Source organism: Sorex araneus, chromosome 8 (assembly GCF_027595985.1).
Source record: "Sorex araneus isolate mSorAra2 chromosome 8, mSorAra2.pri, whole genome shotgun sequence".
NCBI classification, from domain to species: domain Eukaryota; kingdom Metazoa; phylum Chordata; class Mammalia; order Eulipotyphla; family Soricidae; genus Sorex; species Sorex araneus.
Window position 1 is genome coordinate 70,811,867 of NC_073309.1, and position 288,358 is coordinate 71,100,224.

Genomic DNA, 288,358 nt, shown 5'->3' on the forward strand with positions numbered 1-288,358 from the left:
GGAATACATTCACTCATATGCGAGGCATGGCCCAAGCATGTGGGGAGTGGCCTTGAGCATGGCGGCGGTTGGGTTCTGGAGGTTTTCGGCTGCCGAGACTGGGTCCCTTGGGTCGAGGAGGGCTCTCACCAACCCCCCTCTGGGGCACCCCACGTAAAACAGCCTGGTGGAGGGTCTAGTGGCATGGCTAATAAATTTCCTGAATGAGATAGGTCAGTTAAAATGGAACATACAGAATATAATACCATTTATAGAAAATTCCAGGTAATACAAACTGATAAGCTGGCTTCTTGATAGTTGCCTGGCGGTAGTCATTAAAAAGAGGAAAAGTTTATAAAAGGTTTCTTTTCAAGTATACAGTACTAGCCTACTTTGGTATAAGTACTTACTTTGTTGTAAGACTACGACCTTATTCCAGAACATATTTTTATATCATACTAAAACTCCACGTCCATTGAACAATTCTCCCATTAATCAAAATTCATTTTAGTTTTCAGCTTTGCGGACATGCCCAGTAGTGCTGGGGTGGAGTGAGGTTGTTCATGTGTGCAGGTGAAAACCATGAAGCGGAAGCCCACATTTTTCATTCAGAAATGAATGAAACCCACAGAATACATGCCCCAGCCTGGTTGAACTATGTCTCTGGGCCCAAACTCACATTTCTGTCTCCAAGATATGTGCGTGTGTATGTGTATATTTTGTATACGCATATCGCAGCGGGTAGGGCGTTCGCCTTGCACGTGGCCTACCTGGGTTTGATTCGTCCTCCCCTCTCGGAGAGCCCAGCAAGCTACCGAGAGTATACCACCTGCACGGCAGAGCCTGGCAAGCTACCCATGGCATATTGGATATGCCAAAAACAGTAACAAAAAGTCTCATGATGGAGACGTTACTGGTGCCTGCTCGAGCAAATAAATGAGCAACAGGATGATAGTGACAGTGACAGTGACTCCATTTTACTGAGATTTACTGAGGTTGAGCATCTGGCTTCACTCCTAGTTGGAAGAGCTCATGGGCTGGTAAATGATAGAAATGGGATTTTATACTTCAGGTGGGGTGGCCATTTGCCACACTTCACTGGGACAAAGAAAGAAGGGCGAGGTATTATGGGTGACAGAGAGTCACTCTCACACTACTGGAAAAACAGCTCAAACTGCTTGTCTCACTAATCCTGGACCCATTGTGTCATCTCTGTGTGGGAAGAATGCCCTAATTATCATTAGTACCTCCAAGCTCAAATTAGCAAATCACATACAAATCATTCACTTTCCTCCCAATTAGCCCCATTCTCTGTCCTTCAGGTACCGCCTGGCCCTCCGCTCCAAGTCCTGGTTCTGTCTAGTTCGTTTGCGAGTTGCCACACTGGTTTCTGACCCGTGGAGGTTCACTCTTCTCTTGAAGCTGGCCGCCACACCTCGTCCCACCATCTCTCCTGGCACAGTCTCTGGCTTTTGGTAACCAAAACTACAGAGGAGCACCTGCGGTGTGTGCCTGGAAAGGGGTGGCAGGAGGAGGCTGCACGCGGCGTCAGGGACGGACAGCTCTGGCCCGTCTGGGCTTCCTCCTTCCTGCAGGAGATGCTGTGTCCGGCCACTGTTGGCCTGGAAGGCGTTTAGCATCTTTTCAGGCGCTGCCCAGGGCAAGTGGCGAGAGTCCAGTTCCCATCCCCTACTTCACCAAAGGACGAGACGGGGAAAGAAAGCGGCGGGCGGCAAGCACAGAGGGTGCGGAGGGAGGGAGAGAGGTGAACTTTGGGGTGGCTGAATTCCGGGTAAAGATGGTGAGCTGGTTGGGGACAGGGCCGGTGCAGGTCCGGGAGCAAACAAAGCCCGAGATGGCCCTGGCTTTGCCGTAGCGCGTGCCCCAGTGTCCCGGCAGTTCCCACCAAGCGAAGTTGATTCTGGAGCCCGGCCGCGCGCGCGCCCTCGACGGCCCCGGGGCAGAGGTCGGCCCACAGGTGTGCGAGGCTCGAGCAGGTGTGCGGGTCCGGAGCCCCCGAAGCGGGGGTCCCCTGGCCCGAGGCCGGGCGCAGGCGGGGCCAGGCCGCGTCCTGCGGCGGCCGCACCGCCCCCTCGCGGGGAGGCGGGCGCGGCGGGCGCGGCGGGCGGCCCCCATTGGTCGGGCTCGCGGGCCAATCCCTGCAGGGCCGGGGAAAGGGGTGGGGGGCCCGCTCTGGGGCCTCGGGAGCCGAGCGGGAGGCTCTGCGGGACCGAGTCGTCAGGCACCGCCCCGAGCGCGTCCGGCCGTCTCCGTCGCCGTCCCGGAGCGAGCAGCCCTCCGGGAAGCCCAGCCCCGCCGCCGCCGCCCGTCGCCGCGATGACCCACTTCAACAAGGGCCCCTCGTACGGGCTCTCGGCCGAGGTCAAGAACAAGGTAGGGGCGCGGGGCGCACGTCCCGCCGTGGGGGCGCGCCGGCTGCGCACGTCGGGGCGGCACGGGCGCCTGTGCCGGCTGCATCGGGGTCCCGCGCCCGGCGCGCTCACGGCTTTGTTCCCGCCCGCCGGCCGCGCGGGGCTCGGGCGCGGCGTCAGGGATCCGGGGAGCCCCCGGGGCCGGCCCACGATCCGCGGACCGCCGCGCGGCTGCAGAACGCGCCCCTCCGGGAAGGGGGCGCTCCTGCCCGGCGCCCGCTTTTAGGTGGGGCCGGTGCCCCCCGCCGGGACCCCGCGAGCCGCTCCCGCCGCCCACCCCGGGCCGCTGGCCGGGCTGCGCGGCGCCCACCCCAGCGTCCGGCGGGGTCCGCCGCGCGCCCGCCCCCCCCGCCCCCTCTATTGTTTCCCGCTCCTTCCCGGGAGGGAGGCCCCCGCCGGCCCGGGGACCGCCGGAGGAAGCGGAGGCGCGTCGGGACCCCGCATCACCCCGGCCCGGCCACGAGGCGCCTTTGCGGGGACCGGGACAAAGCCCGGGGGCGCCGCTTTGGAGCGCTTCGGGCGCTGGACGAAGTTTCCGCTCGGGCTTCCACCGTGAAACCCCGAGGAGTTGGCGGCGCGGGGGCGGGGGGGAGTGCCAGCGCCCGCGGGGATCCCTTCGGGGTGCGGGGGCACTTTTGTTTGAGGTCTGTTGGCCCGGGCTGCCTGTACTCGCGAGCGTTCGCGCTTGGGGTGATTCACGGCGTGGCCCGCCCGCCGGCCCGGGAACGCTTCGGGTTCTGGTCTGGGAAAGACAGGAGAGGCGTCCCCCTCCCCAAATCCCCTCCTTCCTTCCTCCCTCCCCGCATTCCAAGCCCATGACATCAAGGGGTTTCTTGGGGGGAGGTTTTCGTGGTGGTGCGGGGGGAGGAGAGCAGCCAATGGGCGCCGAACTGCGCACAGACGCTCATTGTCTCCCGCTGCCGCGCCGGGAGCGCCACAAAGGAGCGCCGCTGAGCCTCCTTCCCGCTGGCCGCCGGCCGGCCGCTGCCCCGCGCCGCTGAGCCTCCTTCCCGCTGGCCGCCGGCCACTGCCCCGCGCCGCTGAGCCTCCTTCCCGCTGGCCGCCGGCCGGCCGCTGCCCCGCGCCGCTGAGCCTCCTTCCCGCTGGCCGCCGGCCGGCCGCTGCCCCGCGCCGCTGAGCCTCCTTCCCGCTGGCCGCCGGCCACTGCCCCGCGCCGCTGAGCCTCCTTCCCGCTGGCCGCCGGCCGGCCGCTGCCCCGCGCCGCTGAGCCTCCTTCCCGCTGGCCGCCGGCCACTGCCCCGCGCCGCCGACCCCGCCAAGCCCTGTCGGCGATGGGACGTCGCAGTGCCCGGGCCGGGGCGGTGTACAGCGTGGACCGGGTTAGGTGGAGGCAACGAAGCGTCCCATTGTCAATCCCTGGGGAGACTTTTCCCCACTCTCTTTCGGTCTACCGTCATGTCATTCCGTTGCTGGTAAATTGGGAACAAAGCAAGCAGTTGGTTTCCGCTTCGGCGGCGTAAAGTGGAATATCGCCAACCTTAACCCGGTCAGGCGTGTTGCCCACAATAGAAAAGTTGCTTGGAAAACAATTTTATTTCCTTAAGAACAGAAAGCCGAGAGGTTTGTTCATCTTAGGTTGATTAACTTCGCCAGCTGAAGGCTATTGCAAAATATTTGTCCCCCTTATTTCCGAGGTTTCCAGATGGAGCTTCAGGAATTCTTCACCGTGTACAAACTGTTGGATAGGATACTCTGGCCTGGTTTGTGCAATTTATATTTTGTCCCCCTGATTCTCCGCCGGGAAGTTGAGCCTCCTGTCTCGGTTGTAAACGGTACTGATAACTTTGGCAGGTCCTCAAGTGTCTGACTTTCACTGGTTTATTTTAACCACGTCCACATCTCTTTGCTGACTAAGCAGCTTCCGCTCATTTCCTACTTTTGAAGCTGACTGAAGGAAAGGCATGCTGACGTCACCAAAATGATAAGAATTCGAAAATCAAAAACTCTCAGGCTTCAGAACCTTTGGAAAGTTGATTATAACTTTGAGCTTATATAAGTGAGAATTTACCTAAGAACCTAACCCATCTTTTAATAGCTCCTGTAAGAGGAAGTCTTGCTCTTAACAGCAGAGCAACCCTGTCCACTGGGAAAGTTGTTTGGGATTCTCCAGCATCCCGTATGGATCGGGATGCTGAATCCTAGCAGGGGTGTGAATAGCATAAAATACCAAAGAAAGGTGGGGGTATTGTAAGACTTGTAACTATGAGCAAAGTAGTCTTTGAAGGGACACTTAGGAAATAGTGCTAATCACTGTTGTCTTTCCCTCTTTCCTCCTTTTTATCCTCCACCTGTCACTTCTTCACATCGTGATTATTCATGTAATATGACTTTAATCTCTTCTGAGCTTGGAAATCAAATATCTACATCTGCTTGGCCTTTGTATAAGATAATGTCTTTCATCAAGAGCTCAGATCTGCCTGATGAATGGGTGTGTGGAAGATGAACTTTCACATTGCCAACTTGGCCACCTTTTGATTTCTTCCTGATTTTTCTTTACAAAGAGTCTTGCATAACTGCTCTGTGGCTTAAATGTAAGTTTTGTTTGTTTTCTTTTTTTTCTGAAGACGTTGCTTAACAAACTGGAAGCTAAGAATATCTTTGAGGCTTCCAGTATAGATGGGCATTAGTGACAGACAAATGTGGATCTAGTTCCCCTGTCTGCCCTGCGTGATGTTAGGTGAGGTGTTTGATGTCTCTGTTAGAGTTTGCTAACAGAGGGTAGGGAAGTAATAGTTCCCGCACTGGAATACTACATTGTTGAGTTGTATATGGTTTGTAGTCAGTCAGTACTAAAGGGTATGTTGGAGCTCTTGGTTCTAAGTAATAGAAAAAAATTAGTACAGGTATTGTATGTCATGAGCTTGTTAAGCATTCCATTTCTATTCAGTAAGCCTTTGGTCTTTTTATATTCTAGCTGTGAAAGAAGTTCATCAATAAATCAAGGGAGTCTTTGATTCTTAAATATACAGCAGAATTTCAGGAGTGTGGCTGTAAACTTAAGGTGCTTGTTTGACAAGATGATAATAAATGGCAGAATACACAGATTTGTACTTTTTTTTTTAATGGTCAAGGGATGTTTGAAACTAGTTTTTTAAAATAGTCTTTTAGCCTGGACTGTGACTCTCTTTGATGACAACTAAGGGATCACTAATTTGCAATCTACAGAGATCCTCGCAGCGGATGGGTCAGGGAAACTATAGTAGATGGGTCTGGGTGATTCAGTTGGAACAAGAAATACTCATTAAGTGATAAGGTCCTCAGGTTGGGGAAGTCATTCAGTGGGCCGGAGCGCATGCCTGCAGAAGACCCAGTTGGACACCAACACTGTGTGAGCTCCAAACCTTTTAGAATAAATAGGGACCTATACATATCCGGCAGATGGAGCAAGGTCCCTCACTACATCTCGGGGACTAAAATAAAACGGAAAATACCTCTTTGCTGTAAAGGCCACGTGACAAGTCCTCCAGGGAAGCCCAAGCATTTCCTGACACTTCGCTCTCAACGAGATGCTGCAGTCAGGACACGGTCTGAGCACAGGTGCTGGTGGTGCAGGCCTTGGCTTTCCTTAGAGCAGATACTTCGAGGAGTTTCTTTAAGGTTTCTGGAAGAGTGGAGGAAGTCAATCAGTTGGGGTGGGTGGGAGGACTTAAAACCAAATTCTTTTGGTGTCGGAGAAGTTATTCGAAATAAAAATGGAATTGGGATGCCCATTTTTTCTTTCCTTTGGAATGTCTGATGACTTAAATCATTTCTCAAAGAGTCTTGGTTACACAGTGGAATCCTCAACAGCTGAAACCATTTGGGGAGGACTTTTTACTGAAATTGTAAGTCATTTATAAGTAATTATTCGACATATAGTAATGATTAAACAGAGTCAAATTTCCACTCTTTAGATGTTACAAATAAAGCTTGACAATGGAAATATTGCTACTATAATCATTGAGCAGAGGTTTGTCTTTTAAATTTTTTTTAATTTTAGCTTTTTGGGTCACACCCAGCTATGTACAGGGGTTACTTCTGGCTCACTCAGGAATTACTCCTGGTGGTGCTCAGGGGACCATACAGGATGCTGGGAATCGAACCCGAGTTGGTCGCGTGCAAGGCCCTACCCGCTGTGCTATCGCTCCAGCCCCTAAAATTATTATACACTTAGTATAATTATATTCTTTATTACATATACAGTTACATTGTTCATTATATACAATAGTCTATAGTACAAAAAATATATATCCTTTTGATATTTATAATCTTAAATATACCCTTTGGATCTTTATTCAGCATAGTCAATGCCATCTACCACAAGCCCACAGAAAGTATTATTCTCAATGGGGAGAAACTAAAAGCCTTCCTTCTAAGATCTGGGACAAGACAAGTTTTCCCACTCTCACCACTTCTAATCTATATAGTACGGAAGTCCTTGCCGTAGCAGTTAGGCAAGAAAAAGATATCAGAAGGGGAGAATAGGGAAAAGGATACTAGGAACATTGGTGGTGGAAAAGGTACACTGGTGGAGGGACAGGTGTTTGATTATTGTATGACTGAAACTCAAGCATGAAAGTTTTGTAACTATAGCTCATGGTGATCCAGTTAAAAAAAATTAAAAAAAAAAGATATCAAGGGCATCCAGATAAGAAAGGAAGAGGTCAAGCTATCATTATTTGTGGATTGCATGATACTATACTTAGAAAATCCTAAAAGACTTCAAAAAAAGCTCCTGGTAGCAATGGATTTGTATAGTAAAGTGGCAGGCTACAAAATCAACACCCAAAAGTCCATGGTTTTCCTATTTGCCAATAATGAAAGCAAAGAAAAAGATATTAAAAAACAATCCTGTTCATAATAGTGCCTCAGAAAACCAAGTACCACGGAGTCAACTTTACTAAAGAAGTGAAGGACATATACAAAGAAAATAACAAAACACTACTTCAAGGAATAAAAAAGGACAGAAGTAAATGGAAACACAACTCCTGGTCATGGATTGGTGGATTAATACTATCAAAATGGCAGTACCCTCCCCCCCAAAAGCATTGTATCACTGTATTACTGTTGTCTTGTTGCTCATCGATTTGTTCGAGTGGGCACAAGTAACATCTCCATCCATCCCTGTTATATTCAAGGTCAGGGGAATGAGGCCCATTATTGTTACTGTTTTTGGCATATCAAATACACCACAGGTAGCTTAGAGCAGGCTTGGAGATCTCAGTCAGGAGTCCCACACACCTGGGCTCCTCTGTCGGTTTCTTCATGGGTAAGGCTCGTCTGAACATGTGGAGAGTGGCCTTGGGCATGGCTGTGGCTGGGTTCCGGAGGTTTTGGGCTGCCAGGGCTCTACTTGGGGCAGGAAGGGAGACTCAACCCACCCCCCCTCCAAGGGGCCCCAGTGAAGACAGCCTTGTGCGGGGACAGGAGATTCTACATTATACAGATTTAATATGGTCCCTACAAGGATACCCAGGACATTCTTTGAAGAAATAGACAAAACATTCCTGAAATTCTTATGGAACAATAAACCCCCAAGAATAGCTAAAGCAATAGTTAGGTAAACTATGGGTGGCATCACCTTCCCCAACTTCAAACTCTACTACAAAGCAGTAGTAATTAAAACAGCATGATATTGAAATAAAAACAAACCCACAGACTAATGGAATAGAGTTGAATATTCTGTCACAGAATCTCAAATATATGATCTCTTAATCTTTGATAAAGGAGCAAGAAATGTGAAGTGGAACAAGGAAAACCTCTTCAATAAGTGGTGCTGGGGAAATTGGACAGCTACTTACAAAAAATTAAATCCAGACCTCTGTCTAACACTAGGCAAAAAAGTCAGATCAAAGTGGATTAAAGACCTCAGTATCAGATCTGAATCCATATGGTACATGGAGGAAAATGTAGGTAGACCCCTCTGTGACATTGAAGCTAAGGGCATTTTTTAAAAAAATTTTTTTATTGAGTCACCATGTGGAAAGTTACACAGTTTTCAGATTTAAGTCTCAGTTATACAATGCTCGAGCACCCATCCCTTCACCAGTGCACATATTCCACCACCAAGAATCACAGTATAGCTCCACCCCGCCCCCCCACATCCCTAGCTCCCCCCTCCACCTGTGTAACTGATAAATTTCACTTTACCTTCACCTTACTTTGATTACATTCAATATCTCAATAAAACTCACTATTATTGTTTAGAGTTTCTCCCCCCTAAAGTCGGACCTGCTGAAAAGGAAGCATTTGGTAATTTGTTTTCCTTTGCTGAGAATGAAGAGATATGAGGTCGAGTGGCTGCACTAGCGGCCGCATGGTTTTGGATTTCTGTATTTTAGTATTTTAGTAACTAAGTCCAGAGAAATATCTGCCAGAAATTGCATCGTTGCAAACTTGTACTTCTCAGCTATTTTATATTCTACATATGAGTGCAATTTTTCTATGTCTGTCTCTTTCTTTCTGACTCATTTCACTCAACATGATACTTACCATGTTGATCCACTTATATGCAAATTTCATGACTTCATGTTTTCTGACAGCTACATAGTATTCCATTGTGTAGATGTACCAGAGTTTCTTTAACCAGTCATCTGTTTTGGAGCACTCTGGTTTTTTCCAGATTGTGGCTATTAAAATTATTTTTTTAATTGAATCACTGTGAGATACAGAGTTATAAAACTATTCCTGGTCGTGTTTCAGTCTAATACAGTGTTTCAACACCAACCCAACCATCCACCAGTGTACATTTCCTACCACCAGTGTCTCCAGTTTCTCTCCTGCCATCCTCCCCCAGCTTGTCTCTATGGCAGGCACTTTCCCCCCCCCCCCCTCTCTCTCTCTCTCTGTGTTTGGGCAAATTAACCGTCTTTCTCTCTGTCTCTGTCTCTCTCTCCCTCCCTCCGTCTTCCTCCCTTTCCCCCTCTCTCCCTCTCCCTCCCTCTCACTCCCCCCTCTCCCTCCTCCTCTCTCCCTCACCCCCCCCTCCTTTGGGCATTATGGTTTGCAGATACTGAGAGGTTATCGTATTTCTTTACCAATTAAAATTTTTTTTTATACCTTTTCCTTTTCAGGTTGGGATCATGGGGTTGATGTTTTCACATGTGGTGTTTCCGTCTATGTGGACAATGATTATTATTTGTGACATTTTTTAAAAGAAGAACTACTGGATGGTTTTTGTATTTTAGCAGTTATTGCCATTTTATCCAGGAAAATGAGGAATTGTTTTATTTTCCCTCTTGGTACAAGCGGGTGGATGGACAGAGCTTGTCTACAGAATTTTGGGACAAGTGTCTTATTGTTGAAGTCATTAGGCTCCTATTGCTATAATACACATTTTACTTCATAAGTTTGAACTCAGCCATAATAGGCTCTTACTGTATTTTACCCCATAATTATAGTGCCCTGTTTTTTTTTTTAATCCAAAAATTAGTTTTTAACCTCTAAAAACCTTTGTACAATTTTATGTCTTCTAAAAGGGCATACCATTTGTTATGTCTTTGGTAAGGATTTCTTTTTCTTTTTTGCTTTTTGGGTCACACCTGACAGTGCTAGGAGGAGCGGCAGCCCCATACCTTGCTTGGCGCTCAGGGTGGCACTTGGGTGACCAAATGGAGACTGGGGATCAAACCCAGCACTCCCATCTGTAATGTGAATCATCACAGACAGCTCTGAGCCAGCTCTCCAGCCCCTGTTAAGAATTTTTTCAGCCCTGGGAAGATTCAGGGTTGTTTGTGGGTCTTGAAACTTACAGGGTAATTTTTTTTTGTGGGGGAGGGATGGGGCAGGGTCTTCATCATTACATAAGATATATAAAAATACTTTGCAAAATCAATAGTCATAGGAATATGATCAGAAGAATTCTCATGAACTTGAAGACGTTGCTTCAGTTCTAGCCAGAGAAAGTAAAACCTACTAGAGGCGTAAACCATATACTGTGGAGGCTGTTGGGGTCAGATCTGTGGATCAGCCCTTTACTCTGTGTGTTTGGGCAAATTAACCGTCTTTCTCATTGGTAACATGAGGATATGGTATCACTCACTGTCCAGTGTTGTTGTGAGTAGACAGTCCCTGTAAAACATTTTGAATAATTCCTGAAACCACTGCGTTGGTGCCTGCCGATGTTTTGCTGCCTTTGTCTTGCGCATTCATTGATAAATCCATCGATATCTGAAAAAGATTTCATTCTGATAGTACCTCAAAAGCACGATCGGTTTTCCTCAATTTTCCTTGAGGGTTAGGAGTATTATCTACTCACACAACCTTCCTTCTCCAGAACTTCAAAGCCCTTCCTGTCCATCCCTGTCTGTTCCTGCAGGGAAGCCCTGTGTCACTGCTGGCTTCATGTTGCCCTGAGGGCTTTGGGCTTCTTCCTCCAGGCTTGGTCTCGGGTAGGCTCGGATGCCTGAGTGGACTCATACACTTTCTTGCCTTCTAGTGTTTAGATACTGTGTGTCCCTGAGGTGTTTAGATGTCAGTATGTGGGATTTGGGGGTTTGTTTTATTTTTGAACACCTGGCAATGTCCTGGGCTTATTCCTGGTAGTGCGTGGGCCACCATATGCAAGGCAGTGCCCAGTCTGCTGTCTGATCTCTCCCACCACCAGATGGTCTTAGGAAGGCTTCCTGATTCCTGGGATTTCCCATGAACAGGGAGGGGATTTCTTTCTTTCTTTTTTTGGCTTTTTGGGTCACACCTGGCGATGCACAGGGATTACTCCTGGCTCTTGCACTCAGGAATTACTCCTGGTGGTGCTCGCGGGACCATATGGGATGCTGGGAATTGAACCCATGTTGGCTGTGTGTAAGGCAGACGCCCTAGCCACTGTGCTATCGTTCCAGCCCCAGGGAGGGGATTTCTTTGTTATCTTCTGCCATCCTGTGTGTGACTTTGCATGGTCCATCTGTAGAGGAAGTTCCAAGGAGCCCTTTGTGACTGAGAGAATTCTTCTGGAACAGTCAAAACCTAAGCTTTTATGACTATGTCCCTCCCCCAATCCCCCCTAAAAAAAACCCTCCCTAGCCCCATTTTCCAAGGGTTTCTGCCTGCAGAAGGGCCAGGCAACACTAGCTGTGGTCTTCCTGCTGGTTCTTTTCTCTCCTTCTAAACATTCGGCCGCCCAGCTTCAGTTTCCCGAGCCCTTCAGCCCTGCCCTGAGTGAGCTACCAAGGCCTCCAGCCGTGTCCAGAGAAAAAGTGCTTTATGATTGCAGGTTTTCCTCTCTCTTTTTTGTTTCACATGGGAAGAAGTAGAGAAAATAATCAATACCATGTGTAATAAGTCTCTCCTGATTTAAACATGTGATTCTACTTTGAATGCAGAAATTGCAACAGCCGCCATCCTCCTCTCACCGAGTATAGACACTGTACTTGGATGGTCAGGGCCCTTCGGCCCCCACAGCTGTGCTCCAGCTCTGCTCGGCTCAGACTGGAAGCATTTGTCTTGGCTTTATCCGTCCTTTTCTTCAGAGACCTGCATGTAGTCATGATGCCACCCCCCCATCCCGCACCCCCGCCTCATAGTGACCACACACATTCAGGCACTTTGCCTGCCAGCCTTTCATTTCTCAGCTGTTTCCTCTCCAGGTTTGGCTTTTGTGTATTCTCCCTTTTTTTCTTTTCAGTTTCAGTTCTGCTGACCCTTTTGCTGCAGCTCATCAGACAGTACCCTTTGCATGTGGCAGAGGCCACTTTTTAGAAGAGCCTGTGGGAGACGAAAACGATTCTAGCCTGAGACACCTCCGCCAAATATCTTATTATGAACTTTGGAGCCACGCTGGCCATGCCCTGTGAGGTAGCAGAGTCCCGTGGTGGGTCAGAATCAGCCCCTCAACCCCTCTGCTTGCTGTGCGCCAGCCCTGCCAGGGGTGCTGCTGGATGGCCGCTGAGCACCCACTCACCCTCCACTAGGTGAAAGGATTCTGTGTCAACAGTCTCCACCACCAACTTTCTTTGTTCTATTTTTGTTCTGTTTTGTTTTTGTTTGGGGTGCACACCCGGCTGTGCTCAAGGCTTACTTCTGACTCTGGGCACAGGGGGATCACTCCTGGTGGGCTCTGGGGACCATACGGGCAACTGGGCATCGAACCAGGGTTGGCCACTTGCAAAGCCAATGCCTTCCTTGCTGTATTATCTCTCTGGCCCCACTTTTTCTGTTCTTGACCTGGTCACATGTTGCCCTATTACCAAGACTCTGCAAAGTATAGAGTTCGGATCCTCTAGTTAGATGATCAAGTTCTGATGACTTGAGTTCTGATGATACAGTTCCTGTTTCTCCCATTGGTTATGAGGGCCAGGGTGGGAGTACGGGCAGGAGTTTATTGAAGATTTTGACTTTCAGACCAGATCCTTGCCAAGCCTCTGGACAAGTTATGCCTGCATCCACCTTGGGAAACCATCTTCTTCACCTGTGGGAACTGAGCCTCTTTCTCTCTGTCTCTTTTTTAATTCTTACTTTGTGAACATACATGTACAGACATATTTGTTGTGTAGAATGCAGGCAGCACAAAGTGTACGGAAAGTGAAGTATCCTATATTCTCTCCCTCATCACTGGTACAGCTTCCAATATTGTTCTATCAATTCATTTTTATTTTATTTATTTATTTAATTTTATTGAATCACCATGAGATAGTTCCCCCCCCCAACTTGGCAGTGCCCAGGGGTCACTCCTGGCAGTGTTTGGAGATCACTCCTAGCAGTGCTCAGGGACCATGTACTGTGTTGGGTCTGGATCTTCTGCAGGCAAAGCAAAGTGCAGCCCACTTATTCTATCATTTTGGAAGCTGATTTGGTATGGATTCTAATTATCTGCTATTCCCAACTGGTGTGCATTTTCTTAGAAAGTACTTGTGAATAAAAGTAGAGAAATCTTTTCATCAAGCACTTAAATGGTCTTGTAAATAGTACCAAACTGCTTTCTCATAAAATCCAGTTCACGCTTTGCACTGATGGCATGGAAGAGAAGTTTTGATCTCTTCTTTATGTTAAAAAACAAGATAAAGGGCTGGAGTGATAGTGCAGCGGGTAGGGCATTTGCTTTGCATGTGGCCGACCCAGGTTAGATTCCCAGCATCCCATATGGTCCCCTGAGCAGAGCCAGGGGTAATTCCTGAGTGCAGAGCCAGGAGTAACCCCTGTGCATTGCCAGGTGTGATGCAAAAAGTGAAACAAACAAACAAAAAAACAAGATAAAACTGTATTTTTTAAGCAAGAATGTCAACATTCAAGACACTTGCTGTAGTTCTTTGTTATCAGATCAAAAGTCACTGATATTTCTGACTCCTTCTCCATTTGTCACCCCCACCGAACTCAGATGGAAGCTGGCAATGGGGCTAGGCTTAGAAATGGGGTGAGGGTGTTTCTCTTATGAATTATTTGATGCTATTTTTAAAAATAGGAAGACTGAGACCACATTAGAATGATTACTTGTCAGCATTGCTGTCAAATTGTAGTTAGTTCTGCGACATAGATTGACATTGAAGTAGGGATTCTTTCTTATGTCTGGCTGGAAGGGGCTTCCTTGCAGAGAAGGGCAGGCTTGTGCTGAGGTCTGATGATTTACATGAATTAAATCATTGATCCTTCCTAGCAACCCTATGATGTCATTACCTTTGAGACTGATTTTCAGCGAGGTGACTGAGATGTGGGGAGATGGAATTCTGGAGGGGGCTTCCTTGCAGAGAAGAGCAGGCCTGTGCTGAGGTCTGATGATTTACATGAATTAAATCATTGATCCTTCCTAGCAACCCTATGATGTCATTACCTTTGAGACTGATTTTCAGCGAGGTGACTGAGATGTGGGGAGATGGAATTCTGGAGGGGGCTTCCTTGCAGAGAAGAGCAGGCCTGTGCTGAGGACTGATGATTTACATGAATTAAATCATTGATCCTTCCTAGCAACCCTATGATGTCATTACCTTTAAGACTGATTTTCAGCGAGGTGACTGAGATGTGGGGAGATGGAATTCTGGAGGGGGCTTCCTTGCAGAGAAGAGCAGGCCTGTGCTGAGGTCTGATGATTTACATGAATTAAATCATTGATCCTTCCTAGCAACCCTATGATGTCATTACCTTTAAGACTGATTTTCAGCGAGGTGACTGAGATGTGGGGAGATGGAATTCTAACTCGAACATCCCATTTCCAGAGCCTCTGCTCTGAACCTTTTTAATCTAGAGCCAGTATTCTAGAGATTCGTCGTCTTTCAAGGAGGCAAGGAGCAGACTGACCAGAGGGAAACTTCAGGATTACGTCATTTAATAAGATGCCAGAGGAAGAGAGGTTGTCAGGCTTTGCAGAGGCCGGGAGGAAGACTGGAAACAGGCCACTAGATTTGGCTGCTGGAGAAGGTCAGATGATCTTTGTGAAAGCTCATCTTTAGTAGAACAAATTTCCAGGGGGCTTAGGGAGGAAGCACAGGGTGAGGAGTGGAGACGTGAGTCATGCAGTACAGAAACAGCTGTGCTGGGCCATGCCAAAGGGCTAAGCTCATTCTTTGCATCCAGGAGGCCCAGATTCAATATTTGGTACCACATGGTCCCTTGAGCACCGCACAGGGAGTACTCCCCAGTGGTGGCCAGGTTCCCTAAAAAAACAGAGTCAAAGAAACAGAACAGTATTTGAGGCTGACATCGGTTTCAGTCAAAGGTAAGCTATAGATGGCTTCTGCCGGGGGAAAGACCAAATAAAGGGGCGGGCTCGTGTTTTCGGCGGTGCTGAGCGAGAGCAGAGTGGCAGCAGGAGGCTGCTGTGTTTGAGAAGCTGTGAATGAGAACAGAAGAGAGGGCCCGGGAGATTGCTCAGGGGCAGTAGAGTGTGTTTGTGGAGCATGTGGGTTCCATTGCTGGCTCCACGCATGACCAGGAGTGACCCCTAGACACTGAGCTGGTGGGCGAGCCCCCAGAACCAAAAGGAAGGAAAAGAAGAGGGCCAGAGAGCAGAGACGAGCCCCTTCCCTGCCCATCCTTGTCACCTCTTCTCCTGGGAACCAGGGCTCTCGTTGTGTCCTCAGCCACAGCTGTCGCGTGGAGGAGCTGGGCTTGTCGCCGTTTGAACACATGGCATCCAGGCACTGCTCACTGTTGTGTCCTGAACCGGGCATTGCCCCCTCTCCTCCACTGATCCCGAAGAAGGCCACGGAGGGTTCATCCCTGCCCCGGTGTTGGGAGTGAGTCTTCAGAGCATCGTCTCCCAGAGCCTGTTCTGGGGCCAGATTTTTGGTACCGTCTTCCTGACTCCATCTTTCAGCATTTTCATTAAAGCCAAATGAGCCAAAACTTTATTTATTTTTAAACTAAGGTCAGAATGTGAGCATCTTTGTGTGCTAGTTCATGAGCTTTAATAGCCAGCCTCCTACCCCGCAGGGCCCCTTTCTCCCGGCTGACTGGCCTCGGCGTGGACTGTGTCTAATTCTTGTCATCTTTGCCCCTTCTTGAGGTCAAACATTTTTGAAAGAGAAAATGGCGTTTTTCTCCTGCTGTACCCGGGGAGAGCTCGTCCCCTCTAATTTTCCTAGGGGAGGGAAAGGTAGTGGAGTGCTCCCCAGCTGGTAGAGACACCTCGAGGAGACGGAGTCCCACTGTCTGGAGTGTGCCAGCTGGGCAGAGTGCCGTGTCCGGGTGGGGGAGGCATCCCCCATGTTCCCCCCTGAGTTGGGACCACACTCTTGGCTGCCTCCTCTTCTCTGTCCTCTTCCAAGGGAGTGGCTGGGGCGCTTGGGATGGGGCTTGGGGGGTTCCCAGGTCAGGAGAGACGAGTTCTTCATCCGAATGGTTTTCACTTGTGGCTGTAGGTTTCTTCCTCCATTCTGAAGACTGTAACTCATTTTAGGAAGCAGACTTGGCTAGGACCGAGGTGATGAGGAGTGGGTGAACGTTCTGGAACTGCCCAAGCACGGCTGGTTCAGGTTTGTCCTTTACCAGGAAAAATAGAAAACAGGAAAACCAGCCCATGGCGTCTTCCTCTCCACATGCCAACATCTAATGGTGTTTATTTAGTTAGTCAAGTTTTAAACGCCTTTTGTGATGGATGTAACATCTTAAAGTTTGATTTATTTTAATAGGGGGTCACTCTCGGGGTGGGGTGGGGGGACAGCAGTCAGAGCCAGGGGTGTTTGCTCGTGCTGGGCACATGCGTCACTCGAACTGTCTCCCCTCGCCCTTTCTTTTTTTAGTTAGGCGCTACGCCCAGTGAGTGGTACTCGGGGTTGCAGGGCACAGCAGGAGTCTGGGAGCAAGTAATCAATCCAGCCCCATGCTTTCTCTTGTCTACCAGGGAGCCACATCCCTGCCCAGGAATCAGAGGTTACTTAGGAGGAAACTGAGGAAAAAAGAGGCCTACTGAGGAAAAAAAAATTGCTTTAAATTCTGGCCAACTGCAAAATAACCTGTGGACCTGCAAGTGCTGTGGTGCTTGGACTGAGTTCCAAACGGCTGTCGGTGTGTTCTCTGTGACTCAGTACTGTTCCCTTGGTTGCCTCCCTCCCAGCTGAGGACATGTTTCCCAGCAAGCTTCCCCGTGGCCCCCTATTGCCTGACTCCACGCACAGTGCTCCTTCCGGCCCCGTGTGTGCTTCTCAGCCATCCCTCTGGAGCATCGGACATCTGTCCTGGACTTCGCTCTGTGTGGCATTCAGAGCAATGCTTTTGAGTATCTAGATGGTAACTTACTTGTGTTGCCAGCGTGTCCCCTAGCCCCTCACCGCCCCCCTCCCCTTCTCCAGGCCCCTTCCTTCTGGCTAACCAGTCTCTCACGACGGGCTGTGTCTAATTGTTGTAATCTTTGCCCCTTCTAGAAGCTGATGTCAGTGTGTCAGTATTCCGGAGTGTGGCACTCAGAATTGGTCACAGTCATGCCATGGACAGGGTTTAACCTCCCAGGGCTGAGTGGGGCTGTAGCCGACGCCTTTGTTTGCTTTCAAAGCGCGTACTCATTCTATGGGACAGCATGGTCACCTGCACCGCCAGGCGCAGATGCGGCCACCTCCATGGCAGGGAGGGGTCTCATTCTTGCTGGAGCACGGGGATTTTCTTTCTTTAGGCAGTAGGGGTGGTGACAGTTGCCAAAGGTAGAGAGGTCTCACACGGGCTCCTTTTCATATCCGTTTCATTTAACTGACTCCTAGTGACCTCATGGGCCTGTGTTAGTGAGCAGAGCACTGAAAGAAGCACTGTGCAGAGCAGAAGAACATGCCCCCTTTTCAGGCAGAGTTGCTGGCTTGCTGGGCATAGCTAATGCTGAAACTTTGGGGACACTATGATTTGTTTATTCAGCTAGCATCTCCCTGAGTCTGAGTTTTATGTCTGTCTATTCCCAGTCAGATATTTTGTTTTTGTTCTTTTTGGGGCCATACCTGGTGATGCTCAAGCAGTACTCTTCATGTTAGGACTCTGTGCCAGGGGTTCCTTCATGGTGGTGCCAGGGGTAAAATGAGCCACCTGCATGCAAGGCTCACTGAGCTGTATCCCAGCAAGGAGATTCTTTTCATATCCTAGGTGAGGGATCCAACCCTCGGTTTGGGGCACACATCCCAGGAGCCCCTGTTGGCTTCACATGGGTCACACTGCTGGCACGGTGGCTCTTTTTGACCTACCTGACATCTAGGGTTACCAGAATGGACTTCAGGAGTGCCATAAGCACTAAAAGGACTTCTATCAAAGTAAAACAAGTATATCCCGAGTGATGCATCTAAGATTACTAGATGGGCAGATGAAGGCGATGTGACGTTCATAAAAAGTGGAGGCATTCAAATGCAGATGCTGCCCCGTAACCAGATAGATCTTCATGCCGGTGCCCTTTCCAAAGTCTGGTAATGCTGTCAGTCGATGCAGGCTTGTTCTAGAGTTCCCACTCTGCGTCACATGTGAGCGAGGCCAGTCTTGCCCAAGAAGAGCACATGGGCTGGTGTTTTTGAACATGTCCCTTGCATTCCTCGGCTGGTTCCAGGTGAGGCCAGCTCCCTGTACCCGCACCCCACTGTCCCCACACCCTGTCTCCAAGAGTTGTTCCAGTGCAACAGCTGGGCTCAGCTCTGGGGGACCTGGGAGAGGAATGGTCCCTTTACTATTTCCCGTTGGAGCCATGTGCCAAGGTTCCTCACACCCATGTGAGAAGTATAAGCATCTTTCTTCATTGCTATTCCTAAGTCTGGGTTCTTCTGGGGACTCAGCCTCTACATGGACTCTCCTTTTCGGATTAGAGTTGGACTTTGAAAATCTATGTTTATGTTCATTTTGTCTGTTCTAAAGTTGGGTTACCTGAATGTTATTTTGTAGATACAGCAGAGAACATGGACATTTACTTATCTGTTTCACAGCTCCCCCTTTGTTGGTTGGACCATTTGTTTTCGAAAAGTTTAATTTTTTAATTTGGTTTTGGTTTTGAGGGACACGCCCAGTAATACTCAGGGGTTACTCCTGGCTCTGCATTTGGAATTACTCTGGGTAGTTCTCAGGGACCATAAGGGATGCTGGGGATCAAACTTGAGTTGGCTGTGGCAAGGCAAATGCCCCATGAGCTTTCATTTCTTATTGGCACATGCGTACGTTGAGCCAGAGTGCCTCTGTGTTTCTCCAACCGTCCTGTGGAAAGGGAGGAGCACTCGGGCACTGGCTGCTGAAACCTTGACCTGAGTGTGACCCACGCAGGCCTCAAAGAAGAGCTGCCATTACCGGGGCCTTGGAGGGGTCCTGTTCATGGAGCCACAGGTGCTTGTCTCTGGTCCAAAGACCTTTGGCTTTTTCATTTTTAAATAGGTGTTTCCTTTCATGAGCAATCATCAGAGAAAGAATGAAAACTGGACTCGAGGCTGCCAGGCAGAAAGATGAGCACTGGCAGGCAGGGCGGCGTGGGGGTGGGCTGGGATGAAGGGCCGTGTCCCAGAGGCGTCTGTCTGCAGCGAGCATCCTGGGGATTCGCTTCCAAGAAAGCTCTGACCTGTGTGCTCAAGCTGGTTTCAGGCGAGAGCGTCTGTTTTCTGCAGAACCCCTTGACCTCCGGCCCTGCCAGCCTTCTCCTAATGGCCCCGGGGAGAAAGGATACGGCCTTCGAGAAAGGGTGTCCCCCATGTGAGAGAAGGCACGTCACGCACGCTGGAACTGAGCCCACTTTTCAAAGCTTGAGTTCAAAGCAGGTTGTGGTGTGACAGCCTGACTATCAGCTCTCACAGAGGGGGTCTGGAGGGGCAGTGGGTGAGGGAAAAGAAGTGAAGCAGTACCTTGATGTTTCAGATGAAATCTACTCGTCCCTGTTTGACACCATGCTAGTCCCTGTCTAGTTCTGTTCTTCCTCTATTTGAACTGTTCTCCTTTCCTCTGTACCCCATCTTCAACACTCTTTATGTCTTTCTACTGGAATGTGAACTTTCAGGGATCTTGCCTGTGAAGAGCTTGCCTGGTAGAGGGGAGCCATCTGAGTGAGGGTCAGAAAGAAGAGGCAATGGAGAAAGTTGACAGGAGAATCCTGGACACAAGGAACACTTGAAGTCACGGACACTTTGATTTTATTTGGAGAGTCTGGAGTCATGTTGAGTTAGCCTAGTGGTTAGAAACAGGGCCCTAGGATGGACTCAGGGACACTGTTATGTCCCCAGAGGTAACATTGTGGAATCATTTGCTTTCCACTGTCATAGTCTGAGCAGGGACTTACAGGAAAGGCGTGTCTCCTTCAAGAGCTGACTTGGGATCCAAGCAAGGCACATCAGCAGTACTTGCACTAAGTATCAATTCTCTGCCTATGTCAGGCTCATCTGTCATTTTACCAGATGGTGCTTTTGCTGAGAGGCAGCCCCGTAAAACAGTGTTTAGGAACCTTACTTTCAGACCTGTTGTTGGGTTGTTTGTTTTTTTAAGCTCCATTCCCATCACCATCTTTTATCCGCTTTGAAGGATTCTGGGAAAAAAAATAAACAAACAAACAAAAAAACTCCTCAAACCTCAGCAAGGGCTTGGCTGCCCTATAGCAACCTGAGGCTGTTTTATCTGATCAGCCTTTCCTATCAGGATGTTTAGGCCCGTGGGGCCTCTTTTGTGAAAGGGCTCTTATTCCGGAGCTGTTTGGGATGTAATTCATTGTAATACCCGTGTTTGCGGTTTGGAAGATTTGTTATCCAGACAAACTTCTGGAAAGGGAGTATGATGGGGGGGGGGTGGATTAAAGAGACGCTGCCTGTAATTTTCACTTTCTCTTAGCATTTTCCATGACTGTTTCCGTGACGGCTTTCCCAGAGTCATTTCCGTTATTGTTCAGCCTGTTTCAGGCACTCAGGTTCATACCCAGACAGGTGGAAGCACCGGCACACCATCAGAGACACACTCTCCATTCCCTCCTGAGAACCCCCCCCACCTGTTCCTCTGTCGTTAGCATCTAGGGCTTGTGTTTTGCTTGTGCTTTCACCTCGTTTATCTGCTGTCTGTGGCTTCTTCCATTGAGCCTCCTAGCACACCCTCAATTTTGATTTTTTAGTCTCAGATGGCAAAATTTCATCTTTGTGTATGGGGGGTGGGAGTGCTAGAGAGGGGGGGCACACCCAGCAGTCCTTAAGGCTTACCCCTGCTCAGGGATCACACCTGGCAGTGCTGGGGATTGCCGAGGGTTTAGCCGAGTGCAAGGCAAGCGCCTTTGCTGCTGTACCCACTCACTGTGCTTTCTTTCCAGCCTGATTTTGTCTGTTTGAAAAGCTGAGAAGTATCCATTGTCCATATAGAGTCAGTGAGCTCATACACTGTCTCCAGAACAGCATTTTAGATGTTTTTCCCTATAATCTCAACAAATTTAAGAGAAAACCATATGATTTGTTGGAGCAGTCACAAATAATTTTAATGTGTGTGTGTGTGTGTGTGTGTGTGTGTGTGTGTGTGTGTGTGGTTTTTGAGTGGTTTTTCAGTCATACATGGTAGTGCTCAGGCCTGTTTCCATTTCTGTGTTCAGTGGACCATGTGGTGCCAGGGATGAAGCCAGGACCTCTTGTAGATGAAGCATCCTAGCAGCCCCCTGAATAGTCTCTCTGGCCCTGCAAATTATTGTAATATCTAAAATTGTTTTTACCACCCATCACAAGAGCCAGTTTTCACCCCCTCGTGGGTCTCACCCTCTTTGAGAATGTGTGTTCATGCACACTTCTTTACTGTTTTGTGTATTGATTGGTCGTCTGTTATGACAAGCAAACATTACTGTAGAGATCGTAAAGACGGTGAGAGCTTAGGTCATGCTGCTGGAAAGGGTCGCACCGCCTTTGAACTGGAGGTGACTAGTGCTCTGGGTTGTTATGAAGGGAGAGGGATGCTCACAGAAGTGAAGTTTTGGGGGTACTGGCTCCTCAGGAGAGAAGGTGGGAAGGAGGACTGGAAGCATTGGGGGGCAGGAAGGGCAAAAAGGGAAAAACTATGAGGGGGATGATCCACCAGATCAGGTCCCCGGAAGGTGCTTGTTCTAGTCATTTTCTTTCCCCTTTGATTGCATTTTGCAGAGGTTGATGCTGCAGTGCCGAGTGAAGAGCCTCCAGTGATTGTTCCTCAGGGTTGCACAAAGGTGGTTTTTTGCACAGAAACCATTGCCCAGCACCCGTGCATGGGATCTTTGATGTTTAGCGGGGGAGACATGTTTAGCCGGCCTGGCTGCAGAAAGTTCATTTATATGAAAAACATTAGCATTTTATTTTTTTTTATTATATATATTTTTTGGTTTTTGGGTCACACCCGGCGATGCACAGGGGTTACTCCTGGCTCTTCACTCAGGAATTACCCCTTGCAGTGCTCAGGGGACCATATGGGATGCTGGGATTAGAACCGGGGTCGGCCGCGTGCAAGGCAAACGCCCTACCCGCTGTGCTATCGCTCCAGCCCCAGAAAAACATTAGCATTTTAGATGGAAAAGTCCTTGTTGCTTTTCCACTTAATGGAATCTCTGAGTTAACCAACAGTGCCATGATGTAAATGTGAACCTAGTTTTCAGGGTGTTTTGTTTTTCCTTTTTGGTGGGTGGATGATATTCAGTTTTGTAGCAGTCAGCTGGCTGTTGGCACCCAGGCATTGTGAGGAGTCAGGGCTCGAAGTTGGTACTTGATTGATCTGACTCCAGTGTTTGATTTGTTGTTGTTCTTTCATCACTGCATCAATGAGAAGAGTGAGCAGATTGTCTTTGCCTCTTTGCCTCTGCTCTCTGAGAAGAGTATTCCTAGTTACATCTGTAGTCTCATGTGGTCTGGGACATGGCACTGAATCTGTTAGACATATTTTGAACAAGAGGATCAAATATGCATTTAGGAACCCTCCAACATAATTTTCATCTTGACTTTTGGAATAGCGAAGGCAAAGAATTTCTTGACAGTTGACTAAATTATTTGAGTGACCTATGGGCTACCTGGTACAATCATGGACATCAGTCTTCCTGTTGTCGAGACAGGAAACGCTCAGACTGAGATGAATAAATTGACCAGTGGGTGGATGGGTGGAGCTAGATTCTGTGAGGAGGTCAGACCCCTTCAGTGTTTATTCTATCTTTACACACAGGTTTTTGTTTGTTTGTTTGGGTCACACCCAGTGTTGCACTGGGGTTACTCCTGGCTCATGCGCTCAGGAATTACACCTGGTGGTTTCTCGGGGGACCATATGGGATGCTGGGAATTGAATCCTGGTCGGCCGCATGCAAGGCAAATGCCCTACCTGCTGTATTATTGCTCCAGCCCCTACACAGTTTTTTATAAAGTAATACTAGCACAGTATTTTTTAAGCTTCACATAGTGGTTGCACCTCTGCATTTTTGCAAAAAAAAAAATAAAAGCATAAAATCTGCAACAATTATGCATTGAAACATGGTGTCTTTAGATTCATTAAAATGCATCCCCTAGTTGAAATAAATTCTGCTCACCATTAGCGGTTGCTTTCCATAGCCATGGCATAAGGATGCCATTTTCTCCTCATTTCCTTTCTTTTCTGTCCATAAATGAGCTCCCGAAATTTTTATGTTGAGAACATTTTCTGCCCACGTAGACCAAGACTGTGGTGTGAAAATATAGTCAAGACTTCATGAGTTTCTACCAGTTTATTCTTTGTTCTGTTTTCTAAAGTCATTATTTGCTATGTGGACGTGTCCCATCTATGCTGTGGGAGGTAGGAGGTACGTTACCTAGGAATATTTATCCAAGAAATTATAGGAGAAGCAGCTGCTTCCGACTCCCACAGACAGAACCTTCCAGCACTGCGCTTTCCTTCCGTCTTCCCACAGTCAGATGCCCGTGTGAGCCAGACTGGCAGAAAATCAGAAGAGATAAATGGTTTTTTAGGGAGTGGAGGTGCCAAGGTGCTTCCACATCAGGCACTAGCTGGGGATGGAGCCTGACTCTCGTTCATAAGCAGACGTTCAGGTTTTGAGCACATGTGCTCCCAGCGTGAGTGCATCCCACCGATTTTGCTTCAGGAATATTATATGGCGTTCATCATCTTAATACAAAAAGATTGACTCATTAAGTTTCCATTTGTAATTGTGGTTGAGTAAATCTGCAGCTTTGATAAATGACTCATCCTGCCAGTGGGATAGAATCCTTTTTTCTTGTTGGGATGTAAAAATTCACAGACTGCTGCTGTCTTTTGAAAAGGCATTCATAAGACTTTTGCACTGTGGTCTAGCTTCCACTCCATTTAGAAGGGAAACAGAATTCCTGGGAGGGCTCTGGGACAACCCAGGGGGCAGTTAGCTCCTCTGATGTAGTCGTGGTGGGTGAGGCCAGGGTATGGTGTCTCTGTGTGCTTGCTTTTTCAAAGGGGAGATTTCCAGGGCTGGTGCTGAGTGGTATTTTTTTTTCCTCTAAAAAGAGGGTTCAATGCCCATAATTCTGGGACCTCTGGCCCACCTCTTTATATTACAAGGTAAAGATACCATCAGAGCTCTCACTTGGTATATAGTTTTTCACCATCTTCCCATGGCAATTAAATCTTTTTTTTCACCTTGACAAGTAGAAAAGGTTGTCATGGTTGTTAATGGGCATAGAGGGAAAAAAACAGATCCCTGTGTGACAAGTCTGTTTTAGTATTCATTGCTGGTTGTCACAGTTGGGTGGTTTTATTTTCATGTTTTTGGGCCACACCTGACTGTGCTGGTTCTTAACTCGGGGCTCATTCCTGGCAGTGCTTGATGGACCCGACACGGTGTCGAGATCTAAGTAGTCGGCCTTCCCTCTGTGTGCTCTCTTCACCAGGGACGGCTGTCTAGGTGACCTCTCCATCCTGACGCTACTGGCCTGGAGAACATTTCTCTCTCGGGAAGGAGAAGTGCGGGCCCCGCCCAGGAACCTGCAGCGGGGCTTTTGACCGGTGTGCACTTGTGGCGGGTGCTGCCAGCGTCCCGGGAGCTGAGAGTCCTTGGCCTCGAGCAGGGCTTCTGCACTTCTCTACTCAGGACCCCCTCTCGGCCCGAGAGATTTTTATGTGCCGCCAGGTTCTAGGTATATAAAGTGTGAGTAGCCTATGTGGAGATGCGACCCAGTCTGAGAAAGCTCAGACCCAGACAGAGCATTTGGCACTGGGTTTCCCTGTGCTGGGCACTGGGTGTAGATTAGACATGGAAACCTCCCCTTGGTGGTGCAGTGACATGCTGCCCATTTAAATCTTTTTGATAGCGAAGCCTGATTGTTTTATGAAAATACTCCTTCCTTCCCTCCCTCCCTCCCTCCCTCCCTCCCTCTGTCCTTCCTTGACCTGTCTCTGCTCAGGGCTTACTCTGTCTATGCTCAGAGATCACTCCTGGTGGGGCTTGGAGGACCATATGTGGTGCTGGGGATGGGACCCACATCAGTTGCATGCAAGGCAAATGCCCAGCCTGCTATGTCTCCGTCTGCCAAAGGAAACATTCCTGCCCTTCGTTTCCATTTCCAACAGTGACCCTTGGTCCTCATGTGCTCATCCACTTCTTGCCCCCCTCTTGTTGAAAAGATGCTACTTTTTCTCTCTGTGCTGATAAGGAAAATAAAGACAGTCTGTCTTCTCCTCATTAATTCTAATTTATCTGCTTTATTTCTTTATTTCTTTATTTATTTTTAATTATTTTTTTAGTTGAGTCACTGTGAGAACAGTTACAGGGCTTTTAGGATTGAGTCTCAGTCATACTATGCTCAAACACCCATCCCTTCAGTGCACATGTTCCACCACCAATAACCCCAGCATACCCCCCCTCCCACTCCCCCTCTGCCTGTGTGGAGATGATTTTCACTTTACTCTTTCTTTACTTTGATTACATTCAATTTTCTTTCTTTCTTTTTTTTTTTTTGCTTTTTGGGTCACACCCAGCAATGCTCAGGGGTTACTCCTGGCTTTGCACTCAGGAATTGCTCCTGGCAGTGCTTGGGGGACCATATGGGATGCCGGGGATCGAACCCGGGTCGGCCGCGTGCAAGGCAAACGCCCTCCCCGCTGTGCTATCACTCCAGCCCCGATTACATTCAATTTTCAACAGGAAACTCACTACCATTATTTGGAGTTTTTCCCCCAACAGTCAGACCTGTTGGAATGGCATCATTAGATTGTATGTTCTCTATTGTTGGTAACAAAGAGAATATGATGTTGCACAGTCTCGAAAGCGGCCGCCCAGATTTGGAATTCTGGTATTAAGTCCAGAGGTATTTCTGCGAGCAGCCGCTGCATTCCGAGATTGGTTTCTGTGGCGCTGGGATCATGGCTGTTCAGGAGCGGAGGAGCTGTACATGGGTGACTGCTCGGGGTCTCACTTGGGCAGGAGGCAGGGCCGGTTCTGCCTCCCCCATTGCAAGATTCCCCGTGCATCCCGTCCCATCACTGCAAACTCTACCTCTCTGTCCAATTGGTTCTGAATGGTGGTGGTCACCATGCTGTCCAGGGGGGAAAAGGCCAAGGGATAGAAACCCTTCCCCTCCCAGGGCTGCACAGGGCTGTCGCTTAGTTCCGAGTCGAGGAGTATATCTGCCAGCAGCCGCTGTGTTCTGAGATTGGTTTCTGTTCCTCTGGGGTAACAGACGCTCAGGGGTGGCGGAGCCATTCCTGAGCATATATTTTGTATATCAGGAAAGGTTGGAGATGTCCCAGTCCCGCATACTGGAGCCATGTTAGTAGAAGCTCAGTGTCACCGGGGCTCTATCTGGGAAAGGCGTGCCAGCTGTACCTTCCCCGTCTGGTACCCCGGTGTTGTTGGCCCGGTTTGGGGTCTGGAGCAATCTTTGGCTTGCTGTGCCTTCCGGAACGGCCCGATTCTTCACTCTTATCTGCTTTTTTAGGAACCCAAAGAACAAAGAATAGTTTAAGAACTTGAACGTGTCTTTTGTTTGGGGCTGGAATCAAACCCAGGGCCTCACATGTGTAGGGCAGGTCTTCTGCCATCGGGCCACTTTCCTGGTTCCTGAACACGTGCAGTTTTGTTTTGTTCTGTCCTTTAGGCCATGTACAGCAGTGCTCAAGGCTTACTTTTGACTCTGTGCTCAGAGATTGATGACTCCTGGTGGGGCTCAGGGGACCACATGTGGTGCTGGGGATCGAACCCAGATTTTGTATGCAAGGCACGTGCAAGCCTTACCCATGTACTATTGCTCCAGCCCCTAAACATGTGCTTTTAAACAATATTTTAGATTTTTTTAAATTGAGGTTTATTATTGTTTTGAAGAGGACTTTCAAATTCTGTGTTTATGAGCAAGCAGTTTTATTTTTTTAATTTTTTAATTTTATTTTTATAAGGTTGTGCACATTAATTGATTACATTCAATATTTCAACACCAATCCCACCACATTACACCTTCCCACTACCCAAAATTTCAGATTTTCCACCACCATTCAAGCCTGCCTGCCACAGCCAGATCCTAGATACTTTATTTTCTATTGCTTATTACGAATATCATGAGAGGTCCTGGAATTCTAAGGTTGTAAATGATTTCCAGAAACATCTCTGCAGGCAGCGAGTCCGTATTGAGATTCATATGTGAATCTCTGGATCAGGGCCGTTAATCTGCTTCAGTGGCACCCAGAGGCAGATTGTGAATGTGACAGCCAGGAACCCCAGGGCCCCAAGAAGTGGGGGGACAAGAAAGGATGGCCTGTCCCCACCACCACCAGATGGCCTGGCGTCTTCAGTCTCTGCTCCCACACACCTGGGCTTTTCTTCTGGAAGTTGTGCCTACCAGGGTTTCATTTGCAGTGGCTGGAGAGGGAAACCCGCTCTGTCTGAGGAGCCCTGGTGGGATTGGCTCAGCACGGGGTCCAGAGACATCTCTGTTGAGATGCTGTCTCCGGGATTCGCTGCTGGGCCTTTGGATCAAGGCTGCTCATGCCGAGCAAGCAGTTTTAGCACGTACAGTAGCACCTTACTTTTATTGTAGATTTCAGTAAGTAAAGAGTCAACAGTTACTCTTTTGCTTTTATGAAATGTCCGGGTGTCAGGGACAGTGCTGGGCAATAGGAAGAGAATTAAATGTTTTCCTTTCTATGAGGAATATACAGAGATGTTGGTTGTGTAGAGTTTTAATATCTTACAGTAAATACAATAATACTGAGGAGATTGTGTGTACATGTGTGTGTGCTCAGACACGTGTATTTGCGAAATAGAAAGCTCAGGAGTACCAGACCCATCATTTCCTTTGTGTTGTGAGGGGAAACTTATCTTGGTAGTATTTTTTCTTCTCCATTCCAGCTTTTCCCCATGTGCTGTTCAAATTAATTTTCTTTTTTAAATTGAAGCATACCTGGTTGTGCTTAGGGTGCTTAGGCCCTGGATACTCAAGGGACCATGCAGTGCTGGCTGTCAAGCCCAAGTCTTGCTCATGTAAAGCATGCACTCAGCTCTTCTGAACTAGCTCTCCGGACAGGCTGATCAAACGTTTTAGGCATTGACTTGCTGCCACCCCTTCTCCCCCCACTCCAAGTTTTCATCAGTTGCTAAAACTCTGATGGTTGGTTTGGATTGCCTGCAGATTCTGATGCGTGTGATTTACTACCTGCTGCAGCTGTGGTCTCAAATGGGCGGTTAAAGCAGAACACAGCATTAGCAGTTTCTGAGGCTTTCGTGAAAATTCTTCTAAAATTAGTTAATTTGTGTTTCAGATTGCTTTGAAATATGATCATCAGGCAGAAGAAGATCTTCGCAATTGGATCGAAGAGGTGACAGGCATGAGCATTGGCACCAACTTTCAGCTGGGCTTGAAAGATGGTATAATCCTGTGCGAGTAAGTTGACTTGCCAGGCGGCCAGTCCCGTTGTGCCAGCCCTTCTCTCGGGCCTCTGCCCTGCCTGCCCTTCCTGGACAGGCTGACAAACCTTGATTTCTGTCAATGTTTTACCTTTATTGATGTTAAAGAACCAACTTTACATCCCAGTGCTTGTTTTTGTATGAGCCTTGTTTTTTGTACGAGCCGTGATTAAGGTGTCACTTACCGCGTTTCTTTTCAGGCTCATAAACAAGCTCCAGCCAGGCTCAGTGAAGAAAGTCAACGAGTCTCCCTTAAACTGGCCTCAGGTAACAGCCACGCCAGCAGCCTCACCTGTTCTCTTTGCTCTTTCTTGATGCTACAGGGCTGTGTTTACAGTTTTAAAACCATAAACTTATTTGAAACTGTTAGCACTGGTGTATTAGCAAACATTTGTGCTTTTTTAGGATTTGTTTTAAGTTGGAGTCACATCCAGCAATGCTCAGGGCTCACTCTTGGCTCTGTGCTCAGGGATCACTTCTGGCAGGACTCAGGGAACAGATATGGTGCCAGGGATCAAACCCTGGTTGGCCGAGTGCAAGGCAAGTGCCCCCTTACCCACTATATTCTTTCTCTAGCCTGAAGCAAAGTAGTTTATCTTGAAAGAAATTTACTTAGAGAAATGGTAAAGAAGGGAAAGAGTTACAGATTCAACAGAGAACATGGGCTTCACCAGAGTAGGAAAAGGCTGTGAACATCTTATCCATGTAACTTTTAACACTTCCATAGTTAGAATTAGTTCTGTGATTATTAGGTGTTTAGCTTTAACTTGTATAGAGAAATATCATCTAGGGCCTGGAGCAATAGCACAGCGGGTAGGGTGTTTACCTTGCACAAGGCTGACCCAGGTTCAATTCCCAGCATCTCACATGGTCCGCCAGGAGTGATTCCTGAGTGCAAAGCCAGGAGTAGCCCCTGAGCATCGCCAGGTATCACCCAAAAAGCAAAAAAAAGGTAATCTAGAATCTGAGAAAAATATAGAGAAAAGCCAGGAATCAGAGCACTGGTTAAAGAAGTGGTTAACTCCAAAACTGTACTAAATTGTCTTAGTTCAGGAGTGTGTGTGATCCAGTAAGATTGATTATTTGTTATTGAGTATGTGCTTAGTAACCATGGATTTTTTTTGTTGATTCATTTGGTATTTTTGTTTTTGAAATATACCCAGCTGTGCTCAGGGTTTACTCCTGGCTCTGTGCTCGGAGATCACTCCTGCCAGACTCAGGGGAGGGATCATATGTGGTGCCTGGGAATAGAACCCAAGTCAGCCACGTGTAAGGCAAGCACCTTACCCGCCCTACTGTCTCTCTGTTCCCACCCCAAGATTTACATGCAAACATTTCTAATCTTCGACTATGATCCTTTTGATAAAGGAAATACCAGGCCTGGATCATTCTGACAAAGAATTCTTTTTTCCCCTCTCCCCTGAATTCTTTTTTTTTTTCCTTTTGGGTCACACCTGGCAATGCACAGGGGTTACTCCTGGCTCTGCACCCAGGAAACACTCCTGGCAGTGCTCAGAGGACCATATGGGATTCTGGGAATTGAACCCAGGTCGGCCACATGCAAGGCAAACAAACGCCCTACCCGCTGTACTATTGCTCCAACCCCCAGGGCTGTACTATTGCTGGATAATTAAGAATTCTCCAGGCACAGAATTCTTATAAGCATAAAAGAAAGGTTTGGCTTGTCAAGAACTGAAAAAGAAATTGGATTGCTTAAAAATGTGAAAAAATCCTAATGTTGAGTTACTAGAAATAGTTCACCTTTTCCACAGAGAACTTTACTGAAGAACCTGACTTAGAATTCTTTTGTAATATATTAACGTCAATATTTAGCTCCCGCAGTTACACAACTTTTTCTTTATAGTTGGAAAATATTGGCAACTTTATTAAGGCCATCCAGGCTTATGGCATGAAGCCTCATGACATATTTGAAGCAAACGATCTCTTTGAGAATGGAAATATGACCCAGGTTCAGACCACGCTGGTGGCTCTTGCAGGACTGGTGCGTATGTCTCCAATGGCCAAACAAACCCCTCTGTATTAGAGCAGAATTGTGTCTTAGCTGCCCCTGTGTGGCAGGGGGGAATCTCTCATACAGTTTGGAGCTTTGTGGAAAGGGGGTGGGATCAGCTTCTTGGTGTAGGACAGTTTAGTTAGAATACTGTCCCCTTTGTTCAGAATGGTTTCAGACCTCTTTGGCGTCCCTGGTTTGGGTTTTCCCTGGTGACGCCACACCTCTTGATAATGCCATTGCTGTGTTATTGTCTGGGTGAAACTCCACTGTCAGACTCTGCATCTGAGTGTTCCTTTCAGTGAGTGCCCATGTTTCTGTCTAGGCGAAAACAAAAGGATTCCATACAACCATTGATATTGGGGTGAAGTATGCAGAGAAACAAACAAGACGTTTTGATGAAGGAAAATTAAAAGCTGGCCAGAGTGTAATCGGTTTGCAGGTAATGCATAATCAGTTACTCATTCCATACTATTCATTTTCACCTGCCAAGTGTCTCCCATAAGTTTATTTCTGTTTAAAACCCAGGAGTTGATGATGTTTATTTATTAGTTTATTTATTTATTTATTTATTTATTTATTTATTTATTTATTTATTTATTTATTTTTGCTTTTTGGGTCACACCTGGCGATGCACAGGGGTTACTCCTGGCTCTGCACTCCGGAATTACCCCTGGCAGTGCTCAGGGGACCATATGGGATGCTGGGATTCGAACCCAGGGTTGGCCGCGTGCAAGGCAAACGCCCTACCCGCTGTGCTATCACTCCAGCCCCTAGTTTATTTATTTTGAATCGAATCACTGTGAGATGCACAGCTACAGAGCTATTCTTGGTTGGGTTTCAATCATAGAATGCTCCGACACCTGTCCTCCACCAGTGTACATCGAGATGACGATGTTTAGAACAAGGCATGGCAGATAGCGGTACAGTTCTTTCTCCAGGAAATGAAATTTTTTTGTATTTACATTCTTCTTCTCTTTTGTTTTGTTTTGTTTTGTTTCGTTTTTTGTTTTCAGGACACACCTAAGCAGTGTGCTAGGGGTGTTCTGGGTTCCATATGATGCCAGATATTGCTCTGAGTTGAGAATTCTATTACTGAACGCCCTTAATACTTTAGGTTTTCTTCTCTGATGCCTGTTCTTACTTGTTTACTCTGTGTGTGGAGGGGGGGGAGCTGCTGCTCCCAAGTAATGCTCTGGGGACCTTGGAGCCACTTGGAGCAGATCTTGGCCTGCCCGGGTAATGGTTCAATGTGAAGGTGCAAGTGTGTGGTGACGCTTGGCTTCCTGGGATTTCCGGGATTAAACCAGGGCTGGCAGCATACAGGGATTGTGCCTGGACCCCTACATTATCTCGCCAGCCCCCTGAAACTTGTCTGATTTGGTGCCCCACTCTTGCTGAGTCTTGTGAGAAAAATTATTATTATTTACTTTTTGTGGTATAGTTGTTGATTTAAAAAATAATAAATGGTTAATTTATTACTTATTATTTATTTACACACCTGGCAGTGCTCAAGGGTTACTCCTGGCTCTGCACTCGGGAATCAATCTTTGTGCATTCGGAGCCACATAGATACCAGGGATCGAACCTGGTTTGGTGTTGTATAAGGCAAGCGCCCTGCCTGCTGTACTATCTCTTTGCCTCCCCCCCACCCCACTCCTGTGAGATAAATTATTTTTATATGGTACAGAATTATATCAGTGACAAGAAGGACCCTCAATTACAAACAGCAATTATTTGGTTAAATTATAAAGCCATGAAAGGAACTAATAGTTTAAAACTATGCAGCCCTGGGTTTGATCCCTGACACTGCAGGACTCATAGTACCGCTAGGTATGGCCCCACAACAAAAACAGATTCACATGCCTATTTTTGTATATATATGTATATATTTTTATGCATGTGTATAAATATGTATGCAAACACATCAGTTAAGAAGTTAGTGAATATACTCAATGTTTACAGTAAATGTCTGGATGGGAAAATTATAGTAATCTCTCCCTGCTTCTTTGCATAAACACGCCTTATATATATTCTCATATCAACAAATTTTCCTTGAATGAATCTTGTTTTTAAGACCAAAGAACTGTGTCTCCAGCCAGTAGAACAGAGTGTACTGGTGGTTGTTAAACCATTCTTCTCAGCAGGGGGGGGAGTTAATTATTGTTCTTCTAAACTTGGTTGCTTTCCCATTCTACATTCTGCCTCTCTAACTCTGTCCGGTGATGCGAGACTCTGAATAAAATGTAGTTCTTTTTCCATGGAAATGCTAGTGATTTTGATGGAACATAAAGAAGGTCCCCTTGAGCTGCCAGAGAAGAGACACCTTTTGCTCTTCTTCAAAATTTGCTCTCACATTTTATGCAAAACGTACCTGAGGAGACAGGCACATTGCCGACACAAAGATTGTTCTGTCCCTTTAAATGACTGTCACAGCGACTCTTTTATCTAGTTGCTTGGACTCTGGAGAGGAAGAAAGACAAGTAGAGGAAACTAATTTCTCATAATTCTCTTACGTCATTGTTGGTGTTTTTGGTTTTTTTTGGGGGGGGGATATCTACTTATCCCTTTCTTGTTGTTGTTCTGGTACCAGGGGTCGAACCCAAGTCCCCACATATATCATGCAAGTGCTCTATAGCTGAGCCACTTCATTGGCACCTCTGCATGTACGTTTTCGTACAGTGAATTGTGTTGTGGAAGCAAATTGGGATGGTGGAGGACTTTTTAAAGTGAGCACGTTCGAATCTATAAAAAGCACAGGAAAAAATTTTTTTTTTAAGTTTTGGGGCCATGCCCAGTGATGCCCAATTGTTACTCCTGGCTCAGTGCTCAGGAACCACTCCTGGTGGTGCTCAGGGAACCATATGGGATTCTGGGTACCAAACCCAGGTCAGCAAGCACCTTACCTACTGTGCTATTGCTCCAGCTCCAGAAAACCATTTTCCTCTTGTTAACCAAGGCATTCGTATGGGAAGGGAAGTGTCGGTTGTGCCACATTTATCTTTTGAGTGAAATCAAGTTTTGGGTGTGTTACATGTGTTGTCTGCTAATTAGTGCTTATTTGTTTTTGACCTAAAAGATGGGAACCAACAAATGCGCCAGCCAGGCAGGAATGACCGCCTATGGGACTCGAAGGCACCTTTATGACCCCAAAATGCAAACTGACAAGCCTTTTGACCAGACTACGATAAGTCTGCAGATGGGCACCAACAAAGGTGCCAGCCAGGTAAGCAGAACTTTCTTGGATGTGCCAAGAGCACCAGGCTTGTTAGTGCTGACCTTACATCCGTAGCTAAGTTAGAAAGTTGGTATTATTGGTATGAAATTCAAATAGTATGTTCCTTCCGGGCTGAAGTAGGCTTTGAGGAGAAAGGAAAAGAATCAAAGGACTTTTTCTGTAGTGACACAAGTATGCTAAGACTCAGGGCTGTGTCAGGGCAGCTGGCCCTCCTACCCAATCAGAAGAAATAATGCTGTTTATGACAGTGTTTCTGCTCCAAGTCCAAATAACTAGCTCATTCTAATAATGTATCTTTTATTTTTGAAGGAGCCGGGGATTCATTTGGTAGATTAGATGTCTGGTGCAAGAAATGTTCCCCACACATTGCTATTAAATGTGAGACTGAGTGCACAGTGAACATGCTTGCGCTCTGTCGTCATGCTCAGCTGGGATTAGTACCTTACTGCGAGAGACCACTGGCAGCTGGTCTGTTAGCCAGCAGGAGTGGAGAGAGGTTTGAAAAAGCCTCCTCCTGCCCTCGATGATTTTATCTTAACCACCACCCTTGACTCAGTCCCACCAATGGTTTATAAAAAGCATAATCACTCCCATGGGGAAAAAAAATCAGACACCAAATGAAAAGGATTTACTCTTCACCCAAAGGAAAAAAACAAACAAAAAAACAAGGCAATATTATCTATAAAATTTAAGGTACTTTTCTTTTCTTTTTTTTTTTTAATTAGTGAGTCACAGTGAGGGTACAGTTACAGATTTAAACATTTCGTGCTTGTTTTTCCCTCATGCAGTGTTCGGGAGCCTATCCCTCCACCAGTGTCCATTCTCCACCACCAATGAACCCAGTATCCCTCCGACCCCCCAGTCTCATCCCGCCCCATCCCACCCCGCCTCTGTAGCAGGGCATTCCAATTTGTTCTCTTTCTCTCTCCTTTTGGGTGTTGTGGTCTGCAATAGGGGTATTGAGTGGCCATCATGTTCGGACACTAGTCCACTTTCAGTGCGCATTTCCCTTACCATGTGGGATCTCCACTCACAATTTACTTGGTGTTCCCTTCTCCATTTGGTATGACTGTCCCCCAGTGTGTGAGGCCAAGTTAAGGAACTTTTCTTCCTGAGAGTTTTGTGGTGGCTTGCCCTGAGTGGGAACATGCCCTGCCACATGAATCATTTGTGTCCTGATTGCCTCTTGAGTTTGCTCTTTTGCTGACTTCTGAGGATGTGCCTGACAGGGAATGTGCACAGACAGGGAATGGTGCTGTGGAGAGTAGAGAGTAGCTGTTTCAGGACAACAGGTGCTGGGGTGGCTCAGGGACTTTTGCAAGAATTAAGTCCTTAAGAACTTCTTGGCATCATTTTTGTGGCGTGGATTAGAAACTTTTGAAATTGGTGACCCGGGTGCGTATGTGGTCAGGTAACTGCCAGGGATGCCAGCATTTCATTTTGTTTTTTCATTCTGTACATCAAAACCTCTCCTAGCTCTGAAGTAGGCATCGTCTCCATTTGGCATACGTGAAACCTCCAAGTAAAGTGAAGTCAACTTGTTTGTATCCACGGAGTCATTTTATAGCTGAGCAAGGGCTTGAGGAGGGCCCGTCTCCTTTGAAAGTCTTCACAAGAAATAATTTTTTATGCCTGAGAGCTAGCTCAGTAGCCTGGAGCACATGCTTTGCAGGCAGGCAGCCTAGGTTCACCCCTGGCAGGGCCTGGCCTCTGAGCACAGCCAGGAGTGGCCCCTGAGCACTGAGCTGGGAGTAGCTCCTGGGCACTGCCATGTGTGACACAAAAACCAGAAAGAAAAATATCTGCCAAGAGAATATTTTGGTAAACTTGGTCTCTTCCTGAAAGGAAAGTGATTAGCCTGAGGGAAGGTAATCCACACCATCCTATCAATGCTAGCTTCATGATTTGTAAAATAGCCCCAAGAATCTCGTCCTGCCATTGGTTTGACTTCTGTGTTCTGTGTTGCTCCTAGGCGGGAATGTTAGCACCAGGCACCCGAAGAGACATCTATGATCAGAAGCTGACATTGCAGCCAGTGGACAACTCGACGATTTCCCTACAGATGGGCACCAACAAAGTTGCTTCCCAGAAAGGAATGAGTGTGTATGGGCTCGGGCGGCAGGTCTATGACCCCAAGTATTGTGCTGCCCCCACCGAGCCCGTCATTCACAATGGAAGCCAAGGAACAGGAACAAATGGGTCAGAAATCAGTGATAGCGATTACCAGGCAGAGTACCCTGATGACTATCAGGGCGAGTACCAAGACGACTACCCTCGAGAATACCCGTATGGCGACCAAGGCATTGATTATTAGTCAGGCAGGAAGCTCAGTATTTAGCCCGTTGTTTTTATTCCGTGAGAACCAAGCTAGCCTTGAGTCATTTTTATCTTGTCTTCCTAAAACACTATTATGCTTATTGTACTTAAAAGAAATAATGCCTTACATACATTCCTTTGTCCTTTTTTCAGCCTCTTCCCTAAATAGTTGCCTTTTAGTGCTGTAACCGTTAAATCCTACAGCATCACTGATAACTTACGTATGCAGTCAAAAGGAATACTGTGAAAGGGGAGCACTCTTGTACAGCTGATTCTTTTATTCAAGATCTGTGCATTATTACACTCTTCTACTTAAACTGCTATTTTCAAACAATAGAAACCTATTTTTTTTTTTTACAGTTTAGTATCTGGTTTCTACATGGAAGACTAAACCCCGTGCTTATAGCTAAATGTGGTCTTAGCCAACTAAATTTAAGATGCAGCATTTTAGAAATTCACATATGAATGTTTCTACAGTATTGTTTGCTAATTTTTAAATAAAGTCATGATCTGTGTGCATTTGTGATTATATGTGTACTCATTCTCTCAGCTAAACTGACAAGACCTTTGTGGGGTGGTTTCTCAAGGAGCATGTCCAGAGTCCAGAGTCGGCCTGCAGACATTTGGGTCTGGGTGGTGCATTTGCTCTTCTGTTTGTGCCAATGTATCGATGTAGAGTTGCTCTGTTTTCTTCAACTGTATTTATTGCTGCATTTCTCAGCATAAACTTATCCCATTGTATTTTTTATAAATAAATATTTTTTTGAACATTCAAATGAGCCACAGGCTGATTATTTTCTGATGAACGTACTGATAGATTTTTTTTTTAAATTACTCTTTCCCAGGCACTGTTCTTAAGTGCTTGAACATTTATTTATTTAATACACACTTATTTATTTAATATTTAAACATTTATTTATTTAATACACCCTGTGCTTGAGACAGGTATAGAAAATAAAAACCCCAACAAAGTTGCATATTGTACATTACAGCCAGAACTCAATGTATTATTTGACCCTTATTCCAGTGTGATTCAGTTGACCTAAACTTATCTCAAATCCAGCTTGGACTAATTAAAAAACATCCTTGGGGCATTGGTGGGGATGGGATAGAATTCAGATTCCATGATGAATAAATCTTGGAAAGAAACGTACTAGGGGTTTCTGGTAAGAAGTGTCAGCAGAATTGAACCAGCAGTCATGGCATAGAAAAGGCCAAACAGTGAAGTGTTATAATGACCAAAATAATTCACTCACTTAAAGAAAGTTAGCAACCTAACATTTCCTCAGGTTTGGTTTCTGGCAAGGGGTCTGTTGGTTGTAGGAGTAAAGTTTGTTCTAGCTGAGGCAGGCACTGACAACATCACTGAGATCTGTAGCCACAGACTCCTCTTCATGCCACAGTGCCCGTGGCTCAGAGCCCACCATGTGGAACTGCACAGCAACCCCACATATGGAGTTGTATAACACAATGTGGGGCTTGCAAACCATCTTAAAAAGTTTGTTGTAAAATAGCTTATTTACTATCAGTAAATGCGATTTGGATACCTATTTTATACACCTGTATACCCAGATTGTTCTAAAAATTTCACACCCCCAGCATCACCTCGGCCAGACCTAAAGTGCCCCAAGCACTGCCTGGATAACCTTGGGCAGTGTAGGGCCTGAACTGCATGCAATCTGTGGGCCATAGCACTGAACTGTCAGTTCAGTTGGCTGAGTGTCACTGGGACTGGCCCCAACCCCCTGAGCCCCAACTGCCCTGCCTGATATCAGTGATTCCCAGAGTGGGTGGTACTGTGGCTTGAGGGCTGGAATGAGCTGTATGGGGCAGCAGTAGCCTCTAGTCCACCTAGGGGGAACTTGGTCTTTATTTGCTAAAAGAAAGTAGATTCTTGGTGGGGGAGCTGATGAGTGTTTTTTTTTTGTTTTTTTTTTTTTTTTTCTGAAAGGGGGAAGTTGGCTAAGTAAATCTGGGAGCCTCTGCCTTAGAAACTGCTCTGTAACTAACTCCCCTTCCTAAAAGAGACCAGAGGAGCTAATTTCAGTGGTCCTGTTGTCATTTGTAATGTAAACTGGAGCTGGTGTGTTACTTTTTGGCATCTGTGCAGAAAGTTTTAGGGAGATTCACATTGCGCTGCTAGAGGTTGGCTACATGGCAGTGCTTAGGAGACCAAGTGGTGCTGGGGACTGAACCCAGTGCATGCCAGGCATTCACTCCAGACCTTTGGGCTATCTCCCTGGCCCATTGCCTGCCCAGTTAAGTTCTTCTGTTAGCAGAGCTTCGAGATGCCAGCCAACTCCCCTGAATGACGGAGATATCTGCCAATCATCATGTTAAATATTTAACTTTGTTTAAAGCTTTGAAAAGGAAGTCTTCTAGCCTATCATAAGATCCAAACCTCTGGGGACAGGGTCCAGGGCACATACTTTAAATCTTCCTCCAGGCAAATCTGGTGTGGCTGTGGTTGAAATCCAAATCTCCAGAATATTCATCTTGTAACAGATTGAAGTCTTGACTGGTTACACTGCTGTCCCTGGTTTATACCAGACCCATCAGGTAGCAGTTCCTGTTAAACTTCTGGTTTTTATTGTCACTTAAAACTGCTTTGAAAAGTTAGACCAGTTACCATCATTTCTTCGATAAGGGAGAGAAAAGTGACATTCTAGAGGTTTCTGCAAAGGTTCTAGGAGTGTTCTTTTCATTGATGCCCTGAAATAAGACTTGACATGAGTGCTCTCTTGGTTATATATGTATGTGTATGCACGTATAAAAGATTTTATATAGAGTGTGCGTTTAAAGATTTTCTGTGCCCATGGGTACAAAACTTTTATGTTATACTTTATGGTTCTATTATTGCAACATGGACAAAACAAAGGGACAGAAACAGGACCCTTTGGGCCTTTTCATTTATTCTGTGGATCGCTCTTACAAGGAAATTGTTCTGGGTACAAATATATACCAGGCACCTATCTCACTATGGGCTGCAGTTCCAGTCCTTCATCCTTCCTTCCCAAGTCCTTCTCATTCTGTGCCTTTACATCATTTAATTTATGGATCCTTTTTATGAAACTCTGAAAAAAAAAATAACAAAACAAGGAATTAGGTCTGCTCTGCACTCTTAACAGCCATTTGCATGGCCTATCATTTCAGCAGATTTAATCCTTTGATAAAAGGGCTGGAGCAGTCATACAGCAAGCAGGGCACTTGCCTTACACATGGCCAACCCAGGGTCAATCCCTGGCACCCTATGTAATCCCCTGAGCCCCACCAGGAGTAATCCCTGAGCACCCTTGGGTCTAGCCCAAAAACCAAAACACAAAACCCTTCCCTGTTAAAATGAACTAAAATATCTTGAAGGGCACATTTCAAAGTGGGTTTTTAATTGGAAAAGAGTACATGGGGAATGAAGACCTAGTGAGTGTCTTATCACCATTAGAAATTCTTTAGAGTAACATAAAGCACCACTGTATTTTCATGCCACGCAGAGAAGGATGACGCTTCCGATAATTATACAGCAAGTGAAGTGCTTGTTAAATTTAAGGGCCTGGCTGAACGGAAGAGTTCTTTGAATCCTCTGCTTAAAAGCAGAAGGGCTTTAAAGCCCCAGTTTATGGCAACAGAATGAAAGAAAATTATTAAAATGACACTTGACCCAACAACAGGAAGAGGCTTCATTCAGCTGTCAGATGCCCCTGTCTATATAGGATAAGGCTGATAACAGTTGTATTACAGAAGTTGTTAGAAGCAGCTGCCTGCTATTTCCAGATAAAAGCAGTTGGGGGGGGGCTCTCAGGATATGGCTGGGCGCACCCTGTGGTGCCCTGGCTAATTAAGGGCCTGGAAATCTCGGATGTGGCACAGAAGGTCTACACTGGGGCGCGCATTTCCTAAAATACAATGGGTATGATAGGATGCTTGGGGACACAAAAGTGTTTGGGAGAAAAAAAAATCAACTGTTAATTTCTCAAACCATCCCAAAGGTTCTTTAGCACTAACAGCTGCCCCATCCCAAACACTTTTGACTTGGGGTCATTTTCTCAATGCCTCTTGTCCAACGAGAGGCTTCACAAAGGGAGGCAGGTTTGGCTTTGGGAAACAGCTCAAATTCCACTCTCAAAAGCTCTAGGCTTTGTGGCAGAGCCCCAGAGAGCCCTCAAGGAGAAGATGAGGAAGGGCGCCCATCTGCTTGAGCAATGAATCTCCAACACTTGCAGGGCCCAAGAGTGTAACAAGGAATGAAATACCTGCTTACCAAAAACTCTTGGTCCATAAAGTAGGGCTTTTCTGAGGATCCATCATTTGTTTCCAGGTCAACAGCAAAACACAGGAAAAGGACATCTATTACAGTTTCAAACACAGACAAGAAACTGTGGGCTACTAAATAGGCAAAACACGCAACCAGTAGCAGAGGGATGGCCCACAGCTGCAGTGCGCGGTGGTAGTTAAAAGCCATCAGGCCTCCAAACACAGTGAAGCACACCACCAACACCTGTACAAATGACAGCCACTGAAAGTGGTTAGAACATCAGAGAAGAGTTATTCAGTTACAAGCCAGTTTTCACAAATGTGTGTCCTAATAGAGACAAGGACCAGAAGGATTGCCTCGTAGCTGGAACACTGCTTCATGAGTGGAGGGGAGAAGGCAGATGGAATAGAGAAGGGATCACAAAGAAAATGATGGCTGGAGGCATCAGTCAGGATGGGAGATGTGTGCTGAAAGTAGATAATGGACCAAACATGATGACCTCTCAATGTCTGTGTTGCAAGCCATAATTCCCAAAAGTAGAGAGAGAGTATGGGGAATATTGTCTGCCATGGAGGCAGGGGGAGGGTGGGAAAGGGGGGGATATACCGGGGATATTGGTGGTGGGGAATGTGCACTGGTGGAGGGATGGGTGTTTGATCATTGTGAGATTGTAACCCAGACATGAAAGCTTGTAACTATCTTACAGTGATTCAATAAAATTAAAATATAAATTTTTTTTTAAAATGCGTGTCTGCCCGATTCCGAAGAATGACGGTCAGAATAATGAGGTTGAATGAGATAGGAAGAGGAAGAAAGGGAAGAACTGTGGTGGCTAAAGAAAACCCAGCATATTTGGAGGATGGGCAGAGAAAAAGCACTGTTTCATCAGATAGCTACTGTGTCTGTGTAGAATCACAAACCACTCTTTTCACCTGAAGCCACAGATAAGTGTCTTCATTGAAAAGCTTCCATAGACATCATCTTTTGGATAACCATTCAATAATTGGTTAAGTGGCTGTATTGCTATTTAATATGTGATCATTTGTACCCTCAGATTTAAAGCAATGGTGGGAAAACAGGATTACTTTTGCTTTTGCTCTATGTATCTATATTCCCAGGAACATGATTACTGATCATGATGTGGTTTTTTTTTTTTTTTTTGTAGAACTGCTTCCCAAATGTGCTCAGGGGCCCTGGGAACACTGTTGACAATATACGGATAACTGGGCTAGAAGATGTGGGGCTGGCTGCCCTACAGGCTGAGGAGCCCCCAGGACACATCTAACAGTAACAGTGGCTGGAGGCTTCCAGGACTACACCATGTAGTGCTGGGGATTGAGTCGGGCCAGGCACATAAAAAGTATTTGTCTTTAACCTCTGTGCTAATTGTCTCCCAGTCCTGGTTGTGTTGTATTTTATTTCTTCCTTTGTTTTTCTTTTGCACATCCACAGGGCTCAGGGACTACACCTGGTTCAGTGATCTGGGGTCACTCATGACAGTGCTCGGAAGACTGGGTGTTGCCAGGGAGGAAATCAAATCTGGGCTTCTCACAAGCAAAGCAAGTTCTCTCTGCTTTGAGTCATCTCTCTGGCCCAACGGACCTAATTCTTTGCCAGGCAAATGGACTGGTCTGAAGTCCCTTTTGTCTTTGGCAATCCACATAGAAGTAAATAACTGAATGCTATTTCATTCAAAACACCCAAAGAATCTGGGACTGTGGGCTGGCTCAAGTGACAAAGAAAATGCCTGACCTGGGTGTGACCTGAAGCACTGCATGGCCTTGAGCACTGCTCACTCAACAACTGGGGTGGGTATGGGGAAGGGGGGGTGGAGAATCACTTGTAAGAAAACTCATTAGCATGATCTTTTTCCTATGGGAAATAATGTATTTTTTCAAATTCATGATTATCTTAAAACCTTTTTTCTCTTTTTCCTTCTTTTTTTTTCTTTTTCCTTCTGATCTCTAATTTTTTTTAATTTATTCTTTACCCTAAATTGTATTTATTTTGAACTACCGTAAGATACACAGTTACAAAGTTGTTCATGATTGGGTTTCAGTTATACTGAATATTCCAACTCCCATCCCTTCACCAGTGTATATTTCTCACCACCAATATCCCCAGGTACTACATCTACACCACCCTCCCCCCAAAATAAAATAAAATATAATATAATAACTTTTTTCAAGGAAGGTGTCATTTCAAAATTAAACCTCTTTTAAAGATACTTTTGGGAGGGGGCTGGAGCGATAGCACAGCGGGTAGGGCATTTGTCTTGTCTTGCATGCGGCCGACCCGGGTTCGATCCCCAGCATCCCATATGGTCCCCTGAGCACCGCCAGGAGTAACTCCTGAGTGCAAAGCCAGGAGTAACCCCTGTGCATCGCCGGGTGAGACCCAAAAAGCAAAAAAAAAAAAAAAAAGATACTTTTGGGAAATGGTCATGAGAAAATGTATTGCTGAGAAGCTTATCAAATTAATATACATAATCTTATCCATTTAAATACAAGGAGAGTTTATGGAATCTGATTTAAATGGCATAATGGATTTGTGCCTCTAGAATGAATGACACATGGAGAGCACTGGGGCCCAGATGAGTCCTGAAATAAACATGAAATTAACACACACCTGTGAAATCCAAGCATGTTATAACTTGTTACTGACAGCTAACTATGAGAGCAATGCACCAGACACAAAACCAAAAGTCACAAAAGCACAAATGCTTGTTTTGTGAGGAGAGCAGGGTACCCTTGTTTGGCGATGGTCAGGTCACAACTGGAGTGCAAGATCTTGTTCATTTGAGGGAAGCCTATGGCCCACCCCGCAGCCCCTTGCATTCGTGTCCTATAGGGAGGAGAGGCTGGAGGAACCGAGGATGTCAGTTCAGAATAGTAATGAGGATGGGGTGGTCAGGATGTCTGTGGTCAAGAATGTGATTAGCTTTCAAGTGAATCAGGAACCCGAGGAGCACAGAAGCAGGTCAAGTGGGAAACAAGCTTCAGAAAAAACTCCTGTTACTCCTCCTTATGACCTAGAAAAGGCCAGTGCTGTCTCTAGAGATGGGAGCTGAGTCTCAGAGGTGTTAGAGCTTCGGACTTGTCTTTCATTTGTTTTTGTTTGGGGCCACACCCAGCTGTGCTCAGGGCTGGTTCTGTGCTCACGGATCACTCCTAGCTGGCTCAGGGGACTGTATGGGGTGTTGGGGACCAAGCTCGGGTTGGCTTTGTGCAAGGCAAGTGCCCTGCCCACTGTCCTATCTCTCTGGCCCGAGGCTTGTCTTTTATATCATGAGCTATTGGAGCTAAGATGCTGTGAAATGCCTCGACACTCCCTGAGTTTACTTATAACTCCTTGAGTGCCAGAGAGATACTCAGTAGGTTGAGTGCATGCAGGAGGCCCAAGTTTCTGGAGGGACTGCAAAGCCACCCCAAACTCCCTGGCACCTTTGGGAATGATTTTCACACTTGATTTTAGCCAGAAGGCCGAGAATCGATGGGAATGACCTTCAAACACAGAGCTGGGAGTAGCCCCTGAGAACTCCCAAACAAAATAGTCTACCAAAATTTCTCTTTTAAAAAGGTGCAGATGACAGCAAAAATGTAACTGGTTTTATTTAGAAAGTTAACAATGATGTCTTAATGTTCACAGACACCTTTCTTAAATATGCAGGCATTTCATCAGGCTTCATCAGTCTTCAGTACTATTTTTACATATTTTTATGATAGAAACCCCTCAGAGAATGAAAGTATCCATTTCCTAAGGGCTCGTGGTTTTTGCTTTGTTTTACTTTAGAAATGAGGAAGAAGAAATCAGAGCAGCAGGAAAAATTGAGCCATATGTACCTAGTGGGTTTCTAAATGAGATCTGAACCTCAGCTTCCTGTTCTGCAAAATAGATATGTCATCAAGTGAGGACTTAATAAGATCATGGGCATGACAGCTAGTATGAAGCAGTCAAGAAACATTAGTTCTTACCAAAGCGTTGTTGTATGACTTAATTTTGGGATCCCAAGCTCTTGAATTTTTAAATTTTAGTGAATACGTCTCACCTTTCCTAGGAAAATAACAAAGTCTCCAAAGCAGCTAACTGATGTGAAATGACTTGAATTCTTGGATAAGAGTTTGAGTGCATCTTTTGCGGATGTACAAAAATCTGTCCCATTAATAGCAGTTGCAGTGTAGGAATTCTGAAACAAAAGACAACGGTTTAAAAATGATCATTCTCATCGTAGAGTTCGTAGACTGACAATAGAGAACATTTGCAAAACTGAGGAAAAAGTTATGATAATCCCACATCCCTGCCATCTCAGTCATTTTCAAGGCATCTTCCCAGTCTCTGGAATATACACACACATATTTTTATTTAGTTTCATCAAGAAAGATAAATAAATACTTCCAGTCAATATGGTGGGCTGAATACAGAGCATCTTCAATTATAGAGGTGATGGATAGAACATAAACAAATTTCCAATGCAGAGCAGATTTTTGAGGGAAAGAATGAAATTTTAGGTGCTGAAGTGAAGACCCTAGAGCTACACACAGAAAAGTTCAATCGATGGGTTTGAAATCGGGAAAGGGTTTAGGGGTTTGGAGATCCCGGGGACTTAGAGGCAAGAAATAATTAACCCAGGTATGAGACAAAGGTCAGGCCATTGCTGGGAACTGAGCTCCCACCACACATTCAGGATTTAGACTTAATGAAATTCAACCAACTATCCAGTAAAGTGCCTGCTTGGGACCAGAGAAATAACTGGACTCTGAGAAGAGACTAAGAAAGATCAGAGCAGGGAATACCGGAGTCTCACAGACACAACCCTTGAAGATGACGTGTCCATGAAACAAATGAAAAGATAACCAGAGGAAATAACTAGCTCAAGAAACAGGAATCTATTTCTCTGTCTCTGTCTCTGTCTCTGTCTGTCTGTCTCTCTCTCTCTCTCTCTCTCTCTGAATCATCATGAGATACACAGTTACAAAGTTGTTCATGTCTGGGTTTCATCATACAAAATTCAACACTTGTCCCTTCACTAGTGTACACTTCCCACCACCAAGGTCCCCAGTTTTCCTCCTGCCCGCCCTGTCCCCCAAGCCTGCCTCTACAGCAGGCACTTATCTTCTTTCTCATTCTCTATCCTGCTCTCTCTCTTTCTCTCCCTTTCCTTTGGGAATTATGATTTGCAGTACAGGTACTGAAAGATTATCATGTATCTCCCTTTACCTACTTTCAGCACTCAGTTCTTGTCCAGAGTGATCATTTTCAACTAACACACGAGATTCTATTAACCTATCAACTCTACCCATATAATATGTCACCTAATTTTCAAAGTTCCTGCCAATCTCTGAAATATAGGCACATGCATTTCTCTACAGAGAGAGAACAACTTGAGATTAAAAAAAAAACACACAGAAGCATGTTTACGTTGCTGAGGAGATAGGAGTTGGAGAGATAATACAGGGATTAACGTGCTTGCCTTACATGCAAACAACCCCCAGTTTAATTCCCAATACAGCGTATAGTCCCCCAAGTATTGCTAGGAGTGATCCCTGAGCACAAAGTCAGTAGTAGCCACTGAAAACCACTGGGTATGTGGTCTAATTCCCCTTCTGGAAAAAAAAAATGCTAGAGTGATAATGGAAGGAATAGTGTTCATATTGGAATGAGAGCTTAGTATCAAAAATGATGAGAAGAAGTAGAAAAACTGAATAGAAATTATAGTAATGAAAACATACATAGTCTAAATTGTATAGTGTCATTGTATATTTCCTCGTTCATTTACATAATCAACATTTTCATGCAGTCTTATGGCCTTTATAATTTTAAATTTTAATACATATAAAAGCTATCAGTTTTGTGTAGCTGGAGCATATTTTTCAAAAATTTTGTTATCATTAATAACTATTTAATGTATATCTTAAAGCCCTAATTTGTAATAAGTTATTTGTAATAAGTTATAATAACTTCTCTGTTGCTATTAGAGTTTTTGATTTTGGATGTTCAGGATCAAACCTTCCCAACTTGGGAAGCAAATTGGAGCATGCTCAACTCAATTCAATTCAACTCAATTCAATTCAATGCTGAGAATTGAACCAAAGAAATCAGGTCACAGTTACATGATAAGCAAGTGTTGTAACTTTATTTTTTTCTTTTGGTTTTTGGGTCACACATCCTTCGATGTACTGGACGATAGCACAGCAGGTAGGGCGTTTGCCTTGCATGCGGTCGACCCGGGTTCAATTCCTCCATCCCTCTTGGAAAGCCCGACAAGCTACTGAGAGTATCTCACCTGCACAGCAGAGCCTGGCAAGCTCCCTGTGCCGTATTCAATATGCCAAAAACAGTAACAACAAGTCTGACAACGGAGATGTTACTGGTGCCCGCTCGATCAAACCAATGAGCAATGGGATGACAGTGACAGTGATAGTGACACCCTGCGATGCACAGAGGTTACTCCTGGCTCTGCACTCAGGAATTACTCCTGGCGGTGCTCAGGGGACATATGGGATGCTGGGAATCGAACCTGGATTGGCCTCGGGCAAGGCAGCTTCCTAACTTGCATAAGGCTTCCCGCATGCATAGTTTGTGCTCCAACCCTCTAAGTGGTCTCTCTGGCCCTTGGCATAGCATCCAAAAGGACATAGTTCCAGGAATGGAAATCAAGAAGTAGTGTGTGTGTGTGTGTGTGTGTGTGTGTGTGTGTGTGTGTGTGTGCAAGAAGATTTCTAGGGTGATTTCCTCCCACAAAAATCCCTTAACAACAATTTAAAAATCATTAAAGACATTTCCTTTGAAATCTTTTAAAATATTCCATGCACTGCAGTTTACAACAAAGAATTTACAACGTTCCATGATTACAAACTAATCATTTCATATAGCTATTCAAAGAACAGATGATAAAGAAACAAAATCAGAGCGCTGTGTGCTAGCTAATCCAAGCCCCCAGTGATGCAAGAATGAATCAGAGTAAGTTTAAGCGATAGGAAAGGAGTAACAGGATGGGAATAAGTGAATAGAATGAACTGTGCCACCTTTTGCAAGCTGCTTAAGAGGAAGGCTTGATTCTCAAAGACAAAAGCTTGGGTCCACACATCCTCCCCTCAGGCTTCAGGCACACCATGGAGGGCAGCTTCTCCTCTCTCCTTCTATGTAATGTAAGAATGAGTTCCTGCAAAAAATGCCTTGGTGGTATTCCACAAAAACTGTTTGCTTGTTTTTTTAGAGTGCAATTGAAACTTGTTTTTTAAATCCCAACCCAGGGCAGGAGAGATAGCTCAAAGGACGAGAGTGCATGTAAAGCACAGGAAAGGCCCTAGACTCAACCCCTGGCACCCCTCTGAATACTGATGGGGGCATATTTTCTTTCGATCTTTATTGAGGTGCTATGATTTTCAATACTGTTGATGATGGTTTCCTGCATACATCATCCCTACACCACACCCGCCACCAGAGTACCCACTTTCCTCTGCCAAGATCCCAAAGGGCCCTCTTATTCAATGCCATCTCCATTCTCCAGGCATGTCGCCTTCGGCCCTTTGCGGTTGTGTAAATCCCACACAGGGGAGAGATAATTTATGTATCCTTTCCTTCTAACTCATTTCACTCAGCATAATAATGGATGCTCTCTAATTCCATATATATCACAACTTCTTGATCCATTCTTCCACAGTTGGGCATTTGGATTGTTTCCACCTCTTGGCTATTGTACTAAACACTGCAATAAACATGGGTGTGAATATATCCTTTGGAATGGATTTTGTGTCTTGGGGGTAGATGCCAAGTATTGCTGGGTCATATGGGGAGTTCTAGTTTTAGTACTCTGAGAAATCTTCATGCTGTTTTCTGGAGACACTGGACCAGATGACATTCCCACCAACAGTGGATGAGGGCTCTTTCTCATCACTTTCCTGCCAACACTGGCTGTGTCCAGACTTTTCGATCTGTACCACTCTCACTGGTTTGAGGTAATGTCTCATTGTTTGATTTGTGTTTCCCTAATCATTAAGCACAGAGCTGAGAGTTAGGTGTAATCCAAAAAGAAACACAAGATAAAAAAATAAAGTAAAATTCCAACCCAGTTGTTGGTGGAAAACTGCTCCCATGTGTAGAGACTTAAGGAAGGATATGGAAATGTCCTTGAGCTTTATATTAACTGACAAGTGCTGGAGTTACAGTACAGCAGGCAGGGCACTTTCTTTACACATGGCCAATTCCCAGCACCATATATGCACCCCTGCCACCCCCACCTCTGCTCCCCCAGCACTGCCAGGAGTGATCCCTCAGCATAGAGCCAGGAGTAAGCCCTGAGTACTGCCAGATGTGGCTAAAAAAAAAGAAAAAAAAAAGATAATATTAACTAAGAAGCTACATCTTCTAAGGCTCTCAGTGCCTGACTAGTGAATCGATCCAGAGAGTGTCTTGGCAGGGCAGGTAGGTGGTAGGGCATCAGCACTTTTTTATAGCCCAGCAAACAAGAGCGAGGACATTTCCCCAGGTCGCCAGGTGAATCAGAAAGATTTTAAACCCTTCTTTCCCTCTCACCTACTGAACTACCAATTTTCATTAGAACAAAATGCTCTTTAAAAGCATGGTGGTGACAAGCTCTGCAGCCAGACTGTCTCTGGGTTCAGATTACAGTTTTACTGCTGCCTAACTGTTGTGTGCTGGACGGATGGTTCCACCTTTCCCAGACTGCAACTTCTCACCTGTAAATGGAATAGCCACACCTCCTGCAAAGGGCTGTGGGGAGCATGAAAGAGTTTGTTCCCCATAAAGCATTCAGAGGAAGCACACACCAGGGCGATCATTAGCATTCAGAGCTCACCCAGGATGATCTCATTTACAACTGGGAAACAGGCAGGGCTGAAGCTCCAAGGAAGTGTGGGGAGGATGCCTGCTCTCCTTATTCTTTTATCCAAGGGCTTTCATCTCCCATGAGGGCAGGACTCACTTTACCCACCATCATCCAGCTTCCCAGAGATGGACCAGGCAGCACTTCCCCATCCACCTCTCTGCATCCAGGTCAGGCCCATCATCCCACCACTTTGCCCCCACTAGCCCCAGCTACTTAATGGATTTTCTCATTCATACCAGAAATATAATTCTTGTGGAGCTCTCTATCCCCTAGATCATAGCCTTGTAGTCAATTTAGCACCCCTTCTCAGAAGCAAAAACATTGAGTTTGCACCTTAACTAAAAGGTGCAAACTCTCTCTCTGGGGAACTCTTCATCAGCGGGACTCAGAGGCCACATCTGGCTCTGTACTTAGGGGCTATGAACAAAGCTGAGAATTGAACCAAAGAAATCAGGGCACAGTCACATGCTAAGCAAGTGCTGTAACTTTTCTTTTTTTCTTTTTTTTTTTGGGGGGGTCACACACCCTGCGATACACAGGGGTTACTCCTGGCTCTGTACTCAGGAATCAGTCCTGGCGGTGCTCGGGGGACCATATGGGATGCTGGGAATTGAACCTGGGTCAGCCGCGTGCAAGGCAAATGCCCTACCCACTGTGCTATCGCTCCAGCCCCAAGTGTTGTAACTTTGGCATCATCTCTCCAGTCTTTAATTATTTCTCTCTCTCTTTTTCTTTTTTGTTTTTTGAGCCACTCCCAACAGTCCTCAGGAAATTCTCCTGATTCCATGCTCAGGGATCACTCCAGGCAATCCTCTGAGGACCATATGTAGTGCTTCGGATTGACCAGGATCTGCTACATGCACAGCAGACACCTTAACCCCTGTACTACCTCTCTGGTCCTTAAATTGCATTTTCTTTTTTTTCTTTTCTTCTTTTTTTTTGGTTTTTGGGTCACACCTGGCGGTGCACAGGGGTTACTCCTGGCTCTTCACTCAGGAATTACCCCTGGCTGTGCTCAGGGGATTATATGGATGCTGGGATTCAAACCCGGGTTGGCCGCGTGCAAGGCAAACGCCCTACCCGCTGTGCCATCGCTCCAGCCCAAATTGCATTTTCTTATGCACGAATTGATGCCACTGATTTGGGGGAAACCCCAAACTATATATATCTCATGCCCCCTGGAACAGAACATTTAAAACCACACTGACAGGGAAATTATATATGTCTTTTTGCTGTTCTTATTCCACAGTGCTTTACCACAAAGCTCAACCCCGAGTGCTGCAGAGACCTAGAATTAATGTCTGCATGAGTAGAAGGAGGAGGGAAGTCTCACTCTAAACACAGGAAATGAGTGGAAAGTGTCTGCTGTTTTAGCATTAGCTAATTGATACTTATTCTCAGTAGGAACTGCTCCTTGTTGGGCATCTGCAGGATGAACTGCACGAAACACTGGAGGATGTGTGTAAATCCTCCTGGAGTATTTGCATTTTCCCAGGATGAAAAAATTGCCGGTGAAGATGCCACCATAATCTGCAGTCCCTGTCAATTCGTAGAAAGAACTGAACAGTATAGGACTAATCACTGTGCTGTTAATTGTGCAAGTGAATCAGGAGATCCTGAGGCTTATTTTAAAGCAAGAACTGAGGTAGTGGGCCACAGAAGCAGTGCAGAGGATTAGACGCCTGATTTGCTTTGTGTGTGGCCAGGCTGGCACCATCAGGAGGGATCCCTAAGCAGAGCCAGGAGGAAGCCTGAGCAAAGTGCAGCCCACCTTCACCCCAACAAACAAGGGAAAGGAGGTAGGGATACAAAGAATCTTCATTTCATCACCATCATCATCATCATCATCATCATCCCGTTGATCATTGATTTACTAGACAAAATTCAGGTTTTTTTCTTTTTTTAATTTTATTTTTATAAAGTTGTTCACAACATTTGATTACAATTAATATTCGATTTTTAATTTTTTATTTTTTGTAGTGAGTTACAGTGAGGGTACAGTTACAGATTCACACCTTTTCGTGCTTGTTTTTCCCTCATGCAATATTCAAGAGCCCATCCCTCCACCAGTGTCCATTCTCCACCACCAATGAACCCAGTATCCCTCCCACCCCCCGATCCCATCCCCCCGCCCCACCCTGCCTCTGTGGCGGGGCATTCCAATTTGTTCTCTCCTTTTGGGTGTTGTGGTTTGCAGTAGGGGCACTGAGTAGCCATCGTGTTCAGTCTCTAGACTACTTTCAGCATGCATCTCCCTCCTCGTGCATGATCTCCAATCACATTTTACTTGGGGTTCCCTTCTCTATCTGGGATGACTTTCCCCCAGCATGTGAGGCCAGCCAGCTTCCAAGCTATGGAGCCAACCTCCTGGTATTATATACTACTATTCTTGGGTATTAGTCTCCTACTCTGTTGTTTTATATTCCACAGATGAATGCAATCTTTCTATGCCTGTCCCTCTCTTTCTGGCTCATTTCACTTAGCATGATACTTTTCATGTTTATCCACTTATATGCAAAGTTCATGACTTCATCTTTTCTAACAGCTGCATAGTATTCCATTGTATAGATGTACCAAAGTTTCTTTAACCAGTCATCTGTTCTCGGGCACTCGGGTTTTTTCCAGATTCTGGCTATTGTAAACAGTGCTGCAATGAACATATAACTGCAGATGTCATTTCGACTATACTTTTTTGTTTCTTCAGGATATATTCCCAGAAGTGGTATCGCTGGATCAAATGGAAGCTCAATTTCTAATTTTTTGAGAATCATCTGTATTGTTTTCCAAAGCGGCTAGACCAGTCAGCATTCCCACCAGCAGTGTAGAAGGGTCCCTTTCTCTCCACATCCTCTCCAACAGTGGTTGCTTTTGTTCTTTTGGATGTGTGCTAGTCTCTGTGGTGTGAGGTGGTTTCTCATGGTAGTTTTGATCTGCATCTCCCTGATGATTAGTGATGCAGAGCATTTTTTCATGTACCTTTTAGCCATTTGTATCTCTTTCTTGGAAAAGTTTCTGTTCATTTCTTCGGCCCATTTTCTGATGGGATTGGATGTTTTCTTCTTGTAGAGTTCAACCAGTGCTTTGTATACCCTTGATATCAATCCTTTATCAGATGTGTAATGGGTGAATATCCTTTCCCATTCTGTAGATTGCCTGACAAAATTCAGTTTTGTGTGCACATTTCTTTAGCTTTCCCCTAGTGATGTGTTCTGAGTCTTGAAACCAAACCTAAAATTATGAAAATATTTTTTATGTTTCATAGGAAATAAGGACCTAGATTTATGTGATCTGAAGAGAAACCAGAGTATTTCCCTTCCCCTGCTGGCAGAGACACTGAGAGGGGTTTTGCCAAACAAAGCAGCCCCTGGGCATCACCCCACCAGTTGAGCATCACTGATCTAGATAAGAAACAAAAATGGGTCCTTGGGGTCCCCCAGGCTCCCACTGACGCCCCTTTCTGTTCCAGGTCCCATCCAGGATACCACATTGCATTCAGCCATCATGTCTGGTTACGGTAATTTTTGACATTCTGGTGTTTTTATCTTCCTGCTTTTCCCTCTTGGTTTTCACTGACAGTCTTGGGAAGGCCTCCTCTGGTCTCCCTGCCCACTCGCTCTCTGTATTTTACGTGTGAATCTGCCCCCCCCCCCTTTGGATCTAGTCCCATAGAAGGGGAAAGGCTGGGATCATTTTCCCTAAACAGATCGACAGTTTCCCGTGGACCTGATGATGGAGCCCATTGTTTCCCTATTTTCCCTATACCCGTTGGACCTCCAACTTGAGGAGGTCCAATTTCAGCAAGAATTTCCCTGAGTTCTGAGGCTGTTTCTTTCTAGAAAATCTTATGCACATTGGACACCATGTCACTTACCAAAACTGCTCTGCCATGCTGTGAATTTGCTGGATGGGGGAGTCTTGGAGCCCCTGAATGTGAATTGCTGGTGGATGACTGAATTCACCAGAATGCACCACAATGGTAGAGGTTGAAGTGGGGGGAAAGGACCCACCCCCAGGCTCCTTCATATTTTGGGTGTATTTTTGAACATGTTTTTGATCAGATTCCACATGCCGTTTATGTTTGTTTTGTTTGGAGGGGGGATAGGAGCGATAGCCCAGCAGGTAGGGCGTTTGCCTTGCATGCGGCCGACCCGGGTTCCATTCCTCTGTCCCTCCTGGGGAGCCCAACAAGCTACTGAGAGTGTCCCTCTCGCACAGCAGGAGCCTGACAAGCTCCCCGTGGTGTACTCAATATGCCAAGAACAGTAACAACAAGTCTCAAAATGGAGACATTACTGGTGCTCGCTTGAGCAAATTGATGAACAATGGGATGACAGTGCTACAGTGCTATGAGGACCTAGATAGCTCCAAAGTTGGAGGGCATGCTTTGCATGTGAGAGGCAAGGGGCTGGCCCCAGGAAACACATAGTCTGTGATTTCAGATTCCATTGCTGGTACTGCAATAAACACACACACCCACACACACTCACTCACTCACACACACACACACACAGGGTAGACACAGCAAGAGCGCTCAACTACGTGCCTCCAATATTAGGTCCCCATAGCCATTCTCCTGTCTGTAATTCAAGGCCCCTCTAGGAACAGCGTGATTCATTTTCATACCTTCCTGGGTTATGTACTGTCTATGGATTGTAAGGAAGAGGGGTTAAAGCAATAGTACATAGGTAGAGCTTTTGCCTTGCACACGGCCAACCCAGATTTGATCCCCAGCACTGCAGCTGAGAGTGTGGGCTAGACCATTTCCCACCATGTCTCTGCTCAGACCTAGATGTCTCTTCACCATCTTCCAATGCTGCCTCAGCCACTCCCTCCATTACATCCAACAAGACCCCCAAGTTCAGGTACCCGCCCCAGTACTTCTTCTGCACGTCCCCCAAGCAGCAGCCCTGCCTTTGTCCCTTCTCCCATTTTCCTGTGCACCTGCTGTGCTGCTCTCCCCACGGGAATGAGCTGCAGAGTGGTAGATCAGTCCTGCCAAGTGCTCACAGCCATGCGGCTCCTGACTTGAATTCCAGTCTTTCCCTCACCACTTCTGCCAGTTTATGGTGCCCCACTTGGCTGTGCCCACGGCATCCTTCTGACTTTGAGCCCAGGGATCACTCTTGGTGGGCTCAGGGGACCACATGGGATGCCAGGGATCGAACCTGGTCCAGCCAGGTGCAAAGTAAGTGCCTCCCAGCAATAAGTATCTTTATAATTAATTTTCAGTGCATGTTTGATTCCTATGCCTACACACAACAAGTCTCACAATGGAAACAATACTGGTGTCTGCTCGAGCAAATCGATGAACAACGGGATGATGGTGCTACAGTGCTACAGTGCTACCTTATAAGCCTATATACTCGGATCGTGTAACAACTTCTCTTGAGGTGGCTGATGGAAGAAGTTTAGGGAGCCCTGCTCTAGGGGAATGAGAAGCGAGGTCTAGGTGGGGCTGAGGGCAAGTTGGGGGACAGGAAGTTTCAGGATTCCTGTGGGTTTCAGTCTGTGTTTCGGGGAGTTCTCTCTCTGCTTTGCTTAGTTGCAAGGGCTTGTGCTTCTTTGTTCTCACCTCAGTCTTTGGGGACCCTCCATGAACCAAAACAGTGTCTTGCAGTCTTGGCTTGAGTTGAAGCTAAATTGGCAACAGTAGCTGTCACAAGGCTCAAAGACATTGAGCACTTCTCTGGAGAGAAAAGCCACACATCAGTTGTTAGGAATGGTGGCTATTCCCAGTACCTTCTCCCCTTCAGCTGGCCTCAGAAGGAGCCTTAGCATTATATAAATAGCTCAGCATTCACTCAGCCATAATTGTTTCTAATTTGTGTGTGTGTGTGTGTGTGTGTGTGTGTGTGTGTGTGTGTGTACAGCCTCCCTGACCTCCTCCCATGTCCATTGGTAGGCAGGTGAGCAATTTGCCCATAAATAAATAATAATAAGGGTTCAGAGAAACGGTACAGGGATTGAAGCATTTGACTTGCACATGTCCTGGTTCAATCCCTGACACCTGCTTCAATTCCTGAGCACCACTAGGAGTGATCCCTGAGTACAAAGCCAGGGGTAAGCCCTAAGGACTCCCAGTGTGGCCCAATATCTCTCCATAAAAATTAAAATAATAGGCCTTCCACCCAGATAAGATTTGGAGCTGCGGCACGAGAAATGGACCCTCTGCTCCTAAAGACTATGATCGAGAGGTCTTCTAACCCATTTTGGCACCCAGAGCGGCTTCTTGCAGAAATGCATCTAGACTGTGAACTGAGCTAAAACCCAAAACCATGCGGCCGCTGTTGCAGCCACGTGAACTCAGAGTCTTGACTCTCAGCAATGAAAATAAATTATTAAATGATGCCTTTTCAGCAGGCCTGATTGTTGGGGGAAAATTCCAAACAATAATAGTGAGTTCTCTATTGAAATATTGAATGTATTCAAAGTATAGAGAGAATAAAGTGAAGATCATTAGCTACTTAGGTGGTGGGTGGGTGGGAGGGGGTATATTGGGGTTCTTGGTGGTGGAACATGTGCACTGGTGAAGGGATGGGGTTTCAATAATTATATGACTGAGACTTATACCTGAAAGCTTTGTATTTTTTTTCACGGTGATTCAATAAAATAAAAACTTAAAAAAACAAAAAAAAATTAAAATAATAAAGGGTAATTTGTTGATAGTTTTGCCTCTTGCTTTCAAGGATTGTCAATTTTTATTCTTTGCAAACATTTTTTAGTGGTGTCTATATTATTAATGAATGAATGAATGATTTTTGGCCTGTGCTTGGGATGACCATATGCAGGGACTGAATTGGGGTTGCCACATGTAAGGCACACACTGTAGGCTTGTACCAATTTCCTTGACCCTGTTTATTGTTCTGGGGCCACAGCTGGAGATGCGCAGGGCTTACTACTGGCTCTGTGCCTAGCAGTCACTCCTAGTGGGCTTGGGAGAATCATATGGGATGCTAGGGAGTGACCCTGTATCAACCACATGTCAGGCAAGTGCCCTACCCATCACTGTGTTATCATTCTGACTTCTGTGTTTGGCCTTTTGGGCCACACTCAACCATGCTCAGGACTTACTCCTGGCTCTGTGGTCAGGAATCATTCCTGAAGGGGGCAGGGAAACAATATAGGTGCTGGGAATCAAACTCAGGTCACCCACATGCAAGGCAAGTGCCTTGCCTGCTGAACTATCTTTCCAGGCCCTCTGGCCCTGTAATAGGAATTTATAGGAAATCTAATGTAATATAGTTATTACCTTTGCTGTAAAAAGGTGAAGAATGGCATGCATTTCTAAATGTCAGACACTAGTCCACATTCCTCTGTACAAACCCGCCGAATTCTGAGTTATTACAATCAGCCCCAACTGGACACTCCAGCCTGAAGTTGGGTAATGTGCCCCAGGCGCCCACACCACCGAGGTTGCGCCACTTACCAGTGAACCTCTGACTCACTGCAGGAAAACATTTACTTTGAAGTGTACTTTGTGATTTCCTTTCCAAAAGGTTCAAACTAGTATAGCAGTGTGCTCTTGAGATGTCTCATTAAGACAGGGCAAGGATGAGACCGGATGCTTTCACTGGGACGCTGGGCTCTGCTCAAGGGGCTCAGGGCCACTGTGCAGCTTCTACTAAATACTGTTGCTTCTCTGGTGCCCCCAGAAGCCCAGTTTTGTTGCTTGTGAAAGGTGTTCGCCAGTTGTGTTGTGGGGAGTCCCCCCTAGGCCTGGCCTGCCCATCACCCTCTTACTCCATCTGTTTGGAATAACATGTTTCTCACCCCACATGTGGGGTGAGAGTTAGAATTTGACAGAAAATTCTAACTCTGAAGAAGGAAGAAAAGGACAGTCAGAGAGCACTGTTAGGTAACAGGGAAGCTAATCACCTCTTGAATTTACTTTGAGAGTTATCCAAGAATGTTAATCACAGCTTTTCCATGGAAGGAACTTTTTTTTTTTTTGAGCAAAAGTCAAACGCTTAAGCCCGCCTGATTTGATCCCAAATCTTCCATCAGCCCCGGTTCCTCCTGCTGAACTGAAATGGTTCCTTCTTCAGAGCGAAGTGTGAACTTGAGGTTCTGTTGATTCTTCAAAAAGATCAACAGAGTTTCATAGCATATCAAGAGGCAAGGCATTTGCCAAAAACTCATGCTATGAATAACCAGCTTTATTCCTGGGATGCCTTCCTAGACAAAGTTTTGATATTTATATACTCCACTCAACGTGAAAAGACCCACTAAAGCAAACTTGAAAAACTGGATGATGAATAATGCTGGACTCTTACTTTCCTTAGGACTGAAAGAAATACCAAGAAGGAGCCAGACACAGTGGCACCCACCCAGGGGCACTTCCCAGCACCTAAGTCAGAGGTGCGGGCGACCTGGCCAGTTCAGCAGAGCCTTTTCTCATGGACACACAGGTAGAGAGGGGCAGAGGCTGTCCTGGGCTTCTGGGGCTAGTTCCCTCCTCCACACCCAATGGAGTTCCTGGTCACTGAGTGGGTGAGTGGGAACCTGCAGTGCCCCTAACTGAGGGCCAGGCAAGAGGTGCGGGGAAAGGGACGTGTCTCGGCAATGCCATCTGCTTTGCTTTGCTCCTTGTCAATGAATTGACTTTTCACTTACTCTGTGTGTGTGTTTGTGTGTGTGTGTGTGTGTGTGTGTGTGTGTTTGGGAGGAGGTATGGATCAAACCCAGAGTCTCATACATTCAAAGCTGGCATTCTACTGCTGAGTCACATCCCTGGCCCCTTTATTTTATTGTTAAAGATTAATGCTCTTATTTCCTTTACTCTTTTCTCTCTTTGCTGTAGTTGTTTTGGGGGAGGGTTCCACACTCTGTTTATGGGGAGATCAGTCGTGGTGATACCTGATCTGGCAGTGTGGGCCTAAGTGGGGTTAGGGTTCAGGATACTGGGGTCACCAGGTCCATACCTGGTGGTACAGAGGGGTGGGGCATGACATTCCAGGGATCAAACTTGGGGCCTCCTGTTTCCAATGTATGGAGTCCAGCCCATGGAGCTATCTCTCAGCCCCAGGGGGCCCTGGCATGGAACTCTCTGATCCCAAATTACTTGGGATCACCCCCCCACCCTCACAATAAAAGGTAAATAAAACTAAACAGTTTGTATCTTGATTAGGCTTCAAGAAAATAAAACTGGAGTGAAACAGAAGAAATATTTGAGATCCAGAAAAACGTATCTTCGCATCTAGACTTGGGCTATGAGTTCCCAAATCCAGATTTTACAAAGATCTCACATCATAGAAAAATGTTAAAAAGTTAAAGGAGCTGGAGCGATAGTATACAGCGGGTAGAGAGTTTGCCTTGTATGCGACCGACCCAGGTTCAATTCCCAGCATCCCATATGGTTCCTCGAGCACCACCAGGAGTAATTCCTGAATGCAGAGCCAGGAATAGCCCCTAGTGCATCACCGGGTGTGACCCAAAAAGAAAAAAAAATGTTAAGATGCTTCATTGTTTCATGCTTTTTCATTTAGTGGCATAAAAAGGATTAACCTCGTGAAAATAAACAGCCAGGGGCTGGAGAGATAGCACAGCCGGGTAGGACGTTTGCCTTGCACGCGGCCGACCCGGGTTCAAATCCCAGCATCCCATATGGTCCCCTGAGCACGGCCAGGGGTAATTCCTGAGTGCAGAGCCAGGAGTAACCCCTGTGCATAGCCAGGTGTGACCCAAAAAAGAAAAAAAAAAGAAAAGAAAATAAACAGCCATGTGAGCAAAGAGTTGGGATTAGAAATACCAGGCAGAACAGAATCGAGCAGTAAGATCTAACGGAGAGGCATTCTGATTGTTTCTGAAAGTTAGGCTGGTGAGTGAGTTGCAAAGGAGGATGGAGCGTAGTGAGCTGGGTCAGATTCTGTCAGTCCTTACCGAGCATTCAAGGAGGGTAGCATTTGCACCCAGTGGTGGTCAAGAGGCCTGAGGGCCTCACTGGTGATTTTTCAGCTAATTGAACTTCAATGCAAGAGCCTGAGGAACCCTATACTGCTGGGAGTAGTCTGAGCTTTGATGGGGCCTCCAGTGGGTGATGGGGATTGAACCAGGCTGGGTGGGGGCTGCATGGCGTTTGACCTAACCAGCCGCTTGTGTTTCATGGAGAGTGCCACTGCATGGTGGAAGAGATTCCTGGGGCAAAAGCAGAGTGCTGACTTATTTATTTATTCATTCATTCATTTATCTTAACCACTGCGCTTAAGGTCAACGTCACAACATCTTAAGGTCAAAGATGAATCAATTCTCTCGCACTTTCTCTTACTGTATTTTTTTTCTTTTTGGGTCACACCCGGAGATGCTCAGGGGTTACTCCTGGCTCTGCACTCAGGAATTACCCCTGGCAGTTCTCAGGGGGCCATATGGGATGCTGGGAATCGAACTGGGTTGGCCATTTGCAAGGCAAACGCCCTACCCGATGTGCTATCACTCTAGCCCCTCACACTTTCTCTTGATTTTTTATGGAGTTTCATGACAATTGTGATTTTGTCAGCACTTTGGACATGTAGAAAGAGGTCCCCAAACTTATCTGGCCTGCTATCTTCCTTAAAAAACAAACAAAACAGTGGACCTCCAGAAATCTCCTCCTTTACTCGAATAAATAGAAAGGCACCCCCAATTGTATGTGAGGTGCCTTCTGCCTCTGCATGCCCCCAACCCCCTCCCCCTGATAGTAAGACACCCCCCAGCAGAAAACAGTGACTCAGACCCTCTTTGAGGATGTCAGGCGAGTTTCCTCATGCTCCCTGACCCTGCACCCTGCGTCCCATACTGTTCTTTCAATGAGATGCCCTCACCTCTTGGTGAGGCTCATGTTTGTTGAACCCACAGAGGAAGACCCTTCAGGTGGCCCGAGCATATCTCAAAGTAAGGCTTCCTCCTATAAAACCCAAATCAACGGGCAGGTAGGTGTGTCCTTCCGCATACTGCTAGGCCTAGAAAGCACTTAGGGTCTGCTTTGTTCCAGTACCATGCTGTTTAATTGTTACTGCTTTGTAATAAAGTTTGAGGTTGGGGAGGGTGATGACTCCCATCGTCTTTTTCCCAAGAATTGTTTTAGCTATCCGTGGGCGTTTGTTGTTCCATATGAATTTTAGGATTACTTGATCCGTTTCTTTAAAGAATGTCATGGGTATCCTTATAGGGATCGCGTTGAATCTGTATAATGCTTTGGGGAGTATTGCCATTTTGACAACATTGATTCTCCCTATCCATGAGCAGGGTATATGTTTCCATTTCCTCATGTCCTCTTTTATTTCATGGAGTAGTGTTTTATAGTTTTCTTTGTAAAGGTCTTTTACATCCTTGATTAAGCTGATTCCGAGGTACTTGATTTTCTGGGGCACGATTGTGAATGGGATTGCTTTTTACATGTCCCTTTCCTCTGCCTCATTGTTTGTGTATAGGAAGGCCATGGGTTTTTGGGTATTGATTTTGTAGCCTGCAACTTTACTGTATAAGTCTATTGTTTCTAAGAGTTACTTAGTAGAGGCTTTAGGCTTCTCTAGATATAGTATCATATCATCTGCAAATAGTGAGAGTTTGATTTCTTCCTTTCCTATCTGGATGCCCTTAATCTCTTTTTCTTGTCTAATAGCTATCGCAAGTACTTCCAGTACTATATTGAAGAGAAGTGGTGAGAGTGGGCATCCTTGTCTTGTGCCTGATTTCAGAGGAAAGGCCCTTAGTTTTTCCCCGTTGAGGATAATGCTTGCCGTAGGCTTGTGGTAGATGGCTTCGACTATCTTGAGGAAAGTTCCTCCAAACCCCATTTTGGTGAGGGTTTTCATCATGAAAGGATGTTGGATCTTGTCAAATGCTTTCTCTGCATCTATTGATATGATCATATGGTTTTTATCTTTACTTTTGTTCATATGATGGATTATGTTGATTGATTTCCGAATGTTAAACCATCCTTGCATCCCTGGGATGAATGCCACTTGGTCATGATGTATGATCTTTAAATGTATGATCATCTAATCTTTGATAAGGGAGCAAGAGATGTGAAGTGGAGCAAGGAAAGCCTCTTTAACAAATGGTGCTGGCACAACTGGACAACCACATGCAAAAGAATGGGCTTAGACCTCGACCTGACACCATGCACAAAAGTCAGATCAAAATGGATTAAAGACCTCAACATCAGACCACAAACCATAAGGTTCATTGAAGACAAGGTCGGCAAAACCCTCCACAATATTGAAGATAAAGGTATCTTCAAAAATGACACGGAACTAAGCAATCTAGTAGAAACAGAGATCAACAGATGGGACTACATTAAACTAAAAAGCTTCTGCACCGCAAAAGATACAGTGACCAGAATACAAAGACTATCTACAGAATGGGAAAGAATATTTACACAATACCCATCAGATAAGGGGTTGATATCAATGGTATATAAAGCACTGGTTGAAATCTACAAGAAGAAAACATTCAACCGCATTAGAAAATGGGGTGAAGGGGGCTGGAGCAATAGCACAGCGGGTAGGGTGTTTGCCTTGCACGCGGCCGACCTGGGTTCGATTCCCAGCATCCCATATGGTCCCCTGAGCACCACCAGGAGTGACTCCTGAGTGCAAAGCCAGGAGGTAACTCCTGTGCATTGCCGGGTGTGACCCAAAAAGAAAAAAAAAAGAAAATGGGGTGAAGTAATGAACAGAAACTTTACCAAGGAAGAGATATGAATGGCCAAAAGGCACATGAAAAAGTGCTCTACATCACTAATCATCAGGGAGATGCAGATCAAAACAACCATGAGATACCACCTCACACCACAGAGACTAGCACACATCCAAAAGAACAAAAGCAACCGCTGTTGGAGAGGATGTGGAGAGAAAGGGACCCTTCTACACTGCTGGTGGGAATGCCGACTGGTTCAGCCCTTCTGGAAAACAATATGGACGATTCTCAAAAAATTAGATATTGAGCTCCCATTTGACCCAGCAATACCACTGCTGGGAATATATCCCAGAGGAGCTAAAAAGTATAGTCGAAACGACATCTGCACTTATATGTTCATTGCAGCACTGTTTACAATAGCCAGAATCTGGAAAAAACCCGAGTGCCCTAGAACAGATGACTGGTTGAAGAAACTTTGGTACATCTATACAATGGAATATTATGCAGCTGTTAGAAAAAAGGAGGTCATGAATTTTGCGTATAAGTGGATCGGTATGGAAAGTATCATGCTAAGTGAAATGAGTCAGAAAGAGAAAGACAGACATAGAAAGATTGCACTCATCTGTGGAATATAGAATAACAGAGTAGGAGATTAACACCCAAGAATAGAAGAATAGTAGAAATAAGTACCAGGAGGTTGACTCCATGGCTTGGAGGCTGGCCTCACATTCTGGGGAGAGGGCAACTCAGAGAAGGGATCACCAAGTATAATGCGGTTGGAGGCCATGCGGGGGAAGGGTGATGCGGGTTGAATGTAGACTAGAGACTGAACACAGTGGCTACTCAACACCTCTATTGTGAACCACAACATCTAATTAGAGAGAGAGAACAAAAGGAAATGCCCTGCCACAGTGGCAGTGTGGGGTGGGGGGAGATGGGATTGGGGAGGGTAGGAGGGATGTTGGGTTTACCGGTGGTGGAGAATGGGCACTGGTGAAGGGATGGGTTCTCAAACTTTGTATGGGGGAAACATGAGCACAAAAATGTATAAATCTGTAACTGTACCCTCATGGTGATTCACTAATTAAAAATAAATAAATTAATAAAAAAATAAATACAAAGTTTTCTTTGCTGTGAAAAAAAAAAAGAAAGAAAGCACTTAGGGGTCAGCTAGGAAGACCTTCTCAGCTTACTTACGAGGAGGAGAAACTCTCCACTGATTCACAGGTCAGATAAGTCAGCATGAGTGTCCCGGGGCATGGATTCAGAGGCAACACCTGCTCTTCCCACAGATACAGAGCAAGTAAAACCAAACCCCGAGCAGACATCTGCTTGAAATTGGTATTGATGCCTAATGGAGAGAAGCCCAGCAGGTTGGAGTGAGGGGTCTTCTCCCCTCTCTCCCATGTTTAGGAAAGCGACCCATATGTCACCAGCAGAGGAAAGGGACAAAGCAAGAGGCAAGTAAAACGGGACATGTGGTGGCTGAGAAACGCTTGTCCAGTTTTGACTTTGGACTTCCTTAGAAAGAAGCCCTAATCAATGTTTACTTTTTCCCCCTGTTTAGGAAGATCATAGTTTTCTCTTCTCATTATCTTTCTCCTTGACCAGGAACCTCAGCAATGAACAGCAACAAGGCTGTCAGGCCCAGGGAGGGCACATTTGTCTGAACCAAACCTTCATGAACAGAGACACAGAGCAGGCATGTTCAATGCTCAATGCTTACCATAGCGCCCAGCCCGCCAAAAACTCAGCCAATGACTAGGTTATTGATAGGCATTCCAAGGTTGGTTCTTGAGTTGAGAGGGTGTTAAACATCTTTTCTGATTTGAAGCTCAGAAATGGGGAAGTGTCAGGAGGGAGACCGAGAGCAGAAATGGGAGTGCAAACATCTTTCTAGACACTGCCTATCTGAGGGGAGCAATGTGAGAACAGACCCCTATCCTTCTGCGGGTGCAGTGCTGTGTGCTAGAGCAATGCATGCCAATTTGTCAAGGCTGCAAGAGGAAGGCCTGCTGAGAGGGAGTCTGGGAGCCAGCTCACAGGTCTTTGGTTGTGGGAAATGATTATTACTCAACACTTAGCCCAATTCTGTGTGCAGTGGAAAACTCTCTTATAATAAAGAACAGTGTGGGGAATGGGGTGCGGAGACAGGGGAGGGTGTGGGGTGTGCAGGTACAGGAGGAAACTTATATCCTCAAAGAGGGTCTACATCACTATTTCCAATGATGGGGGGCCATACTGTCTGGGAAAGAGAGGGATGGAAGAATGCGGGGGTTGGGGAAGGAGAAGAAAGGAGAAGGAAAAAAGAAAAGGAAAAAAATAAGAGAGAAAAAAAGGACCTTTGCTGAAAAGTATCTATTGCAATAGCAGATCTTTTCTTTCAATGCATCTAAAAGCTGTCTGCTTCCCATTTAGCCTCCTCTGTCCCCTGGGACTTCTGCTCAGAAGACAGTTTCCCTGCATGAGTCCTAGGTGTGCTAAGGTTAGGTCATCTGAGCTTGTATTTCCTTTACCTCCCCACTGTCTTTAGCAGATGCTAAAACCTGTGTAAAGACAGCAGGAACCCGGGGCTGGTACTGAGCAAGCCTGAGCCCCCACATTCACTCCTCCTGAGACGTGCATGGAGAGGCGTTCTGACCAAGTTTCAGACTGGGAACTGGGGACGGTGCCCTTGGCCAGGTCAGCAGCCTTGTTTCTGGGGCCTTCCCAAGCATCTTGGTTGCCGCCTGGATGGAGCCAAGTCCTGGGCCAGGCAAGCTGGGGAGTCTCCCTCCACACTCTGAGAAACCTCCTGATGAAATCACCAGGCTTCAGCTGTCACACCCCTGGGGAACATGAGAGTCTGGCAGATGCCTCTTCCCACCAACCCCAATGCCACTGAGCCACATTGTAAAAGGGAAAAGGAGGGGAAAGTCAAAACCAGTTGAGATATGTCATCATTTGCATCCACCACCTGGATCATCTCCAAAACTTTGAAGAATTTTCTTGTTCTGCCTGAATAAGAACATTAATTGCACCCATATCCTCTGAACTGCACTCTGCCTGCCTTTCCACAGAACTCACGTCTCCAATACCCAGATAGAGACCCAGTGCAATGGAACTGTCCAGAGCTCTTGAAGACACATGGGCTTTCTCCGCTCTCTTTAACTTTGCTTCTTTTCTCTCATGATTTTAGCTTATGATGATCCTTCTTCTCTGCACTCTCCATTCAGAAGACTAAGGAATCAAATTCTGTGTTCAGTTCACCAGATGAGGTTAAGGGACTGGTGTGTGTACACAACTGTGCATTTGCACGCATGTATAAGTTGCAGATTGCGTGCATCCGATCCGCAACTCATACTGGCTTTTACTCTCAACTTTTTTTTTTTTGGCTCTTTTGGGTCACACCTGGCAATGCACAGAGGCCACTCCTGGCTCTGCACTCAGGAATTACCCCTGGTGGTGCTCAGGGGACCATATGGGATGCTGGGAATCGAACCCAGGTCGGCCGCGTGCAAGGCAAACGCCCTACCCACTGTGCTATCTCTCCAGCCCCCTTACTCTCAACTTTTTAAGGTTTTGTTTGGGCCACACTCAGTGATGCTCTGGGCTTACTCCTGTGTCTGTGCTCAGGAATTACTCCTGGAGGTGCTCATGTGCAAGTCTTTCTTGTTCATCTGAGCTTGAGATTTACTTGGAAAGCAAAGATGAGATTCAGAGGCTGGGAATACAAAGCAAAGTCAGATTCCAGCCTGTTGCTTAGGCTGCATCCAAGTGGTTTTTATTCCTCGGTCCCAAGAACTCACACCTCCCTTCATTTCACTTTTTAGGAATGTTTTCTCTAGTTCTTCCTATGGGAGAATGATCACTTCTTTCTCCCAACCAGTCTCAATGTCTGGGACAAAGACACTGGAAAGTGACTCTTGAGGAATGGACTCCCAGGAAGGACCTGTGTTGGGAAGTGGGTGGACTTCAGAGGTGGACGGACAAAGCCTTCTACAGTTATTGATTCCAGAACCAAAGCCAAAGAGAAATACCACGGAGAAAGCTGCTCTCTATCATGGAAGTTCAAGCTTGGAGGCAGAGCTACTTTGTACATTAACCGCATTGAATTTGGGAAACATTGAAACTAGTTTGTTGTATTTTTGTATTTGGTGGGGATGGTGGCTCTCGAGCAAGGAGCCCTGGGGATCTCTCCAAGTGAGAGTCAACCAGGCCAGATGGTTCAATGCTCAGGGCTGATAATGCAGCACTGCCTGGGCCCAGAGGCACTGGAGACCATCAGGGCCACAGCCAGTGGTGATTTGGGGGCCAGTGGTGCTAGGGGTTGAATCTGGGTCCTTGTGCAGACAAGGTATTCATCCCAACCCATCATCTCTCCCTGCCCCCAAATCTTTACATTTCCCAAGCATTTAAGTTCATATTGAGAACTTTGTGAAATTGCATCTGATCGCTTACATTGCTTATGAAATTGCTTCCTATGAATCGCTTCTTCCATGCAACTTCCAGTCTGGCTGTCACCACAGAGGATGGTGGCTCAACCTCAGTGGCCGGGCAGGCATGGCACACACGAGCTAGTGGTTGTGAAGAACAAAGGGAGCCCATCTTTGACACAGCCCGTAGGTCAAACACTCCTCATCAAAGCTCTGTGTCTTTAAGGGCTACCTGCTGCCTTTTTAATGGAGGGAACAGATTTTACTGACTCCAGAGACAGTATTTATAGATCACTCTTAAAAACACAGGTGATCTCTATTACCATAGTGCAACTTACCTAATGCCTGTCCTGCCAGGTACATACAAAGAACATGAAAGGGTTGTTTCAAGCACCATGTGGAGCTCAGCCTGAGAAAGTTATGTGAGTGGTGCTTTCAAAGGACCCTTGAAGCCAGTCTGCTGCAAAGGGTCCCTGATGCCATCGAGAGGCAGTGATGCCACAGGTCTTGGCCGCAAGAGAAAAATAGTGGTTAGGTGTGGAAAAGAGGTCAATGGCCGTTGTAGTGTGAGGTATTCCCTTAACCCCGGGTCCCAGTCATGCTCTGTCTCCTGGTTACAAGTGTGGATTTGAATATGGACTTTCCTCTCCACTGCCCTTATTCTGAACTCTTATGAATAGAAAGAAAGGATAGAAAGGGCTGTTCTTCAGAATTTGACCCCTTTCAGTCAGTCAGGAGGCAACGGTTTAGCTGAGGGTGGGTTGGGAGAAGAAAAATGTGTCTGGACAACCCATCTCCAGTAATTGCTAATATTACCCTAACTGAGTGGGCACCACGATTAGTCCCAGGAATGCAGCACTGTGCTAAGCGCCATAGGAGAGAATCAGAAGTTTGAACACCTAACAGGATGCTGATAACAATAACACACAACTTACACTTACTGAGTACATGTTTCTACATGCCAGGCACAAAACTAAAAGTGTAAAAACATGATCTCTTGAAATACCACAACACTGGGAGTTGTTTTTTTTTTTTTTTCTTGCTATCCGAAACATGGCACAAAATAGACTTGGTGAGAGTAGAGTGGAGGAATGCTTAGATCAACAATAACTGAAATTTCTTCTCTACCCACCACCAAAAAGAAAGAAAGAAAGAAAGAAAGAAAGAAAGAAAGAAAGAAAGAAAGAAAGAAAGAAAGAAAGAAAGAAAGAAAGAAAGAAAGAGAAACTAATATTTTTTGTGTATGAACTAGGAGTCAGGTGTCATGCTGTTAATTGGGGATAGCTTAGTTTCTATACATGAGGCTCCTCCTGGCTCGGTGCTCATGAACTGGACATGTGCTCCAGCCGGCTGAGCTAATTACAGCCCTTTTGAGGCTTCTCTAAGTCAGGAAGGATTTCAGAGAACAATGTAAGATGACAACTGCTCTCTGGGTCTTACTCGCAAAGCAGGGGCTACTGAAGAAGAGGGCTTGGGGCCTCACCCTCTTGAGCAATCCCCCAGCAGGTGGGACCTGAGCTCCAGAGTGGCTGTTCAGAGTAAAGCACTTAATGCCTCATCCCTAAGTGCACCCCGTTGTGAGCCAGGCCCAGGAAGCAGAGAATGCAGGAAGCTTTTTCCCAGACTGGCTGGGGCCTCTGAGAAATAGGTGTCTCAATTCCATTCTATCTAAAGCCTGGGAGTGGCATTTGCCAGCAAACAGCTGGGCCACAGGATTACCAGCATCTATAAACAGGCCTTAATGCCAACGATTGTGCTGACACGCATGTGAGTTCTTTTTCAAACATGCAGACGTGGCAGCCTGTCTTGGGGCTCACAGCATCATCTGGTTGTCCCGGAATAGCTCTGTACGGGGGCCCGGGCTGGCAGGGGCTGCTTTCATGGAAAACCCGCTTAACTATTGAGACCTCAGCACCCTCTTTAGATTCTTTCCATCACTTTCATAATCTGGTTAGAGAAATCTCCCAATAGCCATCTCCACCCCACCCTTCAAAGATGCACAGGCAACTCCAGTCCCTGGAGCTGTGCCAGTTGGCTTGGGATGAACCAAGACCTGACATGGAAAAGTCACCGAGAGTCTTGGCTATTGATAATGCGAGAAAGAAAATCAATGAAACGGAGCTAGCTGTGAGGGATGGGGGTGGGGTGCTGGTAAAGGCTCTGCAATATTCCAAAGTCAACCCTGCCACAAAGGCTTAGAGACAAGACCAACATTATGTACAGTGAAAAGAAAGCCTTGGCAAGCAGTATGGGTTGGGGGTGGAGGGGCCATGAAGGATAGAGGGAGAGATGTGTGTATTTTCTAAGTAGGAACGAGTGTTTTTCTACACTAGGTCTGACAAGTTTATCCAGGACCTTTGTAACCTGCAGTCTTCCTTAGCAGGAAGGCAGGGAGTGGCGGACCTTTTTGGTCAAATGCCAAGAGGCAGTGATCCGGGCACGGGTCCTGTAGTGCCGATAAGTTGATGCCGAAGGAAAGCAGGCAGTCAACCTAATGCACCAAGCATGTGCTTGACTTCCAGGTGTCCTTTCCCTGGAGTTACTGAGCGTGCTACTGCAGAGACTGTCGCTCCTGGGTCCCTTGTGACAGTCCATGGCTGAAGCCAGGTTTGCAAGGTATTAATTTTGACTATCTCAGTCCACTGTTAAGAGTGTCTGTGGTCACTGACCCTTTACCAGGATCTCAGACCCAGATCCTTGGTCTTGGGAAATGATCCTTACCCAGGAGCAGTGTGGAGTGCCAGAGAGATAGTATAGCAGGTAGGGCACCTGCCTTGCATGTGGCCGACCTGGAGCAGAGCCCTGGAGCCTCCTCGTATTCCCCTGAGCATCACCAGCAGTGAGCCCTGCACACTGCTGGATGTGCCCCCCCCAAACAAACAAATAGTAACAAAGCAGTGACATGGGGGACATGATGGCTCTTCTTTCTTTGCCCACCCTCACTTCTAGGTTATTCAGCAAAATTCCAGGGACTCAAGCCCCGGGCAACAAAAGCATTGTGATCTCTGTGATTCCAGAGTTAGTCCTTAACTGGGGGTAAGTGTGACACCAGGCTCGGGGAGTAGCTCCAAGGATAGTGTGCATACTTGGCATACCAGAGGACTCGCTTCCATCCCCAGCACCACCCCACCCGCTTGGACTAGCCCCTGAACACCACTGGGCATGACCCTCTGCAGAAACAACTCTGTTCTTTGCACCATTTGGCCCATCATTAGGATGCCTGTGCCCAACATTTCTCCCATTGTGTGTCATAATTCTGTACCACAGATTTATGTCCTTGCTCTCCATGTCCTTGCTCTCTATCAGGGATCACACAAAGGCCAGTAAATGATACGAAGACCCTGGGAGCCTTGGTCCCAGCTCCATTCTGCAGAAGCTCTTTCAGGTGAAGGGATTCATCCAAATTCCTTCCCTCAAAAGGCAGTCCCTCCTGCTGGCTGTGCCTCAGGGGACTCTCCTTTACTTGAACTCCTGGCTGGAGAGGGAATGCAAAGGGTCCTCCAACTAGCTGGCTGCACAGCCCTTCACTTCAGCCAGAGGAACAAAGCACTGAAGGGAAGAGCAATGGGAAATGCAAAGGGAAAAGGCCTGATATATGGATAATGAATAGGCGCCAGAGGACATTACAGGTGGTACAGGGTTAGGATGCATCAGTCCTTGTTCCACCCTGGTGGAATGAATATCCTTGAGCATCACTATGTGGTTGAGGTAATCCCTAGCATGGCAGAACCCAAGCAATACTGTATTCTTGGGCCCTTGCATTCAACCATCTGGCCTGGTTAGCCAAGATCTGCTGAAGTGGATTGGGAGCATTGACTGGGAGTCGTCCCCTACCCCCTTGCCACCCCCTGCCCAACACACGCACTGCAGTAGAAGGGCCACAGTAAATAAAGAAGGGCCAAATAATTAGCAGAGTAAAATGTTAATCATGACAAAATAACTTCAACTGAACAGCCAACCCAGAACCCAGCAACACTGCATCCTCGTGTTACCAAGTCAAATGACCTCCCTTCCCTATAACTCCTTTTTTCCTGCATATAAGGCAGTCTTCCTCCCAGCACTTAAGCACATAGCTCTCTGTCCGTGTATATACATGTTTCATACAAATGCATGTTTCATAAGGTCTCTCCCATCTCCAAACTAGCCTGTCAGCTCTACCAAGGCCTAGCTTTGCTTTCTACAGAATCTGTAATGCCATCACACCCAGGTTCAAAATGTTTCACAGGGAGCCTAAAGAGATCCTTGTCAGGATAAATAAATGCGTAAGTCATATAGATTATAAACACACACAAATACACACACACACACTTGGTATTTATGTTGTAGAGATAAAAAATGAGAAATGATAACAGGTGAGGTTTAATCCTGCCCCATGCAGCTGTAGGCTGGGTATTTCAAACACATAACTGCCACCCACTCCCTCCCTGGACCAGTGAAGATGGATTAGACTCTTACAAGGGAAGAGCAAAGACCCACAACTCCTTGCTCTTAAGAAAAGAGCATCTAGGTTCTATTTGTTACAAATGGATTTTTCTCTTTCGGCACCTCCCACCTCTGACGACACAAATCAAGGAAGATAAAATAGGCCTCAGCTCCCCTTAATGCGATTTCCAGAGAAATTTCCCCTGGTTTCTCCTTCCAGTGCCAGGGAATTCTTCAAAAGGGGAAAGAATCTAACTTCCATTTCTCACTTTGAATCACTTTCCTTGGCCTGCTGGCAGCTGAGTGCGCCGCAGTGCTGCTGCTGACCTGACAATACCGTGTTCATCTGCATTCTGACACTCACACTTCCCTCTGCTCTCCTGCAGCAGACTTCGGCCAGAGGCAAACATTCCCTTACACTCAATATTTAATGGACTTTTGCATTCTCCTACCTCTTTATTTTTATTGATTTATTTGTATCATTATTTAAATTAAATCACTGTGAGATAGACCCGTAAAAAGCTGTTCATGATTAGGTTTCAGTCATACAGTGTTTTAACACCCATCCCTCCGCCAGTGTACATTTCCCAGCATCAGTGCTCCCAGTTTCCCTCCTATTGCCCTATTGCCCCCAACCTCCTACCCCTTGGTCTGCCTCTATGAAAGGTGCTTTTATTCTCTCTCTCTCTCTCTCTCTCTCTCTCTCTGCCCCTCTCTCTCTTTCTCTCTTCTCTCTCACTTTGGTCATTGTGGTTTGCAATACATACTGAAAGGTTATCAGAAATAATCCCTTGACCTATTTTTAACACTCAGTTCTTGTCCTACGTGACCATTTCCAGGTCTTATTGGTATATTGTTCCCTTCTCTATCTTACCTGCCCTCCACCCCCAACCTGTGGTTGATTTTAACAACCGACCAGTCCTCCTAATTCCCACTTCTTTCTCAGCCTTCCAAAGCTCCGACCTTGGGGCAGTATCTACTCCAGATTGGCCTGTTCCTGCATGAGTCTCCACCTGTAAAGAAGCTCTGACAGGTGGGTCAGGGCAAGACCCCATGCGCCAAGACCAAAATCCAAAGGGCAATCCCCACTCCCACCACTTTTTCCTTACAGAGCATTTTCCAGAGTATTTGTCCAGTCTTAGTCTTTTCTTGAGTAAGGATGGTCACTGCTATTGCCCTCTGCCACGAGGTTCCCCAATATTAGAGAGCTGATTGAAACACAGTTGACAGAAGTGCAGCTTTTGTTCTTGACAATATTCTTCGTCTCCAGTGACTCTAAGGGGCTGACAGTTTGGGAAGCAGAAACTGGGTGCCTTCAGCTTTCAGGGCAGAGCAAACTGAGGTGAACACAGTGGGAGCTGCTGGGTTTCCGGTGTCTGAGTAGCTGAGTCCAACGATGACGGCATTGTGGAGCCCCAGCTCCTACAGCAGCCAGTAGTGGAGCTGCTGTGCAGGAAGGGAGAGGAGAGGAGGTGTGTGTGTGTGTGTGTGTGTGTGTGTGTGTGTGTGTGTGTGTGTGTGTGTGTGTGTGTGTGTGTGTTGGGGGGGATCTGCATCCTGAGCTCACCTTTCCTCTCCTCTCCCATGCCTTTCCACTCCAAAAGTGAAGGTCCCCACAAGAACCACAAGGAACCAAAGAAAAGAACTCCACTTCTGTGGAAACTGAAAATGAGGAGCAAAGAGAGGCATAGAAAGATCCCAAGTCAATGTAATTCCAAGTGAAGCAAGTGAAGGAGCACATGCTTTCTGGCATTCAGTCATGACTTTTATGGATCTAGGTTTTTTTTTGTTTTGTTTTGTTTTTGCTCTTTGGGTCACACCTAGCTTTGCACTCAGGAATTACTCCTGTCGGTGCTCAGGGGACCATATGGGATGCTGGGAATTGAACCCGGGTCGTCTGTGTGCAAGGCAGACACCCTACCTGCTGTACTATCACTCCAGCCCCATGGATCCATAGTTTTGATAACATGTGTTGTAAAGCAGCCCAATACTTTGGGGGAGTAGGCCGCACATAGTGCACATGAATCTTGGAAGAACAAGGCCAGCAACCAGTTGCCAAACAGTCTAAAGTTTCGGCTAGACATACTAGATCACCCACCACTGAATGGTGCTGTTGGATATTGCTGTATTTTATACACTCTGGCTAAAAGTGATCCTAACAAACACTAACTAAACCCTAAAATGTATGCCAAGATCCTTCCTGTAATCCTTAAAAGCAGAGTTTCACTATGAGAAAACCACACAATCCCCTGAACAATGAAAGCTGTTCTTAATTTCAGTTACCAGACATTAAACATGGATGGTCTAATTAATCCCTTTACTTATAACAGTACATTGATTTCTAGTGATAATGGTAATAAGAAGTACTTTTCTAAGTACTATGAGATTTCTGTGGAGATTTAAATTGTGAAACAGTCTACTGAGTTATCAAAATACCCCTTTGTGTAAATTTGACTAGGGGTTATTAAAATTTCCTAAATTACTGCCAGAAAAATAAAACATATATTTAGATTTCCATCTGAACATGTATTTAGATTTCCATCGAAAGACCTAAGGGTCCAGAAACCCCTGGAATTCAAGCAGTCATAGTATATAATTTTTTTGTCCTTATTTGTAAAGGGAATATTTATAGCTAGAAAGGGAAAACTGGTGAAATATATCAAAATTAAGGAGGTAATTCTTTTCCCCTTTCAGGAAAATTATAGTTCTTGGAGAAGACATTGAAAATTAACTCTCAGTTGATATGTGTTCTGATCCTGGGCTTTCTAAAGCCTCTCTCTCTCTTTTATTTCCCAAAGAGAAATGCATCATTCCCCACCCAGAATTTAAAATGAGCCATGAAATTCTTTTTTTTGACCCATAAGTCTTCCTCTTATCCCAGGGAAAGTACATTCCAAAATTCAGTCCTATAGAGACTATGCTTATTGTTAGACCGTAACCTAGAATAGTTTACTTTGTAAATTAGTCCTCCCCAGAATTTGAAGAATGGCTTTAATTAGTTAAGGTTCTGTAAACTACAGGTTTGTAACTCTTACTTTTTTTCCCTTTTGGGTCATATCCGGTGATGCTCAGAGGTTACTCCTGGCTTTGCACTCAGGAATCACTCCTGGCGGTGCTCAGGGGACCATACGGGATGCCGGGGATCGAACTCAGGTTGGCTGCATGCAAGACAAGCACCCTACCTGCTGTTCTATTGCTCCAGCCCCTGTACCTCTTGCTTTTTTATTTTTTAATTCTTTGTCCTGAGGTTGAACCCAGGGGCCTCACACACGCTCAGGTAGGAGTTGTGAGCTGCAGCCCTGCAGTGAAATCAGTCTGTTTTCTCTGGCTGTGGCTCCAAACAATGTTCACATTTTCAAAATCCGGTGGATGCATTTCCCCTCCTCCCTTTCCTGTGGTTTCTCGTTCCTTGGTTTCAGTTACTTACAGCCAGTTTCTATTGGAAAATAGTCTGGACAGTAAGATGTTTTGAAAGCGATTACATGGACATATATTTTATGAAATAAATTGTTATAATTGTTTTGCTCTCTTATTAGTATCATTTTTATTCTCTGACTGGGCCTAACATATAGTCAACCATCAAAGGTCTGTCAATAAACACAGCCTCCATAGGACTCAATACCTCCCCTGGGGGTTTTGGAATGTATTTTCTGGGATTAGAGGGAGACTACTACAGTTGGAAAAAAAAATTAAAAATAAGTCTTCTTGGCTCATGAAAAACCTACAAAATTCAAACTTCAATGTTTGTAGATAAAGTTGTACAAGAACACAGCCACGTCAATCATTTGTCATTTGTCCGCAGTTATTTTCTGATTGACCATGGCTATATGAGGAGTTGCAACCCAGACAGTAAAGGCCCCAGAGTCCAAAACATTAGCACTTTCTGGCCTTTTCCAGAAAAACTGTCCATCTCTGAGCTAAGAGACAAAGCCCCACTGGGTCTCTCCGTGGGTTCCTGTGGCATATGGTAGAGACATACCTGGTTGAGATGGCCCAGACATTTGTCAAGACACCAGGAACAGCAGAAGCAGCATCTGAACATGTATTTTGACAGTGCACTGTGCTGCTGGGATTAAGTTCAAAACCGAAGGAACAGAATTAGAAACAGCAAAGGAAAGATGCGATCAGGGAATGTCTGCAGACACAGTTTTGACTCGGAGAGCTGACCCCTGGGGAAGCATTGCTCTGGTTTTGGGGCAAGTTATACTTTCCAGGCTACTCTCCTATCACCATTTTTATTTCTATGAGCAAAGTTTCTCTCATGGTCTTACTCCTAAGGCTGCTGCCAGTCTTAATAAAAGGGAAACGGTCTCATCTGTGTTTATTAGGAAAGGTGAACTAGACCTTCTGGTTTTACTAGAGTCTCACTTCATCTGTTCCTTTGTCTTTTATTATAAACTTTATTCTTTCAAACTAAAGTTTATATTTGAAAAATCACTTCCCAGAGGCAATAAAACAAGGAATAAATTGTAGATGCTGGTTGTGCCACATTAAAAAAGAAGGATCACATTGAATGTTTTTTGGCAGTAAATCCTACAGTGAGAATTTCAGGGTAAATTAGTCCTTGGAAATATACTTGAACTTGGATATTGCTTGAGTGATAATTTAATAAAGTTTTAGGGAGGGTGACCGAACAAACTCATCTTGCCTACTGTCCAGAGTTTTAAAAAAAAATTCCTGAGAAGAAATAGTCCTCTATCAGGACCCCAAGAATAACACAGCCTTATATGGACATTTTCTTGTCCCAGTGTTAATTCAATTGGATGCAACTTGATCTGGAAGCTTTTCAGCCTCGCTGCAGTTGTGAATGAGCCATTTAATGTAGGAAAGATCACAGGGTGACTGTGAAATGTTTAAATTGTAGACACTGGGTAGAGTTGTAAGGCTGCTGAGGAAGACCATTTAAAAGAAAAAGGATCTTTTTAAACCCAAGAAAGACACATTTCTCTAACACTGTCTTTCTTCACTAAAAGGGAGTTTGGCCCCTTGGTACTTAGGGGATTTGAAAAGTGATAAATCTTCCACGGAGCTAAGCCAGGACATGGATCCTGTGAGTTTTCTTTTAGGTTTATGAAAGGTGATTCTCCCAGAGTCTAAGAGCCCAGCCCTAGGAGAGATAGCCAGCTCCCCTAGTGCTTATTAATTTATAATTATCATTACTAATTACACTCACATATTTCCCCCCTAAGAACTATTTCTCTAAGTTTCCTAGGATGGCAGTGCCAATTCAAACTATAGAAACCAGAGTAACTAGACTTGACCAAGAGGTAAAATCCCTCTCTGAGTCTTTAAGTCACCAAAATGCAGGAAAGTAATGTTTCGATTGAAATATAAGAAAATATGCTATGATCAGGGCAGTTGCTTCGTCTGCATTTCCAGATAAGCAAGCTAGATCATTTTATGCCAAATTCATCCATTGTTCCTAATTGATATTTGACTCTTACATCTGGACCATGAACTTGAAAACAATTCAGATTTCATCTTCAAAGAAAACAAAACAAACCCTGGGCTCCAAATAACATTATGAATTCATGTGTCAAATTTACTAGGAACAAATAGATTCAAAAGGTTGGCATCAGGTAAGTTTGTAAAACTCTTACTAAGGCACCAACACAGAGGTGGGGGGAGGCAATGAAGATTGTGTGAGAACAGAAAAATTGGGTCAAGTCCAGCCTCCCCTTGTCTGGCAGGCCAGAAATACCATGAGAACAGCTGTTTTCCTGGTCTTCTGGTTTCCACTGGCATTCATAACCAAATGTGCATGAAAATAAGAACCAGCGAGAAGAAAAAGCTCTGGACACAAAAGCCCTACAGTTCTCTGTCTTTTGAACTGAGATTTAGGTCAGCTTGCCCAGTTTTTACTCACAATTGTGCATGTGTACAAATGCCAGTGCGCATTTGCACACACACGCACACTCTCTCTCGGACACACATGCATAAATACCCCACCCCCCTAATTTCACACTTAATTCAGTCCTCTAGGAGATACCTAAGATGGAGCATGCATTAAAGCAGAAACAAGGACTAATATTTCTCTCTTCCTGTATATTTCCTTTTAATAAAAGCAAGATAAATGTCTTTGAAATCTTGTTTGAATTTCTTCTTGAACAATACCTTCCATTTATTCAGGATTACAACAAGGAGGAAAACTAACATACTACTGCTTCTCCAGCTCACCTCACCAGGGTCTTGAAGAAAACCCAAGAAACAGCATGGAGTGGGGGTGGAGGTGAGGAGCAGGGGCTGGAGGAGCTTTTGAATGGACATTGTCATGGGTCACATTCCTGCCCAGAACCTGCTATAGTTCCAATAATTAACTCTTTCTGCAAGTCACACATTGACTGCGTGGTGCATGGGGCTGTTGCCTTACCTTCCTCTTCAGAAAGTTGTAAAGGTGCAGGAGAACGATCCTTGGAATCCTCACCACAGTGATTAAAAATGACCCTTTTGCCACCGTTCCTTGATGGTAGCAGCAGAGAATGGAGAGAGAGGAAAGAATTGGGTGATCAGGAGGGTCATTTTTATTCCTGGAAACAAACAAACAAAAAAAGAGATAATATTTTAAGGTACTAATTTTAATAAACTATTTACAGTCATATGATAAGCAAAAATTGGCCAAAAATGTCTCTTCTTTGATAGTTCAGTTTAAACTATGTTTTGGACCAAGATAGTTCCTTTTGATGGCACTAAATATGTCCACCAAAGACTACAGAAAAAAAGGTTTTCTTTAAATACTGAGGATTCAAAGAAATTAAATTTAAAGTTATTACTTTATTTAGGGTGGAGCGATAGCACAGGGGTAGGGCATTTGCCTTGCACACGGCAGACCCGGGTTCGATTCCTCCATCCCTCTAGAGAGCCTAGCAAGCTACTGAGAGTATCCCGCCCACACGGCAGAGCCTGGCAAGCTCCCTGTGGCATATTTGATATGCCAAAAACTGTAACAACAAGTCTCGTAATGGAGTTGTTACTGGTGTCCGCTTGAGCAAATCAATGAATAACGGGATGACAGTGCTACTGAGGATGTAAAACTCCCTCTTTGCAATATCTCCTCCCTCCTTGAATTCTTTATGCTGTCTCTCAATATCATTAACATTTTTGGAGGTTTAATTAGGTAATACCCTCTGAATGGACACAAGCACACACATAAATGTTGCCAGCCTTGGCTGGTGATGAAAATCGCCATCTAGTCACATGATCTGGGTCTGTGGCCACAATGAGCTCAGCTGCCAGTGAAGGCCATTCTGACCCCAGACTCCTGAAACCAGCTGATTTCCACCTCTTCAAAAGGAACTGCAGGGTGAATCATTTACGGGGCTTGTCATGACGTGGCTCCCAAGAATGCACAAGCCCATTTCATGCGCCGGGGTTGGAGGGGTGGGGAAGAATTGAAAAATAACAGGATGGACACAGCCTTCCTTCACCCCCAGACCTAAGAGATAAAACAAAGGCGGTAAGCTGTGGCTGCCTCCCTCCCCCACCAGCTGACCCTCTGACTCTCCGCCGGTGCCAGTTCTAGGAAACAAGGCCCTTTCCGAGAAGCAGCTCCCCCAGGATCCAAGTGGAGCATAGTTTTTTCACAGTGGATGGTTCTAAAACTTGTGCTGGTTGCTAGTAAGTCACTGTGAATCCAGGATTTGACAAAAGCCTAGGTTTTTGAGGGAGAAAAAGAACGCAGCCAGAAAGGTTTGGAGAGTTGGCAACAGCTCTATTTTCTGTTACTTAAATCATCCGGGAAGAAAAAGAGAAAACGAAAAAAAGGGAATGCAAAAGCAATATTGGGAGCAGAATCACTGCAACCCAATGACCCCCCCCCACACACACACACACAAAAAGGACAACCCATATTTCAACTCAGTATAACTGAAAATAGGAAATACCAGGGAAACTATTGCTGATATGAATTCATTTTGATCTGATAAATAGAAGCATAGAGCAGGCCAGGAAAATCTGACACATTTTTTTCTTTATTATTTTTTTAAAGGAAAAATGTTTATTTTTCCATTTAGGAGATTTATGTGCCTTAGAACTCCTTGTGGTGCTCATGAGGAGGCGGGAGGTGCAGGCAGGGCTTCCGATCTGCTGGACGACAGATGATTCATAGTCAACTGAGAACAGAGGCTTTGGGGAGGGCTGGTCTTGCAGGTATCGAAGTTTGGGGTGAGGCAGAAGCTTTTTTCCTCCACCAGAATAGAATTAACTATTTCAGGCAAACTTCCATCTTCTCTAGCCTGGCTCTCCAGAACTTTCTGGAAGGAAGGTGTAGTTTCCAGACACCTGCTCATCCCATCACCAGAGAGACAACTTAGGAAGAAGAGCTTGAGACTCAGGGTCACTCAGGACTTGCCCTAGAAACTAGGAAACACCCTTAATGAAACATTAAATTAGCAATGTGTCTATGAACACCCCAGGCACCGCCTCCTCCCCAATTCCTTGATATTTTTTTTCCCATTTCAGAGGTAATCAGCCTGTCTTTCTTGGTCCTTCCTGTATGCTATCATCCTCACAAACAGCAAAACCTGCCTTCGGAAGAGGCTCTGATGACACCTGCTAAGCTTCACCTTTATCTCAGAACCTCTTTTTAGACAGCTGGCCTCAGGCACAGTCCTGCAATCCTGGGCGATTGAGCAACTCAGCGATGAGCTTCTTGGGGGTGGGGGGTACTGGGCTTCCAGGCTTTCTCGCCTGTTCCTAGGTAGGCTAAGCACCTTCCACCCTGATTCTGTAGGTGAAGGCAAGGGACGAAGATCAGGACTCTGGGTGCACAACTGCAGCACGCACCGCCCAAGCCTGACTTCCCCACCTTTTAGACTGGTGAGGGCTAAAGGCTCCAGACTCCAACGCTGGGGCAGGGCAGGCGGGGCGTGGTTGAATCCCCAGCACCAGGGGGTCGCCCAAGCATTGCCAGGGGCAGCTCTGATGGATCCTTGGCATGACTGAGCTCAAGGGGTACTCATCCTCAGGTTGGGCACTGAACCAACAGCACCCCTGATTGAGTATCACAGAGTGGTCCCCAGGGCATCTGAAGGAGGACCCTGACTCCAGATAGTAAAAATAATAATAATAATAATAATAATAATAACAATCCCATTGCTCATCGATTTGCTCAAGCAGGCACCAGTAATGTCTCTCATTGTGAGACTTATTGTTACTCTATTTGGCATCTCAAATATGCCACGGGGAGCTTGCCAGGCTCTGCTGTGCGGGCGCGATACTCTCGGTAGCTTGCCGGGCTCTCCGAGAGGGGCGGAGGAATCAAACATGGGTTGGCCACGTGCAAGGTGAATGCCCTACCACTGTGCTATCGCTCCATCCCTATAATAATAATAATAATAATAATGATAATGATAATAATGAGGCCTGGCTTCGGGCTCTGGAATAAGTTCCAGAATACCATCTCAAATTCAGCTTCTAGAAACAGCACCTAGATCCCACCCACTTAAGTCCTGGAGCCCCCTTAGGTCATGGTGCCTGCTGGTCCATGGACTCAGAACATGAGTCTAGGCAAGGAACTCCGGGACCAGGAGAAATGTTTTCTAACTGCATCCATCTCATAACTCACGAAGAATTGACTTTATTGTCCATTTTTAAAACGATCCATCCCCCTTACTGTGGTTCTGGGGATGAAACCCAGATCCCCCACATACTCTCCACTACTGAACTTTGGCCTCCCTTTTTTTCAATTTAAATTTCATTTATTTTTATTTTATTTTGGATTGGGGGAGCAGCACCTGCCAGTGTTCAGGGGCGGGGGGACTACTCACAGTTTTGTGTTCCTGTGCTCACTCCCAGTGCAAGGGACCTGCTATGCCAGTGACCTGAACCTGGCATCCCTCTCCAGCCCTTGCCTGGGCAAAGCCTGAACTCAGCTCACTGAACTCTGTCTCCAAGCCCTAAGCTTTATTTAAAAAAATTCCTCCTTCTGGGAGCGGGTAGGGCATTTGCCTTGCATGCGGCCGACCCAGGTTCGATTCCCAGCATCTCATATGGTCCCCTGAACACATCCTGGAGTAATTCCTGAGTGCAAAGCCAGGAGTAACCCCTGTGCATTGTCAGGTGTGACCCAAAAAGCAAAAATAAAATAAAATAAAATAAAATTCCTCCTTCTGGTTGTAGTTGTGATGACGAAGAGATCCCCTGGCCTGGCTTTGAGGTTCACACACATGCTCCCTCTAGGGTTGCACACATCCTAGCTGCACCGTTGGCAGGCTGTGGACCCCCTTTCGTTGCCGTGTTACCTCACTCTCTTGTCTGCAGTGTAGCACAGAGCTGCCAGGAGCTGGCTGGGCTGCAGACAGCGGCACAGGAACGAAACTAGCGGGTTTCCACTTGCAGTGCAGGTGCTCCGAGCCACTTAGCTCTCCACAAGAGCCCATCATTAAGGATTTTTTGAACAGCTAGGAAAATTAATTTTGTACTGAGACTGCTGGGGAAGGACTGGGTTCCACAGGCTGGAAGGGCTCCAGCATACACCTGGTCCCCAGCCGAGAAGCTCCCTGTGCTCCTGCCAGAGCTGTGCATCCCTGACTGCTCTCCCTGAAAAATGACCACAAGATGGGGTGAGCACACTTGGAAGACGCTGTAAGGTTCTCCTTCCCCATACAGAAAAGGAGATTGCCTCTTCGGCTGTCCTCAGCAACTCCCTCCAGGGTTAGGAAATTCATCTGCCTCCCACCTCAGTTTCTCAGACTCAGCTTTGAATCTGCTTCCTTGTCAGTGAATCCTCAGTGAATCCAGCAGCTGGAAACCATCTCTGTGAGCATGAGAAAGCCGATGACATCATGCCTCCAGTGCCTCATCTCCAAGGTTACGGCTCTAGCTCCTTCCCATCACGCCCCCAGTTGCCTTTTTTTTTTTTTTTACTTTTTTGCTTTTTGGGTCACACCTGGTGATGCACAGGGTTTATTTCTGGCTCTACACTCAGGAATTACTCCTGGCAGTGCTTAGGGAACCATATGGAATGCTGGAATTCGAACCCGGGTTGGCCACGTGCAAGGCAAACACCCTACCCGCTGTGCTATTGCTCCAGCCCCCCCCCCCCACCCCCAGTTGCCTTTTTAAGGCTCTCGGTGGATTGTTCTCTTGAAGCAAATTGTTGTGAAAGGGAAATTTTTGAAGTTGCCCAGACTCTGGTATTTGAAAAACTTCAAATGAACTCCTCAGCTTCCTCCGTGCTTAAACAAAGCACCAAGATGAACATACTTTGGTATATTCTACCTTCTGTGCAGGCCGGAACATGAGATTAAACTGTGAATTTGCAGATAATGAAAAGCCTTGAGATTTCAAAATTAGGCAGGAAGTCAAAGGGAAAGGAGAATTTCTAATAAGTGAAACAGCAGTGCTAAAAATAAATCACCATGTATTCTATTTTTCAGTTAGTTTATTTTTTTAAATCAAAGAAATATGTAAAATGTCTTTAAAAGCCTAACAGTACTGCTACAGGAAAGTTTTCTTCCCTAGCCTTACTTTTCTCTCTCTAGAGATACATAATACTTTAGCTGTTCTTCTGGACTAAATCTCTGAACTTCTAAACCATATGATCTTGCTGCTATTGCTTGACTTTATGGCCCTAACTATTGTCCACTGGTTTTCCAGTGTAGACAATGCAGGTTTAGTCTCTTACGAGCTAAATTTCTAACATACTCATTTTCCTTCTTCCCTTCTCAATATAACAAGACTAAAGTGTTTTTTCCCCCTTATTTTGACTCTGGGGCTACACCAGCAGTGTTTAGGGTTTCCTCCAGGTTTTGTGCTCAGGGTTCACTCCTGGTGGGGCTCAGGTATGCGGTGTTGAGGATCAAACCTCGTTGGCCATGTGCAAAGCAAGCCCCTGACACACTATACTAGCTCTCCAGCCCTTGAAGTTTGAACTCATTTAAAAAAAATATCATTCAGAATCCATTGATATAAAACACTGTGTGTTTGCAAGTTATCTTGTTAAAGTTATACACTTGCTAAATGCTCACCACATGACATCAGCTAACACTTCTGTCACATCACATAATCACCACCTTGTGTGTGTGTGTGTGTGTGTGTGTGTGTGTGCATGCACGTGTGTGTGCGGTGAGAACATTTAAGATCTACTCTCTTAGCAACTTTCCAGTATATATTATTATACACTTGATTGTTATTATAGTATATATTATTATTATATTAAATATGTGTTTAAAATAATACCATCCCAATATATAATATATTGATAATACTATTAGTAATAATAATATTAATAGCACACAACTATTAACATCAATGATATTAATAATACTATAATAATATAGTTGATGATCTTATTAATCATAAAGACTATACTGTATCTTAGATCCTCAGAACTTACAGGAACAAGCTAACTGGAAGTTCATACCCTTTAAAAATATTTTCTCATTTCCCCAATCTCTTGTCTGCTCTACTGTTTCAATGATCCAATATTTTAAAGATTCTATGCATAAATGATGTCAGACAGTATTTGTCTTTCTCTGACATTTTACTTCCCATTACACCCTCAAGTTTCATTCATGTTATTCTAGATGGCAAAATTCCCATCTCCGGGCTGAAAATATTCCACTATGGTATATATGTATATATGTTTTATATATATCACAGCTTTACCCATTGAGAGATACTTGGGTTATTTTCATATCTTGACTATTAAGAACAATGTTGCAATAAATATGAGAATGTAGATATCTCTTTGAAATTTTGGATTCTTCCTTTAATTTTATTTGCCTTTTTTTGTTATAGACCCAGAAATAGGATTACAGGATCATGTTATTTATGACTTAAATTTTTTTGAGAAGCCTCCATAATGTTAGACTGTCTTCCACGGTGTCAATTTATATTCTCATAACAGTGTATAAGAGTTTCTTCCCAATTTCTGTTCCCACTAACATCCAACATCCTTCCTAATACAATCTCTTGTCATTTTGATACAAGTCCTCCTTACAGGAGTGAGACTATCTCTTCTGTGTTTTTAATTTGCATTGCCTTGATGATTCATGATATCAAACACCTTTTTACAAACCTGTTGACCATGTGTATGTCTTCTTTGGAAAAACTTTTTGAGTTACATACATTCTTTAGATGTTTTTGTATTAACCCCTTATTAAATATCATATTTGAAAATATTTTCTTCCATTTCATAGACTGATTTTTTTATTTTGTTTTTGTTCCTTTGAATAAACAAGAGCTTCTTTTAGTTTGATGTAGTCTCACAATATTTCATTTGTCATTTGAACAAAATCATAATAAAAAACTATGTCAAAGAGTTTTACAGTTTTAGTTTTTATGTCTAAGTCTCTAATCCATTTTGAATTAACTTTTGAGTTGTGCAAAATAGGGTTATAATTTTATTCTTCTACATATTATCTATATTTCTCAGCATCATTTATTAGTCACTGGAGCAATCATTTGTTGAAGAAACTACCCTTTGTCCATTGAGTATTCTTGGTATCCTGTGTAAAATATTTCTTTAGTCTTATTCATCAGGGTTTATATCTGGGCTCTGTGTTGTGCTTTTTCCATGTATCTATTTTTAACGCAGTGCCATACTATTTGGATCACTATAGTATAAGTGAAAAGTAGTATAAGTACTTATACTACTTACAAGTAGCAGAAGTGTGAAATTGCAAAGTTTGGTGTCTCCAATCCTATTATTCTTTCTCAGCATTTGTGGCTATTTTGTAATTCTACGTAAATTTTAGGATTTTTAAATATTTCTGTCAAACATTTAATTGGAACTTTTATGTGAATTGTAATAACTCTACAGATGGCTTTGGTTAGGGGCATCTTAATAATATTCATTCTTTTGATCCATGAACATGAAAAATGTTCCCATTTATTTGTGTCTTCTTAAATGTATTTAATCAAAGTTTTATAATTTTCAGCATAGAGGTCTTTTTACATGCTGCATTCAAGCTATTCCTAAGGGTTGGGGAGACAGTTCTTAGGGCTAAGGTACATGTAGAAGTCTTAGATTAGATTCTGAACATTGCAATAGCAACACCCACGTACTGAGCAGGAAGCAGCCATGAGCATGTGAAGTGTGGTCCCCAACAAGCAGATTTTACTCCTAAGTTTTTTATTGTTTTCCATGATTCTGTGACTAGAATTTTTTTCTTATCCCCACACTCTGCACTATTGTTATTGACTTAAAGATACACAACCACTTTCTCATATTGATTTTGTATTCTTCAACTTTACTGAGTACAGTGATTACTTCTAACAGTTTTTTTATTTCCCAGAATCTTTATGATTTTCTCTATATACCACAGACTTTGCATCTGGCAAGCTCTCCGTGGTGTATTCGATATGCCAAATACAGTAACAATGATGGGTCTTGTTCCCCTGATCCTGAAAGAGTCTTCAAGTGGCACCACTGGGAAGAACAAGTAAAGAGAGGCTGCTAAAATCTCAGGGCTAGGATGAATGGAGACATTACTGGCACCCACTTGAGCAAATCAATAATCAACAGGATGACAGTGATACAGTGATATCACCAGACTTAGTACCTGCAAACAAAGACCATTTCCCCCTTTTGATTTGGTTAACTTTTTTTCTTGCTTGATTTCATTGGCTAGAACTTCTAGTCCTGCATTAGATACAAGCGGTTAGAGTAAGCACTCTTGTCCTGCTCCTAAAACTAGGGGGAAAGTTTTCAACTTTTCACCTCTGAGTAATTTTGAGCTAATGCTGAGTGTTTATACTATCAGTACATAAATAACAGTCATGGAAGAGCCAACAGTATGTTCTTCTTATATTTTTTTCTCCTGTACGGCTTTTGGATTTTAGCTAAGTGTATATTTGTGTCATATTTGCATTTGATTTCCCAGGGGCTTCACCAAATATCCACCAAAGTGTCAATCTTTTCTGCACAAGTTGACATCTGCCTTTTGGATTCACCACAGACGAAACGTTCTCTCCACTGCTGCTCAGCTACCATCCTGGAAATTCCCTTCCCTTCTTTTCTGTGTAGAAATCCACTTTCTAAAGCTCACAGTTTTCTCCCGAGCTTACTCATTCATTTCATGTAAGAAAGGATGTGGGGAGGGAAATCTTTCGGAATACTGCGTGCTTGAGCATGACTTTGTTGTCTTCTACCTTTGAATGATAGTGCGTATTACTAGGTAGAGAATTTGAGGTTTGAAATGATGGCTTCTTAGAATTCGGACAGCTTTGCTATCTTGGTTCAGGGCTGCTACTGGGATTTGGATCAGAAACTAGTGTTTGATTCTCTGCTCCTCGTCTATTTTTCCCGTGAAAAGCTTCTGAGATTTTTCTTCTAAGTCCATGTCCTCCAGCTCTGGTAAATCTCTCTCTTCCCACATTCTCTATTTTTGAAACTTGTAAGATGTTGGGTTTCTTAAATTGATCCCCTGAATTTAGTCTTCTCTTTTCTGCCTCTCAGTGTCTTTGCTCAACTTTCTGAGGGAGTTTTTCAAGTTTCTAATTTTAACTCTCAACATGGAGTTTTTAAATTTGCGATATATTTTTAATTATGAAGACTTTCTTCTTTTCTCACTATTCCCCTTTTCACATTCATATTTTATGAATACCTTTTGTTATCTCTGAAGATATTTCAGGGCTTTTTTAAAAAGTTTTCTTTTGCTACCTGCATTGATTTTATTCTCCCTAAATCCCTTTTGCTTATTTTTGTTCATTTTACTTTATTTATGTCACTAGAGATATTTAATAATAACTAGGTTCCCAGTCATATTCAAATAGGAAGCACTAAGAAGTGCACTGGAAGCTCTGAATAAGGACATTGCTTTTTGTTTGGGTCAGAATCTAGGAATCATTCCATTTCTTTGAGAACCCCTGTATGACACTCTGTGTAGGTCTCTTGTTTGTTTGGGGGCCCCACCCAGAGGTGCTAAGGGCTTACTTCTGGCTCTGTACTTAAAGGTCATTCCTGGCGGACTCAGGGAACCATATGAATGGTGGGGAATAAACCTGTGTCCCTGTGTGTGAGGCAAACACACTACCCAGTGTACATCACTCCAGCCCATGCAGGTCTTTACTTAGATGGTTTATCCCAGAAGAATGTCTGGTCTCTAGGGAAAGCGACATCACCCTGGGTGTCAACATCTAGGGAACTGAGCAGTGTGTGTGGCTTGGTGGTATCACGAGGTGGGTCCTCAGTGCTCAGTATTTAGGCTCCTGCTTACTTCCAACTACACCTTCTTTGTGCACAGAATCTGATCTCCAGTTTTAGCTGCCACAGACACTCTGAGTTCAGACCCTCCCTAGTCGACCCCTCCAGAGTGCAAGCTCCTGTCTGCCCCTCAGGAAAACTTTTAATAATCTTCAGAAGTGCTTACTATCCTGGGCCACCCCAGGTGGTTGTGACTCCAGTTTGGGTCATATTTTTTACCTCCTCTCCCAGCTGACTCACACAGACAGGTTTTTTTCTCTCTCTCTCCAGCCTGCTCAGAGTCACTCTCTAAACATCCTCTCTTCAATTCCCAATATTTGGTTGATGTTTCACTGCTTCTGTTTCATCCTGTCGCCAGGTCATTCTTTTTCATTCCTTTATGATTTGAGATGGGGATCAACAAAGGGGGGCAGAAAATGGGAGACACATCTGCTTCACTGGGGTAGCCTAAACCTAAGAGCTCACAAACCAAGTGCTTTTGTATGTGAGCCTAAGATAACACAAGTTGCCTGGCTGCACCCCGCCACCCTCCACCCCCACCAAGATAAAGCAGCACACTCGGCCTGCCTCTGTAGCTGCTCAGCGGGGGGTCCCAGTGCCAGAGATTACAGCCCATGTGCAGCCTTTAGTCCCTAATGATGGGGGTGCCCAACAGCACTACCCTATTAAAGCCCACGGTGCTCTTTATCATCAGGAGGGAACTGCTCCATGGTATGAATCATGCCTGGTTGACTTTCTTACCCCACAGACACTCCTTTTTATCTACTCATTTGGTCTGAGAGATTAGAGGAAGACCAGCCTTATTCAGAACAAACTTCCAGGTTGGGGTCTAACCCTGTCATTGTCCTGAGACAGCTCTTCTTGCCTGTGGTTTAATCATTGCCCTGAGGAGAAGCACACACACAAAAGAGGTAAATGTGTGTGTGTGTGTGTGTGTGTGTGTGTGTGTGTCCACCCTCAATTATTCTGATAAGGTAACACCTAAGTATCATGATGAACGCAGAAGCAAGTAATTAACTCACTAGTATGTAACTGTAGGAATACTCTTATTTTATAGTTACATACAATTCCCGTAAGGTTTATAATTCTTTTCTTTTAACCTCATTCAGTGGTCTTTAGGGGTTCATATGTGGTTCTGAGGGTCAAACCAAGGTTGGCTGCATGCAAGGCAAGTGCTTCAATACCTATACTATCTCTCTGGCCCTTATAATTATTTTCTAGGCAAACATTTTTGTCATTTCACATAAGATTATTGAACTTCACAGAACTTATTGAAGTGTGTTTCAAGCAGAACAACAACTCTTTAGAGTGTGAACTTGGTAAGAATGAATATTTATAGAAGCAGCCCTTCCTTTCAGATACCTTTCGGCTCTAAGCAATATGATTAATTTCTCTGTTTGGTTTCTTTCTGAATTTTCTTACTCAAAGAAAAAGAGTTGGAACTGTGACAGACTGCAGCTAGAAGATGTTTCTTTTCACCTCCGAATGAGCATCCTGCTCAATGTTTAAGTTAGTCTTTTACTCTTGCCAACTCCTTTTAAAAGGTCACATCAAAATTCCAACATATACCTTTCCACAAGGTTGTTTTGGGGGCTTATTCCTGGCTCTATGCTCAGGGATCACTTCTGGCAAAGCTCAAGGGCCATATCTGCTGCTGGGGATCAGACAGCAACAAAGCAAGGGCCTTGCCCTTTGGACTTCCTATCTTTCAGGCCTTGGGAACTCCAAAATATCTTCTGAGACTCAGAACATGAAGCCCGTAGGCACCCGAAGGAGTAACAAGCTTGACCCACCTGTTGAAATAACAAGTGGCCACTGCCCCAGCGACAGTCAGTTGCTGGCATGCCAGGATGAACTCGCTGGTCCAGATGAGACCGAGTAGGTGGTACCACCACATATAGCGAATTCCCGAGAGAGGCTGATAATCCACTTGGCCGCCTTTGATAACCTGGGCAGTTCCTAAAGTGGAAACCACAAATATGCTTTACTCCAGAGTCTTGCCAGCAAGGGGATGGCACCATGGCTGTGTGCAGGGCACGGAGCAGGCGGCTCCTGGAAGTGCCTGGAAGTGCCTCCATGGCTTCAGATCTTCATAGTGGCAACACAAACCTGCCTGCATACGGTTAGTATACAAATAAGGTCAGAGAATTTCTCATTTCAGGAACTGACTAGTAAGCATATTTTCAAATACTCATCACCCTGGGCTGGAGTGATAGCAGAGCGGGTAGGGCATTTGCCTTGCATGCGGCAGACCCGGGTTCGATTCCTCCACCCCTCTCAGAGAGCCTGACAAGTTACCAAGAGTATCCTGCCTGCACGGAAGAGCCTGGCAAGCTACCCGTGGTGCATTCAATATGCCAAAAACAGTAACAACAAATCTCACAATGGAGACATTACTGGTGCCTGATCAAGCAAATTGATGAGCTATCAGTGACAGTGACAGTGACTTATCATCCTCTGTAGAATTGAAGACTGAAGTTTGGAAGAGTTGAGGAACTTTTGCGACATCTCAGTGCTCCTGGTAACTTTAGGGAGAATATTTGCCTTGACAAGTGAACTGCTAATGCACAAAGCCTTTAGAACTATTTTTATATCCCTTACCTCACCAGAAATCCAGACTTCATTTATTGTTGTTTTCTTATTTGTTTTAGGCGCACACCTGATGGTGCTCCTGGCTGTGCACTCGGTAATTACTCCTGGTGGTGCTTGGGGACCATCTGAGATGCCAGGGATCAAACCTGGGCTGCTTGCGTGCAAAGCAATGCCCTGCCCGCTGTACTACCGCCCCAGCACCTCTTCTCGCATCTTTACAATGTCTCCAGGGAGGTGGCTCAGCGGCCGAGCACCTGCCTTGCATGTGTGAGGCTCTGGGTCCCATCCCCATGTTGCCCCCTCTCAAGATGTCTATGGCCTCAGGAAACATCTTTCCCAGTTCCTGGAGAGCCTGCAGCCAACCATTCAGTCTCCTGGGTTTTTTTTTGGGGGGGGGTCTCACCCGGCGATGCACGGGGTTACTCCTGGCTTTGCACTCAGAAATTACTCCTGGCGGTGCTCAGGGGACCATATGGGATGCTGGGGATCGAACCCGGGTCGGCCGCATGCAAGGCAAATGCCCTACCCATTGTGCTATCGCTCCAGCCCCTCTCTTGGGTTTTTCTTTATTGTTAATCCCCAGCATTAGATCAAGTGCTGGGGACCTTACCCAGGTCTCATACATACTTGAGAGGAAAGTGCTCTGCTGAGTTCCATCCCGGCCAGCCCCAGTCTCTCGGAGCTTTAATTGCCTTACTTGTTTTACTCATTTCCTTTTGGAAAAGAATGTGGAGCAAGATTAGCTGGTAATGATTTACATAGAGATATTAAGCCCTTTACATTAATACATTAATGCACACACATGTACATATACAACTTTATGGCCTGTTCCATAGACATACCACTGCATAATAATTATTATTACCTCTCAGAAGCACCAGAGTATGCTCAGTTGAGTCCACTAAGGCAGCCACAACAATATTTTTGTGAGGTCATACCCTGCTTTGCTACAATCCAAGTCCATATAATGGGGAGTGGGTAAGTTCAAGCCCCAGTTGCATTTGAATTTGAGATGCCTCCCCCCATCTCCATATTTAAAATGAACTACTAGACATAAAATGATGGGTACTTTGGTCTTCAGTGAGACTTACAACTTGAACAACATTTAAAAGATAGCTTCCTATTTCCTTTCTCCACTATAAATCTATTTATGTTCATAATTGATGTCTCTTTGGACATTCACAATAGGGTCTGTGCAAAGGAAGTGGGGAGACTGACGGCTGCCCAGCAATCTGATCCCACATACTGGGCCGGCCTCAGCTCCTTACACTCTCTGTTCTCTGGAACAAGAGACACATTGTGAGTACCAGGGAACCTGGTTGGTTTACAGATGGGAGTGAATATTTTGTCAAACACTGGGCTCATTCTGGCGTGGATACAACCATTGTTTCAGGTGAAGCACTGAAAAATGCTTGTTTTCTGCCAAAGCAGGTGTTTCAGCAAAGGATTCCCAGTTCTAGGGGAGAAGCATTCTGACACGCAGCACAGATGCTCCGGGGTGGCCAGTGGGTTCTTGAGCACCATTGCCCGGGGCTGTAGCAGGAGCAGGTCTGAAGAGGCACCTGCTCCTCCTGCCAGACCCCCATATCCCAGGGACAAATGGCAGTTTCCCAAGATCTGGTGCGGGGGTGGAGAAGTCTTCTGTGGGACAGGCTGGGTGACTGCCTGGCCAGGGGAAAGGTGAGTAGACATGACCCAGAGGTGAGGCAGGGGAAGTTCGTCTTCCTGGCTGCCCCGTGCATCCTTCAAGGTCACCAGCACCCCTGTCCAGCTCAGCACAGTGACAAGAGGGGCTTTTCGAACTCAACATTCCCCCGAGAAAGCAGAACCCATAAATTACTCTGGGCTGCTTACTGTTTTGATCGGGGGTGTGTACACCTTATGGTGCTCAAGGCCACTCTCTGCCCAGTGCTTAGAAGTTGATCCAGCAGTGCCCAGGGGCCAGCAGTGCCAGGGATAAAACTGGGGTTTCCCATAGTTACTTTAGGGACGGGAGGGGGCGGTTTGGCCACAGCTGGCAGTGCACAGGGCTTAGTCTGACTGCACACTCAGGGATTACACCTGCAGAGTCCGGGAATCATCCGGGGTGTCGAGGAGGGAACCTGGGTGAGCCACATGCAAAATGAGTGCCCGGCTCTCTGTACTATCTCTCTGGCCCAGGTCACTTATTTTTAAATATCTGTTTTGAAGCCATTTTTTGTTCACCCCTTTGTTTTTATTAGACATGCTGTGGAAATGTCTTTCCTACAAGGAAATACTTCTCAACTCTCAACACAAAATTGGGGTTTCTGACCCAACCATTCTTGGCTGGAGTCGGGCAGAGGACTGAAGATGTTTGCAAGAGCCCCCACCAGATCCCAGGAGCATCCTCCCTCCCCTCCTTCATGTATGACATTGCCAAGAGCCCCCGCCCCCAAGGGGAACAACATTTAATGTTTAAAGAATCATTGCTTTAAAGGTTCTGGGAAGAATCAGAATCAGACTCTGACTCCAGGGCAAAAATTCTGAAATTTAGTTACATATAGCGAGCGGGTGGGTGGGGCAAACTTCCTTGTGCACACACGACTGCCCTCTGCTGGTTGGACGTACCAGTTCAGGCATTAGTCCTGCACCACCCCAAAGAACCAAATGTTATTTATGAGAAGGGTAACAATTAGCTCCTACTTTGTGTAACTCATGTTCATGATAACAGGACTGCAGGCAGAGCCCAACCAAAGGCCATCTTGGGGATGATTATGGAAAAGGCACTGAACAGATTCTTGGGTCTAGTCTCAGCTTGGATATGTTTTAAGCAATCTGGGTCTTGGTTCTCTCTTAAAGAGTAAGAGGGCAGATAAGATAAACCCTCGGGCAGTAGTTACAATCTTGGGCTTGAGAAACACACAGGCTGAGATCACATGTCTGTAATATTCCGTAAAGCTGGACAAACTCTGGGGGCGAAGGAGATCTTTAAAAAGTTGTTGCGACACTGGTAGCTGAATATACTACCTTCCCAGTCCCTACCTCTCATTCCCTTAGTGACCTCTCACCCAGTCTCCAGGTGTGGATGGTATGGCGTTAGGTAAGGTGTTAGGAATAGTAACATAAAGCACTTATCCCTGAGATGTAGTAGGTAGTATTCCAGTTCTGAAATTAACCAATACTTACCACTGCACACTGGAATTATGTGAACTTTTGCTGTTGGGTACAAAAAATTGAAAGAGAAACAAATATACATACAAAAAAGTTATCATTTGAGTGTCTAGCAGGAACTCACACATTGCTGTAAGTCTCTTCATTTCCCCTTCTGTGGGACTGCTTATATTTCTACCTCCAATCCCCACAAGATGACTTCCCCATCCTCACTCTCAGCCAATGACTATTCTTTTAATTTCTCTGAGAAAATGAAAAAACTCTAGTTTTTTCATCCCTAGTGGATCCTCTCCCACCCCAGCCTCACACCTATCAAATCTCAGCACATATTCATAACCTACCACAGTGGGTATGGCAAGCACGACCCTAAACTTAAGCCTTCACTAGTCCTTGTTCTCACTTATACAAGACTCTCTAGCAATCCATCCTCTCCTGCTTGTATCATCAAAGTGCTTCTCTCACTGGATCATTCTTTACCATCTCACTCTTTAGTTTTATTTTTTTGGTTCTGGAAGAGAAACCTAGAAGGATACACACACCATCGCATCCTCAGGCCTCATCTCACATCTTTAACAAGTATGAAAATAAAATTTATTGCATTATGGTTTGCAATATAAAGGAACAGAAAGTTATCATGTATATCCCTTTACCTACTTTCAGCACTCCATTCTTGTCCAGAATAATCATTCCCACTTATCAGTACTGAAAAATATTTTAATTAGCACTGTCACTGTATCACTGTATCACTGTCATCCCATTGTTCGCCAATTTACTCAAACGGGCACCAGTAATGTCTATATTAGCAGCCTCTCCTTACTCATCTTTCCCAATGATTGGAGGCTTTTTCAGGGTCAGGGGAATGAGACCTATCGTTACTGTTTTTGGCATATCAAATATGTCACAAGTAGCTTGCCAGGCTCTGCCCATGTTTTAGCACAATAAAAGCAAATTTTTCATCTCCCCTAGAAAATGCGTCTCTTTTCTCTCTTTTTACCTTCAACTTCATTTCTATTTTTCTATTGCTTACCTATGGTCAAATTCTTCAAAACTGGGTCAGGGATTTGGCTCAGATGGTAATGCGCATGTCTCTCAAGTACAAGAAATAAAGACAATTCCTCAAGATTGTCTTCAGCTACTCTTTTCCATTTATTTCTCCTACATTATTAAAAAAAACTATTTGTTTTCTATTTTTCCCTTCCCTTGTTATAATTTCTGAGTGGGGGTGTTTCACACACTTTGTCTCTGACTTTCTCTTAACTCTCTCCAATTACAATTCACTCCTACGCATTCCAGAAACTGGTTTGTTTCCCTTCAGTGCTGCTGACTGACATGATCAAGTCATAGTTAGTGCTTATCAGCAGCCTTTGCTGTCCCAGATACTGCTTTCTCCGTAACAGCGCTGCCTTTTCCTTTGGCCTCCTGCTTGTTCCACTCCTTAGTCTTTCTCATCTCCAGGATCTCTGAACATCCAAGGACCCCCACCCTCACCCCATACACCAAATCCCCAAGCACCATGTGGATTTCTCTCTCTCTCCTCATTCTTACCTATTTCTATGCTCCCTCATTTCCAAATGTACATCTCTAGTTGGGACCTGTCCAGGAACTTCTAACAGCCAACTGCCCACTGACATGTCCATCTGCCTGAAATACTTTTTTTTTTTAAATTAAAATCACTGTGAGACACACAGTGACAAGTTGTTCATGATTTGGTTTCTGTTATACAATGTTCCAACATCCATCCCTTCACCAGCGAACATTTCCCACCACCTACCTCAATTATCAAGCATTTCCTCTCTCTCTCTCTCTCTCTCTCTCTCTCTCTCTCTCTCTCTCTCTCTCATTCTCTCTCTCTATCTCTCTCTCTCTCCATTTGAGTAGTTTGCAATACAGGTGCTGAAAAGTTTTTATATATATCCCTTCACCTACTTTCAGCACTCAGTTCTTGCCCAGGGTGACCATTTCCAACTACTATTGCTGAAAACCATTTTAATTAGCACAACAAAAGCGAATTTCTTATCTTCCCCAGAAAATGCGCCCAACTTACTCTATCCTAGATGATAACTAACCTATCTTCCAAGTGACCAACCCCCAAACCTGTCAACTCCAATGCCTCTCCAATCGGACATCTCAACTGATCAATCAGGGAATCCTTCAAAACCAACTTGGCGAGTTGGTTCAAAGGGCTGAGCACAGCTTTACATGCAGGAAGCCCAGGACTGATTCCCTGCACTTGTATGGTTCCATGAGCACTGCTGGGATTAGCCTCCAAACTCTCTAGGTGTGGTCCCAAATAAACAAAAGCCCAAAATAAATAAATTCTCCTGTGCCACACCACTGCCACCATTTGCTCTGGGCCACCAACATCACCACAATTAAATGGTAAGTCAGATCATGTTGCCATTTTGCTAACAACTCAGTAATGCGTTTTCATCTCTGATCAGAATCAAAGAAAGTGTCCTAAGACGCCTCTGAGACCCAGGATCCCACCCTCTGAGCTTTCTGAGCCCTCCTGAGCCCCTGCCTGTAATGACACCATGCGGGCTGAAAAGCCTTTTTGCTGTCCTTTAAGGTTCTCTTTGCCAAGTCACTTTCTCTTCTACATTCCTCACTTTCTTCAAATCTTTGCTTACATTATCACCTTTTCATTGAGGCCCTCCCTGATGCCCTAATTTAAAATTACACTTCCCCTTAAGCATTTCGTATTCCTCTTCCCTTCTTTATTTTTCTCCATAGCATGTACCAACTCTTAATGTACTACAAAATTCATGACTTTTTTTTGATGTTTATTTCCCTTTAGCTTCTAAACTGGAATGGAAGCCACAACTGGGTCAGATATAGTCAATGCTTTATCTAATTCTGCTGAATGATTGAGGGAATGAACCCAGCTCAGGTAACATACCCTGTCATAAGCATCTGAGACCATTTTCTAGGAGCTCCCTAGGAATGACCAACAGAACCTGAAGGAAATTCATGATAATGCTGGCTATGTATCCAGATACTAAAGGTGAGCTTTAGAGTACACAAACAACCACAAGGATGCTAATGGTTGTCCAAATGGGCAGTTTCTCAGAGCCCGTTGGAGAGAGTCCCTTATTTCCTGGCCTGTCACCTTGGCAACTCACTCACACAGAGCTTCCATGTTCATGCCTAAAATGCTCACCTCCCACCATCCAAAGGGGACTGTGATGCACTGAGGAGGGAATGAATGCCAGGGTTTAGAACTTAGGGCATTTTTGGCACATGCTGGCTTTATTTTATGCTGCAAGGCCACTTTGTGAGTGGAACTGAGACTGTTTCAAGCAAGTGACTTAAAAGGGAAAGAAAGACTTTGTATTGCTCTCAGTGGGACGCTGAGCTCTTCCACAATGGGCAATAGAACACCCAGTGTTTAAACTGTTCATGGCTGCCCCAAGTGAAAGGCACCTCCTGTCCCTCCCCAAGGCATTTCCATGGGACTTGGAGGTGAGGTGGGCAGTAAGCACAAGGGCTTTCCTGGCTCCTGGGAGGTAGCATGATCCTCTCCCTGCACTCCTGACTGTGGAATGACGCAGAGAGTGGAGCCTGAGGTCCATGTGAGCGACAAGATGCTGAGATTAAAAGCTGGGTCACCCGATTCCTGGAAACCAGGGGGATTGTGCTGGCTGGCAGGGCAGGCTCCTTCTTGAAAACCTCATGGGAGAAGGAAATGCTCTTTGATCTTGTATAAACTATGATGTTTCAGGCTTCCTGATACTCTCAGGTAAACCTCTTCCTGAGTGGTTACTTGATGGATCAAGGTTTTCTCCTGTATCATGATTGAGGTTCACCACAGGCTTTCTACAAGCTCACAGCCTGTCTGTCCAACGCCACCCCCTGCCCCCACTGATCCAATCCCCAAAAGGGATCCACAGCCTCTCGGAAATGGAAAATATGGGCTCCAGGGCTGAGACTTTCTGGGAGCATGCTGACCATACCCAAGTAATCTTTAAGGGATTGTTCTACTCCAGAGGAGGAGGAGAAGCCATTTAGGAAGATACCACATGGTGTGGTGGCTCTTCCACATGGGACCAGCCCAAGAGGAAGCCCGAGGAATGCATTCACAGGAAGGAACTGTACTCTCTGGTTGACCAGATGTCTGCTGTGGTTCCCTTCTGCCAGATGAGAGCAACAGACTATCCTGGGCCTTGTTCAGAGAGCAACACAGTATCCTGGCCTTGACCACTGCAGGTGAAAAGTCAGAGATCTAGAACAAGTGTGCACTGGCTCGCCAGCTGCTTGTTTGCCCACCGTGCGGGAGGGAGGATCGTACACCGAGATCAGGAGCTCCCACAGGAATGAGGCAGCCCTGCTTTCATCCTGCCGACCTTTCCTTCCTGCAGGGCTTTCTCGGGCAAGGAAGCGATGTCTGTTCTGATCTAAGCACCTTATCTACTTTTGGGAATGCTTTGAGCAGCCCTGCTCTGGAATGCTGCCGTTCTGTTTGAGGGCTTCCAAAAATATACATTTCTACTCCAAGCTAAATGCAATCTCTGAGGATGGGGTCCCCCCATTTGTATTACAACAGAACTGACCCAGGGCTGACTCAGGTGACTCAGAGGAGTTTTGGAGGAGAGGCTGCTCAAACAGGAGACATAGGACATGGTGCTGTTTTCTAAGGACAAGGTGTGGTGAACTTCTAGAGCACTTGCTGTCAACTAAGCCGACCCTGAGGGGCACTTCTGGGGGCCTTCCTAATGAACTGATAGGGATTAGAACCTTGCTTAAAATTTCAACCAGAGCAACTGATAATATTCTCTCTATTGACTTTCATTTGGATTTTACTTTGCCGTCCAACTCTTTCAGTTGTTACTGATTTTTTTCTTCATGAAATACACACCCAGGCTGAGCAATAGCACAGTGGGTAGGGCACATGGTTTTGCACATGGCTGACCCAGGTTTGATCCCTGAATCTCACAGCTAGGAGTGATTCCTGAATGCAGAGCCAGGAATAATCCCTGAGCATCGCTGGGCATGGCCCCCAAACAAAACAAAATAAAAAAGAAAGAAATATAGACTCAATTCTTTTAAAGAGGGGAGAAAAAGCTTCTCCTGCTCACCCCACCTTCAGGACAGAGCAGTTGCCAACTCCACTGTCACTATTGATATCAGAAACCCCCCTTGTGAGGGCGGTTTGGTCCTGATGAAAAGACAAATTACTCCAACACATCCTCTGTGCATGATCCAGGAGAAGCATCCCATGATCCCCCTGACCCTTACCTGCAGTGCCCAGGCAAAGCAGAACAGTCACCTAGAGGACCCAGAAGAAAATGAGGGCAAATGTCCACAGAGGCTGGAAGAGGAGGAGCGGCAAGCTGCTGATGGCTTTGTTTGTGACTTGGAAAAGTTCAACTGTCAGTTTGATTCTCTTCCTGAGGACAAAGATCAAGACGAGGAGCACTGCCTGGTGAGAAAAACATTCGAGTCAATCATTCTAAAGAATGGAGAACTCAGAGAGCGCCAAAGAAACCTTAACCATTTACAGGCACCTCAGCAAACAGTTCCCTCAAGGTCTCTCCTCACTGCTTTGATCATAATTGAGCACATACTATCTGCTGGTCCCTCGGTTCAATCCTCTGAGGAAAACAGGAGAGTACCTGCTTTAAGGGAGCTTGTGGTCTGATCAAAGATCAAGAGAATAGGGGCTGGAGCGATAGCACAGCGGGTAGGGCGTTTGCCTTGCACGAGGCCGACCCGGGTTCAATCCCCAGCATCCCATATGGTCCCCTGAGCACCGCCAGGAGTAATTCCTGAGTGCAGAGCCAGGAGTAACCCTTGTGCAGAGCCAGGTGTGACCCCAAAAGCAAACAAAAACAAAAACAAAAACAAAAGATCAAGAAAATAAGCAAGAGCATAAACAAGAATAAGGTGGCCTTGGGTCATGGGACTGTGACCTCCACTGTACCTCAAGCCCCCTTCTCCCCTACCCCATACACATCCAGGCTGAGCAATAGCACAGTGGGTAGGGCACATGGTTTTGTGCCAGAGCAGTCAAGACACTCAGAGGAGCAAAAGGACCACAAAAGTGATGATAGTTCAGAGCAAGCTTCTGTGCTTTCCCAACCTTACCGCATAGAACTGAGATTAAAGAAACAAACCATTGTTCATAGTCACCTCCTGGCCCAGCCACTACCCCCTCTCTCATCCCTTCCACTGCCAAACTTATTCAAGAACCATTCTCTGCTTCTACCCACCATTTATTTTTCACCGTCTTGTGAATCTCCAGACTCCATTGATGACTCTTCCCTGGACACCTAGTTCCCAAACATCAAAGCTCATGGAAAGAGTCCAGGTCTTGTTGTTGTTGTTTGCTTTTTGGGGTTACACCTGGCAATGCACAGGGGTTACTCCTGGCTCTGCACTCAGGAATTTCTCCTGGCGGTGCTCGAGGGACCATATGGGATGCTGGGAATCGAACCTGGGTTGGCCGCATGCAAGGCAAATGCCCTACCTGCTGTGCTATCTCGCCAGCTCTAAGAGTCCAAGTCTTGCCAGACCTCAGCATGGTCTGTGAATCTTTTAGCAACTAGTTTCTTAGCACTTCTCTCTTCTCTTGTTGTTTTCATTTTATCCCATACTTAGCCTATTGTTGGGTATGTATGGGGTAAAAATTCTCAACTCAGCTTAGTGTATATGGTTCCTTGTCTAGATTTCCAATGAAATTAATTTCCTTTAGGGCAGGGTCATGCTTGCAGGCAAGGCCAGCACAGGGCAGCTCCTAAGTACTAAGATTTAGTTCCTGATAGATCCTTCCTTTCCCACAGCTCAAGTTTCATCCTTTTCCATACAGCTCTCAAGAATCTCCTTCCTAGTCTTTTATTTTCATCCCTTTCACCCTTACACTGACCCCCTAAGTCCTGCTCTGACCCAGGGCTAAGGGAGTCTTTGTAAGGGTCATGTGAGGGATGTGCTTGCCCAAGCCATGAAAGGTTTCCCAATGCCTCTGAATACATATCCAGTCACGACAGCAGAGGGGCCTTTCCCATCTCCCAGTGCACCCCTGGCCTGGCCTCCAGGTTCCTCTCTGGTCTGTGTGACCTCAGACACTATGTTCCCGGGGCCTCAGGTGTCATTTCACCTCCAACTGGACTTTCCTGCATCCAGGACTTAATGTGCAGTTGGGAAAAGGGTTTGACAGTAGGGAAATTAATGAGAGGACCATCCCATTTAGAGGAATCACAGGATCCCTAGCCCAGCACTGGGGCATCTTGGGAGTATCTGGAGCAGAGAAGATGCCAAGGGGAGACCTCGGAGTTTTTAGGTCTCAGCAGGCAAGTCTATCTTTGTGTCCCCAATGTCTAATGCAATCATCAATGAAGGACTTCTGATCCTGTTTCATTCGAACATTTTTGGCAGAGGGCCCCAGGAGATAGTATAATGGTTAGGGTGCATGCATGGACCCAATTTGGGTTCAAGAACCCTGGGTCTCACCAGGTACATCCCTGGAGGCTCCTGACCACCACTGAGGTAGCCTGAGGATTCTGGTACCACAGGCCCACACAGCACCACATCCTCAAGTCCATGCACTGAAGAATCAGTCCAGTTGGCAAAAAATCACTGGTGGAGCCCTGGATTTAGAGGACCCCCACCTTTGCTGCCTCATCCCCCACCCCAGCCTCAATTTTTTGGCAGGTTTGAAGGAGGACAGGATTAGGTCTTCATGCCAGTGAAGCTGTCTGTCCTGCGTTTTCATTGTTTAGGTAGGAGACCGGTTTACTGTTTCAATTTCCTGACTGTTTACTTAAATTTTTAACGAAGCAAAAGGACATTATATTTAAGCCAATAAACTTGATTCCTCAATCCTGAGTGGAGGGTTAACATGTGTGTGTTGTATGTTTTATAACTTCTGCGTATTCCCGAGATGCTGCTCTCACTTACTGGAGGATATTCATTAGCGGTGGTGAAGGTGTGGGGAATGGTTCTATGGCTCAGAGCCCCAGCCTCAAAAGGGTAAGACCGGGAGTTTATTCTCAATCGACCACATGCACGAGGCTCTGCCCCAGTAGCCCGGCTGCTAGAAACCCTGGCACCAGCAACTTCCTGCCATACTAGTTAGTGTGTGAGCACCACTGCCAAAGAAAATGTGTATATCTGTGTGTGTGCGCCCCTAATCATCACAACAACCTCAACGATAAAGGGAAGGGAAGGTAGGAAAGTAAAGAAGGGATGAGTTGCCTCATCTGCTAGCTACCCTCCCTTCCCCCCAGTCTCAGTGGGGATCAGCATTACCCAGTGGGGGTGGTGCTGAGTGGGTGCGCAGCAGATCTCACTCACTAGTGCTGGCCTTGAGTTCATGTTTCCAGCTTCCAAGCTCCAGGGAACTGGGCCCCCACACCAATGCCCTGACGTCAGAACTTAGGGCATTTTCTTTACTGCTGTTAGAAACTTCAGTAAACTTCAGAAACTTAGCTGTGGAAACTTCATCCTGGATAGTGGTTCTTTTGAGGGTCTTGGTAAATAATATTTCCAGGTAGCCCCTATAACTCCAGACAATGTTATTAAACTAATCTCTGAGGCAGATGCTGGAAACTTGGGACAAAAATTGTAGCCCCATGCCAGTGGTGCTCCTGGCACTCAGAACAGGTGCTGAGACTCACATTACCATATAGGACTCGATCATGGGTGGAAAGCGGGGAGCTGGAGTGACATGGGCCTCCTGTAAACCACACAATAAGGTTTGGTGGAGGTCACTCTCCAATGCATCTTTCCTGTCAACATGGGTTCCTTCCTCTTCCTCTTGGGAAAGTGGGGTTAGGGGTGGGGAGGGCATAGGAGGGGTGAGTGAGGAGCCAACGAGTGAGCACAAAGGTGCACCGGCTTGCATGCAGGAGGCCTGGCTCACCCCAGCACCACAGGGTCTAGGAGTACCACCAGGTGTGGCTCCAAAACCAAAAGAGAAAAAGGAGAGCAGGAGAAGAGAGACTGATAAGATTTACTGGGGGGCTGGTGCTGGGCGGAAGTGTGGTGCCATGTAGGGGATTGTAGGATAACATAGCCTCTGATAGTTTAGGCTTATTGGGTTACTCCCATCATAGTGCTCCCATTCCTCTGTGTTTATTTGTAGCTTCTTTCTTAGTGTTCTGTTGACTTGTAAATACTGTTTTTCTCTTCTCCTTGAGTCCTTTGCATAATTTATTCAGAGCAATGTCCTGTTTGTATGGACACAGGAAGACTTAGCAAATGCTATGCTTTTGTAACCTGGGAGTCATTTGACTCTACATGATATTTTCCTCCTGTGCATCTGTTCTCTCGACCTAAGCCTCAGTTGCCCTTACTTCCTAGCACTCCCAAATGCAGGGTCCCGACGAGGGACAGGATGGACCCAGGGCAAGCGGTGAGTTGTGTGCTACCCTGGCATCAAGATGGGCCTGGCCAAAGTGCCTAATGCTTAACTATAAGTTAAGAGCTTGATCATGGACAAATGCTGTCATGATCCAAACAGTGATAACTAGATTCGGACCCTGCTAGGGTTAGGAATGATTAATCTGGCCTGAGTGCTGTAGTCTGAGTCTGTGGCAAGATGTTGCCAGGAGAGCTGCCTTGCAAGCCTCAATGTATCTCTTGCTATGTCCATACAAAAATAACTAATATTAAGATGTTAATGAGTGTTTAGACTAAGGAAAGAAGAAAAACACCTTAAAAGTCAGGAAAGGCTTTGGAATGCCCTTAGGTAGTGTTGCCTTTGAACCTGACGGCCCTCAGGAAGGGCTTTCTTTTTTTTGCGGGGGTGGGGGGTCACACTTGGCGATGCACAGGGGTTACTCCTGGCTCTGCACTCAGGAATTACTTCTGGCGGTGCTCAGGGGACCATATGGGATGCTGGATATCAAACCTGGGTCAGCCACATGCAAGGCAAACTCCCTAGCGCTGTGCTATCACTCTAGCCCCAGGAAGTGCTTTCTTATGGTGATTTTGCTACCTGGCTGTGTGTAGCCTAGAGGGCAAGGTGAAGAGAGACAAGTGGGGGGTGGGGGGGAGATGAGTGAAGGGAGAGAATCCAGAGAATCCAGAGCGGAGGTAGATCCAGAGAGAGGACGGTGCTAGGAGTGCAGGAGATGAGAAAGATGGAAGATTGAATAAACGATATCTAATCAGCAACCAGCTTGGTCCTCGTTATTTCTTCGCCTGTCCTTGGCCAACAGCTGTCCTGATCCAGTCCATACACAGCGGTTCCAGAGCAACGAAAGCAGGCGGTGAGACAGAGCCGCCCGGAGAGCCCGAGAGTGCACACGCCCTTTGGCATGCATAGCTCTTTACAGGGGATGACCTGACTTTCTCTCCCTGTCCCTATCCCTTGCCCTGTGCCAAGCCTGGGCTCTGTAGGGGGCATCGTGGGGGCAGGCAAATCCTGGTTTCCCAGCCAGCCTCTTCCTGAGCCACCGCACTGCTGCTTCCAGTGTCAAGGCTTCAGATAGGAAGCATTTGGGTCAGCTCCGGGGAAACTGGAAGGTTCCTTGGTAGGTATCCCTAGGCGCAATCTTGCAGACACAGCCTAAGAGGTCAATCCATTTCTCTCCAGTCACACAGGTGTCAGGGTATGTGGATAATGATGATAATGATTTTGGGTTGTGGCCAAATCCCAGCTCAGCATCTTCTCTTGGCTTGACGCTTCAGGTTCACTCTAAGCAGTGCTCGTGGGATCAGTGGTGCCAGGGATTGAGTCCAGGCCTCCTGCATGTAAAATGCCCTCAGTCTCCGAGACTCTCCCCACTCCGGAGGTGTGGGTTTCTCATGCAGGCTCGAGACTGCCCAGGCCAGAATCCTGCCCTGTGTCCAGGGTGCAGCTTCGAGGCAGCCCATCTCCTCATGAGCACCGCCCCAGCCCTGCTCTCCTCTATGCTCCATCTGCTCCCTGACACCCAAACCTGGAATCTTCAGGGAGAAAACCATGAAGGCCAAGTCTCAGGGCTGAAGGGTTTTCTTGGCAGAAGGAAGGGAGGTGGAGAAAACTGGGGCTTTTACTATGAGATCTAAGGGTTGGGTGGAGGCCCCTGACTGGGCTCCTGCATAGAATGGTCTGGAAGCCCCACACATGGTCAGAAAGCCCTGGACCACCATAAATAAACCCAGGGATACTCTCTCGGGCCCCTGGCTCCAGCACTCAGAAGAGCACCGGGGACCCCCTGCAGCTGCCGAGACACCCCCCCCCCCCCCCCCCGTCTCCCAGGAGCCACAGCCTCACCTTGGATGTTTGCCTTTTTGTCACCAGGGTTCACCCTGGAGCCGCAGGTTCTCTGAAACCCAAACAGGCCTGTGGCCAGCAGCTGGGGGACAAAGGGCTCTCTGTGCTCAGGGCACACCCTGGCCTGCGCTGCACCCACGGGCTGCACAAACAGGAAGCAGGAGCTCTCCTAAGCCTGCAGCCCTCTCTACTCACGGAGCCCACCTGACCGCCGTGGGCGAGTGAAGAAAGGTCGGCTTGGACTCTGTCAAAGCTCCAATGTATTCCTATGCAGAATTCTCAAAACAACAACGACAACAAAAATGGAGAGAGTAAGCACTCGTGTGTGTGTGTGTGTGCCTGAGTTTGTGTGTGTTTCTGAGTGTGTGTGTCTGTATGTCTGTATGTGTGTCTGTGTGCATATGTATGTGTGTCTGTGTATTCTGTGTATAACTGTGTTTCTGTGTGTCTTTGTATATCTGTATGTCTGTATGTGTGTCTGCATGTATGTCTGTATGTCTGTGTGTGTGTTTTTGTGTGTGTCTGTACGTGTCTGTGTGTATGTGAATTCCCACCCTGAAAGGAGTGGTCCATTGTGAAATGTAAAACAAAGTAGGGTGAAACTTTGGCTCTAGATTATAGAGACCAAAATGCCATGGGGAAAGACATATGGAGGGGAAGCAAGAAGAAGCATTCTGGAAGGAACAAAGGGGTTGGGCTCGGGGGCTTTGGGATGGTCTTGGGAACAGAGGGGAGGAATCTGGACATACTGGAACTGTTAGAGTGAGCACGTCTGTAAGCATGGGACCCAAATGACAATGATCAAACATAGAAGCGTGCCTGTCAAAAAGTTAGCCCAGGTGGGTGGGAGGGCCCCTGGGATCAGTGGTTGAGGTAGGGATCATGATGGGGCAGTGGGAGAGAAGATGAGAATACTGAAGACCCAAAACCCTGTCATCAACAATTATGTACATATATGATGTCCAAATAAGTGACAACAGGAAACGAAAAGTGTAATCAAACCCATCCCCAGTTGTTTGCAGTTAAAATCCAACTATTCAGGCTTCAGAGTTCTGGCTGTCTACTCAGATGATGGTTGGATGGGTGTTTGCTTACCGTGATGGCTGTAGATACGAGAGCAAAGCCCAGCAAACACTTCATATTTTCCCTTTCTGTGTCCAACTCAATGCTGAGGTCATTGGTGTGGTCGTAATAGAGCCACCAGAGGATGCTGCAGATAACTGGAAAACAGAATGTCCTGAGGACCCTCCAGACCACCTTGGGGTGGAGGTGGGGGCCCTGCGTAGGTGGTGAGTCCACATCCTGGGGCTCAAGAGGCAAAGACTGCCCCTCTGCAGAAGCCAGCAAGCCTGGGGTCCCTGAGCATGTGCCAGCCCTGCTTCGGCAGCTGCTGGCCTTGGGGAGCCACAGAAGGGAGCTCCGGAACCCAGCCTGTCTGCCTTGTCACAGCCCAGCCTCACTTTCCTGAATGAGCTCTGCAGGCAGAAGCTGTGTGGGAACTTGGGCGTTCACTGGGCACCACACATCCAGGCAAACACCCTACATTTAGGGACTAAGGCCACTTCTACCGTAGTGACAAGAGGAAGGCCACTGTGGACTTCACCAGCCATCGGGGGAGAAAGTCTCCCTCAGCAGCAGACCTGGGGGAAGCTCTCTGGGACAATGTGGGTGATGTCAATGGAAAACATGAAAGTTCAGGAGAAACCTTATACCATGCTCCCAACCTGGTCGAGAGATAGTACAGTGAGGAAGGTGCTGGCTTGCAGGCAGCCAACCCTGATTTGATCCCTGGCACCCTGTATGGTTCTTGAACCCCACCAGCAATGATTCCTAAGTAAGTCCTGAGCACAGCCAAGTGTGGCCCTCGAAAACAACAACAACAAGTAGCCAACCTTTAAGTTCTGTATTTAATGGCAACTCTTTTCATTTATTTATGTTCTGTGTCTTATGGACTTCTGACTCAGTGCTTGGAGGACCACATTGGTGCCAGGTATAGAACTTGGGCCTCCTGCATGCAAAGCCTGTGCTCAGCTTTTTGAAATTTCCCTCTAGCCCAAATCTTTTCAGAGACCAATCAATCAAGTAGAAATTACTTACATAATAACCCCAAAACAATCAATGCGATGAAAATGTGAACCAGAAGGGTGGTGAGGAATCGGAAGGTAAACATCACGGCCAATGACAAGGCTGAAAAATCAAGAAACACATGTGACCCCCACAGCAATCAGAATAGAGAGGGTGATGATGGCTCAGCCTGGCTAGGCCCACATTAAGAGTGGGGGCTGAGAATTTTCTTTAATCTCAAAGTACCCCAGGACATCTGCCAAATGCCAGATAAAAATAGGCCCTTCCTGAGGGTACTCTCTGAAGCACAGACAAATTTGCTGCCCTGGAAGACAGTCTCTCAAAGGACCAGCATCCCTCTGGAACCAAAAACAAATTTTGTAAAACAGGTATGAGTCCCAAAGACAAAAATTATTTACTTTCTCTTCCATTCCAAATAAATTATTGTACATTTTTATTATCTCTCCTTTCAAAACTTTAATTCAGGCATCATGGTTTTCCGTTATTGCTTATCAGATCTAATTCTCTTGACCCCATTCTGGGCATTTTTTTATTCTAAAATACTAAATGTTGTTAGATGTTCTTTTTAAATTTAAAAGACAAATGTTTTTACCAATAAAAAACTGAAAATTCTTACTAGATAATAGTCTTACGAAAAGCCCACATATTGTTTCCTAATATTTGGTGCTTCATGCTAGTATAGGAATTCTAGTGACTTCAAAGGCATATAACTTTTCTTCCTAGCCAAAAAAATCAGGGGATGGCTTGTGAATCAGCCAGGTCAGTGGTGAGTCATATTCTGCTCCTATGCTCCTCTGAGCCGTGTGGTCTGAGCCGGGACACTGCTCAGCCTCAGTGTCCTCTTCTGCAACAGCATTGGAGTCTGGGGCGGGGGCGGGTGGGTTTACTGGTGAGTTACGGGAGCACTGTGCTGGGCAGATGTTGGCCCTAAGACAGCAGGACTAACAAAACACTCCCAAGCATTTGGGAATGAGTAACACTTTGCTGACAGAAGTCTGGAAAACTCAGCATGAAAACAGATAAAACTGTGTTAAGTTAATCAAAGAGTTTCAGCCAAGAGACTAGAAGGTAGCCACAGGGGAAGACAGAAGCTAACAGGCCCCTCTGACTGCCTACAGAAACATCTGAACTGGTTTGAAGAGAAAGTCTCTTCAAGAGGCTCATCAAGCTGAAACACAGCAATGGGATAGTGAAAGGTCCAGACATGATTAACTGGGAAGCTGCATCCAGAACTGCCAGAAGATGCATGTCCCACTCAGGTTCTTGACCTGAAAATAGCCCACAGCAGTCTGCTCCCAGGAGGCCATGAGTTTCTCAGGCCGTTGCCGGCCAATGATATTTCCAGGCTGCACAGAACCCTTTCTGGAATGACCAAGCAGTATTCTGAGCTGGCCTGCTCACAGGAAGTGGCCACCCTTTGTGATATGCCTTTGAGACCTGATAGTTAAACTTGTTATGACCAATTCATAGACTGGCCATCTGCTTCACACATCCATCCCATGGGCACTCAGTTCAGGCCCTGGAATGTGGTTCCTATATTACAACAAACCCACCCAGAGGGGCCTCATGTCATAGCTAGTCTCCCCCCAACCAAATGCCCCCCTTGCCTCTGGCCCATGCCCTCAATCTTATTTTCCCTCCCACAACTGAAACCTAAAATTTGGCAAATATCTATACAATACATACATAGCCTGAAACTTGATCTCTAAGTCGAGTCTTAATTTCATTGTATGACATACAAGTGCTAGAAATTTTGGAATACCCACGGAAAGAAAATTACCTAATGCGAGGAGACAGAGGCCAAGGATTGTGTCTCTTCTGGACATGATTCCACTAAGAATTCGGTGGAGAGTGTCAAGGTTATTTATCAGGACAGATGCAAATGAAGAATAGCACTCAGGCATTTGAGGGATGCAGCGGTTAAACAAGGGAAAAGACTTGCTAATAAGAAAATAGAGAATAAGTGGTTAAAATCTTTACTTTATGGGAAAAATGACTCTACAATCAAGTTCACCTAAAACCTGTGGCAATAGAAGGGGATCTAGCTTCTCACTTGTGACCTAGGCCCTAGAAAGTCACGGGACCACAGCCATTGGTTGATGCTCAACAAGAAAGCAACTCTGAGAATCTGCAGAAATCAGAAATATACACCTGGAAAAGACCACTCACTGCTGATTCTCATGTCCTGGATCTCCTTATACACAAACTACCAACTCCAATACAAAATCAAACCTCTATAAAGGAGAGTTACAGAAATAGATGGAATCATTTAGAAATTATTACTACCAGCCTTTTTCCATGCTATGTAAACCTTAAGGGTGTTGCTATGAGCAGAGTTAGTACTTAACATAGTGTGATATATATGAATGAAACAGAAGCTGGTAACTGTGGCCGATAACTGAGGAAGCTGACTTTTTGTTGTGTTTCTTCTTGAATGGTACAAATGCCCAGAACATTCGTCTTACTGATGCCCAATGAGACCATAAATACCACCACAGAGTCCTACTCCTAGGTGGTAACCAAATGTTTTGTTAAAGGTGGGACCATAAAATAAGGGAGCACTCAAATGCTAACGGGATTGTGTCAACATAAAGAAAAGATGACTTCTGAAATGCCCAATGACGATCAGCAGAGAGTGAATGAGGAAGGACCTTCCCCCAGAAGTCACGACATCATGGAAACAGTTCCAGGTTACGGACTTCAAGAGAAGGTCCATATAACTGAGCAAATGTTTTCAAATGAAAAAATTTGAAGGTATGATACATTTATATGGCTAGAATATAAAAGGTCTGACAGATACACAGTGAGAAACTGCCTTTTTCTCTCATTAGAGCCTTTGAAAAACATTTTCTCCTAGGCAATCATTCTTCTGGTTTCTTGCTTATTATTCCACAGGCTCTCTCTCTCTCTCTCTCTCTCTCTCTCTCTCTCTCTCTCTCTCTCTGCCCCCTTCTCCTATAAAACAAGACAGTTTTTATTGCTCAAAGTTACTTAGAAAGTTTATATTGCTCAAACTTTCTTAGAAAGTGAGTGTGGGTGTGGGGAGAAGAAAAGGAAATATGTGCTCAAGAGAGAACAGGGGTTTCTCGTGAGAGGATAAAAAGTAAGAGACACAGAGATATGTGGAGACCATGAACTTGAAGATCAAGTCTCTCTTAAAATTTATATGTACATGTAATCAGAAATTTAAATAGAAAATTGCAGCTGGGGTTAAATGATAATAAAAACTGATATTCCAAAATGATATATTAGACATTCCCAGACAGTGTTTGCTCAAAAGAGTAGGCGAAAACTGAGTATGAGAAAAAGTTTAAATATTCTTAAAACTCCTGACCCACACAGGGGCTATAAAAGGGCTGGGAATTGGAGATGGGAATGTTCAGAAAATAAACATCAAACTTGAATAATTATGAAGTTACAGAAAAATTACAGAAGTGTCAGAGAAGCCAAGTGTCATTTCACTTTTCTTGTGAGCATCTTACATCAAAACTACAGCACATTTGTGCAGGCAGAGATTACCAATGGCATTGCAGTTCCAGCTATACTATACCCTTTATTTGGGTTTTATCATTTCCCATTAATGGCCTTTTTCTGTGTCAGTGCCATCCAGGACACTACGTCACATTAAATCCTGTCTCCTTTGACCTGTGGCAGATTCTTAGTTTTTCAGTGATCCTTGTCTTTGGCTCATTCAGCCAAACAGATGTTTTCCAGAGTTATGTAGGTCAGCTCCTTTCTCAGACTCTTCAGGGAGGTGATTTTAGACATGTGCAGACATGTGTAGACATGTCTACACATCCATTTGTCATACTTTATGTTCTGTTCTAAGATCGCCTGACAGTTTGATTTTATTTATTTGGATACAGTAAAATTCACTCTGTACAGATGTTGACTATGCATAGTCATGCAAGAAACAATTCTAAAGAGGTGTGTGTGCATGTGTGTGCATGTGCTTGCATGTGTGCATGCTTTTGTGTGCATGTGTGTGTGCATGTGTATACATGTGTGTGCTTGCATGTGTGCATGCTTGTGTGTATGTGTGTATGCATGTGTATGTATACATGTGTGTGCATGTGTGCATGCATGTGTGTGCATGTGTTTGTGTGTGCTTGTGTGTGTGTAGAAAGAGAGAGAGAGAATTTTCACCATGAGAATTCATCTCTGTCCCTGATAACGAGGAACGTTGCTCCTAAATCAGATAAGAAGGGTGCCATGAAAAAAATTACTGCTGCTGAATAACCTCAGAGAGACAGACAGAAATTAAAGTTACTTTCTGACTACATCCCATAGATCATGTTTGTTTGACCAAATGGTTATACAAGAAAATAACTATATTTATATAATCAAAGATGTATGTATAACTTTTCTTCTTTAATATATAACACATATACACATATTCTTCTATAACAAATATACACACAAACACACAAATCATTGAAATGTCTTTCTTTTGATGCAAAAGAATACACTGCATACAGCTCTAGTTTGCTTTTTAAAATAACATTAAAATAGTCTTGTTAATTTGAGATAAAGGATTCCTTTTATTTTTACAGAGACAAGTTCACATATAGTAAATATAAAGATTTTAAACACAATTACTCACTTGACACATGTGGCTGTCCTGTACTCATCTAGATCTTTTCCTGGATATTTAACAATTTCCACTTTTCCTGGATATTTAACATTTTCCACTGGTATTTTCATGCATAAACTAGCATAATAATGCTATTTTAAAACTTATTTTACTATAGTCATGATATCATGGCTACAATAATGTTCACAGTTATGGTACTTATGTACAAAGTTACTTTTCCCCACCATCAAGTACCTACTACCATTCCCCAAGGTCCTTATGTTACTTCCAGGTGCCTCTTCATTACAATATTATAATTATTAAATTTAATCATATGTTTTTAAAAAGTGAAAGGGCTGGTCCCCTTTGTTTTTCTTTTTCATATTTTTCTTTATTAAGTCTTTTTGGTTTTGGTTTTGGTTTTGGAGTCATAACTGGAGATTCTCAGGAGCTAGTTCTGTTCTGCGCTCGGAGTTATTTCCTGGTAGTGCTCAGGGAACCACGTGGTGACAGGAATTGAACCTGGGCATCCTGCATGCAAAGCATGAACTTAGCCCTTTGAGCTCTTTCTCTCTCTCTCTCTCTCTCTCTCTCTCTCTCTGGTTCTTATATATATATATATATATATATATATATATATATATATATATATTTAATTTCTTATAAACTTTCAAATCTTCCAATTTCTTTACCAAAAAATCCTGCTGCTTTTTTCATTACATCCATGCCACATTTGTAGCTTAGGTAGAATAGACATCTTTAAAATGTTGAATTTTAATTCTGTGCATGAGAAACTATCATAAATAGCATATAAATCATAAAATCTCAAAAATTAAGTAAAATATTGCATTGTATTATCAGGAACACAGTTCTTGTGTTGGGTGTGCCTTCCATATACCTAATATTCTACCATTTAATTTCTTGGTAAACGTGGACCCATGTTGTTGGGTTCTGGCCAAAGGCACCGCAGCAATTTGGGGGTATCTGGAAGCCTGAAGGCACCATCAAGCTGCTGATGCACTTGCCCCATAGGTACAGGTTGACCTGCTAGTGGCACCATACCCCCATATTAATGTTTTCTTCCTATGTTTTTTGCACATTTCTTGTGAAATTTATTGCTAGGCACATTTGTGATTTTGTATTTTTTTTGTGACAGAAGGAATCTTATAAAAAATATATGAGTGATACAACTTTCATTATACTCATTGTTCCCTGCCACCTAAATAAGTTCTTAACATTTGCAAGTTTTATGATCAGAGTAGCAATTTTACCTCTGGCTTTCAAAGACTTAGCTTAGCTATGTTTATATTTTGTTACTAAGCATATTAATAATACCAATCATTCAGAATTGTTTTGAAAGCAAACATCTTTAACTTCTATTATGTTTCTAAAAAAATTATCAGATATAGATTTAATTACATTTTATTTATTTTTCTTTGACATATTTATAAGATCTTAATTTTGTCAACATGGTTTGTTCACGATGATGTTTTTAAAAATATATATTATTTGGGCACCGTGGTTACAACACTGTTAATGATGTTGACTGGTCCAGTCATTTGGAAAACAACAGAGACAGTCCTCCAAAACACTAGGTACTGAGCTCCCATATGAACCAGCAAATCCACTTCTTGGTTTCTAGCCAAGAATTTAAAAATAGACTATTCAGAAAAGAATATTTTTCTTCCTGTGTTCATTGTAGCACTGTTTATGATATCCTGGTCTGGAAACAACCCATGGTGATACTATCTAGGCATTTAAGACCCTGGGCTGGTAATATCAGACCTGTCTGTCCTGAGGGTTATAGAAGTGGGTAAAACAGGTAAATTGATTGATACGTTTTACACACACACACACACACACACACACACACACCCCTCACATCCCTCACCAGTCTGTGGTATGGCTGACCAGCTTCTTCCCTCTCTCTTTCCATGTGGGAAAAAAGAGATGTGTCTTTTGGCCCCAAAATGTGATTTATTCCTACTCTTTTCCTCTCCCCAATAGCAAATGATAGGCACCTATGTGGAAACTAAATCTAGAATGAATAAAAAGGAAAGAGCCTTTTTAGATTTTAAATACATAAGACTCACAATATACTGAACACCAAAGGGAAAAATACACTTCCTTGCTACCTTCTGTAGCTTTTACTGCCCTTAAAAGCTCACTTTTAGATACACCACAGGCCTTCATGACATTGAGCCATTGTTCTAAAAGGATATGCTATCCTTAAGATTTACAGCAGACTTACCAGATGAAATCTTCAGGGCCCGAAGATAGTGGTGGGATGTAGTGGGAAAAACTCAATGAAATAATACTTTATTTTTAAAAATACTTTACTCAGCTAGACTATCATTCATATCAGAAGAAACAACACACATCTTCACAGACAAAAAACAACTCAGGAACTCTATAGACTCAATGGTTATGAGAAAAAAACGGGCTACTTTAAGACAAGACAAGTCCCTCAAATGCACCAAACTTTGGCAGGAAGATAAGACAAAACCCCATAACCATAATCGCTCTCAACGTCAATGGGCTAAACACACCAATTAAAAGACACAGAGTGAAAAAAAAAAAAAGACACAGAATGGCAGGGTAGATCAGAAAATTGAACCCAACATTCTGCTGCATGCAAGAAACACATGTGAACAGTCAGAGCAAACACAGACTCAAAGTCAAAGGCTGGAAAACAATTATATAGGCAAACAACTCCCTCAGAAAAGCTAGGGTGGCCATTCTGGTGTCAGACCACATTGATTTCAGACTGAAGAAAGTCACAAGAGACAGTGAAGGTCATTTCTTATTGATCAAGGAATCTATACACCAGGTAGAACTCACACTCCTAAATGTATATGCACCTATCAAGGGACCAGAAAAATACTTAAAACAACAACTCATAGACTTAAAGGAAGACACCGATAGTAACACAGTACTAGTTGGAGATTTCAGCACTGCTTTACCACCTCTTGATAGATCAACAAACTCAAGCTTAGTAAGGACATACTTTATCTGAGGGAAGAAATAGAAAAAAGGGGCTTAGTGCAGATATATATATATATATATATGTATATATGTACACATATATTTATATATCAGACACTTCATCCCTCAAAAGCTGAATACACATTCTTCTCCAGTGTGTATGGGACATTCTCCAAGATAGACCACATGCTGGGCCACAAAACATACCTCCATAAAATTAAGAAGATAGAGATTATATCAACGATCTCCTCAGACTACGATGCACTGAAAATAGAAGTAAATCACACACACAAACAGAAAATCAAATCAAACACCTGGATTAAACAGCTCACCACTGAACAACAAATGGCTGAGAAAGGGAATCAAAAGATTCTTAGAATGAAGGAATCCTTAAGTGAGAATGAAGACACGAATTACCAGAACTTATGGGACATGGAAAAAGCTGTGTTAATGGGGTTGGAGCAATAGCACAGTGGGTGGGGTGTTTGCCTTGCACGCGGCCAACCCGGGTTCAATTCCCAGCTTCCCATATTGTCCCCTGAGCACCGCCAGGAGTAATTCCTGAGTGCATGAGCCAGAAGTTACCCCTGTGCATTGCCAGGTGTGATCCAAAAAGCAAAAACAAAAAAGAAAAAGCTGTGTTAAGAGGAAAGTTTATAGCTCTAAAAGCATTCCTCAGGAAGGAAGAGTGAGCCCACATAAGTAACCTAACCATACAGCTTAAGATCTTGGAAAATGACCAACAAAAGGAGCCCAACCCAGACAGGAGGAAAGAAATAATAATAAAATTTAGAGCATAAATAAACAAGATGGAAGCCCCCAAACAACCCAAAATATCAATAAGACCAAGAGCTGGTTCTTTGAGATAATAAACAAGATCGGCAAACCTCTACAAGACTCAAAAAGAAAAGGAGAGAGAAAACCCTAATAAACAGAATCAGAAATGAAAAGGGGGACATCACAACAGAAACTACAGAAATTCAAAGGATCAACAGAGATTATTTTGAGAATCTTTATGCCATGAAACAAGAAAACCTTGAGGAAATGGATAAATTCCTGGATTGCTATAGCTTCCCAAGCCTTAATCAAGAGGATTTGGAGAAACTGAACAGACCTATCACCATCGAGGGAATTGAAACAGTAATAAAAAGTCTCCCCCCAAACAAAAGTCCCTCACATCCATAAGCCACCTCCTGTCAGTGCCACTATTTAGTCATCAGCCACTGTCCAGATCACACGGCTGCTTCTCCCAAAAGGGAGCAGAACATGAGGCCCCCATAACCATGGTACTGGACTCCGTGCCAGGACGTTTCACATGGAGCACCCCACAGGGGGATGGATGAGAGCCATCCCCACCCCAAGGGACCCAGCTCTGGCAGTCAAAAACCTCTACAACCCAACCGCCAGCACGCTCAAGGCCACTCCCCATGCGCTTGGGCTGAGCCTCACATATGAGTAAATATATTCCTGGACTGTGTGGCCGCGAAAGTGGCCGTGCGACACATCATAAAACACTCCCTACCCATTCCCCATACTTGTCACACCACCTTTGATGGGGTTCAGATAATAGGCAAATAATAGAGGGAAATATACATGCATATATACATATTTTCAGGCATATATACCAAAGCTCACATCACCCAAACTTTAACAACATGTTAATGATATCCTATAGAATGTCTTAATGGCTCCTGCCAAAATAGAATAATATTCATACTGTTTCCTATATGAACACTTTTTTGTAAGCATGTTCATCAGTTCTTCATAACACACAATACGAAATATATTTTTTCGGTTGTATTTTGGGACAGGGATTGGGGTTTGGGATGGAAACATCCTGAATTTGGTGGTAGGAAGGTATAATGGTGGTGGGATTGGTGTTTGAATATAGAATGTAATCAAACATTGTGAACTAATTTATATAATCAAAAAATTTTAAAAATGTAATGTGAAGTTCATGCCCAATTCAATCAGTTTAATCAATGGCTGAATAAACAGCAGTGCTCCTATATCGTAAAACAAACAAACAAAACAAAATTCCTGCCCAGATGGATTCAATAGTGAATTATTCCAAATCCTTAAAGAGGATTTACTCCCAATTCTTTCCAAGCTTTTTCCAGGAAATTCAAGAATCAGAAACACTTCCAAACAGATTCTGTGAGGCAAATATCACCCTGATACTAAAAGCAGACAGAGACAACACAAAGAAAGAGAATTACAGGCTGATATCCTGATGAACATAGATGCAAGGATCCTCAACAAAATCTTAGCAAACAGAATCCAACAACTCATCAAGAATATCATAAACCATGACCAAGTAGGATTCATCCTGTGGATGCAGGGATGGTTTAACACGTGCAAGTCAATCAGCGTAATACAACATATCAATAAAAGAAAAGATAAAACCATATAACATATCAATAGATGCTGAGAAAGCATTTGACAAGACCTAGCACCCGTTCATGATAAAAGCTTACAACAAAATAAATGGGAATTGAGGGAGTATTTCTCAGTATATTCTCAAAGCCATCTACCACAAACGCACAGCAAGTATTATTCTCAGTGGGGAGGAACTAAAAGCCTACCCTCTAAGACAAGACAAGACAAGGTTGCCCACTCTCACCACTTCTATTCTTTTTTTTTAATTTTATTTTTTAATAAGTGAGTCACCATGAGGGTACAGTTACAAATTTACCCATCTTTGTCCTTGTGTTTCCCTCATACAATGTTCGAGAACCCATCCCTCCACCAGTGTCCATTCTCCACCACCAATGAACCCGGTATCCCTCCACCCTCCACTCCCATCCCCCACCCCTACCCTACCCTTCCTCTGTTGCAGGGCATTCTATTTTGTTCTCTCTCCTTTTGGGTCTCACCACTTCTATTCAAGATAGTACTGGAAGTTCTTGCCATAACAGTTAGGCAAGAAAAAGATATCAAGGGCATCCAGATAGGAAAGGAAGAGTTCAGGCTATCACTATTTGTGGATGACATGGTACTATACTTAGAAAATCCCATAAAACGCCCCTAGAAACAATAGGTTTGTATAGTAAAGTGGCAGGCTACAAAATCAACACCCCAAAATCCATGGCTTTCCTATATACAAATGATGAAAGAGATATTAAAAACAACAATCCCATTCACAATAGTATCTCAGAGAATAAATTATCTCAGAATTAGCTTAACTAAAGAGGTGAAGGACCTATACAAAGAAAGTTACAAAACACTACTTTAAGAATAGAGGACACTAGGAAATGGAGACACATCCCTGCTCACGGACTGGGAGGATTAACATCATCAAAAAGGCAATACTTCCCAAAGAATTATACAGATACAGTGTGGTCCCTATCAGGATACCCATGACATTTTTCAAAGAAATAGGCAAAATATTCCTGAAATTCATATGGAACAATAAACCCCCAGGAATAGCTAAAGCAATCCTTGGGAAAAAGAAGATGGGTGGCATCACCTCCCTCAACTTCAAACTGTACTACAAAGCAGCAGTAATTAAAACAGCATGGTATTAGAATAGAAACCGACCCACAGACCAAGGGAACAGAGATGAATATTCTGTCACAGGCTCTCAAATATATGATTGCTTAATCTTTGACAAAGGAGCAAGAAATGTAAAGTGGAACAGGAAATCCTCTTCAACAAGTGGTGCTGGGAAAACTGAACAGCTCCCTGCAAAAAAATGAACTCTGACCTCTGCCTAATGCCAGGCACAAAAGTCAGATGAAAGTGCCTTAAAGACCTCAATATCAGACATGAATCCATAAGGTACATGGAGGAAAATGTGCGCAGAACCCTCCATGACATTGAAGCTAAAGACACCTCTAAGGATAAAATATCACTGACCAAGCAAGTGGAAACAAACATAAACAAATGGGACTACATTAAACTAAGAAGCTTCTGCACCTCAAAAGATACAGTGACCAAAATACAGAGAGTTCACGGAATAAGAAAAATTATTTACCCCAATACCCATCAGATGAGGGGTTAATATCCAGGATATATAAGACATTAGTAGAACTGTACAAGAAAAAAACCTCCATCCCCATCAAAAAATGGGGAGAAGAAATGAACAAAAACATCCTCAAAAACAAACAACAAACAAATGACCAAAAAGGCACATGAAAAAATGTTCTATGTCACTAATCATCAGAGAGATGCGAATCAAAGCAGCAATGAGATATCAACTTTTTTGTATTATATCCCAGTGAACTTACCTGTACATATATTTGTGCAATGGTGCAAAGACTATTAATTCATAAATAAAGAATTGATAGATCTGAGGCTAAGAACACTGAAAATTTTAATAGGCATTACCAAAATTATAGTAATTTATATGTCTAACTGGAAAATATAAGTATACTTTTTCTCATTGCCTCATAAATGCTGTGTGTTTCAAATGATATATTTTTGGAGATAAAAATTATGCCTTATCATTTTAAAGTGCTATTCTTTTATAAGAAAGGGGTACTTCTTTTTACATAGATTACATTATATTCTTTAATATATTAGCTTTTTGTGACCTTTGTGTTCAACTGTATTCATTCTTTCCTCCTATTGTTTGTTCCCTCCAATTGTTTTCATAATTTGTAATTATTTATCATACACTAAGTTTTCACATATGTTTGGGTTTGTTTCTGGATTCCCTATTCTGTTTCAATCATATGCCTGCTTATTCAAGCATTAATATTATACTGTTGTAAAAACTAGCTTTGTAGTATATTTTGCTGTCTGTACGACTATCATAAATTACCCTTATCTAAACTATTCTCACATGCTTGTTTGTTTCTGTATTTGTTTTTGGAAATTCTGGCTGTGCTTAGGAATCACTACTGAAGGTGCTCATGGTATCAAATGCACTGCCAAGAATCAAACAGGTTGGCTACATGAAGGCAATTATCTCCTGTGAAATCTCTCCAGCCTACTGTACTATCTTTCCTTCCCATATGTTAATTGTTTAAGTTGAATTTTAATAATTTTATCAAATTAAAAAATTATGTTCAAATATATAAAAAAAGAGATATCAACTTTTTAATTTTCTTTTTGGGTCACACCTGGCAATGAACAGGGGTTATTCCTGGCTTTGCATTCAGGAATTACTCCTGGCGGTGCTCAGGGGACCATATGGAATGCTGGGATTCAAACCTGGGTCGGTCACGTGCAAGGCAAACACCCTACCCCCTGTGCTATCGCTCCAGCCACCGAGATAACAACTTTTACCACAGAGACTGACACACATCAAAAAGAACAAGAACAATCAGTGCTGGCATGGCTGTGCGAAGAAAGGGATGCTCTTTCACTGTTGGTGGGAATGCTGACTGGTCCAGCCTTTTTGGAAAACAGTACGGCCATTCTTCAAAAAACTAGAAACTGAGCTTCCATATGACCCAGCAATACCATTTCTGGAGCATACCCAGGAAATGCAAAAAAGAATAGGAGAAATGACATCTGCATCTGTATGTTCATTGTAGCACTATTCAAATAGCCAAATCTGGAAAGAACCGGGTACCTGAGAACAGACAACTGGTTTAAGAAATTTTGGTACATCTACACAATGGAATACTATGCAACTGTTAGGAAAGATGAAGTCATGAAAATTGCTTGTAAGTGGATGGACATGGAGAGTATCATGTTAAGTTTAATGAGTCAGAAAGAGAGGGGCAGATGTAGAATGACTAGACTCATTTGTGGAATATAAAATAACATAACGCGAGTTTAACAGCCTAGGTCAGTAGAGACAAAGACCAGGAAGATTGCTTGATGGTTGGAAGCCTGCCTCATGAGCTGGGGGAGAAGGCAGCTGGGATACAGAAGGGACCAGTAAGTCAACAATGGTTGGAGGGATCACTCAGGTTAGGAGATGTGTGCTGAAAGTAGATAAAGGAGCAAACATGATGGCTTCTCAGTGTCTGTATTGCAAACCATGCCCAAAAGTAGAGAGAGTAAGAAGGAAATTGTCTGCCATAGAGGCAGGGGGAGGGATGGAGTAAGGTGGCAGAAGGGATACTGAGGAAATTAGTGGTGGAGGGATGGGTGTTTTTGATCAAGACTGAAACTCAATCATGAAAGCTTTGTAACTGTATCCCATGGTGATTCAATAAAAAAATAAATAAATAAAAGAGAATGCTACACCTCATGTGATCCACAAAGGAAGAGAAACAATTGGTTTAGTCAAAAAGAGGCATTTAGAAAATGTTCTTTAGCCCTTCAGTCACACTTCTCATGTTTTCATACTTTTCACTCTTGGCACTACTCTTTCATGATGAATACGATCATTTCCATCTTAAAACAAACACCAGCTTGGGGCTGGAGTGATAGCACAACAGGTAGGGCATTTGCCTTGCATGCGGCCGACCCGGGTTCGATTCCCAGCATCCCATATGGTCCCCTGAGCACCGCCAAGAGTAACTCCTGAGTGCAAAGCCAGGAGGTAACCCCTGTGCATTGCCGGGTGTGACCCAAAAAGCAAAAAAAAAACACACCAGCTTGTGCAGGAAGAGGAAGTGGAGCCCTCGAGGCTATTTCTGTCTCCCTGACTCCATCCAAGAAGGGCCTTTGAAAAGTTAGTATTGGAAAGGTCTGCAGTGGTGGGGAAGGGGACAAGGGTACGCAGGACACGTGGGGGGAGCAAGTCCTGCCAGCTCGGAGTTGAGTCTAAGAAGGTCATGTGCCAGGCAAAAGGAAGGCAATGAAGTCTGGGCAGTTCGTTTTGGGTTACAAAGCAAATATGGACTCTGTCTGGTTTTGAACACCAGCTTTTCTCCTGATGGTTCAACATGACCCGTTTGCATCAGTTTTCTCAACTGTAAAATAGGAATGGAAAGAAGGCCCATAGCCTAAAGATGTGAGTTTCAAGAAATGAACCTATGAGCTTAGGAAAGCAACTGCCCACTATCAAAAGCTCTATGACTGGTTGCTTTTCTCAACAGTGGCATCAAGATACAGGTTTCCTGTGGAATCAGAATTCTTGCTTCTTCAACTGTAGCAAGGGGAGTTTCCCTTCTCTGGTCAGATTACAGCCTTCAAGTAGGGATCTTATAAAAAAACAAACCCTTTCTCATACAACATGATCTCACTTATATGTAGAATTTCCACCAGTCATGTTCATAGAAGCAGAGGTGACCAGGGACAGTGTTGGAGTAGGGACAAGAAAGGGGGAAATGAATGACTTTGGATGAGCTCAGGAGAACAGGCTTCTGGCCTTTGTCACTCAGGAAGATAATTGCTGCTCTAGGTGTCCTGACTGCTTTTCTCATCATGGTCTCCATGGGTGACCCCTCAGTAGTTTCCAGCCTCAGGGGAATTGAGTCCCACCCCTGGTCCCTGGACACCTACCAGTGCTGTTTGCAAAGAGCTGGATCTCTTCCAGTGTGTTGAGCTGCTCCTCAGGACAGCTGGCAACGCAGAGGACGATGGAGCCGAGACGAGCATCATTGACATCCAGATTGCAGGCATTCAGAAAGAAGACATGCCTAGGGGGCAGAAAAGAAGGGTATCCAAGAACAGTAGAGATGAGAACCAGGAGGATCACTCCACAGCTTAGAAGCCAGCTTCACAGGCTGGGGGAAAAGGCAGCTCAGATAGAGAAGGGACTACCAAGTAAAGGGTGCTAGGGGGACCCACTGGGATGGGAGATGCGGGCTGAAAGTAGACCATAGACCAAACATGATGGCCAGTCAATACCTGTACTGCAAACCACAACACCCAAAAAGAGAGAGCAAAAGGGAATGCCCTGCCTTGTGGCAGGGGTAGGGTAGGGTGGGGTGAGGTGGAGGGGATGGGGTGGGGGTGGTGGGAGGGATACTGGGATCATTGGTGGAGGAAAATGGGCACTAGTGGAGGGATGGGTACTCCATCATTGTATGACTGAAACAGAAGCACGAAAGTTTGTAAGTATGTAACTGTACACCAACGGTGATTCACTAATAAAAAAAAGATGCATCATTAAAAGTCAAAATAATCAGAGATTAGCACATACATCATAGTGAATAAATGAATATAGTTCAAAGCAAAAATAAAAAAAAAAGAAAAGAGAAAGATGTCTCTGAGCGCATCCTTTACTCTGCTTTTATAGCATCCGGGGGGAAGCTGGGGCTCAGGATATGGCTCCTCAGTAGGGCACTTGCTTGCGGGTGTGATGCACTGGTTTCAAATCTGGCTCTGCAAACAAAACATCCACGGGAATAAGGAAGGCAACTAGTCATAATCAAATGCTTCTTTATAGTGGAATGTGAACCATGTCCCCTGGGGGCCGTTGGTGGAACTGCACAGCTTGAAAGCCAAACTCCCATCAGCCTAACCTCCCACTTCCCGGGTCAGCATCCTCTGAGAGACCAGGCAGAGTCCCTGGGAAGGGGGAGGGACTGAGCAAAGGCTTCATGAATAGCTATATGGGGCCAGTGTCGAGCAGTTAATAAGATTCACAGCATATTGCCCCCGGAGTAGAGTTCAGACACACTTCAGAAAGCCCCGAAGTGAGTAGAAGGAGAGAGGCTAAGTGAATGTCAGGTTAAGCTGGTTCCACCCAGTCATCTGAGCACTGAGGGGCACAGAAACCTCTTCCTGCTACAGCTACCCAGCCACTGTGTGTGTGTACACATGTGTGTGCATGTACATGCATATGGATAGATGTATGTGTGGTGTGTGTGCATGTATTTGCATCTGTGTTTGTTCTCATGCGCATATGCATGTGTATGCATGGGTGTCATTCTGTGTTTGAGCATGCATGTGTATGTGGCTGCTGTATGTGGGTCATGCAAGGCACACAGGTGGAAGCGCAGAGTAGGCAATGTGAAAGATCTAGAAAGGTCCTGCCTGCTTTCTCCTTTTTTCCTTTCCTTTATTTTGGTTTTGGGGCCACACCTGGCAATGCCTAGGGCTTACTCCTGGCTCCGTGCTCAGGACTCACTCCTGGCAGTGCTCAGGGGAGCAAATTGGTGTTGGGGATTGAACCTGGGTCAGCTGTATGCAAGGCAAGTGCCCTATCCGCTGTACTATCTCTCTGGTTCCATCTTTTTTTTCTCCAGTGAGGATGGGAGGAAGGACACTGGTGAAGAGGGAGATGGGAGAACAGGTTTCCTGGGCTTCAGATATACAGTATTACTTCTTCTATTTTAGACATTTAAAAATTGTGATAAAATTATCAAATGCTTCCTTTTCAGCAGGTCCGACTTTAGGGGGAGAAACTCCAAACAATAATAGTGAGTTTTTTTGTTGAAATATTGAATGTAATCAAAGTAAACTGAAAGTAAAGTGAAATTTATCAGTTACACAGGTGGGGTGGGGGGCTGGGGAGGTGGGGGAGGTATACTGTGATTCTTGGTGGTGGCATATGTGCACTGGTGAAGGGATGGGTGTTCGAGCATGGTATGATTGAGACTTAAACCTGAAAGCTTTGTAACTTTCCACATGGTGATTCAATAAAAGAATAAACTTTTTAAAAAATGAAAAAAATTGTAATAAAATACACAAACTGTCGCCATTATGATCATGAAGACTGTTCTGTGTGCACGGAGCAGTGGTTAGGAAGGTGGCTGAGGCGGTGCCACCGCCCCCTCAACTCTCTTCCTCGAAGAGCTGAAACCCAGCCCTACCCACGCCAGCTGCCCTCCCTGGCACCCTGTCCCTGCTACTCTTGTCTCTGAATTTGATGACTGATTCCACCTGCCTCTAGCAAGAGGCATCGTGAAATATTTTGGTTTTGGCTTTTGTGCCTGGCTTACGTCTCAGTATAATATCTTCAAGGGGCATCTAGGCAGAGGCATGTGACAGAATTTCCTTCCATGTTAATGGCCACACTGAATGCCATCCTACTGTGCTGTACACCCCACATTTGGCTTCATCTGCTGAGAGGTTCTTGGGTTGTTCCTACCTCTGAGCTACTGCAAAAGTGAGATATCGACTTTGCACATATATAAGAGGGGTTGGCATTGCTCTCCGGATCAAAATGAAGCAGAAGTGTAGGGGCCCCTGGCTGACCTCTCCCTCCTTCCGTTTTTATCAGTGATGCTCACACATGCAGGGTGAAATGCTCTCTTTCACCCTGCACTTGGCATCTGAAACTGCAAAGCCTCTTTCCTGGAGGAATAGAATTCAGAGCTAGATGAGACACAGGCTGAGATTCATATTTGAGACTCTAAACTGATAAGCAAGTCTACGTAGACCTTTAAAATTTTGCTCCTAGAAACCGCTTTTGATCAGGTCTCAAAATTAGGACCAGGCGAAAATCATGACTGGGGATTTCTTTTCTGCCGAGAATTCCTTTCTCTTCTTTCTCTTTTCTGTTTCTGTGTTAGAACTGGGGCAAGAAAATGCAGCCCTGCAGTATCACAGTCACAAACACAGACAGTAGAGGTGGTGGGGTAAGGCCCCCAGAATTCCTGAGATTCCCACATGGAAGCGAAGCCTAACATCAGGTAATTCCCGCGCATACCTCGAATCACGACAATGGTGGAACCCTTCCAATTCACCGAAAAAATGAAGATCAATGTGAGCTGTCACTGAGACACTCGAGCTCCAATGCTTCCAACATAAACTCACATGAAATATAGGGGTACCACGAGGCCATCTTAAACTTCCTCATCGCATCACAGGGGTTTCAAAAAATCCGGTTCGGACGAAATAGAACCATGGCTGAAACTACAGTCGAGGGGTTTTTTAAAAAGAAACTCTGACATCTCCACTGAAACTCCACTGCCAACGACAGAAACACATTTCCAGGATCTCTTCCCCCTACAGGCCGATCACAATCAAAGTACAAACTTTCAAATATACTGGTAAAGGAAGTTCAATGAGAGCTGTTACCGTGACACTCTAGTGCCGATGAAGGAATGTGACACAAACTAATATCCACTGAATGGATGAGTGTTCAAGGCCCTCTGAACAGTACTCCTCAATGCAAAGGGCTTCAGGACACCCGAAGCAGACGAACTAGGAACTCACCTGAAATTAGAGTTGTAGCGGTTTCTAGAACACAAGTATCAGAAATGCAGTGAAACTCCAAGTCCAATGACAGAGACACATTCACCTAGACAGTAGTCAGATTTCAAGTGTCCCCTAACCATACACGAAGATTCATGAATAAAATGGATGTCTCCGACTATACAGATACTGACAATTCAATAGGAGCTCTCACTGCTACACTGTAGTTCCCATCAATAAACTCACATCAACTCACATCTGCTTTTGCCGTTGTACGTTAAGAAACCAAGCTCATGCACGCAAAGAGACTCAGGAGAAACAGCTCAGACGAAAGTTGAACACACCAGAAAGTAGAGCTGGAAAGCTCGTGAAACCTGAATTTTCACAAACACACTGTATCTCCACTTCCTGAATCAGAATCAAATTTAAAAATGGGTAGCCAACCTGGAAGTATCTCTCCTCATCCTGGCAGATTCAGCATACAGAAGGAATCCTTCAAATATATGGGGGTCTCAGTGCTACACTAGTTACAATGAAAGAGACTCTCGAAACTCATGTCCAATATAGGGGTATTTCAAGTCCCTCTTTTCTTTTTAAATTTATTTATGAGTGAGTCACAGTGAGGGTACAGTTACAGATTTATACATTTTCGTGCTCATGTTTCCCTCATACAAAGTTTGAGAATACATCCCTTCACCAGTGCCCATTCTCCACCACCAATAAACCAATAAACCCAGCATCCCTCCCCCTATCCTCCCCCCCCCTGCCGCTGTGGCAGGGTCTTCGCTTTTGTTCTCTCTCTCTAATTTGGTGTTCTGATTTGCAATAAATGTGTTGAGTGGCCATTGTATTCAGTCTCTAGTCTACATTCAGCACACTTCACCCTTCTCCTGCATTGCCTCCAACCACATTTTACTTGGTGTTCCCTTCTCTATCTGAGCTGCCTTTTTCCCAGAATGTGAGGCCAGCTTCCAAGCCATGGAGTCAACCTCCTGGTACTTATTTCTACTATTCTTGGGTGTTAGTCTCCTACACTGTTATTCTATATTCCATAGATGAGTTCAATCTTTCTATGTCTGTCTCTCTCTTTCTGACTCATTTCACTTAGCATGATTCTTTCCATGCTGATCCACTTATATGCAAACTTCATGACTTCATTTTTTCTAACAGCTGCATAGTATTCCATTGTATAGATGTACCAAAGTTTCTTCAACCAGTCATCTGTTCTAGGGCACTCGGGTTTTTTCCAGATTCTGGCTATTGTAAACAGTGCTGCAATGAACATATAAGTGCATATGTCATTTCTACTATACTTTTTAGCTCCTCTGGGAGATATTCCCAGCAGTGGTATTGTTGGGTCAAATGGGAGCTCAACCTCTAGTTTTTTGAGGATCATCCATATTGTTTTCCAAAAGGGCTGAGCTAGTCGGCATTCCCACCAGCAGTGTAGAAGGGTCCCTTTCTCCCCACATCCTCTCCAACAGCGGTTGCTTTTGTTCTTTTGGATGTGTGCTAGTCTCTGTGGTGTGAGGTGGTATCTCATGGTTGTTTTGATCTGCATCTCCCTGATGATTAGTGATGCAGAGCACTTTTTCATGTGCCTTTTGGCCATTCGTATCTCTGCCTTGGGAAAGTTTCTGTTCATTTCTTCGCCCCAGTTTTTGATGGGGTTGGATGTTTTCTTCTTGTAGAGTTCAACCAGTGCTTTATATACCATTGATATCAACCCCTTATCTGATGGGTATTGTGTAAATATCCTTTCCCATTCTGTAGATAGTCTTTGTATTTTGGTCACTGTATCTTCTGCGGTGCAGAAGCTTTTTAGTTTAATGTAGTCTCATTTGTTGATCTCTGTTTCTACTAGATTGCTTAGTTCCGTGTCATCTTTGAAGATACCTTTATCTTCAATATCGTGAAGGGTTTTGCCGACTTTGTCTTCAATGTCCCTTATGGTTTGTGGTCTGATGTTGAGGTCTTTAATCCATTTTGATCTGACTTTTGTGCATGGTGTCAGGTCGAGGTTTAAGCCCATTCTTTTGCATGTGGTTGTCCAGTTGTGCCAGCACCATTTGTTAAAGAGGCTTTCCTTGCTCCATTTCACATCTCTTGCTCCCTTATCAAAGATTAGATGATCATACATTTGGGGTTGTGTATAGGGATATTCCACCCTGTTCCATTGGTCTTCAGCTCTGCCTTTGTTCCAGTACCATGCTGTTTAATTGTTACTGCTTTGTAGTAAAGATTGAGGTTGGGGAGGGTGATGACTCCCATCATCTTTTTCCCAAGAATTGTTTTAGCTATCCGTGGGTTTGTTGTTCCATATGAATTTTAGGATTGCTTGATCCGTTTCTTTGAAGAATGTCATGGGTATCCTTATAGGGATCGCGTTGAATCTGTATAATGCTTTGGGGAGTATTGCCATTTTGACAATATTGATTCTCCCTATCCATGAACAGGGTATATGTTTCCATTTCCTCATGTCCTCTTTTATTTCATGGAGTAGCGTTTTATAGTTTTCTTTGTAGAGGTCTTTTACTTCCTTGGTTAAGCTGATTCCGAGGTACTTTATTTTCTGGGGCACGATTGTGAATGGGATTGCTTTTTTCATGTCCCTTTCCTCTGCCTCATTGTTTGTATATAGGAAGGCCATGGATTTTTGGGTGTTGATTTTGTAGCCTGCAACTGTACTATATAAGTCTATTGTTTCTAAGAGTTTCTTTGTAGAGGTTTTAGGCTTCTCTAGGTATAGTATCATATCATCTGCAAATACTGAGAGTTTGATTTCTTCCTTTCCTATCTGGATGCCCTTAATCTCTTTTTCTTGTCTAATGGCTATCGCAAGTACTTCCAGTACTATATTGAAGAGAAGTGGTGAGAGTGGCCATCCTTGTCTTGTGCCTGATCTCAGCGGAAAGGTACTTAGTTTTTCCCCATTGAGGATAATACTTGCCGTAGGCTTGTGGTAGATGGCTTCGACTATCTTGAGGAAAGTTCCTCCAAAACCCATTTTGGTGAGGGTTTTCATCATGAATGGGTGCTGGATCTTGTCAAATGCTTTCTCTGCATCTATTGATGGTTTTTATCTTTACTTTTGTTGATATTATGGATTATGTTGATTGATTTCCGAATGTTAAACCATCCTTGCATCCCCGGGATGAATCCCACTTGGTCATAGTGTATGATCTTCTTGATGAGTTGTTGAATCCTATTTGCTAATGTTTTGTTGAGGATCTTTGCATCAGTGTTCATCAGGGATATTGGTCTGTAATTTTCTTTCTTAGTGGTGTCTTTGTTTCCTTTTGGTATTAGGGAGATGTGTGCTTCATAGAAACTGTTTGGGAGAGTTCCTGTTTCTTCAATTTCCTGGAAAAGCTTGAGGAGAACTGGCAACAGGTCTTCTTTAAACATTTGGAAGAATTCGCCAGTGAATCCGTCTGGATCTGGGCTTTTATTTTTGGGGAGATTTTTGATTACAGTTTCAATTTTCTTAATATTAATGGGTCTATTCAGGTATTCCAAGTCTTCTTTGTTCAGTCTTGGGAGATTGTAGGAATCAAGGAATTCATCCATTTGAACCTAAAAGGTTCTCTTTTTTTTAGTGGCATACAGGCTTTCGAAGTAGTCTCTGACAATCTTTTGAATTTCGTTGGTTTCTGTTGTGATGTCCCCCTTTTCATTCCTGATTAGATTTATTAGGGTTCTCTCTCTCTCTTTCTTTGTGAATCTTGCTAGTGGTTTGTCAATCTTGTTTATTTTCTCAAAGAACCAGCTGTTGGTTTCATTGACCTTTGGGATTGTTTTCTGGGTTTCCATGTCATTAATTTCTGCTCTAATTTTTATTATTTCTTTCCTTCGGTCTGGTTTGGGTTCCTTTTTCTGGTTCTTTTCTAAGGCCTTGAGCTGTGAATTCAAGCTATCTATGTAGGCCCTTTCCTCCTTCCTAAGGAACGCTTGCAGAGCTATAAATTTTCCCCTTAACACAGCTTTCGCTGCATCCCATAGGATTTGGTAGCTTGTGTCTTCATTCTCATTTGTTTCGAGGTATCTCTTGATTTTTCCTTGATTTCCTTCCTGACCCATTTATTGTTCAACATTGAGCTGTTTAATTTCCAGGTGTTTGCTTTGATTCTCTGGGTCTGTGTGTGATTAGCTTCTATCTTCACGCATCGTGGTCTGAGAGGTTAGTTGATACAATTTCTATTTTTCTGATTTTATTGAGGTATGTTTTGTGTTCCAGTACATGGTTTATTTTTGAGAATGTTCCATGTGCACTGGAAAAGAATGTGTATTCTTTCTTTTTGGGGTGTAAAGCCCTGTATAGGTCTATTAAGCCTCTCTCTTCTATTTCTTCCTTCAGAGTCCGTGTTTCCTTGCTGAGTTTTGTTCTTGTCAATCTATCCAGAGTGATAGGGCAGTGTTGAAGTCTCCGACTACTATTGTGCTATTAGTGATGTCCTCCTTAAAGTCTGTTAGGAGTTGTTTTAAGTATTTAGCCGGTCTCTCATTAGGTGCATATACGTTTAAGAGTGTGATTTCTTCCTGTAGCACATATCCCTTGATAAATAGGAAGTGACCTTCGTTGTCCCTCCTAATCTTTTTCAACCTGAAATCTATGTTGTAGGATACTAGTATTGCCACCCCAGCTTTTTTAAGGGAGTTGTTTGCTTGCAGGATTGTTTTCCATCCTTTGACTTTGAGTCTGTGTTTGCCCTGACTGTTCAGGTGTGTTTCTTGCAGGCAGCAGAATGTTGGGTTTAGTTTCCGAATCCACTTTGCTACTCTGTGTCTCTTAATTGGTGCATTTAGGCCATTGACATTGAGAGAGATTATTGTCATGGGGTTTTGTGTCATCTTTCTGTGGTGTTTGTTGTTCTTGTGAGGTTCTTCCTTGACTTACAGTAGCCCCTTTAGTCCTTCTTTTAAGTTTGGTTTTGAGTCTATGAGGTTCCTGAGCTGTTGTTTATCCGAGAAATAGTGTATGATTCCTTCGAGTTTGAGTGAGAGTTTAGCCGGATAAAGTATTCTTGGTGAGGCGTTCATTTCGTTGAGCTTTTTCACTATGTCCCACCATTGTCTTCGGGCTCGGAGGGTTTCCTCTGATAGGTCTGCTGTAAATCTGAGGGGTGCTCCTTTGTATGTGGTTTCCTTCTTTGACCTTGCTGCTTGCAGAATTGTGTCTCTATCCACTGCATCCGTCATTTTGACTATAATATGCCTTGGAGTCTTTTTATTCGGGTCTCTTTTTGCTGGCACTCTTCGGACTCCTTTGATCTGGATGCCTGCCTTCTCCAGCTCTGGGAATTTCTTAGCAATGATGTCTTTGACTGTGTTTTTTTCATTGGGATTACTTCCCTGTGCTTCTGGTACTCCAATGATTCTTATGTTGTTCCTCTTGAAGTCATCCCCAAGGACTCTTATTCTCTCTATAGCCATTTTGAGGTCTTTTGCCATTATTTGTTGTTGTCTGTAAGCTTTCTGCAGCTCATCTTCTATGTCACTGATTCTGTCTTCGGCTGTAGTCATTCTACTCTTGAGAGCACCTACTGAGATTTTAATTCATCTACTGACTCCTTTATTTGTGTGACTTCTGTTTGTATCTTTGTGACATCTGTTTGTAGCTTTGAAATTTCTGATCTCATTTCTTCTTGTATTTTCTTGGTTGACTGTTCCAAAGCATCGTTCATCTCCTCCCTTAATTTATTGGATGTCTGTTCCATGGTTGCTTGGAGTACATCGACTCTCTTCAAGATTTCTTCTCTGAATTCTTTTTTCTCAGAAGTCCAGTATGTGGGTGGACCCTTTGGAGATTTCTGGAATCTTATCTTCATCTTCTCTTCGTGGGGGGATTTTCGCTGTTTCTTCATATTGTTGTGGAAGTCTAGAGTTGTAGCCTTCTAGTTGTCTATCCCTATTTGCGCTTTCTCCGGGAGGTGGGGATTCTGTTGGTGCTAAGTTGATGCTGGAGGCTTTGTTCCAATTCCAGAATACTTCCTTATTCTCAGGCTCTCCTCTTGGTTTATGTGGGGCCTTTAGCGATAATTTAAGGCTATGCTGTTAGCGATGATTTAAGGCTATGCTGTTAGTGATGATTTAAGGCTATGCTGTCTTTACGAGGAGTTTGTGGAGATTCTATTGTCCACTGATAGCTTTTGTGATGTTCAACTCGGCTAAAGGACTATTTTTGCGAAAAATGATTTAGCTGGCCAGGGTGATTTTCAAAGAAACTGGTTATAGGGTGTGTAATGTAAGAAAAATAAAAACTGCGGCAGCGTAAGCGGCTGCCGCTCCGACAAGTGCCCACACCCCCTTTTGAGGCCACGTCCCCGCACTACAGACCACGCCCCCAGTTGTCTCTTGGGGGACAGGACGAGGTAGGCGGGTGGGAGAGTGCCCCTCGGGTCCGTAGGCGGAGTCCCGATCCTGTTTGTCAGTACCTGATTGGGGATTCGGCGTTACAGAGGAGCAGAGGCGCGTCCACACAGCGCACGCAGTTCAGGGGTTCCAGGGGACCCCCCCACAGCCGGAACTGATGGGAGAGTCTCAAGTCCCTCTTAATTGTACTCATGTTGTAAATGACTGGAGGAAACCCGCGTCAGGACGAAGTAGGAACTCACCTGAAACTAGAGCTGTAAGGTTCCTTGGTTTCCAACTGTCACAGCTACACTGTAAGCCCACGTCCAATGACAGACACTCATTGACCTAAAAGGAAGCCTAATCTCAGTTACCTCCCGCGCATACCTCGAATCACGACCATGGTGGAATCCTTCTAGTTCACACTCATTGACCTAAACCGAGGATGCCAGCCAATTGGGAGCACTTTATGGATGACAATGGCAATAAGCACTCACTCATGCAGAATCTCAGTGGATCCTTAAAACAACTTGTAAGCCTACTGAAAACTAGGCCAAGAGAGGTTCTTTATGCTGCCCAAGGTCACACAGCTGAAAAGCAGCAGCAGCTGAATTTGAATTTAGGACTGGCTGATTCTAAAATCTGTGTCTTGGGGTCAAGAGAGATACAGCAGGGCTTAAAGCATTTGCCTTACACGTGTCTGACCCTGGTTTACTCCCAGGCACCCCATGGCTCCCTAATCATTGCTGGATCCCTAGAACACTGGTAGGGTAGCCCAGGTAATTGAGGAATTACCAAGAAGCACTGATGCTTGGATCTTCACATTCACATTCTGTTGGCTGAGATTCTCTTGGAGCAGTCAGTAGGGGGTGCTTTAAGCCCCCTGAACACCACCTGGGAGTCACCCAGCCCCCAGCAAAACCCATCCCCTGATGAATACTTCTAGACTTTTTTGAGGGGGGCCACACCAGCTGTGCTCAGAGCTGACTCCTGGCTCTGCATCACTCCTGGCAGACCCGGAGGTGTAGGGCATATCCAGGCCAAACTGCATGGAAGGCAAGCCCCTTACCTGCTGTGCTGTCTCCCATCCCACTCTGAATTTTAAAAAAGTATATATATGCATATATATAATATATTTTTTAATTCGCTCACCATGAAGTACAAGGTTGGTCATGCTTGAGTTTCAGGCAGACAGTGTTCCAACACCTGTGCACATTTCCTACCACCAGTGTCGCCAGTTTGAATGGGTAAAGAGTTTCCAGGCTCTAAATGACTGCGAGAACGTTTGAAAATGAACATGAGTACGCTGGAGACTTGTGGGGACACTTACTTTTTCAGGGTCATGTCCTGTCCCGAGAGCGGGGCGCCCTGTACTGGCGAGTTCTTCCTGCCACATACGTTGCCAAAGCTGTCATAGCCGAAGAGGAGCCGTCCTGCAGAGCCAGCCACCGCCGAGTAGCCCATGAGGAACATCTAGGAGATCACGTGGACAGTGAGAGCTTGGTCTAAGGGGTGGGAACCTGCCTGAGAGTAGGGCTAGGGCGCAGAATCTAGCCCAATACAGGGTCTGCTCGAACCAGCTGGCATGTGGCTACCTACGTGCAGCACTGCTTAGCGGGAGGAAGTGCCCACACAAGGTCTTCTTCGTTCCCTTCCCCAGGGGTTTGTCATTTCCCTCTCTTGGTCTTACTTCACTCAACCAATTCAAGTGCTTTCCCCTTGAGGTTCTTGTTTTATCTAAATGTACCAGGTAAATAATATGGTCTGCCATGGAGGCAGGGGGAAGGTGGGAAAAGTGGGGGTAGACTGGGGATATTGGTGGTGGGGAATGTGCACTGGTGGAGGGTTGGGTGTTTGATCATTGTGTGACTGTAACTCAGACATGAAAGTTTGTAACTATCTCATGGTGAATCAATAAAATTTTTTTAAAAATAATGGCTTTATTTCCTGAATTTCTCTTCCTCTCCTCTCCCCCATATCCAGTTGTCTCCCCTTCCTTCCCCTCCCCTTCCCTCCCCCTCCCTTTCTCTTCCCTTCCCTTCCCTCCCCTCTCCTCCCCTCCCCCCTTCCCTTCCAGTCACCTACTTTCCCCTCCTCTCCTTCCCTCCCCTCCCCTTCCCCTCCCCCTCCCCTCCCCTTCCCTCCCCTCCCTTCCCTTCCCTTCCCTTCCCTTCCCTTCCCTTCCCTTCCCTTCCCTTCCCTTCCCTTCCCTTCCCTTCCCAAAAGTATTCAAAATCACCTTTGGAATACTCTGTATTCCAAATGAATACAGAGTGCTCCAAAGACAATTAGCCTGAAGTCAAATATGTTTCAGATATTCGGCATTCTTACTCATTTAGAAATCAGAGTAACAGTATTCCAGTTATTGGTAAGAGAGTCTGTTAGCTGAGAATTTCTTGGATTAGTCAAGAAATTGACCACTAAGAGCAAAAGTGCTCTAAGCCCCTTGAGCACTGCTTGGGGGTCACCTTCCTGGAAAAACTCGAACTCTGATGAACACATCTACTTCTAGATTTTTTTTTTGAGGGGCCACACCCAGCTGTGCTCAGAGCTGACTCCTGGCTCTGCACTCAACCAATTCATTTGAAGTAATTTTTCACTTGAAGTGAAATTTTTAAAATTTTCACTTGAAGTCTTTCAGTCTTCCCCCTAGAGACTGTTATTGGGTGGTATGAAGATAAGCAAGTCTGAGCAGCTGCCCTCAAAGGATTCAGCCTGGAGAGGGGTGGGCTTATAAACTGGGGAGCTCTATGAGCCTATGGAAGGAGGCTCTCTGCCCCCACCTTTCCCCAGCTCCTCCTCAGTCTCAGGGTCAGCAGGGGCTGCTGTGAACAGTCACAGCACTCCCTACACAGACACGCACGCGCGCGCGCACACACACACACACACACACACACACACACGTGGCCTGCGGGAGTCTGGTGGGAGTCTGGTCGATCTGTCCTGATCTGTCCTGATCCTTCTCCTACCCTTCCACTTGGGGGCGTGCTGAGACTCTGCTTGGAGTGCACTTAGAGGGAGAAAAGCACCTGCCAGAGATCTAATACCGAGGCGGTAGCACTGTAGCACTGTCATAGCACTGTCCTTCTGTTGTTCATCTATTTGCTTGAGCAAGTACCAGTAATATCTCCATTGTGAGACTTGTTACTGTTTTTGGCATATCGGACAGGCCACTGGTAGCTTTCCAGGCTCTACCTTGCATGCAGGCAGGATATTCTCAGTAGCTTACCAGGCTCTCCGCGAGGGACGGAGGAATCGAACCCGGTTGGCCACGTGCAAGGCAAATGCCCTATATTTCCCATTTATCATCATTCTCTATGGGCATGTCTCTTTGGGGAGGTTCATGGAGAATTAAAGATTTTTTTTTTTGAGGGTGGGATGCAGGCTGAATAATTCTGACTCCCAAATTCCTATTAGCCAGTAGAATCATTGCCCCACTATTAAACCACAAAACTTTGCCCTAATTTCAAATACACACATGCCATTGCATGGACCAGGTGAGATAGTAGCTGCCCCTGTCAGGGCTTGCTCCCCCTCCATGGCGCAGAATGGGGGCCCCCAACATGTAGTCTTGAAAGACGCATAGATGGAGAACACTGAAGTGGTAAGTAGAGGCAGAGACTGACCAAATATTGAGCTAGTTTGTCCTATGTGTACTCTGTGAGTATAAATAAAGGCTAACACCATGTTTGCAAACAACAATCCCTGCTGGTAATTCAGGTCCCCTGGTTTCCAACCAGCTCTAGCCTGGGGCAGCACCATCAAGAATAGTCTTTCAGGCGTGATCCTCCTGATAAGACACAACATTATCAGTCAAGGAAGCTGGATAGCAGAGGCAGAACCTAAACCTTCTTGGACTGTGCCTTAAAAAGAGTTAAGAATATTGTACATGGGGCTAGAGCTATAGGACAGTGGGTTGGGTGCTTGTACATGATCGATGGGACTTTGATCCTCAGGATCCCCTATGGCCCTCCAATCTCTCCAGGAGTAATTCCCAAGTGCAGAGCCAGGAGTAACCCCTGAGTACTTCAGAGTGTGGCACAGAAACAAAAACAAATGAAAAAAAAAAAAGACAGTCCATGCCAGTCAGCTAGGAAAAGGCTGGCATTACTGAGTGTGATAAGGAGACAGGCTCATCTTGAAGCCTTCAGGTTTAGTCTGCCAATGAAATACAATTTCAGAGCAGTTTTCAGCTACCCTTCAGATGGTATATAAGTCCTTGGTCTGTGATGGATCCTCACTGACAAATCCTTTGCCCAGAGAGTTGGGGCTGAGAGTTTGGTAGTGATGTGCCAGGTTTAAACCGTGAATGGAAGATCATTCACAGCCAGGGTGGAAGCTGCCAGGCCACACTGGGCAGCTGTCTACCTTGGAAAACAAGGGAGGTGGCACTGGAGGGTCCCTCAGCCCCCAGAAGAGCTTCCCTGGGACTCTGGGCCAGGCACTGTGATACATTAGGTGACCCCCTTTAGCTCAGCCTTCCATGATGCCTCCTCTCATACTCTTCCAGGAAGTTCTGTAGTGAGCTTGGCTAGACCCTTTCTACTTGGCAGAGGAGCCCATGTGGCATCTTAGGGTCTAGTTCAAACTTAACTCTTATCAACAAAGGCAATTTCCATCTGGGAACTATCATGGAACTTTATTTGCCAGGCAGCCAATGGTTTGCCTCAGTTTGGAGTGACTCCATGAACACCGTCTTTGAAGGAGTTGAGCGAGTTTTTTCCTGCTGTTACTAGCGGTTTTTTTTGTTTTGGTTTGGGGGCCACACCTGGCAATGTTCAGGACTTATTCCTGGTTCTGTGCTTGGGGGTCCCCCCTGGAGGGGCTTCAGAACCGATATAGGGTGCCTGGAATTGAACCTGGGTCAGTCACATGCGATGCAGGCGACTACTCACTGTCCCTCTCTCTGACCCTGTTACCCAAATTTTCAAAGTGCAAGAGACTCTCCCAGGACTGAAGTGGCCTAGCTAGGTCAGAACTCCCTGCACCCACACACACCTGCAAGCAAGAATGAGAGAAAAAGTCATGACCCAGAGTTAACTGGAGGCTTTTTATCCAGAAGGCTCTTGATCCATTGCTACACCATATAATCTTGGGTGTTTTATGCTCAGCGGAAGTAAGAATAATTTACTTCTAGGTTCCTTCTGGGTTTTCCCTCATCAGAGGAACAGCGAACCCTGGAGGGATTTTTTTTTTTATGGGTGTCCCTCACCCTCACCCCTGCCAAAATGATAAATGAACTTCCAGGCCACTAGTAAACTGGCATGATAAAAGAAGACAAACCAGCTGGGTGAAGGACAAGCTCATTGCAAAGCGTGGATCTCAGTTCACTGGAGCTGGCCTGCAGCAGCGAGAGGGCTACTCCTCCAGGCTCACCCGCTGTGCTAACAGGGATTTCCAGTGGCCCCTGCCAGGCTGGAAGTGCTGGGGCCCCACCAAACACAAATTTGATTTTTTTTTTTTTTTTTTTTTTGCTTTTTGGGTCACACCCGGCGATGCACAGGGGTTACTCCTGGCTCTGCACTCAGGAATCACCCCTGGCGGTGCTCAGGGGACCATATGGGATGCTGGGAATCGAACCCGGGTCGGCCGTGTGCATGGCAAACGCCTTACCCGTTGTGCTATTGCTCCAGCCCCCAAACACAAATTTGAACCTGGCGGTTCTGAGTCTCTCCCGGCAAGGCCCTGGAAATGTAATTCACCGTAGGTGCACAGTTATTTCGGGGCGCACAGGACGGATCGCTTCCCTACAAGACCCCACACTTACCAAACCAGTCCAAAAGAGAAAGAACAGGAATAGCCAGGCCTTGTCTGTGCATTTCCTATACAGCTGAGGTCGCCACGCCACCTGGGGTGCCCTCTGCAGAAGCCTGCCAGCAAAGAAAATAAAAAAAATGGAGAATCGGGGGAAAAGAATACAAATAACCCGATGGGTGTTCACCCGGCACCCAAACCTATTCGCCGAGGCTTCAGGAGCCTTTTGGACACCTGCTCTGCGGGCGGCTGTGCATTCTCTTGCGGCCAAGTCCTTACCTGGACGCGGCCCCCATCCATGCCCCACCGCCAGCGCGCCCCTCGCCTCGGCCCCAGCCTCTGGGGGGACCCGGGGGCGCCCGCTTGGGGGGTAAATAAGCGTCCAGGCAGGGCGGGCGCGCTCTCGAGGGCCGAAGCCTCCCCGGGGCCCCTGTCCCGGGGGTCTTATAGGCTGGGGGCAGGCGCGGGCCTTACCGACGGGGCGTTGAGGCGCTGCATGGTAGGGCTGAGCGCGGGGAGGGCAAAGGCCGCGGGGAGGCCCGAGCCTGCAGCGCGCCCCGAGCACGTGCGCCCCGCCCCGTGGCGGCCTCGGAGGCCCCTTCGCGGAGGGCAGCCTAGTGTCCCCGCCCCGGCCGCGCCCTCCCGCACCCGGGAACCGCGGGCAGGAAGTCGGCTCGGGGTGACTCCTTCCTGGAAGGTGGGGACGGAGCGGGGACGGGCCAGTCCTCGGGAGAGGAGCTCTGACTTGTGCAGGGCGGGCTTCCGAGTGTTTAGCAAACAGATGAAATCGTCGGGGCGTGGTCTCCGCCGCAAAGCTCTGCCTGCAGAGACCTGGGCTCGACGCCCTCCTGCACAGTCTTCATCAGCAACGAGGCGGAAGAAACCGTCATTCCAAACCTGCAGATGCGGGAAACTGAGGCCCAGGGCGGCGGCGACGTGGTTGGGTGAAGAAGACCCAGAAGAAACATTTGCAGAAAGAACTACCTGCTCTCGGGCTGATTCTTCCTGCAGAGTTCCTGCGCCACGCGTGCAGCCGGGCACTGTCCCCAGGGAGTTCCTGCACGGCCCTGGCTCCCCCCACACCCGTCTCTCCTGGGGAACAAGCCACAGAGGAGCCGACAGCCGGGCAGCAAAACGCGAGCGCGACTCCCGAGCCGGAGCCCTGCCAGGCGGAGCTCGCGCCCGACCTCTCCCCCACGTTGCTTTGGGATGTGCATGGCTCTGCTCTTCACCGTCGGATAGAAGCTGCTCCTGGGGCCTCCTTAGCATAGCAGCAAAAATAGGACAGTGGGTCGGGGGTTTCCCTTGCCCGTGGTCGACCTGGCCCTCCGCATTACATGTGGTCTCCCGAACACCCCCAGGAGTCATCCCCGAGCGCAGATCCAGGAGTAACTCCGGAGCATCGCCAGGTGTGACGAAAAAAAAGAAGGGGAAAAAGGGGGGGGGGGGAAGCTGTTACGATAGAAGAGGCAAGCTGGAAGTCAAGTGTGTATTATGTGTATATATATGAAGTACTCTTTACTGTTAGTTTTAGGAATTTCCTAAATATTCATGGCGCAGTAGTCTGGCTAGCAGATGTCAGTATAACTCGAGATCATAGATCCGTCAACTGGGTTGACAGGTGACCTTACCTTTCAAGGTCCACTCCCTTTTGTGTGCCTGCCCTCGCCCTGATCCTCAGCAGTACTCTCTCCCTGCACCAGCAAGACACTGGTTGTCTTGCTCCTTTTGTTTTTTGTGTGTGCTAGTATCACCGGTGCGAGATGATCTCTTTTGTTGTTTGATTTGCATTTCCCTGTGATGCAGAACTTTTTTTCTTTCTCCTTTTTTAAAAAATATACCCATTGGCTCTCTGAAAATCTTCATTGGATTTATTGGGTTTATTTGTTTGTTTTGGTGTCACACTTCGTGATGCTGGGGGGTGTTGTTGTTATTCCTGTGTTCAGGAATCACTCCTGGAGGTGCTTTGGGGACCATATGGGATGCCAGGGATTGAATTGGCTCAACTGTGTGCAAGGCCTTACCCACTGTACTATCTCTCTGGCACTTTGTATGTCTTCTTTGATGAAGTTTCTGTTCATCTCTTCTCTCCACTTCTTGATGGGGTTGGTTGCTTTTTTCTTGTTAAGTTTTAGAAATGCTTTTTATATGTTGGATACCAACCCTTTGTCAGATAAGAGGTGGACAAATAATTCTCTCCAAGTCTGTAAGGTGTTTTTTTTTCAAATTTAGGGCATAGTTTCTTTTACAATGCAGAAGCTTTTTTATTTATTGTAATCCCATCTGTTTATTTTTGCTTTTGTTTGGCCAATGGCACTGAATCATTCAAGATGCCTCTAGATTCAATGTCATGAAAGATTCTGCCTATGTTTTCCTCAATAGAATTTAAAGGGGGGGTTGGTATGTGACTATATTTTTATGTTTTGGGATACACCCAGCTGTTCTTAGGGTTTGCTCCTGGTTCTGTGCTCAGTGATCACTCCTGGAGGTTCCTGGGTAACCCTGTATGACATCAGATCTGACCCTACTCTGTGTACAAAGCAAATCATTTCTCCACTCTTCTCTCTCTCCAGCCCCTGATTTATGGATTCAACTCTGGCAGCAAGATCTGTAGTACATTTTGAATTGACTTGTGCTTTAAAAATAAAAACTACCAGTATTGGCAGGGATGTGGGAAAAGGAACTGTCATCTGCTACTGGTCAAAATGTTGACAGGTTCAACCTTTTTAGAAGACAATCTGGACAATTTTCAAAAAAATTAAAGTTGAACTTCCGTATGACTGAGCAATTCCACTCTGGATATCTACCTGAAGGGTACAAAAAGTCTACTCAGAAAAGACATTTTCTCTCCTTGGTTCATTGTAGGACTATTCACAATAGTCAAGATCTGGAAACAATCGAAGTGCCCAGGAACAGATGACTGGAGAAAGTAATTATGGTATTATGCCCAATGGAATAGACTGCAAGTAAAATTGACATCATGTGATTTTTCCCCACATAGATGGATTTGGAGAATATCCTGCTAAGTGAACTTTGAAAGAGAAAGATACAGAATAATCTCTCTTATGTAGAATATAAAAAAAGCACAGTAAGGGAATAGAAAATGGCCAAAAGCAACAGAGCCTGACAAACTGGTCTATAGAATTGAGCTTACTTGGAGGGTGACATGGCAGTGGGTGGGGATTTGAGAGTCGGGGACACTGGGACAATGGTGGAGGGAAGCAGACAATGTGGGGGAGAGTGTGATATTGGAATGTTAATGTATGAAACCCTATCATTGACATTATTATTATTATTATTATTATTATTATTTTTATTGATTCACCGTGAGGTACAGTAGCAAAATGTTCATGTTTGAGCTTTGATCATACAGTCATGAAACACCCATTGCTTCACCGTGCACGTTTTCCACCACCAAAATCCCCAGTATCTGTCCCCACACACACACACACACACTTCCCCATGCCTGTGTGGCAGACAATTTGCACAATACTCTTTTTCTCTACTTTAGTTACCTTCAATATTTTGAGCCCAGTCCTACCACCACTTGGTGGTGTGCACTAGGAATTCTGCAATTTTAATAATTAGGGTCTGAAGAGATCGCTGCAGCAAGTTGTTTAAGTAGACAGTGGCCAGATGTGGCACCATCTCGGAGTCCCATCGGGGCGGGGGAAGGAGGAGGGCCCACTCCTCCCCTGTCCCGTAAGGCTTAGGAATTGCCACCACCACCTCTCGTACCTGGAGCTTGTCGCTGACTTCTAGAAAATGGTGGCCGCCAGGGCTCCTAGAGGGCAGGCGGAGGAACAGCACCTGCCCCTGTCTGGAGCAGCCCAACAGCAATGGCCTATTGCAAAGTCCAGGGCCATCTCTGCCGAAAGTTGCTCCGGTCCGAGACTCATTTGTGTGTATCATTGACTGTGTAAACACATAAAAAAGGAGGGGGCCAGCGGGGCTCTATCTCTCCCGCTGCTTGTGTTCGGTAGTCTCACACCACTTCCCCCACCCCAGGGAGGTTGATGGCGATGATGAGGCAGGCGAAGGAAGGAACGAGGGCCAGGCTGGTTGGTCTCAGTTGCAGTTGATTCCAATCTCTGCTCCAGTTCTTCTCTCTCTCATCCCCACTCACTCTCACTTCTTTTGCCTTGAGCTCTGCTTTGGTGTCTCCCCTGCTTCTGTCTGTCTCTCTGTCTCTGTCTCTGTAGTCTCTCCTCTGGTCTCTTCTGACCACTCTGTCTCTGCTTCTGTGTCCTCTTCTGTCTGTGTTGTCTCCTTCACTTCTGTGTCTTCCCGTGTGTCTTCCGTGTCTTCTCTTGTGTCGTCTTCTTCTGTCTCCCCTCGGTGCTCCACTGTCTTAGTTAATACAGCAAATTACATAGGGCAGTAGCACAAAGGTGAGTTTAACATTAACAAATCAACAAAGAAGGGTAAGACCATTTCTTGAGGAGATTAACAAAAATCTCATCTAAGGAAATCTCATCTAAGGAGATTCGCTCAAGGGTGGGGGTCCAAACAAGGGTGTGTCAGGGTGTGAGTTAGTAATCTGCTTAAATAGTCATAGTAAATCTATTTCTAATATTTCTAGCAATGTCATTCTGTATGAGTAGAGTAAGAGATATATCAGATTAAAGTTTGGTTCTTTCTGAGGACATCTCACTATATGTCAGACCACAGTCCTCAGGCCAGGTTAGTCTTCCTAACCCCAACAGGGTCCTACTCTTGTCGTTACTTTTAGATCATGATAACATTTGTCTATGATCATGCCCTTAACTTATAGTTGAGAATTGTGGCACTTTGGCCTGGCCCATTTCAATGCCAGGATAGCTCACAGCTTGCCCTGGGTCCATTCCGTCCCTCATTTTTTGGAGTACTGGAGTACTTTTGGAGTACTGGAACTAATGGCAACTGAGTTGAGAAAGAAGATGCCCAGGAGTGAATATTATTGGAATCAATCAACTCCCAAGTTACAGAGCATAATATTAACTGTCTTCCTGTGTCCATACAGAAAGGCAAACTATGCAAAAGACACTAACTTACAGTACAAGTTCAGAGTCCTTAGAAGGATCTGACCTTACAAGATAACAGGATCTGATTAGAGAAAAGGTGATTAACTGGTTGGGAAGGAGGGTGCAGAGAAGAGTTTACAGATAAACAAAGGAATGGGAGTGTCTCCAGAGCACTTAAACCCAAACTCCTTGTGGCAGGGGAGGAGGGACAAATCAATGTTATCCTATAATTGACATTATTGCAAATCATGGTGCCTCAAATAAAATTTAGATAAATAAATAAATAAACATAAAGACACATCAGATCCTAAAAGAATATACACATACCATAGCCTTAAGATATATATGGGCTTGGGACCCTCTGCGCCTAAAGACTTTGATTCCAGAGATCTAACACATTCGGGCATCCAGCGCAGCATCTAATAGCAATGCATTGGGACTGCGAACTGGGCTACAACTCTGTGCTGCCAGGGGGTGGATTTTTTCCTCCCCACCCTGTCTTCCTGCACGGAAAACGGCGGGTTGGCGGCACCCACATGGCAGGCGCCATCTTCTAAGACTCCAAACCCAGAGGTATTCGGTTTTTACTCTTGAGACTCCCAGGAACTCATGGGAAGGGGGCGTAACCGGCACGCCCTCGGCCCAGATAAATCCGGAGCCGTTGAGTGTGAAGCGGACCCTCTGCGCCTAAAGACTTTGATTCCAGAGACTTCTTACAGCAATGCACTGGGACTGTGAGCTGGGCTATGCAATTTCTGGCAGAATTTTCCCTGGACTTTATACAGAAATCCAAAACTGCACAGACGCTGTTTTATAACATTTATAATTGTCAGCAATATGAAATGGTTCCTTTTGAGCAGGTCTGACTTGGGGGGGGGTCTCCAAATAATAACAGTAAGTTTTTGTTGAAATATTGAAGGTTATTAATGTAGCAGCAACCTCTCTGGACTGTGAACTAAGCAAAAGCCCCACGCTGGCTGACGCGGCGTGGCGTACACCATACTATGAGGCACGGGAAGGGGGATGAGGGGGAAAAAAAAAGGGAAAGGGAAAAATAAAAAAAGAGTTATGTACTTGTAGCAGTGGGGCTACATATCTCTTCAGTTCCAATAATGGAAAACTAATTATCAAATGCTTCCTTGATAGTCTGTCTCTCTTGGGTGGAAACGCCAACAACTATAGTGAGTTTTGTGTTGAATTATGTAATGTAATCAAGGTAAAGAGAAAATGAAGTGAAATTCATTAGTTATACAGTAGGGGGTGGGGGGTGGGGGTGGGGTATACTGGGGTTTTTGGTGGTGGAATATGGGCACTGGTGAAGGGATGGGTGTTTGAATATTGTATAACTGAGACATAAACCTGAGAACTTTGTAACTTTCCACATGGTGATTTAATAAAAAGTTAAAAAAAAGATATATATGGGCTGGAATGATAGCACAGCAGTAGGGCATCTGCCTTGTATGTGGCCGACCCGGGTTCAATTCCTTTGCCCCTCTCGGAAAGCCCGGCAAGCTACCGAGAGTCTCTCGCCGGCATGGCAGAGCCTGGCAAGCTACCCGTGGCATATTCGATATGCCAAAAACAGTAACAAGAAGTCTCACAATGGAGACATTACTGGTGCCCGCTAGAGCAAATCGATGAACAAAGGGAGAACAGTGATACTTGACTTTGACACTGTTCATACACAGTGATGCTCGGGGTTTACTCTTGGCTCTACACTCAGAAATTCCTTTTGACAGTACTCAGGGGATCATATGGGATGCTGGGGATTGAACCCGGGTCAGCAGCATGCAAGGCAGAAGCCCTACCTGCTATACTATGATCCACCCCCACAATATGTTTTTTTTAACTCATAAAGTCTCACCAATACAAAACAAAAATAAAGCCTCATCCATTGTCTTGGAAAAGTCTAGGTGGGAAACTTCATGGTTCAGAAGCTGGTGAATGAAAGGCAAGATCCCTGTACCCTGTGCTTCTCCTGTGCTATGAACTCCAAGATACTGCTGCTGAGAGGGGTAGGGGTGGAGGTCCTGATTCTATTTTTAGTGTTCCTGCACGGAAGTGAGGATGCAATCAAACTAGAGGTGACAGGACAGTGGTGGAGTGCTGTGGGAAGTTAGATAATGGTGGGTGCCATACTTCTACATATCGATATCATAAACCTTAACAAGGTAGTAACTACCTAAGCAATGATAAAATTAAATTACTTTAAAAAAGGGAAGTGCAGAAAAAATAAGGAAATTTAGGACAACATTAGAGAGGTACCCACCCCCTCCTACTCAATGCCACGGGGAAGAAGTCAGGTCTGAAAAAAAACCCACCTGAAACTACCATTCTGGGGACCTCCCCTGGGGATAAATGGCCTTGTGGATGTACTTTTCAAACTCCCCCTGCTCCAAGAATCTGGCAAATCATCTGTAAGAGATACAGGGAACAGAGAAACACATCCAGCGGGAGTTCAGGAATGCCCTAGCAAAGCCAGGGACCAGAAAGTCTGCAGACACATTAATTGGTGTCTTAACTCATAAATAGTAGAAAAAGTGTCATATGAAACACAAAAAGTGGAGGAACCTGTCAGTTAAAAAGCAACTTGGGACAGACATTGTATGGGCCTGATTGATTCAGATGGAGCAAATAGAAAAATAAAGAAGGCCACTCAGAGGACAGTCAAGGATACTCAAATACTGACTGATTGGCTGTTTGATGATGGTGATGATGATGGTGGGGTTTGTGTGTGTGTGTGAGTGTGTGTGTGTGTGTGTGTGTGTGTGTGTGTGTGTGTGTGTGTCCTCTCAAATCATGGTCAGGAGGCTCCAATGCTGCTTCTGGCAATTCTCAGCCAGTTATTCATGGCCACACCCAAGAATTCGGTGTGTCTCAGATCTTGCAGCGCTAGGGATTACCTAGGCCACCCAGTAATGGGCCTTGAGGAGTGACCCTCAGGTGCTGGGAATCAAACTGGGCTTGGTTATGTGCAAGACAAGTACTTTAACCTTTATCCCAGCACTCGGACTCTGGATATTTGATTTTAAGTAATTTATATTAAAGATTTTGGGGATGTGATAGAAACCCAAATTGGGTTAAGTCCTGACTGGGGGTATGGCTCTGTTCTCTAGAACACCAGCTTTGCATGTGTATGGCAGTGAGTTTGATCCCGCACACTGTTCACATTGGAAAGTCTTATCCCCAGCGCTACTGGTATCATCCTTGGCACCACAACAAGTTTGTGCATCTGTGTGCAGCATGCATGTATGTGTGTGTGTGTGACCCCCCCACACATGAAAGCAACAAAAGTAAGGGATAGGGGAAGATAAACAGAAGAGTCTTGGGGCTGGAGCTATAGCACAGCAGGTAGGGCATTTGCCTTGCATGCAGCCGACCCGGGTTCAATTCCCAGCATCCCATTATGGTCTCCTGAGCACCTCCAGGAGTAACTCCTGAGTGCAAAGCCAGGAGGTAACCCCTGTGCATTGCCGGGTGTGACCCAAAAAGAAAAAAAAAGGGGGGTGCTGGAGCGATAGCACAGCTGGTAGGGCGTTTGCCTCACACGTGGCCGACCCGGGTTGAGTTCCCAGCATCCCATATGGTCCCTCAGCACCACCAGGAATAATTCCTGAGTAAAGAGCCAGGAGTAACCCCTGTGCACTGTTGGGTGTGACCCAAAAAGCAAAAAGAAAAAAAGAATCTTATCTTTATAGTGACATACAGAAACTTTGACAAAATATCTAGGATTTGCTTGAAACATTTAAAGGCGAAAGGAAATGGGGGAGGTATGAGAGACGAGATCAGTCACCATTGATCATCACTGAAGTTGAGGGATGTGAACAAGGGGTTGGGGGAAAGTCCCATGCCCAACCGGACTTTTCAGGCCCTCCTCCTCCCCGCCTGAGAATGATGGTCTCTGACTCCAGAACCACTGGCCAAGTGTCCTGTTCTCTTAGTGACTTCTCTACCTGCCACCCTCTCTCCTCCGCAACCCCATCCCCAATCCCAGGGTTTTGAGAAAACTTTGAACATCTGTTCTTTTTGGGGGAGGAGATCTACTTTTTTTTTGTGAGTCTCTCATTCCCTCTCTCATACTGCCTTTTCTGTCCAATTCTCTTTATCATGCATGATTTTCAGTCTTGTCTCTCCAGAGAACTCACCTGTCCTCTTTCCCATGCTCTTGGCGCCTTCTTTAACTCCTAGTTGCTATGTTGTGGGTGCAGGGCTCTCCTAGCCTATCCAGACAGATGCACTTACAGCTGTTCAGGCTGCTCCCTTTGCTTGGAGTCCCTTGGGCTGCTCCAGTTGAGTTGGCTTGAATGGAGCTGCAGCTGCATGTTTCTGAGACACAGTGATTGGGGTCCAGCACCAGGAAAGATTCATATTTCCCCATGTCTTCTTTCCCTCCAACCCAGCCACTGTGGTGCTTGATTCAGGGTGGTTAAAACAGTACTGTGCCTGACTGAGTTAAGGTGACTTCTCCAGGTAGAAGGGCTTATCTAGAACTCTATTTTTAGTGATCCTAGAGAGAGAGAGGCTCTCCCTCCCAACTCTAGAGATTGGAATCATTGATCATGTTCCTTTTCCTGTTAGCCACAAAGATGGATTCTCAGACTAGAAGCAGAAACGAAATGGATGGTATCACGGTTCTTGGGTTACTGTTGGTGTTTGGAGTTGGCCTGCAGTGGATGCATTGGACAGACAAGGGAGTTTCAGGGACTGTTGGGAGACAAGGGGCTGAGGCAAGGAGGAAGATAAGTGTGTACAGAGGCATCCCACCCAGGAAGAGCCAGGGCAGGAGTGCTGTCAACCAGGCTGGTGGGGCATGGAGGCTGGTGTGGGAGAGCTTTGAGGAGTGCAAGGCTGGATGTGGCACATCTCAGGGCAAATCACACTCTGAACCTACATCTGCTCCGTGGAATACAATTTCCCACCTTCTGAGGACCTCTCAGTTTGATTAAAATGAAGGCTCTTATTTTATTCTCAATGTCTCCCATAATAAAAACAAAATCTTAGCCTTAACACTAACCCTAAGGCTATCCCTCATTCTGATCCAATTCACTATATTTAAATTTTATTCTCAGTGTCTGCCATATTCAAAACAAAATTGTACCTGTAACCATAATCTAATCCCAGTCTTATCCCTCAATCTGATTTAATGATTTAAAGGCTGCCAATTGCCTTCACCCTAACCTTATTTTATTTATTTATTTATTTATTTATTTTGCTTTTTGGGTCACACCCGGCAATGCACAGGGTTACTTCTGGCTCTGCACTCAGGAATTACTCCTGGTGGTGCTCAGGGAACCATATGGGATGCTGGGGGTCGAACCTAGGTTGGTCACATGCAAGACAAACACCCTACTCGCTGTGCTATTGCTCCAGCCCCTTCACCCTAACATTAATCACCAACTGTTGTGTGAAAAATATCTAACCACTAATCAAAACAAAACTCTAACCTTAATCCTAAATCTTCACTGAAACCCATCTCACATGATGATATAATCAGTAGACATAGCAAAGCGAAAGAAACTGATTGCTCTAAAATTAATATTTACCCTCACTCTAACATTCATTCTCAGTGTAACTTATGTTTGACAAAACCCAGCCCAAACTCTAACTCTGACCCTAACCCAAACTCCAACCCTAACACTTACACTCATTCTGATCCACTTATCATGGCCTTGACCCCTTGTAACCATTAATGTGAAGTCAGCATTTACCCTTACCTTGTATTTTATTCTAAATATCTACCACAATCAAAACAAAATCATAAAAGGCCAGAGAGGCAGTACAGTGGGTAAGGCCTTGCATGTGTCTTGCACATGGCTGACTTGAGTTCTGTTCCTGGCATCCCATATGATTCCCTGAGCCCATCAGCAGTGTGGCTTTAAAACAAAACTAAACAAAAATCTTGACCCTAACCCTACTGGGGCTACTACTGGTTCTCTGCTTAGGAGTGCTGCTCTGCAGTGCTTTGGGGGTCCACATGTGGTACCGGGGCTTTGAAAAGGGCTGGTCCAGTGCAAGGCAAGTGCCTTCACCCCTGTACTATCCCTCTAACCTACATTTGCATTTTGAGAATATGCCACTGCAAGGCATAAGAGATTGGAGACAAAAGCTCTAGATAAAAGGTCAGAGATCAAATAAACAAACTCCCTGGAACCAAAGTAGAGAATAGGCACTCCCACTCTCCTACTTTTGTTTTTCTCTTCTCTCCCATCTTTTATTCTTTTCTTCCTTTTATATTTTGTTTTAATTTATTCATACTTACATATCTGATGGACTGGAGGTTTAGCGTAGCGGGTAGGGTGTTTGCCTTGCACACAGCCGACCTGGGTTCAATTCCTTGGCCCCTCTCTTAGAGCTTGGCAAGCTGCTGAGAGTATCCCGCCCCCATGGCAGAGCCTGGCAAACTACCATGGCGTATTCAATATGCCCAAAACAGTGCCTGCTTGAGCAAATCGATGAACAACGGGATGACAGTGCGACAGTGCGACAGTGCTACATATCTGATACAGGCACTCAGAGCAGGACTCTTTGGGAACGCATACGGACATTTTAGATTTTAAAAGTTTTTGCTACTTTCTGACAGCAGGTGGCACTGTAAGCCAGGGGTTGTGCAGCCAACCAGCCCTACGTTACAGTATGGGTTCCCGTAGCTTGTCATAGCTCCCATCTTCTTCTTTTCCCTACTTTCAATTTTTGGGCATATTTTTATACTCAATACATGGATTTACTGTCATTTTACATCTTCTGATTGTTTTCACTCGATTCGCTGCTTATGAAACCTGAGCATGTCTTAGAAGGAAATGCAAGCAAGGACTATCCAGAATAAATCAGTGACCCCGACAGACAGATGAATCACTGAATGTGAGCCCTTGTCGAAGAACAAGAGGTGGTTTGTTGTTTGGTTGTCTGGGAATCACAAAGCTTTGGGGTTACTCAGACTTCGGAAGTTGGAAAGCAGACTCAGACACGTCCCCGCTGTGTGATCTGAGGCACATTTCTCTCTCCTTACAAGCTGCGGTTCCCAACTCCTTAAAGTGGTTGCAGCAACAGCACACTGGGCGGCTGTTATCGTATGCCTCCCACTCAGCTTGTATCCGACCAGCCGCAGGAACTTCTAACTCATGTTATAGAACTGTTCAAAGTGTAAGTCATCAATGAAGAGTGAAGCAACCCCCTCCTAGCTTAGGCCAGACAGGGAGCATCCAGCTGGGCTGCTGAGTGCATCAGGCGACTGACCGAGGCTGTGGACACTGGGTCCTCTTTCGTCACTCAGGCCTAGTCACCATTTCCATAAACTCTTTGGGTCCTTGTCACACATGAATGGCATACAGCGGGCAGAGCTTGCATGCGGCAGTATGCTATGTGCCAACAGCCCCACTTCCGCCCCCGCAGCACTTACAGGAGTAATTCCTGAGTGCAGAGCCTGGAGTCAGCCCTGAGTACTGCCTGATGTGGTCCCAAAACAAAAACACAAACAAAGAAAACAAAGAACACAAACAAAGAACACAAACAATAACCAAAACTAAAGACAAAAACCAGGAGAGTTCCTTGGCCAGCCCAGACCTACTATACGAGAATCTCTCGGGGGAGGTTGTGTAGAAAGCAACTCCTCTGTGTGGTTTGTGCGGATGGAAAAAACATGACAGCTGACTGCAGCAGGGATTCCTACAGGCTGCTACTGGGACTGTGTCAACCTACACCCTGGGTTCTGCAGCACTTGAGTGATGCGGTAGTTCCATTAATTAATTAATTTTAATTACTGTGAGATACAGCTATAAAGTTCAATTGAGCGTCGGTCATACAATGTTCCCACAACCATCCCTTCACCAGTGTTCGTTTCCCACCTGACATGGTGATTTTAATATACTTACTGAGTGATGGGATAAAGGTTCGGTGGCCCGCAGGTGTCTGTCGTTTTTCTCTCTCTTTCTTTCTTTTCCCATCAAACTTTATTTTCTCTTTAGTGTAGCAAGAGAAACAATTTTTATGTACGTTTTTTATTTTGTGAAACTTTTGTGTTTCACAAAATAAAAGTAAAAACTTTTAACTAATTTTTAAAAATCAAGTCATGGTGAGATACCCAGTTACAAAGTTGTTCATGATTGGGTTTCATCAGTTGTATAATGTTCCAACACCCGTCCCTTCACCAGTGTACATTTCCCACCACCAATGTTCCCAGTTTCCAGTTTTTCCCTCCTTTCATGCCACATCCCCTGCCTTTATGTTAGACACCCCCTCTCTCCCTCCCCCTCTCTCTCCCTCCCTCCTCGCTCCCTCCCTCTCTCTCTCTCTCTCTCTCTCTCTCTCCCCCCTATCTCCTTTTGGGCATTATGGTCATTTGCAATACAGATACTGAAACGTTATCATGTATATCCTTTATCAACTTTCAACACTCAGTTCTTGTCTCGAGTACAGGGCGGAGGGCAGTTAGGATAGAGATGGGACCAGTATGACAATAACAGTTGGAAATGTCCTTTCTCTTTTATCAGTTTGTTGCATCAGCAAGAAATTTTTTTTCTTTCCTTTGTATCTTATTGGATTGATCTTTTTCTTTGCAGTTTTTATTGAGGCAACCAGTGTTGCATGATATTATTAATGATGGGTTCCATGCATACCCTGCTCTGACCTCATTCACACCACCAGAGTTGTTTCCCCTGCTACCTCTCTCCCACCCTACAGCAATTTTCATCCCCATTATGAACTGGCCTTCATCCTGCAATGAAGAGAGTAAAATTTTCTTGAGAACAGATGTGCAGTGACTATAGTCAGCAATGTAGCTCTTCATACTTTCTTTTTTTTTTTTTTTTTTTTTTTTGCTTTTTGGGTCACACCTGGCGATGCACAGGGGTTACTCCTGGCTCTGCACTCAGGAATTACCCCTGGCCGTGCTCAGGGGACCATATGGGATGCTGGGATTCGAACCCGGGTCGGCCGCGTGCAAGGCAAACACCCTACCCGCTGTGCTATCTCTCCAGCCCCTCTTCATACTTTCAAGTTGCTAAGAAAACAGAACTTAAACACCCTCACCACAAAGACATTTTGCTACAGTATTGCAATATCATCTTGTATGAGGGAACCTAGAAAAGTTGTTCTCCATCCTGCCTCAACAGGCCTAGGTTTCAATATTGTAGGAGGCGAAGATGGAGAAGGGATATTTATTTCCTTTATCTTGGCCGAAGAACCTGCTGATCTTTTTTTTTTTTTTGGCTTTTTGGGTCACACCCGGCAATGCACAGGGGTTACTCCTGGCTCTGCACCCAGGAATTACTCCTGGCAATGCTCAGGGGACCATATGGGATGCTGGGAATCGAACCCGGGTCTGCTGCATGCAAGGCAAACGTGCTACCGGCTGTGCTATTGCTCCAGCCCCAGAACCTGCTGATCTTAGTGGTGAACTCAGAAAAGCAGATCGGATTATATCGGTAGCCTTTGTTAATCAAGTTATTATTTTAACTATGATCTATTATTCAGTTTCATTTTTCATATTCCAAAGTTATGGGTAATGGATTATCATGCCATTTAGAACTTAGGTATTAAATTATAGTGTTGTCACAAGTGTTGTTATATATGATAGATTTTCTTTTCACAGTATAACATCTTTAAAGGGTCATTGCTTTTAAAAGTGCTGAAGCAAATATGTATTTTCTTTTTAAAATTTTTTTATTGCATCACCATGTGGAAAGTTACAAAGCTTTCAGGCTTAAATCTCAGTTATACAATGCTCAAACACCCATCCCTTCACCACTTCACATATTCCACCACCAGGAACCCCAGTATACCTAGCCCCCACCCCGCCCCCCCACCCCCCACCTGTGTAGCTGATAAATTTCACTTTACTTTTCTCTTTACTTTGATTACATTCAATATTTAAAAAAAAACCACCCTTCTATTATTGTTTGGAGTTTCCTCCCCCTCCAAAGTCAGACCTGTTGAAAAGGAAGCATTTCATAATTTGCTTTCCATTGCTGACAATGAAGAGATATGAAGTTGCGAGGCCGTGATAGCGGCCACGTGGTTTTGGATATCTGTATTTTAGTAACCAAGTCCAGGGAAATTTCTGCCAGAAATTGAATCACTGCAAGCTCATACCTCCCTTTTGTGGTCTTCATAAGATGGCGGCCGTGGCTCAGTTCACAGTCTAGAGACATTTCTGCAAGAAGCTGCTAGTGCCCAGAGGAGTTTAGCTGGCGTCCGGGGTCGTGCAGCAGCAGAGAGCTCTTTTTTTTTTTTTTTGCTTTTTTGGGTCATATCCAGCTATGCTCAGGGGTTCCTCCTGGCTCTACACTCAGGAATTACTCCTGGTAGTGCTTAGGGTATGGCTATGAACATATGGGATGCTGGAGATCGAACCCAGGTCAGCCGCGAACAAGGCAAACACCCTACCCGCTGTACTATCGCTCCGGCCCACAAATACATATTTTCTATTTGTAATTTATTCTGTTGTCTGCTTCATATATCATTTAAAAGACTTATTTTTACATATTTGGATTTATTTTTTAATCACCAGAGGCTGCAGGGTGTTAGCGTGTACTTTGAGTTATTGTTTTGTGGTGCCAGGGGTTGAATCCAGACAGTCTGGCTCATTTAGACAAATTAAACTCACGAAAGAACTAAGAATTCAGAATGAGCTAAGTAATCTTCTACCAAATAATAACTGGCCTCCATAGGTTCAGAGACACTCAGACATGGTCCTTCCTTGGTAGAGTGATGGGAAGAAGAGAAGGAATAGACAGTGATCGGGGGAAAGTAATGAGAACAGACATTGTGAAACTATAGAGAAAAAATGAGAGAAAATTTCTCTATTGACTTTGTAGCATTTTGGGTGCATCCTCTCGCAGTAACAAGTAGAAATCATCACAGTTTGCTTTCAGTAATTATATACCATATTGCTGAATGTAGAAGAAACAGAGTATGGCCCCAACCGCCACCGCCTGGGACACTAACACTGACCTGCTGTCCTGGGGGATGGAATAGCACTGGAAGCTGGCCCCCACTTGGGAGGCCAAAAAGGAATAAAATTATAATGTCACCTTCCTTTCACCTTGTACTCTAGTGACCTTATACTTTAGTTCAGCCTGTGTGCCAACCCCCACATATTTTAAATTTAAAATATACTTTGGGGGCTTGCTAAGCTGGTATGGGGGTTAAAATGCTTACCTTGGACCAGCTGTCCCTAGTTCAACCCCTAGACACTGTCAGGTACGGCCCCAAAGCCAATAAATGCCTGTTACTTTTATCCATGGGCCGGAGCGATAGCACAGCGGGTAGGACGTTTGCCTTGCACGCGGCCGATCGGGTTCGATTCCTCTGTTCATCTCGGAGAGCCTGGCAAGCTACCTAGAGTATCCGCCCGCATGGCAGAGCCTGGAAAGCTACCCGTGGCATATCCAATATGTCAAAAACAGTAACAATAAGTCTCACAATGGAGACGTTACTGGTGGCCGCTCGAGCAAATCAATGAACAACGAGATGACAGGACAGATTGCAATATAGAAATGTGTGATCACATCACAATAAAGAATCATATACAACCAATATATTGAACACCTTAAAAGTGCACTGTGCTCACAATTAAAGGAAAGAAGCAGCTCATGGAGAAGCGTGTGTGGGTCTTAACGTGACAGCTGTGATGGTCAGAAGTGAGAACTCTGGGTTGGTGAGTGTTCTCGATTGTCGGAGTCTTGTTTTTTCAGTGCAGGAAAGTCATTATTCATCAAAGACTTGTGAATGACTTCCTAGGTATTGCTCAATAACGGGGGGTCCAGCTCTCAGGGGGAAGTGCAGGAGTCGAGCTGGGAAACATGGGACGAGCCCTCAGCAGCACCATCTAGTGTCATAGTGAATTAATGACGCGATGAGTTAGTGATGAGGTCTCACCAACCCCACCTAGTGGCCATAATCAGGGCGCGTGAATACTGGTTAGACTTTCCCCATCTCCTGTTACATCTATGATGTCCTCGAGATAGTTTCCTGCTGAATCTCCACCTCCTTAGATGTTTAAAGTGAAGAGAAGACACCCAAAACGCTTGCATCCATATCTGAATCTGCACCTATGCATGTGTTTACATGCTTGTCTAGAGACAGGTGCGTGCGCGCGCGCGCGCACACACACACACACACACACATATACACACACACGTGTCTTGTTGACAGATGACCCAGCATTACCAGTTTTGCACCCTTTGTCTACTACGTGAGGCCATAGCTGTGTTCTGGTGGGTGCGGACCCGTCCATCCCACCCGGGCCACCGGGCCTCTGCTGCCCAGCTCACAGTTCTGGTGCGGGTGACCCGGCCCTTTCTTCTCCAACGCAGTCCTGCCCACCAACATCCTTGTCCCACCCCCCCCACCCCCCGTCTCTCTGTCTCTGTCTCTGTCTCTGTCTCTCTCTCTCCCCCCTTTCTCACTAACTCCATAATGCTTCTTCCCCCCTCCCTTTTCTTCCCTTCATTTAAAAATATTTCTTTTATTTATTTATTTTTGGTTGTTCTGGGCCACACCTGGAGGTGCTTGGGGGTCACTCCAGGGGTGCTCAGGGAACCGTAAGGGGCTGTGGGGATCTAATTAGGATCAGCTGCTTATGAGGCAGGAGCTATTGCCCTGGCACTGTCTCTCCAGCCTGTCCTTTTTCTCTGTGTGGTGCCAGGAACTGAACCCAGAGCCCCTTATGGTTCCCTGAGCCAATATATGTGCTCAGCCATGGGTGGGGCCCTGACACACATTCCTGCAGACCTCCAGCTCCCCGAGTGCCAAAGTGGGTGAGCACGTGGGGTGGGCAGCTTGGCAGGATCAAGAGCTTTTCCCCCGAATTTCTGGGACAGGGGTGTGGGGCCCCCCTGCCCTTCCCAGCTCCTAGCCCTGGGGGACACTGGCTGTCCTCTGGGGATAATTGGAGCACAGGTCTGAGAGCAAAGTGTGCTTGCCTCCCTCTAGTAAGCCCTGGGCACGTCGGACTGTCCTTTCCCATTTGGGAACTCTAGGACAGACGCTGAAGAGGGAGCCTAGTGGCTTTGAAAGGAACATCAGTCCCTGTCACTCAAGGATGTTAGCCCTCTAAGGCACAGTTCAGAGACTCCTTCGTGGAACTGCACAAGGCCATGCTTCGTGAGCTCTTTTACCAGCACGAACACGGATCCAGCCCTCAGTGAAAGACTGATTGTGCTATTCCGGATATGTCTTTTCTAAACGAGCAGGAAGATTTGGAAATAAAACTCAAGTTGGGAGCCAGGGCAGCAACGGGGAGGGCAGCAGTGACAGAAATGAGAGCACTCAGTTCCGGAAGGTAGCATAGGGGTTAGGGCACTTGTCTTGCACAGGGGTTAGGGCACTTGTCTTGCACACAACAGACGCAGGTTCAATCCCCAGAACCACATCTGGTCTTCTGGGTGCCATCAGGAGCGACCCCCGAGCAAAGAGCCAAGAATTAAGTCCTGAGTACCATAGGCATGGCTCTTCCTCCCCTCCCGGCCTCCACCAAAAGAAATCAAAAGGACTAAAAGAAATAAAACCACTATTTTTGCAAAACAATGTGAAGGAGGGCTAGAAGAAAGAGAAGGACCACCAGATTGAAAAAACAAATATTATGAAGATGTAACATTAACTTTTTGAAAATTAATTCATAGGCTTAGTACAATTTATTTATTTTGACTGAATCACCATGATACACACAGTTACAAAGTTGTTCATGCTTGGATTTGAGTCATACAATGTTACAATACTGGACCCTTTACCAGGGTACATTTCTCACCAGCTTCATATAATTTTATTTTATTTTTTAATTTTATTATTATTATTATTATTATTATTATTTGATTTTGGAGTCACACCCAGAAATGCTCAGGGGTTACTTCTGGCTCTGCACTCAGGAATTACTTCTGGTGGTGCTTGGGGACCATATCGGATGCTGGGAATCAAACCCAGGTTGGCTGTGTGCAAGGCAAATGCCCTACCTGCTGTACTATTGCTCTGGCTTCTTGGTATAATTTTAAACTGAAACCAGTGGGATTGTTTTTTATGGGGGGGAAAGTCTTGGTAAAAATAGTTTTAGTTTTAATCTGGTTGTAAGGGCCTAGGGTGTGGCTCAGTGGTTGAGTGCCTATGTTTGAGGTCCTGGATTGTATCCTGGTACCTGCCTGTATCACTGAATGTAATAATTATCCCTGATGCTGTATCACCACCACCACCACCTCCACCACCAAATTTATATAATGCAAATTCAGACAAGAGTGAATTAAATTCTAAAGAGAAGGAAACAAAGGCATATTTAAGTAGTAATGCTGTTATCAGCACATAAGGAGTAATGTATTTATATAATACATAACAACTCAAATAGTAATGAAACAAAAAAAAGAACAATCAAAGCCTCAGTGATAGAGTATTCCATTCAGTACGCACAGGAATTTGGCATGTCTAATACAGAGAAAGGGCAAATAAAACCAACTCAGTAAACTTTGTTGGAACAAGTCAGCACATGAATAACTAAATATATCAAACAATCCAGTTCATCGATAAAAATAAAGAATTGGCATGGGCTCTCATTTCACATCATCATTGCCGTTCCAGCTGAGTCAGGTAAGCTGACAAAACACTTGGACAAATCTTCACAGATAGAATCTTGAATGTTTCTCAAACATAGAGGAACACCTAAGAGTTCATTCGACAAAATGAAAATGAAAATCACAATGTCAAATCATTGACTACAGAACATAAATTAATCTAAATTTACTATCATAAATTAACATACCTTTATTATATTAAATATAAAATGAGATATTTGGTACAGATTTTTAAAAACAATTTACTATCTTTTTTTCTGAGGCATGAAATAAACACTAGGGTGGAAAACAAAAGAAAGATTGTCACATGGAAGAGAATTGGATGATTCACAAAGACGCAATTACAGGAGTAAATATTCTTTCTCTGAGCCATCTCCCTGATCAACAGGCAGTCTCCTATTAGGATTTCGTTCCTAAAACTATATCTCAGTATACTCCCAAATGAAATGTAGAGATCAAATTTGGGGGTTAAAATAACTAGTTGATGTCATATTGTGAAATTGGGTAAGTAACTAACTTCCCAGACCTTACTTTTCACTTTTCTTATCTGTAAAATGGACCCATTAATATTTATCATTTTTTCTGTGACAGTTAAATGATATGTAAGATGGATTTAATACATTCCTGATATACAGATATATATTTATATATAAATATAAGTGTATTACTTATACTATACGACAGTATAGCAGGGTAGCACTGTCGTTCCAGGATGTGTTGGTTCTGCCTTTATTGTTTTAGTATTCTTTATATCTTAACCTCACCATTGTTCATCAATTTGCTCAAGCGGGCACCAGTAACATCTCCATTGTGAGACTTGTTGTTACTGTTTTTGGCACACCACGGGGAGCTTGCTAGGCTCTGCCATGCAGGCGGGATATTCTCGGTAGCTTGCCGGGCTCTCTGAGAGGGATGGAGGAATCGAATCTGGACCGGCTGCGTGAAAGGCAAATGCCCTACCTGCTGTGCTATGGCTCTAGTCCAAATATAAGTATACAAATATTTATTATGCATACATGCATTATAATAGATATTTGTATGTTTATATTTATAATAAACATATATAAAATATTAGTATGTTATATATAAGTTTTGGGGTCACTTGGCGATGCTCAGGGGTTACTCCTGGCTCTGCCCTGAGTGATCACTCCTGGCAGTGCTCAGAAGACACTGTGCGCTGAATCTGGGTCCGGGGCCTGCCCGGCCGGCACCTCACTCACTGGACTGCTCTGGCCCCGGATATACACATAGTTTCATGGTGCTAGTTGTTACTTTTTCTTGTCTTCTATTCTTCACCATATTTTAAAAAGTTTGTTGAACTGTGTCTTTAAAAATTACTCCCACTCTGTTTTTAATAGGCTGCAGAAAAGTGAATGGAACATACTGTCAGTTAAAGAGCTGTATCATTCACAATGCCAGTTCCAGCGTGCATATAATTTTAAAAGGTCAACTGCAATATTCCAGCATCTACCCTAAGGTAAAAATATTCTAAGGTATCCTAAGATATCCTAAGGTAAATAAGAATGCTCATTTACCTTTGAAACAGTAATTCCAGTATTATTATATGCAAGAGAAAATTTGAAGAGAATTGTAAACATAAAAAGCTCACTTCTAAATTTTTTCAGGGTTCTAGTTCTATAGCTGAAACTTTAGAATCAACCCGAACTACCCTTAAGGAGAGAAATGGCCAGATTTTTCACTCAAGGAAACTTTTAAAAGTTATTAACATAATGTTTTTGAAAATTCTTTAATACCATCATCAATGCTCAGATATAATGTCAAAAAAAATACAGGGCCAGAAAGATAGTACAGAGGTTAAGATGCTTGCCTTGCACATAGCTGAACCTGTTTAATCCCTAGCACTGTACCTCGTCTCCTTCCCAAACACTGCAAGGAAAGGCCTCTGAGCACAGAGTCAGGAGTCAGCCCTGAGCACTGCTGGGTATGGCCCAGTCCCTACTGTACTCAAACTCTCCAAAGAAAGGGGGAAAAAACAATCTGGAAATATGACCACAGCAACCTATGATGAGCTCTTTTTAAAAAAGACTGAAAGGAAATAGCCTAGTTCATTAATAATGAATTTTCAGTGGGGAAACAATGAATAAGTTTAAGGATCCTTTCCCCCTGGTGGTTCTGTAATTCCGTTTTCTTTAATAATGATCCTTCTACCCACATACAATGCTATTTAAAGTTCCTCTTAATAATTTAGGTAGACACAAAGGACAACTCAATTTGGACACTGTCTACTGTCTTTGGACAGGATGTCATCATCATTACGGGAAATTCAGTTGCCAAAGTTATAGTATGAGAACATCAGCCTTGAAGCATGTTCTGTGGCCATTTAACTCAGATTCCCATCATTGGTCTTTCTAGAACTGGTCAGGGAGGAAGCAAGGCCAGTGGGGGAGGGAAATTCTTTGTGACAGTCACTGGTCATAAAGTTTAACTCCAAAACTGGGAGCTGAAATTCCAGAGTACAACAAAACCCCTTAAAGCTTAGCCTTTAATGAAGTAAGCCAAAGACAATTAGGATGTGTTGGTTCTGCCTTTATTGTTTTAGTATTCTTTATATCTTAACCTCACATACTTGGAAACCTTAAGTTAAACTCATATACTTTTTTGGCGTGTGTTAACAGTGCCTTTTTCTAGTTTAAATTTTAAGCATACAAAGTATATGTAAATGAATAAAATTTATTAGCAATCTCAGTACCCAGACAATGACCAGTTAAGATATAGGATGTGAAATTTCTCATTCTATCTGATGTAGTTATGTTTCCAACATAGCTAATGTTTCTTTAGTGATGACCAGTGCTTGGTACTGCTAATCTGACATGAATTAACTAAGATTATTGTCATGTAAATCTGAGGCAGCTACAATGATTATCTCCCCCCAGTGAAGCACAGCTTTTATCTGTCTACACAGTCAGTGAGTGGCAGATCCAGAATGCAGAGCCCCTGGGCTGCTGCACTTAACTTCTTTCTCTAAACTGCAGTGCACACAAATTTATATTCACCTTACGGGGATCATACCACACATAATGTCTTGGCACATATCTGAGCATCATTCTAAGTCAACACACACATACACACACAAATCTGCTTCAGTATTTCTTTAATGTTTTATTTTTATTATTATCTGGAGGATTGTTGCACTTGTAGTGTTGGGGTACAATGTTCCTGAACACAGTTACCACTGAAGTACCTCCAGCCCTCAGTCCAACTGGTTGGCCCCCTCAAATTCATCTCATGCTGTAGCCTCCCATTTATGTGATTTCTACCTCCAGGCCCCATAGAATATTCTGGAAGACCAGGGGTGTCCTGTTGAGAACCACTTATTAAATTTCCTGCAGCACCAGCCTTTGGTCTCTGGGAAGCAGTGTGCTAGCAACCAGTCACTGCAACAAGCAACTCACCTCTGAGATGCGTCCATGCATTCTAGCACCAAAGGGGATAGAACTATCCAGGTAACGGGGCCAGCTATAGGAATTTACCTACCATCTGTGAATTCAGATTTCAGTGCTATATAAAGTGCTAGAAAGAAAGAAAAAGAATGGTATTGATTGTATTATGGTCTGTGAGAGGAGGTAATAGACCTTTTATTCTATAAAATTTAAATGACACCCAGCACAAATATTGTATACAATTTTATCCTAAAATAATAAAGTTATAGTTTCACCTGTTTATATCACCCTTGAGTACTTACATTATGTAATTTTAATCTATGTACCGCATCATTATAAATATTATATTTTTTAACTTTTCCTCTTATTGTACTTATCTATTTAAAAGAAATTTTTCTTTTTTTGGACATATCAGGTGGTCAACAATACAGGCTCCTGTCATGTTACTTGGGGCCACTTCCATTGGTACTCAGGAGACCATGCAGGGTGGGGATTGGACAAGGGGCTCCGGTATGTAAAGTATGCACCCTTTGAGCATCTCTCGAGACCCAGTATTCTATCTATATGTCTACCTACTATCACAGGCTACTCCTATCCTTATACTTCAAAATATATTTTTGTTTTTATTTTTATTTATTTATTTATATTTTTTAATTTTTATTTTATCACCATGTGGAAAGTTACAAAGTTTTCAGGTTTATGTCTCAGTTATACAATATTCAAGCACCATCCCTTCACCAGTGCCCATATTCCACCACCAAAATCCCCAGTATACCCCCCGCCCCTGCCCCCCACCCCCAACTGTATAACTGATGAATTTCACTTCATTTTCTCTTTACCTTGATTACGTTCCATATTGCAAAACAAAACTCACTATTGTTGTTGGAGTTTCCCCCCAAGAAAGATAGCCCTACTAAGGAAGCATTTGATAATTGGTTTTCCATTAAAAGATTGTATGTTTTCAGTTTTTAGAAAAGGTCTAAAAGGCTAACGTGGCCGTGCGGTTCGGATGTGTTCCAGTCCCGCAACCCGGAGCCATGTTAGTTGCTGCTCAGTGTCACCAGGGCTCCATCGGGAGAAGGTGTATCAGCTGTACCTCCTCCGTCTGGATCCCCGGTGTTGTTGGCCCCAATTCGGGTCTGGAGCATTGCTCCGGCCGAGTTGCTCACCAGACTGCCTGGCCTCTTCTCTGTTGAATGTGGCAAGATGGCGCCGAGGGTGGGTCGAGGGCGTGACTTCCTGCGGCGGGGGCCATTTGGAGTTTGGGCTGGCGCCGCCCCACTCCAGTGCCCCTCCCCCCCAGGTCGGATGTGTTCCAGTCCTGCAACCCGGAGCTGTGTTAGTTGCTGCTCAGTGTCGCCAGGGCTCCATCTGGAGAAGGTGTGCCAGCTGCACCTCCTCCGTCTGGATCCCCGGTGTTGCTGGCCCGGTTTCGGGACCGGAGCATCTCTCCAGCCGCGTTGCTCACCAGACTGCTGGCCTCTTCTCTCCAAAATTTATTTTTAAAATGGCAGAATTTCAGAATCACCACAAGGAAAAGATGTGGCAGCAAATGTGATATAATTTATACGACACCAATGTCTTGGCAGCCAGCCAAGCAAAACTCCCCTCTTCTGTAATTTCCTGTAGCTCTTATTTGTTTATGTTTTTTGAGAAGAGTTTTTTTTGTAGATATTTCCCATTACTAGTCTCTCTGCTTTCACCCCTACCCCATGCCTTCCCTTGCCTCCTTCTTCTCAGATATCTTAGTTCTATTCTCTCTGTCTTCTGGTTTGTCTTTTTATTTTGTCCTCATCAATTTTATATCCCTATATCTCATATATTGATGAAATGTGCTTTTTCTTTCAATCTGACTTAATTCACTTTGCATAATTCCTGAGAATTTCTTCCATTTTGTCACAAACAGTAATTTTTAATAGCCAAATAGTCTGCCACTGGATAAACTTATCACATCTTTACCTAATCATCTATTGACAAACTTCATTTGTTTCTATATATTACCTATTATAGCTAATGCTGCCATAAACATGACACTGGATATACTTACTTCAAAAAAACTTAGGCACTGTGACTTACACCACTGTTAATGGTGGGGTTTCATGCATGCAACATTCCAACATCACTTCCTCCGCCAGAGAGTCCACATCCCTCTACCACCATTTCAATGCTCCATGCTCCTCAACCCTCCTCACCCTCCCTCGTCCCCACACCTTGGGAAGCTCAGGTTTATAGACCAGTTCTCAGGTTCTATTACTGTTGTTCCCTACCATGCTTTGTTTAATATCCTTTAATATCCCTCAAGTGAGAGAAATCATTACATACCTGTTCCTCTTCTGACTGACTTCACTCAGTATGATCCTCTCCAGATCCATCCACAGAGCAGCAAATTGCATGATTTCGTCTTACTTATAGCCAAGAGGTATTTACCTGTGCAGATATGCCATAGTTTCTTTATCCAGTCATCTATTCTTGCACACTTATGTTGTTACCAGATATTGGTTATTTTGAATAGTGCTGCAATGAACACAGGAGTGCAAGTGTCCTTTTTGAATAACATGTTGAGCCCTTTGGATAGATACCAAAAAGTGAAATTTCTGGGCCATATGGAAAGAAGAGAAATACTCATATTGGGATATGAGGTTTTGTTAATGTTTCATATTATTTGGATATATATCCAAAAGTGGGATTGTTGAATTATATCTCTAGCTTTTTAAGGAAATTCCATAAGGTTTTCTGAACTGCTTGTGCTTCTGAAGTTCTTGCTCTGTAAGTAATTCTTTTTCTTTTTCCATCTCACTTTTTCCAGTCACCTGGTCCTCAAAATCCCATGTAAGTCCCAGATGCAGGATCCTGATTGATGAATGTGTGGTTAAGGAGTGCTAAGCTCACATGACTAGTTTAATCTTGACACAATTGTCGTCCATGCTTTACAGGCAGGTAAGCAAGTTGCTAGAAACTTTTGTTTCTTACTGGAAAACATAAAATTGGTAAGGGATGGAGTGAGGGTTCTCTCACAGAGACCTCCATGGTGAGATTTTCCCAATTACACATCAGGATCTTTATTACTTCTGTCTTTCAGTGTAGAATTTGGGACAGAAGCATGAGAAGCAGGAAGCACCTTTTAACATCGGTTGCATTTTCTTTGAATGGTTTGCTAGGTCTGTTTTTCTTAGCTTCTTGAAGATTGAATTGACTACTTCATGACCCAACACTGCTGGATAGAAAACATGGTTTTCACGTTAAAGGAAAAACTGCAGGAAAAGAAAGCACAGAGAGTTTCATATCACTTCCTTGTTTTCTTTCCTTCTTTTGTAAACTATTTGAATGTGTCTGATTGGTTTCATTCAGAAGATAAAATTAGATGCTTGAAAGATAAAATTAACTACTTTTGTAGTATTTCCTCATGCAGCAAAACATAATATGCTTTTTATGGCAAAGTCTATTTTTGGAGAGATTATTTGTAGGGCACCCTGGGTCCCATGAGCAACCATGAGTAAGACGATGCTTACGGCAGAAAATATGACTTCTTTAGAAGGCTAACATATCTTTTTATTGTTTCTGCTTTGGAGGTTTTGGATCACACCCAGTGGTGTTCAAAATGTATTCCTGGCTCTGTGCTCAGGACTGACCCTTCTCAGTGTTGAGGGGATCAAATGTGACAGGGATTGTGCCATGTGCCAGGCTTGGGAGCATGCAAGACAGGCAAGTGTCCTACTGCCTATCACTTTGGCTCCAATAAATAAGTTTTTACACTATCTATAAGTGTCATTTTGCAAAATTAGAAGTGTCTTTAATAAAAACCTCAATGTTTGTGTGTGTGTATGGGGAGGGTTTTGGAGGATTTCTTTTACTTCCTGTCTAATTACTCACAGTTTAAATGTTCCAAGTAAGGTATAAAAAGAATCTCTCTCTATCATTATCTTACAGAAATAAAACAGTAGGTATGACAGAAACTGCCAAGCCTGCTCCCATCATGCCTCAGGCAGAGGAGGCAGAGACCAATCTTTGGAGAATATTAGATGTCCGAAAAGTGAAAAGAGTGGGTGCTCTTGGGAAGAGGGGAGACATTTTCTTTTTGGTTCTCACACTCATGGTATTTATTTTTTATTTTTATTTTGAATTCTCCCCAGATTCAGAAGACTAGTCATTAACTCAAATATAGCTGAAAATAATCTTATCCTGTGTGATTTATCTAAACAAAGTATAAAAGAAAGAGTAGAATATGAAATCTTAAACTTTGAGAATCCCTGTTTCCTAGCAGTATAGAGAAGAGTTCTGGGGAAATTATAGGGGTAACTCAGAGACTATTGAGTTAGTGGGGGTGTCTTCTTACTCTCTGACATGCTAGCAGTCTGTAGCTTCTTATCATGCGCGGTCTAGTAAGTTTCCTCTGGGAGAACTTTCCAGCTAGAAGCTGGGAAGAGCCACTGACTTCCACATGAAACACAAATGTCAAGATACAGTTATGATTATTTCCAGAAGTAACCACTATCTTGACATCAAGATTTATCTAAAACCCACCATTTGTCAATAGAATCACAGATCTTCTGTGGCTTGCTCTGGGCAACTATTCTCAGAATTGTGAGTGTCTTTATCTCTGAGTTCCACTACAAAAAATAGTCTAGTTCAGTTCTTATTTTATGCAGTTGTGTTATTTAGAGTGATAATGTCATCAAAAATTCAATGAAGTTGAAATCCATAGATTTAAAGACAAGCTTATAAATTTTATTGGGTAAGATTTATATTTTTGTATAACGTAAATGTTTAAACCACTCAAAAAATTTTCTAAGCATGAAAGATTGTCAAACTGTGATCAAACACTTTGTAAGCTAGTTAAGTTTTCTCAGAGTTTCCAAGATCTTACATAGAGCCCTGATCCTAGTCTCACTAGATCTGTAAGGCTTATAGAATAGATAGTGATATTGCAAGGAACTCAATTTTATCTCCACTTTAATGGGAGTGAGAATTGACAGAATTAAAAGTATTCCCATTTGGTATAAAGTAGAAGGCAACCAATTTTGATTAAGAAAATATAAACACACAAGGCTTAACCTGTAACAATATGTTAATAATCTCTTCTACAAGAGCTTAGTGGCTCCATGGTGAGATACAATGATATTCACACACTTTCTTCTAAGGAAATATTTTAAAATAATTTTTAGTGAATTATAACAGGCAGTATAAAATAAGTTATTCAGGTCCTACTATAGGGGCAGGCTTGAGGGGTAATTGGGAAAATTGGAAATAATGGTGGTGGGAAGATGCAATGGTGGTGGGATTGGTGTTGGAATATTGAATGTAGTCATTCATGAACAACTTTATAAGTTAAATGAATTAATTAATTTTTAAAAAATTTAAAAATAAAAAAAGGAATTCTTCTCATGAATTTTTCAGATTTAAAGTACAAATGTGATATTGACTCTGAGAAATTCACTCCTATATAGTTCAGGAAAACTTAAACAAATTAGATGGAACTATACCTGGACTCATGATTATTGCATATTCTACAGTTATATTGTATAATCCCAGGTTTACACTGATATGCTTCCTGTCCACATAGCTTTACTTTTTTATTTTTTATGGAAATGAAAATGACTGCATGCATTTGGCATTTTTGTATCTGTTACCTTTCATATACATGATGTTCGAGTTTCATCCAGATTGAGTGTACTAGTAATATTTTCCCTTTTATTGCAACCTTCTGATGTATGACCATACCAGAGATAGCCCTGTTTTTCCATGGATGTTTTGTCTATTTCTTATTTTGGGTTATTTTGAGTAATGATTCTCTAAGCACTGACATATAGATTTGTGTACAGACATATCTTTTATTTCTCATGAATGGGTATCTAAGCATTAAATTGTTGACTTATGTGTGAGTGTATCTTAGCATTTTGAGAAACTTTAAATATTTTTTATATCTTTTTTGGGGCGGAAATTCTTTGCGTCACATCTTGTGATGCTTATGGATCACTCCTGGCTGTGCTCAGGGGACCAAATATGCTGCCAGGGAACAAAGCAGCATGCAAAAAAGTTCTTTATCTACTGTACTATTTCTCCAGTCTCATAAAAATGTTTTCTAAAGCTGCTGTACCATTTTACTTTGCCACTAACAATATGTGACTTGATATAGCACTCTTTTACTTTATTATAGTCATTCTCATGGATGAGCTATATTTTTATTTTATTCATTATATTTTCAAGTATTTTTTTTCTGGTTGAACATCTGGTAAATATTGTGTCCATTTTTGGGAAAAGGAAAACAATTTGCTTGTTTATGATAGGATTTGTTGGTACAGGGTATCCCCAAGTGCCCCTGGCAGTGCTTGGGAGTCTGCAATGGCCTCTATGCTTGGATTCGCTTATGGTGGTGCTTGCAGGACCATGCAGAGCAGGGATGAAGCCCAGGCTTTCTGCATGCAAGGCAGGTCTTTAGCCATTTGAGCTCTCTCTCCGGGCCTTGTTTCTTGTCTTATTAAATTGTAGTTTTTTAAATGTTCTGCTTATACTTTACCTTTTGTCAGATATAAGATTTGCAAACACTTTCTCTCAATTTGCAATATGTCTTTTAATTTTGTTAAGGACACCATTTGTTTTTTTTTATTTTTTTAAATGTTTTTTTGCTTTTTCGGTCACACCCAGCGATGCTCAGGGGTTACTCCTGGCTTTGCACTCAGGAATTACTCCTGGCGGTGCTTGGGGGACCATATGGGATGCCGGGGATCGAACCCGGGTCGGCTGCGTGCAAGGCAAATGCACTACCCGCTGTGCTATCGCTCCGGCCCCAAGGACACCATTTATATAAAAGTTTTGATATGTCGAATTAAACGTTTTTTCTTTTTATAGATCATGCTTTTGGTACTATAGCTAATAAATGTTTGTTTAACCTAAGTTGTGTAGTCTCTGGGTGGCTAGGGAAAGTCCCAGCAACTCTCTGTCTTGCCGCTGGAGTTTGGTGGTCTAGGGCCACTCTTCCACCAGGGACAGCTGTTGCCATGGGCAGACGAAGGAGGAAACAAGGCTGTCAGACTGGTTGGTGATCAGTCGCCGTTTATTCCGTTCTCCTCATGCACCTGTCCCAGTCTCACTAAGCTCCTCATTCTAGTCTCACTCTGCCCCTCATTCCCGTCTCCTCCTGTCTCTCCTGCTCATCTCTTCGTGCTCCCTCTTGCTGTTGCATCTCTCATCTCTCTACGTGCCTGCTTCTGCATTCTTCCCCTACATTCTTCTCCCTCTGTCCCCCTTGCTAGTCTCTCTGCGCTCCATCTTGCTTACTTGTTTCTCTCTCTTTCTCTCTCTCTCTCTCTCTCTCTCTCTCTCTCTCTCTCTCTCTCTCTCTCTCTCTCCTCTCTCATCTGTCTCCAACTCCCCCACATTGGGGGTAGCAGAGTCAACATATCAAAGCCCTTCCTGATCATTCATCAGGCTCAAGGGTGGAAATACCACTTAGGCTGTTTCTCTTTTCTCCTTAGTCCAATAACTTAATTAACATCGTAATTAACAACTTAATTCTACTTCTTAATATTAGTTATTTTGTATGAACACAGCAAGAGATACATTGAGCTTGTAGGGTGGCTCTCCTGGGGACATCTCACTATAGGTCTCAGACTACAGTGCTCAGGCCAGATTAGTCTTTCCTAACCCTAGCAGGGTCCTAATCCAGCTATTACTTTTTGGATCATGACAGAATTTGTCCATGACCATGCTCTTAACTTATAATTAAGTATTATGGCACTTTGGCCTGGCCCATTTTGATGCCAGGGTAGCTCACAGCTTGCCCTGGATCCATCCAGTCCCTCATCGGGACCCTGCTTTTAGGGTGCTAGGAACTAAGGGCAACTGAGGCTTGAGTTGAGAGAACAGATGTCCAGTGGTGAATATCATGCAGAGTCAATTAACTCTCAAGTTACAAAAGCATAGCATTAACTGTCTTCTGTGTCTATACAAAAAGGACATTGCTCTAAATTAACTATGCAAAGGACTTTAGGAGAAGAGAAAATCAATATTTATAAGTTAACAGAACTCAAAGAAAGAGGTACAAACAAACACAGAGGAATGGGAGCACTGTGATTGGAGTAACCCAATAAACCTAAGCTCCCTGTGGCAAGGCAAAAAAAGACAAACTATTGTTATTCTACATCTCCCATCCCCCCCCTTTTTTTTACAAAAACACAAAATTTGAAATAGAGGAACAATTGCAAATCACAAAACAGTCTTATTAGTTGTACTAAGATATCAGTCCGACCCTGGATCCAAAGCAGTGCTTGTAATAAAGCATCCAATTGTCCTGCACTGTCTGGGGGTGATGAGAATCATTTAGTCATATTTTGAAGAAATGAAGTGTCCAGATCAAAATGTGAAGAGTTGTTCCTGCAACAGCTACAGTAGTGGTTACAGTAATGAGTCCCAGGGAGCAGCTATTAAGAGCTCAATAAACTTTAGGAATCACTGGATCAGGCAGGGAGCACTGGAACAGAAGCATCACAACTTCAGTAGGGAAATGCAGCCATTCTCTGGTCAGGTTCACCAGCAGTCATAGATGTTCAAGCTAGCTTATGTTCTAGAAAAACACTTTTTAAAAAGTTATCAGAGGCTTTAACCATCGGGGTTTGGTCTCCATACCTGCGGGTAGAGAAAGAGATGGAGGGAATCTCCAATATGTATGGATATCCTAAAGAGAAATGAAAAGGTGTTCCTGTTAAAAGTCATCCCTTCCTTCTTCAGGAACTGAGGCACCTGTGAATTCCAAGGAAAGGGTAAAGAATTGTTAATCCAACACATGGAGTCCTGGCGTTGTACACAGCCTGTAAAAGAGGGGAATAAGGAATGTACTTCGTGTGACCTCTTGATACGTTAAAAGAGCTGGAGGCCTTTGCTGCAGGGCCTCTGACGCTGGCTCCTCTTCTTTCCTTGTGACTTCCAGCTGAAATCTGTTTGGCGATGGCTTGGGGCTGGAGTTTGGAGTGTTGTGGGACTCTGACAGTCAGAGCCAAATCAGGTGGATGAATTTGACTCCTGATGAAACATAATGGGACCCAAAGTTTCTCAGTGGAATTATCATCTGTTGAAACAAAAGCATAGCCTTTTTTTTCAAATGAGGAGTTTCCCTGCTACCCCCTCTTTGTCAATTTTAATCCAAACAGGAGAATTAATCGTTTCCTGAGTCTGTGAACCTTCCTGAAAATGCTTCTCAGCTGCTATATAGGGCTCTCCTTCAGGTAAATTTTAAAAATGTAAACAATGTCAAGGACATTTCCGCAAGAAATTTTATATATGTAGAATTTAATTTTGGATTATGATTTATTTTGAACTTGTACTTATGTGTGATGTGAGAGAAAGGTCTAAGATTAGTTTATTTACTTTTTAACTATGGATATCAATTATTTCAGTACTCTTTGCTGGGGAAAAATCTTTTCCCCAATCAAATTGCCTTCACATATTTGTAATCAAATAACCATAAGTAAGAGTTTATTTCTTTGGTGCAGGGATGGGTGTGAGAGGGAATTTGATCACATCCAAAAGTGTTCAGGGCATACGTAGTTTTGTTTCTGTGCTTGGGGCCTCCCAGGGGTGCTAGGGATCAAGCTGGAATCAGCCACTTGAAGGACAAGTGACTTTACCCTGTCCTCTTTATGGCTTTGAGTTTATTTCTAAACTCTCTATTGAACTATAAATTTGATCTTGTAATAACATGCTGTTTTGACTATTGTTGTTCTAAATTAAGTTTTGTGTAAGTCCTTGAATGTTGTTTTTGTCTTGTTTTTTCTTGGTTATCATCAGTCTTTTGAATCTTGGAATCAGCTTGCCTTTTTGTTTTTTTAAAGCAAAAACAGGATCTTTTTGACTGGCTAAAGAAACTTTGGTACATCTACACAATGAAATACTGTGCAGTGGTTAGAAAAGACGAGGTCACGAACTTTGCATATAATCGGATCAACATGGAAAGTGTCATGTGGAGTGAAATGAGTCAGAAAGAGAGAGACAGACATAGAAATATTGCACTCATCTGTGGAATATAAAGTAACAGGATGGAAGACTAGCACCCAAGAATAGTAGAGATAAGTACCAGGAAGTTAGCTCCATGGTTTGGAAGTCGGCCTCACATGCTGGGGGAGAGGGCAGCTCAGATAGAGAAGAGAATGCCAGGTAAAGGGTGTTCTGAGGGTCCGCTCTGGATGGGAGATATGTGTTGAAAGAAGGCTATAGACCAAACATAAGGGCCACTCAATAATTCTATTGCAGACCACAACACCCCAAAGGAGAGAGAGAACAAAAGGGAATGCCCTGCCACAGAGGCGGGGTGGGGCGGAGGAGGAGGATAGGGTGGGGATGGTGAGAGGGATACTGGGATTGGTGGAGAATGGGCACTGGTGGAGGGATGGGTACTCAGTCATTGTGTTACTGGAATGCAAGCATGAAAGTTTGTAACTCTGTAATTGTACCTCACGGTGATCCACTAATAAAAATTAATTAATTAAAATGATCCTCAAAAAAAAAAAGGATCATTTATCTTGTGACTTTGCTAAGACTTCCCAAAATTTCTAGAGAATTTACTTTTCAGAATATATAAGGCATCACAGACTTCTCCCGAGACAGAAGCCCCACCTTGCTCCTCCACCTGAGGCTTTGGAGGAGTTTGTTAGTATGGCTGTCCAGGATTTGCTGCTGCTGCCAACATGCCTTGTGGGTGGGCTGTGGGCATAGTTGGTGCCCCCCAAATCAGCAGCTGTGTGGGGAAGGCTGGCTGGGGTCTCCCCTGGGGTCCCGTCTTCCTCTCCCCCAACCCTCTTTCCGTTATTCTGACTATGGAATCCCTGAATCTGGCCAGGAAGCTGGCCCAGCCTCTGGGGAACCCATGCTGCTGACATCTTTCTCCTTGAAGACCTGGGAATTCCACCTTCCCTCGGGGGATCTGCTCCACTCCCTCACCAGTGTGGCAGCGTAAAGAAGGCCCAGCTTGCAGCCTTCTTCCCAGGGGTCTCTCCAGGTCTCCCTACCAGCCCTGCACCCCAGCTTCTCTTTTCTGGGTAGTAGAAGGCAGAAGGGAATTGCCTGCAAGTGGCGCTGCCCAAACTCATCTTCCTCATTCCCCCCCAACCCCATCTCTGCTTTTGACATTTCCTCTGCCTGCAATGACTGCTTTCATTTCCTCCTTTTCTACTGATTCTCTAGGTCTCAGTGAAAATGTCCTTTTTCTTTTTTCCTAGAAAGCCCCCCTCCACCCTGACATTTGCTCTCAAACTTTTTGCTCCTAACACTTCCCATATTATAGACCCTTTGTGAAAGTGTTTTCATAACTTCTTATCTCTAGGGGTCTAGGATGGTACCTGACATCTAGAATGATGACAATAGTTACTACTTACTGTAGACCTAGCAAATGCAAAGCGTATGCTATGAGCTCCACCCCTATCCCATTGATTCGCAGGAGAGTTATAAGAGGTGCTGTTGGTGTTTATCCTGTTTTGGGGTGGATATTGAGAAATTCCTTAGACAGAGACGGGGAAGAGAACTTCTGTTTAAAAAAGCAACAGGAGAAGAACAGCGAAGAGATGGAGATGCTTGGCCTGTGTGTGGGAGGCAGGTGTTTGTGTGCGTGTGTGAGGGGGTGGTTGGGGAAGGGGCCTGAAGGAGAGAAACAAGGCAGGAAGGGGACCTAGGTGAGGCTCCCAGAAGTCCAAAAGCACTGTATTTACTTTTACAGTAGAGAGCCATTGAGAGTTTGCATGGAAGGGCCAGTGTCAGTAAGGAGCAGTGACCTGGGTGAGGCCCCCAACTTTATCACAGATTCTGAGGCCTATGGAGGGTGAAAGTGGTCCTGTTGGTGGCATTGAGGCAGCCCGTGGGTGCGCACAGGAAGTCCAGGTGGTGGGCATCTTGTGGAGATGTACCAAGTTTCCTGGCTCCAAAGGAAGAAGGTTTCGAGGTGCCAGGGGATGGGGATGCTGAGAAATTGTACAGTGGAGGAGCTGCTTCATGGAGACTGTTTACCTGCCAAGAAGGTAGCAGAGCAGAGAGCCTGAAGGAGGGCTGCAACGACAGAAGAATGCAGTGAGGAGTCCGAAGCACTGCCAGTGTCTGGGGGGCTGCTGCTATTGGTCCATTTACTCCTTTGTTTTGTTTCTTAGAACTTGTTCTGTTTCCTCAAGTAGAGCCTGTTAATTGTCTCAAACAGAAAAACAAAGGAAGTGTCTAATTCCACGATCTAAAGGTGATTATTTAAGAAAAGAGGCAAAGGGCTGAAGATAGTACAAGGGTGTGTGTGTGTGCATGCATTGGTTTAGCCCCCAGCACCCATGGCCTGAGCATCACAGATGTAGCCTGGGTGGGTTGTGATCAACCCACCCTGGTGGGCCTTGGTACTACGCCACAGGGCCCAAGCTGCCCTGTATTCTAGGATTGCAGGGCACTGGCACTGAACAGCTGGTCTGGCTGACAGGATCACTGGGAGTGATCTAGGTTTCTGGGCTCCCTAAGAACTATTGGAAACTTCCTATTAAATAAATAAATAAAAGTTAATAAAATGAATATCTTTCCATCATGGGGATGTGTGCCCCCTTAGATAAGAATAAAGGCAATATGAAAAGTAGAAAGACTACATGATTTCTTTTTAAAGTTTCAAGGGTTTATGGAGCCACGAACTAAGGAGATAAAAAAATACATAGTGATAAATGTATTTTGGTTATCTTAATAATAAGGTATATATTTCTGATAATATGGCAGATAATTTTCTACATTTTCTACATATTTTTTAAAAAATTTATTTTATTGTATTGAATCACTGTGAAAAAAAATACAAAGCTTTCAGGTATAAGTCTCAGTCATATAATTATTGAAATCCCATCCCTTCACCTGTGCACATGTTCCACAACCAAGAACCCCAATATACCCCCTCCCACCCTAGCCCCCACCTAAGTAGCTAATGATCTTCACTTTATTCTCTCTATATTTTGAATACATTCAATATTTCAATAGAGAACTCACTATTATTGTTTGGAATTTTCCCCCAACAATCAGGCCTGCTGAAAAGGCATCATTTTATACTTTCTTTTCATTGCTGAGAATGAAGATTCTATGAGCTCTTCCAAATCCAAAAACTATGAGGTTTTATTTTTTTATTTTTTTATTTTTTAAAGAAATATTTTATTGAACCACCGTGAAATCAAGAAAAAAATACAATGCTTTCAGGTTTAAGTCACAGTCAAATACTGATTAAACCACCATCCCTTCACCAGTACACCCGTTCCACCACCAAGAACCCCAATACACCCCCTCCCACCCCACCCCCCATCTAAGTAGCTAATGATATTCCCATTATTCTCTATATATATTGAGTACATTTCATATTTCCATACAGAACTCACTATTATTGATTGGAAATTTTCCCCAACAATCAGGCCTGCCGAATAGGCATCATCTAATAATTTCTCTTCATTGGCAAGAGTGAAGACTTTGAGTCCGCGCGGCCGCAATAGCGGCCGCGCGGTTTTGGGTTTCTAATATTTTAGCTCAGTTCACAGTCAAAATGGATGGCTGCAAGAATCCGCTCTGGTGCCAAAATGGGTTAGGAGACCTCAGGATCACAGTCAGTAGGCGGGAGGCTCTGCTTCTCGTGCCGCGGCTCTTGGTTCATCTCTGGGCGGAAGGCGCGCCGGGAACACCCTCCCTCCCAGGACCACCTACAGGCTACGTCACTAAAGAGAGTCCTACCTCCTGCTGGAGGGGTCTTAGAGGGTGGCTCTCACCACGTGGCTGCTGCCGCTGCCGCCATTTTCGCTCAGAAAAATGGGGTGGAGAGGGAAAAAAATCCCTCCCCGGGCTGCACAAGGTTGTAGCTCAGTTCACAGTCAAAATGCATGGCTCAAGCATCCGCTCTGGTGCCAAAATGGGTTAGGAGACCTCAGGATCACAGTCAATAGGCGCGGAGGCTCTGCTTCTCGTGCCGCGGCTCTCGGTTCATCTCTGGGCGGAAGGCGCGCCGGGAACACCCTCCCTCCCAGGACCACCTACAGGCTACCCAAAAACTATGAGGTTTTAGATTTCTGATATTTTAGCTCAGTTCACAGTCTAGATGCATTTCTGTAAGAAGCTGCTCTGGGTGCCAAAATGGGTTAGGAGACCTCTTGGATCATAGTATTTAGGAGCAGAAGGTCTGTTTCGAGAGCAGCAGCTCTGGATCTTATCTGGGCCGAGGGCGTGCCCGTACCGTCCGCTTCCCGTGATCGTTACAATATTGCAAAGTTCCTACCTCTGGGTGGAAGTCTTAGGGGATGGCTCTCGCCACGTGGATGATGCCATTTTCCTCGCAGAAAAGCAGGGTGGAAAGGGAAAATCCCTCTCCAGGGCAGCACATAGTCGTAGTACAGCTCACAGTCTAGATGCATTTCTGTAAGAAGCCGCTCTGGGTGCCAAAATGGGTTAGGAGACCTCTTGGATCATAGTCTTTAGGAGCAGAGGCAAGACTACATGATTTTTAAACTATCTTTTATAAAAATATTCACTTTACTATGCAGTAATAATCATCCACCAAAAACATTTTTTTAGCATAAAAATAGTAAATATAACATGCTTGTCCCATAGGAATGAGGCCATTATGATGCCTCCAATCTTCCTTGACTCCCTTGGAGGTGAGCTCGGGGTAAAGGGGCTGGAGAGACATTCCCCATGCTATCTCCTCAGTCCTGGGGAACTCCTTGTTCTTCATCATCCTGTCTGTAGTTCTCATGCTGTCCCCTGGTGAGAGACCTTGAGGTGGAGGAGAGAGACACCAATGGCTCCTCAGCTGGTCTCAGACCAGGAAGCACCACTATTAGCACTCAGGTTGAAGATCCTGAGGAGACCAGAGGTGATGTCAGGCAGTTCCAGAGAAAAACACTCTACTCAGAAGTTTTACCTGGTAGCAGTGCCACCAAGTTTTAAAACAATGATAATATAAATATTAGATTTGAAATAGTGGGGTAAATGAGTTCTGTTTGTTGAGAGAAAACATGAACTTCAGTTCAGCATTAATTTTACCTCGTTTCAAAATTTGGCTTTCCTCTACTGTGGTTGTATTAAAGTTGATTTCACTTTCTGATGGGAAGCATTTGGGAAGACTGTTATTACATCTGCATGAGACAGATGAGGAAACTGGGAGTATAGAAACGCTGTCGGACCACTCTAAGTGGAATCTCAAATCTCTGTCCTGGGTTTGCTCTCCAGTGCTGTGGTCAGATAAGCCAGGTCTGAGCATTTTCGAATCCTGCATGTACCTGAAGTGCTTCCTAAACCTCAAATGAACCTCAAACCCTCATATAGTCCCTCATGTGCTTTTCCTTTAAAGCAGGAGTTACAACTTCTAATTAGAGACGTATTTGTCAACGTCAGTTCTCCAATGCTTGCTTCATGATTTGGAGCCCAAGTGTCTCTTGTTCAACCTCTTGTGAGCTTAACAAATTGTCTAGAACACTGGAGGCCCTGTCAAGAAAAAGTGATAGTTTAATTAATAAAAAACTGGCCATCTCACGCCATTCAGCACAATTATTACACTAGAATGTGAAATTGACAAACTTAGTTTGCAGAATAATTGAATGTAACTGAAAATATAGCCTTGGTATGGAACACTTGCCTCATGTGCGGTTGACTCCAGCCCAAATTCCCTGATATCTCATATGGTCTCCCAAACACAGCCAGGGTCATTCCTGAGCACAGAACCAGAAATAGCCCTTCTGTACTGCTGAATGTGATACAAAAACCAAAATATTTTTTTTAAAGTTAGAAATGAGCTAAATATATATAGACATATCTTTTCTCAAGGATCAGTTACCTCATCCTAAGCTGGGAAATTCCATTGCTTAGAAAATGTTGCTGGTCCAATTTAAGTTCCTGACTGTTGTGTAATTGAGCAGTATGTTGCCTTCAATAAGATTCTATATAATTAATTTAAATCCCAAACAAAAGCGTCAACATTGCTATGTTTAGAAGAGAAATGAAATAAATTGTCTCAAAAACTGAAGTGGAAGACCTTTGAAGACCACCATTTAGTCATTCACCGTTTGTGTTAATAAATGGTTGTTCAGTTTATTCCTTGCTACAGGCTGGGCTGGGCCCTGGGCACCTCCCAGAAGCTGCTCTGAATGAAGATGTCAGAGCCTAATGTTTCAACAATGTGTGTATGAGATGTGGGAGGCAGGCTGGTGCTCAGAGGGGCCTGTGATCTCCATGGATCTTGAAAAACAAATGTAAATTAGTCAGCAAAAAACAAGGTTCCAGGTGCAGAGGGCAGAATGACAGAATCCAGGGAAGTTCTTAGTGATTCTGGAATCCATCTCTCTTATGGTGACAAGGTTATTGTTCTGAAGGTATGATGGGTAGTGTTTGTTCCAGGGAACAAAAGGTTTCCTCTGTCACTCTGGAGCTTTCTCACCATTGTATATCTGCCAGAGTCATTGTTCAATATGTTTGTGAGAACCCCCACTTCTGACCATTGTGGGATTCCATCTTCTAGAATCTTTCTATAGTAGGGATCCCAGGATGTCTTCATTCCATAAATATGATTGGTTCATTTCAGGGTCTTTCCATTTTTTGGAGATAAAAACCATCTTGTCAAAACTCTGTCAGCAGGGGTGGGAACTGGACTGGAGTATCCAAAGCCTTGGAGAGATGGGGGTGTTAAGCCCTGGCATGGGTAGAGGAGGGCTCCTAGGACCTCAAAGTTGAAAGGGCAAACTGGGTAAAGGAACCAGCCTCTACAGATAATGTTGCCTGGAAATTCTGTGGAAACAACCAGGGGGAGGAACCCAGCTGGGTTGTGGGCTGACAGGCACTACCTATCCTGGCCTGGTTTCACATAAGGGTGGGCCCTGGCCGAAGTCCTGTGAGAGACACACCTCAGGTTAGCTCGTTTCTCAGAACAGCCAGCTTCCTTGTTTTTCTTCATGGCTGGTCTGTTTTCACTGACACTGATTCTTGTCAAGTGACAGGTGGGTGAGGCTTTAGTTACAGGTGAAAAACAAGGCCTGGCTTTCCATGAGATCATTCTGTTCTCACAAGGGTGTTGGTTGGTATGTTTGTGTGAGAGGGGTCCCTTCTAGCTGGGTTTTGTAATTTTTTGTCATAGGAAACTGATTTGTGGTCCATTTTCATAGTAAGGCTCATGAGAGGTTCCATATTCCAAGGTGTTCCGCTATGGTAGGCAACTCACGTTTCTGTGCCAGTGGACCCATTCTTTCCAATAAGCTGAGGGAAATGGATTCAAAGCATAGATTTAAAGCATTTCAGCAAACTTCACTGGGAAAAGTAGACTTAAAATCTCTAAACCTGAGGGCGCCTGAGTCATCTCAGGATTCAGTAAGAAATTGTTTATCTGATATGTTAAATGCAAATAATTTTCCCCATTAACTTAGCTATATTTTAGTTTTATCCCATGTTTCTTCTGTCATGCAGAAGCTCTTTAATTTTATGTAGTCCTAAATTTTATTGTTTGTTTTATATTGTGTTGCCTTTACCAGTGGTAACTCTGAGGTCCAAATCTTGAAGTGTTCTGCCTATACTTTCTTCAGTGTACTTTACAGTTTCTGGTCAAATCTCAAGATCTTTGATCTACTTTGTGTGAGGTGTAAGATATGGATCCAGCTTTGATTTCTTACATATAATATGTTTTTATGCACCATTTGTTAAAGAGGCTATCTTTACTCACTACACTTATCAAAAATTAACTGCACATATATGCATATGTGTGTATATATATCAAAAACCCTATGACAACCATATGTACATGTATGTGTGTATGTATCAAATATCTATGACATATGTGTATATGTATATACACATATACATGGGGCTTGTCATAGGGTATTAGATTCTGACCCATTGATTAGAGTCTATCTTTATTATAGTACCATGCAGTATTGATCACTATAGTTTTATACACAGTTCAAATTTAGATAATTAAAAACCTCTCAATTTCTTATTTTTCATTATGGCTTTGACTATTTGTGGCCTTTTTGGAACCATATGAACTTTATTATTGACTTTTCTAGACCATGGAAGAATGTTGTCTGAATTTGGATGGAAATTGAATTGACTCTATGTAATAGCTGAGGTAGGATAGTCATTTTAACAATATTGATTCTTCCAATCCATAAATATGAGATATTTTTCCAACTCTTAAGGTACTTTTCTATCTTTCTTTTTTTTTTTAATTTTTATTAAATCACCATGTGGAAAGTTACAAAGTTCTCAGGTTTATATGTCAGTTATACAATATTCAAACACCCATCCCTTCACCAGTGCCCATATTCCACCACCAGAAACCCCAGTATACCCCCCGCCCCCACCCCCTACCCCCTACTGTATAACTAATGAATTTCACTTCATTTTTTCTTTACCTTGATTACATTCCATAATTCAACACAAAACTCACTATAGTTGACATAACTCTCTCTCTCTCTCTCTCTCTCTCTCTCTCTCTCTCTCTCTTTTTTTTTCTTTTTCCTTTTCCCTTTTTTTTTTTTCTCTTTTTCCCCCTCAGCCCCCTTCCTGCGCCTCATAGTATGGTATACGCCACGCCATACGTCGGCCAGCGTGGGGCTTTTGCTTAGTTCACAGTCCAGAGGTGGCTGCTACATTAAAAACCTTCAATATTTTCAACAAAAACTTACTGTTATTATTTGGAGTTTCCCCCCCAAGTCAGACCTGTTCAAATGGAACCGATTCACATTGCTGACAATTATAAATGTTAAGTCGCGCGGACGCAGCGTCCGCGCAGTTTTGGATTTCTGTATAAAGTCCAGGGAAAATTCTGCCAGAAATTACATAGCCCAGCTCACAGTCCCAGTGCATTGCTGTAAGAAGTCTCTGAATTCAAAGTCTTTAGGCGCAGAGGGTCCGATTCGCACTCAGCGGCTCCGGGTTTATCTGGGCCGAGGGCGTGCTGGTTACGCCCCCTTCCCCTGAGTTCCTGGGAGCCCCCAAAGTAAAATCCGAATACCTGTGGGTCTGGAGTCACAGAAGATGGCGCCTGCCACATGGGTGCCGCCAGCCCGCCACTTTCTGTGCAGGAAGACAGGGTGGGGAGGAAAAAAAAATCCACCCCCGGCAGCACCGAGTTGTAGCCCAGTTTGGTGTCCCAGTGCATCGCTATCGGATGCTGCGCTGGATGCCCGAATGTGTTACATCTTTGGAATCAAAGTCTTTAGGCGCAGAGGGTCCCTATCTTTCTTAAGTAATTGAAAGTTATCATGGTATAGATCTCAACACATCAGATAAAGATTTGATATACAGACAGGATATGTATATATATACTCATAAAGACTATCATCAACAACAAGAACAAAAATAAAAAACCCTATCAGAAAATAGGGAAAGGAAATGAATAGACACTTCTCAGAGGAAGAGGCAGATTGCCAGTAGGTGCATGAAAAAATGCTCAGCATCATTACCATCAGAGAAATCCGAATCAAGATAACAATGACGTACCATCTTACACCAAAAATAGTAGGAACAATCTGTGTTGGAGGCGTTGTGGTGGAAAAAGAACTCTCATTTACTGTGGTGGGAGTGTTGTCTGGCACAACCCCTGTGGAAAACAGTCTGGAGAGTTCTCAGTAAACTTATAATTGAACAGCCATCTGACCCAGTAATTGCACTTTTGGAAACCTACCCCCATGGCATAAAAACACTATCAAAAGACATTTGTATGCCATTAGTCATTGCTGCACTCAGTACAATAACTATGGTAGGGAATAAACCTAGGTGTCCAGTGATAGATGAATGAATTAGGAAGATGTGGTATATATACACACAATGAATACTATGCAGCTTCAAGGAGTAATGAAATCACACAATTTGCTGCAACATGGTTGAAATTGGAAAATATCAAATTGAGTGAAATAAGTCAGAAGAAGAAAGATAAACACAGGATGATCTCACTTATTTGTAGTTTACAGAACATTGGATGAGGGAATCTATTGTAGTAAAAGAAGATGCCTAGATAACCCTTGACCCCAGTGTTCAGAGAGGAGAAGGACAGGGAAGGAAAGAAATCAAGGGGGAGAAGAAGAGAATGGGAAGTAATGGATGAACAGGCATCAGAGCTTTGGTTATACTGGTGATATAAGTGAGTGGTACAGCCATATAGCCAAAACACAGACTAACAACATTGAAAACATAAGATCTAAGCTGCAAGCACTGGGACTCTGTAATGTGCCTGTCAAGTTGACAGGTGGGGACGGGGTGGGGGCTGAGGTAGGGAGGGAACATGGGGATATCGGTGGAGGGAAGTTGACACTGGTGGTGGGATTGGTGTCGAAATATTATATGCCTAAAACTCAACTATCCATTACTTTGTACATCATAGTTCTTTAATTAAAAAAGGGAAAAATTGTTTCCCTTGTATCTAGTTATGTCTCCTTTCTCCTCGTTAACTAGAATTACAGCCAGAAAGGACCCTTTGGGAAGACTTAGCCCATCCCTTGCATCAGGCATTTGAGCACACAGGCCTGGGGTGTTGGTCGCAGTGCCTTAGCTTACAAAACTATTATGGGAGAGGGGATGGGTCCAAGAGTCAGACTTTTCTGAGGCCAGTTCCAGGCTCAGTTTGTTACCCAGTCTGCATCCCATCTGTCCATCGTCACATTCCGCCCTGGCTATTTTACTGCATTCTTTCCCTCAACCTTTTGTGGCTTTGTTACTGAGCACAGTGTCCTTTACGTAGACAGCACCTCAGAAAAGTGTTGCTCAACTTTTTACTCAGTTATTTACTTATTTTTTGAGGTTGTGATGTTAACTTCCAGGAAACCCTTGAACATGAGTGTAGGTGTGCAAGGCATCCTTCATGACTTTGTATCGAATTGTCAAGGAATGTGTCAGTGAAATCATTCAGGAAAAAAGGAAAATTCAAGCTATTTTCAGGATCTCTTACATCTCTTCAGAGAGAGATAGGAATTCCCACATTGATGGCTCACTGAATGCACACTCACACACTCACACACAGCACACCAGTCAACAGTCACATCTTTGGTTCTTGGTGAGGCAAATGTAGCAGCCTCTTCTCCAAAGAGAACAAATAAGGATTGGCTTCATAACTTTACACAAGTAAAGCCCAAGAGATATCCTTTGCTGGACTAGCTTTCGTGAGGGCCTGGTTTCCAAATGTCAACTCATTTCATTCGCAGCCCTGAGGGGTAATCTTCACATTACTCCCAATTTTATGAAAACAGTGAGTGAAACTCTGGCAGATCCTGGAGTCCAAGTGGCTGACTCTCAGCCCTCCTGTGGAGAAAGTGGACACAAGAGCAGGACTGAAAACCACTGAAACACAATGTTCACATCTCACTGTTCTCTGTATCCATATTTTGAAGAGGATGTGGAGGTGCTCATGTCTTCTACTCAATGCTCGCTCCTCCACATCCTGTTCCTGGGGGGAATGGAGAAGAGGAGTGGAAGACTCGGGCATCTTTCTCTCCCTTTTTGGTTCATGTTGGGCACCAGGCACATGGGTGGGGGGAGGGCGAGGTTGGCCTGACTCCTGCTCGATGGGCTGGCACACAGTCTCAGCTTTCTGGAGCTGGGAGTGGAATGTGACTGCCCGTGCCCTAGAGGACAGAGCGATGGTGTTTGCCAATAGTTAGTCTCTGAACTCACTCCAGTGACCTTTGGGAAGTTACTCTCCATGGGAAATAAAAAAGTTTTTAGAGTAGAGGTTTGTTTTTCACCCTCTATATATGTCTCAGTTAAGCTTATTACCAAATAAAGCAAGTATAACTACCATTCCCCAAATCTGAGACATATTTCCAGAAATATTGCTGTTTCTCCTCAGGTGACTTATTTACTGATTCTGGCGGCAGATCAATAAATAAATGTGAATTTTTTTTTCAGCAACATCCGTATAACTATTAGATTTTATTTTGTTTACATTCTTCATTGAACTTTGATTATGACCTTTTCAACAGAACTAAAAAAAGATAATCCCCATCTTAGGGAAGCTTACACTCAAATTCTGACTTTCATTATGTTGCATATTTTCAAGCCACACCCAGCAATACTCAGGGGTTACTCCTGGCTCTGCACTCAAGAATTACTTCTTGGGAGACCATATGGGATGCAGGAGGTCGAACCCAAGTCAGCTGCATGCAAGCCAGTTGTACTATCTCTCTGGTCCCTATTGTACACATTCTTCAAACTACCCCTCAATTATGAAACTTTTAATCCATAAACAATGGGTTAAAAGAAAGTACAAAAGCTAAAAAATGTCTTGGAGAATTTTTTTCCCTTTAGGTTTGTTCTTCTCTTTGTGAGGAAAACTATTTTGTTTCAAGTTTTAAGTCAGTCACAAAAATCCATGGAAGAAGAGTGAGGAGATAAATCTATAAAACCACTAAATTTTTATATGGGGGGACAAATACTAGGCTTACTGTGTTCAGGGCTTACTCCTGGCTCTGTGTTCAGTGATCACTTCTGGTGGTGGTTCGTACCATGTGGACTACCAGGGATCAAACCTGGGTAGGCTTCATGTAAGGCAAGATCCCTACCTTACTCTACTATTGCTCTGGCCCATATTTTAATTTTTATCCCATAGGGTACACCCCCCCCCCCAAGCAGGGTTGGTTGGGGAGTTAACAGGGGCACTCCTGGTGATGCTCAGTCCTGGGATGCTTAGCTCTGAGGTGTTTGGGAACCACCTAAGCCATACCTGGAGCCAGGTGGTTCCCAGCTGCAAACTCAGTGCTAGACACTTGCCCTACCACTTTAGTTATCTCCCTGCTACCTGTAAGGCCAACCACTTTATATGAATCGTTAGCGTTTAAAAGCTATGCAGTAATCATTTAAATTCAGGAGCACTTTGGGAGCTTTGAATGAGTCAATGAAAGAGAGAGAGTAAGGAGCTAAGTAAGTGTGTAAATTTCATTTCAGTTACTCTCAGTCACAAAAGGAAGTGGGCATGTGTTAAAGAGGTTCACAGTTCAGGTGAGCTGACCCAGAATGTTCTTTCAGAGCAGTAGGAGCAAAAGAGTATAGCTTTACTCTTACAGTCTGCACGGGCTAGTCACTGTCTTTGTGGTTCCACTGGAGCATCAGCTCACAAACTGTCTCCTCAAAACTTTCACAATTCCCCAGGAGAATTATCAGGCTTAGTAAAGACACGCCATGTCTCTCATGAGCGTCTATGCCCCAGGGAAGACAAATAATCTTTCTTATCTTGACAATTTGCTTTTAGTCTATTCAAGAATCAACAGCAAGTATGAAAAAAGGAATGCAAACAAAAAGGACAACACTTAGATATGATTTTATTTTTATCATGTTAGGCTAGAAAAGACACATTTTGAAATTCTTCATTTTTGCATTCAAAGGTAAAGATGAAATTTTACCAGACTCTTTCAAAGAAACATAAGGGTGGCCCTTTCCCTATTACCTTGACCAATAAGGCAATTCTGACCTTCTATGCTTATTTAAGAGCTAGAAAAAAGTGAATTATGTTCTTTGCTGCATCTCTACCTCCTAGAGCAGTGTCTGGTGCAAAATAGTGAAAATATTTAGAATAATGAATGGATGCTTGAGCGAAAGAGGTACTTCTCTTATGTTGACAGGTTGAATATAGGGTTTGGGAAATGTTTTCCCAGAATCCTGTATTGAAGTTCAAAATACACTTTGCTAAAGCAGCAACATTATTTAGAGAGGATTAAGAATTTCTGAAATAGTGCTCTTGGCATCATGATTACTCTGGGCTCATATACCTTGACCTGAGACCCCTCACATAGTCTGTGACTCTGTTTCCATTAGTAAATGCATGGAAATCTCAAGAATTATCTTACACGTGGCCTTTGGAAGTGCCAATCAATATATGTGGAAACCTGCTTAAAACTTTGCTCAATTGTGGCTGTTTTGCAATTTGTCCACAAATAGGCATTGTTTGGAAACCTGAATGGTCTTTGTTCTCCTGGCTAGTTTCGGATAGGAAGGATATTGTAGTGGCAGGAGTGCAAACTTGGCTATCATGGATCCCTGGGCCATAATGATGTTTTCTTAAGTGACCAAGTAAGATCGGAGAGTTTTTAATGGACCAGGGAGGGGTTCTTCCATGAACCATTAATATCTCCCATACTATGGCTGAATAGAACCAGCCCAGAAACATCACACTTTATATCTAGTGAGCCTCAAATGAATCAGAGCAGTTAGCATTGTCTCACAGCCCTTGGACGGGCGTGATACTGCTATGCTTGGTCTGGACGATGACTGGACTTTCATCCTTGATGACAACTGCACACGGAAGTAAGTTTCAAAAGGTTCCAACTCATTTGGGTACTCCGTCCCATCTGGATGCTGGGTTTGTTATGAGTAGGCAGGTCCATGTCGCGCCTGTGTTGTGTCCTCAGAATCTGGAGTCCTATTCTTCTGTATGAAGGCTGTGGGGCCCAATGCAGATGAAGAATCGATGGTCTCTGGCCATAAGATGGGTAGCCCTGCCAATGGATAAACTGGCAATGGCTCTGAGGGAGGATGCAGACCAACGGCTCAAAGGTGCTTCCTGGAATCAAAAGGGAGGTCTGGCATGTTTGGGTGGGGACAGGGTACATATTGGACGTAGAAATATAATGCTAAGTAAGAGATCTTATTAGTATGCTGGAGAGACTATGGGCTACCAAGATCTCAGCCAGAATATGGGATGCTAGTGAGGGGTGAGGGTCAGCACTGACCTCCTGAATAAAGACAGTGGTGGGGGCTGGAGTGATAGTACAGCAGGTAGGGTGTTTGCCTTGCACGTGGCCAACCCGGGTTCAATTCCCAACATCCCATATGGTCCCCTGAGCACTACCAGGAGTAATTCCTGAGTGCAAATCCAGGAGTAACCCTTGTGCATTGCTCGGTGTGACCCCCCACAAAAGACAGTGGTGTCTGCCTTCAGTGCCCCATGGTGTGGGCAGAGAGAAAGTGCAGACACTGAACCAGCCTGAGCAAAAACATTTGCTCTATTAGCTTTGTTTTCAGGTAGACTTACTTCAAGTGACGATAAAGATAGGAACCTGTGACACCAACTTCACTTTAAGCCACCCCACAACTTTGCTAGCCAAGTGGCAAGAGTTTGTCTCTTTGCCATGAGAACCCACAATAGTCCCAAGACTTATGCTTGTTGGTCCATGTAGGACTATGACAATGATTGGTCAGTTCCGGAGGAAGACTCTTGATGGAGATTGAAGGTGAAATAGTTCAAGAAACACTGAATTCTGGCCACCTTAGAGATGTGTTGAGCATCAAAAACAGTTCTTTCTGCCTGTTCTCACTCTATAATGTTAACAGGATGGAAGTCAGAGCTAGAAGTTGAAGAAGAGCTAGTTGTCTCAGGCCTTTATGTACCACCAAGTCTTCTAGAAAATAAAGGGGTTTCCCCTGACTTGATCAGAACACTTCTCAAGAAGTAAAGTATGCTCGAGCATTTGGATTGGCTGAAAACCATGTGACTAACAAAAAGTGTAAAATGGAAGCTAGGAGAGGGACAGGGAGGAGATTTAGAGAACACGCCTCAGAGACTTTCGACAATACAGCAGCATTACTTAGGTTAAAGAAGGAAATGAAGCAAGATTTAAAATCATGAAGTAGTTTGGGTCTTTTTTTTTTCCAAGAAAAAAAGGCAATATCTGTATTTATAGCCTAATGAAAATCCACGTAATTTCCCTCCAATTTCCATTATCATGTTACTAGTAGATGACATTGACATCTTTTGCGTTTTTTGTCATTTTGTTATGAGCTAGTCTTATCTGGAAATTTGATATATTGCTTTTATCTCTAACAGGTAAAACCCATTATTATTCAGTGGTACCTTTTTGAAATCTCTCTCCAGCTTTGGGGAGGAAACTTTCTGCTTTTGTACGTAGAACTTACCACAACACACAGGGTTGATCTATTTTGAACAAATAGGTCTATTTTGAACAAAAAGGAGCCTGAGTACAGTGAGTAAGGCACTTGTTTTGCATGCTGCCAACCCGGATTCAATCCCCAGCATCCCATGTGATTCTCTGATGTAGAATTACATAGCTTCAGGTAGTTTAGGTTTATTGGGTTACTCCCGTCACAGTACTCCCATTCCTCTGTGTTTATTTGTAGCTTCTTTCTTAGTGTTCTGTTGACTTGTAAATAATGTCTTTCTCTTCTCCTTGAGTCCTTTGCATAGCTTATTCAGAGCAGATCCTTTTTGTATGGACAATGAAAGACATTTATTAATATGCCTTTGCAATTGAGATTTAATTGGCTTTAATATTATTAATTCCCGGGCATCTGCTTTCTTGACTATAGCCTTGGTTGCCCTCAGTTCCTAGCCCTCTAAAAGGCAGGGTCCCAACGGGGGACAAGACGGACCCAGGGCAAGCGGTAAGTTATGTGCTACCCTGGCATCGAGATGGGCCTGGCCAAAGTGCCTCATTCTTAACTATAAGTTAAGAGTCTGATCATGGACAAGTGCTGTTATGATCTTAAAGTAATGACGAGACTAGGACCCTGCTAGGGATAGGAAAGACTAATCTGGCCTGAGCACTGTAGTCTGAGATTGAGATGACCCCAGGAGAGCAATTCTAAAAGTTTAATGCATCTCTTGCTGTGCCCATACAAAACGATTAATATTATGAATGCTTATATGTTTGTTGGACAAGGAGAGGAGAAACACAACCATGGGATTTCATCATTGATGGGTCCTGCTGAAAGAGTATCTGTCCTAGAGAATAGGTGTTCTGCTATTGTTATTGAACCTTTTAAGCTTGAATTGTTACATTGTAGATTCCAGGCTCTGGCCCAGCCAGGTCTTTGGGATGTAGATTTCAGGTGCTGCCTAGTTTGTAATTGACAAAGTAGATTTCATGTGGCAGCCCAGCCCAGTCTTTGGTATGTAAATCCGAGTGCTTTTCAGCCCAAGGAAGGCTTCGGTTTTGGTTTTGTATCTTCTTTCCAGAAGCCTAGATTACTGGCCTGCAGATACAAGAGAATAATGTTGCCTCAATGTTCTTCCTGTAAGATGTTTTGGTGCCTTTGGTGATGTCAATGTATTGTGCCATGAGCAAAAGGGGTTCCGAGAGAGAGACATGGGGAAGGAGAGACTAGAGAAGAGAGCAGAGTAGATCCAGAGAGAAGCCTGAACTGGGAGTGCTGGAGATGGAAGTTTAAAGATTGAGTAAACAGTAACAAATCTGCAACCAGCTGCGTTCTCGGCCAACGGCTTTCCAGATCTAGTCTTCTGCAAGCCTTAGTTTTTGACACCTGAGTCTGCCAGGAGTGGTTCCTAGGGCAGATCCTGGAGCACCACCTGATAATGGCCAAACCTCACATATCATAACCCCCACCATCAATAAAATAGAAAGAAAGAAAGAAAGAAAAAAGCTCTGCAGATAAGAGCTGTGAGACTTGAGCTTCATCATTTGGCTTTCTGAAACACAAACATGGGTCACAGTTCCTTCCACTCACGGACGATATGAAAATTAGATCATGAAACACTAGCATGACTCCAAGAAGCTCAGGAAATGTCTTCTATAAGTACTTTAGTGTCTATTCTTAAAATATTCATCAACTCTTTGAGGCATATCCATCGATATACATGGCGAGCTTTTTGAGGAAGTGAGCTGATCTGAAGTTTGTATCAGGTAGCAGGGACTCTACATAGGCAGGAAGTATTTTTTAAAAAGTGGGTGGGTAGGTAAGAGAAGAAAAAGAGACAGGGAAAAGATGGGAGGAAGGAAATAAGGGAACACGAAGAAGAACTCTAAGAAGGTGGCACAGGCTTGTCTAGAGATGTAGGCATGACAGGTGTATCCAGCTAGGATCTTGACAACTTTTGTTGTATAGATGAAGGAAATGTAGGGCTGAGAATGGTGAAGGGACACATCTTAAGGTCACAGCATGCAGGGAGGCTGGAATATAGACCCTCTGCTGCTGGCTTGCTCCTCACAGCCCTGCTGGGTCCTGGGTCACTGTTTTGTCTTTTCTTTAGTAAACATCAAGTAGTCCCAATGACTTCATGGACCTCAGCTTGTCTCTGCTGCTGGGAAGACATTTCCCAAACATCCTTAGAGAAAGAGGCAGGAAAATACAGATAGTTTGTGAGAATTCAATGAAACTTTAATTTAAAAAAATTCACTGCTGTGAAAACCAATCATTAAGGATAACATGGTCTTGATCTTAATTCCCAAAGGAGTCCAGTAGTTCTGGAATCATAATGAGGATGCTTAATTCTAATTGTAAGTGATGAGGGATTTAAATGAATAAGTAGGTATCCTTGATTAGTGGCTCTGTTAGGGGCGGCAGATCTCTGCCCCGGGGGAGGCTCGGAGAGACAAAAGAACAAAACCAAGACAACTCTTTCTGCAAATGCATGGGGTTTATTTAAGCCAATATAGCTATATTGGGACCTTCAATTGTGCCTTAATAGCGTGGCATAACTGAAGGCCCCGACCTCCAAAAAGCAGGCTGTATTATACCCTTTTGGGGGAGAAATGAAAATCTCACATATCAAAGGGAATCACATAGGTCACTTAATTTGCATATCTAAACATTTGTTGACAAATGAAAATCTCACATATCAAAGGGAATCACATCTATATATCAAAGGGGATCACACATATTGGGGGAAAATTACATGTATTGAATCAAAGGAGAATCATACATATCAGGGGGAAAATTACATGTATTGAATCAAAGGAGAATCATACATATCAAAGAAAATCACAGGTATTGGATCAATAGGAAAACCATACAAAAGGGAAAACCACACCTATTTCACTTAATATGCTAATTTCAACATTTGTTGACCTTTCCGAGCAGATGTTTGTTTACAGTTCCTAGGGGCAGTTTGTTGGCCCATTTGGTGACAGAGTCCTGCCCAGGGGTAGGTCCTGAAGACATCTTTCAAAGCAGTTAAGTAGTTACAAAGGGCAACTTCAGCGGTTAACCCTTAACCTGCCCTTCAATTCTTGACTCTTAACTTGCCCTCCTCTTCAGCTCAGCTGAACTGCTTGCAAGGAATACTGACTTCACTGGAAACAGGCATATCTTCAGTTGATTTTCGAGCACACACAGAATTCTTACAGCTTGTGCTGGAGGGGGTATAAGAAAAGAAAAGGCTCTTTTTTAAAAATCATGTTTGATAAAAAGAGAGAGTGAGCCAGGTAAAAGCTGCATCCATTTTAATGACTTTGCCATGAACACCTCTGCCATGTTCTATGCATCAAAGCAATTACAAAGTTCTGTCAAAAGCCAAAGAGAGTTGGGAAGAGAACATTTCTCTCTCAGTGAGGGGGGTGGGGGAGAGGATGGGACACCTAGCAGTGTTTGGAGGATCCTGTGATGATGGGGATTGAATTCAAGGTTTCCACAATGTGTTCCACCCCATTGAACCATCTTCCTGGCTAGACTACCTCTTGATAACAGAGTGACGTGAGAACTTGGAATCATAAATAGTGTTGCTGGATTTACTTTTGGAAAATAAAATTTTCCTTAGATGAAGTGACTATTGACTAAGATGAAGAAAATTAAAGAAGGAGAAAGTTGGGAGCTGACATCAGGAACTTGAGATTATTTTATTTTGCTTCTTTGGAATGAATTAACCAAAAATCCGGGGATCTTTGAGATAATTTTCAATTTGATATATACTGTTGTGCAATTTCACACATAGTTGCTTACTTGACCTTAACTTGGAACAAGTGAATTGGGTGACTCCCAAGCTTTTGTTGGGTGCACTGTTCCATTGCATCAATGTCTGATCTTGATTGCAGAAAGACTATGAGAGTTGATTCAGAAATTACAAATTTTACCAAATAGGCAAATTTTCACATAGGATCACTAAGTTATGAGACCAATTGAACTAATCGTGTTAATTCACTTTATTTATTTATTTATTTATTTTGCTTTTGGGGTCATACCTGGTGATGCTCAGGTGATGCTTGGGTCTTTCCTGGCTCTGCACTCAGGAATTACCCCTGACGGTGCTCAGGGAACCGTATGGGATATTGGGAATACAACCCAGGTTGGCTGAGTGCAAGGCAAACTAATTCACTTTAAACTGAGTGTAGGGGCTGGAGCAATAGCACAGCGCCTTGCATGCGGCAGACCTGGGTTCAATTCCCAGCATCCCATATGGTCCCCTGAGCACCGCCAGGAGTAATTCCTGAGTGCATGAGCCAGGAGTAACCCCTGTGCATTGCCGTGTGTCACCCAAAAAAGGAAAAAAAAGAACCCCAAAAACTGAGTGTAAAAGGCCGGAGATCAAAGGCTTTATAATTTGCTTCCTGTATCTCCATTTACAAGGGCCCATAACTTTAGAATATTTTAACTTGCTAGATGTCATCAATGCTTTGGAGCTTATATCAATCGCCATGAAATTAGTATCTATTTTTATTTGAGCTTAGAGTCAGATTTTATTGCTTTGAAAACAGCTTAACATTTCTGAGTCATCCCCCTTATTCCTATAGTTCCATAATTTGGAATCTCTGAGCAGGTCTTTATATTTGAGCATCGAGGTCATTAAACAGAATAGAAGTTAGGACATAGTGATTGTGTCTTAGGGACTAATTTTGTTCTGTGTTAGAATAGCACTATAGAGCAGAGATATTTGACTATATAGATCTTCTTTGACTTGTTCTGGTTAAACTTATCATCAGAAGGAGAGGGACAGACACAGAATGGTCATCCCTCATACATGGGGATATACAGAGGCATAGTATGGAAATAACAAAGACTCAAAGGCAACAGAATGGAGAACTGGTCTTCAGTAGGAAGCTGACCACAGAGGAGGTGGGCATTGGAGAGAACAGGACAAGGGATGATGTTGTGAAAATGGTGAGGAGAAATGGACACTGGTGAAGGATGAGGTGCCAGAATGATTTATCCTTGAAACCCATGATGCCTGACATAAGATCAAGTTTAGAAGAGGAAATATTATTAAGTTGAATTTACGTTTAGTACATTGAACCTGCTGAACAGGTTAGTTTAGTTTCATGTGCCTTAATGTGCTCAGAACACCTACATTAGTATACAGTTAGGCAAAACCATCTGATCCAAAGCTCATTCTCGAATCCCACTGAGCAGCGCATTAATATATTGAATTCTATATGAAAGTGGCAGCAACCAGAGAGTCACAGTTGCCGCTGATGGGGACATATCACTCAGCATCCTGAGAGATTATAGGATTTCTAGCCCAGGAGAAGAGCCACATTCACATTTTTGAGCTTCAGTTTCTATAAATACATATCACTTTCGCATCATTATTAAATCTTCATAAGTCAAAGGTTGTGTGCACAGGATTTCCAAGATGTATCATTGGGAATTTGTGTATAGATATTCCCTGGATATTCAAAGCCTATAAATAGGGCCAGTCAGATTAAAGTTGTGAAAAGCACAAACTGTAGAAATTGAGCTAAAGCAACACTGGAAAGCGGGAAGAGAGGATCACTCTTCCTTCCTGAAAGCTTTGGGAGCTTCTGTGAAAGAAAATCCAGCAGAATTGTGGGTTTTGTTTTAGATGTGTGTGTGTATGTGTGTGCACGCATGCGCGTGCACGTGCATGTGTCTATGCATATACGTGTATACACTGCAGGCACACTGTGCCAAAGATCCAACCCCATGCAGATGCAACCCCATGGTCTCACACACGAGAGGAGTTTACTCTACCTCCAAGCCACATCCCTAATTCAGATTTGATTTTAAGGGAGAAGATGTCTTGAACTTCTGGCTTTAATAATAATTTTCCTAAATATTTAAATTGAGTTAAATTTAAGAAGAAACTTAAAAATAAACAGAAATGTGAACCCTAATGTTCTTTTTAAATACCTTTGTAATAGTCCATGGAAACAATGAGAGTTATGGAAAAGCAAATTGTTCATCCTTTCTGGCAGCATCAAACTATTTGGCCTCCAAATCCTAAAGGAGTCATTTAGTTCATTCTAGAGTAATTCCTGCCACCACCATGAAGCTAGACAGTCCTGCCAGTGAAGTCTCAAGGATACTTGCGGGAGGGGCGAGTGTTCAGACTGTGGTGGAGGCATCTGCATCGCAAGTACCAATCAAGTCCTGAGCCAGGGAAAGAGAAAAACATATTCTGTCACTGGGCTGATCAGTTTTGCTCTTTCCCTAAAATGTTGAGTCTCCCTGCCAAGCTAAAGTCCTGGTTTGCGCAATGCAAGAAGCAAGGCAGAAAACCATTCCACTCTGGATTGGGATCTCTCAGAAAAGCAATTGAGGCACTGCAATGCATTCACTGGGGCCAGATTGCCATGGGCCTTGGCTTTCCCAGACATCGATGCTGAAACAAAATACAAGCTACACACAACACCTGTCCATTGTCCTCAGGCCAGAGGAGGGCCAGCCAGTATTGATCAATTGTGCTTTATTTATGCTATAAATCATGTTAGCATGATTTATAGCAGCATGAATATTAAGGCTTTTTGGTTACTCTCTGCATTTCACCCCTCCCTCCCCTCCCCGAGCGCCAGCATTCTGTCACCATTGTCCCTCGGTTCCTTCTTTCCTGCTTCTATTCTTCCCACTCCCCAATTGGAAGCCTTGGTCCAGATTTGCTCCCAGGAGGAGTGACTTTGACAACAGCTTTGGGGACCTCCGGCATCTGTCTGTCTGGCTGCTTTGACTTATCTGCATCCTTTAACAATTCTCAGTGGCCAGGACTTCCTCTTGGGAGAGGAATACCTGATCTCTAATAAAACCCAGGCGTTCTGTGAGTGTGTTCTTGCTCTCAAGTCGGGCCAGTCAGGCCTTTCTGGCTAAAGTCAGAAAGTCCCCTGAGGATCTGGTCATCTTGTTTCAAGCTGACTGACTTGGACCTAAGGATTTGGGGGGTTGTCAGTGGGGGGTCTGAAGCACCAGCCTTGGTTTGGCTACTGAACCATCATCGCAAATGTGAGCAAGCTCTTTTTGTTTCCTCTGGTCTGGGACCCTGCCCCACTGTATTCAAGAACTACTCCTGGCTCTGTGCTCAGGGATCACTCCTGGCGGGGCTTGGGGGCCATATGCAGTGTTGGGGATTGAATCAGGGTCAGTTCCATGTAAGGTAAGTGCTTTAATCCTGTACCGTCTCTCTGGCCCAGTCTTTCTTATGAAACCATTTCATCAAAATGGATTTTACTTTGGAAAGTTGTGGTGGCCAAAGACAGATAAGTTCACCTGGAAAATCCAGGCAGAGGATTTGCTTTGCTTTTGTTTTATTATGTTTGCAGTGCAGGGACCGAGTGCAGGATCCACATACAAGGCACGTGCCCCGTCTATAGTCCTCAGCCCAGACTCTCAGATACTGGAGCACAACTCTGTCAACAAATGCCAGGCTCTGTGGGTCTGTCCAGCCCTCTTGCTGGAGTACCAGCTGGCTGGCAGAAAGGGGCTTGAGGGCAATGGAGAGGTGACGGAGTAGGGTCTTGGGGAGCCTGCAGTTGAGGGGGCAGAGTATCTGGCTGTAGACCTGGCATGTGCTGGTGAAAACCTGCCCATGCGAGCAGCTGCGGGGCTCCTGCCATAGGCGTTCTGGATGAGTTCAGTTGGCTCTGACAGTGGTTCTTTCCTCTCTTCTGGTCTTTGAGTTTTGCTGAGTCATTTGGCTTTGCTCATCTCCTGAAACAGTAGACACAAGAGCAGCAGAAACTGCTGTGCCCACAGAGTGCTTGCTGGCATGCATTCTGTGTTTTTCAAACTTGGTGCAATCAATTCAACTGTCAAGCTCTCCTCAATGTTACCCGTCCCTCCCCTCCTTCCCCACCTAAAAACTTAGAAGAGCTCTGGGGTTAGGAAAAGCTAAAAGAACCTGAGACCTGGAACTAGGGGGTGTTGAAATCCCTCCCTGTCCATTCTCTTACCTCCTATTGGACAAGACAGAACTTAGGGACATTTTTGTACTAATAATGACCCCCAGGTTCTGGTCAACAAGACTGTAATGCAGACTGCACTGTTGAGCCCATATCAACTTTCGGCCACCTTCCTCTTTCTTACCACACTAAATACACACTCCCATAATGTTTCTCTGCTATTTTTCTACTTGCACCCCAGGTTCATTGTATGTTCCTCAATTGTCCATTCTCCCTCACGAATATGCATGAACTTCCTGAAAAGCTATTAGAATATGTATAAGCTGTTCAATCACTCTCTGTATTGGGCATAAAACCAGACTCCTGCTTCTTCTCTTTGAAGCTATTCTCTAGTCTGTACTAGGGGAGATCTTTTCCACTTTAAATTGTTTTCATGACAATAAAAGCCCTCTTTCCTAGCAGCTATTCTTTTATTTCTTTCAGAGATTGTAACAGTTATTCACAGATCTTTCACTGTACCCCAACACTGAATTGGACACCCAGTTATTAGGGTTCTGGAGCTTTCTAGAAGGGAAAGGGCCTAGTTTTGTTCCCAAATAACTTAATTTCCAGTGAGGAGGATAGGTTTATATTTAAGGAATGCCTGCTGGATCTTAAAAAATTTCATAAACAATAAGCAGAAATAGAAACCATCTGATCTAGAGAGAGTCATTTGTTTTGACAGAGAATTGCAAAGCGGGGGACGTTGGACTTGACTGTGAAGGAATAGTAGAACTCTAGCATTTGGGCTGAGTAAGGAAGGGAAGCTTGGGCAGAGGGTGTGTGTGGAATTGGACTCTGAGTGCAGGTTGATGACATCGGGTCTGGATCAGACACCTTGATTGTACCACAGGAAGCAGCCAAGTGGGTCTACATGAGATCAGTGATGCCGCTAAGGGACAATGTGGAATGAGCCCAAGACTGTAGGGGCTAATGTTCTTTACATTTGTAAGAACAAAGGCTTTCAGGCAAGGGAATGAGATGATCATGACAATGTTTTTGAAAAGAAATTGGCTCAGGAGAGAACTGTTGGCAGTTAAATTTAGGATGCAAGAAGATGGGCAAGAGCAGAGATATTAGCAGCAAAATGCACTAGTTGGTGAGAGCCAGAACTGTGGAAGTGGCAGAGATAATGGAAAAGAGGGAAAAGAAGAGACTAAAGAAATTTTGGGGGCTTGTTCTTGAACTCTTATTCTTCTTGAACACATATATTCCTTATTTGCCTGTTTCTTTGCTTATTTCTGCTATGGAGAAGCCCTTGTTCTTTCTTGGAACAATTATTGCCCTTCTTCTCTCCTCTCACATCTTTCTAAATAAGTTTCATCAGTAAAATTCACCTTACTTAACTAAAAAAGAAAAAAATGAAAGGGTTATGGAAATAGCTCAAAGGACTCAAGTACACGCTTTGTGTGTTGGAGGCCAGGGCTAGAACCCCAGCACCACATGGTTATGAAAACGGGAAAGAAAGAGAGAGTGGAGAGAGAAAGAGAGAGCAGGAGAGAGAAGAGAGATTTGTGAAGCAGGAAGAAACAATTTATCTATTTATCTGTATCTGACTCTGATCTGGGAATTGAGGAGGGAATGAAATATTTAATAGAGCTCAAGCAGGTAGCCATGCATGTGCAGAAGGCAGAGATGAAGGAAATGACAAAAAAATGGGTTGAACAGACGGTGCCTTACTGACAATTTGTATACCTTCAATATGTTCATGAAATTTTTTTCTGTTCTCCAGAGAAAAAAACTCAAGTCAAAGTTGGAAGAATTTAGAGGGAATGTAAGAAAGACTTTCCAAATGGAGGCCTGGAGGCCTGGAGATGTTTTATATTGAGGACCATTTACTTTACCAATGGATTCACCATTGGAAATAGCAGCTCTAAATTCCTTTGTTGGATTAAGTGAGCCAACTCAAAATAACAGGCATTATTAGTGGATCCATGGTCATAAAATCTCTCAACGGGATTGAAAACTCAATCTCATCTCACAGTCACAGTCAGTCACAGTCATCCCGTTGCTCATCAATTTGCTTGAGCGGGCACCAATAACACCTCCATTTAGCTGTGGCAAAAAAAAAAAAGAGAGATGTAGTGGGAAGTTGTGGGTTCATCTCATGTCAAGCAAGGCAGAAAGTGATTAAGACTCACTGGATTCCAGGTTCCATTCATTCCCTACTTCTGCTTTCCTTAGAATGGGTGTTCCTGCGCTTTCTCTCTCACTCTCTCTCGCTTCCTCCAGGTAACCTTCAACAATTTATCATCCACAGTACCCAAATGTCCTATGCACAGGTCAAGCGGCCAGAGAAAGCCAGACCAGGTCTATCAGGCTTCTTGGGGTCCCTGACCCAGCTCGGTAAGTGAGGTTGCATAAATGAAAGCACAACTTTGCAAGTTCTAGCCTGACTGCTAAAAGCTGCGAACTGCTATGGACAGAGTGAGACAACTCTTTTTTTTTATTTTATTGAATCACTGTGAGATAGTTACAAGCTTTCATGTTTGGGTTACAATCACACAATGATCAAATACTCATCCCTCCACCAGTGCACATTCCCCACCACCAATATCCTCCCTTTCCCACCCTCCCCCTGCCTCCATGGCAGATAATATTCCCCATACTGTCTCTCTACTTTTGGGAATTATGGCTTGAAACACAGACACTAAGAGGTCATCATGTTTGGTCCATTATCTACTTTAGGCACACATCTCCCATTCCGACTGATTCCTCCAGCCATCATTTTCTTAGTGATCCCTTCTCTATTCCATCTGCCTTCTTTCCTCTGCTCATGAAGTAGGCCATGGGGCAATGCTCCTGGCCCTTGTATCTACTGTCCTTGGGTGTCAGCTTCATGTGATGTTATTCTATACTCCACAAATGAGTGCAGTCCTTCTATGTCTGTCCCTCTCTCTTTGACTCATTTCACTTAGCATGATACTCTCCATGTCTATCCATTTATAAGCAAATTTCATGACTTCATCTCTCCTAACTGCTACATAGTATCCCATTGTGTAGATGTACCAAAGTTTCTTTAACCAGTCCTCTGTTCTAGGGCACTTGGGTTGTTTCCAAATTTTGGCTATTATGAACAGTGCTGCAATGAACATATAGGTACAGATGTCATTTCTGCTGTGCTTTTTTGTACCCTTGGGATAAATTCCTAGAAGTGGTATTGTGGGGTCAAATGGGAGTTCAATTTCTAGTTTTTGAAGGACTGTCCATATTATTATCCAGGAAGGCTGGACCATTTGGCATTCTCACCAACAGTAAAGAGCGTCCCTTTCCCCCCACATCCACGCCAGCACTGGTTGCTTTTGTTCTTTTGAATGTGTGCCAGTCTCTGTGGTGTGAGATGGTATCTCATTGTTGTTTTAATTTACATCTCCCTGATGACTAGAAATGTGGAACATTTTTTCATGTGCCTTTTGGCCATTTGTATTTCTTTTTTGAGGAAATTTCTGTTAATTTCTTCTCCCCATTTTTTGATGGGGTTGGAGGCTTTTTTCTTGTACAATTCCCATTCACAATAGTAACTCAGAAAATCAAGTATCAGCTTAACCAAAGAGGTGAAGGACCTGTACCAGGAAAATTACAAAACACTACTTCAAGAAATAAGAGAACACTAGGAAATGGAGACACATCCCCTGCTCATGGATAGGGAGAATTAAAGTGATCAAAATGGCAAAACTGCCCAAAACACTATACAAATTTAATGTGCTCCCTCTCAGGATACCCATGACATTCTTCAAAGAAATAGACAAAACACTCCTGAAATTCATATGGAACAATAAACCCCCACGAATGGCTAAAGCAATCCTTGGGAAAAAGAAGATGGGTGGCATCACCTTCCCCAACTTCAAACTCTACTACAAAGCAGTAGTAATTAAAACAGCATGGTATTGGGCTAGAAACAGACCTGCAGACCAATGGAACATACCTCCAAATATATGGCCACTTAATATTTGACAAAGGAGCAAGAAATATGATGTGTAACAAGGAAAGCCTCTTCAACAAGTGGTGCTGGGAAAACTGGATAGCTACCTGCAAAAAAATGAATCTGACCTCTGTCTAATGCCAGGCACAAAAGTCAGATTAAAGTGGATTAAAGACCTCAACATCAGACATGAATCTATAAGATACATAGAGGAAAGCATAGGCAGAACTCTCCATGACATTGAAGCTAAAAGCACCTTTAAGGATGAAGCAGCACTGACCATGCAAGTGGAAGCAAACATGAACAAATGGGACTACATCAAACTAAGAAGATTCTACACTTCAAAAGAAAGAGTGACCAAATTACAGAAAGAGCCCACAGAATGGGAAAGAATATTTAACCAATACCCATATGATAAGGGATTAATATCCAGGATATACAAGACACTGGTAGAATTGTACAAGAAAAAACCCTCCAACTCCATCACAAAATGGGAAGGGTGGTTCAGTTTTTAGAGAAGAGTGACCCTCGTTGGATATTCACCTTCAAAAGACATACCACACGAGGGACCAGGACATAGTATGGTGAAGCCAGGTTCCACCCCCATGACCACAAGATCCCCCTGAGCATACTGGGTACAGCCTTGAACACTGTTAGGTGGGTCTCTTTCGGTGGCCCACCCCCCACAAACCCAGCACCTGTAGAGTGGTCCAGGAAAGCCTGGCACTGCAGTGCCTGACCACCTCTGCATCCTTAGGCAGCCCCAGGGTGCCGAGAATCACTGGCAGACCTCACAGGGCTTCTGGGCACCACTTGGGAGATACTACCTCCCTAACCCACCCCAAATCATAGCAGGCTCAAATGGATCTTTTCTGAGCTTGTGGTAGAATATTTGAGATGGACTAGGACCACATTAATAAGAATTAAAAACCTGTAGCGCAAAATTACTCTGAAAAAGTCACTATCCAAAACCACAGACTCCTGTGATGCAATAAAATGATCTGGTAAGTTGATTAGAAAACATCGACTAGTTATTGGTTTTCTTGAAACAGGAAGAATCACATCATTGCTGTTGGGTGAATGCACAGAAACAATTATTTTGGAACGGTATCTGCGGGTAGGGCATTTGCCTTGCACACGGCCGTCCCTCTTGGAGAGCCCAGCAAACTACCGAGAGGATCTCGCCCGCACAGCAGATCCTGGTAAGCTACCCCTGGCACATTCAATATGCCAAAAGCAGAAACAAGTCTCACAATAGAGACGTTACTGGTGCCTGCTCGAGCAAATCGATGAACAATGGGAGGACAATGCTACAGTGCTATTGTGAGTTTAAATTTGATAGCTAGCTCTGCAGTGCCCTGCCATCCTATCTCACCATACCCATTCTTTCCCCTCTGATTTTTGCTGCTTATCTACTGTTGGAGAGGATATTCGTGGTTACCTTCACACCAGGTTGTATGGAAGATTTCTGCATCTTACTCCTGAAGATTCCAATTCTGGGCTTTGGGAGTATATCACTAGAAAGATTCATGCAAACAACACATAGAACTTTATATCTAAGAACCAAGCCTAAGAATAATTCAACGTCATAAACAGGTAAAGCCTGTGATACAGGCATACAAAGAAATGTCACTCACCAATAAAAAGGGATAAACTATTGATAAAACTAACAAGATGAATGAATCTCAAAATCTCAGAAAGTAGAAGAAGCTGGGACTCCCACACTCCACCTGTGCTAAAAACAAGAGAGCTAGAATTTGTTTAAAATTCTTGAAAATTCTTCTAGTTCATAAAAACTGAAGAGAGGGGAGAGAGGAGGAAAGGGGAGAGATGATCAAGAGACATGAGGAAGGAGATGGAAATATTCACTCTTTGACTTTGGTGATAGTTTCACATATATATATGTGAAATATAAATATAAATATATATAGCAGATTGAGCCAGGGAGAGGGTTCAAATGGACTAGTGCACAGGACTAGCCTGTGTAAGGCCTTGAGTTTGATTATTGGTACCTCATGCCACCCCCAACCCTACTAGGTATAGCCTTGTAGTCCCCAAATTCTCTTGGCCCAAGCTTATCTTTGTTAGGAGAGGCCCTTGGCCTCCAAGCACCACCAGGTATGGGCTCTATTTTTAAAGGGGTTAAATATAAAATTGTGCATCTAAATATTGATAGTTAATTCCATGTCAATTTTGCCTCAATGAAGATTTTAAATTTTATAGACTCCATTTTCCCTCATAAACCATCTTTCCCTTGTCAATCACTTATTTGTTTTCTTTTGCTAAAATTTTGTCTTACCAAGAATATTATAGACATAGAATCAGAAAATATAATCTTTTCAGGTGAGCCATCCCTATACTGCATACTCCCTGGAGATTCAAATAGAATTAATAATTAGTTCTTTCATTTTCAATGCTAAGTGGTAAGTAACCCTATGATATATATATATATATATATATATATAAAATCATAGGTTTTTCAAGTCATTTACTGCTTTTTTTCTCCTGCATTTCCCTCCACTTCATTAAGGGATGATGGTGAATCAAATTATAAAATATTTGAAGTAAATGCAACAATTTGATACACACATATATGTGAAATAATCCTGCCATTGAGCCACATATCCATTACTTTACACACTATTTTGATAATATTTAAATTGTACTTTTTAAGCAAAGGCTTGTTATACAATAGAGTCTTATCAGCTATAGTCACATTTTACAGTAAGTTTTCAGAGTTTATTCATTGTCAAGTTGAAACTTTGAATCCTTTTACCAAGCCCTCCCAATTTCTACTCTACCACTCACCCTCTAGTCCACCAAAACTACTTTTATCTTCTGTTTGACTTTTCTCTCTTTTTATTTTTTTTAAAGATTGTACACTTAAGTGGTGCAAATCTTTCTCTGTCTTTTTTCTCACTGACATAGCTCTGGTTTATTTTAATAACACGGATCCTCAAGATTCATTTCATGTTATTGTAAATGGCTATTTTAAACCTAGTTTTCCTCTTGGGTATTTTCCATCTTCATATTCTCCTCATTAAATCTCTTCTTTCATCTTTGCCTGTCTTCTAATTATGCTGTTTACTTATTTTTGAGTTTTGAGAATTCATATATTCTAGCTGCTAGTCCTAGTACCTTGGTGGGTATGCGATTTATAATTTTCTCTCCGCCAATAGCTAGATATTCTTAGTTGGTTCTTTCATAGAGAAAAATTTTTGAATTTTGGTGAAGTTCAATTCATTCAATTTTCCTTTATATGTCAGGCTTTGGTTGAAACCTAAATCTCTGCTCTAACTTAAACCATTTTGGTCAGAGAAAACATCTATATGAAGACCCAAATTCTTTTAACTTTGCTGAGATTTGTTTTATAGAGCAGAATATTATCAATTCTATATCTTGAAAAGAACATGCTTTATGCTTTGGAGCAGAATGTTTTCTAAATGTCAATTAGATCCAGTTGGGTATCGTATCTTCCAAATCCACTGTATCTTTAGTGATTTTATTCTATTTATATTAGTTATTCAGAGAAGAGTGTTAAATATCTGATTATAGTTATCAGTTTCTCTTTGCAACTTCACTCATGTTTGCTTCATGTATTTTATTTTATTTTTTATTTTGCTTTTTGGGTCACACTTAGCTATGCTCAGGGATTCCTCCTGGCTCTGCACTCAGGAATCATTCCTGGCTGTGCTTGGGGGACCATATGTGATGCTGGGGATCAAACCCAAGTCAGCCGTGTACAAGGCAAATGCCCTACATGTTGCCCTGCTTCATGTATTTTTGAAATGTGAAATGTGGTTACTAGAGATAAATTGTAAGATTACATAGCCTCAAGTAGTTTAGGTTTATTGGGTTACTCCCGTCACAGTGCTCCCATTCCTCTTTGTTTATTTGTAGCTTCCTTCTTAGTGTTCTGTTGACTTGTAAATACTGTTTTTCTCTTCTCCTTGAGTCCTTTGCATAGTTTATTCAGAGCAATGTCCTTTTTTTTTTCTTTTTTTTTTTTTTGCTTTTTGGGTCACACCCGGCAATGCACAGGGATCATTCCTGGCTCATGCAACCTCCCATCCCGCCCCCCCCCACCCCCCACCTTGTAACTGATAAGTTTCATTTTACTTTCTGTTTACTTTGGTTAAATTCAATATTTCAACACAAACATCACTATTGTTGTTAGGAGTACCCCACTAGATTCAGACCTACTGTGAAGACAAAAGAGGCCGCTAGTGCAGCCGCGCGGTTTTGAACTTCCGTACTTTAACAACTAAGTCCAGGGAGATTTCTTCCAGATATTGGATCATTGCAGGCTTGAAAATCCAATCTGTGGTCGTCATAATATGGCGGACACCGCGCCCTTCATCCCCGGAGAGAAAGAGGCGAGAGAGAGAAATACCTTTCCCCTCCTGGGCGGGCACGGGGCCGAGGCTTAGTTCTCAGACTGGAGACATTCTGCGAGGAGTTGCCCATGCCGAAAGAGGTTTTGCTGGGTCTGGATTCAGACTCATGCAGCTGCGGAGAGGCCGCACATGCGTGCGGCCCCCGGGATCACATCTCAGCGGTCGCAATGTCCTTTTTTTATGGACACAGGAAGACTTAGCAAATTCTATGCTTTTATAACCTGGGAGTCATTTGACTCTACATGGTATTTTCCTTCTGGGCATCTGTTCATTAAACCTAAGCCTCAGCTGCTCTTACTTCCTAGCACCCCCAAAAGCAGGGTCCCGACGAGGGACAGAATGGACCCAGAGCAAGCGGTGAGTTGTGTGCTACCCTGGCATCGAGATGGGCCTGGCCAAAGTGCCTAATGCTTAACTATAAGTTAAGAGCTTGATCATGGACAAAAGCTGTCATGATCCAAATAGTGATAACTCGATTCGGACCCTGCTAGGGTTTCCTAACCCTATAATTATCATTCCTATGATTAATCTGGCCTGAGTGCTGTAGTCTGAGTCTGTGGCAAGATGTTGCCAGGAGAGCTGCCTTGCAAGCCTCAATGTATCTCTTGCTATGTCCATACAAAAATAACTAGTATTCAGATGTGAATAAGTTCTTGGACAAAGAAAAGAAGAAAAACCTTAAGAGATATTTTACCTGCTGGCAGTCAGAAAGGGCTTTGGGATGTCCAGCCCTCAGGAAGGAATTATGTTGATTTTGCTACCTGGCTGTGTAGCCCAGAGGGCAAGGTGAGGAGAGACAAGTCCGGGGAGAGACCAGTGAAGGGGGATATCCAGGCTGCAGTAGATCCAGAGAGAGGACGAAGCTAAGAGTGAGGGAGATGAGAAAGATGGAAGATTGAATAAATGGTAACTAATCAGCAACCAGCTTGGTCCTCGTTCTTCCTTCGCCTGTCCTTGGCCAATGGCCGTCCCGATCCAGCCCATACACAGTGGTTCTAGAGCACCGAACTTGGGCAGTGAGACAGAGCTGCCCGGATAGCCTGCGAGTGCACACGCCCTTCAGCGTGCTTTAGGTTTTTATAATAAATGTTTGTAATTCCTGTGTTCTTTTATAATTGATGCTTTATGATTATGTGACCCTTGTTATCCTTGATAACGTTTGTTCTCTCAAACCTATTTTTTAAAAATATTAGTATAGGCATGCTAGCTCTTCTTGTTAAATAGAATTTATATTCTTTTAGCTTTCACTTTGTGTTTGCTTATGTTTCCCAAAGGGATTAAAATAAAGTTTTTCATTCTTTTTTTTAACAAAAGAAATATCAAGTATCTCCTGTCACTGTCACTGGGCAGATGGTGAGGATTCAGAGATGAAGAGAGCACATCCCTCTTGCTCTCTGCCCTGCAGTTCCAGATGACCCCTGTCTTGCCTGTGCTCAGAGATACAGCTTTACAGCACCACGGCAAGTCTACAGGCACGGCTGGCTCTGCACCGGGACATGCTCAGGTTCAGATTCTCAAACACCTACTGCTGAGAAAAGGCAGAAATATTTCCATGTGATAGGAGCATTATCCCACACCAGGATAGCTGATGTTCCTAAATTCCATTATTCCGCACTGGGTCACTGAAGTCCTTCCCTAAGTTTTAGCAAGTCCTGCTCTTCACCTAGAATGGCCCAATAACAAAATTGCCTTCCTTGAAAGATAAGTTTCCTGTCTTGGGGACTATTTAAGTTTTAGCTTAATGAGCACAGGATTGACCCCTTGGTAATGTTATGGAGGGATTTCAGAGGCCAACCTGTGGGAGTATGGTTGAACAAATGTACAATTCCATTCCAGTCAAAAAGCATGTGATTTCATGAACCCCACTGTTCCTGATTCTCAGTGTTCTGGCATTTCCTGTGTGTAGACTTGGCTGACCTCACCACCTGTGACCTATAATCCCAGGAGTCAGATGGGAGACCCATCCATTTGAGCCAGAAAGAGGCTAGCAGGCAGCATGTCCCAAGGCCTGCTATGGAATCTTAGATGCAGCTCCAGACATCAAACTCTGGACAGTGCTATGCCTCCCACCCACCCCCAAATTCTTCTAATGACACTGGGATTGTCATAGCTTGAGTCTTGCAGTTGGGAACAGGACAGAGACAGACTGTTTTTTAACTGTTCCTAAGTCTGTCCAAGTTTCCACTTCCTTTCATAGATCTTTCTGTTGTTCTTTTCGCCCTTGTTTTCATTAATTTGCTACTGAACGTAGCAAATTAAATTTTGCCTAGAGAGTAAAAAACACCCCACACCCAGAGGCTGTCTTCTCAGCTCAACCTCTTAGTAAATGCTGACTTGGGGTAGATTGCTAGACTGATCCCACGTTGAATCTACAAGTGAGATTATGCACAAGGGCTAAAAATAATGGATTTGATTTAAAAATTATTGGATTTCCACTTGAATTTTAGACTAGGAGGTGTGAAATGGATACGGTGTCTCCTTATACACATGCAATTAAGGGCACTTCTATTGTTTGACCAGGTGATGAAGCAGAAAGTCAACTGTTATGACAAAAGCAGAATTTGTACACTTGCAGGCCCCCAGCTCACATGATGGTTGAATAAACTTCAAATGAAAACACCTCAGTGTAATATTAAATATACCCAGCATGATTTAACCTCCAAGTTTCTACTTCTTCTTCTTCTCATGTTTCCCCCAGAAACTTTCTGCCAAGTTTCTGGAAATTCTTGGCTTTTGCAATATTATTTACACATCTCTACAAATACTGGCTAAAAGGATAGGGTATATGCAGGTGGATTTCTAATTAACCTAGCTTAGAATTTTGACTATACAATATGGCATCCTGGCTTAGCTAGCAGCTCGTTGGGAGATAGTTCAATTGCTTACTATCTGAGCCTTCAAATGGGGCAACTCACTTTCTTGTCCTTGTGCCCCTGCTCTTCCATCTGGACAGAGTCCCTTAATGCCCCCAGGAAAGCTATCTGGTTCTCCTGAGGGAGGGGAGTGCCTGGAGGTTCTTACCTGTCTGAGTGGTGATAGCACTGATCCCCGTACCCCTCAGGGATCTGTGAGGTGATTGGAGCAGTGTCCCAGTGTCTGGCATGTACTGAGCCCCTCCCCCTTAAGTGTTTATGGAATAAACACAGACCTGCTCAACTCATGCAGCACAATCAGTGGTTCAATTAAGTAAGTACACTATAACCTGAAACTGGAACTTTCTTTTATGCACCTCTTCATTAAGTGGAACATAGAAATTAGAAACAATAAATCCATAGTCTTCATTAAAGACATACACCCGATTTAATGGCCTCTTGGCAGAAGCCCTGAGAATGATCATCTTCTCCTTGGCGATCATCCAATCATGCCTCTTCCTCTTCTAAGTGGAGAGAAAGGGAAAAAACATAGCAAAATGGAAACAGGTTTACACCCCTTCTACTATCTGGCCTGTCTCCACTCCTTGCCCATGAGCAGAGTTTGGAGAAACAGAACAAATGCACATAGGAAGGCCATGAAGACAAGGAGGCCCTCACCCATAAGTAGAGCTCTCAGGCTCTCACCACTGCCTGAATGAGAATGAGAGAGGGAGGGAGAGAGAGAGAGACAGAGACAGAGACAGAGACAGAGACAGACAGAGACAGAGAGAGAGAGAGAGAGAGAGAGAGAGAGAGAGAGAGAGAGAGAGAGAGAGAGGAGAGGGAACCAGGCCCTATAAGGGGGCACGGGGTGATGGAGGTGGTGGCAGGCAAAAGACATGGGTGGACTTGCTGAGTGAGGAATGTGCCAGCACTTGCCTTCCCTTCCTACCTCCCCCACCTCCCCCCACCTCCTAGTGATGTTGTATAAACTGCACCATCGACCACTTTGGCAATGTCATTCACCTTGAGGAGGAGAGATGTGGGCATGCTGGTGTATTTCTCCTTAGAGCTACCACAAGGTAAGTTGAATATGGAAAGGTAGTCAGAGTATCAATGAATTAATTAATTGCAGGTGTTAAAATGTTAGGGACCAAATTGTGTCTTCTCCAAGTTCATGTGCCGATGTCCTACACCCCAATTAGCTTAAACTTAATAGCAGACCCTTTAAGGAAGTAGTTAAGGTTATAAAAGGTCTTAGAGGTGGAACCCAAATCAGACTGGACTGATGGCCTTATAAGAAGGAAAGATACACCAGAACTTTCTCCTTCTTACACACACACACACACACACACACACACACACACACACACACACACACACACACACACACGATTGATCACGTGAGAACACACCAAGTTCCAGAAGGTCAAGAAATAGCTTTCATCAAACCCCAATCCTCAGATCCTCAGGTACCCAAATCCTGGACTTTAAGCCTTCAGAACTATGAGCAAATAAAAACTAGCTGCATAAACCTCCGGAACCTGTGTATTCTGTACAGTGGCCCCGGCAGCACAGGTAGACAGACCCCTCTGAGGGCTGCACTGGAATCCTTTCTGGGTTTCAGTTGTCTATGGGTCTTCCCTGTTGGACTACTACTCTTTGAGTCTTTGAGGTAGCATTTGTTCTTTTTTTTTTTTAATAAAAATTTTATTTTATTAAATCACCATGTGGAAGATTACAATGCTTTCAGGCTTAAGTCTCAGTTATACAATGCTGAAACAACCATCCATTCACCAGTGCCCAATGCTGAAACAACCATCCTTTCACCAGTGCCCATATACCATCACCAAAAAAAAGAAAAAAAAACCCACACAGTACACCTCCCATCCCACCCCCCACCCCCCGCCTTGTAACTGATAAGTTTCACTTTACTTTCTGTTTACTTTGGTTACATTCAGTATTTCAACACACACACCTCACTATTATTGTTAGGTGTACCCTACTAGAGTCAGACCTATTGTGAAGAAAAATGAGGTTTTGGATTTCTGTACGTTAACAACTAAGATCAGGGAGATTTCTTCCAGATATTTGATCATTTCAAGCTTGAAAACCCGTCAGTGGTCGTCATAATATGGCGGTCACCGCGCCCTTCATCCCCGGAGAGAAAGAGGCGAGAGAGAGAGAGAAGTACCTTTCCCCTCCTGGGCGGGCATGGGGCCGGGCTTAGTTCTCAGGCTGGAGACATTCTGCAAGGAGTTGCCCATGCCGAGAGAGGTTTTGCTGGGTCTGGATTCACGCTCGTGCAGCTGCGGAGGGGCCGCACATGCGTGCGGCTCCAGGGATTATGTCTTGGCGGCGGGCGAGGGAGCATTTGTTCTTACGCTCATATACTTTTAGAAAAAATCGTGGTTTTCCAACAAGTTTTGAGAGAAGTTTCATTAGACACTGCTCCTTCCTGCTTCTCATTCTCCCTCCTAAATTCAGAAGTAGGTGCACCTAGAAGGTGAATGGGTGAAGAGGCCTTCTCAAGTTCTAGCCACACACAATTTCTGACATAAAAAGACTAATGTCCCAGGGGGCCCCAGTCAGGCTGAGAGGGAAAATATGAGCTCTGACTTCCCCAGATCTTCCCAGATTGCTGCATACGTACATAAAAATTCCTTGTCTTTCTTAACTAGAAGCCTGCAAAATCACATGTGCAACTTCAAGTTTTCTCAGAGTCATTACGACTTGTTTTCCCAAGGGTGAATTTTCAGAAAGTGTTTGTATTTCTCCCCAATGCAACTTGGTTCAAAGAGTGCTCAAGTTATTGAAAGAAACTCTACTAGCTGTGATTCCAAGTAGGAGGATGGAGAGAAAGTTTACATTAAGCAGCCTCAAACCAGGCACCAAATGGCCAGTAGTGTCTGTCCCTCTGGTCCCGGGGAAGGAAAAACATGACCACAGAACTGTTCATCTCCTGTTATTGTCCTGCTGGGGAGTATAGTCTGCTGTGCAGAACTGCCAGCTGCTGGGGTCCAGAGGACATTTATGGATCAGCCAAGGGGCTCCAACTCCAGTGGCCTCTCAACTCTGAAAGCAGAAAAGAACATGGTAGCCAAGCATTCAGGGAAGTGACAAGGTGGCAACTTTCCTAACATTGTGGTCCCACTGACCAAGCAAGAGGAAACAAACATAAATGAATGGGACTACATTCTTAGTTTTAAGAAGCTTCTGCACCTCAAAAGAAATAGTGACCAAAATACAGAAAGAGCCCATGGAATGAGAAAGAATATTTACCCAATACCCATCTGATAAGGGATTAATATCCAGGGTATACAAGACACTAGTAGAACTATACAAGAAAAAAACCTCCAACCCCATCAAAAAATGGGGGGAAGAAATGAACAGAAGTTTTCTCAAAAAATAAATACAAATGGCCCAAAGGCACATGAAAAAATGCTCCACGTCGCTAGTCACCAGGGAGATGCAAATCAAAACAACAATAAGATATCCCACACCACAGTGACTAGCACACATTCAAAAGAACAAAAACAGCCAGTGTTGGTGTGGATGTGGGGAGAAAGAGACGCTCTTCCACTGTTGGTGGGAATGCCTTTTTGGAAAACAATACGGGCATCACTCAAAAAACTGGAAATTGATCTTCCATATGACTGAGCAATACCAGTTCTAGAATATATCCTGGGAGTGCAAAAAAGCACAGTATAAATGACATCTGCACCTGTTTGTTCATTGCAGCACTGTTCACAACAGCCAGAATCTGAAAACAACTCAAGTGCCCGAGAACAGATGACTGGTTAAAGAAACTTTGGTACATCCACATAATGAAATACTAGCTGTAAGGAAAGATGAAATTATGAAATTTGCTTATAAGTGGATGGTCATGGAAAGTATCATGCTAAGTGAAATGAGCAGAAAGAGAGGGACAGACATAGAATGACTGCACTCATTTGTGAAATATAAAATACTATAGTATGAGACTGACACCCAAGGACAGTAGACACAAGGGCCAGAAATATTGCCCCACAGTTGGAAACATGTCTCGTGAGCTGGGTAGAAGGAAGCTGAAATAGAGAAGGGATCACTAAGTCAATGATGGTTGGAGGAATCATTCAGGATGGGAGATGTGTGCTGAAGGTAGATAAAGTACCAAACGTGATAGCCTCTCAGTATCTGTATTGCAAACCATAATGCACAAAAATATGGGGGAAATCTTATGCCATGGAGGCAGGAAGAGGGTTGGAAAAGGGGGTATACTGAGGAAATTGCTGTTGGAGAATATGCACTGGTGGAAGGATGGGTGTTTGATCATTGCATGATTGAACCTCAATCATGAAAGCTTGTAACTGTAACGCACAGTGACTCAATAAAAAAAGAGAGAATGATGTGGTCTGGAGCAGTCTTCCTCTCTGCCTTCCCAACAGAGTAAGGAAGGAGAAGCTGGACAAAACACTGGAGAAAGAACATCACACTCTTTCAACCCAGGGCTCTGTTTTTATGGGTTAATAACTCACCAAGAACAGAACTATGAGTTCCCACTCACCAGGATTAAGAGCTCACAAATGATTCTTCTTCATAACCTAAAATGGTCTCTAATAGCGCTGTGATGAACTCATGCTGGACTTGTATGATGCCAGGTGTCACTGCTGGTATAAGCAGGCCATCTTCAGAACTGAATGGTGAACTCATTATGAGAATTCTCTGCACCAAAACTTAGAAAAAGATGAATAAAATCTTGGGAGTCTCCCAGATGAAATTTCAGAGCACAGAATCAGGAGTAAGCCCGAGCATCTCTCAGTTGTGCCCCCAAACAAAACCAAATAAAAATGGGTAAAAATAATCAAATTAAGAAAGGGGGAAATATGTACAAAAGGAAACACTTCCACAGTGCTACCCAGAGGTGCAGGAGACTCTGCAGTGCTTTGCATAACTGTCTACAAGGGAGAAAGCGAACAGGATTGCGTTGGCAAAGACACCACAGGGCAGGAAGCTGTGTCTGAGGTGGAGAGAAGAGCGACGGAGAGAGAGGGGTTTCTTGGAAAGAAAAACTTTTTTCCTGGGTGTGTGGAAAGGAGCCAGGCTCTGAATTAAAGGAGAGGGGAAGTAAGAAGGGAGTGTGGGTGAATGATGAGAATGACTGTTCGTGGGGCCACCTGTGGAGTAGAGGCACCTGCTGCCCTCACTCATGCCCACCCCATGCCCTGCCTCACAGAGCACAGCAGCAGGTCTTTAAACAGGCGAGCTTCAGTGAGGAGTCCTGGTGCAGGTGAGAGCCAGGGCTCTGCCAGGAGAGCAGGGTCCAAAGCTCCTGACTCCCTGAAAAAGGATTCCCAGAGGATTACAACATATACATGGCATTTAGAACAAGTGGATGAGGGAATGAAATGGTTTACAGAGGGCTGTCTACATCACCGTTTGCCCAGAATGTAGGGAGAAGGAAAGAAATGGTATGGAGGGGAGGAAAAAAGAGATGACGGGGGAAGGGGGGAGCAGGGGTCAAGGGATTTAGGTGTAAAGGTGATGTTAAGGAGTAATAGAGCAAAATATTCAAATCACAGAGTCGATAGTACTGAAATTATGAGACCCAAAATTGAACAGCCAAACTTAAAAAGGTGCTTGTCAGAAGGTGATGCTGAGGGGGAAGAACGGTAGGGAAGGGAACTGGGGACACTGGTGGAGGGAAGTGGACACTGGTGGCTGGATTGGTGCTGGAACATTGTGTGTCTAAAGCTTAACCATGAGTAACTTTGTAAATCATGGTGCTAATAAACAAACAAGCAAACTCAAGGGGCCAGAGAGACAGAGAGTAGAATGGATAAGGCACTTTGCTTTCATGTGGCCAGCCCAGGTTCAATCCTTGGCATCCCATGTAGTCCCCATCACCAGGTGTGAACCGAAATCACTGTATCTCTGTCATCCCATTGTTCATTGATTTACTCGAGCAGGCGCCAGTAACGTCTCCATTCGTCCCAGCCCTGAGATTTTAGCAGCCTCTCATAACTTGTCTTTCCCAACGACTGGGTCAGGGGAATGAGACCTGTTATTGTTATTGTATTTGGAATATTGAATATGCCATGGGGAGCTTGTCAGGCTCTGCCGTGCAGGCGGGATACTTTTGGTAGCTTGCTGGGCTCTCTAAAAGGTGTGTGTATATATATATATATGTATACATATATACATATTTCCCATTATGATGATGTGTTGTGCGGTCATTTTGTGGCCACGCAGTTCAGAAATACATTCACTCATGCATGAGGCTTGGCCCAAATGTGTGAAAAGCAGCCAGGAACATGGAGACGGTTGGGTAGTGGAGGTCAGATAAAAATAAAAGATTCTAACAAGAAAGGCCATTAGAGAGAGGGAGGGGGGAGAGAAAGAGGGAGTGCACCCTAGAATGGTTGTCTGGCTGTTTTATAGGTTCTCCTCACAGCCACACCAGATTGGACCACTACTCCATGATCAAGGATGTTGCTTTCCTTTTAGTTGCCAGGCTGGGTTAGGGTGCCTCAACATCTGTTGAGATACCTCTGATAGTTTATTAATCTGCTCTTCTATCTCTGGGCATATGAATGTTTTGAATTTTAACCGAGCCTCTTGTAAACTGCAGGTTCTGCTACCACCTCAAAGGCACTGAGGTCCTTGACATTTCCTTTGCCCTAAAGAATTGTTTATGTTTCCTGGTGAAGAACAATTATTGACTCTTTCCCTGCCTTGGTTGGCTAAGAATTGTAAACAATATTAATGTCTCTTTCCTAGGAGCATTTTTCAGTGAGTGCTAATTTTAGGATAAGAGAGTGAATGAGTTATAAGGTGGTTTAAAGTGGAGTTTTTTTCCTCACAACTGACAAGAAAAATTGAGGAATCTCTTATCACTCCTTAAGAAGGCCAACAGTCTTATCAAGCCTCCAGAGTGAGACCTTCCTAGTACTGGGTCGGAACAGAGTCCTACAGAACATGGCCCAGCAACCTGATTTCTACTCCTGTTTTCAAGTAAGTTCATTTGACAAAATCTGGGGGTTTTGTTTTTGTTGTTGTTTATGTTCTTCTTGTTATTTTTGGGCCACACCTAGCTGTGCTCAGAGCTTATTCCTTGTTCTGCACCCAGGGACCATTCCTGGCCAGCTCGGGATGGGGGTGGGGATGTGGGGTGCCAGGGTTCAATAACCTGGGTTGGCCATGTGCAAGGGAAGCAAATTACTTGCTATCTTAATTTAACAAATTCTTATGCTTATGAACAGGTAGGCCAGATAGTCAGAGTCCTTGTAAGTTAAACATTTCAATAGAAGGACGGAGAGACAAATTTAAGGAGATAGGCCCACAATGTACAGCAGAAAAGGAGAGGTGGAAAATAATAGAGAAAGTTTTAAAAACATGTATGAATGATACAAGGAGTACATTATCTCCTTGGCAGAAATTCCAGAGAGAGCAAAACATGGAGGTAGGTATGGATTATTAAGTGAAAAATAAAAATTCTCAAGTTGGAAGGAGGTACTGAGGATTGACCAAGAAGAAATTTAATTAGGATACATATACATTATGATAAAAATAAAATATATAAAATATTAATGTTTCCAGGGAATAAAGTAGGATACTATAAAAGAATAAGGATTAACCTGATCTTTTCTTTCTTGTCAATACTTTTGGCTGTGGAAAGAGTAATTTAATGGAGCAAGGCCTTTGTAGTACCAAAAATGTTTCTTTCAATCTAGGACTATCAACACAACCAAACCATTCATCAAACATCAGGGCAAATAAAGAGTGTTTCAGAACCACACTATTAATTTTTCAGTTAATAGGATTTATAAAATTGAGTTTTCAATTATTAGCATTAATTTGTTTATAGACAAAACTAAGATTTAAAAATTTAGCTACTCCCCATTGGCCTGCTATCACAAAGCCCCACAGACTGGGAAGCTTGTAAACATCTTACATTGATTGTTTTACACTTCTGGATTCTGGAAGTACCAGAAGCCCCAGCACATTCTCCTGAAGGTTCTCTTCTTGCTGCAAACTGCTGACATTCTCACAGTGCATGAAGCAGCCCAGAAGCAAGACTTCCGGGTCTCCCTTTGAATCCTACTCATGAGGACTAATGCTTACCCCAAAGTGCTTACCACCCCCCAATACCGCCATGGCGAACTTCAGGATTTCACCATATGGATTTGGGGGGGGTGCGAACATCAGAGAAGGATACTATAAGGTTACTTATGTCAACATTCTAAAAATGTGAAAGAGGAATCCCAGAAAGAAAAATCCTGGAACCCCTGTCCCTGTCATCCCATTTTGCTCATTGACTTGCTCGAGCGGGCACCAGTAACGTGTTCATTGTGTTTTGGCATATCGAATTGCTGATACTGTTTTTGGCATATCAAATACACCACGGATAGCTTGCCAGGCTCTGCCATGGGGGCGAGATACTCTCGGTTCTCCAAGAGGTGCGGAGGAGTCACCCGGGTGAGCTGAGTACAAGGCAAACACCCTACCGCTGTGCTATCGCTCCAGTCCTCCTGTAACCCCTAAAATATAATTTAAAACAAGGATTTGATTGCAATCTTAAAAAACAATGGCAATTTTAATACATAATTGTAAAACAATGAAGCAAAATGGTGTGGGTCTGCAATTGGATGATTTCTTTCTTTCTTTTTTCTCTAGTGCCAGGAATCAAACTCAAGGGTGCTCTATCACTGAGCCATATCTCTTGCTTGGAGACATTAATGATGTGGTAAAGACAATATTTGTTTCCATTGTTAACCAGTTTTTAAAAAAAAGCAAGAAGGAGCTACAAGAAAAAAATTAATTCAAAAACAGACTTAAATTTCTAACCCAATAGCATCACATGAGGCTGACACCCAAGGACAGTAGATACAAGGGCCAGGTGAATTGCCCCATGGCCTACTTCATGAGCGGAGGGGAGAAGGCAGATGGAATAGAGAAGGGATCACTAAGAAAATGATGGCTGGAGGAATCAGTTGCGATGGGAGATGCATGCCAAAAGTAGACAATGGACCAAACATGATGACCTCTCAGTGTCTGTGTTGCAAGCTATAATGCCCCAAAGTAGAGAGAGAGTATGGGGAGTATTGTCTGCCATAGAGTCAGGTGGGAAAGGGGGGGTATACTCAGGATATTGGTGGTGGGGAATGTGCACTGGTGGAGGGATGGGTGTTTGATCATTGTGATATTGTAACCCAAACATGAAAGCTTGTAACTATCTCACGGTGATTCAATAAAATTTTAAAAAATAAAAAAAATCTAACCCAAATGAAAAACAACTTAAACTATAGCTGTAAGAAACTGGTAAGTGTGGTAAAAGCACTCATTCTATCTTGATACTTGAATATTCTATTTTAAATGATTCAGAATTATTTTCTTCCTAATTTGTTGCATTAGTATATAATTTGACATATTACAGAATTACAGAAAATGACCTAGTGATTTTTAATATTTTTTGACAAAGTGCAAAAGGCAAACTTTGGTTTAATAATAGAACATGGCTATTGGAATCCCAATAAACATGAAAATCAATGAGATACTTTTTTTTTTTTTGCTTTTTGGGTCATACCCAGCGATGCTCAGGGGTTACTCCTGGCTCTGCACTCAGGAATTACTCCTGGCGGTGCTTGGGGGACCATATAGGATGCCGGGGATCAAACCCGGGACAGCTGCATGCAAGGCAAACGCCCTACCTGCCGTGCTATCACTCCGGCCCTCAATGAGATACTTATGACAGAAGACAGAAGGGAAAAAGTTGGAAGAAGGTTAGGGGAAAAAATAAAGGAATTATTTATTCATTTAAATAAGAAGGAATCAAATTAAAAGCTGAAATTATGAAGGTTAGTAAAAACAGTGAGAGAATGAGCAGTCTCAGGATCAGAAATCAGTAAGTATGGTCAAATGTTGATAAATGAAGAAATGGATATGTAAACCTATCATTTAGTACTTTTTAGCAACCCTAGAATAACTAAAACTATAACTGGTTAAAGTTGGTTACCATAAGAATTGAGAAAAGGAGATATTTTTTCATAGTTTATGTCTAGTTGAATGCAATAACCATCAGGTATACTCATTATTCTTAAAATAGAAGTGGAAATGATACACTGCTGAGTGCTGGCACTGGGAAATAAAATGAACCCTCCTGCGCTGTCTAAAGTAACAGTGGATTGGGTTCAAGGGCTTGAAAGGACCATTTTGTGTTATTCAGAAGAACTAGGTTTTCCCTCTATTCATAGTATTGCTTGACTTTCCAGTCCACAAGCACCACATGAAACAGCAGCTGGAAAATCAATTAAAGAAGAAACAGAAATGCACAGTCTTTCCTTCACTGTTTATGAGTGTGAAAATGCAAACATGTACCCTTCACACCCCAGCACATGCCTAGGGTACCAAGTCACTGATGCAGAAACACTGGTCATGCAGGTTCTTAGAATTCGCTCGTCTCCATCTTCCATTATTTATTGTGATCCCCGCATGGAAGCTTGTCCCTGGATGAGTCTCTTCCTCACATGTGACTCATTTTGGTTTATTTTTGTGAGAGCAGCTAACTTGGGAGTTGGAACTTCTCCCTCCTGCCAGAATCTGGGGCTAACTACAGTGTTTCAGAGCCCAGGGGTGTCGGCCAGCCACTTGGAGGCCAGTCCTGCATTGGCTCGTCCTCTCCTTGTGGTTACTTAGAAGAAGCCCTGTCTCTGTTCCAGCATGACCAGCATCCCAGAGAGGCACCTCCGTGCCATACTCACACTCCCTGTCTCAGAGCTGATGTTATGGGAAAGAAAAGTCCATTGCCACAGGCAGCCCCAGCAAGGCCATCCAGCTGGACAGAGAAGCCAGGTTCTTCCCAAGATTTGGTGATGAGTTTCCTGAGAAATGCCTATGGTCAAAGCCACATTTTTTTTGTGGGGCCAAACAGTTAACACATAATTACTCAGAACACCCTAGAATCTGTTTTAGATGAGAAAAAAATCAATTCCTGGTAATGATAAACCAGTTGTTCACACTCATTCTGGCAGAAATTAGTAGGCAGGCTGGGTGGGTGGGTGGGAGGCACACAGGTGGCACTGTTAGGAGAGAAACTGGCGGCACTGGTTGTGGGAAATGTACAGTGGTGAAGGGGCAGGTATTGGAACATTGATGACTGAAATTCAATCATGAACTTTGTAACTGTATCTCACAGTGGTTCAAGAAGAAAAAAAGAAAAGTTTTCATGGTATAGAACTCACAAAAAAGAAGGAGATGAAGGAGAAGAAGAAGGTGAAGGAAGGAGAAGAAGGAGAAGGAGGAGGAGGAGAAGGAGGAGAAGGAGAAGGAGAAGGAGAAGGAGAAGGAGAAGGAGAAGGAGAAGGAGAAGGAGAAGGAGAAGGAGAAGGAGGAGAAGGAGAAGGAGGAGGAGAAGAAGAAGAAGAAGAAGAAGAAGAAGAAGAAGAAGAAGAAGAAGAAGAAGAAGAAGAAGAAGAAGAAGAAGAAGAAGAAGAAGAAGAAGAAGAAGAAGAAGAAGAAGAAGGAGGAGGAGGAGGAGGAGGAGGAGGAGGAGGAGGAGGAGAAGGAGAGGAAGAGGAAGAAGAAGAGGAAGAAGAGGAAGAAGAAGAAGAGGAAGAAGAAGAAGAAGAGGAAAGAAGGAAGGAAGAAGATGACAGTTATTGAAACTATTGCAAGGGGTATTCAATAGAAAACTTAACACTGGGGAGGTTAGAGGGATAAATTAGGGAAGGGAACAGTGGGACAATGGGATAGGTGAAATGCACCTGTCACAAGGGCAGGCTGGGGGGCAGGAAGGAAACTGGGGACACTGGTGTAGGGTAGTGTCCCCTAGTGAAGGGATTAGTGAAGGAACATTGTATGCCTGCTCAATCACAAATATCTTTGTAATTTTGTAATTCATGGTGATACAATACAAAATAAGTTAAAAAAAAAAAACAAAAAACTATTGCAACCCTGAGTATAGAAGAATGAAGGCAAAAGAGGGATTTTCTCTGGCAAGTAGGAAATTCTGATTAATCAGGTGTGTTGCAGGAAAGTTGAATCTTCAAACTCATGCCAAAGTGCTTTAAGTAGAACTTAGAATGGTCTCTAGTGCAGCACTTCCGATACCTGAGCTCATACAGTTAAGATACTGACAATGTTAGTAGGAAAAATATGCAATGGAAAAAAGGAACTGACAATGTTAGTAGGAAAAAGATGCAATGGAAAAAAGTTTAGGTCAAAAATTTTAGAACAGTGGTGCTCAACAAGGAAAGAAAGAAGTGAATTTTACTTTCTTCTTCCCTGCCCATCTTTCTGCCAGGAGACATTTGACAATGTGTGGAAAAATTTTTTTGATTGGTACCACTTCAGGGAGATAGATACTGGCATCTAGTGGGCAGAAGATGGATATGTTGCTAAATACTCCCACAAGGCACAAAAGTCCTGCACTCCTATAAAGAATTGTTTGACACCCCCCCAAAGCAGTGTAAAGGGGAAGGAACCCTGACTTGGAACTGTCATCTTTCCTTTACAGTAAATATGTCAATCCTAAAACAATGTTGCCATTTGGAAGAAAAAAAAACACCATAGTCAAGAACAAAGATTTATAGTTAAAATAGTGTAAGTCATAGAATGACTGAAAAATCACAGATGATAAGTTTTAGCTTTCTTCAATAAACCCCATACCCTAAATCTTCCACAGATAAAAATAATCTAGTAGAATATTTTAAAAGCAGGATGATAAAACTTTATGACATTATTATGACGTGTGTGTGAGCGTGCGTGGGCGGGGGGAGCGTCTCTCATACGGGAGGACCGTAGGGGACAGGGTGCATTCCCGGCGGTACTCAGTACGGCTGTGCAGGCTCTTTGCTTGTACGGGTGATGCTGGAGTGCATGGGCCTAGCAGCGCTGGGCCAGCAGAACAACTCCCAGGGGTGTCGGGGGCCATCAGGGATACACTTGGAGCCCCATGTGTGCCAGGGATACATGCCAGTCCTTTGAGCAATATCCCAGTTCTCTTTTTAATAGCACTGCACTGTAGCACTGTCGTCCTGTTGTTCATCGATTTGCTTGAGTGGGCACCAGTAACATCTCCATTGTGAGACTTGTTGTTACTGTTTTTAGCATATTGAGTACGCTACAGATAGCTTGCCAGGCTCTGCCATGTGAGCGGGATACTTTTGGTAGCTTGCTGGGCTCTCTGAAAGGGACAGAGAAATCGAACTAGGGTCGGCTGCTTGCAAGGCAAACACCCTACCCGCTGTGCTATCGCTCCAGTCCCTCTTTTAATATGCATATTGTTATCTTTATATCTTTATAGTTTATGAATCGTATAAAGTATCTTCTTAAATGTTTACAATTTGGTATAATATTCCCCTTTCATGGGCATTGAATTATATTTTGATTTTAGAGGGTTCCATCTGCTATGCGCTAATTTCAATACTAGGCTAGTAGGCGTGGCAGTTGCTATCCAGTGCTAACTACGAAAAGACACCACAAGGCTTAAGTAAAATAATGGTGTTGATTTGGCAGCAGGAGGGGGGGTGGTCTTAGACTTGCAAACTTAGGCATCAGGCTGGACCAATTGGGGGCTTTAAGATAATTTTAAATTAAAAAAAGACTGGGATTGGGTAGGGGAGTGGGAGGGAAAGAAGGCTAAAACTGTTAAAAATAGCATTGGTTATTGGTTACTTTCTTATAGTTCATTGCCTTTTAGTCAAAATGCTTGTGGCTACCAGGGAGAGAAGAAAAATAAAATCTAAAAATATATATAACTGCACAGCTTTCAAAGAAGACGTGCCTAGTGCCTAGGAAGACTCTCTCTCTCTCTCTCTCTCTCTCTCTCTCTCTCTCTCGCTCTCTCGCTCTCTCTCTCTCCCTTTGGGGCATTATGGTTTGCAATACAGGTGCTGAAAGGTCATTGTGTTTGTCCCTTTACCTACTTTCAGGATACAGTTCTTGTCCAAAGTGATCATTTCCAACATCATTGAAGAGAGAGTCAGAGAGAGAGACAGAAGAAAAGAAATATGCCTGCCTGTGGCAGGCTAGGGGGAGGAGGGCCTGAGGGAAATCGAGGACATTGGCGGAAGGAAATGTGCACTGGTGAAGGGACTGGTGATGGAACATTGTATGACTGAAAACCCATTCACGAACAACTTTCTAACTGTATCTGATTCAATTAAAAAAAGAAAACTGGTTCTTGCCAGTCTATAAGGTTTTCTGTAAATTAGAAATTTGGTAACGTGAGATTACACAGGCACCAGAGCCAGCTAGGTGAGTTTATTTAATCATTCCTTTTCACACCAGACAGATCTATGCTTGGTCTGAAGGAGCTCAATTTCACAATCTAGATCAATCAAAACATCACTTTTTAAAAAAAGTGAGGCATATCAATTATTTCTCAATAAAACTGGAAGGACAAAAGTTCAGAATCTCCTCCGGGACCCAAAGACAGGCTACAGACAGTAGTAGAAGCATTAAGTCAGCCAGGGGGAAAAGGGGGAGAACCTAAGTCATTTGCCTGAGGTTACCAAATTCATAACTGGCAGATCTGGAACTTGTTTGTAAGTCTTCCATAAGTTCTCAGACTTGGAATGATGGTATATTGTCCTTAACATTTTTTGTTAAACAAAGAGAATCTCATACACACATCAGTAAATTACCCAGTGGGTGAAGTATAGAAACTTTGTTCAAAAGCGAGCAAGACTAGGATATTGTAAAGGGAAGCTAAGACCCAGTGGAGCAGAAATTTGAAGAAACTGCAGCTTTATATCTACACAGTTCTTTAGGTTTGTTTTTGAATGAAGACCCACAGCGCCCCATCTAATCTGATTTAGTGATGATTTAGAAAGAAACAGGAATCTCTTGCTGGTTGGGTCAAGTTCCTTCCACTGTCTTCGCGTCGCCCCACCCACTTTCCATGCAAATTGTCCCAGGAATTCACCATCTAGGGAGAAAGTCTTGGATGAGTGGGAGGAGCAGAGGCCTGAATACCGTCTAAGAAGAGGGAAGATATTAACGGCCCAGCTCTGTCAGAAGCTGTGGTCAAATTCCCCTGTTCAGCCCATCCGCCTTTCATCCTCCCCCCAAACCTAGATGGAAATATGAAGCCACAAAACACTCCCTGTTACTCATTCTGATGACAAACAAGAAACTTATTCCAATAAGGTCTCATTTCACAGCTGTTTGCTTCCACTTCCCCCTCCCAGGAGAGTGTTTCTGCATCTGCATTTGCTTAGAGTGCCCTGAGAAGACTCAGCTCTGGCAGCCCCCCCCCCCCAGCAGAGGCGGCCCGGGGGCACTCCCTTTGTTCTTTCAGGCAGAAACTAGAGCAATGGGGCCTGGTCCCTGACACAGAGTTCTCATTTTCCACAGGTCAAGGCTTTGTCCCCTGGGGGAGGCAAACACAAAACCTCATTTGCCTGTGGCCTGAAGCACCACGATTTTTAAGTGGTCCCGGCTGCTTTTTTTTTTAATTAAAAAATTTATTATGAAACTCTTAGTAGATCATGATGCTTTAATGAAATAGATGATAAAGTATAAAAAAAGCATAACATTTATTTGGACAAATCTAACTTATGAAGGACATAAAGTATTACAGCATAAATTGTCTTATGAAGGACAAATACAGAAGTCTATAAATGAAAGGTATGCATTTATTTTGATAAGTATCTTCAACATTTTCCTTGAATTTTCTTTTCTTCTTCTTTTTTTTTAATATTCTGGATTTTCTTTTTTCTTCTTTTTAATTTTTTTAAATTTTTATTAGTGAATCATCGTGAGGTACAGTTACAAACTTATGAACTTTCATGTTTGCATTTCGTTTGCTTTTGTCCCTGCTTTCTTTCCCACTATCTTCTAGTCTGGACTGGAGAGATAGCACAGCAGGAAGGGCTTTTGCCTTGCACGTGGCCAACCCAAGTTTGATTCCTCCATCCCTCTCGAAGAGCCTGGCAAGCTACCAAGAGTATTCCGCCCCCACAGTAGAGCCTGGCAAGCTACCAAGAGTATTCCGCCCCCACAGTAGAGCCTGGCAAGCTAACTGTGGCATATTCTATATGCCAAAAACAGTAACAAGTCTCACAATGGAGACATCACTGGTGCCCGCTCGAGCAAATCGATGAACAACAGGACAACAGTGCTACTCCTCTAGTCAACCTCTATTGTACCATGACCTCAGTTTACTAGACCAGACTGGCCATCTGACCTGACCTAGACTGATCACATCCTTTCCTGGGAATCTGTAAAGGGTCTCTCAGAGACGCTGAAGGCTCTAGAGGTCCTATGTTGAAACTGCTCAGGGAATTTCAAAACATAGTCACACACAGGCACGCAGGCATGCAGGCACACATGTAGACACACTCGCCCCTTGGTGTCTACATACCCTGCTGTGTAGCTGGCTTCAAAATGCAGCTAGAATGGCACAAGTCCTGGAGAAGCAGACATGCGGAAGGCAGTGAAATGTGAGCATCCACTGAGAAAAGTTGGAATGAGAGACAGGCTTTAGAAGAGTCTCAAATGGCTCAGCCTCCTGATAGCTTTGGAGTGCTGCCACCCAGCACTGTCAGGCAGAGTTATAGCTCTTGTTTGTGAATCCTCTCTTCGCAGTGGCTATTTCAGAAGCTACTTTTTTTTTTTTTTCTTTTTGGGTCACACCTGGCGATGCACAGGGGTTACTCCTGGCTTTGCACTCAGGAATTACCCCTGGCCGTGCTCAGGGGACCATATGGGATGCTGGGATTCGAACCTGGGTCGGCCGCGTGCAAGGCAAACGCCCTACCCGCTGTGCTATCTCTCCAGCCCCTCAGAAGCTACTTTGAGTAACTTTTATTCCATATGCTGTACTAAATTTCCATCAAGGCATTCTCACTGCCCATGCATCACTACGCACTACTTTCCACTAATTTTATCCCAGAAAAGCTCCTCTTTAATCTCATTCTTGTTCCCTTTACAATATTTCTCTTCCCTGACCCCATCTGTGACTAAACTCCCTGCTTACACTCTGTTGTCCTATCTCCATAAATAGATCTTATACAGTCACTCCCACTCTTTGGACTCCAAGACTTTTACTGATAACTAGATAAAATAACAAAACTGGTGTTTGTAAACAGACATGTCTAGGGGCTAGAGAGACAGAACTACAGTAAGGCGCTTGCCTTGCACTGCCAGGAGTGATCTCTGAGTGCAGAGCCAGGAGTAAACCCTCAACACTGCTGAGTGTGGCCCAAAAACTAAAACTAAAAATCAGCAGTACATTACTAACTGGGAAAGGCATGTAGGACAGTAAGCTTAGCTTTTTATTTTAAAGTATGTATACATTAGAATGCCTGATAAATCTGGGAGAAAGAAAAGCTTCTTTTCTAGACTCATGGTTTAGCAGCAGTTTCCACTTGTGGTGGTTGGATGGGTAGAGAGCAAATCTTGACCATATTACACTCTGCAAAACATCCAATGAATAATGGGGAGTAACTTTAAACCTTCTCCTCTTTTCTTCCAACTTATTTTTTACAACCCAAGTCTTTACCCATGTTTGTCTTCACCTACTTCCCAGCATCTCCTCTCTCCCTCCGAACTTTTCATGTTTCTGCAAACATGGCATCCCTTTTCATTCAGATGTTACGTTACCTGTTCTGTGTCTTCCTAAATGACTCCTGTGCTTCATGTGAGACAGAAGAGAGCATATATTCATCTCCTCAGCTTGAGCCTAGTCCTTAAAGGTGAGAGCTGAGGCTTGTGTGTCTCTGCTTTCTTTCACATCTAGCTGAGATGGGCTAATGGTGACTGCACAGAAAACCTGGCATGATTGGTTGTTGAATGGCTGACTGGGTCTTGCACATGGTAACACTAGGAAATAATTGTAGCTTTCTTGCGGCTAGCAGCTACAGGTCATCAATTAGAATTCATCACATCTCTTTTTCCAAAATAGCTCCATGCACAAAATTGTTGCTTTTTCCTAGTCAGTAGGCACAGTAACCAAACTACGAAGGCAATTGTTTATGTGGTTGTTGTGGGATTTCAACCAGGCCCTATTGGGCAAAACCAAAATGCTCACTCAGAAAGTTTTTAGAAACAGGATTTATTCACATTCGGATGAGGAGCCAGACTTGAGCAGAAATCCTTTAGTCTGGGCCTAGAACAAAAGCCAGAGTTGAATTTCATCTGACTGGAGATAGAGGCTTTGCAGGCAGCAATGAGGGGGGAGCACAGAAGCAGGAATTCCTAAGCATGCTACTTAGCAAGGTCAATTCTGAGGACAGTTCGTGCCCATTCTGTGGTCACTGGGCAGAGGATTATCTCGAGGCCCTCCTGTGTACATCCCATAGTAGCCGTCGATTTCTGGAACCTTTCATTTCTCTGGCTGCTCAGCGGTTCATGATGGAGACAGGGGCAGAGGGGGCCGATTTCTCTCATCCTCGGAAGGACCAGGGCTCTATTTGCCTCATTAGTGGTTCTTTAAACATTACTAAATTAAACTTGAAATGTGCCTCTTATAAGCAGCGACTAATAACAAAACAATGAGCCTAGGCTACTCTGAAGAATGTCTTAGTGATGGGCCATAGGTGATTTCCATGGAGTATTCACCATTCCCTCTCTCCCAGCTCTCTAAGAGAACTCTGTCGGGGCAGAATTTCTAATTTTCCTCCCTGCCAAAAAGGGAAGATTCCTTAATCTCTGGAGAGGGGCTGAGTTAAGTGCTTTAGCAAAGCCCTAACGGATGAGAAGGAGATCAGGGAGAAAGAGCAGAAGGGGAAGGAGTTTCTTCAGGAAAGGGAGACAGCCCCTCAGAACAACTCTCAGCAAAGGGAACAGAAAAGCAATAGGAAGTTAGTAAAAGTTTTAATCTAATTACTGCATGAAAGATGAATAGAAAATGGAGTTTCCTTTGAGTTATATTTTGATTATTGTCTTGTGTTAGTTTATTTCAATTTTTAACAAAATTATGGCACTATGATTTACAAGATGACTCATAGCTGAGTATCAGGCATACAATGTTCAGGCACCAACCCCTCCACCAGTGTCAACTCCCCTCCACTAGTGTTCCCAGATCCCTCCCAACACTAGCCTGGCCTCTCGATGGGCACATCTTCAAGTTTGGTTGTAGTTTGGACCTCATGCTATCAGTGTTGTGGGCTCTTTGGTTTATATATATACATATATATAAATACACATATGTATATATATATATACACATATCACACAATATATACACTATACCACTGACAAACCTAAGGCTGATGCCCTCTGCCCATATTACCCCTCTTTCTTTTGTGTCTTCGAGGGTAGATTCCAAGAAGTGGAATGACTGGGTCATATGGAAGCTCTATTACTTTTCTGAAAAAAATCTCTATCCTGTTTTCCACAGGTATTGAACCAGATCAAATTTCCACCAACAGTGGATGAGAGTTCCTTTTCACCACATCCCTGGTAACACGCACTGTTTCAAATTCATACATATATATTTGCCTTTTTCACTGGCATGAGATAATATCTCATTGTTATCTTGATTTGGATTTCCCTAACAATAAGTGATAAGGAGCTCTTTTTCATGTACTTATTAGCCATATTATCTATCTTCTTCAGAGAAGTGTCTGTTTATTTCCTCTTCTCATTTTATACGGCTTTTGAAATTTTTCTTGATCTTTGTGAATACTTTAGATAGCTTTGATATTAACCTTTTATGGTATATTGAATGTGAATATTTTCTCCTGTTCAGTTGGATGTTTTTTAGTTTTAGCCTGAGGTTTTTTGTTTTTGTTCTGTTTTTGTTGCTTTTTGGTTTTTTGGTTTTTGGTTTTCCCCATTGTGTTATCTTTGAAAGAGAGACAGGTCTTGCTATTTACTTGGGCTCTTAGGGCATGGAGATTGGCTGGAGGGAAGGAGAAACTCGATTCAGAATCATGTTATTGCTTAGTGTGGGTCCCCAGGAGCAGCCTGAGACTAGACACTTCCCCCTGACACTAGGAGTTGACAGACCCCGGGGCAATGAAAGTTACTCTTGGATACAGTGGCATTGGTGAAGCCAGTGTTATTAAATATTGTTCGTCGCCCGCGTCGCGATTTCCCTTCGCCAGCAAAGAGTGAGACGACACGGGTTGAGGATCCTTCTGCAGCAGTTTTATTCAGTCGACTTCACGAGGAGAAAGAAAGAACCCCAACCCGGGTGATGGCAGTCCTTATATAGCCTGGTTGCCCCGCCTCTAAGGTGGTGCTCATTTTCTATTGGCTCTCGCTCATAGGGTGGCGCCTTTCCTATTGGCTCTCGCTCATAGGGTGGCGCCTTTTCTATTGGCTCTTGCCACGCATGCGCAATGCGGTCGTTGCGCATGCGCAATGTGGTTGTTGCGCATGCGCGATCATGCGCATGCGCAATGTGCTCTGGCTCCCTACATCTCCCCCTTATGTCTTTGTTTATGGAGCCATCCTGTTGGTAGAAGGGGGTGGCGGTCACCACTGCCTGTATTACAAGGGACTGAGGAGGCCTCCGCACGTCCCCTTCAGGTCGCGCCAAGGCTCCACCTGTCCCGCCGTCCTCACTTCCAGGCAGGGCAAAATCTGACGGCGGCCCTATGCAAGTGGCTCGCCACCCTGAGTCGGGGGCCAACTCAGTGCAGTGCTCTCCGGCCTGACACCCTTCTCAGGAAGAATACTCGGGAGCACCCGTACTCGTGCAATGAGCCCTTGTGGCTCCGAGCGTGCAAGGGCTGCTCTCAGAGCAGGAGCCATGAGCGCAAGATAGAGAGGGATAGCAGGAGCCCAACGAGTCCGAGCCCCCGCCAGAGAATTGGGGCACCAGGCAGCAGTCAGCTATAACCCAGGTAAAAGCAAATAATCAAAACAACAATCAAAAAATACAACCATCAAAACAAAATCAGAAATGCAATCAACCAACATAGCATCAAGCGGTTTCCACGTAGGACATATGGGGCTTTGCAGTAAAATACCTCTTTCCTCCTACGGTACATTCAGAATAGCTGGTATAACACATGGCATTCATCTGGTCTACCACTTGACAGTTTTTGAGGACAGGGATCCCCCTTATTTATAAAAGTAGGCTTGGGCACGCACTGCCAAAACTGGGTCAGTCCGCCCCGAGCACTGGGCCGAGTGACGAGATATATAGTCAGAGTCCCACAGTCCACGGTTTTCGTGTAGCTCGTTGGGGTCACCGAAGATTGTCCTCCCTGACAGTTGCTTGGGGTCCCATACAGCTGTTGTAGAAGGCGTGTAGGGTCAGCCGGCCGGCCCAATCCGGCCTCCGTCGGTTGCACAGTCAGCAGCAGGATCATCATTGCAAACCCGCAGGGTCGGCACCGGACGACGAGCTGCATGTTCTCTGTAAGAAGAAAAGAGAGAATCCCTCTCAGGGGTTCCCCCTGGAGCATTCTGCAGACTCGGAAATCTTTAAAAACTCTCACTCCTTATGACCCTGAGCTAAGTAGCTTAAAAAAAATTTTTTTTTTTTTTTTGTTATCTCAAATCAAATAAAACACTGGTAGGACAAGTTTTGCAACCAATATTAGAACTCCAAAAAACTCATGTTTTAACTAAACCATTACTCTTCAAACCTGTTTTTACTACAATTATTTCAGCTCACATTCTAATAATCCAATGCAGATGTATAAGTACATTGACACAACAGCATAAGACCTTTAAACCATCAATTTTCATGAAACATGAGTAAATCTTCTTTGGCTTAAGTTCAACAGTTTTTGTACCTTAGTTCAAATCATGAGCTTTCTAACTTTATCAATTCCACAATACAAGCATGCTGTCAAACACAGAAAGAACCCTTCGGATATTTATATATATATATATATACGTATATATATATTTTTTTTAACCAAACTTCGATAATAGCATAGAAAAAAAAATTTTTGACTATCAAATGTCTACGGAAACACAAGTAACTTTGTTTATTTTGAGGGTTTCTGTACCTTTGTTGTTTGAAAAACAGCTAAATTCCTCATTAAAATTAGCAGAGGCTTATAAGATAAACCTTGCACTCTGAATTCCCAATTCACTTTTAGATTTCTGGCTCTAGTTCTGTAGCTGTTTCTAGATAGTACAGATACTGGAATTCAAAAGAATTTCAATTGGTAATAACTATTAATGTTCTTCCAATAAAAAATTTAGACTAAAAATTTCAATTTCGTTGTAGGTGCCATATTCTAATTAGAAATCTTTGTTTAAACCTGGTCTAACAGGTTCCAAAATCACATAGATCCTTTAAATTGCTGAACTGCATATCACCCTGATCTCTCGAGATGATCCTATTTTCCCCAGGTCTAATTTTTTTACCACTGATTTTCATTCTGGCTCCAGCACTCAAGTGTTCCACATAGAGAGACAGACAGACAGACAAACAGACAGACAATAAGTTCACTAAAAACACCACATGTACATGTGCACACATCTGCAGTTGATCTATCGATCTGACCCTTCAGAAATGGCAGGGAAAAAACTGATAGACTGAGAAAGGAAGGAACAAGTCCCCAGGGCAAAGTTAAGCCCTGTCGGCCGATTGGGAACATTGCTCCCCGTTTCTCTGCCTGACCAGCCAGTTTCCTGCTTATTAAAATTGGGTCAAGAAAGCGCTTTTGTTGATATAAGCCGGCAAAACAATCCATGACAAAGTTGTTGAAACCTAAGTTGTCAGATGTTACAATTTTAAGATCAAGATTACTTCTGAGGTGGATAAACCACCTTAGCGACACTCTTTTTCATTCCTGATATTATTAAACACTCAACCACATGATCTTGCATTTTCCTGACTTCTCTGCTAATAATAATAAGCATAACTAAGAGAAATATAATGAGACAAATATACACACACACTAAAGGCACTCGCACAAATCACACTCCTGCACTCATTCGGACCGGTCCTCTTTCATTCCGGTGCGCACCCCACGCACCACATTCACACAGAAATTCTTAAACCTGCCCTACGGGAGTCCACATTACCTTTGGTCTTGTCCCCCTGACAATGGGGTTGCTACAATGTACATCGGGCTCTTTCTAATAAGAAGCTAGCAATCTAGAGGCAAAAATGGGGGTGGGGTGCCGGGCTGTTCCTGCACTAACAACTTGGCGGCCTGTAATTTTTCAATGGGAAGGGGGCCCTAGGTGTCAATTAGTAAAAAGCCCATTTGTGAGAGAATATCCCTGCCCCAGAGTTTGACAGGGAGCCCAGGCAGAACATAAGGGCATACAGTCCCGGATTTGCCCTCCTCGGTGCGCCAATCAAGTGGGGACAAACTTAACATAGGGTTTTGGGATTGGCCTGTACCCTGAAGGTGAGTCAGTGAGGGGGTGAGGGGCCACTCTTTTGGCCAGTCTTTTTTGGCAATGATCGTTACATCTGCACCAGTGTCAATCAAACCCGAAAGCACCTTCCCATTGATTTCATCCTTATTTATTTCTAACTTCTTGCCCCCACTGGGCAGTCCTTTTTCCTTATTTATTTCTAACTTCTTGCCCCCACCGGGCAGTCCTTTTTCCTTATTGCTGGGTATTTTCATACGCGCGCCCAGCCCTCCTGATTGCTCGGTTTCTGACAAACTGTCTTGGACCTTTTCCAACACCTGCCGGCCTTCCCTGACCACTATGGAGCATGCCTCATCCACCAAACAATTTTGAACCATCTTCCAAGTCGCCTCAGTGCCCATAGTAAAGACACAAGAGCAAAAGAGAAGGCAAATCCAAATAAGGAGGACAAAGAGTGCTCCCCACCACCAGGAAACGGGCATTCTTTTCTTACCAACGCTGGGCAGTGGTCCGCAGCACGCCTCTCTGAGCAATCGTCCTGCAGTTCTGAATCCTCCCTCCAAAAGGAGGGGTTCTTCCTCGCGGTGCAAGATGAAATTCCCGGGTTTCGGCACCAGTTGTTCGTCGCCCGCGTCGCGATTTCCCTTCGCCAGCAAAGAGTGAGACGACACGGGTTGAGGATCCTTCTGCAGCAGTTTTATTCAGTCGACTTCACGAGGAGAAAGAAAGAACCCCAACCCGGGTGATGGCAGTCCTTATATAGCCTGGTTGCCCCGCCTCTAAGGTGGTGCTCATTTTCTATTGGCTCTCGCTCATAGGGTGGCGCCTTTCCTATTGGCTCTCGCTCATAGGGTGGCGCCTTTTCTATTGGCTCTTGCCACGCATGCGCAATGCGGTCGTTGCGCATGCGCAATGTGGTTGTTGCGCATGCGCGATCATGCGCATGCGCAATGTGCTCTGGCTCCCTACAAAATATCTCTACATTAGTTTATAAAAGGGAAATCTTGGGGCTATACTCGAAATCCTCCCCAAGTGGCAGTAGATCTTGACCTCAGAGCAGGTAGGTCTTTCCAAGAAAACCATAACTTCTTTTCCAGACTCATACCAACAGCAAAGATAATCAAACCAGCAACATAACAATTTCATATGTCATGTATAGAAACTGCTTAGAAGTTTGAATTCAAGAACCATGGGGAAAAAAAGCAGCTGATGATCATTTTTTTTTTTCTTTTTGGGTCACACCCGGCGTAGCACAGAGGTTACTCCTGGCTCATGCACTCAGGAATTACTCCTGGTGGTGCTCAGGGGATCATATGGGATGCTGGGAATTGAACCTGGGTCGGCCACGTGCAAGGCAAACACCCTACCCACTGATGGTACACACAGCTCCAGCCCCTGATGATCAATTTTAAAGTAAAAAAACTAGTATAGTGGTGATTCAATTAAAGTGCTCATATGCCAGTTGTTTTCCCTCTCTATGAAGAACTGCTTAAAATACATTTCTGTCATAGTGGGAATCATTTAAGTTAGACCTGGGAAAGGATCATGTGACTCTAAAATAATCAGATGCCAACAAAGTGGAAGATTACAGAATGAAATCAACTTTTTTAAATGTGTAGAAACCCACTTCTAGATAAGGTAAACAAACAGCCCATATTAACTGTTTCCTGATTCTATCCTTCCTTTAAGGTTATAACCAAATAAATGCTACCAAGAACAGGTATTTAGTATCTGTAATGTGGAAATAACCGTATCACCGTTATCCCATTGTTCATCAATTTACTCGAGCGGGTGCCAGTAACGTCTCCATTAACCCCAGTCCTAAGATTATAGTAGTCTCTCCTTACTTGTCTTTCCCAATGATTGGAGGCTCTTTCAGGGTCAGGGGAATGAGACCTGTTATTATTACTGTTTTTGGAATATCAAATATGTCATGGCAAGCTTGCCGGGCTCTGCCATGGGCAGACTATGTATTGCAGCATAAATATGCCTAGCATTGGTGAAATAATGGAAATATTTTATTTTTAACTTTAAAAAAAGCTAGATATAAGTAGGGGCTGGAGAGATAGTACAAGGGTTAAGGATTTGAACTTGCATGCAGCCAACTCTAGTTCAATCTCTTGCACAGCACAGGTTACCCAGAGTTCTCCGAGGAGTGATCCCTGAGCACAGCCAGGTATGGCTCCAAGACCCAGAACAAAACAAAACAAAGAGAGCAACATGAAAATAACACCATAAATGATAGCTTTAAAAAAAATTATTGAATCACCGTGAGATAGTTACAAGCTTTCATGTTTGGGGTATAATCACACAATGACAAATACTCATCCCTCCACCAGTGCACATTCCCCATCACCAATATCCCCGGTATACCCCCCCTTTTCCACCCTCCCCCTGCCTTCATGGAAGACAATATTCCCCATACTCTCTCTCTCTACTTTTGGGCATTATGGCTTGCAACTGAGACACTGAGAGGTCATCATGTTTGGTCCATTATCTACTTTCGGCACACATGTCCCATCCCGACTGATTCCTTCAGCCATCATTTTCTTAGTGATCCCTTCTCTATTCCATCTGCCTTCTCCACTCCGCTCATGAAGCCGACTTCCAGCTATGGGGCAATCCTCCTGGCCCTTGTATCTACTGTCCTTGGGTGTCAGCCTCATGTGATGTTATTCTGTACTCCACAAATGAGTGCAGTCCTTCTATGTCTGTCCCTCTCTTTCTGTCTCATTTCACTTAGCATGATACTCTCCATGTCTATCCATTTATAATCAAATTTCATGACTTCATCTCTCCTAACTGCTGCATAGTATTCCATTGTGTAGATGTACTATAGTTTTGCAGCACTATTCACAGTAGCCAGAGATGATAGTTTCAAGGAGGTTTGATCCTCACTCAAAAACTCTGCTTTGGGCTTTGTACAGCAGGTGGGGTGTTTGCCTTGCAGGCGCTGACCCAGGTTAAATACCTGGCATCCCATATGGACCCCCAGCGCCACCAGGAGTAATTCCTGAGTGCAGAGCCAGGAGTAACCCCTGAGCATCGCTGGGTGTGACCCAAAAAGCAAACAACAACAAAACCAACAAACCTTCTGCTTTTTAGTCTTCTTTTAGATCTCTAGCCCCTCTTCTGCCTTCTCCTGGATTCATTGCCCGTGATACTGACCTTCAGACCCCTGTGCTTGCAGTTGGGTTTTGCTAGAGGAAGCCTGCAAAATATCTTCCTGAAGGACTGGGTTAAAGTGTGGCGTGCCCGGGGCTGGAGTGATAGCATAGCGGGTAGGGCGTTTGCCTTGTACGCGGCCGACCCAGGTTCAAATCCCAGCATCCTTATGGTCCCCTGAGCACCACCAGGAGTAATTCCTGAGTGCAGAGCCAGGAGTAACCCCTGTGCATCGCCAGGTGTGACCCAAAAACCAAAAAAAAAAAAAAAGGTGTGGCGTGCCCTCTCTCCAGTCTCCTCATCTGACAGTCTGGCGTCCCTTAGGGCAGGCTGCGGTACCTGCTGGGTGGATTTTTCTGTAGTACAGTTCTTACTGTGCTTAGGGAGACTCCCCCATGGTCCCACACTGTCAGGCCTAGAGTTGCTAACTGACTAATACCAACTCCAGAGTTTCCTTAACTTTAAGGAGATCTCTTTTCAAATTTTTTTTAATTTTTAATTTTTTTTTTATTAGAGAACCACTGTGATGCACAGTTACAAACTTAGGAACTTTTGTGTTTGCATGTCACTCATACAGTGATTGTTTACCCATCCCTTCACCAGTGCCCATTCACCTCCACCAATGATCCCAGTATCCTTTTCACCACCTCCACCCCATCCCTCACCACCCCACCCTGCTTCTGTGACAGGGCATCCCCTTTTGTTCTCTCTCAACTTTAAGGAGATCTTAATGGTGTGAGGCTGATTATGATTACCACAACAAAGCCAACTGGATTTGTACCTCCCAGTGGTCACAGAGAATGAAACAAAGAAACACACAAGAACTGTCCAAGCTTTGGGGTCACCTGGGTAGCCCCTAGTTAGTTCAGGAACTGACCGTTTACTCAATACAATATTGCTTCCCTGTCCTGGTTCCCAGCATGTGAGACATTAAGTTGACAGAGACATTAAGAACAGTGAGTAGCACATCAAAATTTAATGGGTACATACTGGTGAAGGGAGGGGTATTGGAAATAAATTTTTAAATAAAACAAAATTTAGTGGGTACATTAAGAGAAAAGACTGAAATATATCAAATAGCAAATTAGCTAGCACCCTTAAATTATCAAGTTATGACAATTTCCTCTTCTAATTTTGCCCATGTTGCCCTCTGAAGACTCTAAGCTATTTTATTCTATCCTTTCCCGAGCTCACATTTGCTGCTTCATATTCTAAAAGACCTAAATTGTTTTATCCAGGGGACTATCCACCTTGGGGTTTTTGTTAGAGGAAGATTTTCTGCAGTGAAAAGTCTTTAAATCAGTTTTATTATTTATTCAGAGAGTACATGATAACTCCATATGGTACTCTGACTCATGTACTCTCTAAAGTGGTCCTGAGAAATTTCTGGAACTTCATTCAACATTTATTTTAACAAAAAGCTTTCAACTACTTATACAAGTGAGAAATACTTAATAGTAGCATTGAAACATTATTGAGTGTCTGGCACATACAAGACTAAGACATTTATACTTTGTGGTGAAAGTATTTTAAAATATCTTTTCAGATACAGAAACCAATGTTCATTATATGTAATGAACCACTTATTTGCTTGGAGCTACATCAACAGTAAATAGAGGAGGCATAATTCATATGCAGAGAGGTATTATTTTTGAACTCATATATTATTTGTGTTTTCTTTCTGACCTTTTATGTACAATGATAATGATAATAGAGTAGTCTGGAAATAAAGATGGTTGAAAAGAGAGAGGAATTCTACTGTGTGTTAAGAAATGGTGCATGAAATTCATTTCTCTTTTTCTGAACTTGAAGTTCAGTAGGGATATAAACACAGATACTAACTGGAGGACTAAGGTGACCAGGTGAGCTAAGACTGGCAGAAAAGCATTACGGGCAGGACAACATCTTGTTCAGTGATATGCTGGTAATTGGTTAACAACCGCCCCACCCCACATGCCTCCTATCTACCAAAGTCCTGTTTTATAGTGTTTACCAATTCCTGTGCTATACTTGCTCCCAGAATGGCTCGTATGAAAATGCTATCACTGAATGGATAGTGAGTTTGAAATGTGCACAATTGACTGCTGAGAGGCAGGGCAAGTCTGCTATGGTGTTCCACTACTCAGTCTGCGCAAAGGTGGAGAGTTTCATGATTACATCTCATAAAACTGCATGTAGTATGGGATGCAGAATACTACAACCTTGACAGTTTTCTGGTGAGTTTTGGGAACTCAATCCATGCCACCATCTAGGCTGACCTAAAGTCCTGTGTGACCTGGCCTTCAACTCTAGTTTCCTTTGCTCTCCCCCTCAGTGACTCTGCTTTACCATATTGGACACTCACTGTTCTTGGATCCCACAAGGCACCAGCCTCAGGTTGGCACCTCAGAGACTTCCTTCAATTTCTGAGGAGCTTCCTTCCTTACCTCCTTCAGGACTCAACCCACCTATCTTTTTAGTCTCCATGAAGCTTTCCTGTCCAACCCATCTAAAATGATACTCCCCCTTTTCCTCTATTATTTATATTTAATTAGTGACTACCACTATTACTCATACTATAAAAGTTTTCTTAATTAGCATGTTTATTGTCTGTCCTCCTTGTTGGAATGTAAGCTGTAGAAGGAAACACTATCATCTGTTATGCTCTGCTGCTTCTCCTGTGTTTAGGATTATTCCTGGCATGGAGTAGACACTGGAAACATATGTGTGGAAAGAGTGAGTCAGATAATCTCAATGGGATGAGTACAGATATCTTAGAAACAGCTGTACTGTGTAATCCTAATACAATTCACTGTTGTTGGGAACTTAGCTATTTCATATCCCTGTTTAAATAGCTTTAGTTTTCTCATCCATGAAAAGGAGAGGTTATTAATACATACCACAAGAGTTTGTGCCAAAGATTTCTCCAGTTAAAAATATTCATGGGGTCCTGGAGAGATAGTACAGCAGGTAAGGCACTTGCCTTAAATGGGCCCAACCCAAGTCTGATCTCTGGCACTCTAAGCACATCAAGAGTGATACCTGAGTGCAGGGCCAGGAGTATGCCCTGAGCACTGCTGGGTGTGGCACCAAAACCAAAAAGAGAAAGAAAGAAAGAAAGAAAGAAAGAAAGAAAGAAAGGAAGGAAGGAAGGAAGGAAGGAAGGAAGGAAGGAAGGAAGGAAGGAAGGAAGGAAGGAAGGAAGGAAGGAAGAAAGAAAAGAAGAAAGGAAGGAAGGAGGAAGGAAGGAAGGAAGGAAAAAAGAGAGAGAGAAAGAAAGAGAAAGAAAGAGAAAGGAAAGAATAAAGAAAGAAATAAGGAAAGGAATAAAGAAAAGAATTTAGGGATGAAAGATCGAAAGAAGAAAGGAAGGAAGGAAGAAGGGAGGGAGGAAGGAAGGAAGGAAGGAAGGAAGGAAGGAAGGAAGAAAGGAAGGAAGGAAGGAAGGAAGGAAGGAAGGAAGGAAGGAAGGAAGGAAGGAAGGAAGGAAGGAAGAGATTTGTGGAATTGGTGGTGTAAGAGGTGGTAGAGGAAGTAAAGCCTTTGCCTTGCATGTGGCTACAGTGGCTGTGATTTTGGTTCAAATCCCTAGTCCAAATATGGCCTGATGAACATGGCTGGCTGCACTCCTGAGTACTGAGCCAGGAATAATTTTGTCTTACAAAGAATACTGTAGACATGGGATCAGAAAATATAATCTTGTCAGATGAGCCAAACTCTTAATACCCCAAATAAATAAATCACTTGTATCACTTGTAGTCCCGTTGATCTTCGATTTGCTCTAAGGGGAGCCAGTAATGTCTCCATTTGTCCCTGTCTCGAGCTAGTGCAGCCCAATGATATCTGCTCACTCCAGGAACAGGAAGAGCCTCAAATCGTTCATTCAGATATTTGATGAAGAAATCTGACCATCTAGCTGGTGGGCGCCCACAAGGTCTTCTGACGTCCCGTGGAATCCAGTCGGTAACAGCTCTAGTCCAGTGATCATCTCTGAGTCGCATTACATGACCGGCCCATCTGATTTTTGATGCCTTGGCAAACGAGACAGCATCCCTGATTTTTGACCATCGATGGAGGTCAGAACTCCGGATTCCTTCTCTCACTTGAGTGAGACATGATATTCCCAGCATAGCTCTTTCGATTCCTCTTTGGGATACCCTAATAGCATTCTCATCCTGTTTGCGTAGGGCCCAGGTCTCTGAGGCATATGTTAGTGCAGGAAGAACAGTGGAATCGAAAAGATGTGCCCAGAGTCGGAGATTCTTTGTTCTCTTAACCACCTCTTCAATGCTCTTGAATGCATTCCATGCTGCTCTCTTCCTCCTGTGCAGTTCTGGCCACAAGTCATTCCTCATGTTGATTTCTTGACCCAGGTACACACAGCTGCTGCATTCAGAGATGTTCGTTCCATTGAGAGCAAATGGAGCTTCAGGGACCAGTTCTTTTTTCATGAACATTGTCTTTTTGAGATTCAGCTGCAATCCGACCTTTCCACACTCGTGGTCGAAGTCGATCAGCATTTGTGCCACTTGGCTAATGGTTGGTGTTATGAGAATGATGTCATCATCGAAGCAGAGGTGGTATAATTGCCGACCGTCTATCTTCACTCCCATTCCTTCCCATTCCAGTCATCACATGATGTTCTCAAGGGCAGCACTGAAGAGTTTCGGTGAAATGGTATTACCCTGTCGCACCCCTCTCTTTACATCAGTGATCACTTCCTTGTAGAATGGTGAGATCCTGGTGGTGAATCCACAATACAGCTCGTGGAGCATTTTGATATACTGAGTTTGGATGCCCTGTTTGGCCAGGGCTTTGATGATGACCGCCTCAGTCCAACAGAATCGAAGGCCTTCTTTAAGTTGATGAACGTTAGACAGAGCGGCATCTTGAACTCTCGCAAAACTTCAATGAGTTTGGTCACTGTGTGGATATGGTCTATTGTGCTGAATCCCCTTCGGAACCCGGCTTGCTCTCATGGTTGTCCTTTGTCTAGTGTTCTGCCTATTCTATTCAGGATGACACGAGTGAACAACTTGTAGACAACAGACAGCAGGCAGATTGGGCGATAGTTGCCGATGTCGTGGATGTCTCCCTTCTTGTACAACAGAACGGTCCTACTGGTTTTCCACTGGGACGGAACCTTGCATTCAGACTGGTAGCATGTGAAGAGTCGGGCCAGTGTATTGATGAGTACTGGCTGCAGATTCTTCAGGTGTTTGGGTCTGACCTTGTCTGGACCAGGTGCTGTTCACGTCTTTACCAGCAAAATGGCGTGTCAGATTTCAAAATGATTGTATGTACTTTCAACACACGGACACTGGCATCAGAAGCATCCATCAAGGACCTGTTGGTGCAAGCGCAGAAGATCAAGTACGACATCATTGGTCTGACCGAAATGAGGAGACATCAATCACATCATGCCATTTTCGACACTGGAGAAGAATTGTTTCTCGGAACATGAGACAACAGAGGCGTTGGTGGCATTGGTGTCCTTGTCAACACAAACTTGGCCATGAGCATCGATTCATTCTAATGCCTAACAACCTGAATTGGATGATTATGCTTGAATAGATGTGGCTCACTGACTGCAGTTTCTATCTTCATCATCTACGCACCAACTTCCAACTATGATAAAGAAGAAATTGATAGGTACTACATGGAACTGGAGAAGTTCTATAAAGAAGACCACACCTTTTGCAAGATCATTGTTGGTGACTTTAATGCCAAGATAGGTCCAAGAAAGTTGCCTGAAGAACTCCACATTGGGACACATGGCCTAGAATGGAACAATCAGGGTGAGAGACTGTCTGAATTCATCATCTCAACCAAGAGCATCCATGGTAACTCACAGTTCCAGAAGGCCGAATCTAAACGCTGGACATGGGAGTCTCCCGGTAGACAGTTCCACAATGAAATTGACCACATCATATTCAATCAAAGGTTTTGCCTGACTGTCGCTGTTGTCCCAAAATTCCAAACAGGATCAGATCACCGTCTCCTTCGTGCAAAATTCTACTTCACAGAGCGGGGAGAAAAGTCTGCAAAATTTAAGTCTAAGAAGACAACTCCCAGAATGACCACCAACTGGGAGCTCTTTGGCACTATTGCGGCAACGTGGGAAGATGCCGTCCTTGACAACATCGACAAGGAATACGATCGACTGTTTCAGCACCTCCATGTCTGTGCGAAGAATGCCGAGAGTGAGAAAGCCACAAACAGACACCTGTCTTCGAAAACTCTCGAGCTCATTCGATAATGTGGTTTGGCACGAGCCTCAGGCAACCACAAGCTAATGTCTGAGCTCACAAAGCTGTGCAGAGATGCGATAAAGGAAGACCTCAAAGAGAGAATAGCAGCAGTGTTGGCAGAAGAAGCCGGGAAAAGTATTTGCAACGCCGCCTGTCCTTCGCCAACTACAAGACCAAGATGACTGCCCTTCGAAGTCCCGATGGATCTATCACATCCTCCAGAAAGGCAATAGAGAAAATTATTCACGACTTCTACTCGGATCTCTTTGACAGCCATGTCCACCTGCCCACATACCAAATCTGCAGGATGGATATGTCGTTCCCAACATTCTCCCTTCTGAAATCCGACACGCTATTTTGCTGGTAAAATAAATAAATAAATAAATAAACAAACAAACACATAAATAAATAAATAAATAAATAAATAAATAAATAAATAAGATATTTGTAGGACCAGGACTCCATGGTTTAAAGCATTGGCAAGTTCAAGAGCACAGGTTCAAACCCTGACATCAGAGGTGAGAGAGAAAACTCAAAGGGTAGAACATGCCTGGCATGTACTAAGCTCTGAGAGCAGGCTCCAGCACTACCAGAAGCAGACCTAGTGACTCCTGAGTACTGCTGGGTGTGGCCCTTGTGGCCCCTGAGCCCAGGTGCCACATCACACCAGCTCACACTGACTGCAGGTGGAGAGAAGAAAGTAAAGAAATATTTGTGGGTTCCCTCCCACAGCAGGCGCTGTGTTTAGTGGGAATCAAATCGGACTGTAAACAAAGGACGTGGGCACCCAGTCTGCCATGTTGAAACCCTCAGGATACCTGAACGTTGCTGAATCTGAGGAGGAGGAGGAGCATCCGAGGTCAGGGGCAGGGCTTTCTGAGCACGGCCCTTGGGGAGGCCGGGGAAGTTTGGGCAGGGGAGCAGGGGCTCTGCCGATACCCCTGAGCTGCACTCACAGGGACCGTCGGTCAGTGACAGAGAGCAAGGGCGTAGGCTGGCTTTAAAGGCTGGAGAATTCTGGTGACATCACCAGCAAACCAGTGTCAGGACCCTGAATAAATGCAGACACATACTCTTCCCAAAGACATGAGTTTTATTGCTCTCAGGAGAAATGGCCCCATGGGGCCCCCTGAAAGGAACAAGGGCCATGAGAACACAGAGTTATGGAAGGGTCCTGTGTACTTCAGAGATGGCCCCTTGAAAAACCTGTAGGAAAGAACGAACATCTCCTTCCGGTATCCAGTGGGCTGTGCTCTAGGTCATCATTCTGTGATGGAGCCTCTGATGGAGACTGGGCCCAGGGGGCTGCTCCATTGATGATCTCACATGTCATGAAGACAAAGGACAGGGCACCTCATCCAGGTCAGGCAAAATGAGACCATGGAGGACTGAGTCCCTGCCTCTTCCTCCAACTCCATATGGCTCTGGCTTTTGCTGCCCTGGGCTTCCTTTGGGTAGATTTTTCTGGAAGACTTCCCATGAGTTTCTGACATGAAACTCCATGACAGGAAGTTTCAAAGAATCCCTTGTTTTTTTTTTTAATTTTTAAAATTTTATTGAATCAGCGTGAGATAGTTACAAGCTTTCATGTTTGGGTTACAATCTCACAATGATCAAACACCCATCCCTCTACCAGTGCACATTCCCCACCACCAATATCCTGGATATAACCCCCCTTTCCCACCCTCCCCCTACTCTCTCTCTACTCTTGAGAATCCCTTGTTTTATGCTAAGATTCTAGCCCCAGTATTAGGGAACCCAGGATAGTGGTGATTTTAGTGATGTAGGCACTACCATTCCTGTGGTGACTGGGAGGTATTTTCCCTCGGAAGCTTTGTGGGGTCACAGCGTCTTCGTTAGCATCAGGATTTTGAGGAGCTGAGAAGTGAAGGCCCTCACTTCTCATCAAGTGGAAAACACACCACATCTTCCCATCACCCCTTATAAGAAAGATAGCATAAAAGACATATGCAGCTCAAACAAGCCATTACAACATGATACCTTACATAATTAGCACCTCTATAATGAGGGGGACACTATGACCGCCCCCCGAATCTTTCCTCATTATCTGTTTTATTTCAACTTCATGTTTTCCCTAAAGTGAATCATGACCTGATTTTTATAATAATTATTTCCATACTTTAAAAAGAGGCAGTTGGGGGCTGGAGCGATAGCACAGCGGGTGGGGCGTTTGCCTTGCACGCGGCCGACCCGGGTTCGAATCCCAGCATCCCATATGGTCCCCTGAGCACCGCCAGGGGTGATTCCTGAGTGCATGAGCCAGGAGTGACCCCTGTGCATCGCCGGGTGTGACCCAAAAAGCAAAAAAAAATAAATAAATAAATAAATAAATAAAAAAATAAAAAAAATAAAAAGAGGCAGTTGATGGACATGGAAAATATCATGCAGAGTAAAATGAGTCAGAAGCAGAGGGACAGATATGGAATGACTGCAGTCATTTTGAGATATGAAAAGCATATGGGATGAGACTAATACCCAATGTGAGGGAAGACAGGGGCAAGGAGGGCTTCAATGGTTGGAAACTTACCACAAGTATGTGTGGAGGGGGCAAACAACATTTAGGATAGACAAGGGACCAGTGTAACATAATAGTTAAAAATGATCACTTTGGAGAAGAACTGAGTGCTGAAAGTAGATAAACATATATATATGTATATATATATGTATATATATATACATATATATATGTATGATATCTTTAAGTATCTACATTGCAAGCCATAATGCCCAAAAAGGAAAGAGAGAGAGACAGACAGACAGACACAGAGACAGAGACAGAGAGAAGGAAAATGCCTGCCATGTGGGGGGTGGGGGGTGGCATGAGGTAAACAGGGCACATTGGTGGTGGGAAATGTACACTGGTGAAGGGATGGGTGTTAGAACACTATATAACTGAAACCCAATCTTGAACAGCTTTATAACTGTTTATTTCACTGAGATTCAATTAAAAAATATAAGGAAAATAAAAGGCAATGTGGGTTCATTGGAAAGAGTTGTAGATTCTGGAACTAGAAGATATTGATTCACATTTTAGTTCTCCTAATCTCTGGCTATGTACCATAGATGAATTATTTCACCTATCTCTCTCTCTCCACATTCTACATCTGTGATGTGAGGATAATGATAGGACACAAACCGAGAGGTTATTTAGAGGATTAGATAGATACTAATCTGAGCATTGTACCACTAGGTTAAGCATTGCTGTGGTGGCTTCTGGGATCCACCTCCTCACCCCCAGTACTGTTGGCAGTTACCTCTATTTAAAAAATAGAAACTTACAACTACAAGAACAAAGAGATGATAACGGAATGAACATCTGTGGAGTGCTTAGCTCAGTGTCTTGGTACTGAACTCTACATGTATACCCTCTCTATGCACTCCCTAGCAAGGATGGTGTACTTTGCTACTGTTCAATGCATCAGTGGAAACAAAACGAAACCAAACAATCCGCCAAATAGCTTGGCTGACATGCAAGACCTGTGTGATAATGGCAGCAAAGGTAACGGAAAGAAAAGGGAGTGCCAGTCAGTGATGTTTGAAAAATAAGAGAAGGCGATCAAGGTGAGTGGGGGATTAAGCCAGAAGACACAGAAGAGGCATGAGCAAATGACAGAAATACTCACATAAAATAGTAACCAAATGAGACCATGGGGTCTGGTGACAGGGGCTCTGAGAGGTGAAATAAACCATCCCCTTTCCTCCAATGGGCACTACGTGAGGCCAGGGAGAAGGGTTCGTGAACTGGGAAACATTTGCTTTTGGGAACCCCACTCTGCTTTCTGCCCAGCATGGAGGAAACCACTTCCCTCTTTGACCCAGTTGTGTAATTTCCATTTTCATGCTGGCTTTTGGCTGACAGCAGATATGAATCAGATGGGTGCCCTGCAACCCACGCTGTGTTTCCAAGAGGCTCCCTGGGGTTCCCCCTCTGGAAAGGGAACCAAAACTCCCAACTTCCAACTACATTAAAATCAAAATAGTTAAAAATCAAAATGTCAAGTTATTTAAAAAGCTTATTTATCCCCAGCACTTAAAAACACCAACACAGTTGATCCTTGCCACAATACACACTTGAACTGCAAGGGTGCGATTGCATGTGGATTTCCATTCTTCCACAGAGTCCAAAATTCATGGTTTAGTCCACAAAAATTTCTGTTGAATCAACAAGTCCATGTGGTACCCCTGTACATCAACTTTAAGATATGTTCAGAGTTTTGGTTATGTGGGGCTCTTCTAATTTTCATCCCCCAGTTTTTCAAAAAGCAACAGTAATTGATCGAATGCTTATGGTTTGTCTTTGTCAAGTTATAAAATTTCCTTTTTCTAATGTTCCTGTTCCTTTGAACACTTACTCTCTCCATGGACCCACCTCCTTGGACTTCACACATTCCCTGTATTGTAGTTCCCCAGCCACCTCTTTTCTCTGGAAGAAAAAAGTGGGGTGGGGAAACTTGCTCAAGATCATGTGGCTAATAAATGGAGCAGGTCTGGCCAAGGCTATGCTCTTGACCAGTCACTGTTAAGTTTCTCTTACTTCCTCATGGGACACCCTTGGCTCAGCCATGCTTGGGCTGGGTGACTAAAGCCACTGTCAAACCTTCAAGGTTTTACTTTCCTGTTTGCAAGGAGGCCAGTGGGCTCAAGTGCTCTCTGTACCCCGATTCCTTCATGCACAAGGACCTGTGCTACAAATAACTTGGATATGGGCACTTGGAATTCCAAAAGAAGAAATAGTCTGGCTTTGACTTTCTGGGGGACATACCTCATTATATAAGAGAGTGAATAATTCATTTTCCAAAACGTGATTCAGACCAGAGTGGAGGCGCAGCTGTAGGGATCCTGACTGGTTGGAAAAGTGTATCACTTCAAAGGGAAAGCAAAGCCTTCTCCACAGTTGCTGAAGATTATTACCCTCTGTTAGGCAAGAGTCAGAGACTCCTCTGGATGAACGAGTCATTATCATCCGACTCTCAGTCAGCTCAGGCTGCTCACCCCAACCCCGCTCTGAGGGCTGGGCTACCCGTGGAAGGATGTACTTCATGGCAGCAAAAGCATGAACACTTAGAGGGTAAGCCTTTTCCCCTTCACATGTGTTACTTGACTTTGAAGTGTCTTTATCCATGCAACTGCTTATGTGATAAAGATAAATGCACCAAGGAAGCAGAGAGTGGAACACAGGAACTATTTAAGATTGCGCAAAATTCACTGAGCGAACCTGAGAGTAGACAACAGGCCTGTTGACACGTTCAAGGTAGTAAAGAACTAGTTGAGAAGAGACAAAATTTAACTGAGTCTGGCCCATGACACCGGGGAGCAGAACTATTAGGAAGAAAGATCTTAGAGCACTGAGCTCGAGATCCCAAATAGAGTTGAAGATGAGCCTCAGACTAGACAGACTCACTGCGCCATCTCAGGGCAAGGTGGCGTCTGTTCCAAAGCTCTTGGCTTCTCATCCTCTAGCTTCCTCTGTGGGTTTTCCTAGGATTTTGTGCCAGTTCTGTGCTCATTCCTAAATGGAGCATTTTTATGATTTCAGTGTTCCAGCAATAGGCTTCTAACTCACATCGGAGGCCCAGCTAAAGGCTGCTTTGTAAGCTCTGGATCCAGGGATGTGGCCACCTCTGAGATTCTTCATTTTGATTCTCAGAGGTACCTCTTATCAGCTAAAGTAACGTTAAACCTGGTTCTTTGTAAATACCTCCTAACTCATGAATGCCCCTGTCACTTGCCCTCACAATCCCCATCTCCAAATAGCCACACTTAAAAGTTTTCCTCAACTGCCAGGAGAAATTCCTGAGTGCATGAGCCAGGAGTAACCCCCATGCAATGCTGGGTATGATCCCCAACCCCCCAAAAAAAGCAAAAAAAAAAAAACAAACCATTTTCTGCATGTTTGGGACTGGAGCAATAGCACAGTGGGTAGGGCATTTGCCTTGCACGCAGCCGACCCAGGTTCAATTCCCAGCATATGGTCCCCCAAGCACCACCAGGAGTAATTCCTGAGTGCAGAGCCAAAAGTAACTCCTGTGCATCGCCGGGTGTGACCCAAAAAGAAAAAAAAAAATTATCTCAGCAATGTGTTTCCATTCTGTGCATGAGCTCAGTTCAGGTCTTTCCTTCTTACTGTAGCCCTCAATTAGGAGCTCTATATTCTAATGTTTCCTCTCATCGAAGCAACTCTCTAGACAGCAGTTCCAGGGCTTCCTTGAACAAGAGGTGTAACTTCTTTAAAGAGTTGCAAAGGCTGTTGATTTCTTTTGAGATTCAGCATGAACTCCTCAGTCAGCATCAACTGCAAGTTTAAGTTGGAGTGGGTTTACCACCGCTGTGGTTGCACAGTACAGTTGTGATAGGCACCTTCTCCCTTAAGATTTGAGCTTTCTTTGACCAGAATAGGGATGAAGAGATGAAATTGTTAAATGAACATTTCTATCACATCCCACCACTGCACACTACCATATTTCTGAATTTAGAACATCCCAACAGCGTCCAAGATGCTATTTCTAATCCTAGTGTATTCGTATTTACAAATCAGCACCAAAAGACCAAAGTCTATGGAAACTGCAGAAGATAAGCAGGTGTTAAAAGTGGGGATCTATCCCACTCTCCCAGCAGAGCTGGGAGATCTTTATTGATCCCTCACTAAACTTATCTATAATTCTCTTATGACACTATGTGATGCATTAAATATGTCTGTATCTCTTCTTCTAAACAATCAGCACTTTGGAGCAATGCATATACTTGCATTCTCTATATTCTACTGTGATGTGACTTCTCTGTATAACACCACCAAGGAAGTTGTAGCTATTTAAAATCCAAGTTATTAAAATGTCTTTCTAGGGCTGGAGAGATAGTGTAAAGTGGGTAAGGAACTTGCCTTGCACATAGCTGACCTGGTTTTAATCCCCAGCATCCCTTAGGGTGCCCTGAACACAGGAAACTCTGAGCAGACAGGTGTGGCCCAACTTCCACACTCCAAATAAAAATAAATAAATGGCTTTCTAAAAGTAATGCTCTATATAGCAAAGGATTAATATCCTTAGTAAGTAACTTGGTCTTGCAAATAAATAAGGAAAAATTCCCTAAGAGTGACCAAAATATAGATAGACAATTTGCAAAAGAATAAAGAAAATAGATATTAAATGCATAGCAGGTGCTTTATCTTAACGCTGTAAAAGATGCTATTTGGAAGATGTAGGGAAACAGATACTCTGATGAACAGTTGTTGGTAATGAAACTGTAAGCACCTTTTGTAAGATATTAAAGAAAAATTATTTAGAATTTGCATATTTGATCCAACAACCCCAGAAATTTGTAAGAATTTGTTCTACAGGAATAATTAGATAAATAATTAAATAAACCATGACACAGCCATATGATAAAATATGTGCAATCGTTAACAGATGGGACACAAATCATGAGGTCCCTGTGTTTTGATGAGAAAAGATGCTCATGTTTATAAAATGTTTAGACAGGTTCTAAGAATTTTATTCATCTACCTATTCATCTTTCCTTTGATTTTTTATTCAACAGGGAAAAAATGACAACATTTATCAGACCATTAACCTGATGGCAGTGGTTAGTATCACTGGATCAAGTTAGATGCTCTATAACTTACAACTTCTATGTCATATTTTGAAGATATTACAGTGAACAGTCTGGTGTAATATCCTTGCATCGGCAGCCCAAACAACAGGTGCTGCCAATTTGGGCAGAAGTTTTTGCTAACATCCGAGTAACTTGAGAGACTGTCCTATGCGGCTATGTGGGAGCCCACTGCTGTGGGATCATCTCTCATTAGGAGAGACTCTACCACTTGGATTAGTTCCTGGTGGCAGGACCCCACAGCACTTGGAAACTCCTAACCCTTGACCAAACCACAAGACAACGCTTTCACATTCTGTTCCTACACCAGCAAAGGGAAAGCAATTGCACTCAGATTCTGCCTATTGATGGGTAAATACTGTGTAGATAAGGAAAATATGTAAAATAATAACTGCATTAATAAATGCCATCTAAATACAAAATAATAGACATTTTATCCATTTGCTTTATCTCTTTCCCTATGTTCCCATCAATTTTAATTTTGTACTTTTAATTTTGTATTTTAATTTAATTAAAATAATCAATTTTAATTATTTCAGGACAAAATAATCCATTTTTAATTTCTCATTTACTTTTCTGCAGGGAGCTCTTAGTCTTGTTTTCTTAGACAGAACCCATCCTCCATTTTTGGATAGGAAACTGGGTTTATTGGGTGGGGGGTGGGATGGGGGAAGGCATCCCATGCAGAGCAGGGACTAGGGAGATCAGTTTCAAGGCTCTTGGAAGTGCATCGCCTACTATTTGTCCAGAGATCTTTAATAGGAGTATATTTGACTCCACAGCTTTCTGGGATGAGCCACATTTTAGCCACTGTACCTTGCAACTCATCTGCATTAAACTTGCAGAAAACAGTGCATGTAATTGAGCCTCTGTACTGGGCCAAGTTCAAGTCCTTGGCCACCAGAAGATCCACATCTCCAAGAAGTAGGGTTTTGCCAAGTGAAATGAAGACAAAAAAATAATAACCGCATTAATAAATGCCATCTAAATACAAAATAATAGACATTTTATCCATTTGCTAACATTCCTGTTAAACTTGCATGGGAGTTGATCGCCAATTTCTTTTACTTCTAATTACAACAGGTCAACTAAAATGATTTATCCTTTTTCTTGGCATCAACAAATGCTGATCTGACTATGGTACCTGAAATATCATGCCTTTCTCTTCCTAGGAAACTATAAATGCCTTGTTTTGCCCCTTGGTCCATGATGACAATAACTTTATATTGATTGGACCTGAGAATCTGGGAGTGGCAAAAACTCTGAATATAAGATGCAGGTGCTCTGGAGAAGTGTTCTCAACTGGGGGAAACTATAAATGAGAAACACTGGTCCAGAGGATGAAAGATAAATCTTACAAGGTCCAGAGTCCAGCTTCATTGGTCAAGTGTTTTAATGCCCCAGTATCCGGGCTATGTTCAGCATTCTTTCCTCTTCAAGGAAAGGATCAATTAATGTATCCCTTTCTCACCATCAAGAAAGACATAAAACTCTTGGGAGGACTCCTTCAGGATATATAAGCAGGTACAGCTGTATAATTTTGATGTAGGATATATTATCTATCAATTCATGGATCTATTATCTATTCACCTGTCAACCTGTCTATGTGTCTATTATCTATCTATACTTGGGGAAACTGCTCCTCACCATTTGACAGAAACTTCAAATAGTTGACAATTTAGATTTGGTTCCAGGGTAAGAAAGGGTTCTACAGCAGATCTAGGCTATGAAACCAGCAGTTCTGACCTTGAGCCACCTGAGACAGGTATAGCATGGTTCTGGAGCAACCCGTGGTATCTTTGGGAAGGTATGTTAAGGGGTCTGTGTGGCAACAACATGATATCTGCAGCAAGAAACAATGCCTTTTTAGAAAGGTGCCTCTTAGCAGACTAGTGCACATGGGAAGAGACTGACTATCTTGTATAAATCATCAATATTCATATCTCTTGGAGAGACAATGAAAATCTATTCCAGTCTAGGGACCAACAGCAGTGGGCTGGGGCAGTAGGGATAGGAGCTGTGGGGAATGGCGTCACTGTGTTTGGGTGGTGTCTTCTAGTCTTTCAATGGCCTCTGCCTAAGACTCTTTGAAAGGCTGACACCAGATAACTAAACTGCAGAGCCAAGATGTACCTTCGAGTTTCCATTTTTCAGGGGACCCTTGAGCCAGAGACCAGTAGACTTTATAAGCACCCATCCAGCTTCCTGCCTTGCAGTGACATGGTCACAGATCTCTCTTTCCCTTGTAAGACTTCCCTGGAATCATGCAAACTTGGTTCCTCTCCAAAAGCCTCCCACTCAGGGTGCTCAGGTCTGCTTCGGGTAATCCCACCCCTTCAACAGAGCAGGTAATAAGATGCGAACCTCACTAAACACTTACCAAACGCAAGGCACTGTGGTGGGAGCTTCTATGTGCACCAGTCCACTTAATTCCTGCCTTTCTCACACCCTTTGGATAAAATAGTACAGCAATGAATTCTTCAGTTTTGTACTTACAGGCAGAGGCCCTGGAGCCTTGTTTCATTGTGGGCCCTTCCAGGGAGTAATTTGTGAGCATGGGTGAGTCACTTTCTTCGCCTATTAATGGGAATCACAGGGTATTCTTCATAGGCTGGTTATGAGGGTTTGTTGGTTTATGTGAGTAAAGCCTTAGAATGCTGTGTAGGTGCTCATTAAAAGAACTAATATCCCCCTAAGGGGCCATTAGGACATACCAAAATGAATGACTTGCCCAAGGCTACCCAGCTGAAAGGGGGCATGTCAGACTTTAAGCCTCAACTGTCTGCTGTCAAAAACTAAGCACTCAACTCTGACCCTAGTCAGACCCTGTCTCTGCCTTTGCCCTAATTTATTTCAAAAGAGTAGAGCTTGTACAGGGAATAAGGCGCTTGTCTTGCATGTGGCCAAGCCCAGTTTGACCCTGGCATTGCATCAGGTGCTCTGAGCACCTCTAGGAGTAAACCTGAGTACAGCCTTCTGTGGTTGAACCCCCCACCACACACACACACACACACACACACACACACACACGCACACACACACACATTTTGAAAGAACTAGCTTTCTCCCAGGTGCCATGCCCAGTCCTGTTTTAGTGGGGATGTCCCACCTGTGCTTTCCCAGTGGACAACCTTGGCCTTGAGGTCAGCTTTCTGGCCCTGCAGGCTACTGCCTGGTCCTGAGGGCCTTCCAAGTGTCCAAGTGTTCATCTCCACAGCCCCAAGTCCTCACTATTTCACCACACAACACCTCTGGGAGAGTGAGGGGCTAGAGAACTAATATAGTGGGTGAGGCTCTTGCCGTGTACATGGTTGACCTAGGTTGGTTCCCCCTGCTCCCAGCATTTTCTATGGTCCCCAGAGCACTGCCGGAAGTGGTCCCTAAGCACAGAGTCAGGAGATACCCCTGAGCACTGCTGGGTGTGCCCCTCCCCAAAAAATGGAAAGAGAGAAGGGGAGGGGACAGAGAGAAAACCCTTCCTTGATTCTTAAAGTAATAACATAGGAGAACCATCTTTTTCCATTCAAATATCCTTTTATGTGTTCTCAATTGCAAATGTAAAGGAGATACTAATCTCAGACATATTAGGGGGTGGAAGAAGGGAAGGCAACAACTCACATTACTCCTCACGTGACCCTCTGAGATGACTTCACACCCCCAGCCCCGGCCTTGACTCCCTGGCCTCATCACGGCTGCGTGGCACATGAGGCGACCCGGCAGTGACGAACATCCTTCCAGGAGCTGCTGTGTGCTCATTTCCAGGCAGCCTTTCAGTCCCAATGATGGAGGGGTCACTGCTGCCATCCAACTCAGGTAACCCCTTTCCTTTCTGTTGGTTTGAACATGGGAAATCTCAGCACAAGAGCACCCCCCCCACACACACACACAAAGCACCCTACACCATTCCATCTCCCCTGCTCTTATTTCCTCTCCCCTACTTGACCTTGGATATCAGTTTTTTGTGCATCTTTCCCTGATCAGGCTGGCACCAAGAAGGGAGAGGCACCAAGAACAGAACTTTTATTCTGTTCACTACTCTGCTCCCAGTGCCCACGACGGAGCCGAGCATCTAGACCCTTGGGTTGAATGGATAAACAGTTCTGCGTGAACAAGAGAAGAAATTTTGAGTTTCCAAGTCTGTGTAGTGAAGAGATGATAAGAGAAGCTGATCTAGGACAAGAGGAGACAGGTGAAGGGACCCGGACACAGAGCTTGAGGGAGCCAGGACACGGCTCAAGGCCACCCTCTGCCTGAGGGGGGTGGACAAATGCGGGTATACACACAGGCTGCTAGAGGGTTGTGGCAAAATGCAGCTTCAGAATAGGGACTGGCCACACGGACTCGAAACTAGAACCTGCGAGCCAACATTCACCCCTGCCTCCAGGCTCCAAGCAGCGTGCTGGGCCTCAGCTCCCGAGTCTCGAGAGACACAGCACTGCCCAGTCTCAGGGCAGAGCCGGTGAGCTCGGAAGTGGTCCCTAAGCACAGAGTCAGGAGATACCCCTGAGCACTTCTGCCCCCCGCCCCCCACCCGTGCCCTCCATAATCGCCTCGCACAGTTCCACAGAGTCTTGGTTGAAGCCATTTTTCTGAAAGAAATAAGACTTCTTGTGTTTGCTCTCTGGGTAAGGGTGGTCCTCAGGATGCCTGGGGGTCCCTCCTGGAGATTCTCAGCTAACTCAGGCAGCAGGGTCGATACAAAGGCCTAAGGATGTGCTGCTGTTTGGGTCCTGAAGACCTGGGGAATGCCTGGGTGGCCCTGGCAGTGCTCGGGAGCCCCCAGGCCTTAACCCCCATGCTATCCCAGCAAGTGGGGGCTCTTCTTGGTAATCAGTGCAGGAGTGGTGCAGTGCCCATGGCAGATCTTTCGGGGTGTGGTGGCCCAGCATGTTCAATATGTTGAGGGGCCCGATCCATCCTGCACAAGTGTTAGGTCAGTGCGTTCTCGGGTGCCTGGAGGTGTCTAGGAGACAGTCAACCCCAGACAGCCAGGAGTGAGGGTTAATGGTGGACACCATGTCCTGCATGTGCGAGGCCCTGAGTTGGATCCCTGGACCCCATGTGTATGATCCCAAACAGTGCTGAAAATAAATTGGCCTGAATAGGATGTGAAGGATGGGCGCACAGGGTGGGTGGGAGCCTGTCTGAGTGATTCTCACTGGCTTGGTGGTCCCGCATGCCATCATCATGCAGCCTCTTGCCCTTCCTGTGGAAAACGGGACACTATTTCCTGGTGCCTTTCTTGCAGGTTTGGGTGAGGAGTGAAAAGAGTGGTAGTGCTCAGGCACCCCTCAGAGATGAGATAATGCCCAGCTGTCTGCATTCCCTGCAGCCAGGGAAGCCCCAGCAGCCCCGCTGATGGTGGGTTCCCAGCTCCAGAAAGGGGTGCCCCCTGGGCCTTGTGGGGTCCCCTGCACTCTGCACCCTCTTCCCAGTGCCAGATAAGACACCACTCAGTGATGAGTCCCTAAGGACACACCCTGACCTTGGCCCTCATTCCCAGGCAGACAGACAGGGAGTCCACTCAGCTTGCAGACAGGAAATTTGCTCTGGCTCTGAGTAAACAGCTCTACCTTCTGCTCGCTCAGTCACCAGCTGTTCCCTCCTGCAACTGCACATCACATGGAGAGAGTTTCCTGTTCCCCTTCCTCGGGCCCCTGCAAGTTTAGGCCCCAGCCTCTGAGAACTGGGGGGTGTCTAGGAGACCCAGGCTGCCTCAGGCAGAGAGAAGTGTTCCAGAAGGTTCCTCCTGGCTCATTGCCTCAGCCTGTGCTCAGGGGCCGGGTGTAAAGAGTAGGTTAGATGTCCTCTGATCAATCCTGACGGTGTGTGTGTGTGTGTGTGTGTGTGTGTGTGTGTGTGTGTGTGTGTGTGTGCGCGTGCGCGCGCGCGTAAGAGAGAGAAAGAGATAGAGAGAAAATCAGTGTTGCTGACCTATGTCTGAACACTGAGCAGTGCCGAGTGGGGAGCAGTGAGCCCCCCACCCCCTCCCCTCACACAGGGAGCTCAGAGCGCAGGTTCCCTGGGAGTCCATAGTCCATGAGCTTTCGGGTGCAGAGTCTGACAGCAGGCCGGGACAGTCCATGGGTAGACTGAGGGCAGACCTCCCCTCCTCAGCCTGGGGCTGCTCTGTGGGAGGCCTCAGGACCCAGAGGTTGCAGCCTGGTGAGGAACAGTCAGGCTGGACCAGATGTGGGCAGCTGCCTGGGGGGACAGGAGAAGGGAAGGCCACGTTAGCTGGTGGTGAAGGCTGTTCTGAGGGCCCTTGGCACTGTGTGACTCAGGGAGGTCTCTTCAGCTCCCTGTGCCAGGGGGCAGCCTGGAGGGACCATTTCCCCGCCTTGAGCTCCCCCTCCCTGACTTCCTCACACAGAACCCCCCAGCCCCCAACACACAGAGGGCCACCCCGCTATGACTTCCTCCCACTCCAGACTTCCTGTGACATCTGTGTCAGCCAGAGTTCACATACATGGATGCCAGGTCAGAGACTGGAGCCCAGACACCACGTGTCCCAGCCTGAGCGGTGGGCAGAGCCGGAGGTCCTCTCCCAGGGGGACGCAGTCAGGAGCACTTGGCAACAGAGGATGCCTCTCTGATCCCATGTGTCTGTCCCTACCTAGGAGAACAAGCTGGGAGCCAAGGCTTGCACTGGTCACTTTCTCAGAGCCCACTGTGAGCCTTGGGGGGGGGGGGCTGACCTGAGGGATGGACTCCTCTTTGCATTGGGCCCACTCTGGGAATCCCAGATTCTGCTTTGGAAATCTGGAAGGGCCCAGATTCCAAAGAAGAGGGAGTGGCAGAGAAAAGAGAAGCAGCCAGGGAGGAAGGACTCTGTGTGTGTGTGTGTGTGTGTGTGTGTGTGTGTGTGTGTGTGTGTGTGTGTGTGTGTGACCAGTCCCATACACCGAGATGTGATCTCTCACTTTCTTTTGCTTTTTCCTTCATTATTTTTCTCTTTCACCCCTCCTTACCCCTCCACATTCCTCCCCCTGCCCTGTCCTCCCCTTTTCCTCCCTTTCTGTCTCTGTTCACTCTTCTCTTCCCCGTATTTCTCATTTGTTCACGAAAAACAAAATTCATTTTGAAAGTAATTGGAGGCATATCTTTTTCAGCTAAGAAAAAAATTCTAAGTTTTTAAAAAAGTAACTGACACTAGCTCCATCTAGATAGAGATATTTAAATATAGTTGGATGTAATATGAAAAGTGCAGCCATTGGTTTATGAACAAGTCTCTATGTTGTGCAGTCTTTCTGAAATAAATCTGTCACCCAAAAAGCATTTGCAGAGCAGCTGCTGTTCTCAACGCTTTATTTTAGGCCTGTGAGGGAATTAAAGACATTGAATCCAAAGGTGACTCCTCAGGGAGATTTGGTCTTCCTCTAAAATTAACCTGTAGGAAGAGTGGCCTGTATTGCATCTCAGGCTCTGTTCTTCATCTGTCTTTTAAAGTTAATCTTTTCTCTGTGTCTCTCTGTCTCTCTCTCTCTCCTCCATCCTTCCTTCCTTCCCTCTCTCCCCTCCTTTTTCCTCCCCTCCCTCCCTCCCTCCCTCCCTCCCTCCCTCCCTCCCTTCCTTCCTTCCTTCCTTCCTTCCTTCCTTCCTTCCTTCCTTCCTTCCTTCCTTCCTTCCTTCCTTCCTTCCTTCCTTCCTTCCTTCCTTCCTTCCTTCCTTCCTTCCTTCCTTCTTTCCTTCCTTCTCCTTCCTTCCTTCTCCTTCCTTCCTTCCTTCCTTCCTTCCTTCCTTCCTTCCTTCCTTCCTTCCTTCCTTCCTTCCTTCCTTCCTTCCTTCCTTCCTTCCTTCCTTCTCCTTCCTTCCTTCTCCTTCCTTCCTTCCTTCCTTCCTTCCTTCCTTCCTTCCTTCCTTCCTTCCTTCCTTCCTTCCTTCCTTCCTTCCTTCTTTTCTTCCTTCCTTCCCTCCTTCCTTTTGTAGCTTCCATCAGTGCTCAGGGGTTTGGGAGCCACTTTGGCCAACCAGACCAGTGGTTCAGTTCTAGGGCCCAAGGATGTTGTGCTGTGGGGACCACCAGGGCTACCTCCAGCAATGTGTAGGAGCCTTCAGAACCATATCTGACAATGCTCAGCAAACCTTGTGGCAACAAAGCCCCATACTATTTCCCTGGCCCTGACCTCTCTTTTTATAGGGTGCATGTTCCCTGGGCTCTCGTAACTATACCCAAGACATCAACCGCTGCAGGTTAATCTCTCAATGCCAAATCTTTGTCTTAAGCCTCTCTTCTAGCTGCTTCCCAGGATGCAGAGAAAGCAGCCTCACCCCCTCCAATCCCACTACCACTCAGCTGGTAGGGCAGCCCCCCATAAACCACACATCTTAAGACAGCACAGTCTCTGTAGAACCCCACCACAATGTACATGATGACTAGACATTGGGAAATAAAACTTGTTTTCTTTTTATTTATTTATTTATTTTGCTTTTTGGGTCACACCCAGCGATGCTCAGGGGTTACTCCTGGCTCTGCACTCAGGAATCACTCCTGGCGGTGCTCAGGGGACCATATGGTATGCTGGGAATCGAACCTGGGTTGGCCGAGTGCAAGGCAAACGCCCTACCCGCTGTGCTATTGCTAGCAACAATTTTTTGTTTATTTGCTTTGTTTTGTTTTGGGACACATTGGCCTTGACCACTTACCTACTACATGGCTAAGCCTGGTTTTGTGTCCTGCACATATGGTTCCCAAGCATTTCCAGGAATGATCCCAGAGTCAGGAATAAGTGATCTAGAGTACCACCAATGTGTCCCAAAACAAAACAAAGCAAATAAACAAAAAATTGTTGCTAGTTTTATTCCTTATCTAAAAGAATCCTGCTTTTTCAATTTGACAAAAAAAATTCATGACTTAGTGGGCTGGAGCAACTCCCATGTGACTCAGGATACAGTTTCTTGGCATCTACCACCAAAACACAAAAGAAAGGGTGTGTGCACACCCATGTTCAGTGAGTGCTTAGTACTATAGCCAAGATATAGAACAATCCCAACAACAACCAAATGGATGAATGGACCAAGACATTGTGTATACATTAGAGATACATAGTAAAGAAGCAGCAGAGGGTCAAAGGCAGCGAAATTGAAGAGTTGGTTTATGGACCCGAGTTGGCAGGGGGACTGGGATGTTATTTGGGATCTTGGCAGAAGAAAGTGGGTGTTCTGGTGGTGGAGTGGTGTTGAAATGCATAAAACTATAATTGAACAGAATTGTAAACCAGTACCTCAATAAAGATTTTTAAAATGATACTTCAAAAAATTATTAAGGGGGGGCTGGAGTGATAGCACAGTCGGTAGGGCGTTTGCCTTGCATGCAGCCAACCCGGTGTTTGATTCCCAGCATCCCATACGGTCCCCTTAGCACCGTCTGGAGTAATTCCTGAGTGCAGAGCCAGGAGTAACCCCTGTGCATTGTGACCCAAAAAGCATATATATAATATATATAGTATATAAGCATATATATTAAGGACAAATAAATGTTTCCCTGCCTATTACCCAAGCTTTTTCTCCCTGAGAGTTTTTTCTTTACTATTTCATTGTCACCAGTTTTGCTTTGAATCTTCTCAGAGATTCTGTGTGTGTGTGTGTGTGTGTGTGTGTGTGTGTGTGTGTGTGCGCGCGCGTGCGCACACATGCATGCATTCATTGCTTTGGGTTAGCTCAAAAATCACTTGGGCATAAGGATTTTGATGCAGCATTTGCCTGAGAGCCTTAGAAACTTGTGCAAAGAGGTTGAGGGCTGAGGCTGGGCAGGAAATGCAGCCAATGAAAACAAAATGGTTCAGTAAATTCTACCCCTGCAATCAAGAATTGAAGCTTGATTCCACTGGGAATCTCTGGAAGCCAACACAGGACACGCGGCTTCATGTTACCACTCCCAAGGGAAATTAAGCTGGGAAGTTGTAATTGAGACTGCACTGTTTCAGGGTTCTGGAATGTGGGCAACTTGCCACAAGCCCAGCAGAGTGAACTCCCCCCTGTGTGGCAGGCAAACAGGTTTGAGTATGCAGGTGTGCCCTGCAAGGCTATGGAGCAGAGGTGCAGTAAGGCAGCAACAGCATCTGCAGCATTATCTTCTACATGGATGTTTTGGGAAGAGAAACCACACCCATGGTGCTCAGGGATGAAACCTAGTTCTGAGTTCAGGAATCACACCTGGTGGAGCTTGGGGGACCGTACGTGGTGCCAGGAACAGACCAGTACATGCAAGGCAAGCATCTCATCTGCTGTACTATTGTTCCAGTGGCCCCACATAAACATTTTAAACTATTTCTGGCTACAGTTCCACATTAAGCTCGGCCAAGTGTTCACTAATACACACGATCCATGATCTGCGTGGGCCCATGCAGACGCCGTAACAGCTCCTACTACCCTGGTGGTGCCCATGATGTCCTCTGGGCCTGGGATCGCCTCTTATCTGCCTACTTCTACTTCTTCTCCAGATTCAGGAAATGGAACAGTCAATGTAACTCTGAGGGTGGGGTAAGGCTCACAGACATGGTGTCTATGGGGCTCAGTGTGTGAGAGACACAGACACATACTCTTGGGAGTGATTAACTGCCCATTTACCTCTCCAGCTCTCTGAGGGCTCAGTAGCCTCCCCACCACCCCAGACTGGACTTCTGGTCCCCTCTGTTTGCTGCCCTCATCTACTTGGGCTCACCTACAGGGATGATCAGTTTGCCTGTCAGTCACTATGTCCTCTGAAGAACAAAGTGGTTTTACTTTCCCCTCCCCTCCTCCAGCCCCTCTCCTCCGATCCCTTCCCCCTTCCTCTTCCCTACCCTATCCTTTTCCCTTTCCTTTCCTTCCTTTTCCTGTAACCCCAGCTGTTCTCCAGGGTTACATCTGAGTCTGTGCTCATGGATCACTCCTGGCATGGCTCAGAAAACCCTATGTGGTGCCTGAGATGGAACTGAGCTCAGAGGGAGACAAAGCAAGCAACTTATGCCCTGCACTGTCCCTCAGGCACCAACTTTCTTTTCTCTTCCTTATCTCATCATGGTGGATTGTCATCACTAGGAATCATACAGGACGCCCCTCCCCCGCCCCAACACACAGCATTTAATCCCCAAATAGTCTGTCTTCCCACCCACTTCTAGATTATTTCCCCGCATGTCCGCTGTGGGGAAATGCTCAGGTCACATGGACTTACATTAGATCAAGCAACACTGATTAGGAAAAACATCTGGAAATAATAAGATAACACATGATAGCGAAAGACAGAGGATTTGGGAGTGTTTGTGGCAGGCCTGGGAATAGGCTGTTCTCTGAGGTGAGGACCACCCAGGTCTCAGGGCTGACCTTCAGAGCCCACCAGGGAAAAGGCCATGCCCAATTCTGATCAAGCTAGAAACCTCCAGAAGGCAGTTGTGTCCAGGGACTGAGCCATGGGTCTCATGAGAGGGTGGAGGGAGGCCTTGGGGAGTTGAAGAGGGCCTCCTTTCACCCAGTTCCAGAAGGACACTGTGTGGGCCTATGTGGAACTTCACAGCTTCCTTTACCTCTGTGCTGAGACACTCCTCTATATAGGACTCGGCTTTAAGTGTGTTTGGGGAAAGAGAAAGGATGATGTTTGTGTTCTTGAAGGAAGGAATCCGGGCAAGCAAAGAGAACCGTGTCTCTGACTCACCGGCAGGGACCCCAAGCCAGAGCTGTATGTGCAGACCACAGCAGCAGTATGGAGATGTGTGGTGTGCAAGCTGTGTGTCTGCACACAGCTGTGTGAGCAGAAGAGTCTCGGGCCGCTAAATCTCTGCTGCATGTATATAAATCTACAGAGAAATTGATATAATCTAGAAGAGAAAGACAGATTCTTTCAATTTCTGTAAAGAAAGTGATGAAAGTTTAGGTATTCAAAGTGAAGGCTATCAGGGCTGGAGTGATAGCATAGTGGGTAGGGCGTTTGCCTTGCATATCCCTTTGACCCAGGTTCAATTCCCAGAATCCCATATGGTCCCCCAAGCACCACGAGGAATAAGATATTTTTATTTCAAAACTCTGAAGATGCACCTAAATTAAACAGGGAATAAATGTTATAAATCACCTCTCCAAGCTTAACACACCCTCAAATCAGAAACAATCCATACAATTGATCATGCCTTCCTGGGAGAGCTGAGCCAGCAGGGTCCAAGCTCCCTTTGTCCCTTAGTTTCAGTTATAGCAGAAGTTTGATAGAATTTATTTAGTCAAAGTTAATGGAAATATGCCCATAGGACAAGCGCTTTCATAAAAGAGATACTTTTTCTCTATTTCTACCCTGAAACCTGTTCGTACCTAAAAAAAAAAAAAATGAAGTTAGTCATTGGGCTGGAGGGATAGTATAAGTTAATATGTGTGTTTCACGTGTGACCAACCTTGGTTTGATCTCCAGTGCCTGAGTACCACTGGGATACCGGGATACCCCCAGTTATCCCTAGCACTGGAGCGCCTTTGTAGCATCACATCCTCAGGCCCGTACACTGAACTACCAGCCTGGTTGTCCAAGTTATAACAGGAAGGGCCCTCAGGTCTCTGATTACAAGAAAGGAAGAAAAGAAAGAAAGAAAGAAAGAAAGAAAGAAAGAAAGAAAGAAAGAAAGAAAGAAAGAAAGAAAGAAAGAAAGAAAGAAAGAAAGAAAGGAAGGAAGGAAGAAAGGAAGAAAGAAAGAAAGAAAGAAAGAAAGAAAGAAAGAAAGAAAGAAAGAAAGAAAGAAAGAAAGGAAGAAGGAAGGAAGGAAGGAAGGAAGGAAGGAAGGAAGGAAGGAAGGAAGGAAGAAGAAGAAAGGAAGAAAGGAAGAAAGGCAGGAAGGAAAGAAAGAAAGAAAGAAAGAAAGAAAGAAAGAAAGAAAGAAAGAAAGAAAGAAAGAAAGAAAGGAAGAAAGGAAGGAAGGAAGGAAGGAAGGAAGGAAGGAAGGAAGGAAGGAAGGAAGGAAGGAAGGAAGGAAGGAAGAAAGGAAGAAAGGCAGAAAGGCAGGAAGGAAAGAAAGAAAGAAAGAAAGAAAGAAAGAAAGAAAGAAAGAAAGAAAGAAAGAAAGAAAGAAAGGAAGAAAGAAAGGAAGGAAGGAAGGAAGGAAGGAAGGAAGGAAGGAAGGAAGGAAGGAAGGAAGGAAGGAAGGAAGGAAGGAAGGAAGGAAGGAAGAAAGAGAGCAACTTTTAGAAAACAATATGGATTCTCAAAAAATTAGAAATTGAGCTCCCATTTGACCCAGCAATACCACTCCTGGAAATGTATCCCAGAGAAGCTAAAAGGTATAGTAGAAATGACACCTGCATTTGTATGTGCATTGCAGCACTGTTTACAATAGCCAAAATCTGGAAAAAACCAGAGTACCCCAAAACAGATGACTGGTTAAAGAAACTTTGGTACATCTACACAATGGAATACTATGCAGTTGTTAGAAAAGATGAAGTCATGAAATTTGCATATAAGTGGATCAACATAGAAAGTATCATGTTGAACCCAAAAGGAAAGAGAGATATCAAATTGGAATGCCCACTACAGAGGCAGGGTCAGGTGGAGGGGATGGGACTGGGGTGTGTGTGGGAGGAATACTGGGCTCATGGGTAGTGAAGAATGGACACTGGTAGAGGGATGGGCTCTTAAACATTGCATGAGGGAAAAAGAAGCACGAACATGTGTGAATCTGTAACTGTACCCTCACTGTGACTCACTAATTAAAAAATAAATAAATTTTTTTAAAAAGAAAGTATCATGTTGAGTGAAATGAGTCAGAAAGATAGAAATAGACATAGAAAGATTGCACTCATCTGTGGAATATAAAGTAACATAATGGGAGACTAACTCCCAAGAGTATTAGAGATAAGAAACAGGAGGTCTGCCCCACAGCTTGGAAACTGGCCTCACATGCTGGGGGGAAAGGCAGCTGAGATAGAGAAGGGAACACCAAATATAGGATGGTGGGAGGACCCACTCAGTTTGAAAGATGTACACCGAAAGTAGACTATAGACCAAACATGATGGCCACTCAATACCTCTATTGCAAACTACAACACCCAAAAGGAGAGAGAACAAAAGGGAATGCCCTGCTGCAGAGGCAGGGTGGGGTGGTGGGGGTTGGGGTGGGGGTGGTGGGAGGGATACTGGGAACATTGGTGGAGGAGAATGGGCACTGGTGGAGGGATGTAAACTATCACTGTATGACGGAAATGCAAACATGAAAGTTCATAAGTTTCACTAATAAAAATTTTAAAAAAAGAAAGAGAAAGAAAGAAAGAGAGAGAGAGAAAGAAAGGAAGAAAGAAAGAAAGAAAGAAAGAAAGAAAGAAAGAAAGAAAGAAAGAAAGAAAGAAAGAGAGAGAGAAAGAGAAAGGAAGAAAAAGAGAAAGATCCAATAAAAAGAAAAAGAAAGGAACAGAAAAAGAAAGAGGAGAAAGAGAAACTGAAAGAGAAACATAGAAAGAAAGATAAAATGGCAAGGAAGGAATGAGGGAGGGAAGTAAAAAAGAGAATGAAGAAAGGATACTGGAGTTGATTAAAATTAACTTGATAAAGAATTTTGGGGACTGGAACAATTTTTTAATGAAGGCACAAAGACACATGAGAGTATGTAGATCAAAGAGGCTTATAGATACGGCACACTGGAGTACAGAGCATATTATGGGGACTGGAGACAGTAAATTAAGATTGAAAATGTATCACTGCATTTCTTCAGAGAAACAGAATCAATATGGTATATAAATAATACACATGTGTATGCATATTAAACACATTCATCATCTATTTTCCATCTATTTACCTAGGGATGCTTAATCATAAGAAACTGACAAATGTGATTGTGAAATATGGTGAATCCCCAAATCTTGGTGATCTGGCCAGCTAGAGACCCAGGAGAATTGATGACTTGGTTTGCATCTGAAGGTCAAAGGCCAGAGACCCAGAAAGACCCAATGTGGAAGGAGTGCAGTTCTTCCTGACACCTCAACTCAAGCCTTTCAAATGAAGGCTAAAGAGCGGGAATGGTAGGTAGTTCCTATTGTGTTAATTTGGGAGCAAAGGAGAATTTGGGACTCTCATGGCATTGCTCAGGGGCTATTCCTGGCTCTCTGGTGGTGTTCAGGGTACCACATGTAGTTTCAGAGATCAAACCAGGACTCAAGACAAGTGCCTTTCGTCCTACATCATCTTTCCAGCCCTACAATATCTTTTTGAGTCCAATGGCAGTAAGGCAGGGAACAAAATTTCTCTTATTTGAGCGGAAGTGTTAGCTTCTTTGTCCTAATAGAATTTCAACTGAAAGGATTCAAACCTCCCACATAAGGAAGAGAAATCTACTTTATTCAATCTGTCCACTTCCATGTCAAATTGGTCAAAAAAAGATTTCCCCTCATGAAAATACCTGAAATAACTTTCATCAACTATATGTGCATTCTATATCCTGGTCAAGTTTATGAATAAAATAAATGGTCTCAGAAATAGGCCATTTCTAAAGGCTTGAAGGTCTGAGAACAACTTTTGTTACCTTCTTAGGGAGGATCAAGTTTTCTTTTCTGCCAGTTTGTGGGATGGTAAGTTGAGAAACATTTATATATTAATTTTTAAATTTTCTTAAAATCACAATAGTGCATTTTACTGTATACCTAACATGTGCTGGCTCACACTTAATCCTGTAACTAATTCTAGCTCCCATGAACTTGGATGAGAAGGGTGGGGCTTTGGTGCCAACCGCTTACGAGAGACCCAAAACTCATTCATATGTATATTCCCTGGAACACATTAGGTGCTTAATAAGTATTTGGTGGTGATGTTAAGTCTCTTACTACAATAATCAAAAAGTAATAAATGATGAGGTAAATTTTAAATCTGATAATTTTGACCCCAATGCCCTTGGACTCAGGTAAGACCGCTGAGGAGAGGAGAGGCAAGGAAGAAAGAGTGTGTGATTTAGAGTTTGGGCAGTTAGATCTTTTACATTTTATCTAACTCCTACATGAGATAGACCAAGATTATCAAGCCAAAATAAAGAAAATTCAAAAATTCCAACAAAGCCTGTCAGCATCTAGGGCAGCTCCTTGAAAGTGACCACGAACAATGAAGCTACAGTAGCGGCAGACTATCTCTCACTTACTCAGAAATTCAACGGCCCATTCTTGGCATACTTTTCACTGATTCTCTCTGTTTTTCACTCAGACTGAAAATGCTGTGGGCCTAGCTAGGAAGATGGGAGAGTGCATATTACAAAGTTGTTTTTGGATGAACGGAACAGGAGGTGCAGCTGGGAGAGGACAGTTGGTCACTGATTTCACAGTAATTGTGTTGCTTAGCCTGAGCCAGATGGTTATCAGGACCTAAGATTCTGCCTTGTAACTTATTTGCTATATTTGGAGGCAAGTTAAGCCTTGGAGGCCAGTTAGCGCTGCTTGATAGTCCTGGCAGTGATTCATGACATGGACAGTGACCTTAATCACTTTCTGATGTTCTCTCCAGCATTCGGCTCTGGGATTCCTGAATGTGTGCATGACTTGCTGTAAATCTCTCCCTCCATCCCCCCATCCTGCACTCAGCCCCCTGCCTGCTGTTCCTGAAGGCTATGGAGAGCTCTTTTGGCCATCTTCAAAGAAAATGCAGGGATTAATTTATGGGTGGGATTTTGCTATTTCATCTAAAACCTACCAAAGATTTGACAAAGGACAGGGTAATTCTTCCAATTATTGTAGCAGATTGGTGATGGGCGGTGAGAAAGGAAGAGGGAGGAGCAGTGTAAGGTCTAAGCTTCATTCCAGGCTGATTCAGAAAGCATCTTTGGAAATACCCTCTTGTCCCAAACATTCCCAGAAGGGGCTTGTTGAGGAGCAACATTGCCTCCAATCTAAAACTGGCAGGTGAGGATCAAACTGCTATCAAAGGTCCATCTGAAGAAGATGTCTGTCTGCAGGGATTCACCTTCCTTTTTTTTTTTTTTTTGCTTTTTGGGTCACACCCAGCGATGCTTTGCACTCAGGAATTACTCGTGGCGGTGCCTGGGGAATCATATGGGATGCTGGAAATAGAATCCGGGTCAGCCACATGCAAGGCAAACGCCCTACCTGCTGTGCTATTGCTCCAGCCCTGATCCACATTCTTTATTTGGATTTCCCCCCTTCACAGCATTCCACGTTGCTGTTGCTGCTGTTGTTGGGATGACCAGGTGGGACACTGGTGTGGTCTTCCCAGCCTCTTGGTCACATTGTGATAGACATCACATGCTCTGCTGTGGTTCCAGGAATCACAGAGGGCAGTGCCAACCAGGATCATATTCAGCATGTGGATGGGGCTGTGAATTGAATTTATATGATAGACTCAGGCCTGCAGGGCAGGTGCTTTACTAAGTGAGCCATCCCCAGGCCTCATGGGAATCACTTTCAAAACACATCTGAGATATGGTCATTCCCCTATGAGTGTGAGTGATGGTGAGAGGGACCAAGCAGAGGGCCTCACATAGGCAAGGCATGCACCACAACGCCAAACTACATCCCAGCCCCAGCTTGCTCCTCATGATACCATGACCACCACTGAACCACTCTCGTCTGAATCACGGTCTTCTCTCTCAGGGGTCACTGCAAAGGCTTCTTGTCTCACACTGTCTCTTCCACACTGCAGTCTAGGTCATTTGCTACAAGCCCTTGTTTCTGATCTTGCTCAATGCTTCCTGTGTCTCCCAACCTCAGGGTAAAAGTCATGGGTCTTCCATGCCCTCTCTGTGACCCAACCACGCGCTCTCATTCCCCTCCCTCACCCCGACTTCTTCTCCCCCTCCAAAGTTGAACCCAACACAGAAGTTTGGGCCTCACTCATTTCCAGTCTTCCGTTGGAGGCAAGACTCCAACTCAACAGAAACAATCTCTCACTTTTTTTTTGTTTCTTCAGTGTCCACATATCCTGTCCTTCTTTAGGCAAGATGCCTATTTCCAGGGGACCTGGTGTCTTTGCTTACACTATGCCAGTCATAAAGATGTCATTGCATTTTCCTCAAACACAACAGATTCTTCCATCTCAGGCATTTATACTTGCTCCAACCTATAACTTTCTTCCCTTGACTGATTTCAAAGAGCAAATCATCTATAGTCAATGAAGGTAGCAATGGAAAACTCCTTTGTCTGCCTCGGGATTGTAATTAAATGCTTCTTTCTTGAGTGCTCTCCTGAAGGTGCTACTCACAGTTGTGACCTACCTACCTCTCCTTTCTGATTTATTTTTCTCATCAGCATTTGAAATACATTCATATACAAGATTTTTTCTTTCCCAAATTTTGCCAATTTGATGGGGGACTTTGGTACCTGTTTTGTTCCCGGGTCTTAGAAGTACAGTCAGTACACCCTTTACATTCATGTTTGTTGAGTGAAGAACTAAATGAAACATGAAAAGAATACCCAAAACCTGCACAGTCTCCACCTGCATGTCATGATGTGGCAGGTATACTGCTTGTCCTAGAGAAATTTGTGATTCATTTGAAATATGACTCTAAGAGAACAAGTTCCATTATTTTGCTGAGGGACAGAAGCTTTCTTTCACACTCTCAGAACTGGGGTTGGTTTCAAGGATGTCTGTGGACTGAAGTGAGTCCAAGAACTACCAGGTTCAAAAGAGCTGTCAGGAGACCAAGACAGCACCAGGGACCTCCATTTTTGCTTTCTTCTTCAGCTTCTGTCTCTAGGGATATCTCTGACCATCTCTAAATTCCTGGATTGTTGTCCAGTCAGGGAGCCCACATCAATGCCCCCCAACCAAGTTATCTGGATTCCTAAAGAGCTGCTCTCCCTGTTGGAGTCACATCTCACGGGGCCCTGTACATACCTTGAATAAGTTTCTCCTACAGAAAAATTTCTGGGTCAGTGCTCAGCTGGGACTCAGACTGAGTTGATCTACCAGTCTAGGATGTGAATTACAAAAGGCAAGTTTGGAATTCTTTAGATTTTTATATGACTTATTTATAACTATTGAAAAGCTAAAGCATAAGAAGAAAAAAATTTTCACAACCCTGACCACTATCAATATCTTATTATATCTTTTGCCCTGCATATATGTTAATCCTTGTTATAAGCAGTGCCTACTATACATATTATTTCTATTTTTACTTAATAATCATATATCTCAAACATTAATACCATAAACTTAAACACTACTATAACCATATTACCTAACGTACAATATAAAATTTTAAACAATATATCACAGGGCTGGAGCGATAGCACAGTGGTTAGGGCGTTTGCCTTGCAAACCAGGTTCGATTCCCAGCATCCCATATGGTCCACTGAGCACCACCAGGAGTAATTCCTGAGTGCATGAGCCAGAAGTAACCCCTGTGCATAGCCGGGTGTGACCCCAAAAAGAAAAAAAAACCCAATATATCACAAACATGGTTTCATGTCAGATAGATATATTGGTATTTAATTACAAAAGATTGTTTTATGAATATATTCTTATAATTCACATTAAATTATATATTGTATTTTATATGATTTTTTCATAATTGTATGCAATAACTTTGATGACCTTGTTAGAAGGAATTCCTTGAAGTAGGATTTCTAGTTATTGAGCCCTTGCCATATACCAATTGTAGCCCTGTAGCACTGTTGTCCCTTTGTTCATCAATTTGTTCAAGCAGGCACCAGTAATGTCTCTATTGTGAGACTTGTTACTGTTTTTGGCATATCGAATACGCCACAGGTAGCTTGCCAGACTCTGCCATGCGGGCGGGATACTCTCGGTAGCTTGTCAGACTCTCCGAGAGGGATGGAGGAATCAAACCCGGGTCGGCCACATGCAAGGCAAACACCCATCCCACTGTGCTATTGCACCAGTCCATATACCAATTACTTTACATTTAATTTTCATACACAGCAGTAGACATCCAGTGATCCCATTTTGCAGATTAAAGTGTGTGCTTCGAACATGAAACAACTGGCCTAAGATTAGACAGCAGGTAAGCAGCAGAACCATAATACGTAATTTTATCTCAGAACCCTTAACTTCTGCAGGGAACCACTTTTCTGAGAAAGCAGCAAGTTAAAATGGGCTTCACATTCTGGGCCTCCCATGTGCGAAGTAAATGCTCTACGACTGAGCATTATGACTGGCCTGGAAAATATTTTATAAAGGAAGAGGACCTCTTAGGATCTTTAAGGCTCATGTCCTGTCACAAACAAGTCTTTCCCAGAATGCATCATGTCTGGCTGTGGGTCGGTACACCTTGTGGTGGGCGCTTTGACCTAACTAATGACATCACAAGGGCCTCTGCAAGTGTCCCTACTCCTGAAGAATTTTGAATGCAACTAAAGTGTTGCACTTTTTAGGGGCCTGAGTGACAGTACAATGGGTTTGGCACTTGCCTTGCACACGGTTGACCAGGATTTGATCCCCAGGATGCATAGTCTCCACTATATAATACCACCAGGAGTGACTCCTGAGCAGAGCCAGGAATAAGCCCTGAGCATGGCAGGGTGTGGCCACAAAACCAAAAGCAACTTTAAAAAAATAGTGTTATGCTTTCTACCCGTTAAAGGCATAACTTGCTTTTGCCAAACTAGTAACTCACTGGTTAAAATAAAAAAGAAAAAGCAACGACTTTATTGGTGAAAACACTGGCATTTGGCCAAAGCGATCATTCATTTGTCTCCATAACCTAAACTTCTGGGAAATGACCAGCTTGTGCCAAAACATAAGGAAAAAAAACCCACAAACACAGTCTTAGAAATTCCACATGAAGTTTGTGAGTTCTGCCTCAGGGGACAGAAGAGACAAGAATGGGCTAAAAGGTTCCTGGGAGTGACCGACCTGGAGCAGGATGGGCTGGGAGGCCAGGTGACTGCTGCGGGCTTTCTGGTGGCTGAGTCACTGGGTGGAGGTGTGTGTGTAGGGATTAGGTCTTCATCAAATAACAGACCTCCAGCCACCAGGGGAGCAGGACTGTCAGGACCTGAAAGGCAAACTTGTCCTTTCATCTACAGACAGTTTCTGATGTTGTGAAAACTTTGCCTGAATCTCCTCAGAAATGCAGGAACCACATGTTCCCAAGTAGGATTGGTCCCAGAGATGTGATCCAGAGCTGTCTAATGAGTCAGAGAGACCTAGGAAGACGACTGCTCCTGGGAAATTCAGGAAAGGACACGGCTAGAGTACTGTGTGTTTCACCCGAGAACACGAATCCTACTGTTGTTGTTATTGCAAGGGATCAAGCCCAGAATCTCAGATATGGAAGGAATACACTTTACTTCTGACTTACCCTCCTGCCCATCCTTTATTTATTTATTTATTTATTTATTTATTTTTGCTTTTTGGGTCACAGCTGGCAATGCACAGGGGTTACTCCTGGCTCTGAGCTCAGGAATTACTCCTGGAGGTGCTCAGGGGACCATATGGGATGCTGGGAATCGAACCTGGATTGGCCCTGGGCAAGGCAAACGCCCTACCCGCTGTGCTATCTCTCCAGCCCCTCCTGCCCAGCCTTTAACTATGAACTTTGTTAACAACCAAAACAACTAGAAATTTTGTTGTTCTAGACTTTAAGCTCTTGGTAGAGGTCATCCACAAGTTCGTCTTGTTTTCCATTCCATACCACAGTACCTGTGTGGACAAGGAGAAGAGAGGGCAGTATTCCAGAGAAAACATCTCGCCTTGAGTTTGTTAAGTTGTCAATCTTATTTTGTCCACTTGGGACCATTAAATCTGTCACACTTTCTCAATATGTGACTGAATTCCTGCATCAGACATAGTGAGATTGATCCTGCCATGGGCACTACTTTATATCTAGTCACCAAATACCCCATTAGACACCCCATTAGTCCCATTTTGCTGCTGAAGACATGTGCTTGTAGACATGAAACAGCTGACCTAAGATTTCATAGCAGGTAAGTCACCCTTCTTTACTAATCCCAATTCCACTCAGAAACCCCGTCATGGCATAACCCCTGGTGATCTGGAACCATTCCCAACTTCCAGAACTTAGATCTTGGTGAAATTAAGTCTTTCTGAGTGACCCCATTCCTCTTGTTAGTAGTAGAAATGAACAAAGGAGAATAGAAGAAAGAGTCAAGTGTACTGATAAATGGGAGGAAGAGCTTTGGTGGTGATCACAATGTTGTATAAAAGGGTACTTAATTATAACACTGCACACCTGAAGCTTATAGAGTATTATAAAAAATGTCATAAATGTCATAAATATAAAAAAACAGTGCAATGTCACCTTGCACTGTTGCACTCATCTCGTTATTCATTGATTTGCTTGAGCAGGCACCAGTAACGTCTCCATTGTGAGACTTTTTGTTACTGTTTTTGGCATATCGAATATGCCACGGGTAGCTTGCCAGGCTCTGCTGTGGGGAATGTCACCTTATGTAAATTTATTTGTACAAAGTAAATGAAGGAGCCAGAAAGATAGTATAGAAGTTAGATGACAAAAACTGCAGCAAAAGGACCTGAGGGTGCACTTGAGAAGGTGGGAGGCATCGGCCCCTCCTGCCGCCGAGATGTGATCCCAGGGGCTGCATGCGTGTGCAGCCTCTCCGCAGCTGCATGAGCGTGAATCCAGACCCAGCTAAACCACTTTTGACATGGGCAGCTCCTTGCAGAATGTCTCCAGCCTGAGAACTAAGCCGCAATCCCATGCCCGCCCAGGAGGGGAAAGGTATTTCTCTTTCTGCCTCTTCCTTTCCGGGGATGAAGGGTGTGGGGACCGCCATATTGTGATGACCACAGATGGGGTTTTGTAGGGAGCCATTTTACCTTACTGATCTTATCCTGTCACTATTTGTTTATCACTAGCTAACCCCATGCCACACCTAGCAAAGGTTGCCACTCCTAATCTTACTGATTTTATCCTATCAGCATTTGTTTATTACTAGCTAAAGCCCGTGCCACACCCTGCATTTCTATTGGGGGTCCCGAGTGCATATTATACCACCTCCTCCCAGCAGGGAGGTATAAAATGCTATAACTTCCATAGAATAAACGCCTTTTCTCCCTCCTCCGGGCTCTGCGTCTGTTCATTCAGCTGCGTCCCCTTCTCAGCCCCACGAAGGGTTCTCCCTGCTGAACAGAACGAGACCTCCACATCGACCTCCACAGGGTTTACAAGCTTGCAGTGATCCAATATCTGGAAGAAATCTCCCTGGACTTAGTTGTTAAAGTACAGAAATCCAAGACCTCATATCTCTTCACAACAGGTCTGACTCTAGTGGGGTACTCCTAATAATAATAGTGAGGTTTGTGTTGAAATATTGAATATAACCAAAGTAAATAGAAAGTAAAGTGAAATTTATCAGTTACAAGGCAGGGGGGCGTGGGGGGCGGGATGGAAGGTGTACTGTGGGGTTTTTTTGGTGGTGGGATATGGGCACTGGTGAAGGGATGGTTGTTTCAGCATTGTATGACTAAGACTTAAGCCTTAATCATTAAGGCTTAAGCATTGTAATTTTCCACATTGTAATTCAATAAAATAAAATTCTTATTAAAAGAAAAGAAGTTAAGGTACTTGCTTGTCTAGCACATGGCATGGTTTCACATGTAATTCCTTATTAGATCCCCAGCACCCCATATTGATGGTCCCAGCTGGAATGACTCCTCCTAAGTACAGAAGATGGGAAGAAATTAAAGAATCTTCTAGAAGATTCTGAGAAAGGTTAATTTCCTTTAGAATTAATGGTGGAGCCAGAGAAAGTGTGGGGGTTAAGACATTTGTCTTACACGTGGCACTCCAAGTAGGGCTGGGAGCCATTGCTGAGCACCACCAAGTGGGGCCCAACTGCACATCACACACCCCACGCAGCACCCCCACAAGTCAAATGAATAGTGGAACATTTCTTTTAGTTGACATTTGTGTATTTTTGTGGGAGACTGACTGTAGTAGATGTCACATGATAGACAAGAAGGAAGGGGCATGAAGGGACAAAGAAGCAGATGCATGCTAAGGTAGGTGCAGTAGAAAGCGGAGAGAAGCAGGGCGCTTGGTGATCTGCCTTGTAAGTAGGTCATGTTCCCAGGAAGCTTTGGTTTCGTGAAATGAGAAATTTCCCTTCCTGTGGGAGGATTTTTACCCAAGTTTTTCTTTTCACAATTTACCAATTTTTCACACCCAACAGAGTTTCTAAGGAACCCAAACGCTTGGTGATACAGGAAACACCCAGCTCTCCTTTCTATTTTCCCCTTTTGTGGTGGAAATATTCTAGAAGACCTACTGCCTGTGAATGCAAATTAAAACAGAAGTTCATCACAAACTGACTGAAGTGAAAATGGAAGAAGTGGATTGATACACAAGCCCAAGTAAGCCAAGGTTATTCAGAGAATTAGTTACCGTAGAACCAGAATTCTTAAAATCTGGGCTCCAGTTTTAATATGTTGATGATATGTCTTTAAGACTGTTTTTAGTCACACAAAATGTTTCCAGCACCTCTTTATCCTACTTTGGGGGTTCTTGGATATTGCCAATAAATTCCACAAGTTTCTTACACTTTTTGTTCAAAACAAGATTAGGAGAGAGAGATGATAAACAATTAATCTGGCTCTAAATCTCACAGAAATCTCAAAACAGCCAGTTAAGAATAAACAATGCCATTTAGATTAAAAAATGTCAAGTTGATTCCTAGGTACTTGATGTTCTTAGACACTATTTTGATGGAATAGATTTTTTGATCTCTTTCTCCTCTGATTCATTATTTATATGATTGTGAATTTGTATGAATGTGAATAATTTTTGTGTGTCGATTTTGTAGGCAGGCACTTTGCTGTATTGATTTAGTGTTTCTTGAAAATTTTTGTGGACTCTTTTGGATCTTCTATGTATAATATCAAGTCATCTGCTTTTAATTCATGGTGCTTTAATAAAATAAATTTCGGGGGGAAAAAGAAATTTTTCAAAAGGTCTGGGAAATGAGTCCAAAGGGTAGGGTACATGTGGTGAGCTCAATACTCAGCACCTAATGTTCCCCACACCCTCACCTCTCACCCATGTATCTCTGAACTGGAGCAGCACCACATCCCCTGAACACAGAACTGTCAGGCTCATGTTACTCCACTATATATCCCTGGGATGGTACCAGGGCCCCTAATCATTACTGAGGCCATTCCGCCTAGCCTCCCACCCCCCACCAGAGGGAAAAAAGGCCAAATCTTTGTATAAATGGCTACAAAAAGTTGAAAGCAAAAAAATCCTCCCATAACTTAGTAATACTGATTCTATACCTTTTTATTTTCCTTATTTTTAATCCATATAGAACCTAGATTTTAGGTACAGTGTCATTCTCTGACTACAATCAAAGACATATTTCCTAACTTAGTGTCAAGTGAAATGATCCAGAAACAGATTCTTCCTAAAGGACTCTAGTTTCTGTTTTCTATTTTACCTTTTTTCTATTGTACTCATGACATGGAAGGGCAAGAAGAATTTGTTTTCTCTAAAAAAGAGAGCTCAGTCTCTAATCTCTTTCTTTATTCACAATCTCAGTGTTTGAAACCTAGAATTTTACAAAGAACAAACATAGTTCAACCCCAGAGATCCTGTCCAAAGCCAGGAGCAAGCAGGGACCTGGGTCTTGTGTGATCTTCGGGATGGGAGGAGAGGAGATTGAAGAGGGAGAGGCTCAGTGGCGACCATCTGGAAGACAAGCAAGATAAGGAAATGTGATCTTTTTTAAGCCAATCCTGGCACCCCAGATAGTTACACCCCTCTAAACAAATTTCTCTTCCTTTTCAACATGCCCTGGGAGAATTGAACAATATGTTCCTGTGTCCTCTAAGGTCTGGTTGTGTGTGCCAAAAAGGCCCCACATAAGAGGAAGACACTGAGACTGATCTTCATTTTCCAGCTCCCTGTGGGCCGAAGCTGTCTGGGGCTGCTTTTCTGTTCTCCAACGCTCCGCTCCTCCAGTCTGTCGGGCCCAGCCCAGCAACCCTTTAGTTGTCCTATATTCCCAGTGTGGCTGTTGTGCCTGAGTATCACCATCACTTTGCATTTTTTGGGACAAAAATTGCCCTCCCCACCTTTGTGGATGGTCCCGTCATTGTTGTCACCTCAAGTGATCTTCTCACAGGTGTCCTTGGTCTCCTGATGGACAGATGCTGTGGCTTAGACATTCACCATGGAAATAGTACACGGAGCAAGCACAGAAAAATTCACTTGATGAGTAACGGAAAAATTCCTCATTCGTTTTTTTTTTATTTTACTTTTTTTCATTTTAGTGGCACTTGCAATAATTAAAAAAAAAATTTTAACAGTGAATCACCTTGAGGTACAGTTACAGACTTAGAAACTTCTGTGCTTACATTCCAGTCACACAGTGGTCGAGTGCCCATCCCTCCAGCAGTGACCATTTTCTACCATCAATGGTCCCAGCATCCTTCCCACCACCCCCACCCCACCCCACCTCTGTGGCAGGACATTCCCTTTTGCTCTCTCTCTCCTTTTGGGTGTTGTGGTTTGGCACTCGCAATAATAATTACGCTTGTTTCATTATGCAGAAAAACATTGAAAAGAAAAAATTTTCAAATTCTTGGCCAAAAATGACTTTCATAATACATGATTCTGCTTACGTCACTCAGACCAATCATTAAACAAGAGAGGGCCTGGTATTAGAAATGATGGTGGCAGTGGGAGAAAGCACGTGACTAGCAGGATGTGGTTTATAAACCATTTTTATTAGGGAAAACAAAAGAGGAAACTGCAGGGCCAAGGACGTAGATCAAGTTGTAAAGCATATGCCTTGCATGTGGGAGACCCTGGGTTCAGCTTCCTAGCACCGTGTGGCTATGAGCACCCGTGGGTGTAGACCTAGGTGCCTGGGTACCTCTGATGTGGCCCCAAACACATCACAACCATATTAACCTAGAGTGGTGGTTCTTAGCTTGAGGGAGATTTTACCACCCCTGGGGACTTTGGCAATGTCTAAAGATATTTTTTGGTTGTAGGAGACTGGGGTTATGCTATCGGCATTTAGGTGCCAGGGTTGCTGATGCGAGCCCTATAATACAGCCTGATAGTCTTCCATAACACACAATTGTGACCCCAGCAAGTCAACAGTGCCAAGGGTGAGAAGCCCTGACTTAGTGTACTAGAAGTACTTAGGATTCACTTCATTGGAGGATTATAAAGTTAAATATAAACACTCAGAAAGGAAAATGATACGGCTGCATTTTTTTAAAAGAATCCAGTGTTGCTTTATGTTGTGAAGGTTTAAAGGCTAGCACCTTAGATCTGCGAGTCAAAGATCAGCTAGGTTTCTGTGACAAAAGGTTTCTGACAAAACTCCAGAAGGCAGCTGGAAAAGGGGAAATATTCCAACAGGGGAAAGCAATTAATTCTGCACTTTGAGCTGAGGTTCCCCCCAATAAAGCCCTGGCTTCCAATATCCTGGTCAGACTAGTGACAGCATGTTCAACATTGAGTCCCAAAGACTAGGCTGCTTACTTTACAGCCAGCAAAACACATTGTACCTGAATTACCCAAAAGGGATACCTTTTAGATCAAGATTAGAATACATTTACTAGATTACTCTGTAGAATTTGAATCTGATTCTTTAAAAAGCAAGTTATAGAAACATGGTTTTCTCTCCACCTTCATTTAAAAATTTGCCTGATGGCTTAACAAATCTGACTTGTTCTTTTGCATAAATACAGCAAGATTGGAGAACTCTCCATTTGGGGTACCCCATTATTTACTGAGAAGTCCTGGGGGTTGGCTAAAGACAGGAGGCACACCAATAATGGCATTAATTCTATGTGGCACGTCAGAGTTACCCAGGCCTGGCCATAAATGTCCCACGATGAACTGGATGGTCTCAAGCTTTCAGGTTGAACTGGAGGTGGCCTTTTCCGTAGATGCATCCTGGCAGAAAGGAGTCCATCCCCTCCCTTTTTCAGGGCTGAGAGAGATCCTGGTTTCCAGGGTTTTTCTTGATGCTGAGTAGGCCCAGATTGTGTCAGTCACACAGATTCCCGGATTTCTCATTTTCCATAGCACTGATGATTTCCATTCTTTCCTTGAGCCAGCCGGCCTGTAAGGTCTCCCTGAGGTTTGTAGGGTACTTGAAACAATACCTGTTAAATACCTGCTCCTGTCATTTAGACCAATCCCTTGACTGTTTCCCTGAAAGAGGGCTTTGGGGTCCCATAACTGATTTTCCTGTCTGCATGAGGGGTAGACCCTATTACAGAGAGGAAAGACTTTTGTCTGGATTTATGCAAACCAACGTAGTGCCATGAAGCATCAAAAACATACTGAAGGTACAAAAGAAGAGAAAGCAAACATTTCACTTTACTCACAGTGAGATGCAACACACCCATTTGTTGTGGGTCCTAGTCAAAGAAGCTAAAATCTGTAGAGGAAAAGTGTACAATTTACATCATATTTAACCTATTCAATTCCATGTTGAAAACCTTGACTTCCCATTAATAAGAGCACTGTACTGGGAGTCCAGTGTACAGTTAAGCATGTCTATTTCATTTAATCCCATTTGAAAAACCCTTGATTGTCCCGCAACTTTTGAAGAATTAAATTATCTAAGAGCACTGTAACAGGAGTCCAGACAATCCATCCAATATCTCTTCCATAAATCCTACCAAAAAAACATACTAGAACAATTCTGCATGTGATTTAAAGAGTTTCTTAAAACAGTGATCAGTTTCTTTCCTTCAAACACAACCTCAAACCTTCTACACTTCCCTTTATATTCATTCTGTCCTGTAACTTTCTTTCAACTCATTTCAAAATCAACTTCACTTTAACAGGATTCCTTTCCTTTTTCCAACTGATGATATCTGCATCCATTATCTTTCTGACTTAAGACATACATCTATATTCTTTATAGTCCCACAAGTTTAAACTCTTATTTTTACTGAACTTAGTACAACATGATCTTCAAAGTTTGGACACAAATTACCAATCATCTCATTTAACATGACAAAACTACTTGCAGTGTTATTTCAAAAGCATTAGGTCAGTTCTATAGATATTCAACAACTTTAAAGATGCTCACAACTAAAGTTCTTACAACAAATTCATTGGGCAAAGTTTCACTTCACATTAGAAATTAACCAGGAGACATCCTAGAATTCTGATTTCTAGGAAAACACAAATATAAAGATTAAAACACTCATAGATTACCATAAAACATTAAGGATCTGACACTTGCATATAAACTTCTCTGTGATGGTCAGAGCTAGGTATGATACCTGGTGACAAAGCTTTGCAATGAATAAAGTTATCAGAATAATAACATGCATTTTCATGTACTGGACAGACTGATTTAGCAATAGTCAGTAAAATTTCCCACATTTTCCATGAAATACTCCATTCTTATCTCAAACTTTAACCAAGGCACAATGCTATGGCTTCATACTATCAGGCTGACACCTGAGATTAATCTATTATAATTCTTTGCTAAGTATCTCTAGAAATTTTAGTTACCAAAAGTCTCAGATCAAATAAAACACTTGTAGAATAAATTTTACAACCAATTTTATAACTCTAGAAACTCATATTTTAATTAAACCATAACTCTTCAAACCTGTTTTTAACCACAACTATTTCAGCTCACATTCTAATAATCCAATATAGATGCATATGTACATTGACACAACGGCATAACCTTTAAACCATCAATTTTTATGAAACATGAGTAAACCTTCTTTGGCTTAAGTTCAATAGTTCTTGTACCTTAGTTATTTCAAATCATGAGCTTTCTAACTAACAATTGCACAATACAAACATGCTTTCTGACACAGAAAGAGCCCTTTTTTTTTAACTAAACTTTGATAATAGCATAGAAAAAAACACTTGGACTGTCAATGTTTATGGAAACATAAGAAAACTATTTTGATGGCTTCTGTACCTCTGTTTGTAAACTGGCTAAATTCCTCATTAAGATTGGCTGAATCTTGTAGAATAAAGCCTTGCATCCTCTGAACGCTTTATTTCACTTTAGTTTTAGGCGCTACTTCTGCAGCTCTTCCTAGATAGTAGGTTCTGAAGTTCAGATGAATTACAGCTGTTAATAGCCATTAATGTTCTTCCAATAAGAAATCCAGATTGAGAATTTTGCTTTCTCTGTAGGCTCAACATTCTGATAAGAAATCTTTGTTTAAAACCTTGTCTAACAAGTTCCAAAAACACTTCAACCCTTTAAATTGCTGGACTTTGATCTCTCGTGATGATCTTGCTTTCCCCCAGGTCTAACTTTTACTACTGATTTTCACTCTGGCTCCAACACTCGAGTGTTCCACATACAATGAACGGACTAAAAACACCACTACATGTGCACATATCTGCATTTGACCGATCGATCTGACCCTTCAAAAATGGCAGGGAGAAAACTGATAGACTGAGAAAGGAAGGAGCAGTCCCCAGGGCAAAGTTAAGCCCTGTCGGCCGATTGGGAACATTGCTCCCCGTTTTCCTGCCTGACCAGCCAGTTTCCTGCTTGTTAAAAATGGGTCAAGAAAGCGCTTTTGTTGATATAAGCCGGCAAAACAAACTATGACAAAGTTGTTGAAACCTAAGGTTGTCAGATGTTACCATTTTAAGGTCAAGACTACTTCTGAGGCAGGGAGCTAGTGTCTTCTTATCAAAAATGGGGATGACTGCCTTGGTGACACACCTCTTCATTCCTGATAGTAAACAGTTAATCACATGATCTTGCATTTTTCCTGCCTTCCCTGCTTTGATAATCCCATTTCTTTTGTTACCTGCAAAAGATCGGACTGCAAAATGGTCTGGTCTGCAAACTGCCATTCACTGGCTTTCCCAGGGCTCTAGCTTATACTCAGGTCACATGGTGTTACAGAGGTCAACAAGATATTCCTTATTTCAACTATCTAGCTGGAGGCTCTTCCAATGTTTTAATTTAACAAGCAACCCAGAGGGGAATTTTTAGGTATTGAAGTTGAGTTGCCCATGTTCTTTTGAGTACCAGAAACAACCTAGGGAAGAGAAAAAACCTAAGACAGGATGGTTTTTGAGCAAAAACTACTCTCCAGGGCTTCGCTTCAGCCTCTCCCAAGGGAACTCTAACCCCCCCATACATTGGCTTTCCTTTGGCCTCTGCCAAGGGGACTCTAAGCCCCTACATTGGCCTTCTTTTGGCCTCTCCCGAGGGGACTCTAACCCCCCATACATTGGCCTCTACTTTGGCCTCTCCTGAGGGGACTCTAACCCCTCCTATATAGGCCTTTTCTCAGAGGGTTCTTGGATCTGGACGTCTCCACCAATAGCCTCTGCTTCCACCGCAGGCGTCCCTGGGTGTCCCTGGCACCGGGCAGACCCACAGCTGTGTGCCCGAGCCGAACCTAATGCTGTGGTCTTAAAGAAACCCTGCTCCTTGAAAGAAGTTCTGCCTTTCTTAACTTGCTACATCTTCCCTGCTTTTACCTTTTTCTTCCATCTTACTTTGCCTAGAGCTAAACATGCTGGTTGCCCTCATTAGCATTACAATCGACCTCTAGTTGATCCTTTGATCGGACTGTGACTGGGTGGGGAAAGGGTGTTCTACTAGGACATTGATCTGCCTCAGTTTCCCAGAATCTTCTCACTAGTGGGCTTTCCTCCCGTCCCTCCCATAGTGAACGGTGATGCAAGACAGACAAAGGAGGGGTGCCTCTTTGCAGAGACCACTCAGATGCTTGCCTGGCCGGTGGAGAACTTAGCCGTAGTGGTTCAGCATTGTGACTTGCGACCAGCAGCTATGCCAGTGCCACCCTTGACCATACGTTCTCCGTGGAATCGCAGGCAGCCCACTCGAGCTCCGTGACTTAGGGGGACTTTAAGAGTGCCAGGTCGTGGAGCCACAAAATCACGCCTGATAGGAGGACCTATCAGGGTGCTCATGCACACACACACACTCACAAAGAGGTTATCACATTCCTCCCTCATCCCCCCTAGAGATTTCCAAGGGAGCATACATCCACAGCAGATTTTCGACAGATTACCTCCTTCCTCGTGGATTTCTTCACTGCTACTCCTGGCTGGCTCCCCAAAATGATGTCGGTGGGCCCCACGGGTGACTTACGTGAAGCAGGGAGGAGAAAGACGGTCACTTTCTCTCCAACCGCCTCAAACACCCGGGACTCAGGGTTACTGGGTTCTTGTCTCGCTCACGGAAAAGAATTTCAGGAGTAGACAAGCAGTGAAGTAGCAGATTTTATTCAGAGGTTTGTGAGGGAAGGAGGAAGGATAAGTGGGAGAGAGAATAGTAAGAATAAAGCACTCAAGAGAGAACGCGTGCTTCTCCAAGGGTGGAGAGAGCTCTACACACATCCTAGCACTGGACACGAAAGCATGAAAGTACACATCTCAAGGGGGGAGATGCGGGCAACACATGTGCTCGGCCACGTGGGCACAAGCAGCACATGGGCTCAGGCAGCATATGTGCGCCCTTCCTTTGTTCAAGGTGGCCTTTATAGGGTTTTTCCAACCTGCCCCCACGTGGGGGCTTCTTCCCAGGTAAAAGTCCGTTGCTAAGGAGGCTACCAGGGAGGCTGGGTCTTCTTTAGGCTGGACCTCCTCAGGGTCTGCTGAAGGTCTTATCAGGTCTGTTTCCTGTATCCACAGGGTGGGTCAGTCTCAGGATTCTCCTCCCCGGAGACTTTGATAATCTAAGTTTCATTGCCAGGGGCCTTTCCCTATCTACCTGCCTACATCAAACTCTCAGGGCTAGGATGAATGGAGACGTTACTGAGACCACTTGAGCAAATCAATGATCAATAGGATGACAGTGACAGTGATAAAGTGAGAAGTAGAATGAAAGACAGCTTACTAAATAGGAGGTGATATTGCACAACAGATATCTGATAGGAATTAATAGTTTGTATATGTATAAAACTCATGCAATTTAACAATAACAACTGTAGCACTGTCATCCCATTGATCATAGATTTGCTTGAGCAGGCACCACTAACGTCTCCATTGTGAGATGTAAAAAACTAAGGCACGCCAAAAGGCGTACGCACTCTCGGGCTCTCTTGGGCGGCTGTGTCTCACCGCCCAAGTTCGGTGCTCTAGAACCGCTGTGTATGGGCTGGATCGGGATGGCCGGTGATCAAGGACAGGCGAAGGAAGAACGAAGACCAAGCTGGTTGCTGATTAGTTACCGTTTATTCAATCTTCCATCGTTCTCATCTCCCGAACTCCCAGCTCCGTCCTCTCTCTGGATCTACTGCTGCCCTCTCTCTTTTCTCTCCTCCCTTTCTCCTCTCTCGCTCTTGCCCCTAGGTTACACACTGCCAGGTAGCAAAATCAACATAAGAAAGCCCTTCCTGAGGACCAGACATTCCAAAGCCCTTCCTAACTCTTAAGGTGTTTTTTTCCTTTCCTTAGTTCAAAGACTCATTAACATCTTAATATTAGTTATTTTTGTATGGACATAGCAAGAGATACATTGAGGCTTGCAAGGCAGCTCTCTTGGCAACATTTTACCACAGGCTCAGACTACAGCACTCAGGCCAGATTAATCATTTCTAACCCTAGCATAGTCCAAATCAAGTTATCACTGTTTGGATCATGACAACATTTGAACATGATCAAGCCCTTAATTTATAGTTAAGCATTAGGCACTTTGGCCAGGCCCATCTCGATGCCAGAGTAGCACACAACTCACCGCTTGCCCTGGGTCCGTCCCGTCCCTCTTCGGGACTCTGCTTTTGGGGGTGCTAGGAAGTAAGGGCAGCTGAGGCTTAGGTCTAAAGAACAGATGCCCAGGAGGAAAATATCATGTAGAGTCAAATGACTTCCAGGTTACAAAAGCATAGTATTTGCTAAGTCTTCCTGTGTCCATACAAAAAGGACTTGCTCTGAATAAAGTATGCAAAGGACTCAAGGAGAAGAGAAAAACAATATTTACAAGTCAACAGAACACTAAGAAAGAAGCTACAAATAAGCAAAGAGGAGTGGGAGTACTGTGACGGGAGTAACCCAGTAAACCTAAACTACCTGAGGCTATGTAATCCTACAGTGAGACTTGTTACTGTTTTTGGCATATTGAATATGACACAGGTAGCTTGCCAGGTTCTGTCCTGCAGGCGGGAAACTCTCAGTAGCTTGCCAGGCTCTCTGAGAGGGGCGGAGAAATCAAACCCGGGTCGGCCTCATGCAAGGCAAATGACCTACCCGCTGTGCTATCACTCCAGCCCAACAATAACAACAGCAAAGTGAAACTAAAAACAAGCCAATAAAAAAGGTTTTAATAGAGAAGGGCACAGAGATGGTCAGGCATATGAAAAAATAATCATTAAACTGATTATCAAGGAAAGTAAATAAAAATTATAATAACATAGTAACTAACACCACTGAGGATGACTTTGCATCAAAAGGAGCAACAAATGTTGGAGAGGATATAGAGAAAATAGGGACCCTCAGGAACTGCTGGTGGGATTGTAAATTGGTCCAACCATTCCACAAACGCTTTCAGGGGCTCAGGCACATGCCTGAGTTTGATCCCGGGCATCACAATTCATCCCTCAGTCACCACCAAGGATTACTCCCGAGTGCAGAGCTAGGAGCAGCCCTTGAGCACAACCTGGTTTGGCCCCAAAGTCCCCCTTCAAAAAAAAAAGATAAAAATAGATTTATTATATGCTCTAGGAATTCAGTTTCTGGGTATCTGAAGTTTATAAAAACATACACAGGAAACTTATACCTATCCAATGTTTATTGCATCATTATTTATAATAGATAAGATCTGAAAGCTACCAAATACCTGTGATTGAACAAAGATTTGGTATGTAAACACAGTGAAATACTATAAAACTGTTGTGAAATATAAAATTTTTCCATTTTCAGCAATATGTAAGGAAATACATATTGGGGATTATGTGAAACAAAATAAGTCAGAAGCAAATGACATATATTGGATGATTTTACCCATGTGTTCAATATAAATTTGTACAATTAATAAACAAATCAAATCAAATAAAACTAAAACAGTGGATAATGACAACAGAATTAGGGTTTCCTGAGGGAAGAGACGATAGATGGGCAGGAAGGGTTACTGGGGGGAAGGAGGATCTGAAAAATGGTGGAGGTGATAAAAAAAAAGGTGCCAAGTGTTTTTTTCTTCCTGAAAGTACTGTAACACTGTCCTCTAGTTGCTCATCAATTTGCTTGTGCAGGCACCAGTAACGTCTCCATTGTAAGACTTGTTACTGTTTTTGGCATATCGAATACGCCACGGGTAGCTTGCCAGGCTCTGCCGTGCAGGCAGGATACTTTCGGTAGCTTGCCGGGCTCTCGAGAGGGACAGAGGAATTGAACCCAGGTCAGCTGCGTGCAAGGCAAACACCCTACCCGCTGTGCTATTGCTCCAGTCCCCTGAAAGTAATAATAACAAATTCTAAAAGGACTACCTTGGTAAACAGCTGTGCGTGGGGCATGCTCAGCTCACGGTCAAAGAAAGATGGAGCTGTGAGGGAAGCTTTATGTCAGGGAAGGAAGGAGAGATTATGGAAAGGAGAGAGAAAGAGGAAGAGAGAGGAAGGTGTGGAAAAAAGAACAGTGGGTATATCCACAATCTCTCCTTCTCTCCTTATCACCCCAATTTGAGAAGTGACTCTCCAAGGACATTTCCTGGCATAAATTGGAAGCCCAGAGGTTCAGACATTGGTCATGGTCATCCAAGACTGGACACCTGCCTGACAGAGGGCCTGAGTGCTGTGAGAGTAAGATGGGGTTGGTGAGGGAGCAGAGGGCCATGAGCTGGAGACAAGAGCAAGGATGCAGAGTCAGTTCTCAGGCAAAGTATCGAGTGGGTGCTCGGGCCATCACTGACTGACTATTTTCTCCAGATTCTTCTTCCTGTAGAACTGCATGGGCTAAACATCTCTCTCTCTCTCTCTCTCTCTCTCTCTCTCTCTCTCTCTCTTTCTCTGTTTCTGTTTCTCTCCCTCCCTCCCTCCCTTCCTTCCTTTTTTCTTTCCTTCCTTCCTCTCTTCCATTTTTATTTTTATGTGTCAGCATATAATTTACAATGCCACCAGCATTGATGTTTCAGGCATACAAGTTTGCGCTATTAGACTCATGACCAGAATATCAGCATCAACCCCCAGCAACCCTATGCCCCACTTAGAAAATTCAGGTCTATGGGCCTATTTTCAGGGTCTGTTATTCTTGGTTGATTTATATTTCTTTACTGTGTTTCTATATACACCGCATCAGAGAGCGAGCTTTGGTTTGTCCTTCTCCCTTTGACTTGCTTTGCTCGGCACCACACCTTCCGCTTTCATAAAAGGAAGCTGTGCCTCCTCACTGACGTCTGTGGAGCTGCCAGGAATGGCTATGGTGGGTGGGTTGCCTTTCCCCCTAGTGGAATGAGGAACGGGAGGCAATGAGAGTGAGGAGGGAGGGAGGAAACTCACAGACAGGCCTGTGCTGTCGTAGAGTCTCCCCAGACATCCCATAGTTGCTCAGTTGTCTGGGTTTACTCAACACCACCAATCATGCGGAACCGCATCCTGACAGCCCTGGCATGACGTCACAAGCAAACAATCCATCTCCACTGCTTGGCAAGGCCTGTTTTTGGGTCTCTTTCTGGGGTTACCCCCATTTCTTGGGGCCAAGAAAGCTGTCATACAGAGCAACAACAGCACTTCCGCTCTCTCCTTGCCCAAGTGCAAAGCAGCTGGACCCATGTCCTTCAGGAGGGCAGGCAGGCCCAGGGAGAGGAAGGCCCAGGAGGAAACCCAGCGCCTGGAGAGAAGTGGGGTAAAACTAAGAATGAATTCTCCTTTATGTTCCTCTGGAACTTCCTTTTGTGTTTTACTGAAACCAGGGTCAAGAGGTTGGGTAGTTCATGACCCATGCCTGACCTATACCAGAAGACTGCAGTGACTGGGGTGAAGTGGCCAGGGGTTCTCCACAGTAGCCACACTAAGGCTGAGTCACTTACTCCGACAGAACAGTGAAGCCAAGTGCCTCTCTTCTTGGACATAGATGGACCTTCCTGGGCAGGTCCTTCACATTTCAAGATGACCGAATTATCTCTGTGTGTGTGTACATGTTGTGTTTTGGAATGTATTTTAACAGCATTCTGTCACTGTCACTGTCATCCCGTTGCTCATCGATTTGCTCGAGGGGGTACCAGTAATGTCTTTCACTGTGAGACTTACTGTTACTGTTTTTGGCATATCGAATTAAGCATAATTTATGATATTTAACAGCAGTGGAAACATAATTTATAGACCATACAACTCACCCAAACATACAACCCATGGCTTTTGCTGCATTCTCACGGCTGCACACCTCTGCTGTCTGTCCCAAGTGCACTCATCACCAGCTGCAACCAGAGAGCTGCTTTCTTTTTCTACCAACTTTTCATGCTGAACTGTCCACTTAAATGGCATCATATCCAGAGTGTCATTTCTGGATGACTTCTCCCATTAACATAGTTTTCTTTTTGTTTTTATAATCAAGGCTTACTCATATTGTAGGCTGTATGAGCACTTCATTCCTTTTTGTGATGAATAAATTCTACCTTGTAGGTGTCAAATAAATGTAGCCATTTATCACAAACATTAAGTTGTTTCTACTTTTGAGCTATTATGGATAATCTTACAGCTATGAACAATTGTGAACACATTTTTGTGTGAGCAAACTGTGAGTTCTCTTGGATAGACACTAGGAGTAGAATCACCGGGTCATAGGTTTGACTCAGCATTTACTCTTCTGACGACATGCCAGCCAGTTTTCCAATCATTATTTTAAAGCATCCTTCTCATATTTCTACCAGCAATGGAGAGGTTTACAATTTCTTCACATTCTCAACACCCTGGGTTTATTGTCTTTTTCTGATATAGCCATCCTAGCGAGTTTGAAGTAAAATCTCATTGTGGTTTGGATTTGCATTTTAAAAATGGCTTTAAACTTTGTTTTCTAGAGATTAACCTTATTAGTGAACTTTGTACCTTTCACCTTTAAACCCAGTGTCCAGTTTAAAAAAAAAAATTTTTATTAGTGAATCACCATGGGGATACCGTTAGACTTTGTTCATTGTGTTAGTCCAGAGGAATAGGAATATTCACTTGGCCATGACAGCACAGGGTCACTGACTATAGAGGGGAAAAAAATCAGGGTTCATCATGACTTTATTTGTTTAAGATTCTTCACCACTAACCATTGTCAATTATTGTTGAATTTTTACATCTCTTTATAAAACATGGATTGTTCATAACTTGGTAATAGAAAGAACTGGTGAGAGAATATTTTTCAAAATGTAAAAATTCATGAGAACTAAGAACAAAATGAAATGTATGAATTGTATTTGTAACACAATTTGAACAAATTGACCTTAAGAAGACATCATGCGGACATTCCAAGCAAATGATTGTACACAAAGATCAGATCAGATGATGCCAAAGAATTGTTGCCAGTTGTGTTGGACATGATGATGCTATTGTGGTTAGATAAGAAACTTCCATATTTAAAAAGAAATCTACTAATGTAAGCAGGAACTAGTGAAGCATGAATGGCAAAATTGGAGCAATGGGAAACAAAGGTTCACTTTACTTTTTCTCTGTTTTTTATATGTTTAAAATTTTTCTTAATAACGTATGACGCCTCCAATAAATTAATATAAATTATAAACTGAAAAACTCCCAATCTGCAGAATGCTGTTCTTCAATGTTAAGTTAAAAAAAATTTTTTTACACTTGAAAAAGCAATGGATCAAAATTTATCTTCTACACTGTATTTTAACTTAAAACCTACTATATAAGTGATATTTCAATGTTGGACAGAGATTTTTTCTTTTAAGTATAGATTCTTTTAATTAGTGCTTATATTGTTTTAAATTGCATGGGAATAAGGATCAGAGAAATAGTGTAGAGCTAAGATGTACATCCAATCGCAATTTGATCCCTCAGGAGACCATATATGGTGTTACCTGAACATCTCCAGGAGTAAGCTCTGAGCAAAGCCAGGGGTAAGCCCTGATCATAGTTGGGTGTGGCCTCAAAAAAAAATCAAAGCAAAACAAAGTAAATTTCAACTTAGAATGTTTAGCTCCACTCTGCAAGATCAAGATGGGACAAGAAGGTATAGACTCTACCAAGCAATATGAGTATAGAATCTTTCTATATTTTTATTATTTTGCATCAAATAACAACATTTATTCCACATTACAATTAGGACTATGGTTTTTATTTATAAGATTTTAACTTTGGACAAATCATTTAACTTGATATATATTTAACCAATAACCCTTTCCTTATACCATTAGGCAACTGATTTATGTAATATTCAAGTAAGCCAGATTCACAGTGACAAGGGCCATTGCTGTAAAAGGCCTGGAGGACCAGTGCAACTGACTGGTGCAGAGTTCAGCTAGCGGGAGCAAAGGGCATGGGGCAGCCTGTTGGCACAGAGCTTTGGCAAGCAGATTTTATCACTGTATCACTGCATGACTGTCATCCCATTGTTCATTGATTTGCTCAAGCGGGTGCCAGTAACATCTTTATTTGTCCCTGTCGCATGCTAGTGTAGCCCGATGGCATCTGCTCGCTCCAGGAACATGAAGAGCATATTGTTGTTACTGTTTTTGGCATATCAATACGTCATGGGTAGCTTGCCAGGCTGTGCTATGCGGGGGGGAAAAAATCATCACCATCATCATCATCATCATCATCATCATCATCATCCCGTTGATAGTCAAATTTCTCGAGCGGTCTCAGTAACGTCTCCATTTGTCCTAGCCCTGAGATTTTAGCAGCTTCTCTTTACTCACCCTTTCCAATGGTGCTGCATTGGAGGCTCTTTCAGGGTCAGAGACCCATCATTGTTAGTGGTTTTGGCATATGAATACACCATGGGGAGTTTATGAGGATCTCCTATGTGGGCAGGAAACTCTCAGTAGCTTGCCAGGTTCTCCCAGAGGAAGAACTGGGCTATAAGATGTCCTTGCTTCCAGGAGCTTGGTTTTATAGTCTCTAGATGTTGGCCATTGGTGGGATTACATGGCTCCAGGGGCAGTCCCTGGATGTGATTGCCTAGCTACTGGAAAATAAATGGGGAATCTGAGAAGGCATGGAGATCTCAGTCCCGGGTCCCGTATACCTGGGTTCCTCTGTCAGTTCCTTCATGGGTGAGGCTTGTCTGAGAGTGTGGAGAGGGGTCTTGAGCATGTCTGTGGCTGGGTTCTGGAGGTTTTCAGCTGCCGGGCTCTGCTCAGGACAGGGAAACTCAACCCACCCCCATCCAAGGGGGCCCCAGTGAAGACAGCCTGGAGTGGGGGCAGGAGATTCTATAAGATTTTATAAGAAGATAAAAGATCATTACTATGTAATGAACTAAGAGAGGGCAATTGAAAAAACTTTTAGACTATAGGGAAAAAATAGTGATTAGTGGAAGTGAGGGAAAGGGGGAGCGGTCAGAAAGGTCACTAGGATGGTGAAGGATGGCCATGTCCATAGGTGCAATGTTGCTTTAATAGGCTGTTCAATGTGGACCCCCTCACGCCAGGTGTTACTTTGACTTCTAAAAAGTAAAGCTTTTTCTTGGAAAAGTGCAATTAACTGACAGAACTTTTCATTTGATGTCTTTGAGTGATGGGTGCCTGGTACCTGGTACACAAGTAGGCTGAGTCTGACCAATAATCAACATGGCATCCTGGAGATGGAGAGTAGCTCATGGCCCAGCCATGGAAGAAGTCAGCAGGAAGCTAGGTGAGGAGGGTGAGCATCAAGTAATTTTGACTACTGCTCTTTCCTCTTCAGAGATAAAATTTGTTTCACTGGTACCCACAGAAAACTTCTATAAGAAGAAGACCAATGACAGAAATCCAAGACGTTGGAATTTGGACTTTGGAATTCTTTGGACTGTTCTTCAAAATTCTTTTCTCTAGGGTGAGGGTGGGGTGGCTGAGTAGTTGTCTCTGGTGCCAGGTGGCTTGATAGCCCTGTCCGTGTAGAACATGATGTGCCATTCACGAAAACAAGACAATGACCATGAATCACGGAACATCAGAGCTTGAGAGGCTTTAGTGGCCTCTACTACCACCACCCCATTTTACAGATGAGAATATTGAGGTCTGGGTAACAGATGTGGCTTCTCACCAACTTGACCACCACACTCCCAACTCCCTGAAGTTCAGAGGAATACCTTATAGGTAGATGATTATAAAAGGAATAAAATGACCACTGATGTGCTGACAGGAATGCCCCACAGTAGCAGAGACCCATGGACAAGTGAGAAAGGACCATGACATCCAAGTTTGGGTTTCATAATTGAGATCATCAAGGTCACAGAAGATAGTGCCAGAATTATCAGAAGAATGAGCTAGAAGAAGCAAATAAAAATTTAAGTCCAGGGTACTTGTTGATTGGAGATTTAAATTTTTTTGAAATTGCCTTTTATTAAAGCACCATGAATAAAAAAGCTATGCACAATAGGGTTTTTGACATACAAAAAGTTTCACCATAAATTTCACTACCAGTGTCAACTTCCCTTGACCAGTGTTCCTAGATTCAATATCCTACTGCTCACTCTGGCCCCAGACTGCCATCTTCACACTCAGTAAAACTTAAAATTACATCACTCTACAACTCATCAATTCTACTTTGTGGTAGCTACCCCCAGGAGAGAAAAACATTGATTTTAAAGGATATATATACATCATTATTCATTGTGGAGCTCAGTACAAGAGTTAAGATTTGGAATTAACCTAGATGTCCAGCAACAGATCAGTGGATCATGAAGATATGGTATATATACACAGTGATGGAATATTATGCAGCTGTTAGGAATGATGAAATCATGCAATTTACTGCAACATGAATGGAACTGGAAGATAATGATTGGAAAGTTTAGTACATGAGTTTCTAAGAGTCCCATGCTGATTGGGTTGATTTTTTATCTCAAGATTCTTTATCTCTAGTGCCTGTTACAGCATGTGATAGGTTTTTTGATATGGGTCCTTTCATGGAAGAATGAAGCTTCCTTCAAGTTTATACAACATAAGTTCAGTGTAGGGTTCATGACTTGATTTAAAGGTAGTCAAAAGTCAGAACTAGGTAAAGGAAAAGTTGTCTGGAAGAAGAATTAAGGCAGGTCTTGAAAAATTATTGGAACATTGAGAGGTGTGTTATTCTAGTATAACATGGGAAGAATGTGCTCTTCACAGATGGAAAAGCATGCTAAGAATCAAGGGAGCAGGTGCCTGGGTTTGGAGAACTAAAACATCTAGCTGTCTAGTTGGTCACAGGATCTGCCGAGATCAAGGTAAGAGGAATAGTGCACTTGTTACCATTCCTGTATTTTTTCATGTATTTTTCATGAACCTCGGGAGAGGCTTACAGTTTTGAGGAGAGAAAGATATACAAGATTCATCCCGAGTGAGACCTCAGGACACTGACATTCAGAAGCTGGAATTTCCTTCCCTTCATCCAAAAACTCTGGTTCTGGGAAGAGATCAGAAATACACGAGAGACAGTCTTCCCTGGGAAAGCATCTGAGCTGTCAGAGAGATAAGCATACTTCCAATACCCAGATCAGCTATGGCTTGGGCAGCACAAGGAAGCGTGAAGATATGCTGGAGGGAAATGGTGGCTAAACATTCTCAGTGTTTTAGAAAAGTTTAGGCTCAGTTCAAATTCAGGACTGAGGTTTGAGGCAATGTTGATTTTTATCAGCACCCATTCACTGTACAACTTTAGAAGGTTATTTATCTCTGTTCTGAGATGCTGATGAAAGGAATGGTACTGCCATTGATATTTTCCTATTAGATACTTGTATATAAAAAGATGTATTAATCTTTCCAGCCATTTTTTGAGGTGGGCTGCTTTAAAAGGGTGTGGAAGCTATTGTTTTTGTCTGTCTAGCAAGCTTTTTCATCAGCCTGGTATTGCAGAATACAGAACCTGGGTCTGGCCAACCCGATTTGTTCATTCCTGACCACAACGGTAGGATCAAGATGTGGAAAAGGGAGCAAAACTGCACCAATCACAGTTGTCTCATAGGCATGGCACTTTGGTGCTGGGAAGCAGAAGTTCTTTCTGCAGGAGTGAGCTGAAGCTATGCTGAGCAGTGAGATACTGTGCTATACCCAGCCTCTAGTCCTGCAGAGTTAAGTTCCTGCACAGCTGAGCAGCTCTGACTCTTCACAGCTGAGCACCACCATCACTCCCAATGCTTCCCTTTTCTCCCCACCCCTGTCCTTAAACACAGTCTGAATCAGTCCTTTATTCTGATTAAATGGATTTTAGCACCTATTTTTAAAAAATTTTTATTAGTGAATCACTTTGAAGTACAGTTATAGACTTACAAACTTTTGTGCTTGCATTTCAGTCATACAATGGACGAGTGTCCATCCCTCCATCAGTGCCCATTTTCCACCACCAGCAGCATCCCTCCCACCACCTCCATCCCTTCCTCCCTCCACTTCTACCCAGCCTCTGTGCCAGGCATTCCCTTTTGCTCTCTCTCTCTCCTTTTGGGTGTTGTGGCTTGCAGTAGAGGAATTAAGTAACGCCTTATTTTTTTCCTTCCCTTTTTTCCCAACAAAGATGGTGCTATTGGTGCCAAATGCAGTGATTTGGTTAATTGTCATATAATTGGCATACAATAGCACACAGGGCAATTTAAAGATGTAATGCTCTTAAATGAACTGTGTTCAATATATTTCTGAGGATTACAACAGAATTCCTATAAACTGTCTACCTTGTGCATCTAAATCTTTGTCTAAGAATGGTCTCCCAAGGAGGAGAGAAAAATTAGAGAGGAAGGGTGGGAAAATAAAAGAATGAGGATGGGCAGCGTGGGGTAGGGGGGAGTTGGGATTTGGG

The 288,358-nt window shown here is 44.1% G+C and overlaps 2 protein-coding genes across 2 annotated transcripts; one reads left to right on the forward strand and one right to left on the reverse strand.

Moving 5' to 3' along the window:
* Nucleotides 1–2,158: 2,158 nt before the first annotated feature.
* CNN3 (calponin 3) lies at nucleotides 2,159–36,686 on the forward strand. Its single transcript, XM_055146134.1, has 7 exons — nucleotides 2,159–2,373; nucleotides 28,458–28,579; nucleotides 28,803–28,869; nucleotides 30,467–30,604; nucleotides 30,939–31,055; nucleotides 33,693–33,839; nucleotides 35,824–36,686. The coding sequence occupies exons 1-7, from the start codon at nucleotides 2,317–2,319 to the stop codon at nucleotides 36,163–36,165; spliced, it is 990 nt and encodes a 329-aa protein (XP_055002109.1). The 5' UTR covers nucleotides 2,159–2,316; the 3' UTR covers nucleotides 36,166–36,686.
* Nucleotides 36,687–39,090: 2,404 nt separating this feature from the next.
* Nucleotides 39,091–137,612, reverse strand: SLC44A3 (solute carrier family 44 member 3). The gene is given in 15 exon segments (XM_004614669.2): nucleotides 39,091–39,241; nucleotides 40,423–40,659; nucleotides 44,465–44,602; nucleotides 74,696–74,782; nucleotides 77,087–77,243; nucleotides 88,657–88,822; nucleotides 97,823–98,006; nucleotides 104,880–105,004; nucleotides 105,882–105,971; nucleotides 107,650–107,810; nucleotides 112,430–112,505; nucleotides 120,775–120,911; nucleotides 132,041–132,183; nucleotides 136,478–136,580; nucleotides 137,449–137,612. Coding segments are annotated over 13 exon segments (1,806 nt in total). The 5' UTR covers nucleotides 136,478–136,580; nucleotides 137,449–137,612; the 3' UTR covers nucleotides 39,091–39,136.
* Between the last annotated feature and the right edge of the window lie 150,746 nt (nucleotides 137,613–288,358).

What these genes read in the sequence shown, in the direction of transcription:
- CNN3 (XM_055146134.1), top strand. Translation starts at nt 2,317, where the DNA reads ATGACCCACTTCAACAAGGGCCCCTCGTACGGGCTCTCGGCCGAGGTC. An exon ending in CGGCCGAGGTCAAGAACAAG is followed by an intron (nt 2,374 to 28,457) that starts GTAGGGGCGCGG and finishes TTTGTGTTTCAG; the next exon opens with ATTGCTTTGAAATATGATCA. An exon ending in AGAGTGTAATCGGTTTGCAG is followed by an intron (nt 31,056 to 33,692) that starts GTAATGCATAAT and finishes TTGACCTAAAAG; the next exon opens with ATGGGAACCAACAAATGCGC.